Here is a 288,358-nt window from a genome sequence, read left to right as displayed (position 1 = left end):
CCGATGGCTATAGAAGCACAAGCTTTAAGGCAAAGAGGTACAAGTTTCTGTAAGCTGTGGTGGGCATCTGTACACTCTGGAAAAAAACAAACACACCAGCACATAGAGTCAAGCAGAAGTTTTTGGTCTTGGATATATAGATCTCACTGTGAAGGCAATGGGATTCAGATGTTCCATTAAAAACAAACAAATAAACAAAAATACCATGTATTTATTAGGTGACATGAGATAAATAGCTGTATACAGCCCCTTGTATTTGCTGAGTAAGGAAGCTGGCAGTGCCTCTTATTCCTTGGCCACAGTGTCACAATACCACCACAGATGCCCATGGTGATAAAGGTTTCTTATAACACAACAGTTATCAGCTCTTCCAGTAGGAAATGCTGTGCCAGAATCCTTGGCACCCTGTGGGCACTCTGTGCTAGACCAGCTCCTGTGCTGCTACCTCTGCAGTGGAGAAGGAGGTTTGCACATGGGGCCAAACTGGATCCATACTGGGGAGCTGCAAGCAGTTCTGTTCTACCTAAATTCATCAGAAAGCTGAAGAATATAACCAGCAAAGAAGGAAGAATTAAAAATAAATAAGTGGAATATGTAGGATACTCTCCATTGCATGGCAACACTTCATGAGCTGGTTTGGAGGGACGGCACTTTGGCATGGGTCCGTAATACATGACCTGGACCTCTTGTGGTTGTCAAACCTCAGGATGTTCCTACTAGTCAGTTGGTGTGCGTTTCATGAAAAATATCTGGCATACTACAGTTAGAATTGTATTTATAAGTTGAAAATTCTTTGCAGCTTGTTGGTCTTTCTCAAATATCTCTGTGTTTTTTTAAAATAGTCTCATGCACACATTTTTATTTACTTGATTTATAAACCCTGTAATTTGTGGCTTCCTGCAAATTTTTCCTTGAAAACGTAACAAATTAATCAGAGACATGAAAATCTATTAACTACAGGTCTTTGTAGTGCATTTCCTGTCATTCATACTGTGAAGGATCCCAGGGAAATCCGCTAATTGAGAGAAATCAAGAGCAATCAGAACAGATACAAGACAAACTGGGAAAATCAACAGTAATTATGTACTGAGAACACATTAATGAATACATTAAACAGAATTCTTTTCTTTTGCAAGAAAGAGTAGATATAATTAAGAGTAGGAACCAATTAGCATCCTTCTGTGTGACAAGGAGAAACTTTAAGGTAAAGGGCAGATGGAACAATTAAATTATGCAGGTGAATCAATCTGGGAGGCAGCAAAAGCAAATGATTAACTGGATGTCCTAATCTAACCTACAAGATGACTATAGCATGAGAATTAGACAGCAACATGTGCATAGTTTTATATATATATTACAACCTACAGTTGTTCAAGGAGTCTTGCAAACTTGGCCTGATCTCAAACAACAGTTGCTTTGGGCCATATCAGCATGTTATCAGCAACTATTCTGTTAGTTCACTTATTAAAGCTTCTCCAGTGAAGGCCTTCCATGGGCTCCCACACTTCACGTCTTGGTGATACCTTCAGAGCCTTCCCAGTGCATTCAGTCTGGACACTGAGTTTGTACTGCGCATCCCAGAGCATACCATTCTCTGAAACGGACACCATACTCCAAAATGGCCCTTTTAGTGCTTTACTTGCCTATTTGAAACTTTCTGCCTATACTGTTTCCTAGCATTGCCCAGAAGCTAGACATTTGTCCTGAGCAGCCTTCCTCAAGCACCTCCAGGGTCCACCTAGACCTGTCAGCCCATGTTATATTGCTACAGGTAGCTTCCCACTGTTCATTGCACATAGTTTTTCCTTAACGAGGCTCTGGTGTGAGGTTCTTTTGTGACACAGGTGTACCTGGACAGTGTAAGGAAGCACACCAGAGGGTGAGGTATTAAGTATTTTCCCTCCCAGCAAGCCTATGGGGTGCTCTTATTGCTAACTCCCCGGGGGATTGTTCAAGACTAAAACATTTGCCTTCAAAGTCTTTGGGGTGACAGGAGTGTGTGGGCACTACCCGATACCTGTAGAGCACGTGACATATATTTTTTTTAATATCTACTTTTTTTTCTCTGAACAATACACTGGGAGGGAGTATACCACACTCCCACAGATCTGCATCTGCATGCCTGGACACCCTGTCTTCTGCAGTTTTGAGCAATTACACCAGGACCAGATGTTCAACAAACTCACTGAAGCCTGAATTAGCACTTACAAGCTTTTTTTTTCTATAATGCTAATGCCTTTTGGCAAAACTAAATACAACCATTTCATACAGCACAGGCCATCAAAGTACATCGAGAAAGTAAATTTTTAACTGGTGACTGGTGGATGAATTCTCTATTTTCTACTGCTGATAATTGGAGCTTTCTAGTGTCCCCAGGATGGTCTTTACTAAAGAACAGATAGTGACAGTCTTAACTAAGGTATAGATTGAAGACAGCAACAAAGACAGAAGTTTCAGGCTACAAAATTTGTTACATTTTGGGTTTTCTTTTCTCTTTTCTTTCACACTAACTGTGGTTTTTACCTGATTTTCACCAGTTTTGTCAAAGGTTATTCAGCTTTTGATTGCTGAGAACTCAAAACTGGTTAGTTTTATGACAAGTAGTTAACAATTTTTGAAAGAAAAAGTGGACATTTTTAAATTAGCTTTCTTTGATAAGAACATAACTCTCTTAGGATCAGATAGGGTCACCAAATTCTTAGACTAGTGTTGATGATATTATTCCCGCTGCTCCAAATTTCATACCGACTTTCCCTTTATTTCAGTTTGCATACTGCATCTACAGCAATGAGAAAGTACTTAGATGGCTCATGCATGTCCATCTTCTCTAACATCAGGCAATGGGATCAAGTCTGATGCTCCAAATCTGGGTTTAAATTACATTATAATACTGCTTTTAAAGGCAGGCATGTTTTTACACGTCCTGGAAAACAGTCATACACATGCTTTGATATCTTCTTTCTGAGAGAAAACAATAGTGCCTGCAGCCCAGACATTACTTTTGAACAACCATAACAAAAAAGGAAAAGTATGTGGAAGGAAAGGAAACTGTACAAAAGAAAACCCTTTGCAGAGAAATGGTAGAGTCTGTATGATATTCCAGTTTTTCTTAATAAAGAGACTACAATAAGGTTGAGTTACATCTTCTAGGAAGATCATATCTGTAGGGTAAGGTAAGTACACTGCTCTTTTTGAGCTGAACTCAGAATATAAACTGGACTACTTCACTGGGTTATCTGCATGCCTGTAATTATTCTAACTCTCCACTGGATGTCAATACTGCTTAATACAAATGTTGGCTCAGAGTTCGCTGCTTAGAGCAGAGCAAGCCCTGCTTTTAGAGATGATGACTATTTAGAGTGTAACTAGGTAAGGAATGTAACTAGCAGGTGAAACCTGGCCCATTTGGAGGCAGATAGAGGACAGCTGTTAATAACAAAGGCAATTATTCCTTCCTTCCCTGAGAAGTCAGGGTTGCAATTGAGTTTCTATTATATAGCTGATGTTGTGCACCTCTGAAAAAATCTCTGCCCTGAACAGGCTGGCAGAAATGGGAACCTGGTGTCTAAGATTTCCACCAAAGATAGATGTGGTATCCTAGAATAAAGACACCCTAAAGCCATTGGAAGACTACCTTCCATTTTGTACAGCAAGGCAATTGGCTCACAGAGCTCAGGCACTTGAAACCTAGTGCACAAAAGACACAGAGTAAGTTTTCATCAAAAAAGTTGTTAAGACCACATGGCTATTATTACAGCCAAGATTACTGATTGGCTTGAACAAGCCTTATTTAAGCTCTGAACTTCTAGGAGCTTCCACCCCTTTTGCTCCTACCTCATGCTGCTTGCCTGGTGCGTATGATGCTCTTGCTACTCTGTTCCTTGGCAGAGCACAGGCGTGGTGGAGATATTGAAGGGAGAGTCAGTAGTACCAAGACTGCAGAAGCAGAAAAGTTGAAGGTAAGGAGAGAGGAAGAAGAAAATTTCCCTGTCCTACAGATACAGGGATTTGGGAGATATCCTGTGTTTCCTCTGAAATCCCAGTGAACTCTTCCTTGCAAGACTGCCATTAAATAATTCTGTGGTGGTCATGTAAAAGAGTTTAGTGACTCTCTGTTATCCTTCTGTTGCTGTCAGCACAGGTGAGAACATGCTGCCTTTTGAAGAGGAGAGGGAAATTGTGCAGATCACAAAATCTGAGTTAGCAGAGTCTAATTTTTAAATTTTTTTTTTTCAAGAAACTCCAAAAGACAACCAGCTTAGAATGATACTTTTGGCAGAGCAGTTTTTTTTCATTTTTTTTTCTTCTCCCCATTACCATATGTAGCAAATAAGCTGAAACAAAATGAACAGAAATGGTGTTTCAGTGATTGAGCTCCCAAAGCTGAGCTGATGCCAGTGGCACCCCATGCTTCTGTGAGTTCGCCTAACGATGCCTGTGGTATTTAACTTTCATAAGGATTTAATATTTGACATTGTGACAAGATTTTTTTCCAGGCATGCATGGACTGTTTTTTATACTCTTATTTGGCATATTTATTCAAAATGTACTATATTTAAGATTGCTGTAATCACATACATACATTGGCTACTGGCCACAATGTTCTAGCTATTAATCATACCCCAGAATCCATGGCAGATGTAAAAATTAAGTTTTATTTATCAAACTTACTCATTGGAAATGGCAGCCCAAGAAATTTACTCCTTAGGATTCTGACTTTTCTTGCATATTTCTGGCAATGGGTTCAAGGCTTTAGAAAGGTGTAAATCATTTTTTTTTTCTCAGTCCAGACGGTGTTGGCACAAAACTAAAATTATTTTTCCAGAAATGCAAACCCTTTTGTTTGGATGGCCTTTATATTACTGCCAAATTATACCACCAGTGCTATTTCTTTAACCTAATGCTATTTTCCATTATAATCCCATCTTTCAAGAAACAAATCGAAGTTTTCTACTCTTGCAGAAGTTTCAGACCCACAGATATGACTACCTTTCGGCTGAGTTGGGAAAGTAGCATCCACTGACAGGCCTGGAGGATTGCAGTTGCTTTTTCCGTACGTAACTAGATGAAAAGGCAACAACCTGATATGGAAAAGCAGGTTCAGGAGGAAGATTGTTTCTGTGTTATGACCCACAAAATATCCACCTTTGAGAACCTTGGTATATGGGTTTGCCTACTAAAAACACCATCTCTGAAAATAACTTGCATGAGTATTGTTTAAGTTGAAGGGTCCCCAGATGATTGTGATGCTGGTTCTGCTATTTGCCAGTATAGGAAGAGCTCCTACAACCCAAACTTGCTCAAGTTTTCTATTAAAAAGAACAAATTAGGTACAGTAGTGCAGAAAGAAAAGAAAAAGAAAAACCCAGCAAGGCTAACATTATGGGACAAAAATACATCCACCATATGAGTGTACTGAGTGCTGCAGATTAGTTCCTGGTTTTGTTTGTTTTTTTTGCTTGCAAATTGTTTTTGATTTACATGCATTCCTTTTGTATACATATATGGTATATTAAAGTGTAAGAACTAAATTAATTCCAATTGTCTTCTGCTTGGGCTAAATATATGTAAACCTTATAATGTCTGGGCTTTATTTTATTTGCATTTGCATTCCAAACGTTGTCATAATACATCTTTTTGTTCTTTGAATGATTATAGAGCACTGCTGGTCTGTAGAGCATGTGATTGTTCAGAAATCAGTTACTTCACTAAGCAACTTATAAACTAGCTCAAACGAAGCAGTTCTCTGAACAGGATGTAAGGGAGAACTCAGTGTGGACACCATGGGAGAGCATGTCATAGTGTAACAGAGACTCCTCCACTAAGATGCAGCACGGGAAGAGTTTGGGCTGTGCTCACCCAGTCCTGCCAGCCGCATAGCTGGTGCTTCCCTATCACTCTGGTGTTTCCTTACAGACCATGGAGAGAGTGGGACTCAGGGACCAGGTGAGCTGACTTGATGCCTGATGCTAGAAGGGTTGAATGCTCTGTGCACAGGGAACAGAGGACTGTCCCGTGTACATCAGATTAGAAAAGTTGCCCCAGTTTGCAGCAAATACTCTTTAGAAAAATGTACTGGTTGTTTAATCCAGGCTCTTCAGGCTGGTGCACCCAGTGCTCCCCAGGCAGGCAGATATCCCCATCACACAATACTGGCTTTTCCCCCTTGCCAGTGAGATGTGGGCTTATGGGGAAGAGATGGGGCAAGGAGGGGAGAAGTCAAGCAGGAGACTCAAGTCTGTGCTGTATGTCCCGTGGAATGGGGATGTCCTACCCCACCTGCCCAGGGCTGCCTTCAGTCAGGGCATGCTGGCCAGGTGGCTGCATCAAGGGACAGGTTGGCTCCAGGGGTGGTTTGGAAGCTGATAACATCCCGTGCTGTCTTGTCCTGTAGTCTAACTGCTTGATCATGTGCCTGTAGGAAAGGAGCCTCTGGCAGAAGATGGAACAGAAGCTGAATTTTGCTCAGTACCACAGGGGGTCCCAAAATGTGCTGTGGTGGATGGAAAGATGGAGGTTACTTTTGCAAAGTCATGTTGTTTTTTTGTTGTTGTTGTTCATTTTATTTGCCTGTAAAGCAGACCTTTTCCAGTTTCTCACTTTGGTGAGAAAAGCAAGTACAAAGAAAATCTAAACTCGGTTAGCCTGAACCAAACTGGTGTATAACTTGGCCTCCCAGCTGAAATATCGACTATCTGCAAAGCCCTAAAGGAAACCATCATGTTGATTTGAGGTAGGCTGGTATAAAGCCAACGGTTTCAGTTGACTCCTGCAGACACTAGTGTTAATATCTGTGCAGCTGTTATGAGGGGAAAGATGAGTAGTATCTACCAGGTTCTGTCCCTGACTTGAAAAGTGGTCATACAAATTAATTAGCCGTGGCACTGCTAAGCACACTCATTATTTATTTGTTCCTAAATAGCCCTCTCAGGTTTTGTTTTGTAAGTTTTCCTACATTCCTCTTGCTTCAATGTCATGTTGTTTGCCAGCATCCTACTCGTGCTCAAAATGGCTAAGATTTGTTTTCTGAAATGTCAGCATTTCCAGGTGTCAATTTTCTTCCCTTTTCAGACGTAGAAGTGCCAGTGGAAGGTTGGCTCTCTTTTTCTGGCTCTGCTGTGAATTAAGTTCAACCTTTCCTTAAGAAGGTTTGTGTTTCAGAACAGCACATTAAAAAAACTTGACCCAAGCCCCCAAACAAGATAGTTGATGGAAGAAAAAAGCTCTCTGCTTAGGTTTGAAAATTCTTCAAGAGGAGGAATGCAAAGGGACTGAAGAACTCAAGCAGTTGTCATCCATGCCCCTTCTCCATGCCAACATATTTCTTTCTTCCAACTTCTGATCGCAAATTAGTAGTTTAGTAACTGACCTTGTAGTGTTTTGGACTATTATTCTATTTGGGTCTGCTTTCACCTAAATAACAACCATCTGGTGGTGTCTCAAATCAGATACGTGTGATGGACTATGTATAATAACCAGTTCAAGGATTGTCAGGGGAAGGGTTAACATTCTTGCCCTGAGCAGAAGGACCGCAGCTGCATGCCGTAAACTTAGCACAGAGATTGTCAGGGTAGAAGGCCTGGGTCAGCTGTAAAGAATTAAGCAAATCCCCCTACTACAAGAAGAGGGAAGAAGAAGAGTGGAATTAAGAAGTCCCTTTCTGTCTTTGTGTTTGGTTCATGGTGAAATAGATATTTGAGAACATTTGAAGCATACCTCAACCCTTAGCCTCTACACAATTTTTTCTCATGGAAGGTCTTGCACCTTGATCTCACAGAACCTGAGCAATCCATCTTCTGTTCCAGTAATGCGTGAAGTTTGAAGAAGGTGTGTGGAAAAGGTGTCATGTCAATCTTCAAATCCTCTTTCTATTTTTCTGGAAATCTGTATTCCCACTCTCAATCTAATGTTTTGTCTCTACAGGAAAGGTGGAAGTTTTACTCTATGTTGAAATGTTCCCAGTGCAAACCCTTCTTCGAGAGCAAGACTGAAGCATAAACGTGTCTTGTTTTCTCCTAGATGTTGTATACTTCTTCAGAACAAACAGTTTCCAAACGCAGAGTTCTGTGAAAGGTTTATCATAGGGAGATGGGGAAATGGCACATCTTCCTCTTACAAAGCATGGGACAGCTGGAAACAAAAGTATGTGTCACAGGATATTAGTGATGGAAAAAAAAAGTATTCAGGGCTGGTTGACTTTGTATATCCAAAGCCTCTTTTTTGGAGGACAGGAATGTGAAATACTGGAGCGTCCTGCAGAAAGGAGGCTTCCACAAAAAGACAAGGCTGAGGATGCTATTACAGCCTGGGACCATGGTAAGCGTATAGTCTGGACTCCTCGTGATGGGTGGGGAAGGCCACATTATGATTTCTTGTTTCTTTCTGCTTTCTCAGGTTCTTTGAATTTGTCGAGGTGCCAAGGGTTATTGAGCTTTGGGCTTTTTCTTTGTTCCTTTTTAGCTGTGGGTTGGAAAGCAATTTTCCTCTATGCGTATGTGTTAATGCGTGGTATGTGTATATACATACAACAAATATGCATAGATATAAATATGTGTGTGTATACATGCAAAAACATCTTCAAGACTATAAATCTTTATATACTGAATTATGCAAAAGCAGAGCCATATGCTTATCTTTGTAACCATAAAGAATCCCACTGAAATCAGTAAAATTTCTTCCAGCAATAGAGGATGCGTGGGGTTTTGACTCTGTTTTGACAGCTCAGAGTAAAGGCTGGCTTTTTTTGTTCTGAGCCCAAAGCCAGGCACTTGCTGTTTGTCAGAAGGCTGCTGCTCCTCTTGTGTCTTTGGAGGAACTGCCTGAGGGAGCAGCCACCTACCTGAACCTTTGCTCCTGCCTTTCTTGACTTGTGTGAGTCAACACTTTATGAACTGACTTGTTTTCTCCATAACTGTTGCTGCACTGCATGGCTCTGAAGCTGCTGTCCATCTGTAAGATTTAAAGCGAGACTCTTGACTTTATCTGCTGTTGACAATGGAAAAAGCAGATTTGTTCTGGTTTTCTATTTTTTGTAGGGGTAGGACTATATTTGATATATGAAAACATTTTTCAAAATGATTAGATCAATCCCTCTGTAATTTGATTTGTTGGGTGGGAGGAGGGGAGGTGGAGAAAAAAAAAGTATTGTAGACTGTTTCTCAATAAAACTGCAACAACTAAGACTCCAGACCAACAAACACTTACACATGTGCTTAGCTTCAAGTCTGAGTTAGACCCAAGGGGCCTATATTTGTATTTGATTAATGACAATTATTTGAAGAGAGATGGACTGGATGGAATCAACTGGAAAAAATATGTAGCTATAAAAATATATGCTTACTGTAATGTATTTTTATACTGTTTCAGTTTTGTTATATTCTTTTATCTTGCATATTTGGCACACAGCTGTAGATTTCTGACATAAGGAAAAGGTTGCACTGTCAAATTCTGTTTAGTTTTAATCAGAAGGGTGTAACTAGGTCCCCGTTTGCTAACATGAACCCACGTAAAAACCCTGTTAACACTAGGGAACCTGCAGGCAGAACTGGGACCCTAATTTGAAAGAGCTCCAGGGGCTGATCTTCCTTCCTTCCTTCCTCTGGTAGCTCTGGTGAGTTCAGTAGCTCTGACTGTATGGTTAAAAGATTGACCTTACAGCATGAGAGCAGGGTTGCTTCGTTAGCAACCCCCTTAACCCTTGTACATTTCGTCTTGTCTGCACACAAACCTGGCTGTTTGCAGCTAGGTGTTTGAGAGCAAAGGCAGGCAGAGCCTGCACCTAGCAAATAAGAGCTTATGCGTACATGGGTGAGTGTCAAGCTTGTGAGGCTGCTTGCATGGGTCCCTGCCTTGATCCTCAGAGCAGCTCTGCCAGAGCCAACAGCCCTGCTGCTCCTGCTGCAGCTCAGACACCTCCCTTAGACCAGCTTTGGGAAGGAGAGCTGTCAGTGCAGGAGATGCAGTGCAGCCACCTAATTATCCTCTGCTGGAGAGAGGACCTTGTTGCTGCTGCCCGATGCTTTCTTTTCCTCTGTGGCAGACAGAAGGAGGAGGAGCAGAGCACCTAGACGTGGCATGGGACCTGCTCAGTCTGATTTGCAGCTTAGAAAAGGCACTACTTTGAGAGCATAACCCAGGCGAAGAAAACGCATGAACATGTCCACTCATCAGCTGTTGATGCTCCCTTCCTAATGAGTGGTAAGAAACAGCCCATGATTCATCTCAACCTTAAGGTAAGGGTAGGATTTGGGTCCAGGATTTAAGCCTGTTCATTAAGTGTCTGGTGTGTCAGTGGAGATGGTCTTTGCTGTGAAGGGTAGTTGTACCTTGTAAAGTGAACTAAATCGTTCTCTGGTCTCCAGTGACTGAGTTGAACAGATCTCCATGACTGTTCTGAGAGCTTGGACGTATTGCGCTCCCTTAGGTGCCCTTTTTCAGTCTGCTTTTCTCAAAACCCAGGTGCCTGAGCTGATAAGGAGAATCAGGACCTAGAAGTGCCTATTTATCTCCAGCGTTTTCAAAGGGTGGCTGCTAGGAGACACAAACCGTCAGGCACCATTCCTGCTCTGGAAGGAGAAAAAGCAGTGACAGCTCCCTGGGAAAGGTCCTGCTGAGGGTACCCAGATCTGTTTGGGTTAGGAGAACAGCAGGCTTCCCTGGACTGTCCTTGGCTCAGGCTTATAGCTCCTTCCAGAAGTAGTCATTTTTTTTTTTTAAGTGTATGGGGTATTCTTATGCAAAATGGAGAGCAGAACTGGCTTAGTTCATTGTAAAATCTCTTCTACAGATAGATCCCTAACTCACCCAAGAACTCAAAGAGAAATGCAGACAGGCTTGAGTAGCTAAATCCAGAATTAGAGTTCTGCACACATTCGGCAGTGCCTAAGCTCTTAATACAGCCATACCAAAGCAGACACCAAGGTAATGCCTAACCCTGCTGTGTTACAAACAGGTGACTGATAAGTTTTCTTTGGTACTTTAGCCGCAAGAGATGGGTTAAGACTGCTGATACTGAACAGAGGTAGGCATTGCCCTCAGCACAGCATACGTGCCCTCTAACTTCAGTGTACTGAACATCTGTTTAGAAAACACAGATTAGCAGGACTGAAGACAGCTCTGTTTATTTCCTAGATTAAACGTTCTAAGTAAAAAGCCATTTTTACCACATGAAATCTGCTCTGAGGAGACTACATCTCTCTCCTTAGTCATCTGTAAGGAGGTTGCTACCTGACTGTATTTCAGAGCTAGGACACAGGTCAAGTGAGATGATAAATGTGCTGGCAGGTAAGATCCTTTGTGAAGCTTGCACTTGGCTATACGTCTAGTTAAACACTCATGAGGGTTAATGCAGGTTGGGTCTGAGCTGCTGCTCCAACCTCAGCCTGAAATGTCCTCTCCTCTGAACTGCTGGGTACTGCTGTGCGCTGTTTGGACAGCTGCAGAGCCCCGCTCCTAAGGGACCTGCAGGCCTGTGCTGGGTGAAGTCTTGTATACACACATGGTTTTGTGTACTCTTTTGGAATCCATCTGCACAAAAGGCACTGTATAAACAGAAGATCGCCAGTGCTGTACAACCAGGATTACATGTCTAAGCTCCGTTAACATTATGGCTGCAATAGATCTTACCTTTTCTTTTTTTGTAGTCCTGCATAAATGGAAGCCACCGAGACTTAGACAAATGTCTGCACAAGGCAGCCATTTAGACAGCCCTGTTCTGGCCAAAGGTTTGGATTCTGCCACGTGTCTATGTTCTGCTGAACTAAGAGAGTTGGTCAAACCTATATCACGTTGGGTAAGGCCTACTGGAAAACACCAGTTAACAGAAATGATGCTGCATCTCTCTCTAGAGCACAAGATTGTTAGCCACATATGAAAATTAATCCCATGACTCAATACTGTGAATTCAGTGGCTATAGCAATAGACACAATAGAAATCATGCTTGCAGTTTAACACCTTTGCAGAATATCCTTTGAGGCTTATGTTAAGAGTTTTCCAGTCTCTTCCTTTTGGTCCCATTGAGGTACAGTTCCTACCACAAGAGTACAGGGCTGTAGCTGGGATGGCTCACCAGGAGAGTTTTGCCTTCCCAGAGCCTGTTCTGCTGTGCCAAAATCACACACAAATGTCCTGTAGAGACTATTCGATAAACTGCTGGGAAAGCACAGGAGCCAGAGATAAATCATCTAGCAGAAATTGCTACGTTTGACTTGTCAGGGAGATTACTGAAGTATAATGGAGGGGGGGAGAGGTTTCAGATTTTATTTTCTATCAAAGTGTTTTTTGTATCTCTGAAAAGAGACTACACTAAAAAAAAAGAATGGTGGTAGGGTAGCCTAACGTAGTTGGTTTTATATCAGTTATTTAGAAACATTCTTGTCTTTAACAACAAATTCTAGAGCCAGGCAGAGAAGCCTTTTCTAGCACTGTGGTATGCATATATAATTTTAATATATAAACTACTAATGCAGTACTAGCAAATGTAGTACTGAAAAATTGCATTGCACATATGTTATCAAGTGAGAATAATTATTGGGCCCTATTGAGTGCAAATTTCTGCAGTTGCCTATGATGACAAGCTAACAAAAATGAAAGGTTTGGCTTCCTTTTCATCATCATCATTTTCCAGCTATTGGTCCTGTGAATTTCTGTGCTTGGAGAGTGGAATCTGTACTGGGGTAAGGATTTGAGCCCCAGACCTCCCTCATTTTGGGTGCCATTTGAGGGCCTATGTTTTTGGCTATTTGGTGGTGGTCCACTGTCTGCAGTTTTGAGCAGAAATTCCATTCCCCAGCAGAGAACTCTTGCCAAATCAGTGTTTCATTGAAACTGGCACACACTATGAAAAGCTTTATTTTCAGTGAGCCAGCATTTTCCAAGCAAAATCTATTTTGTCTGGAAATTGCCTACGAGCCTTCACCCTGTGCTAGCTGCACATATCCCTTGTAAAGGACGATCCCAGCTGACAAGGAGGCTCCAGATGAAGTAGGTATGGGCTGACAGGTGAGATAACCCTTCTTCTGCACTCCCTCCCATGGTTGCAATGGACTGAGCACTTCTGGCTTTCCTCTGCTTTTCCAGCCTGCTTCACATGAGGAAAGAGGCCTCCACCAGCTCCAATGCTTCATTAAAGGCATGGCCCATGAGGGTGAAGCAGGGAAGAATCCTGCAGGACAAATTACGCATGAACTTAATGTAAGATGTGTGCTGCTGTCAAAGCAGTGATTTCTATATGGTAATGAATTTCATAAGTAAGATCAAGGTCTTACCAATCTTTAAAGCATAGCCTCTGCTCCAGCATAGGGATTCAATTTTTAAGCTTTTGTGTAAAAATAAATTAAAGGTATAGATGTATATATATCAATAAAAATGGAAACAAAACTGAATGCAAAGTATTTATTAAAAGGACAACTGTATATGAACAACTGAGATAGGTTAATACATTTTAATATACACAGCTTTGGAAAGTCATTTTTGGAAGGAAGAGGAAGGAAACATTTAAACACATGAATACTTAAGTAATGCTATTAGAAAGAAGTAACTACTTAAGCAGGTTGAGAGTGGGAATAAACAGGTGGAAGACCTGAAAGCTAGCAAAGGGAAAATTCCCATCTGGAAATATCATTGGAAACAAATGGATTAACAACATGCCTCATACATGCATTAAACAGGCGAAATGAGATTAGACAAAATTCAAAAAGGGTAGTTGTTTTTTGTTTCTTTTGTTTCCTCTGAAGGTGATGACAAATCTCCTGGTGGTTTCAGTAGCTGGTTTGTGCTGACCCGAAGGGTTACCCACAGCTCAGCTCTGGGGGTGGAAGGTCTCCCAGCATTGGTACTGAAGGAGCAGGATGAGAGGAGATAGGATTAACAGGCAAAGCCTGACCGGCAGAAAACTGCGGCCGCATCGTTGTCCCTGTTCTTTCTTTCCACTTCTTCCAAAAGATTTAACACCAAAACAGTGCTGCAATCTCTTCTTAATTAAAGGCTGTTTGCACACAACCAGAAGGCTGGGCTGCATTAAGCTGCAATCCAGAAGCTAGCTCAATCTTACTGAGTGGTATGAAACAAGAGGTGCAGGAGTTGGTATGTGTAACCTTCTAATGTATTTTTCTGATCAAGAGCAGCCTGATAGCAATGCATGCATATTCATTTCTTCTAATCTCTCTTGAAGGCCATTTACATAACCAGTTAGCTGAGAAATGAAATGTGGTCATATTATCCTACTGCCTTCATTCATAAATATCTTGCCTTAATCAGGTTAGAAAGTTCGTAGCACTGCATGCAGCCACATTCCAGCAGTAATCACACTTTCTCCTCATCACAGGAGGCCACACACCTCAGGGCTGTCTTCACCTGAAGAGCCTGCAGTCTGGAAACACTGCAGGCAGCAGCTGCACTGAACGATGCTCGGCGTAGTGAGATTTTGTCACCCCCAAGAAAAAAACACTTTCCTTTCACAATGTGCATGGCTGCATATCAGACCGGCACTTGCCATGGGCATCTGATGTTAAATAAGCCTTGGTCAGCGTGTATCTGATGGGAGTTATGACTTTTATTGCTTCAGTTAAAACTATGGTGTTAGAGATGTCAGGTTGCACTTAATACGTTTGTGTACTTGGCACTATGTCGTGCTAATCACTTCAGCATTCCTTATATGTGGCGCTAGTTTCTCTAGTTTATGGGATACAAAATCTTGAATATTTCATAGTTCTACTTAAATATATTTCCTAAGTCCAGTTTTGGAAAGAAAATACTTAATCCTTTTTTTTAAAAAAAAAAAAAGTTGATAAACTGGGCTTTGAGCTGGAAGTGAGAGAAATATTTATATTGTAGATAAACATGAGTTTTCATGGAATCTCATGGCAGGAATATTTTATTGGAATGACTCTGCTGTGCATATTCAGGGAACATATAATGGGATATAAACAAGTGGAAAAAAGTCATCATGGCACTTTGAGAAGGAAATAATTGCATTTTATTACCCGTTTGGGCATCATGAAGCAACTTCACTTCTAGTTTGACCCTTTAGTGTTGCTAACAAGTGTCACTTGGTTTAATAAAAATATCATTATCTTTTACTTAAACTGCAACTCTAGGTCTTTATTTGAGCTGGGCAGAAGAAAGAAATTCCATTTCATATAGTACTTGCCATTTCAAATTAGACTTTACTCTGGCTTGGAAATAAAAATAAAATAAATGTGAACATTCTCTAGGAGAAGGAATTGAGGGTTGGCCAGAACGTTGTGGGACCCACCTGGTTGGAGGTTGAAGAGCCAAAGCAGAAGGTGGTAGGAAACCATGTAGCTTTTTCCCTCCAACCGTTTTTATTTTGCAAACCTGTGCTTAGCTTTCTGTATGCATTTAAGTACCACCGACTTTCCAGGGATTAAATTCATATTTAAGTTTGAATGGGGATGAATCCAAGAGAGTTCATAAATCGTCTCTTTTGAATGAGGAGGCTGATGGCTGGAAGCCATCACAGCTGTACTGGTGATGCTCCCCGGGTACGCATAAGGACATGCTAGGGTTGCCAACCAAGGAAAAAACAGGTTCCTTCTACGTGAAAAGGGTCGACTGAAGTTTGGAAGCTACCTCATCAAGTACACTTCTACAAAATAGAACTGATGCAGGGATACCATATGCTAGGCAAGGAAGCTAATCTGCAATGCAGAAGAAGGTTTGCACACAGAGACTGAAGCTTGTCCAGGATGGAGTCAATGTACTCTCTGTATTTTAAGATGTACAGATTGCATATGAAATTCTAACAAAAAACAAACAAACAAAAAACCACAAAATAGTATCTTCGTGTGACCTTTATCTATCTTTCATCAACACTGAGCAAGGTACCTCTTTAATCTGCTTAGTCTGTGCTGGCTGGAGGCCTGGGAACCAAAGCTTTACATGCTGGCAGCTCAACAGCCACTACTTCACTGCTATCTTGGCTGAGTCAAACTCATTTTTATTAGCAATTAATTTATTGTGTAATATAGACAACAGGAAGACATTTCAAAAACAAAAGTCTTTAAAGATATATACCCTACTAAAGACATCAAAATATGTTTTATACCTAAGGCATGGATACAAAGAGGTTGGAATTGCCTTGACGGTGATGCATAATACAGTTGGTTGTGCATAACAGCTACTTCTTTATCTGAGTTTACTAAGGTGACCAAGAAGAAACTGGGTTTTTATTTACGTATTATTAAAACCAAATTCACAATATGCATCACGTCATGAAAATTCTGTGATAATAGTGCTTACAGATATATATGGTCAAGAATTTCTTTCAATTTAACGTCAACACTTGGTAGACTTTAAAACCTGTTAAAAGAATGTTATTACATCAAGGTAAGGACAAAGAAAGGTTAAATAAAATACTTTGAATGTGAAGAAATTTTTGTCAGTCTTTGTGCATATGCAATTTCCAAAGCCTTATGAACGAAGACACAGAAAAATATTTCCTACCCTTATTTATAAAAACAAATGGTATTCAGCAGACCAATTAAAAGTACAGTTTGGAGTTAATTGAATCTATTCACAGACTTCTGCTGACAAATATTTTTTCTCAAAACCACAGATAAAGAAAACAGAATATTTTTAAAAGATGGTATGTTTCATTTTCTACTTCTTGTACTAGATTTCTATGTTGTTATTGTTATTACTGTCCATGTTTCAAAAAATTATTCCTGAAAATCCTGAAACATAATTTTTACTTCATTTCAGTGAGTAAACTAAGGGACCTCATTTACATGACAACTTGTAGGTTCAGTGCTTGAATTGTTTCACATGAAAAGCTGGACTTTTTGTTTAATGATATTCTTACTGAACAATGCAAGGGAAAAATGCGAACTTTTCCTTGATAAAACACGTCCAAATTGAGCAGTTTGTGGAGTGTTGATCAAAACCAGAACACTTCAGTTAAAATAAGTTAAGACAGTGGATTAGGAAAGAAGTAGTGTTAATACCCCCTATTTCTCCTCCCCACAGCTGTCTTCCCCAGCTGAGCTATGTTCCTGCCTTGCACTGCAGCCAGGAGGATTTTCAAAACACAGCCCGACTGGGTGATGGTGGGACCATCCTCCTTCCTGGGAGCAACAGTCTCAGTCTCATGGAGGAGGTGAAATCACACAGCTGTTGGGATATTCTAGGGAGAAAAAAAAAAGAAAAAAAAAAAGAATACGAGAAGTGGGCTATCTTTGCTTCCCACCAGCTAAAGAGGACCAACAGACTGGCATAATTATCTGCACCTCAACCGAGTAGTGTGCAAGTACCTTTACTGTGCCTTGCCCCTGTATCAGTGAAATGTTTGGAGCTTTTATTGCTTTTAGAAATAGAGACTTGTAAATTGGGAAATTAGATCAAATACAAAGGTCTTGGTATCATATGCAACCCTCATGCACACTTTGATAGTATCAAATGTTATTGATAAAAAATATATACTTCACCAAAGATTAGAGACTGTCGATATACTTTCAGAACAGAACCTTATTTGTCTGCCCTCTTTATTTAATCTGCTTCTCCCCCAAAAAAATATATATAAATAAAAAATGAAAAATCTATATAGTTCTGTAAGGACCAGAACTATGAAAACCTAGTTTCTAATCACTCTATTCTTGTGATTGACTAACTTTTTAAATGAGTTTTATGAAGACACAAGCTTCCACTTTGTTATACATCTGGGAATCCACATTGACTATCAGCAATCACAAGGATCTTTTCCCTATATCTGGCAGAGAATTCTCATGATTTTGTTTGAAACCTTTACCTTAATATCAGATTAGGTCCAAACACTATGAGAAAGGAAAGAAAGATAACTGACAGAACAGGATCCTTGCTTCCTTCCAAAATCGGTTTAAAATGGCTCCACATCCTTATCAAAGGAATAGGTGAATTAGATATGTAGATTAGAATGATTTATAAAGCTTTTTTTGGTGGGGTAATTTAATTCTCATGTCCTCATAATTTATTTCACCTTGAGAAATATTCAACTGTCATGCCATTTTACTGGAACTTTTTGAAAGGAAGAAAAGGAGATACGCAATATTAAAATACCAAGTCTGCCTTTGTCAAAAGTGCGAGTGATTTGTAGTGCTGGGAAGTCCTGTGTGGCTGAGGTCTAGAGTGAATTAAACTCTGGAAGTTTGACTGTATTTTAGTGCTGAGCCATCAGGTGCGAATATTTGCCTGGCTGAAAGAGCCCTCATTTGTTACTACTGGCTAGACGTGCCAAACATAAATCTGAAGTAAGGAAAGGCACTGGACTGAACTGGCATCCCAAAATATTCAGGCTTGTAAAACCCCCAAGTATTCTGTTATATGCACCCTGAAATGTTGACGCCTGTCTGCCTGGAAACAATAGCCTTGTATGGCTGTTTTTTTGACACAGGCAACAGTATGAGGAATAGGAGGCCAAGCATCCGAGGGGCAGTTCATTCTGCACTCTCTAGCTATGGTTGTTTCAAACTTTGAATTAGCTCTTTTCTTCCATGACAGCTATTTCATTAAAACCAAAAATCAAAACATACCAGTTTCTCTGAAAACATGATTAATGAGGTTCTCAGGTTCAGGAGTGTATCAGAGAAAAGCATTTACCTGGAAGGATGGAAACCCAAATTCAACTCCACTCATCTGAGTGGTTCCCTGAGGGGAGCTGAGGTTGGCTCTCTTTTTCCCCAAGGTGAGTAACTAATCAGTAGGTTACAGATAATATTCCAGCTGGTCTCCTGGAATAGGTTTGTTTTCTTGATCCACATATAACAGGAGATATTGGTTTTGTTCATGTTGGAACAGGCTCTGAAACCTCAGTATATTTAATGAGTTGGAATTACTGCCTTTCAGCCAGCCCTAACGTGACCCTTGCTTTTACTGTACCCAAGGGTAGCTATTGTGATACTGTGTGATGGGTTTCTCGTAAGTCCATGTGAAGATCCAGTGGGGAGGAGATAAAAAGGAGCCACAAAGATAGTAATACTTTCCTTGTTCTATTATCTTGCTCAGAGCTAGAAGACACAGACCTCAGTTATGATGCTTATTCTGACCATAGGATATATAGAGAAATACGTACTTAACCAAACTAAGAAAACCAAAAATATTTATTTACCTAATAAAGAAAAAAAAAAGAGAGAGATAATATTTAGAGGTTTTTGTATGTCAGTGGGTGGTCATCAGGGCTGGCTGGTAAATCTTCAGTTCTGCTATGTATGCCAAACAAATTGAAGAGGCCTAAAACAAAGGTGAAGAGTTCACTGAAGACATGATTGAACCAAGAGCTCAGCATCAACCTGCCAAACCCCAGCAACTTGGATATAACTGGTGTATGCTCAGCTGCTTAAGGAGAGACTCAAGGCAGTTGACATCTGTCTACAAAGTAGTTTTGCTTATACTGCAGTTCTTTTTGCACTCTGTGGTCAGTGGCAGAGCCTGTCAAAAAATATATAGGAGACTACTCACCACAAATAAACATCCAAAATCTTAGCCATTTAAACTGACTGCATGGAATAATGTTTTACCCTGTTGCTTGTTCTGTTGAGCAACAGATCTTTATGGTTTGTGATAGAGATGCCATTTCATGCCCTGTTTCCATCAACAAGCATTAATATGTCTGTTAGGTCATCCAGGCTACAAGCTGCCAGACCAGGCCTGGGTTTACTCTGGGTTATGTTCATCTGTATATCTTTATAGATCTTAATAGTTCCCTCTATATATATTATAGAGATCTATAAAATCTCTAGATCTCTATATATTTTAGGGATCTATAAAGAACTCTATTGTTCTCTCTATATATATTATAGAGATCTGTGAAAACCTATAGAGATCGTATGTAGAAGATCTAGAGTCAATCTATAGTTCATCTATAGATCTCATTTATAGTTCATCTATACATGAAGGTAATATTCATCTGTACGAGCTGGAGAAATGAGTGCACATTTAACAGAAGAAATTTTTAAGAATTTCAGACTTTTTAAAGATGCTTGACCTAGGCATCTCCCTGTTACATGATTAAACATCTAGCATCGAAGGAAAGGAATAGAGAATGGGTCTTCAGCTGTAAAAATACAACTTTTGTGGTCTTCCTCCTTGAAACAGAATTATCAGTTAGACACTGTGCAGTGTATCTAGGCTGCAACAGAGGTGCCACAGCCGTGTTGCTGTTGCTCGTTTTACCAGCATCTGTTTTTAAGCTATCATAAATCTCTATCACTCTCTCTCATGCACTCTCTTTCTCTTTCTCTCTCTCTTCTACTTGAATTCATAAACCAGTCCTGTTTTGTTTAAAATAAAAGGAGATATTTGCATTATCTATTCTAAATGAGACAAAGGCTGCAAATACCAGTGTCAGTGTTCTGCCACAGGGCAGTGCAGATAAATAGGAAGGTAACTTGTTCATAAAAAGAAAAAAAAAAAGAAAAAGAAAAAGCTATAGATTGCCTTTTAGCTTAGTGACCCTTTTGAAAAATCTTCCCTAGTTGTATTAAATATTCTTTTATTAACTATATCATTCCCAGCTGAGTGACTAAAGCTGCTTGAAAAGCAATGGGTTCATCTTATTGGATCATTAAATGTTATTGTGCTAAACTGTGTTTTATTCTAGACATAACTGGATCTCAGCATGCATTGCTTATGTTTCTTTCCATATTGGATTCTTTTTGCTGTGAAGTCTATTCAAACTGAGATGTAATTCCTTAAGAAATTTGTGCAGCTCCCTAAATAGTTACAGAAATGCTGTTTATGCCTTTGGTATTTTTCCTGCAAATGGAAAAAGTAGAAAATATAAATTAAGCCTTGAGGCATTTCTCTTTATTATCAACTCTCCTGTGATCTCTTTAAAGAGAGATTTCTGGAAAATTAAGGACTGAGCAGTATTTCAGCACAAGACTTCTTTCTGCTGATGCAAAGCATTGTTAAAATGTTATAATTTTTTAATGATAGGATAACTAGGTTTTGTAATGTTTGTTGGATATACATTTATATATGTGGATTGGAAGTTACTATTCCTAACCTTCTGACTGTCATAATATCTTTCTGAATATATAATCAAAACCACATAAATTTCTGAAATCTAAAATACAGACCTATAGCACAAATTGTTCATCTACTCTCCCACCATAGCTGATAATAGCTGCGTATCTCCTGAGGGAAATTCATTCCACCTCATATTAAGATGAGATGAATTACACTTTGGAAATATCTCTCCACTGATCAAGGAAGAGGCCTGTGTGACTTAGACTCAACACTCAAACTTCCCAATATCTTAAATCAGGAGAGCTAAGTCTCACCGCAGACAACATGCTACTTGACTAACTGGGACTGGCTTTACCTTGCCAACCGTCCACATCTGACACGGTCACTGTAGGCTGCCCAAGCTGAGGCACAGCTCCTTCATTCTGCAGCAGCCATGTAAAACAGGTTAGAGGCTCTGTCTAATTCCACACTTACAGGTGACTTTTCCTGGAAAGACCTGCGAAAGCTGCCCGACAAGAAGACTGTGATATATGCCTCATTGGATATTTTCAAGACAAAGCCAGCACTGGCCTGATCTTGTGCTGTTGACATTTCTGGTCTAGATGGGCCCACATAGATCCCTTTCAGCCCACATTTCTGTTGTTGTTGTCTCCTTACTGATAACAAAAGAAGTCCAGATAGCTAGCTCTGGCATAGGCAGTGATGATTAAGAGAGATGAATGCCATCGCTGGTCTGCTTGTGTATAGTTCGTTCTATTTTGATTGCAGAAAAGTATTTCTGAAGGTTTATGGTAACCAGAAACAAAGTCTTCAGTAGCAATAAACTTCAACTCTTTTTTTTTTTTTTTTTTTTTGATACCTAAATATAGAAATGGTGAGAGTTTTCTCTAATTGGACTGATTTAGGACAATCAGAGAAAGGTATATAGGTTGGATGGTATAAGTTCTTCAGAGTGAATATCCACTTGTTTTGGTAACTGTGGCAGAAGCTTAGACAGGTAGCCTAAACTAGACATCTAATGTGAAAGGAAAAAAAGTTTATTCTTTTTTCCTGCTTGAAAGGAAAAAATGTTTCTTCTTAGGAAGAACTGATTTATCTGCTCTTTTTATTACAAAAAAAAAAAAAAAAGAGTGGTTTTGGAATTACCCTTTTATATTTTTTCCATTATAATTTAAGGCCTTTCACCACATAATGATTTCTTTGTTTTTTTTTTTTTTTATTTTATTTTTTACAAAAAAAAATAAGTATTTTAGATTCTTATAGAGAACAGGAACATTTTAGATAAACTGAATCTTTCTTCCTCTCCAAAACTTTTCATAGTAGGTAAAACACTATGTGATCTTACTGAACAGGAACAACGGCTTGAGGTGCATTCATGGGTAATGAAAGCATCCAGAAGACAAGAGAGAAACAATTTTTTAAGCAATAGGATGGCACTAAACCCTGAACTGCAGAGGAGGAGAGTAGCAGTGACAGAGAAGACTGCTTTGGATTACTGCAAGCAATGTTCTTACTATTTTTGGAGCATTACACATTAGCTGCCTAACAGAGATATCAGAATTGATTCTTCAAAGATCAGTCTTGATCAATTGAGTTTCAGTACATATAATTTCTGGAAAAAGTGTTTTGTTTTGTTTTTGTTTTTAATTTGTGGGTTTAGCCATTCTGTTATCTCTTGTTCCAACTCTTTTCCTGCACTGATGGCTTAAACCTTATTTTAGGGACTTGTGTTGCCAGCCACCATGTTATCTGAACACTTCCCATGTAAGTTAGAGGGCAGCAGTATACTCCTTGATGGACTGGCTCTTCTGGCTCTTCTCCTTTTTCAGTTCTAGAAAACTCTGTTTGCCATGGGATGTTCTTTGGGGAAAAGAATGAGAAATGTTCTGGTTATGATAAAATGTACTCTATCGAATAAAAAGGGCTGGCAGAGCTTCTGAACTGTGGTCAGGCCCTGGATTCATTTAATCTCCTCTGGAAGTTCACTCCATATTTTCTTTCTGCAGTCGCACATGAAGGACTAGATCCCCAGCTGGTTTAAGTCAATATGGCATCACTGACATCAGCTGTCTGTTACCCAGGATAATCTGGGTGTTACAACACTCTGGTCCACAGAAACCTAGGTAGTACGATGGCTTCCAGCCCTGAACTAGCTCATGCAGAACGAGCGTGGGTATCCCTGCACTGGACCCCCCTGGTATCAGCTCAGGTGCCGAACCATGTGAACATGAGACTTTTGAGAGCTGAAGCAGGTCACTGCTGTGCCTAAATTACTGAAGCTTTCCAGCTAAAGAGAGCAGAGGCATTGGAGTAGCAACTGAGTGGAGTCCAGCAAGGCCAATACCAGACCTAAGCTGGAGACATGAGCAGGGTGAGCTTGTTTTCCAGAGATGCAGAGTCTCCTGGGGCGTTGGATCAGTGATACGGGCTCAACACTCAGCTGCATTCCTTGGCTGCCAAAACCCTGTCAGGCACTAGACTGCTTCTGTGGAATCAGTTCAAAAGTATCCTTCTGTAAGGACACAGTATATCCCAAAGCCTATCTACCTGTCTAGCCTACATACATGATCTATTCATATATAATGGAGATACATCTGTTTGTTGGTTTGCAAGAGCTAGAGATCCTGTCCAAAGTCTTTGGATATAGTTATATTCACCTTCTTCTCTGGTATTTGAATTAATGTCATTTTTCATTTCATAGTTATAAGCCGGCTATTTAACATCCTTGAAAAAATACTCTCCAAATTCCTTACTGAAAGCTTCACAGAAGGGGGGAGAACAAACATTTAAAGGATCAGTTGCCTGAACATGTCTAGTGCCAGGATCTCTGAGGACATCCTAGTTTAGTCTGCAGCTGAATATGGATCTTCTGCAGGTACTGAGTGCTGCAGCTGATTGTGCTGCAGCGGTCCAGAAGGCACTATGGTTTTGTTGTTGTTGTTGTTCTTGTTGCTTTGTTTTTTTTGTTTTTTGGTTTTTTGTTTTGAGTCAATTGATTTAAGTGCTAAGACTGCTTGCTGAATCTGCATTTGAGTCACTAGGCTAGATCTTATGCAAGGAGTGGCCAAAGAAGGCAGCCCACCGGAGAGTCCTGTGATCCCTGCATAGATCTGAGTATCACATCATGTTAGCTATGTCTCGAGAAGTCCAAGTGTTTAGGAAGAAGCTGATCTGCCAGACCTTGATTAGTGAACAACATGGACAAACTGAAGAATTTGAACAAGGCTTATGCTGCCTCTTAAGCGGGATGTAGGGAAGAAGCACTGTTTATAAAAACAGGTAATCTGTTCATGGAGCTAAGGGTGGATCTTTATTAGGGTGGCAGGAATAAAGAGAAATTCTTTGTCACAGAAGAAAACTTGAATTTGTTGATTTTTTTCCCCTGAAACCTGACTACTAGTGAGTCAAGGAAGGGACAAAACTGAGTGTTTGTCCTCATCTTTCTAAAACATTAATATGAAAAATCTCTTAGAAGAGAGATGGAAAGAGAGAAGAGATCTTTACCTGTCTCTTGCTGCAGTCCTGCAGACTGACCATTTCTAGCGAAAGCTGTAGGCAAAAAGGGACCAAAGATCTGATTTTTTAGGAAGAACTGAGTTGCACATGCCATCCTCATCTGGACCTACCAAAACCCTACTGCCTTACAGAAAGAAATATAAGAATTTTTAGTGTTGAGTGTTAATCACTCATTAATTGCATCTCTGGCCTTTTTTCTTTTTTTAGCTTCTTGAATTTTTCTATAAAGCATATTAATCTATCCTAGCATGCAATCCTTCAACTTTCTGGAGGTCTCCTTCTCATACTACTTTATAAACATAGCCACTATGCATCAAACACTTTGTGGCTCACTGCTTCATAGGTGGGACACAGCCTCTTATTACTTCCTTTTCAGACACTCTAAAAGGGATTGTGTAGCTTCAAAAGGAGCTATAACTAACACTCAGAAAATGCAAATATTTATTGCCTTTAATTTGAGAGAAAATCATATTTGTTTCCAAGTTTAGACTATTTTTAACATGCTAGCAAGTACTTGAATAAATTTAGCACTTTACATATAAAAATTTCAAACCAAAGGGAGGCAGCAATAATTTAGCTCGGAAAAACCATAGAGCTGTCTATTTCCCATTGAGTTGGCAGAGAAGCCCTCCCATATCCTCAGAAGAAATGAAAACAGATGAAGTCCTGTACAGTCCTTTCTCTAGTAGGAAGCAGATCATATTTCTCACATCTGTTACCAACATGGCAGATCAGCTCTGTTCCCATCAGGATGGTCAGGATATCCATGATTTGAGGTTTCGCCTTTTTAGGAGATATATTTCTCATCTTGTTATGGCTTTTGTTAATTTTGCAACAGTTTGATGTTGTGAAGGAGCTCCTCCTTTCCTGTCAATAGTACAAGGTCACTCTATCACAGTAACATAATACATCACCAGCTTTGCATGCTTCAGGCATTTGAATAGATTCATTTTGTTCTGGTAAAATTTAGTAATGTATCTTTACTTCCTGCTTTTCTGTAGACAGTCAGACCAATGTTAATGTCAAAAGTAACTTCATATTTTGGTGATATGTGAGGCTTAAAAAAATCATATATTGTAAAGATCCAAAAGTACGTCATATTTTATTTCTAGGATTTTTTTTTTTAATTTATGAACTATAAATAAGTTGAATGATGGAAACCACCTAAACTGTTTATCCATTTGCCAATTTGCCAATATGCAGCAAGGAGAGAAATAAACAGGTTGAAGGGTCTTCACGTACGAATGCCATAATGAGAGAAATTCAGGGCTGAAACCAAAGGACCACAGCAAAACTGTAGCTCCACAAGTAATCATAAACTGTAGAAACTGCAATCTGAAGCACTTCAGAAATTAAAAAGTCTTTGTCAAATCCAAAGATCTATCCCTTTCTATTGAAAGCTGTGGAAGTATTAAGTATATTAGGTGTTGCAGATTTCAGAGGTGAAAATTGCCAGAATAAGTCCTCATGACCTATGTTCTTGTGAATATTGTATTCTAATAAAATCTGATTATTGGCTCCTACTTCAACCAAAGCTTTAGTGCACTGAATAACATTTAATCACAATGTGTAAGACAGTGATTAGAAAAGACCCTGAAAGTCTTGTATTATAAATTAAGCAGTCAATACTGAAGTCTTTTCACTCTATGAATTACTTCAGAAGAGAGAGAGATTGCAAGAAGTAGATGCAAGAACACTGGGAGATCACTAAAAGGTAGCTACAACTGTAATATTTTTTCTCTGTGTGTTACTTGCTACATGGGTGAAGACCCTAGAGAATACCAATGGAGAAACACAGAGAAGTAATGAACAAGCTCAGAATGCTAAACATAAGCCGACAGTTAAGGAAAAACTGAAACACTTAGAGTGCACATATTAAAACAAGAATACATGGTGGTGAAAAGTCAAGGTTACACCTGATGGTTTTACATTCCCCTGAGACATGCTGACCAATGAGGTGGATCAAACTCACAAGAGCTTGAAGGGTGAAAGTCTGCCATTTTCTGCTCTACAGAAATACTTCCTAAATATTCCAGGATGAATTGAATTTGACATAGTATATCTTGGAAACCAAAGACTGGAAAGCATGTTTCTGGTGGATCACCTGAAAAATTCATTCTCTGAGAACAACAGAAAAACAGAAATAGGTGTCACAGAAATACACGTAGTATACAAAGAAATAGTAATTTAGGCAGTTGGAAAGAAAACTTCACCTTGTTTGTGTAAGCTACAGAGATAAAAGGGTAAAGTGGGAGCAACTGCCACTGTGCAATTATTTTTGTGTAATTTATTAGGTTAATGCATAGGGCTTGTTTCTGTCTCCATTAGGAAAAAAAAAAAAAAAGTGTCCAGTTCAAGGTAAAGAATCATCAGAGCTTTTGGTTCTGAATCAGGACGTCACTTAAGGGATGAAACTCTTTATTCTTTCAAGTGATTAAAAAAAAAACAAACAACAAACAAATAAAAAAAACCACTGAGATCCTTGCTTTGTATCTTAGCTTTTGGATGTCAAATGCATTTTTAATTATGATGTTCTTTCTACCATGATTAGCATTGTTAGCAGATGTTTTTGTTCAAGAATCAAGTGTATTGGAAACCAATATGTTTCTTAAACTAGCTATGTTTTTCCTCAAAGAGAATTCTGATCTAATTGGCATGTGTATTAAAGGGATTTCCTGTTCTAAATATACTGATTTCCTCAACTGTTGTGACTATATGTAACATATGTCTCCAAAAGCAGAGTATCCTCAATTACCAATGCTCAAGAGTTTATGCTGTGAAAGCTCAAAGATCTCATACAGTTTTTAAATTTCATTCTTAACTTCTGAGTTCAGTGGGATTTAAGGGCATTTATGACCTTTCATGACATGCTCGATATGTTGCAGGATCAGGCCCTTAACTATTGCCACAAGAAAGTATTCAGAATATCACTTTCTGGATTTTGTCATTCAGAATGTCATAGAATTGGCTCAACAATCGAAAGAAATTCCAAAACATCTGGAAAGCATCACATTTCATACTGATGGTACCTACTAGATTTAGGTAGAAAAGCTCCAGACAGTGTATTTATTTATTTATTTGATGCTAGCCCCGTTGGAAAGATGTTGATACACACATAGCTAAGTTCTTAAAAATGTAGCAAATCTAACCAGATCTGAATACGGGTTTAACAGAAGGATTTAGAAGAGACTATTATGATAGCCTTGGGCATGTCATAAGTGGGTCAGATTGGATATAGCAGGGTAGATAGAAGGTGAAAGAACCAAGATTTGCAGGAAAACTGGAGTTTTAACAAGAAGTATTAAGTGGAATATGAAATATTACATCCATATGCTAGAGAAGCCACATGTTGAACAGAAGGAATGGTAGACTATCAAAGCAGTGACTTAAAATTTGTTGGGTTTGGCAAAGCTAGTCATAATCAGTACAATAAACAGAACACTCGAATGCTTAAATAACCTTGAAGAAATGTTGTAACTGCAAACAATATTTTCCTCTTGATTAAAAAAAAAAAAAAAAAGAAGTGGGACAAATTCTGTTAGGCACTATTAGGGTTTAGGGGGTTGTTTTGTTTTGTTTTGTTTTTCAAATTGAGGGTACCCAACATTACCACATTTTGTTCTTATAGAAAATACTACACTCTTGTGAGAACACTACCACTCGTTAAATATTGCATGAAAAATATCTGCACTTTGTGGTCTACAAGTAAAAACAAGTACAGCATATGCAGCAGCAAATTGTTGATGAATGGCAATGCTATGTGTGTTACCTTATAGTATTATTTCATATGAAAATACTATGCATTTACAGAATTGCCTCACTCTCTGCAATGCTAGAAGCTTCATAAACTCTTCTAGAACTTCTGAGGACACCATATCACCTTCTAAAGGTTTTTTTTTTTCAGATATTACAGTAAGTCACACTAACCAATATGCTACCTTGAGTCATAATTTTTAACTGATTCTTTTGCTTTAATGTAAACTGAAGCAAACATCATTCACGGATTTCAGACAGATGTTACAAAAAAAACAGAGGTTACTTAAATAGCTTCCATAATGTCTTGTCATTTACACTAACATTATATGATGTTGCAAATTATTACTAGTATTTACAAGCAGATATTACCTCTGAGCCATAGGAGGGCAGTCCTGCAAGCTGCAGCATATAGGATGTATTACACATCTTCAAAGTCAACAGCTTCTTGAGAAATCATCTACTGGAGATGTTCGTTGGCTCATGAGAAATCTAGTGCTCAGGCTGCAGCAATTTACAGCTGCTGAACTTTACAAGTGTTTTAGCTACCTGTCTGTGTGTTAAGATAACAAATCACACAGGAGTCAGTCAACAAGAAGTCATCTATAAACAAAAAATGTCCAGCAAATATATTTTTTTTCCCCCAGTAAATCACAGTGACAGTTTGAAAAAAGATGTAGATGAAATTGAACATTTCTTCTAGTTTCACAGGGATGAGCCAGCACTGGGATTCAACTCCAAAGGTCCACAGCATCTCTGTTATACCACATCAGATGAAAAGATGCCCAAACAAGAAGGTGTTGGTTGTGATCCAGTCTTCATTTTCGGCTGGAATGGAAAAAGACACACATTGGGAATGATTTGATTTTTAAGTCTCAGGATATGGGGGCTTCCTCACTCCCACTGAAGGGGTATGTCCATCAGGTGATCTCTACTGTACAATCTTCCTGAGAAGTCTAATTAATCTCTGAACATTAAAGTTCACAGTAGCCTGAAAAGATGAAGTACCTGAAAGTGTGTTTTAGAAGGAACATGGCCATGAAAAAGTATTGCTTCTGTTTATCAGACAATGTTTCAAGGCATCTTAATACAAACTAGTCCTATAACTCCACTTGCACCTCCTCCTGCCTTAACCAAATGCTGACTGTCCATAACCCCAATGTCTTTTGTGATAGTTGCCCCAGACACCCATGCAGTGCAATCGAAGAATGACAGCTCATTCCTGCCTCCTGCTTCATTGTAGAATGGCCCATTTCTGGGAACCAAAGGAGTAATAGGTGTATCTGAGCAACCTACACTGGTGGGAGGTGTCCCTGCCCATGGCAGAGGGGTTGGAACTGAATGATCTTTAAGGTCCCTTCTAATCCAAACCACTCTGTGATTCTCTAATTCCATGGCATTTTAAAGCATTTTTCTCCTAAACTAGATATGCAGTCCTTTCAACAGCCTTAGATGTTTTAGTGTTCTCTTTTCCCCATCAAAACCACAGTGACACCGTCTGTTAGGGCTTCATCTGTATTTCCAGGCCACACAGATGCATGCCTTCCCCCAGGGTAGAGGGCCTCCTTGCTCACTCCCAAAGAAAATGCAGAAAAAGAGGGAGAGAAGAGAGGGTTCCATTAGGATTAGGGGAGTGAGAAGGAAGTCAAGACACAGAAGAAACAGTTTTCATCTCTAAGCATAAAGCCTTTCAAATGAGATTAAGGTTTCAGTTCAATAACTGGAGCACAGATTTTTCTTCCCAAATTAAAATTGGCAAGTGTGTAATGAAAACTAATTGCATATTTTGCATATTAAAAATATTCAGTTTTATTTACACTGTATAATCAAGATTTTTGGAAGCAGATACTTAACGCTGATGCCTGTTTAATAAGGGTGATTTTTAATGGGTGCACCGTGCAAATTAGAGAAGGCAGAGACTTTCCCTCAGCCCTTTTGTTCATTGTCTTTCTTCTTTGCAACATGGCAATAATCTTGGTTTGCTCCAGACATTATTAATGGTAGTACCATTACTAGCAGAGGATGATTAACAACTCCCGAATCTTAAAAGAAAGAAAACTCCTGCAGTCCCATTACTTACTATAATTTACACTACCAGACACTTTAAGTCTGTAAAAGTACTTTAAAGTATATGAAGTTTGTCTGGGGGCTTTTGCATCCCAAAAGTTAGATGCTTTTTCAGCCAGACTGCCCTGGAAACCCTATCTATTTCTTGATCCCTAGACCAAAGGCCAAATCACAGCACAACTTGGAGCAGGCTGTGAAGGCATAAGTTTAATCCTGCCTCCCTCCTGCTTCATTGTGGAATGGCCCATTTCTTGAACCCAGAGAAATAACTGGTATGGATGGTATAGGTATAAACAAATCACTGTTGTGGTATCTAGTTTTGTGCCCACTCATGCTGGGAAATTCCCAGCTTTCCATCACCTTATCACTATCAATGCAAGGAAGACTGAATCCAAAGCCAGAATCAAGTTTGAAATGTCTGCCTATTTTTTTTCTGTGCTTTGAGTAAAGACCCACAGAATTCATCTGGATTTTCATCTGCAAGTTTGAGCCAGACAGTGAAGCCAAAGACTAAAGGAACATTCAGCATGGTGAATTGCTCCGGGTGTTCAAAGGGAAGCTCTTCCTCAGCTTATCCATGCTGGGGTCACTTATGTTTTCTGTAGGGTTTTTAAATGCTCGTCTGTTGCTGGCTTTTAGCCAGGCCTAATGCTGGCGCCAGGGAGACTCATCATTTTATCAGGCCTGCCTCTGTTACATGAACATTTAATTGTTTGTGGGATATTCTTAGAACACAGAAATGATAGATCTTTCTGGCATTCAAATGAATTCATTCATTTGATTTATTTGTTTTCCCTAATAGTACAAGAGATTTCAGCTGAATATTTATTTGGAAGAGCTTGGTATATAGAGAAATGTGAAGAAAAACAAATGTTTTTGTTCCATTCAGATTAGCTGGCTGCAGTGCGCATGGAGAATTCACAGCCCATGTAGATGCAGAAGAAAAGCCAGTATAAATGTTTGCTTTACAATATTCAATAAGAACTGCTAGGGGCATAACTTGTTCCTAGGGAAAACTGCCTGAGCTCTGTTTCATGTGTTTGCCACAAAGCTTTCTGTTTTTCAGACTGCGTGTCTTCCTTCAACTTGAGTATCTAGAGGCCCTGGTTAATAGCAGGGTACCACTCCAACGCATGCAGAATCTAGAGTAATTGTACTGATGCATGTTCACTCTTAAGAAAGGAAAGGAGAAACATTTCAATTGATGGCCCACCTGCCTGATTTATGGACCTCAGTACCACAGTATTTGCATTAAAGAGGGCAATGACCAACTCAAACTTTCTACTCTCCTGAGCACCACATTTGGATCCCTGGGCAGGAGGAAGGAGAGATATGAGAAACAAGTAGCACAGCAAAATAATCTAGGCCCCCATAATTCCTGTAATTAATTCCTATAATTCAGTCCATCCAGCTTAGATTCTGGGAATTCTCTCCTTCAGCTACATAGGAAGCACTGGTTGACAGCCTTTGGGAGAAGGCAGTTTCAAACACGTGGGCTGTCCTGAAAGTTGATGTCATCATGGCATTGGTGACAATTAAAGGATGGCCTGTAATGATTGAGATGGCTGACTGCTGAAGAGGCAGTGCAGCAAATTGCCCGCTGTCAGGCAGTCAAGCCTGTGACCTGATAGAAAATTGTCCTGTGACCTCCTAAGCTTGGCTGTAGAGCTGTCACAAAGAGAAGCAACACAAATCTAAATGGTGGGCATTGTACAGCCTGTGGATGTGTGCTGTGATCTGGGAGACTGGGACACATTTCTCGTATAAATGATGGAGGCAGGGAAGGAAAGAGGATGATGTATCCATCTTCTCCATTGTATATCTGCACCTGACCATAGGGTAATATTTACCCAGCATAATGTTGACGTGCAGCAATGGACCACATGAAGGCTCAACAGCAGTACAGATTTCTTCAGTATGTAGGAACCTCCTGGTTTAGATTTTGTTTTTTTTTTTTTTAAAGAGTTCATATACAGAATATTATCACACAAGCAAAAATGTCAGTTCTACTTTTAAAAATCAACATCTTAGTCTCAGGTTTGTAGAGAGGAAGATATTTACCAGTATGGCTCGCACCTGGAAAATATAGCACCATTACAGATAAATTATTTTTAATCACAGAAAGCCATTTCAACCATATTGATATTGATTTCCATATTGATAGAGCTGCAGAAGTTCATTTGAACTTCATATTAATGGTATTTCAATATTATCAGAATGAAATATGTCTGTGCTTTCATACCTAATTCTTTTTTAGAAATTATGTTCCACAACATTTTTAACGATTTAATGGTTTTGCCTGTTGAAGACAGAAATTCCGTTCTGTGACTAGCTCTTGCTGTTGAAGAAAGCTGGAAAAAAATGATCATGGAAGGCTCAAAAACCAGAAGACCAATAAAATGTAGTATTTCTTAATATTTGGATTTTATACCAGTGCCATGAATGTTGGTGGCCTGATGCTGTGGTTTGGCAGTCCTGCTTTCATTCAAATACTAAATATTTTTCAGTTCAGTTGTGCTCTCAGACATTTGTGCATACAAACAATTTGCATATGAGCAAGACATCTGTGCACAGATGAGCCCATTTTTTCTTAGCCATAGTTATTCATTATTATTTATTATTCAGTCAGTTATGAACAGCATCACATTTTGGAAGCTTGCATTATTTCAGAAATAATATATAAACAGAACTTAACAAGTCCCCAAACCAAATCTTAAATAATTACTGTGATAAAAAGCATAACATTTCTATTGCTGTTTAATCACAGGACTTGAAGAAAATCTGGTTACAGAAATGGAGAACTGAGGCACGGAAAAGTGAAGTGGCTAATTTAAGATATTGCGGTAGGTTAGTGATGGACTCCTGTATTCTTTCCATTAGACACTTCAGCCTTTCTTGACTTCTGAAGATGCTCTGTTCTTGTGACAGTGTTAATGCACTGAAATGCTTTAATGACTTTTTTTTTTGATGAATTGTTCTGTGTGTGCTAGTCCAAAATGGGTAACTATTGACTTACACTGCTAGACTCATGTGGGATAGATTAATTTCTACGCTGTGATTTTTCAGAACCAAAATGTTCTTTGAGTAGTAGAGAAGTAGCTCTTAGTACAGTGCATATGCTCAAGAGAAAAGATGAATTTATCTAAGACTTTCTTGCAGTATATACAGAATTCTTCTGGCCTACTTACTGACATTTATTAGAGTTTCCCTATTTTGACTCATGTAACTTCTTACTCCTTTTCTCTGTACTGTTCTGGTCAATGCTAACATTCAAGTGACACCAAACATTAACAAACTCCAATCTAGAATTAGAGATTGTCTCCCTATGGACTAATCATAAAAGAAAAAAATATATTCTTACTAGCTATAGCCTACAATTATACATATATGTAATGAAGCTAGAAAGGATATGCTTCATCTGTGACTTTTAATGTTTTCTCCATACACACTGTTAAGTTCTAAGACATTACAGCCAAGACATACCAAATAATGTGTAAGGAACTGTTATTATAATAGGTTTTCATAAATATTTGTTGTAAAAGCTTATATAAATTTTTAGGCAAGTGTTGGAATAAAGCAACGTAAAATTAAGTCTAAATTTTACTGACCTTAAACTGAATAAGAACTGAAATTACCCCTTCACATCAGACCTGCTACGTCAATGCACTTTTCATGAGATGACAGCTGAAAGAGATTTGAGAAGGGTTCTGCATGCTGTCACTTAGACATTAGGGCTAATCTTTTCAGACTATTGGCAAAATGAGTTGGCTGCAATCAGGCTGAGGTTTAAAATTTACATAATTCATTATACAGTTGTCTTATGGTTTGGATTTGGTTAAGAAGAGCAAGTAGGCACCATTGAAAAAAATTGATATTTTTCATTCCGGTCTGCCAAGAGACCCTTAAGATCAAAATCTGGCTTTTCAAGTGATAGAATTCATATGGAATCTGGCGAGGGTTTACAATTTTCACATCAGCAATAGTCAGTTTGTTTCCATCAGAGAGGTTAGAAGCTGTCATTTTAATTTTTTTTTTTCTGCCTGCTGGTATGCTACAGCATTCACACCTGCCAGAAAATGTCAGAATGTTTATTCCAAGAATAAAAATGTGGGCACATGTCCGCCTCCCAAAATAAATAGTACAGCAGATACATTTTGTAGCACCTCCAATACTCACAGGTTGGAGTTAGTCACTCTTCCTGTAAGAGGGTGGCCATCAATCACTGTCAAAAGGAGCCTTGAGTTTGGAGTCAAGAACGGGGGGACTTGGATCATTGGACAAGGTGCACAGGGAGCCCGTAGGGATGTGGGCTTCTTCACATGTGTAAGTGGCAGCACTGTAAAGCCCCCAAAGCATCTGGGATTGAGGAAAGAAAAGCTGCAGTTTGAGGAGTTTGTTGGTTTGCCAAACAAATTATCTCTCAGTCACAACCTTCTCTTCCCACAAGGCCAAAGGGTGAATATTTTCATAATAAAAATAAAAAAACATTAAATTTTTGTTCCTGCCTGTGGAACATATTCAGAAATCGTCTGCATTGATTTACTGGAAAAAGGGAAACCTTTGTTCTATTGTGAAGTGGTACCACAATTTTAAGATGGCAAATGTAAAAGAAACACCAAAAGTGATATTCAGGGACTAATTTAGTCTGTCAAACTTGCTCTTTTCAAATAAGTTCTAATAAACTGGCCTACTTTCAAAACCTTCTGTTTAAGTGATCTGAAAGTAACACAGAACAAGTCATGAAAGCTTTACAGGGAATGGTAATTCTGCCTTGCATTTAGAGCACTGGAATAGGAATTGGCTGAATTTCTGGCTCTGTCACAAACTCCTTGGGTGACCCTGGCAAGTCATCTAATTTTCTTTGCCTCAGTATTTACAGAGAAGAAAATACTCTATTTGAACTTGATGCTTTACAAGTCCAGTATTTTGGGACAGGTATTGTGACTTGAATTCATCTGACTGAGAGAAACCAACAGAGCTTCAGGAGTGAGGAACATGACAGTTTGGGGTTCGGTCTCTGCTCAGAGCAGGTGAATAAGAATCTCCTTCAACAGTTAATGCTGTCCGGCTATGATCTGAAGGGCCCTTTCACGGTATCTCTTTTTGTGCATTCACACCAGAAGAAACACGGGGTGACCACACTCCTCATTTGGCGTCTGATTTAGCTGGTTGGCTAAAAAGTGATTTTTTTTCCCCCTCATTCTGGTATGATCTACTGCAGAAGAGTTGTTAACTTCCATTTCCTTCGTGTTTCATGGTTAAGCTCAGCTTCCCAAGAACCACTACAGGACAAAACTCCTCTCATGCATGATCTCTTGTAAATACAAGACAATGATACCTTGTCCGTGGCCTTGGGAATCCCCACGGCTAGTTATTGAGGAATGCCTAAAAACATCTGAACACTTGATGAAATCAGGTAGACTGACTCTCCAAATGTCAGCTCTCCCCATGGCCTTGAAACTCCTTCATTGTCCTTTCAGGTAACTGAAATCAGAACGGAAACAACAGATTTTCCTCTGCCGGCTGTCTGAAGGCTTTTCCATGTGTACAATTCTTACAAATTCAGTGTTTTCATCTTTGTTTTCCCTTGAAGTCTATTTCACAAGATGTTTGAAGTAATCCTTTGGTCAAAGTACTGTCAGTATCAATCTCTCAACTTTCTGAAGTGGTGTTTTGTGCTTTTTTTTTTTTTTTCACCCCAAGATGATGAGCTGAAAATAAGCAGGAACCCTTTGGCTGCTAAACAGCCATTTATTAATGCAGCATCTAAGTACTCAGTTTTCTACCAAAAATAAAATAAAATAAAATAAAATAAAATAAAATAAAATAAAATAAAATAAAATAAAAAAGTTTTGAAACAACAGGGCTTACAGACGGCCGAGATATTGTGACCAAAGCATAATGATAATCCAAGAACAGATGGAAAGCTGTGGCAGAAAATGTAATTGCAATATTCACACTATTTATATATTTTATGTTGAATTAATGAGAATGGAAAAAAAAAAAGAAAGAAACATTTTTTCTGCTCACTATTGAGGGTTCAGGGCATCTGCACCCATTAAATTTGTAATGTTTTTACAAAAAAGAACCAACTTCAACAAATGGGAAGGAAGATACCTAATGCACCTGATCAGGCGCTGTCTGGAGAAGCGGAAGAATTTGGATCAAATCCCTGATGTGGCTGCAAACCAGGAGGATTTGGAACTACAACTCACACATCCCGTCTGGTGTTCCAAGACTGTTCTTTTTTTTCCGTCTTGCTTTCTTTGTATTCTGTTTTTCCTCTCCAGTCCATTGAACCACGGTGAATCTTGACACAAATTTGCATTTCTATCAATTTCCTGTGCCTTCTACATCCTGTAAAAATCCCACAAATATGAGAAATTATCAAGTTCTTTAAGAACAAATGAAGGAAGGATGACAAAGTAGGAAACTTATTAAGTTCAAGAGATTGTCCATTTCCCTGCAATGTGAAACAAAGTCAGGCAAAATATATTGTCTCCCATTCTTCCCCATCCATAGATTTATTGAGTGTCTTCCATTTTATTAGGTATATTTTTATAAAGATACAGTGATATCTGAGCAAGGAAGGCAGAAATAGCTTGCCTAGGAAAACAAACAATCAATCAATCAAACAAACAAACAAAAAAACACTATAGCATTTATTTGATTTTTAGCCTTCTTAAATGCAGGTGAGGATAAATAACTGCATCACAAACCACAGAGTTTTGTAAGTCTCTGGCAAATTTTTTCTGGCCTTCAAAATCTCTGGATTTAACATTTATTTCTCAGCATGTAGTATGACCAAGGAGACACACATTCCCAGACAGAATATCTTAAAGTAGCATAGACTCCAAGGCATGGATAAGAGAAGTAGAGATTTGCTTGCTTGTAACCTATGAATTAATGTTATGGTGAATATATGTTCCTAGAAAATAAACATTCTGCAGAAAAAGACAAGAGGTGGTTGGCCAAGGCAACCATCAGTCCAAATGTGACAACAAATTCATTAAATATTTAAAGACAGTCTTATTAACTTCACCCTAAGAAAGTTCAATGAGATCTTTGAATTTCTTTAAGAAATTCCACATGACAGGAATTTCAATCCACATAAGACTTTTGATGCTATGGGCTAGTTAAAAGGCTTTGATTTTTGTCTTTCTCCTAGTTGCTTCTAGCAAAATCAATCTCCCACGGCACTTGGCACTTTGTAATGCAAAATCCATGAAATGTTCTGATATGGTGTCAAGAATGATGTGAAGTTTCTGAACAAAATGAGAGCAGATGATGAGCTGAGATAAGTAGTAATGACTCCTGAGTTTGGCTGATACACACACGTGGCAGTCAAATGTTGGTTTGAAGTTTTTGCCTTTAATTTGCTTTTTGTTGTTGTTGTTTACTTCAGTCATCTAACAGGGAAGCAGATTTATCCTTTAAATTAAATTAGACAAGCTGTTAATGAAGACTAATTGTTTTGCCTAACTTAAAATATGTAGAGAGAGCTCCCTTGATCTGTGCAATCTGTACGTGCTTTAGCATCAGGGTTGAATAAAGATTTCTCCAAATCATTCTCCATCCTCATAATCTGTAACCAAACTGAGAGCCAAGATGCCCCTCAGAAAGTTGTAGCAACCCAGGAATATGCATCACTGCTCTTTTACTCTGCTCTGCTCTATATCTCAGCTGTTCTTTCATGTTTTACCCACGAGGGAACGTGGCTGTCCTCTCCACCCAGTGCCAGCACTGGCAGCACAAGCAAAGTTCAGTCAGGGTGGCCCGGGTCTTGCCTTCCATCGCCCTGGTGGTGCATTCCCATGTTCCCTACAAACTTTTAGTCTTCTCAGGGAGCTTATCCAAAATAGAAAACTAATGTTTGTTTTTGGCTTATTTTTTTCCTCCCCTCTGGGTTAATTTTTGGCCGAACCAGCTCACTGCCTACCAGACGTGAGGGAGAAAGAGCAGGAATGTACAGCTGGAGGTGGAGGTGGGACTTGCCACACCACTGACTTAGATCAGCTTAAAATGCTGCTGAACTGCACACTTGAGGGTGATTCACAGCCTAGTTTCTCTATATAAAAGTAAAGGAGTCACCAGAGAGCAGTAGATTCTGCACAAGGCGAGTCAGAGCACCTAAGCTGCTGACTGCCTCAAGTCAGCAGGGTGACCTCCCATGTAGAAACATGCTGTTATGCACTAATGATGCTCTGGACACACTTGGGTGATGTGGGTTGGATTTTTTCCCCAATGTTTATTGATTTAGCAAATATGAGGAAAACAGTGCCAAATCTGGCAGTTATTAGTGAGTCCATGCTGTAGCCTGCTTGTGAACACTGGGAGTTCCAAAACATTCTCAAAAGAGCCTTTTTTTTTTAATTTTTTTAATTTTTTTTTTTTAACAGCCTGGTTTAATTCAGTTATCCTCTTTACAGTTGATTACCTCACTAGAAACATCTTTGCCTCTTCTTCCAGTCTGTCTTCTTACTAGTAGCATCCTTTCTATATTGCAATGCACGGATACAACCTGAGTCCAGTGTCTCTGGGAGTGCTCACACTTGTCAATTTTAATCATGTAATTTTATGTGATCAGGTAAGAAAAGTCATCTCTTCCTGAGCAGCTGATATACTCACTGGAAAAAAGAGCAGCTCTTCCAGCAGCACGTCACTTGCGCTTCCAATCTGAGTCACTGAGGAAGACTCAGTTGGTTCCCAGTGATCATATAGTGACACTAAGGAAAATATTAATTTAGACATACAAAGTTAAATGCATAAAACTTGCACTTGGGTAAAAGCAGCATCAAAATATTTTCCATTTTCTTTATCTGCAGGGCGAAAAACTGTTGTATACATACACAGCCAGGCAGCATAAAGCAATGCAATGTTCATTTTGAGATCCCCCCGTCTCTAAAGCATGTATCTTAGACAGTATAGACAGGTAAAAGATTGAAAAATGACCACATTCCTCTCTGGCCACCAGCCAGACGTGCTATTTAGTCTGAGTGAACTTATTCTTGGTTTACACTGAGGTAAATGAGAGGAAAATCAGACGATGCAAGCGGAGTAGGCATTTGGAGAAATGTTTTGCTGAACTACGAAAATTCTGTAGTTGATCTCAGTTTCTGAACATACGAGTTGCTGCACGCTTTTGTAAAAGATGCACTATATTCACAGCCACAAAACAGTGCTCATACATTTATTTCTGGAGAACAGTGACATCTAGTGAGCATCCTGACCCTTACTGAGCATTGCCTGGGGTCCTCCTTGAGGCTGAGCCTGCTACTTGGGTGCAGTTTGGTTTTCTGCTATTTGTACTTTGCACTTCCTTGAATCTCAGCTGCGTGCGCTGCTAATCTCTGACACGGTCTAATGAGTATTAATGGCAGCTACGTACGGTAAGGAATGGTAAGGGAGTGGGGTAACTCTGAAGGGAGGACTTAAGCATGGTGAGTAACATGTAGGGAAGTGCCCTGCACAGACTTGCTCCAGGACCTGTGCAATGGGTAACAGAGGAGCTCAACCCTGGACTATGAATGTGTGGACATATCTTTGTAAGAGAAAAGATGTTACGGCTTTAAAACTAAATGTTTCTAGAACTGAAAATACTATTCAATTTATATTGGAGCTCTGTGACCAAATGGCAACTGGGACTATCCTCCAAGGACCTTTGGCCAGGAGGTGGGAGAGTCAAAAACAACTGGAAATGTTTCTGTGAGGGAACAATTCTCAAAGACCATATCCTATAATTAACTTAGGGATTACAAATGATTCTGAGGTACACAGACAGCAAGGTGGAAGTCTTCAGCACCCCATCAGCATCCACAGCTGGACATCTCATTAGCACTTGGTCTTTAAAAACCAGAGAGGTGATCTTTCAGCTGGGTCATAAGTGGCCATTATATATAATCCCATCTGCCCAGGCTGCAATCATGTGTTTTATTATATAAAATACATACAGTTTACTGATATTCTGAGAGGTACTGGACCGAATTCGGTAGTGTTTTTTAAAGAAACTTAAGTCTAAGGAAACAGTTTTTCTACACCCACACCAGTTAAAAAGATTATATAGATTATCATGATTACCAGCTTTATCTGCCAGAATTTGAAGAAACTCAGCAATAATGATGAGAAAGCCTGAACTGCTGGAAAAATAAATGTAATTAAATCTTTATATTATGCACTATGTAACTCCTAAAACTGGACGATGAGAAGTTTATTGCACATAAGTGCCTTAGCATAAGCTACTTGAATGGATGAAATCCCCACTGTATGTGAATTTTTGATTGTTTCTTGTGCTGTGGCAATTACATTTTTTTTTCTTTCCTCTTTTTTCTTTTCCTCACTGCAAATGCTGAAAGTGTGCACACATTTGAGGAAAACTTGAGCAAATATCTCAAATGTCAGTACTGGAATCTGAAGACCACCCCACTGTATCAAGCCTCTTTGTGTTTTATCTCAGGGAAAAGTGTGGTGTGTGGTCGTCTCATGGAAGCTGCATCTTAATGGGTAAGGACAACAGGACCAAAGTAAAGTTTTCTGACAAACTTAATCTTGATGTTTCCCAGCTTTTGTGCATTTGACTTTGCTACTGTATCATTTCTGCAACTCCATGACAGTCAAACATGTCTTTAGAATCTTTTCTAATTTTTATAAGGCAGATACAATGAATTTTGTAGAAGATAGTTGTTGAGCCCGGGAATGAGCTTGACTTCTTCGAAGAGCACTGCTGTCTGTCCTTACCGTGCTGACACCAAAGCAGGCACTGTCCCTCAAGTAGTCTGACTCCTCTTGGCATTTCTGCAGAGATCTACTGAAGAGTTGGCTATAATGAGGGAAAGAGCTGCAATGCTTGAGAGGACACATGGCACAAGAGCCAGGCTCCGTGACAGCGAGGTTGTGGGGACCAGCCACAGCCACGTGATAGAAAGGGCTTGTAGGATGGAGGAAGAAAAACTGATTTTCCCCTTTACACCACAGCAATCTGACAAATGCAGTGTAGGAGTGAGATCAGGTGTGGGAAAAAGGTGAGGTCTTTGAAAACCTGAGTGCTTTAAGAATAAAGCTACAATAGTTAAGAAATGTTGTCAATAAGTGTGTGTTTTGCTGTTTCCTTCCTTGCTCCTACTAGCTCCTTGGACACCATATTTTAGCTGAAGCAATGGACTGAACATTTTTAATGTTAATGTTAAATATCCAAGAGAGGGTTACAAAGTCAGATGAGAGGTCTGGCCTGGAATTGTATTGAAAACAGACAGAGCTAGAACAGCGAGGCTGTATTTCACCATTCTCAGCTGGTTTAAAAGTATGTTAAGACTTAGCAATGGGCTATAAACAATGAGGTATTTGACTTGGCTGTGTAAGCATAAACATAATGTTTCAATTGAAACCTTCCATATCGGATTATTTTTCTCTTCAGTTTGCATTTTATAAATAACTAGGAATAGCACAGATTCCCAGGAGTCATCAACAAGCTGAAGTCTTTACGCTGACAATGTCCTCCGTGACCTGAGCCACTTCGAGCATTATAGGCTATTTTCCCTCTCAGGGTATCAGCTGCTGGAGAATGAGTGATGCACTTTGCCTGTGGCTTAATAGCTGTATTCTGGTAGCAAAGTGCAGGGAAAAACAACAATATTGATTCAAAAATGGTTGTAAGTAAAATTTTAATGTTAAATCATTGCTATCTTGTCAGAGTTTTTCTCAATTTGAAAAGGTATCTGTGATTATTTTTATACCAGTGATGGCTGGAGAGTGCAGAAAGTTGTATTTATTTATGGGTTAAGTTTGGGAGGATTTATTTTCCACTAGGAAATGCTCTGGATAAATATACAAATTCTGCATGATTTCTTAGTTAAGGATCAGTTTCAAGTGTTAGAAGGTAAAATACATTAGCCACGAAGCACTAAACATTTTTAATGCATTTTATGCATTTTTATGCAAATATTTTTAATGCATTTTTTAAAACATTTTTTTACCCAAATTTACATTTCTTCAACTTTTCACACTACTTCCCTTTATGCTATAAGGTTGATAGTGTATAAAAATCTCTGTGCCTTCTGTACAGTATTTTGTCATGAATCTTTAATTATGTTTTGGAAGTGCTTTACATACCAATAAAGTGTAAAAGCAACTGTACAGTGAGAAAACGGGAGTTAAACCACAAATGCATGTCACTGGAAAGAGCAATGTCTGTCTCAGAAGGCTCCTGTTAGGTAATGGCACAATTGTTTTTTCAAGAAAATAAACCTTCCATCACAGCTGAGCGTCAGAAAGACTCTAGACTTTAAAGAAGATTATTTTCTTCAGAAACAAAAGAAAAAGTAGTGTTATATTAGGAGAAAAGGTGGACAGAGATCTGGTTTAGTGCCACAGGATGGAAATATGTCAAGAGTGTACAAGGGGGTGGAGGCACATAGTGAGTCTGGAGACAGTAAGAAGCCAACACTTCTGGCCTGATAAATATACATGTTCCTCCTTTTCTGAAGTTATTAAAATATGAAATTATAAAACAAGTAGCAGAGTAGCAGAAGAAAGGTTTTGTTTCTGCTCTCAAGTTTACTTTAATTTTCATAATTTGTCCATTGGCTTCTACAAATAAATAATAACTAGATACATTAAAAAAAACTGGCAAAGCAAAGAAGCTGCAACACACCACTTGGGAATAGTGATTTTCTTCTCATTAATGTTTCTGTAATATGATGACAAGACCACATAGCCAAAGACAAAGTGTTAAAGCATTGCCAAGACTTTTGATTGATACATCTATTTTGACGATTCTACCAGGATATTGATTTACTATTTGAATTAAAATACTATGGGGAAAAGAGAACAGTAGAAAGACTTATTTTATCAGACTACTGATACACATTTATACGATTACTTTTGACAGCTCCCCAAATGACTTATTTTTACAAAACCACTTTCCAGATATTATAAGTTTTAACATTTCTCTCCATTGATAATCTATAATTCTACAAGTTAGGTTATCTGCAATACTTTACATAGGTCTGATCAGTCATCAGATGGAACTGCGGATAGCTTACTAGACTACCTTTGTTACCTATGATAAATTAAGACTTGCTGCTACTTGGAAGAAGTAAATATTCTGGACTCCATACGGTTGGACCACACTCTGTGATGTAGCCTTTGTTAAGGCCTTTCCACAAAAAAAAGGATAAATAAATAGAATAGGAAGAATGAAAATTGAATAACCATTGCTTTTTTTGTGCTGTTTTTAATTTTTTTTTCTTTTCATTTTTTATCAGTTAAAGAATCATGGTTAATAAGCACAGTTATTTTCCTTGTTTTTAATCGCTGTGTCCCCTAGGAGTTGGTGAGGGAGCCCATGTAACTAGAAAAGCCGGACTGGACTCCCTAAACTGACATTAAGAGAAGCAATTACTAAATGTTGGCCTCTCATTTTTTATTTCTCCAGACTATAAATTTCAGAGATGATATTTGTTTATTTTTTTTTTGTTTGGATAAAATTACTCGCTGCTCAGCAAGTTTAAATGTTTTTTTTCAGCCCACAAAGAATCTGGCATTCCTATCCAAATTATGATATGTACTTTACTGACCACAGACCCTCATGCTTCTATTGCCGTCTCCTCCTGTTTTCCTGACCACTTTATGTCTCTCTTCTTGTGTCTTCCCCCATCCACTCCTGTAGTTCAGTTTTTCCTTTTGTAAACAGACTACATCAGCATATCACCTTGCTAACACTTCCCTCTCCGCTCGTATCTCTTTTGATATTTCCACTGGGGCTTCTCCCTTCCACTGCTAGCAGCAGGTCTAGAAAGAAGTTCTCTGCTTTCCATTCTGCTGCTTGGTACTCGTTGCTGCTAAGAGCAGTAATTACAGGAAATCTTGCTTACCTTTGCAGTGACACACATGCTCTTGCTGGATGCCTACTAGCACTGAAGTATATTCTGGGCAGATGAGCTTCTGAGAGAAATCTCCAGATGAAACCTCCAGCTGAAAGCAAACAGCAGTCACCTCCTCCAGAAACCCTCAATATAGTTCTTACAACTTTGATGAATTTGGGACAACTTTTTGCGATAACAACAATGTGTATCTTGACATCAGAATGGCTCTTAGAGCCTATCAAAATTTTGGTGATATTAGAGATTATAATGCCTTTCTAATGGTTTAATCTTGGCATTAACAGGTAGAGTGAAATGTGTTGCAGTAAGATTAAGTAAACTCTCTTTAAAAATAAATAAATAAATAAATAAACCCACAGGCTCTAGAAGCAACTGAAATGGGAAATAACTGTGGCTACAGGATGCAAGGAAACCTTAATTAGAGAATTTAAAATAGCTGATGTTTTAAAATTTGTATTTAAATGTTCTCCAGCTCCCTCCTAAAGAATAAATTGTGTTTTAATTGTGAATCACAATAACACTTTAAACTCCCAACAATAAAGGGTATAGTCTGGGCTTTCTATAAAATTATTATATACCTGTTATAATTCATAACAATACTGCCAAGCCTGTAGACTAGAACTTGGCTAATGTTTATCTGTAAATAATTTATTTTTAAAATGTGCACACTGGACTTTTTATGTTTTTGGTGATTCCTTTATCACCCTCTTTACAAGTAAATTTCACTTTAAATAGTATTTAAACTTTAAATTTTATGTATTTTTAATATATGTATTATATACAGTATTTAAATGGGATACAAATTTGTTATAGGCTGCTGCTTTCCAGTTTATATTTGTAAAAGAAGCAAACAAAACACCCAAGAAGTAATATTTCTAACAATAAGTCTAATAAAACATGTGACTTCTTTAATGATTTAGGACTGTGCAGCAAGTTATTCAAATTCACAGTGCATAGATCCAAATTGTTCAACTTATAATTTGTGTTTGTGAGATTGGTCTTCCTTCCAGAATTGAATTAAGCAACATCTCCAGTGTCTGCTAGATTTTGTTTATTCTTTTCCCCATCTTCCACCCCAGATAAAAACTGAGAGAAAATTTGGAGCAAATATTATGTGCACAATGCTGTGCTCTTATGCTAGGTAAAGGAAGGCTGAAGAAATATGCCTTAGACTTGGAATGAAAGTAAATGAGCTTCTGCCATCGTTCTTAATACCTATGGAATTTGTTTTCATGGTCTTGGCCACTCACTGATAAACACTTGTTTAGGACACCCATGAACTTCAGAGGTATTGTCTGTGTGTGCAAGCAGAAGTGAGTAGAAATGTCTAGAGTGCGGGTTGTGAGCAATTGTGAGCATCAGTGGGTGGGTGGTGAGCAGTTGCGTTGTGAATCACCTGCTTTGTTTATTCTTTTTGTTGTTATTCCCCCCTTTCTTATTAAATTATCTCTATTGCAGCCCACGAGTTCTTTCACTTTTCAATCTGCTCCCCCACCTGACTTGTGGCGGGGGAGTGAGCAAACTGCTCTGTGGTGTTTTAGCTGCTACACCACGACATCACCGCAGAGGTACGTTGTTCACTCATGTTCATCTTGGTCTCCACTAGAACCTCCTAGCCCATTTCTGTAAAGCTGCCTCCTACCCCACTAGCCCATGGCTTGTGCTAACTAATTGCATGGCGTTATTCCATCTGAGGTGCAGGACTTCACATTTTCCTTTTTTGAACTTCACAAGGTTTCTGTCAGCTCATTAGCTGACATTAGCTGACATTAGCTGTAGTATACACACATATTTGTGGTCAATATGAGTATTTTTTGAGAAAGGTGTACCATATTAAGTTATCTTGACATAAAATAGTTGACTCTACATAGTAGTATAGCTCAGGACAGATATTCCTAGCCTTGACTGAAGGTCTATGAGAATAATCCAAAACTTCTTTCTTATCTTTTGCTGTCTGTGTTGCTGTCTGTTTTTAAGAATCTTGATGCTGTTGGTAGAACTTCGGAGGAAGGTATTTTTACCACCCTCTGGTATGAATAGCATAAAAGAGAGAAGCGCTTGATATCAGAGGAAACACTGAAACCTGGGCTGTATGAAATCAGAGATGCAATTTGCTGTTTCAAATATTTACTATGAGTGGATCTGGACAGAGAGCCAAAAACACATGTTAACATGGAATTATTGATTATGTCCTTGTGGAGGGTTGAACATCTCCTTGTGAGGATTATCAGAAATCCAAAGGCACAGATATCTCCAATGAGAAACCCAGAGAAATGCCCAAGGTGAGCAATTTTGTAAGAATGTGTAAAGTTTATCTGGGCAAATATTGTTACCTATATGGAAGATAATTATCTTTATCTGCCATTAGAGTCAGTGGAGAAAAATCAGCATTGTGGGTCACGATTCATCCGAAGGCAGATATTTAAAAGCAGTTGGATGAAATATACTCTAGGACTTCTTCCTTGTTTCTCTTTATGATAAATAGAGCTTGTCATGACTAGCTCAGAGGAAGATACCTACCTTGAAGATCTCTCAAATTAGGTGAAGTGAATCCCACACCTATATTTGGAATATTTTGACCTCTGCGTTCATGTCCCACTTTCAGGCAAAACAATGGAATGGCTAATGCAGCACAGCACAGAGCAAAGCTGACGTTTCTGGTCCATTTGCACAATTAGGCTTCAGATGGAAACAGTGCTAAAAGACCTTGCCACAAGCAAGACAAATAGCCATCCTTATTCTTTCAAAACCACTTAAAAGTATTTTACCACTAAATACAAGATGCTGAGACAAGCAATCAGAAACCTGGTAGGAATAAGCAGCTCTCCATCACATTCATTCCTCTCCTCCTTCATGTGGAAAATAAGGAGGAAACCACAACCAGCATCTGAACTACCAACTTGTTTTTCTCTCCCTATCTGCAACATGTAAACTCCTGAAGATACTGTAGAAAGACATAGCTTTTGGGCACTGACTTGGAAAGCAAGTTACCCAGAGCTATATAACTTCACATCAAAAGAAAATAATGAGAATTCACTAGCAATCTAAATGCATGAATGAAACATGCTGCCAGAAGGAAAGTAATCAGCATGGCTAAATGCATTTGCAAGTACTCGTGCCTTGCCCACACTGCCAGCTGGGGCTGCCCCAGCCCCTTGCAGGCCTCATTCAACACTTCAGCTGCTCACACTGGGGATTAACAGTTGCGTGCCTTGTAGCTTTAACAGGCAGCTTTTGCTCACATACCCCCCAATTCATTTCATTCTTTCTAGACTGCCCCACCAAGCAGGAGTGACTTTTTTTTTTCCAGTTAAGCTATAAGTAATTTCACCAGGAAAAATAAATAAATTAAAATGGTGTAAAATTTATAATATGGTCTTGCCAAAATCTGGGTAGAGGTTTTGAAGTTTTATATCTATTCACATAGCCACAAATGAGTTGGCTCAGACAGTAAAATACCCTTGTATCCTCTCTCTCTGTCAAATTTTCTTGTCTATATGAGAGATTCTGGCAAAAATACTCTGGAAAGTCTCAGACTACTTCAGAAGTGCTGCAGACCTATAATGACAATACTCATTAAGGAACATGATGCATTTACATTGGTACAATGATGATGTTGCCCGCAGGCAATCTCTCAGGTCACAAGCTAGTCCCTGACACTCTTCCTGCAGAGTTACCTTTCAGCACTGTGTTAAAGCAACCCCTCTGCCCACCCTAACAATATCATTTTGTGCTAGGCCTAATCTTACATGTCATGAGCTTTCCTCCACTGAGATCGCAGCATACACATGTGCACACAGCAAAAAGTAGTTGTTTTTCTGATTTGCATTCATCTCTCCAAAGAATCCTTTGATCTATGCAGATAACCTCCTCTTCACCCCTCCTCCTCCTCCAACCTGCTTTCATTTATTACTACACAGTGCTTTAATATTCTGCTGAATCTTGTCAAGTGACAACAGACATAAGCATCTGTATTATTTATCTCAGACAAAAATGTTATTCCTTCTTCTTCAGACACATTTCCTGCTTGCTAATCCATGTATCACTGCCCTCTTAAACTAAAGACTATTTTAGAATTTGGCTTTCATTGTTTTAGCTTCCTCTTAAAGCCATTTGTCAATGGAAGTCTAGGTGCAAAATGGATCCCAAACAAGGAAGATCCCAACCATTGTGACAGGTGAGAAAAGCAGAGCTCTAACACTTCAACCAGTCTCTCTTAATTGTTACCAACATGAAATACGACTTCTCAGCAGCATACTCTGTCACATCAGAAGAGAATAACATATAGAAAAAATAAAAATAAAAAATAATTAGCAATATCCCATGTCATTTACCTCTCTGATAAATATTGGTAAAGCTAGCATTCAGCTGAACACTTAATTCGGCTCTAGACTTAATATCCTCTCTCAACATACATACATTAATTATCTCCGCTCTGCTAATATCATGTTCTATATTTGGAAGAGAAAATAATAATCCCTGAAGCTAGAGAATTCAAGCTAATGCAACATGTGTTAGCTCAACTTTCTGTGTAACAGCTTCCCACTCCACGGTCATGTTTCCATTTTGCATTGATGAGACTGCCTTTTAAAAATGATGCCTTGATATAAAATTCAGCAAATGAGTCTTATCTTCCCATTGAACTCAGCTTAAGTACGAGTTGGAAGCTTAAGTGTTTTCTTGGATGTCGGCTCAAAACCATATCTAAAGGCATTTCCCCAGTGGAAAACAATTTTCTTAACAGAGTGGTGGTGAGTCATCTGATCTTCGTGTCTTTGGGCTCTACAAGTGAGGTGAGCAGATAGCGCTGCAGTGCTCAATCATATAAAACCACAGCTGCCTCATCTGCAACCACACGGGGATGAATCAATACCATTAGCTTCAGTGCAGTTATCCTGTTGACATATTTGACCCTAAATCATTGCCTAGAACACACAAGGGTGATGACTTGTGGAGAATAACAAAACAGCAGACGACTGTAAGTAAATTTTTCTTGTGCCTTTCCCTAGGAGCTGGCTAAATGTAACTTGCACTGCATAATTTACTCAGGGGAATAAGTATAACTGCCTACTTATTCCTCCCATATTCTTCTCCGGGCACACGGGAACTGTTGTTGTGGGGTGCGCTGCATAGATGGACTACTATCTTTCACTTTTTTTAGCTTTCATTTCTACTACTCAGAACTAGTAGGATTAAACTGGAAGAGAATGCGCTACAACTAGTCCATACCCACAGCAAAGTACCATCTCAGTATAAGAAGCAGCAGAGACCTTGTGACTTAGAAGGGCATCTGCAGCACAATACCTACAAAAGTTAAAAAGGCAAGCTCAAAAGCCACTTTGCGTTCAAAACCCCCATCCTTTTAATTCCCTGTTTCGGGCAGAGCTCAAGATTGAGAGCTGTTTCCCAGCCCAAGCCTTTTTTCACTGAGGGTGCTGTCAATTGAACATCCCAGCAGCCCATAAGCATGTCAACAGCCATGTGGGGTCTAGCAGAGGAAGCTTGCTTGCATATGTACGGTCACGCATGCAATCGCATCTAGAAAACAGGTCCTGTGCAGCCCTTTGCATCATTAGCTGGGGGTCAGCCTCTTCTCACAGCTAATTAGTGGTAGGACAAGAGGGAATGGCCTCAAGTTGCGCCAGGGGAGGTTCAGGTTGGAAATGAGGAGACATTTCTTCTCGGAAGGAGCAGTCAGGCACTGGGATGGGTTGCCCAGGGAAGTGGTGGAGTCACCGTCCCTGGGGGTGTTCAAGGAGAGGATGGACGTGGTGCTTAGGGACATGGTTTAGTGGGTGACATTGGTAGTAGGGCGGTGGTTGGACCAGGTGATCCTGGAGGGCTTTTCCAACCCTAACGATTCTATGATTCTGTGACATGAAGAAAATGCCTGCACAGGTCCATCTGAAGACAACTAAAAGCAGGAAAGCTCTGCTAATCTCCTATTATCTTCTGCTTCACTTCAGAAGCGTTGTTTCCATGCAGGACAGACCATGAGCCACATCCAACCGTATGCTTGTAGATGGGTCACTTGCCGGGTGACACATCCGTCGCTCCTTTTCACGGTTAGCCTCCAGTGACTCTTTTGTTCAATTAAACTCAACTTTAGAAAACGATCACGTTACACAGCTGTTTTGTGTGTGCGCTCTTTATTTGGGTTTGTAATGTACATGGTACCAAATTTCCTGAGCTCCTGCTACGTCGGTGTTGCGTTGGCCTGGCTTGAACCGCTGCCAGCCAGCAGCTCAGCAGACCCCAAGCGAGCGTTACTTTACCTCACATCAGCCATCATTCCCATCACGCGATTTTTGCTAACCGTTTATTTCACAACCCCGCGTGCCTCACAGCAGATCGGAGGGGAGCACAAACCCCCACAGACACCCCACATCTTTTGGGGCGAACCCCCCCCCCACCCCGCCCTCTGGTACCAGGAGACGCAACACCACCGCTCCGCTGCGGCAGCGAGCCCGGGCTGCGGCTCCGGCTGGACCCTGAGGGGGAAGCCGGCGAGCTGGGCTCCCTCCACCCGGCCGCAGGTGCGGCTGTGCCCGGCGGTGCCCCCCCGCTCCCCTCCCGTCCCTTCGCCCCCGTTCCCCTCAGCCCGCTCCCCACAGCCAGGTGCGGGCGCCCCCCGCCCCACCGCCCGCCCGCGCGGCGCTGCGCATGCGCAGCGCGCTCCCAGGCATGCTCACTGACTTGGGGGGGGGGGAGCGGGACGCGGCGTCGCGGCGGTGCCCGCCTCGGCTGTGCTCGGCTGCGCTCGGCGGGGCTCGGCTCCGCTCGGCTCCGCTCGCGCCATGCGGCGGGCGGCCGCGTGCCTCCGCGCGCTGTGCCTCCTGCTGCAGCTCCGCGCCGCAGGTGAGCGGGGGCGCTGGGGCGGGCGGCCGGGAGCACCTGTTGTGGCGGGAGGGCGGGGGGGGGGGGGGGGGAGCGGGTAACGGCTGGCGGCGGGCGGGCGCCGTTCAGCACCACGGACAGCGCCCGCCCCGACCGGCGGCCGAGCCCTTCCGAACCGCTCCGAGCCCCTCCGAGCCCCTCCGAACCTCTTCGACCCCCCCGAGCCCCTCCGAGCCCCCCCCCGAGCCCCTCGGCCCGAGCCCCGCCGTGAGGGGGGCGTTGTCTGGGGGCGCCCCGTGTCGGTTTCGGGGGACCGGGCGCCGTTGCTGCTCCCTTGTCCCGTGGCAGCAGGGCTCTGAGGGGGGGGTTTCAGGCTGGGGGGGGGGGGTCACAAACCCGCCCTGCGTGCACTTCACGAAGTCTAATTAGCCGAGGCAATGAAGCGCACCCCGAAATGCAGCACCGTTCGGTGCCCTGCTTGGTGTTCAGAGGAGCGGCGCCCGGGCGCAGCGCCTCGGCGTCGCCGCGTTGCAGAGCCGCTGGAAGTGGCCGAACTTCGTGCCCCCACCCGACGGGGCGCTAGGAGGATTTGGGGGGTACGGCAGTACCCGGGCACCCCATCCTTCCGTGTGCCGTCGCCTGGGGAAGTGCCTCGCCGTGGTGATCGGCGTCGCACTGCCCCGGTACGCCAGGCTTCGCTTCGTAAACCCCAGGAGCCCTTCGCCTTGGGAAGCTCGCGCTGTTACGCCCGATGTTCGTTCCCGTCTGCGTGGGGTTACGGAGAGGCAGGGCGCGTTTCGTGGTCCGTTTCAATAAAAGCCGTAAGCCGCTGTTAGGTTGTTCCTTTACAGCACGTATTAAAACGATCGCGTGTACGAAATTAGTGGGCAGCCTCTGTTGGGCATAGCTTGTCTTCTAATCTCCGTTTATCCTCTGTTGATAGTGGGCTTTGCGTTCATTTAGATGTGCTTCGTTTTTATACCCTGCTAATGGAAACTGGTGTTATCTCCTGCCAGAAAGCCATCTACTTTCCTTACCAAGTTTAACTTGTTTCCCTAAGTCACTGAGAAAGCCTACAAAGCTTGACCTTTATCATGAAAAGGCCTCGAAAATCATGAGGAAAATAGGAGAAAAATACCCCGCAGAAGTTCATATGGTGCTACTTTGCTCCCCGGGCAATCTTGGAAAAGAAGTGTTTCAGAGAAAGCAACAGAAAGGCTGGACGGGAGCTGAATTCAGCCATTGCGTATTGGGCACGGCTCCCATTGACTGCCAGAACCGGGCTTCCTCTAGGCAGGGCTGAGCGCGGCTGGCTCCTGCTGGAAGTCACTGAAGATGTCATAACGATAAAATAACACAGCAAGCTTAAACTGCTGTGATTTCCCCGTTTCATCTGATGCAAGTAGAAAATTTGGTCTTTCATGGAGTACCGTTACAGACATCTTTTATGTATAGCCTAAACTTATGAATTATTGATGGTGCTTTTGCAGCTTTGGTTCATGTGATATCATAAAATGCATTCCACTTGCCACTAGTGTTGGATCACAAATTATATCCCAAATGTCAGTTTTTTGTACTGTGATGCAAAGTGCTTGGCTTTTCACGTTTCTTTTTGTTCTGAGGATGAATATACACGAGACATGCTTCTGCATAAGGGATGCCAAAGAAACCGTCAGCAGATGTTAAGAAAATCTCCTGTAATGTCAATTGGTGATAGTAGATTTTAGAGAAAACATAGCCCTACATTTACCTGATGTGATACTACTGCAAAAAGAATTCATTTTCTAATATGTTTAAATACTGTTTTTTAATAGAAAGGCAATGCATGTCATATTGCAAATCTAGCATGCTATGGAAAGGCAATTCTATTACACTCGTGTCACAGTAGCCACATATGTATCTGCAAAAAAAAAGGAAATAGCCTTGTCGTGATTGAGAATTTCCATGTCCTTAAAAAGGTATCATTTTACTAAGTTGATTCAGACACCTATTCCAATAGAACATGACAGCTGTGTAAACAGAAAATTAACTTCTGTTGTACTGTTGGTATACTGGTATATCTCTTGCTGAAATCAAAGACACTTGTGTGTGCATTTCTGGAAACAGAATTAGACCCTTATGCTGAGTGCAGCAGGTGAAGTAATCAACGTATGCAGAGCTTGCTGTTAAAGGAAGACCTAAATTTGTAGCTACTGATTACAGGTCAGCATGAATCTTTGACTTCGATTATGCATTGCGTGAGAGAGTGCAAGACAGGTTATACTCCTTTTTAGTTGCTATGATCTAATACGTGTTCTTGCGGTGAAAAATTTATGTCTCCCAGGATGACTAGAGAGCATTGTTTCCTTGTAAAAGAATGGCAGGTGGTAGCAAAACCACAAAGTGATGCATTAGACTAACATGCAATTAGAGCTATTTGCGTCATCGAGATTACTCAACTAATTAACTGTTTCACCTCACTTTCATTTTTAGTAGATTGTATGAAAAGAGTTAAAACATATGATGGATTAAATATCTGGTCATAGGAAATAACCCAGGAAAATCATTTAGACTAGAAAAAACTTAGTTAACAATTAGCATATTAACCCACCCCCTGCCTTTTGTTAAAATCTGAAGAAAGCATTTTGCATGAAATTTGTATGAAGAGGAACAAATTCTGCTACAGGAAAAGCAAAAAGTTAGCAACTGAAGATTTGGTTAGGTCATCTAAGACATGGTTGGTTGAGCAAAGGCCTTATGGTAGCTTCATCAGGGCTTCTAATACCTCACTTTATTCTTCTCTTCATCAGTGAAGAGATGCACTGACATCCTTTAGTCAGTATGGACCAATATTTCCCTACCAGCCTTTTCAGAGAGGAAGCACGTAGGTCCTAGTCTTAGCCTCTTGGTAGATCCATTCTCCAAGCCCGTTGGCTGAATCAGGTGAAATTCAAAGGAGGAAATAGAGGCATTTCATTTTCTTGGGGCAATGCTTTGACCACAAACTAACACTTCTTTGGGCAAAACTCTCCAGGTAGAGAAACATATCTTATAAATATGCTAGGCCACTTCTCATTTAATTGCTACCAAAGCCCGCAGGGTGATGTTACCATGTCCTGCTGAGCAGAAACTAGTCCTGCAGATTTCCTGGTCGAATATGCAGTGTGTTGTATTCTCGTGGTTAGAAATGACTGGAGTAGACTGCAGTTCCTAATCAAGTATCGGGGGTCCTATTTTCTAGAAACCACACAAGTTCTGTCACAAAAATAAGAAAATCTGGGGATTTTCCAGGATATTTCTAGGGTTGAAATGCGATTTGCACAAAATGCATTTGCCATCAGATCCATTTCAGTAGCCTCATACTAGTGTGTGAATAATGCTAGCTTCTAAATACATTTAGAGTGAATGTGAAGGAGCTATTGATTTAAAAAATGCATTGGAATTCTGCTTCATTACACTAACATAATCTAAATGTAGCTGGTACTTATAATTGCCTTCAGTAGAAAACATATTGCCGGGCATGTGTGGGTGTTTTTACTAGAATAGGCATTTGTGCCTTTTATTAGGAGACTCGTGGATAATCAGAGGGTAGTCATCTGTCCCCTTAAAAGTTCAGCTGGGGAAAAATAGCTTTATAATTCAGTGTCTGGCTTCGTATTATTTTTGAAGAAATAGAGAAGATTCTTGTCATGTGTTTACATGTGGAAATTCGTGCTATTCACAATTTTTGAAAGGCATCATCTACAAGGGGGTTATGTTCAGTACAGCCATTAGGAAATTATTGAGGTTTGTGATCTTGGAATCCCTGCACAATTTCATTTGGTGCATTATGAGAAGACCGAAACATCTTAGACAGCAAAGGCTGGTTCCAGCTTCTCCAGAGAGTGAAGCAGGAGCCTTGCTTAAAAGCCACAAATTCATCTCTTGGGGGAGTCTCTCTGTCTAGAAGGCAGCAAACCAGGTACAGCAGGTGGCTGTGGAGGTGGCCCCCCTCTGCAGGCACGTTCTCAGGCCTGGTAGGGGGCTAGGAGAAGGAGTAAGGTTCATTCTGTAAAGCACAGTTGTTGCCCTTCATGATTTTCAGCATGGTTTCGGAATAAGTGCTTGGAGAAGCTTAATAAAATCTGCTCAGAAATCCTTGGTGTGATCTCCTAGAGCAGTATTAGTGAAACAGAAAAGCAAAACAAAACAAAAAACCACAAACACCCACACCTGCTAAAACCTTAAGACTGAAGTTTGCTTCCCTTCATAACAGCTACTGATTTCCATGGAGATACTATATATTTACATCCACGTTATGCAGAGCAGAATTTAGCCACAGCCTTCATTTGGAAAATGACGGTAATCACAAAATTAGCACATTGGTGTGGCACCTTCTCACATTTTCTGGAGAGAAAAAAGTCTGATGAGAAACTATGGTACGTCGGTGCCAGGGCATGAGTATGGCGGAATACTTAAGGGCCTTTGGGACCAGTGGCTCATCCATTAATTCACATGAGTGGACCTACTGAAATCAATGCTCTGTAGTATCCAGTTTCATTATTGACATATTAGGCAACAGGCCCATAAAATGAGATGCAAAGTGCCTTTTTGAAAAAGATAGCACCGATGTGCTTAATTCTAACTCACTGTAGCTGTGGATATTTTTGGCCGGAGCACTTTTTTTTTTTTTTCCCTACTGAAAAGGACTAATTCAGCAAAAAATGAATTTACAGTCGTTTCTATTTTCAGCAGATTGCTTATCACAGAAGGAAAAGAATCCCTTGCAATTCTTTCTCGCACGCTTTCTCTCTCTCACATATGCATGTGTTTTCCCTCACGTGTAGAGAACAGAAAATGAATATACACCTCCAAGATGCCTACATATTTTGTCCTTATTGATCATTTGAACTTTTTGTTTCAGTCAGAAGTTCTGAACATTTTGTTCAAGGGCAAATCAAAATATTTTTCCAAATTTTTCCAATTGTCCTATGTTTGCTCAGCTCTGGTGCAGGTCACTTGCTTTGAATTTTGACATACAAAGGGTGCTATTCCTTTAATACAAAACACTTTTTTAATAAAAAACATACCTTTTGCATATCAGACCTTGCTAGGAAATCACAGAGTCCTTCCCATAAAGAACGGGGATAGAAGCTAAGAAGTGTATGTGTAACAATTTTTACTGCATTATTGCTATTAGTGTGACATTTTATCTGTATAAGCATTCTACCTGCATTGTTATTCTTGTTTTTCTATAACAATTATATCTAGTCCTATGTTGCTTCTTGAATGAGACCTTTAAGAGTTTCATTTTGCTAACAACGAACTCTTGGCTTTAATTACATGTGTGAGGTGTGCTTCCTCTTTGCCCATAAGCAAGACTTTGAACTTAATGGGGCACAGAAACTTCCTTTAGCTGGAGGAGGCTGTGAGAAGCCATGCAGGAGCATGCCTGATGAAAAGTCATTGGGTCTAACAGCCTACTTTGGGTAAGGAATAGCTTCATTTGTATTGCTTTAACAGTTTTATCTTAAGAGAAGGCAGTGGTTTGAAGGAAGGACCTGATCAGGATTTGTATTTTGTTGTTGCACTCCGCACCACAGAAACTGTCCCACAGCCTACAAGTCCCTCTACGACAAGGACTGCTATATGTGGGAAAGGGTTTTCCCAGGTGAATTCTTTTACCAGTTCCCAAACTTCCAATAGGTGCTACCAAGCTAGCAAGTGGATTCATACTTTCTCCTTTTCAGGTTTGCCTGGTTGGCCTCACGGAAGCACTTTTGAAAGTCTGTTCTATTTCTCTGACGGTTAGTGAAGTCATATCACCAAATCACAGAATAGTAATAGTTCTTGGTCTACCTTGCTAAAGTTGAAGAGTAGTTTTTGATGGGCTAATGCTGTGCAGCCTATCCAAATGAGATTTAGGTTTGATTGATGTACTACTTTGCTGATGGTAAGACATACTGTTAACTAGACAGTACAGATGCAAGGCATATTGCCTCCAGACAGCTTTTGTTTTCATTTGTGCTTTCAGCATCATTTAAAACATTTTTATTTCCCATCAGAGATGTTGACTACTCTTGATATGTTAATTTTTTTTTTTCAGTAAGGTGGATGAGGCAGGGATAAAGAAATACATTGTGAGCTTGCAAGGGAGTTTGGTAGGGTTTTTTCCTGTTCTACTTTCCCGAAAAGATGATGAAGACAAAGATGACAACTGGTAGCAATGGTGGAAATACTGAAATTAATACAAGCAATAAAATAGAAAATATGCATTCTACATTACTGTGGAGTTTCTTGTTGCACATTATCATTTGATGAAATGTTGCAGCTGTTAAAAGGTCTAGAAGCAAAGCTCCAAGGACTAGAAATGCAACTAAAGATAATCAGAGATTTTGAGGAAGAAGACTGTTGTGCAGAGGAATCTAAACTAAAGAAGAGGGTTACAGTGGAGGAGCATGGAAGCAAAGAGAAGACAGAAATAGAACAACCAATAGGAGAACATGCAAAATTGAGAAAGAGGTGTTCTTGCTTGTAAGAAGCAAACAAACAAACAAAAACAAGAGAAACAAACAAACAAAGCCAACAACAACTAAGGAAAAGAAGCAGCATGTAACTTCTTACATGGAAGAAGGAACTCCTTGCAGGGAAGAAGTCAAAGTCAACTGGTAGGAAAGACCAGAGGAAGAAGTAGCAATATTCATCAGGAACCTAAGCCAGAGCGCTGACCCATCAGAACAATGTACAGGTAGAAAACTGGAAGACAGAATCAACAAGTCAAACCAGTATAAAAGTTAGTGCCGCATCTGTTACCAAAGAGAATTGGAATGGTTATTACATGAGAGGGAAGGGGAGGCTGTCTTCCAGGAGCAAAGGTAGATACAAACATGCTGCTGAGATAAGTTCTGATGCAAGTCTGGAAGTAGCCACTGATTGTTGTTCATTTTGGAATAAAATACTGAAATCAAATTTTCCATTTTCCTAAAAATAACTATACTTAGCTGAGAAATAGGTGAAGATTCATCCTCTTTTTGATTAGAAGAAATAGCATGAAATCACAATCTGAACATCTAGTCTACTCTCCTCAACGCCAAGGCAGAATAAATGATAACGCTTTGTAAATACACTTGGAGGAATTTTAGGAGAAGGAATAAAATTATTTTAGTAAAGGGCGATATAAGCGCTGGATGAATGATTGCAAATCCGTCATGAATAATGATGCTCTGAAGTAGAGTTCAAACAGGGTAATGTGACTGGAATATAAAAATTCACTTTAGGATCAAGTTTGCTAAGCTTATGGAAGAGACTCCTCTAGGAATTCATTTTTGTTTTTTTTTTTGAGTCTTGTCCTAAGTCTCATTTTCTGAATCCCTGTGTTTCTTGATATAGCGGAAGATTAAAAGACACCTGAATCAGTTTTTGCTATCATACTGTGCTGCTTCAGTTCTTCATAGTTTCTGGTGGTTTCCCCAGGGGCCTCAGAGGAGAACTTGTTTTTTGTGTGTGGGTACAGAACTAGATATGGGAAGGAAAAGAGACTCCCTATCTTCTCCCTCTTAAGGGCTGGAGACCGGCAATATTTGTAGGTATGTGTAGCAGAAGTGCTGGTGTTTCTGCCTTAACCTCTCTGAGTGCCTTGTTGGTGCAAACTGTGCTCAGAGCTGAGGTTTGGATGGCAGGGACAAGAAAGAATGTTTATCGGAGGAAGCTTTAGGTTCCACCATAGGATCAATGGTGGCCAATGTTAGGGTCGCCTGAGGTACAGGTAGCAATCTGGGAGTCAAAGTCTTATCTTGTTTAGGGCCTCATCCACAATCTACTGGGATCAATGAAGTTTTCACACCGGGTACTGTCAGTGCATGGAACCTGCTGAAATTATTGGGGCTGTGTGGACTTCTCAGAAGACTAAGTTCAGCCTGGTAATTTTCTTGGGTCGTGTTTGACCTTCTGTGCTGTCAGCTGGTAAAAATACATTTGTCTGAGTGCAGAGGGTACGTTGTGTAAATAGACTAGTTAATTGCTCATTTCTACAGAATGGGTCACTACCAAATTGTATTTTGCTGTCCATCTTGAAAATCTGTGGTGATGGATCATGTATTGAATCTGCTGCAGCGAGCTGTGTTACTGCCGTGATTTTAGCATTGCAAAGGAAGAGAGTCTGTCAGGATTTAGTCAGAAATGGTGATACTGCTATTAAAAATAAGATTTGTGAGCAGATGAGCTTTTGGGGGAATTCCTTAAACTCTTGGCTTATCAAAAATAAGACAACTATTCTTTTTTTTCTGGATTCAGACAGGATTAACTCTGAAGTTTTACTTGGAATTTACTTTAATATTATTCAGTGACAAATTTGGACTAGTAATTATATTTTCTGCTTCTTTCAGTAAAAATAAATGAAATAAAAGGGGAACTTGGAATATTAAAGTGAGGAGGAAATCCAATGTAAAAAATTCCTGGGGAAACACAGTGCTTTTTATTCCCTCAGAAACAAAGAAGTAGGAGTGAAGGAAACAATGAGGAACCACAGACACAAAGTGTGTTTGTAGTTAATATGCTCGGCTTTGGAATATGAGTTGCTTGTGATGGAGACATGAAAAGAAAGCCAGTGAAGAGGGGACTGTGAGAAGTGCTGAAGTTCCCTTGTTTTTACTTTGCCCTTCACATAACTCTACAAATTGCTAGGTTAAGACCAGCCCTCAGGATTTTATCAATGAAGCCAGCCCCCAGAAATCTGAATGAGATCCCAGAAAGCTTAAAAAGCTCTGAAATTCAGCTATCCCTAAGACCATACTCTGCAATTTCTCATTTTTTTCTGCTCTCAGTGATCTTTGCAATTAAACTTGGCAATGTGTCCTCAGTGGTCATCTAGAAATTGGCTTTTTTTTTTTTTTTTTCCATTTAAAAGCATAGCCTTGGGTTTAGCATTGTACTTTATACTGGGAGGATCTTTAAGCGTACTGCAGAATGCCTGAGTCTGTGTTCTGTCTTCCTATTGATTTTCTGCTCATGTGTGGTATGAATTGCCTCACTGCCTACTGACATGGACCCACTTTTGGCAGTGAACGCAGATCCCAGTGATGCATAGCAATACTATAGCACAGACAAGATATTGGCGTTGATTTTCCTAACTGAAATTTCATAAGGAAATTAGGTCAACAGAATGTAATTACCTACACTGAAATCTCCTAAGGGCACCGGGTAGAGCTGTGCAAATGGCTGATTATTTTGATTTGCTTATAGAAGCAAAAAAAAAAACAGAGGCAAAAATCAGTCTGAACAGAACAAAATGATTTCTTGTTCAACCTGAAGGGAAAAATGTAGTTGGTTTGGAGCTGTTCTTCACAGCTCATTATGAGAATTAAAATAATGTGTTTTGTTTTTTTTTTCCTAGCTGAAAACCAGTGCACAAATTCACCATTCCCATTAACTCCAGCAGGTTCTGAAAAAGAAATCCCAAGCTGAGCAGAGCGAGCTCTCAGGGTTCACTTCTCTTAGAACACAAAGTCCCTTTTGTACCACAGCGTGTTTCTTAGAGCACTCATCCAGGAGGTGACTAATTCAGCTTCAGTTACTTTTTATCTATAAAGGAGATGATCTGTGCCTATTTTTCTGCTCAGAGGGACAGCCTGTCTCCCAGACGAGCAGCTCAATTGGGCTGTTGTGGCTGTTTATTTCTGGTTCCTTTTAGAAAGGCATCATTAGGAAGTACTTTGACTATCAGAAATAAACTTATTTTTCATCTCATGGCAGCAGCATGGAAGGTTTGGAGTGCGACAGCCCCCTTCTATTACAAACATGGAGAGGTGATAGAGGTGGATGTATATATACTCTGTATGCTGTTGCCTAATGGTGGGGTGGTAAATTGTGGTTATGGAGTCAAGTATCTGAGTTTTACCTTTTCTCTCTTTCTTACGCGTTTAAGTCTGATTTCTTGACCTGGTTCTTGGCCTTTTTTCCTCAATTCCCATATATTAAAGATGATCATTACAATTCTCATTTTTTGTTATTACTAGGTGATTAAATACATCAGAAAGTGGACTGCATATGTTTTGATAATGAAGTCAATACCAGTACAGAAGTTGGACTTGGCTCAGCACGTATATCATTTTTGAAATGTAACCGTGACTAGAAGTAGAAAACATTTGAAAAAGCACTGTAAAAACGAATTTAAGAATTTAATACACTTAACATACTTAGTAGACTCTCTGTGGTGTTGCTAAGCTATTGCTATAGAAATTGCATTCAAGGGAATTCTTGTATTCCACAAATAACCTTTCCAAATCTTGTAGAACCCAAAGATCTCATCAAATTTCTAGAATCATCTACAGAATATCCAAGAGAGACATTCTAAACTTATTCTTTTCTTTCTGCAGGCTGCTTTTCTGGAGACAATGACCACTTTTTGGCAATTCATCAGCGAAAGAGTGGAAAACCTGTGTTTATTTATCACCATGTGCAGAGTGTGGAGAAAAGTCTGGATACAGACAGTTATAAGAATTCCAAACAAAATTTCCATTCTTCTTCCCACACCAAAATAAACAAGCTGCACCCTGCAATAATTGTTAAATCAACCTTCCCCAGACCTGCCTATGACCCGTCCCTCAATCTGTTAGCTATGGCTGGTCAAGATTTAGAAGTGGAAAATCTTCCCATTCCTGCAACAAATGTGATTGTTGTGGTAAGTGCCTTTTTCTGGTTTCTGGAGCTGTTTTGTGAATAAATATGCTTACAGATAAATATAGACACAGATTTTAAAGTGGGGTATCCAAAGCTCATATTCTTCTGCCTGGCTGATCATGTAAATCTAAATAGTGACCACACATCTTGAAGCTCTTCACTTTAGTAGAACTTGCATTCGTATAGCCTTTCCGTGATCAACAAGCAATCTGATGAACCAGTGCAGAATATAGCTTCTCTGTAGGCAAAGGACATACCTTTGCCTCAAATGCCTTTAATCCTCTTGTCTTGATTAATATTTGCACTGCTGGGTGGGTTTTAAACTTACTCTGCATAGGGCACAAGAAAATACATTTCAGTGAACAATTCTGCAGAGGCAGGGAGATTTTAAAAGTCTGATGCAAAGGGTTCATTCACTTCTATTTCTGTAACAAATCCACCATTATGCTTACGTAGCTGTTTGAAAGCAAGTCTGTTTCTTGAAAAAAATTAAGAATTATGTTTTTGTTGGTGTAAGCCATGTGTATTCCTGCTGGGAGATACGGTCCGGGACCCTCTTCATTCAGTAACCTGTGTGATCTTTCCCATTCTCAGCAAGGTGATGGCAGCCCTCCTTCTTACAGTCGACAGCACATCAGTGGAGCCATACACTGATGCCACCCTGCTGCATCTTCACCCTTCATGCCAGGGGAGCAGGACAATGTCAGTAGAGTTGTCCCCTGTGGGGTGTGCAGCGCAGTCTGCGTATTTTCTGCACGGACACTGCTCTGCCTCACCCCGGTGCATGGTGAGCCCTGCCTGATGATGCAGAATTGGGTTTATCCTTCTTTCTGGAGGGAAGAACAACCATTCGTAACGGCTCACTCACCCATTAGAGTTAACTAATAAAGATTAAATTGAAACAATGTGACTAATTACAATCAGCAGCTATTTGCCTAATTCTGTAAATTGCTTTGTACAAAAGATGCTAGATTAAAAAAGAATGGCCTTTGCAAACAAGGATAGAAGACAGAGTGTACAGCGCTGGGAGATGTTAGCACTTGAAGTGTTTCACAATCGATAGTTTCTCTTACTGCTGGTACCTCTGGAGATCTGCCCTTGTGAAGGCACTGAGTAGCTGTCTGCATGCCACCGAGGTTAGTGGAGTGCAGTAAGGGCTCGTTTTAAGAGTTAAAAAATAGAGATCTAGCCTCAAAAAGCTGTGTTCTGGGCATGTTTGCATTCCCTGTGAGCAAAGCCTCCTAATTTGAGATTTGATGGCTGATGTAATTAGCAGTCTAGGTTCAGTTCTATGGAGGCATGCTACTGCAGTCCGTTTCAGAGCAAAATAAGGGACTGACAGCCTTGCTTCACAGGGACATATCAACCGTCCACACAGTCCCCATGCTGAATGGTACTGGTCTGGAGGAGGAAATGTCAAACAAGCTGAATACATTTATGCCCTGTGCTTGCTGCAGCCATTAGGGCCAGCACGAAAGCCTGGCCAGCACAAAAGTGCCTGCTCTTTTCTCCCACAGCAAGCATTTCACCTCCCGTGAAGATGAAAGCTCTCTGTTAGTGCAAGGAGTTCAGAATATGCACGAGCTCTTATTTTTTCATTAATGGTGGTGTTACCTGAGAACTATTATTTTAGCAGAGCCTTGCATGCATTTGGAGATCCACAGTGCTCAACTGTGAATGGAATAATCTTGCAAAATATTCTGGGGCTACTCTGATGTTAGCTGACTGGCTCTGTGACTGCATTAAAACTTAAGTGAGGCAGATTTTCAACTGGAGTCACATAAAAAAAGATCTATTAAATCTACATTAAGTTCTCATTAAGTGACCTCGGTCTGAAGCTTTGCTACTGCATTTGCAGGATGGAGCTGCTGCTCTGAAACCTTCTGTTCTGGCTGGGAACCATATGTGCTTTGAGGGGGGGCATAACAGCGTGAGCTAATCACGACATGAAAGCTGCTTGTTGCTCGGGATGTTCAGTTATCTCTCGGTGTGTTGAAGGACAGGGATTTTAGTTTGGTTTTAATGTCATCCCTTCAGAAAAAGCCTTTTGGGAAGCATATATTTTAAAGCAGAAGCGCAGGGAGACTTGGGCAACTCAGTGGAGTAATCCCACAATAAAAAATTTCGAAGTTGTTTTCCTCTAAAGGGCATCTGTCCCACAGCAGGGTGCTTGCCATCATCCAAGCACAGCCCGGCTTCTTCCAGGTCTCTGCACTTGGATGCTTGGTTTCTCCCTGTTTCTCCCTCATGAATTTCATGTTAAGTAGATTGCAATCTTAATGTCATTGCCAAGGGAGTCTGTTTTGTTTTGAATGCATGTATGTCATTCCCTCTTTGTTTTGAACTAGCACTTGCCGCTTGTTGCTGCTTTTTGGTTTTTATTATATAGGGCAAGTGGCAACATTTGTTGTTTTGCCCTGGCTGACCCTTTTTGTTCCAGCCTGTAGCAATGTTGTTGGTTGCTCAACTTGAAAGGGCAATTGCTGGTGTTAATGCTTCCTGTAATCCAGTTACATGACTAGTGCACACTGTGATTTAGAACGAAAGCCTGAAAGGGGGGTTATTTTTTAAAATAAATAAACGCTGTTGCAGCTCTGCAGAGGGGAGGAAACTGAATTCAATCTAATTTCAGTGACTTGAGGTCCATTTTCTTCATGATGGAGGTGGAAAGGTAGGGCAAATAGATGCCTAATGTAGAACGATTACAAGGTTACATTTCGTGCTAAGGACTCTGCCATCTGACAAGCAAAACATTGCCAATGCACAGAAGAGTGCTGTGAAGCCAAGAATTCTGCAGGTATTGTGTCAAAAAATGGTGTTTTGTGGCTCTACCAATAAAAAATACATGTTAAGAAGTAATATTACTGAACCTGGGGAAATTGTACTGCTTGTTTGCCAAAGGGAGAAAGGCGAGGGTTTTATTTTCTGGCAGTATGTTTTCTGTACCTGAAGGCTTTCTGTCACATTACCTCCCTTCAGTGCTTAAATCTCATTGAAGGAAGTAAGGACAATCCAGAGATCTTAGAAGCATTTTGACTGTTTTATCAATGTTTTTGTGCTTAGCCATGCATTTTGTTTAGCTGTCATTCAAAAGGACATGAGACCACTCATCTAAAAACTGCTTGGTTAATATATGGAATTACCTACTTTTCTGGTAACACTTAAGATTTTCTGTTTGTTTGGATTTGTTTGGGAACCCAGAAACCATGCATGCATCAAACATATTAGAGAGTTAGCAGGGAAATGAACAAATTCTCCAAACAGGCCTCTGTTTATTCTAGGTCTTCTCAATACTGAATAAGAGCACCAGCAAGGTCAAGGCAGTACACAGAGAGCATAAATCCTATGTTGATAAGCCCTTATTAAAAGTGCTGCTGCCTAACATACTTTAAACAAACAAACAAACAAGCAAACATACATACATACGTATATATATGTAGTTAGGGCTGAACTTGAGAAAAAAGCAGAAGGACTCGTAGTAAAGGTTACAGCTCAGGCTGGACCTGAAGTATCACCTCATGGAAGTGCTAAAGCATCAGCACTTGCAACCTGATATGGTTTGGTCTGTCCAAAGTCTCTCTCAGACACACAAGCGTGTTGTGCTAACATTGGGCCAAGCTTCTCAGATGCTTTTTTCACTCATATACTATAAAGTGTTTCAGAAATGTAAAGCTAATCAACTTGCTCACTATATCATTTTTCCCTTTCACCTCCCACTACTACTATGCACCTTCTTATATAAATATGAAAATCTGTGTCTCTATTTTTGTTGCTTATGGAGTTGACAGCGCTGTACCGTAACCTAAAATTCAGTGCATCTCCTCAGTTTCATTTGGCTTGCATGTGTGTTACTGCACTGAGCTGATTTAAGTGGAGTTTCTCTCAGCTAATATCCGTGGGATGTAAGATGCACAGACAGCCACACAGAGCTTCTCTTTGCATTGCCATGGCTTTTTGTGTAAGGCTGAATTCCTCAGAGCTGCAGCTCTGCCATACCATTACAACTGTTTTGTCATTAACGTTTGACCCTTCTACCTTCAAGCAAGCTGAAAACAAGGAAGCGTTTCAGGTGCTAGTGCTCCGAGGTAGGATTCAGAGGAAGAGTAAGGCACGTGAATGTATGTAGCTATAAGTAGATGCCCACGTGTGAGCGAGGTATTCAAGCTTCAGTATAAGCAGTGGAGATCTAGCCTATTTGTAGCCTAACGAGCTGTCTAGCACTATTCTAAACAATTTCTGCATGATTAGGGAGTTAATATAGGTCAGGGTCCACATCCAGTAGTCAAACTGGATGTGATCTTCGTGTTCTGGAGGCTAGTACTGACGTGGGCCATTTCCACATCACTTTTCTTACTGCCAGAGAACAGTGCCAGATGCATGTAAACTACCAATACAACATAGCCTTGATGTCTACTTCAGGGTGAGCCGAGTATCTTCTCTCCCTAGGCCCAAATGGCTGTACTGACAAGATTTCTGTTGGTGATAGCGGGTGTATAAGCACGTGCTGCACACTGACTACTTGCATATTTATATGTATCATATATTCATGCATGCACACTGGGGGTTGGAACTAGGTGATCTTTAAGGTCCCTTCCAGCCCAAGCCATTCTGTGATTTAGTACTGTCTTAGTCTGCAGGTGATCCCAGGTTAAACAACAGTTTTTATACCAAGATAATGTGAAAATCCTTTCTGAATCGAGGCACAGTTCAAGTAGGTGAGCTGCTTCTAGGATTTTGGGCAGCTGAAAACTATGAACCTGTGAAACCACAGCAGAGCTGCTTTTACATTTATGTCACCTTCATCCCACAAGTATGGCTCCTCTCTAAGTTTGCCCATGATACATACTTAGAGAAGGTGCAGCTCTTGTTTGCTTACTGACATGGCCTTACACATACAAGTTTATTCCTCCATTAGTTCCCCATTTCCTGATGCATCAGATTTAATTTTTTGTGTCAAAGCCCAGGACCTCAGCTACCTTATTTGTTCCTATGTTTTATTTCATTATTCCCACCACTTTTTCCTGACAGAAATGTTCTAATCCTTTGTACTTTCTGACAAGCCATGGCTTCCACATAGAATGTCCCATCCAAGTTCCTCTAGTGAAAAACAGGATGTCCTTCTCTCTTGTCCTTCATACGTCCACCCAAGACTTGCTTTTGATATGGGACTTGCTTCTTTCTTTTGAAGACTGGTCAAACAAAGGGAACCCGGCCACAAAGCATACTTCTTAACACTGAAATTACCTCTACTGACTGGTTTGTTGGAATGCCACAAGAACTGTAGGAAGAGAACCTGGTAAAAAAAAAAAAAAAAAATGTGGGGTCCTTCAGTCCTTCTGGTCGTGTTCAGCCCCAAAATATTTTCCTTATAGGTACATTTTTGTGGAGACATTTAATAGAGGTGTTTTTGTTGTTGTTGTTGTTGTTGTTGTTGTTTTTTGTCTTCATACAAATGGAACAGTGTGGAATTTGCTTTTTGCTTTTCTTTAAACAGAAAATACACATTTCTTCTCATTGAGATTTTGGTAATGTAAGGTCCCCTCTTTTTCAAGGCTGCGTCACAGAGTATTGGCTACTGGTTTCCATAGGTTTTACCATTTCAGTGAGACCTGAGAATATGCTCCAATAATGTTTGTTCACTGATAGCTGTTCCAGTTTTCCCCAGCTCTCCGCTCCACTGACTGAATGTTTCTCCATAGTCTCACCGCTCTTTTCCCTGATATTGAACACCTTATTTTGATATAAGACCAAGTCTCTACTTTTTTTTTTGTTGTTGTTCTCTATGTCAGAAACTCTTCTGGCTTTCAAATTCTGTGCAGCCTCTGTTGGCACAGCATCTGTCCAGCTAATACAGAGCTGGACAATCTGCATCTCTGAGCTCAGTTGTTCCTGGAGTGGGTTCAGTGAGGCCATGGTAAACAGTCTGCAAATTTACATTTTAATGTGTCTGACTGATGAAAATGCATGGAAGTCTGTGAGAAACTTTGACGGCTGAGTGATCCATTAGACCAGAAATTTAGGACTGTTTTTAGGAGACCACAAACCAAAAGTAATTCTTAATCTGGGGGGCTTGGGACACAGGAGAGGAGAGACATGGATGATGGCTGGGGGATGTTCTTTCTATGGAACAGAGTTTCTAAAAGCAAGTGTTGCTCATGAACTGTCTGCCTCCCATCACGTGTTGTATGACATGTTATGTTGTGTGACCAGCTAACTACAGTTAGTTTGGAAGTTATTCAAAATGTTCAAATTTTATCTTCCTATTACATCCACTCTGGTAATGTCCTTATTTTCACTGGGATAGATGTAGATGTGTACTCTCCTTCAGTAAAAGTACCCTAAGGGCACTCCCTCTGTAGGCCTTGTGAAGAGGTGGTCAAAACACTTTTGAAATTATAATAAGTTACAAAATGGAGCAAGACTGAGGCATAAACATGCTATCAGTCAGGAGAATAAGTAGTCCATAAACTGGCAGGTCAACCAGTGCTGGGGCAAACAGCCAAGCTGACCGTCTATGAGATGCAACAAAAAATCAGAAGACCCTTTTTGCCACTGAGCATCTGAGGCCTGTTATTGCCAGCCTAAGAGAGGGATTGGTATTAGGCTGGGCAGAGGAGACTTAATACAAGATTGTAGCTCTGTAGTAACTTCTCAAAGGAGCCTTCTGAGGAGTAGGATCTCCAGATCCAATGGGGTATCAAATGGTCCCTCTCTGTTTCCAGGTCATGTATTTGTCTGATGCTTGAATCAACAGAGGACAAGTGCTGTGCTGATCGATGGTGAAGTTTTTAAGATCTTAATATAATTACAGCGCTGAATTGCTAACAAGTTCTAAATGTTAGTCACACATTACAACAGTGGGCACTATCAGTCAGTACCCTTGTTGCGTCCCTTTACATTTTACATCATGACCAGATCTTTACAGCATTCTGCTTCTAAACTCAAGTCCACCTTCTAATTAAAGACTGATGCTCATCGTTACCTTAGTCCTTTCTTAAGTAATTACATTGCGTGCAACATAACTGCAGCAAGCCTTACAAACAGACCTAGTCGCCTGCAGCTCTGTCATTCTGGATTTTGTTTGCACAAAGAAATCTAGAGAGTCTGCATTAGTTGGCCTCATTTGCTTTCTGCTTCCTTCTGTGCACTTCAGCAGGGATAATTGCATGCTGAACCATTATCATGGTATTGTGTTTGCTGTCAGTCTTCGTGGAAAACAGGAAAGATTGCATTAGGTTGTAACATGCACTCAGACCTCCTTAAGGCTTTTTTTTTTGTCGTCTGACTAGCAAAAAGTTAATAGTATGTTAGTGGAATATTTAGTAACCCAGTGCTTTAGTTGATTAGCTTACTGCTGGCAACTTTGGAGTTATTTTCTGTATCATGCAGTGGGATGCTAAACTTGAACAAAAGCTAGTAATATTTTTCCTAAATTACCCAGTTCCTCTTTGATTACAAAGTTTTCCTTTTCCATCATTTTTTCAGTGAAGATGTGTCTTGAAGTCATTTAGTGTTCATGAGCTGCACAGTTTAAATGAAAACTGGATTTCAGAAGCAGGCATGTCATTGCTTTCAAACTAAAGGTTAAATTTTCATTGGCAGTTAATGTTGTAAAGTTCATCTGTAAGAAAAAGATAAGGTGAGTATCAACTGTTCCATGCTTCTTTCAGCTGCATGTTCCCTTTAATTGGCCAGTCCCAGCTATAAAGTAGATACTTGTGTGTAGGAGAAAGGAATGTTTTTCCTTTTTTCCATTTTTTTTTCTCCAGGAAAAGCTTTTTTAATTGATAAAACACTTTTTGGCAAAACAGAGATTCTCCATGACATTGGATTGCATTCAGCAACAGTTGCCGCCAAATCAAAGATCTTCATTTTTACTTAAGCATTTTCAAGATGTCTCAAAAATGCAGGGGAACTTAGATGTGACAGAAAGGCTGTATACCCAACTGTGGGAGACCTGGCTCGAAGCCTTGCCCTAAAGGAGGCAGAAGAGAAAACTAAACTTGAGTCTTTCTCATTTCACGTGATTTAGTCACTGAGCAAAGGGGTACTGATAGCCCATGTCTCATACTCACATTTGTTTGACCCAACAGACATTGTTCAGTCAACTGAAAATTCAAAGTAGCGTTAATCTTAGGCTGGTCCAGTACAAATTTCTTGTATGTGTTTTGATTTGGTCCTTGAAATAGAGGAAAAAAAATAAAACAGCCCCCTGCTGCCTCCTTATTACATGGCCCCATTTATTTGGCCATGCTGTGCTGATTTCCAGGAGAAAGACACAAAATGTTAGAGTGAAGTGGATTTTCCATCCCTGCCCTTTGCTTGTCTCCTTTATGACAATGCACAAGCTACATTTTGGGTGTTGCAGCCTTTCAGCTTCTCGGCTGCTCTTGCTCCCCTTCCTGGTTGGAGCTGCACTGACTCCATTCCCCCGTAACAGTACAGACAGGGTTGCATTTCAGCAGTTCGATCTATGTTCTGTTTTCCTTTTATAATGAGCTGAATCCTGTTACTGTCTAAATATGGCTGAGGAGGGGGATGAGTTTACTGGCATGCACAGTTCCAGGTGCCATCACTGGAATCGTGGGTGTGTGACATCCAATGTCATAAATGAACAAAATGACCCACCATGAGACGCACCCATAAATAAATATTTTGACAACTCCCCACAATAAATCTATGCATTGCATTGATAGTGTTCAGGAATAAAGACTGAAGAAGCATACTTTTTTTTTTACTTTTTTTTTTTTAATTTTATTTCTGCTAGAGCCCTCAGAGAACTATATTTGTGGAAAGCCAAGTTCCTCTACAATAACATTTAAAAGACAGATAAAGGGCACTCAGATAAAAAGACATCAAGACAGCATGTGTTTCATTATCAGTCAATGTTTTGTTGGATCTGGCAGTTCAGCCTCTGGAATAATCTTTCCAGTTCTCCACTTCTGACATCATTGTTAGGGAAAGTGACAGCTTCTCAAAAGCTCCTCAATAGGTGGTTCATAGTGTGTTTTTTGTGTGCAACCCCTTAAATGTTAAGCCTTTTAAAAACAGCTTTTGAAAAAGAAAAATAACATATTTTTATATAACTACATTAATATATGATATTTTTAAAACATGATGACTTATTGAATCAGAGAAACAGTGTTAGGAAGCAGAAAGTGATCTTTGGAACACACTCTTTACAAAGCCTCATAGGTCAAGTATTACTGCACTTCAGCATCTCTTTGACCAAAAATAAATATTGAATTCATAAATGAAGTGCACAGGCTGGGAGGGTATTGGAATTTGAAAATGATCACCGAGCTGTCAACTGAACAGTGGTTTTTCAGTCCCCTTGGTATTGAAACAGTTCGTGGAAAGGGGAAGAACCCAGGGAGGTAAGCAAAGAGGTACAAAGTCTTTGTTGTTGTTGCTAAAAGCATTCAAGTAATGTTTTGCTGTCCTTCCTTTGAAGGTCAGTCATGACTGATAATCTGGGATGGAGCTAATTCTTATTTGGCTCTGCACCACAGTAAACTGGTGGAAAATACTTCAAGTGGATGTAGTGCGAATGAGTCCAGAGGTGGGCCACAAAGATGCTCAGAGGGCTGGAGCACCTCTCCTATGAAGACAGGCTGAGGGAGCTGGGGTCGTTCAGCCTGGAGGAGAGGAGAAGGCTCTGGGGAGACCTTACAGCAGCTTTCCTGTACCTAAAGGGGGCCTGCAGGAGAGCTGGGTGGGGACTTCGTCAGGGAGTGTAGTGACAGGACAAGGGGGAATGGCTTTGAAGTAAAAAAGGGTGGATTTAGATTAGACATTAGGAAGAAATTCTTCCCTCAGAGGGCAGTGAGGCCCTGGCACAGGCTGCCCAGAGAAGCTGTGGATGCCCCATCCCTGGAGGTGCTCAAGGCCAGGCTGGATGGGGCTTTGGGCAGTCTGGTCTGGTGGGAGGTGTCCCTGCCCATGGCAGGGGGGTGGAGCTGGGTGGGCTTTAAGGTCCCTTCCAACCCAAACCATTCTGTGATTCCGATTCTCTGAATACATGCTAGAAGCATTGTGAAAAGCGTTGTGGGTATGCATCAAGGCTGCTAATATAATATCGATGAATAGTGTAGGAAAGTGTTTGCCAGCTTATATCTATGTTTATTTAAATATGAATTTCAGACTTTATTAGCTGTTGGAGAATAAAAGTGGAATGTCTGCTTCATACAGATTTGGCTGGGGATACGCATTCTCTTTGGGAATCGTCATTGTGTAATAAACTGCAACATAGAAATCAATGACAATATAGTCAGGATTTTTACGTTTATAATATGCTAAAGTCAATTTGGCTTGATTTACACAATGTCATTAAATGAGTTTAATTTGGTTTTTTTTTGCCCCTTTTCCTGTTGGTGGCCTTACAATAAGAGGTTATATTTTTGCTGTTACTGATTATACTAGAAACATTGTTGGTGTTTTTTGAAAACACACTGAAAGAAATAAGGATCGCTTTGGTTATAATCCTGTGCTGGTCTGGCAACATTTATCTCTTTCTGCACTGTTTAGCCAAATTGTTGCTGATACGCTTTCTTCAAGCAACACATAATATATTGCCTAATTAAGAACAGAGCTCTTGAGGCTAATACTTACAAATAAATATGATATTTTAATTTCATAGTTTCATTTCAGGTACTGTACCATGCAGTTTTATCGAAGTACCTTATTCTGAGCTGACAGGTCATTAAAACAAACGTTTTGGGCTAGGAAGATAAATACTGCTCTTTTCTTTTAAAGTCTTTGCATTTGTTGGGCAAAATAAAGCTAAAACACTATAGAAATGATACTCCTTGCCTAAATGTGATGATGATGAAGAAGAAAACAGAAATCCTCAAATCCCTCTCATAGGCTTTCTCTGGAAAGGTGTAGCACAATGCTCTGCCTAGTTAGCCACAATGGAAGTATATACAGGCAATAGAAATTTACCTGAAAATTAAAAATACTCACTCCCTTTCGTCCACTTTTTGTGTTTATGCTATAACTACACTGGTTAAAGACCTCTCCCCTTTGTCCATTGCCTACTAAGACAGAAGCTGAAGGATTTCTAGGTTGACCCTGGTAGGAATACTCTGTTAAAGGATGGCTGGGCAGGGGGGAGGGAATTAGCTATGAGAATGCCTTTTTGACACACTTTATACATACTTTAGTGGTTGCAGCAAGGGATTATTGACTGGAACTGGAATAACAAGGAAACATTAACTGTGAATTTAAAAGACTAAACACACTGTGAAATAGCAAGAAAGATATTGAATGTTGATCAGGAAAAAAAAAGTCGACAACTGCCTGCTTCAGAAATAGGTAATAGGACAATAATTAAATAGATGCTTTGAAATCCATACACTAAATCAAAAATTCAATTGTAGCTTTAATTTTTAAATGTGCTTCCTAAGAAACTCCTGAAAATGGATATAACCTTTAATGAAATAACTGTAATGTGAAGCTTTCAGTAATGAATGAATTAGAAAACCATATGGATACATTAAGTGGAATAATAAATGTACCATACACAAAAGTAGGACATTCATAAATCATTTATGATGTCCTTTCTAATCAGTTCTTGGCTCTTGGAGTCTTAATTGAAAGCCAGGGTAGCTGGATATTAGAAAAACTAAATTTGTTAGTCAGATAACAGACAACTTTCATTAAAGCATTAATTAATTTTAGAAGGCTGAGGGCCTGATACGTTACAAATACTTGCAGAACAGTGCTACTTTATTATTTTTTAAATTATTTTCATTACTGTCTTCTTTTGTTCAATGAAAATTATTCATGTTCTACTTTAACTTGCTCAGCAAGTATGTTGGGATACTATTGTGCTTACGGAATACTGTTGTCTTGCCCAAAGAATTCCAGATGCTTCAAACTGCTGCATGGTACAGTAACAGAAGTAAGATGGCTATTGCTACAGTAACTGAATGAGTTTCTTCCCTCTTTTTCAGGCAGAGATTAGAGGACCTGTGGTAGGCAGTTCACTCTGCACAGTCCTTCATGCCATTAGAGGCAAGGGAACACTGCAGAAAATATCTTTTTCCTTTTCACTTTTCTTGTTGTTTTTTTTAAGCACACTAATTTAAACTCTCTTTTTATCACCTTTAGTAGTTTCCTTCCTGGAGTCTAATTTCGTTAAGAAGGTGGCCAAAATAAACATTTTGCAGCACCCCATTATAAAATGAGGGCACAAAATACACGCTGAAATTAATGTGAGGCTTAAGCTACAAGTTTACTTTGCCAAAATTATACAAGTCTATGCCAGAATTATCAGAGATGTTTCAATAAAGTACCTAAGGAAAAATTTTATAGCTGGATTCTAAAACTAAAAAAGAGATTCAGTCTGAGAATAATATTATTCAGTATGAATAGCACACCTTTGTGGTGGTGGTATATATACTTAAAAAAAATAAGAAGTAGATAGGCAGCTTATTTTCAATGGTCATATTTATTCCTGTGCAGGTGTTAAAGTGGGATGTTTTTATAATTAATTCTCCATTATTAAAAGTGAGGGACTAAGTGATGTTGTGAAGCCCTGATCATGTAAAGTAATAATATAATGACATAGCATAGTAAGATGTAGGTGTACTGGACACAGTTAGCTCACATCTATTAAGTCTTGCCAGCTAAGGCCTAGCATCAATGTACAGAGCTGGCCACCTCTAACCAAATGTCCCTTGGAGTCCCAGTGCCCAGGAATGTGTTGCAGAACATGAAGAGCATCAATGTTAGCACTGAGTTAAGGGGTCCTCCTGCATAAGGGCAGCTTTGGTGTCTCCACATTTGTGTGCAGTTAGACTGAGCACTGACTTTATTTCTAGGCCAGAGAATGTATTTCTAGATCAGACTCAAATATTCTGAACTGTCCTACCCACAGTCAAACCCTTTCTCTCATTCTTATGCAATTTACCTTTCTCCTCCTGAAATGCTACTGGTTTGTTTGGCTGGCCAGCCAGGTGTGTTCAATGATTGGAAATGCTCTCACTTGGCCCACTTCAAATTCACTTTGGCTTTCTCTTGTTACTTTTCAGAGGACTGAAAAGCTGGCTTGTCTTACAGCTATAGGCTTTTCCAGGGGCTAGCCAAAATTTCCTTGTATGCCCTGTTTGACTCATCGGCTGCTAGTTGACCAGTCCTCATCTGTTGAGTGTAACCCTATAAATTCTTTTCATTAAAGGTAAGAGACTTTAGAAGAATCCAGTGCTTTTAGCATTCTGTATATTAACTTCTTTTGATCAATCACTGAAGAAATCAAATACTTCAGAAGTGCATATCTGCTGCTTGAAAGGACTGTTCAGTCACTGTGGCCTCATTAATGTCTTGTGTGTTGCCAGTCCCAGTGATCCCTGCCTTTGCCAAAGAGGACTGTATAAGTTTGGCAAAGGCTGCTAGCTTTCTTTTGTTGTCTTAATGTTGTCATAACTCCCTCTATCCATTCTTCTACTGCTATTGATCTTTGCTCTCTTGGCAATGTTACTACTGTTATAGTTTCTTCAGTTGTAGTAGAAAGACACTGACTGTAATCTTTGGCTCCGATGCATAGTAATTTGTTTTCTTGGCTCTTCTACTTTAGCATATAAGCTACATCTTTTCTTTCTTAAACTTTATTCTGCCTGGAGGCTGGCTTATTCTGGCTCGGTCTTTGGCTTTCTTTTTCCTTCTCTTGTCTCTAATTGTTGAATTCTTTCAAAACTGCTTTGAGTCTGATGCAATACAAAGATACCTTCGCTTTGATATCACACCAGCTGCCAACCAGATCTCTAACAGCTTATTAGTTACGGTGTGGATCACCCATTCCTTGCAGCTATTGAGCTGTACAGAAGGCTGATCAAGACCCACTGAAGTGAAGTCTTTGGAGTCAAAAATGCAAGATAAAAATAGTCTGAAAACAAAGTTCATTTTCAAAGATTTCAGAGGTTTTCAAAAAAAAAAAAAAAACTGGGACAAAATGGAGCTATTTAGATACTTTAATTGGGAGGTGAGAAGGAAAATGAGTCTTGCATCATGAAATGGCCAATAACCCAGAGCCCAACTTCTGCCACATCCTGGTTGGAGCCAAGCTTCACAAGGAGGGAGGTAGTTAAACCACTCAAATCAGGTCACTTAGTGGCTTTGCTTCAGTTTTTAAGTAGACCTGAGACAAGACCTAGAAGGGATGTTTTCATTGCACTTGAGATTGGTCTTGCCTTTTATATGGGAATTCTATAAGGACAAGCCTCTTCAAGACACTGAAATGCTTTGCTCTCCTTTCCAGATCAATTTTTATTTAATTATTTGCTCTGAGTAGAATTTGTGGTGTTGGTGGAAAAAAGATTCATCTGGAAGTCTAGTTGTTCAATTAATCATGTGGCATATGGAGAATAAAGCATGAATTCTTTATTCTGAGGCATATACAGATCAAGGACTTGAGCAGAAATCTCCCATAGCCAACAAAAAGCTCTAACCACAGATCTGTTGCTTTTTCAGAAGTAAGTAGATCTCCTTCAGGTCTTTATCAGGTTGGCCCTTAGTGAGATTATCATCAGTGTATTATTTATTTCTCAGCAGTGTAAATCTCACAATTTTGAGAAGTTCTGGGGACAGGAGCCAGAGAAAGAAGCTGTACTTACCTGGTCTTTTGCTAAAAGCCTGGATGAAACAAGAAGGCAATGTGTTGGCTCAACACAGATTATCCTGATAAGGGTATACTGAGTTCCTCACACAACCTAGATAGCAGGGAAATTCTGCATCCTTTCTAAAGAAAAAAAAAAAAAGTTGAAGAAAACACTGTAGGGTGAAAATGCAAGCCATTACATGTGTGCAGAGAGATAAGACCATATGCAGTCCGTGTGCTTTATCTGGTAAAGTAGGAGGCAGAAGTTGATTTTCAGAGACAATACCAGATAGGTTACACAAATAGAAAAGAATGAATAAAACTGTAGTGTGGTCAGCCTAGCATACTCTAATGTTCTCTGTTTGGAAATGTCACTTATTATCCAGGGAAGTTTTTTAAAAATTATCCATGAATAATTGGGAGTCATTTAGTTAAAATCAGAATGTCAACTAGATGATAGTTTAAGCCAAACTTGCACTAAATTACTTCTACATTGTTCATTCTTTCCTGAATTATATTTTCTACAGGGACTAATGCTATTATACTACTGATGTGAATTGATGTGAAACTTATGAGAATAAGTGTCCTAAGAGCTTGATATGTTTTGTGTTGCCCAGTGTAAAACTCGTATTTTTTCTCCATTTAATGAGGCATGTAACATATTCAGAATCATTGATTCAAAAGAACACTGCTGAAGCTTTTAAACATCCTTCCTTTTTTGTCCTCTTCTGTAATGGCTAGCCATTCAGTGCTTACCATGCAGTGCTCTCTTCCCTTTTTTTTATCCTCTTTCATTTCTGTAATGAATGTACTGAAGTTCTTACCCCAAAATACCTAGTCTATGCTGCTTAATACGTTTGTGTCGCTATGCATTCAAACAGTCCCTGATGGTTTTGTTCTTTCATCTAGCCCCTGACTCTGCTTCATGTGAATCATACAAACCCTTTAATCATTTCCTTATCCACCTCTTGTCTTTTTTTTTTAACATGTGTTTGGGTTTCAGGCTATGCCAGGGAAAACATCTAATCTTACCCCAAATCTTTAATAATAAATTCGAACTCAGAAAAGTTCTTTAAATAGCACATTCATCTTCCTTGATCATGCCCCCGTATAGCTGCTGGAAGTGAAACTCTTTTTCTCCATGGAGTGCCACTTTATTCTTCTGCACACTTCTAGCTATGCATGCACCCTTTCTTCTTCCACATTCTCATTCTTCTCACACTCTGCTGTTCTACCCTCCTTTTTGCATCTCTTCACTGTTACTTTTTGTCCCAGACTACTACCAGGGTCTGCCTTGCCTTCATTGCCTTTCATCTTCTTTCCATTCCTCTTTGTGTTCTGCTCCTTCTTTTAGTCTTGTAGCCTCAAACCACATTACCGATCCCTTTTTCCTCTCCATTCTTATCTGTTTTTTAGCCCACATTTCTCTTTACTTCCCTTCGTAGTCTTCCCTTCTGCTGTGCACGCTCCCTTACTTGCCCTGGGCCCCTGTTCTGTTACCAGATCTCTGACAACATTGTAGAAACGTAGACATTTTCCTGAACAGTAACGTGCATCTTCTCGCCGTATATTGTGACATTATGGAATGTGTTCTCAGCTCAGTCTTTAGTCAGATGTTTTGGTCTGTTTTGTTTTAGTAGTTTTTTTTTCTTTTCAATTTTATTTCATTCATAGTATTTAACTGCTGTTGTCCATTGTGAGGTTTTCTAAACATATTTGCTTGTGTTAGGCTAGGAAAAAAACAACTAGAGAAGATCCACTGTTGTTGCTACAGGGTTGCCTTGCTTTAGCAATGCTCCATGGACTTCTGGATTCCATGTGCTGTAAGGGTTATTGTGAAGTAGGTACACTCATGTACTTACAGACCCAGAATTAAATACAAGATGTAACTGATTTCTGAAAATTTCATTTTAAACTTGGGACCAAAATATACTTCAAAGTCCCGGATAGAATTTTGCTATTTTTGCTGAAGTGTTATGGAAGAAAATATATTTTCACTTTTACCACGAGTTCTGACTAAGAGAAACTAAATAGATGTCTGCTGAAAGACAATGAAAAGTTATCTTAGTTGAGATAGATATTCATTTAAAATTAATTTATTTGAAGATTTACATATCAAAGGTCACAAAATAATATAAAGATATGCCTTATTTCTTAGGTGTGGGACATTGAGCAGATTAAATTTGTACCCTATGGAGTTTTGCAGAAAAACATGTATGGAAAGTACCTACAAAAATATCAAATAACTGTACTGTCCACCAGATGTCCCTGTACTCATAGGTGGTAATGAACAATATTCATTCAACTGTCTAATTGCTTTTATTAAAGGCAATTTACACACAGTGTATGTATTTCCCAAGTCTCTGTTAACCACTGCATAATAAGATCATGAATAAATGGCAATTACATTAACGGTATTTGAGAGCTGTAGTTATGAAAATAAATTATAGGAGTTCACTGGTAAGTTTCTACTTGTCATCTCAGTTTTGTGTGTGTTTCCTTCTCTTGGCAAATGGTCTATCATGCATTGCATGGTAGAAGTGATGAACATTAATCTCTTATATTTGCGATTTGTATAAATTTATGTGTGTAAATATAATCTCATAAATATGAGTCAATATACTTCATTTACCTGTCTATAAAAGACTCCAGGTTACTGGAACTGGCAGAACTAGTGAGCTAAAGGAATGAGGCTTTTGTGGAGATTTCAACTTCGGTATATGTTGGAGCAGATGCTGTCATGGTACCTGCATTTGTGCCAAGTATATCATTTCTCTCAGCTGCCCTCTTAGCTTGCCGTGAAGCATGCTTGAGCCAAATGCTTGGCTATCAGCCCTACATGCGTGTCTAGGGACTACAGCAGGACTGCAAAGTATCTCTTTGAGACTGGCCACTCTGGCTACTACCCTCAAATTTGTAGATCACCATATACTTGACCATGCCCTCAGTGGGAGATGGGCAGGTCTGCCAACATCTGCCCTTAAGCATCATGGCCAGCTCCAGGACATCTCACAGCTCTTTAGTGATGCCACCATACAGGGAGGATGCCTCAGCTTCCTTTTCCCTGTGATGACTAAGCAGCCAGCTGCAGCAACCCAGACTGCCTCCAGTCTTAACTTCTTCAATGGGTTCATCCACAGTGGTGAGCACCAGGTCCAGTAACACTTCTCTGGTTGGTTTGTCTAATATCTGGACCAGGAGCTTATCCTTGACATGTTCCAAGAGTCTTCTGGGTTGCTTACAGCCCCCTCTGCTGCTTTCCCAGCAGACACCCAGGTGGTTGAAGTACCCCATCAGGATGAGAGCTTTTGAGTGTGATGCTTCTTGTACCTGAAGCAAGGAGACCTCGGCTGCTGGGTCCCCTTGATCAGACAGCCTGTAGTAGACCCCAACCCCAAGGTGTCCTTTACTGGTCTGGTCCTTAATTTTTACCCACAAGTTCTCCACTGTCTGTGGCTGTTTCTCAGCAGCAGCTCTTTGCAAACTGTCCATTCCTTATCATAGATGGCAACACCTCCACCCCTCCCTTCCTGCCTCTCTCTTCTGAAAAGCTTGTAGCCCTCAGTTGCAGTGTTCCCACTGTGTGACTCTTCCCACCACGTTTCTGTGATAGCAATCAGGTTGTAGTTTTCTAATTGCAGTTACCAACTCCTCCTGCTTGTTTCCCATGCTGCATGCATCGGTGCAGAGGCACTTCAGCTGGACTATCGGCCCCATCGCCTTTTTAGAGAAGCCCTCCCTAATTCTTTTGGGACAATTCACAGGTATTTCCCTGTTGCTTCCTAAAGTGTCAGTGTTCACAGGTTCTATACTGTCACTCAGCGGTACAACCCCTTCCCCTGTTGAATCTAGTTTAAAGCCCTGCTAATAAGCCCTGCCAGCTTGCTGCCCAGAAGGCTCTTGCCCCACCAGGTCAGGTGCACCCCATCCAGTGTCAGCAGGTCTGGTGTCTCCCGAAGGTGTCTCTGAGACTGTAGAACCCCAGGCCCTGAGCGTTCACCCAGCTGGCCACACTTGCGCCCACGACACCCACCTCTGCCTTCAGGCCCCACGGGGACTTCCAGAATCTGGAGTTCCTGCAAGTGAGGGTCTGGGCAGCTCTTCTGGTCCTCAGAAGGTCTGTCTAGATGTAGGCCTCTGTCCTGGGAGGTTTGTGGCTCCTCCGTCTGGGTTTCAGCCTCAGCCCAGCAGTTGCGGCGGGTGGACGCCATTTTTGTTCCAGTAGAAGGCTGCTTCTCTTTGCTCCCAGAACAGAAGAAATACATACGTAGATTGATTCATCAGTAGGAATCCTGTCTTAATTACTGCCTTCTGGTGTCTAAGCACTGTAAGCTTGATTAAGTAAGGGGAAATCAGTGGGAGCCAAGGGAGGCAGGAAGGGAGATGGAAAGAACAAATTTCTTAACTAATTCGGAGAAAATAAGCCACTTTGCGAACAGCAGACATCCTCATCCTGGTGGGTGTGCTAAGAGTTTCTGTTTCCTGAATTAAGATATCAACAAACACCTTATATTCATTAGATGAAAGTATATCTTGTATTTATGTATATTTGTGTGCATGTACTGCAAGAAGGCATATTGCATGGCAAGTTTCTTTTGACTTTTGTTTGTGATGTTTTTTGTTTCCACAAGGCATTATTGTCTCTCAAGAACAGCAATCAAACAAAATAACAAAAAATGTTAACTTCCTTAGCCCAGTAAACAAGACATGAACATTGACTTCAAGTCTGAGTATTAGAAAATGCTACCCTGATTTTCAAATCCGTAGACCAATACAAAACTAATTTAATTTTTAGATTTTTTTGTCCTAAATATACATAAATATATTTAAGATTTTCATTTCATGATATACTGTAATATTAATGTAAATAAGCTTCTTTCAGGAAGAAGGTTTAGTAGAAGTAAAAGGTTTTATATGTATTTTAGCTCAACAGAGTGAACTAAATTTGTTTCAGTCCAGTGAGCTAACTATATAACTTAATCCTGTTATTTTATTTGCAGTTTCCTGGATTATCTCTAGCTCTTTAATCTCATAAAGTACCATCTTTATTAAACTGCTTGCATGTGTTGAGGAAAGACACTAGATGAAAAAACGATAGAGACAAGACAATTTCTTGCACAACTTTCTTAATTTTAATGTAGGAATGTACACAACCTACTCTAAAGCCAGAAATGAATTCAGATTACGTAAGTACTTGTAATTTTTAAGTAGATTTTATGCTTAACCCTAGAAGATACTGTATAAGTGTGCAAAGGTATAATAACCAACCTGCGGCTTAACTCCGTTTTAGCAGTATGCTGCTAATGCTGAAATGAGAGAGAATATATTTTATAAATACGAGTTGGGCAGATATCATAGCAAGATTTCTAGATTACTCTTTTCTGTAGTTACTTGAAAGTACTCAATATATCTTGTGCTTTTGATGAGCTAAATTTTAATTTACGTACCAATCTAAGTACGGATAACTCTACAAAAAGGATAGTTAGGAAATATTACAATATCTGTGCTAATCTTCTGTGAGGTGTATATCATATAAACAAGGGCAAGTTTTGGTCAGCAGTGAGCTTTTTTATAAAATTTGCTTCCATAACACTCCTTATAGAGGACTTAAAATCCTCTTACTGTAAACTATTTGGATTGTGTTTACACACATCGAGTGTAACACCTGGTTTTAGTCTGGTAGTGCTTTATGAGGAGGGTTGACAATGGATTTTTAAAGTGGGTGAAAAATATAGGCAGTAGAGGAATTGTTTTAAGTAACTATTAACCATATACATTCAGTTAACAATAGTTCATGTGCTATAGTATAGTCAAAATAAGGCTGGAAAAAATGCAGAACAATTTAGCAACTCTGAGTACTATCTATATGATTCTTGTAAAATGGAAGAAAAAGGTCTTGGATAATATATTTACTATTATTTCTAATATTCTTTTCTTTCATGCTTGTTGTATCTCCATGCATGTATTTCTACTATCTTGGCATGGATTATAACACGTAGGCATATGAAAAGCACCCATGCATACTGTGAGCATACTTCGTAGGGGTTCCTGTCCTGAGATTTATCCACATCTAGCTTGTGTCTCTGGAGATCTGTTCAAATGCTGGGGCATCTCTTTGCCTGTGCCTTACCGAGGGAAGGGAGCCAGAGATCCCATCTTGCGGACACTTGCTCAAACTGGATGTGCCTTGGATAGATATCTGCAGAGGAAATGGCACTGTGTGCGTTTCTAGTGTGATGATAAAAGAAATGGCTCAAGTTCAGTGGCAGTTTCTGCCTCAACAGATCTTAGTACATATGGAGATCAAAGATACTGGCCAACAGTGAGTGCAATGTTGCAACACAGCAGATGAATTACGAGCGTAGAATGGACTGGACTGGATGAGTGCCGTCTGCTTACAAGTTGCATTTTGCATCTTATGAGTATAACCATGAGTATGTCATCTCAAAGCTCTCAGATTTCAGTGAGCATGGACAGCTGCATGCGATTGTTTTGATTTGCTGTTGGGATTGTGTCTGTAGTGCCAGCTAACCTTTCTGTTAGCTCCAGTACTCGCTGTTGGTCAGCATGACACCGAGCTCTGCCTGAGAGCTCCCTGCCGGTCTTTAGACCACTAGAGCTGCCCAGAAAGCAGCTGCCCATCACTTCTTGTCTTGTCCTTTCTTCCTATAAGGGCTAATAGTGTTCATGATATCCTTTTTTGAGGACAGAACTTGTCCTTTTTGAGGACAAAACCATTTTCAGTGAACTAATCTTTTTATGTTTGGCTTTGCTTCATCAGTAATAAACAATATTAAATCTATTAAATAGTATCCCGGTAATTTAGAGCATTTGTGACAAGTTTTGCAAAACAGTGCTTGAAGGGTGTTTATGCAAAGGCAACACTACTAACTTAGCGTATTAGTTACTTCTCATAACGTTTGGATTGCAATCCAGAATAGATGTAATATATTCACAAAGGCAAAGATCCAGGAAAAAAACCTTTCCTTCAGCAGAGCAGTTGAAATGAACAAAATGTTCCTGGTTCTTTAATTGCTTTTCTTTGTGTGACTTGCCATATCACATAATAACATGAAATAAAACAAAAGTGCATCTGTCTAATCTTGTAGCACTCATTCAAGCTGAACTCCCACATACTTCACTTTCAGCCTCTTCCTTTTGGCTGTGCTCCTCTCTGCTACAAAAATAGAGGTGAAAAACCTGTGACAGAAGTGGCACCAGAGAGGTGGTAGGTGGGAGAGCAGTACTTTACTTGCATAACCACAGCCATGTCAGACAGCTTGTTTGATTCAGTTTTTGGGGAGGAGGTTGGGAGAAGAATGTTCTTGTGAAAGGTCCGGAGCTCTGCCCTGGAGCCTGCTTCCTCTGGAGCAGAGCACCTTCCTAATTTCTTCTTTATGCAACCATAAATCTGTTGTGGCACACTGATGTTTAAAAACTAGCACAATCTTAGACGTTTTAGCCAAGCATATCCACGTTTCCAGCCTCTAAAAATACCGTTCTCTAGTGTGTCTGCTTCCTGCTTTGAGCACTTACCCCTGTAAGAAACCAGGACATATTTATGGTACACGTTGCAAAGAGCTAGCTGTAAATGAGCCAGCCCAGGTACTGGGAGCAGTGTGGCCATAGTAGCCATAGCTAGGTTAGCTTGATCTTTATTTTTTTTTCTACACTGTACCTCAAAATGCCATCACATGCACCAGGTGGAACCTGCAGACATTCAGTGCACAGAAGGGACCGTGTGGCCATAAACCCACTTGTCTTGCGGTTCTTTTGCACAAGGTACCAGTGAACGTCCTCTGAGATGCAAAATTACAGAATAGTTAGGATAATAAGGCCTCTGTTTAGGAAGAATATAAAATTTATTGCATGCTGTGTATATGCTAAATAGTATATGTTTATTAGTAATCATGATTAAGAGGAAAATTCATTTTTAATTTTCTGCTATGTATTATACATTAAAAGATGGAATGAAATACTGTTCAGGAACTTGAGCATAAAGTGAAACTAGATACCCGGGGAAGATGCTACTTTATTACTCATAAATTACAAATGAGTCCTTTTTGCATGTGTTTAGTTATTATTTTCTAAGGAAGAATTGCTAATTGTTAATAATTAAATAAAAAAATACCAAATACTGGTATTGCAAAACATTTACTGGATAAAAGCAGGGAGCAGAATTGAGGACTCGCCTCCTTCTGTGCCTAAAGTGGTCACTAAATTGCAGAGTCACAGTCACATTAATTCTTTATCTGTTCCTTCCAAAATCTGGACTTCATATCAATGCACTGAACTGGCTTCAAAAGGATGGATGGAGAATGCTAAAAGTCCTAGAATAACCTCAGGCTTGCTAGACTAATCTCATTCTTGGGAACTGTGGCTTGAAGTCTACTTTTAAAGAGGAGAATATTGAACCCACGTTTTTTTACTCTAGATGACATCCCTAATCTCTAAATTACTCAGGAGTGAAGATACGATTGCTTCTATATTGTATTGGATGTAGAAGCAGCCTGAGCATAAGCAAGCGAGCAGAGTCCTTGCCTAGACCTCTGGGTATGACTTGCACTCATGTGGAACAGGATTTAAAACATGCCACTGTTCACCGTGATCTTGGTTTGGTCACCAGCTCCAGCACAGATTTTATGCATGGTCTGTCTGCTTATGCCTCAGTTTCCCCTCTGTTCAGTCAGGGTGTTAGTGATTTTGCCACAAACAGAGCTAGCTGCACATACACGTTCATTAACAGTCTGTGAGTTTCTCAAATACAACAGTAATAAACATAGAAAGGAAAAAACACCTTCAAAATTAAAAACAGCATACACGTATGTCTCAAAAGGTGCTTGCAAAGTGAATATTCTCACACTAACAGCAAGGAAAATCTGTACTCCACAACCTTTGTGGAGAAAAGATTGATTGAATTGCCTAGCTTTCTGTGTTCTCATTGTTTCAGCGTACGGTAGGTTTATATGTCTTGGTTGAGTTCAATAGCAAGAAGCTTGATCCAAGAAGAATGTGGTAGGTGTTTTCTAGCTCCGTATTATCTGAAATCAGATAATTCTTAGTCTTAGCTAAAAGCACAGGATGCTTTTCACTGCAGATTTTCAGAAATTAGTTCAGTGTGTTTAGACTTGAGCAACATCACACAAAGTTTGCCTTAAAATCAGAGTTTTGGGAAACTCATTTTTTTAATGCTAGCTCCTATAGGTGATCCAAAGCATAAACATTTTACATGCAGGATATCCCCCCAGAGCTGTAATACTTAAAATGAAAATCACAATTCCCACTGCAGGTAATGTATAGACCCAGTTACTGCACATAGTATGAGTCTTTCTTTTCAGCACAGAGCAGTACAGGCTTGTTGGTATTTTATCATGAGTAACTCTTTAAGTAGGATGGATCTGGCTTTACCTTACAAAGATGGAGCATTTGTTACAAGCTCATCTATTGCAAAAAAAACAAGTATTACTATAACCATAAAAAAAATCTGACATGATGAGATATGTCTCCTGTAGAAACAGATCTACATTTCCTTCCATGACAATTTAAAGAAAGTGTTTTAGTGAAACTACTGGTAAAACTGTAAATCAGTCTACAAATATATTTATTTTTTTTGAGTGAAAGGCTTAATTTGCAGGAGAGGTGCTGCGTGCAGATGTTGTAGGTAAGGCAAAGCAGGGGCTTTAGAGGCTGCCATCTGCTTTTAACAAATTCTTTTGTCTGTTCTGCCAGTCAAAATTTAAAATTCATGATTAATGCATGGTGCTCAGTTTGAAGCCACTGGAGTGACAGACTGAATTCTGCTACAGCTAACCAGGCAGGTCTGGGAGGTCAAAGCTTACTTCTTGCAGTCCTACACAGGCAAGAGAATTCTTCTCTTCCTCTTCAGTATCTCGATTTCAGAAAGCTTGCATCATCTCCAATATGTTTTCTTGAAAAAGAGAAGGCTGTAAGAAAGAGATGATTGGTGAGACCCCATCCATGTTATTACATGTCTTTCAGTGATTTTCAGAGGCTGGTGGTTAACACTCCAGACGATTGTCCTAAACCAGAGAAGCTCTGTAAGGAGTAGTGATTATAAATTGTAATTAATTCATTAAGGTATTAAATATAAAGGTAATAGGGCCAACTTTTACAGTCCTCTATACCTTTTTCTTTTTTAATTAGGGAAATCCTCTGAGTTGTTTTTCTTGTCGAACATTTTGTATATTTTATAGAAAACTAAATATATTTGTTAGACTGAAATTCACTTTATCTTAGTTTTCAAACCTCTCTACACATTATCATTTCTTATTAGTTTCCTTTTTGCTGTTATGTAATTTAGTAGAATTAAGCATACCTGTGTTTATTTCAGGGTTGGTTTTTAGTCATTATGTTGTGTTTTTCATTCTGTGATTCTTCAAAACTTCAAGCAATTTGGGTAAGTTAAAAGGAAAAAATAACAAAAAGATACAAAGCACAAAGAGAAAAATAGGAAAACTGGAAAGGAAACCAAAGTAAATCACAAGGCTGGAAATCATTTCTTCTATTCCAGTTGATGGCAAAAAACTTGGATTGGGGATGAGGAATCAGAGGGGGGAAAAAGATGTATCATAGACTTTGTTTTCCAAAACTAAATCAATGTAGGAATTCCAACTGGAATTTGCCAAATTTTTTTCCTTATAAATTTCGTATTAAAAGCATTGAAATATTGCTTTCTTTAGTAAAAAAATAAGACCAAGTTACTTTTTAATGGGAAAAAAAGTCAAAGAAAATATGTCATACAGCTCTTCTTGGGCTGACAGCTTTTTGCTCTTGTGGATGACAGTCATGATTTGGAAAAGCTGAGGAGCTGTTCTGTTTGCAATGATCTGAGAAACATCCCCCAAGCTGCCAGGTACCAAGCTGCTGTTCTGAGAGGTTACAAACACCAACAGCGCAGTCTGCTGTTCAGCAGCTCCATCAGCTAAATCAGATGGGCACGGGGTATTTCTAGGTTTCATTTGTGCTGTTGCACTGTCTTGTATTTGACCTGATGATACTGGTGGTGATGCAGTTAAGGAAGAAAAATAAAATCTCCATTAGGAAGAAAATATGGCCATCTATATTAAACTTTCAAATTTTAGAATCGTAGACTCATAGACTTTTAGAATTGAAGACTCATTGAATGGTTTGGGTTGGAAGGGACCTCTAAGACCATCCAGTTCCACCCCCCTGCCATGAGCAGGGACACCTCCCACCAGATCAGGTTGCCCAAAGCCCCACCCAGCCTGGCCTTGAGCACCTCCAGGGATGGGGCACCCACAGCTGCTCTGGGCAGCCTGTGCCAGTGCTTCAGGTACTAGGCCTCGTATACTTTTCTCAATAAAAGTAAGATAGAAAGCAACAAGAAAAAGTACATTAAATTATGGCTCATCTCGCAGAGTGTGTGATGGATAAGCCATTAAAGTTCTAGGTTCCCCAACTTTTCTCGGAGTATCCACCTTTCCCAAGAACTGCCAGCTTTATCTGCTGTGTTGTCAGCTCTACCTCCTTGCAGTCGCAATACCTGGGCAAAGGAGGTTGGTGTAAGCATGAGGTTTTGCACATGGCTGGGCATTGTTCTGCAGTTGTAATCAAAGACTGGTGTGTGGCCTCTAAGGAATGTGCTCCGGCAGATCGTGCACCTGGGGAATCACTCCGCAGAGGAGATGCACATGAATGATTCAGGTCAATATCACCTGAGTAAAAAGTTTGCAGTGGAAAGACATTTGTGATTTAACAAATAACAATAATAAAAAAGCTCAGTATTATTTTTTAACTATTTTTTTGTTAATGGCATTGTGATCCTGTTTCAAATTTTCAAACAGCACAGATGAACTTAAATGAATTTGATTAGAAAAAAAATGTATCTTCCACAGAAAAGAATTCCCTTAGAAGAAGTCATGTTATCATGTTTTTAACTCCTGGACTTATCTTGGAAACTGGATATAAAGAATTTGAATCACAGCTAGTCTTCACACTGCATTACCTTCTGTAGGGTTTCTCTAGCTTATAAATTATGCAAAGTGTTTTTAAGGCTTTCAAAGCATACAGTTTCTTTCTAATTCCAACTGTACATATGTGTGAGTATCAGATGTAAGGTATAGTCACTTTATGATGTAATTGAGTAGTTAGAAAAGGTTGGTAGGTATGAAAAACAGGTATCTACCTGCAAGCTGGAAGTACAAAAGTACAATTTCCAGCATTCTAAGGAAAAGAGGTGAATATACAAAGCAATATATTTAATATTGAATGTGTTCTGTCTTTTGTACACATGCAGATTTGTGTGTGTGTGTGTATGGCATCATTCAGTGGCAGCATTCACTTTAAAAATGTTCTACAAAGCAGACCACGTCTCTGATTTCCCAGCACATTTTCCTCAAAGGACTCCTTGCACAGAGCAGTGCTTTATTGCTCTGTCCTACATAACTCCCCGTATCTACGTATGATTTTTTGTATGTATAGCCATATATATATGTAAGTATATATTTTTGCACATTTGATATGCCTCCTTCCCTTCTACTCTGTTCTGGTCAGGCCTCACCTGGAGTACTGTGTCCAGTTCTGGGCTCCCTGCTACAAAAAAGACAGGGATCTCCTGAAAAGAGTCCAGTGGAGGGCCACAAAGATGATACGGGGCCTGCAGCATCTTCCCTATGAGGAAAGGCTGAGAGACCTGGGTCTGTTCAGCCTGGAAAAAAGAAGACAGAGGGGATCTCATCAATGTGTATAAATACCTAAGGTGTGGTAGACAGAGGGATTTGGCCAACCTCTTTTCAGTGGTTTGTGGGGACAGGACAAGGGGCAATGGCCACAAGATGGAGCACAGGAAGTTCCGCACCAACATGTGAAAGAACCTCTTCACGGTGAGGGTGACGGAGCACTGGAACAGGCTGCCCAGGGAGGTTGTGGGGTCTCCTTCTCTGGAGATATTCAAGGCCTGTCTGGACGCCTACCTGGGCAGCCTGCTCTAAGGAACCTGCTTTGGCAGGGGGGTTGGACCTGATGATCTTTCGAGGTCCCTTCCAACCCCTTCAATTTTGTGATTCTGTGATATATATTAAGTATGGTTGTTATGGTACATCTGTAATATGCTTCATAAACCTAATTTTCACAAAACAAGTCTGTCACAAATCAGTCATTAAACAGCCCAGTTAGGAGAGTCTTGCAGCCACAATGCTCAGTGAATTGTCTTGTGTTGTGTTTTTTTTTTTTTTTATTCTGTTTCTGTTTCCGTGCTTCAAAGGTAAACTGCAGACTTGTGCTGAGGTAAAAACCTAAGTTGTTTCTAGGCTGCTCTTTGTTTATCATATTAAAAATCATGGTGCGTTCTTCCCTGGGTGCACACGTACAACTCCCATTAGCATTACAGTAAGTATCACACAAGCACTGAGGAGATGGAATAGTCCCCCGAGGCCTTTATGTTATCCCCTGTGCATTAAATCATGTGGAGCGGAACAAAATAATCTGAAAATATGAAGGCTTTTGAACTAGGGCTATTGAACTGTATTATCCTCGCTGCACTGATTCCACAGAATTGGCAGCAGCAGAGCTGATACAGACAGAGTCCCCCAAAAAGTGTGTACAGCTCTTTTTCTAGCCTTCTACAAGGCAGTGAGGAACAAAAGGCTGCTCTGCTCCTGTAGATACAACTGGTAAGTTATATTTGTGCATTATACTAGGCAGAAAAAATTCAAATGATCGGTTATAAGGGAGAAATTTTGTAGAACTTTTTTTTTTTTTTTAAAAGTGTTTTTTCATTTATCTGTATGTACTCCGTATATGTGTATTGATGACTAGGGTCTCTCAACGGGTCATTAGAGATAAATTTATAGCGTGGCTCAGCCTTAAAGCTGTCAGAAACATGAAACATTCATTGTGAATGAAGCATTCCATCTTTATAGTATTGAAGAGTTTAGATAATTTGGGGGGGAAAAAAATGCTAAGGTGATTTGTTTTACTGAAACAGCCTTTTATAATAATAACTTACTCTGTCAGAGAGCTTTGACTGAGTTTTTAGTTTGCTTTTTGAGCAAAACTAGAAAAAATATGTAGCCAAAGCTTTAGGCCAGTAGCTTTTTGCTACCTTTGTGCAGTTTCCATCCTCTATGATGTGTCAAACATCTTTTAAATGTGACTTTACTCAAGACCAACCACTGTTCTTTGTGGAAAGTTTAGAGAAAACTAAAAATTCTAATGAAAATATTTTCTGTAACGCAATGTCTGTTTTTTAAAACACACTTGGTGTGTAAATTTTGTGTCTATCCTTATGGAAGATATGCTTAGAGTATTCCTAGCACATTCTGAATGAATGTAACAATCAGGTCAGTAATTTAGTTCTATTAATATATAATCTCCATTACCATGCCTTTATCTGTTTAAAGTTCATTTGTCTTCCTGGCTGTGATCATGAGCTCCTATGCGGTAACCATGGCTTGTAAATATTTGTTCACTTATGGCTGATTGTTGTCCTTCTTACCTGTAATAAAGCGAAATAAACAGCTACAGGCAACCTATGATTGTTTCATTGGAAGGCTGCAAAATGGTGAATCAGAGTGAATCATTATTTGGGAAATAGACTGTTTTAGAGCAAAGAAAGCCACTCACCTTGTCTTGTCTTAAAAAATATATATATATATATATATATAAGGATACTATTGGCTAGGAAGGCCAGGCTGCTCCAAATTAGTAGGATGTAACATTTATTTGTAATGTAAAGAGACAGAGTAAAAGGTTACAGAAAAAAAAATCCTTACTGTAAATCTGCCAAAGATGTAGCTTTCCCCTGATAAGGAACAAACTGTTCTTTAAGAGAAGCGTGTTCACAAATCTCACTTTTATAGGACTTGTTTCATTACCCACTGAATTCAGTGGTGAATACCTTGATGGTCCTGGCATACAGCTACTTCCCTGTGAGGTGCACTCATCTCTTCCACCAACAGGCTTTTATTCAGAGGTAATCCCACTGCTGATGGTGGAGGAGGCTGGATGAGGTTGTTTCAGTCCCGGGACGCGAGGCTGGCATGAGAGGTACAGTATGAGGCCAGAGCAGGTGTTGGGGCTACTGCAGGCAGGAGAGAAGCTGTGTGGCAGTGTTGGATGGGAAGCAACAGAAGGGGGGAAAAAAAAAAGTAGATATAGATATCAATGCAGGAACGTGACTTTTCTCATTTGGTTTCTTTATTAACGATCAGGTGGTACAAGTTTAGTTGTTTTTAGATTATGCATTAGTGACTAAAGATCACTTCTTTTTATACCTTTTCAGTCATTTCCTTACCATGCTACATGTCATCTTACGTTTTTTATGTTGCCTCATTTCCTATCTCTTGTACTCATTTCATTCCCTAGAATGGGAATGGGGCAGCGGTAAGGGGAATAGTGGCTATCTCTAGTAGTATTTCTTCTGACCATTAAGTTTATTCACATAGCTCAACTGTACTGCTTCCCTAATGATTAATACTAAATTTCTCCTTCCACCTCGCCAGGCAGAAATGAGGTATTGCTTTCACTGTGTAGAGTCCACAAGGCTGATTGATTGACAGCTGGCAGAGACCAGTAGATAAATGAAGATTCCCACTCCATCCACATCCTCCTTTTCCAAAGGTCATTAATGGTGTCCCTCCTACCTTCTTTCCAGAGGACCTTTTGTGGCGAAACTCACTGCTTTTCTTTTCTGACACCACAGGAAGCCTTGTTAGAGAAATCCAGTCTTTACAGTCTTCCCCATCTACCCCTGTGAAAAAGCTGCTTAACTATAAGGATTCCAATCTATATTTATACTCAAATTCTTCATTTTGGATCTTTTTCAGGCCTTCCTCTGCCATGTTATACCAACAAGCACTCCCTTTCTATTTTTGCCAAATATTTCGTAGAAAATCTTCCACTAGAAAATCTTCCAGTATTCTTCCAAATCATGTCATGAGTGGACTGCCTGTCCATTCCATCATATCTTTTGGTAGCAATTTGGTAAGCATCTTTCAGATGAATTGTTTTAGTGCTCCCATATAACTATGTGTCTATCCTAAAACTATGTGAAAGCAGGCAATGAAGGAGGTCCTCATAAAAAATCATCCTGAAACAATTTCTGTGTTTTTTGATCACTCTCTCTCTCCTTCCTCCCACACAATTCTCTGGTGAGTAGGGGAAAATGTTTCTGCAAAATGGTTTAATTTTTTATGAAGCTATTGAAAAGTGCAAGAATTATATCACCTGCTGAGAAAAAGAAAGCCCAAGTGGCCACGTAACATTATTATTTGATCCTGTCTGCTTTAGCAAGAAAACATGCATTGCATACATTTAAAAATTTGTCTTGGCCTCCGAGGGTGAACTGAGCTGTTCTCAACTTGTTACTAAATTTAGCATGACTGTATCGAAACAGAAAGGAGGGAGAAAAAAAAAAGGCAAATAAACCTTGAATCCTCACTTCCATTAATAGTTAAATGTTAATTGCGTAATGTCTTACTTATGAGATTATATGGAACATTCTTCTTCGTTACAAGTGCTGTGATATTATTAGAGACAGGAAAAAAATGATGGAAAAAATCTGCAAATAAATGTGGTCCTCAGAGAAATAAAACCTTCTGAGATTTTTCTTCCTCTAATAAAACACTTAAGCTGGCCATCAGACTCTAACAAGGAGTACATCTGGGAAAGTAAATCAATGGTAATGTTTCATAATAAAAAAAAAAAAAAAGGAGCTCAGATGCTCTTTAAAGGTTTTGTGGTTCTGTATTGGTTGTGTTAATGAAGTTCATTCTCAGTAGATGATATAACTGCACATGCTAATGCTTCCTGCATTAGTGAATGAATTCCCTTTTCTCTTATGGCAAAACAAATCTCTGGTGAGAAACTGAATTCATGACAAGATATAGGTCAATATCTCCCATCTGACTAGGCAGATCCTCCCACCAGCCTGGAGATAACGTGGGTAGTAATGAGAAGGGTGCAGGTATTAGTGGAGATTAAAATAAATGAAATGAGCTCTGCTTGTTAGAGAAAGTATCAGTTATTCTGGTCTTGCAGATGTGATGTTTAAATAGGGATGTCTGTGATCAGACAGGGTAGAATGGAAAGTGGGGAAGTAAAAAAGTCATCATCCTTTCTGCTTTGGCACATAGCTCACGCTATGCCTGAGAATGTTAGAAAGAAAGAAACCTTCCTTTCAGTGAGGATAATCATTTCGTGACTTGTGTGTGGCCTTCTGGCTCTCCCAGAACTGACAGCTTCAAAAAAACAGAAGAGAATACAAACGAACCAGTGTCCATAAGATGCTGGTTAGGCTGCTGTAATGGGAAAGGTGATCCATGCAGAAGGAAATATCAGGCACTCAACTGTAATTATATCATGCCTGAGATGATGGCAAGCAAAAAAAGATGTCAATGAAAACCAGAGGTTGTGATTACCCTTCACAACATCTTCCAGCTCTCAGAGTGGGTTTAAACTGCCTCTCCTTCAACAAGTGATTTGATTTTTATTATAACTGTAGTTTCTAAACCTGATTCATACAGAGAATGTGAAGGAAGGCTTTAAGCCTTTCCAAGAACTCTGTAAAATTATTGCATGAGTCAAGAGTTATGAGAAAACATTTTTAAGGCAAGTAACTTTAACAGCTACCCATTCCTAGCAGTGGTAGGACTATTCATACATGAACAGTTTAACTTATTTCCTAGCGATCTTATGTATGTAAAGTAAATAGCATGGTGCACTGATCATCAGACAGACTATGAGTAGAATGGCGTTTCCATAGCTTTAGAAGATGATCTTGCAATATAATGGATCAGAAACTGCTCTGTATTGTTAAGTGTTTTTCATTAGCCATACAGAAATACAGCTGACCCTGCTAAATTTAAAGCTGCTGCTACCTTATTAATAATCTTTTCATTTTGAAGACAAAACTAGATTTTTCTGTATGGATAAACGCTCTAAGACACCCTTCCAATTGCCAGCAGGGAACAGTCACATCACCAAGCCCTGAAGAGCTACAATGAGATGCTCATAGAGATAGGAGTGCCTCTTTGCATGTTCAATAACAGGTAATGCCCCCTGGATAGTCACCTCACATCCTCTGTAGTGCTGACGAGACTTGCAACCAAACCTTCACTGTGTTTCTGCTCGGCTTGATTCCCTTACCTGGAAAGGTCTGAAAAGCTAATTGGCACAGAGGTAATTTTGGCTCCCAGTTGCAGGGAAAGATACAATTATGCTGCAGACTGGGGAGGAGGAATCCACACAGCAATGATGTTTCCCACTGTCATTAAAATATTTGGTAAATCTAGAAGAGTAGGGATCATCGTAGCTCAGGATGAGGAGAGGGAGTAGTTAAATTTCTCCCTGACAGGGACAGGGGTTTATATTTCATAAGATGATCTCAAAAATAAAAGTTACTGTGAGTTAGGCAAAAGAACAGTACTATGATACATCCAGGTATTTTGGAAACTGCTAATGCCAGTGAGCAACATATGTTTGTTTAAAGGTCACATTTAGGAAAAAATCATAAATTATCATTCTTAAATATGAACTTTGTAAAACATTTAAGTAGGATTCACAGAAAGCTTTCATTTCTGATGCTTGTAAATAATTAATTAATAGGGGTAATTGCCTGATTTATGTTTTAAAGGGTTTAAAAAAATCCACCTTTCTACTTTTTGCCAGTGAAAAGTGAATGCTAGCTGAGTGTCTATGCTCATTTTCCAGTCTTATATCTTGCTGTTTAGGACTGTAGAGAGAATTACCTTTTCATGCACTGCCACTACCATCTAGTGTTATGAAAAATGCTGAACAGAATTTTTATCACGTGAGTTGAATTAATATCCCAGGGTACTTCAGCACAGTTGTTAAAACAGAGGACATAACCATTCAGTTACAGTATTTGTTGTTACAGATTTCTAGTTTTGTGACAGGAAAGAGAGAAATAACCAAAAATAGTTTCAGGGTAGATCTGGTTTGCAGCTATACCATATGCCCACCACGCACAATATGTCTGATTATTCCAAAAATTGAAGTGTAGATGGTAAAACATGATGAATGAAATATATGGCTGGTATGGCAATGCTACTTCAGAGAAATTACACTAGCAACAAATCTACCCCAGTGACCTAACAGATACATCTATTTTTGGGCAGCTACTTGTAGCTTTTTGTCATTACAGTATGGTTCAGTGTCATATCAGTGTAACAGAGAGGTTCTGTTCCACTCCCAGAGAGCTTCCAAACTGGTTTTGAAACTAAATGAAAAATCATTCCTCTTTTTGTTTCCTCTCAGTTTATTAGGAAATTCATCCTGTCTGGTGTATGTCCCTTTAGTAAGAGCATCCTCAGTGGGATGCTAATCAAATCTGCATCCTAGCAAGATGTTCTGAGGTTCTGCTTACTCTCTTAGAAGTAAAAGAGTGCTTTTGTTCTCAGAGACACTTTTTACTAGATGACTGTTAAGGGTATTAAAGACTCTGTAAATAGTCCCATAACATTCCCCTAAAAATCTACCCATGCACTTTATATACTATACATCAAACCACTGCGTGCATTTCACCCCGTTAGGCTACGTGAGGACATGTAGCATAAAATCCCCCACAAGAGGACATAGCTTACTCCATGGTTCATAAACCGAGAGACTTCAGCAGGCTTATGCAACCCTGATCCAAATTGCAACATTACAGCTGTCAATAAACCAATATCTCCCCCGAGAAGCAGCCACAGAAGTGGCAGCTTGCCGCAGCGGCGTGCATCTGACAAAGGGCGTGATGTCTAGAGTTACTAGGAACAGACCAGGGAGGAGACGTGCTGTGAAGAGCTTTGACAGAAGTAAATGACACCCTGTGAATAGATTTTAGCTTTTTCTCTGACGGAGAAATATCAGTTTTCCTACTGTCACGTTTGCTTACTTAGTACAAGCCTGCCCCAAATCCATCAATGTAAAAGCAAAGATTCTGACTGAATTTGGGCAGCTTTTGTTCCGGATTTTTAACTGGCCTGTGCTGGTTGGTTTGGCTAATTCTCTTTTCTTTAGTCCTGCTGGAGGAGCATCACAGCTCCTTTGTCTTCCTTTCATAAGCTGAATACTTGACCTTAGCAGAGTTTAGTTAGAAAAAAAGAAATCTAGTTGTCAGAAAGATTAGCATGACAACCAATTATCCAAGGATACGTACTTGAATTTAGCATACTTGCCAATTCTTTCATCTATTCTGTCAGAGCTCTGCCTGATCTCTTACATATGCCTTTTCTGAAATCAAAATAGGGAATCAGGATCACTAATAGATTTGATTATGAATATGTCCAGAACAAAGAAAAACAAGTGCATTCACTCATGGTCCTAATGCTGGTTACTGGAATCTGGATGAAGCAGAGATATAAGGTGGAATGCTGAGCTGGTCTGTGCTTTAAAAACAACCCAAGAACGATAAATATCCAGGAAGTTTAAATCAACAAACCCTAACCAATGGATCCATGCCCCATGGCATGGTGAACCCCCCCCCCCCTCCCCCCCGGAGTACTGTGTCCAGGTTTGGGGCCTCCAGCACAAGAAAGATGTGGACCTGTTAGAGCAAGTCCAGAGGAGGGCCATGAAGCTGATCAGAGGGCTGGAGCACCTCTCCTGTGGAGACAGGCTGAGAGAGCTGGAGGTGTTCAGCCTGGAGGAGAGAAGGCTCCGGGAAGACCTCATTGTGGCCTTTCAGTGCTTAAAGGGGTCTTATAAAAAGGATGGAGAAGGATTCTTTACTCAGGTAGATAATGATAGGACAAGGGGGAATGGTCTTAAACTAGAAGAGGATAGATTTAGACTAGACATTAGGAGGAAATTCTTCACTGTGAGGGTGGTGAGGCACTGGCACAGGCTGCCCAGAGAAGCTGTGGGTGCCCCATCCCTGGAGATGTTCAAGGCCAGGCTAGATGGGGCCTTGGTCAGCCTGATCTAGTGGGTGGCATCCCTGCCTATGGCAGGGGGGTTGGACTTAGATGATCTTTAAGGTCCCTTACAACCCAAGCCATTCTATGATTCAAGCCCACTTTCTCCCTGACCAAAAAATCTGACCAAATAGTAGCAGGCTAAAGAAATCTTGGAGGAATGCATCTGTCTTCTCTTCTCTCTCTTTCTTTTTTTCTTCTCTCTCTTTCTTCTCTCTCTTTCTTCTCTCGGATCTTTCAAACTCAGTCTAGCCAACATTGCAGACACAGTGTGGCAGGTCAGCGTCAAACCTAGGTCCCACATCCCTGCGCAACAGCAGCAAGCAGAGAACTCTGTAGCTCTTCCCTCAGATTTTGTAAGTTTCTTTTTTCTTGAATGAAGATGAAGTGATCATCACAGTACCACCTCTATTGTTTCGATCTGACGTTTCATTAGATAAGTCATTCCCATTTTTATACTGAGAAATTCAAGATGTAGAATTTTCTGGGACGCTGCGGGTCACCTGGGGAGCAGAAAGGGTTTGGACATCTAAAAAACATGGTGGAATATGGACTTGTTGGCTTCAGTAGACTGGCAAGAAAAAATCTTTAGCAGTATTTAATGCTATCAGCAATGACATATTCGGCCCGTTTCCTAGAGAGATGCTTGTGGTTGTTCTTGCTTCCCAGTGAGTACAGCCTGTTTGCGAAGCTTAGGAAGACAGCTCTGCATGATACGAGGTTTATTCGTGTTGGAGGAGTGTTGTTCTTGACCTTGTAAGCCCAGAAGACATATTTTTAATAACGAAGTCATAAGTGATGGAATAATTGCATGAAGTGTTTTTTAATGCACAAACAGCTAAGGAAATCTTGTTTTCTAGCAGAGTTATTGTTTTAAGAGACTCTTCCTTGACATCCCCAGAATTTCCCAGGCTAATAATAAAAGTAAGCCAGGCAATTAAAGATAAAAGATAAGAGTATCATGCAAATATAAAGGAACATCTCGTGCTGGGATAATAGCTGGAATAATTAACTGTGAAAGCCAAATAACAGTGCAGAATTCAAAATATTCCAGCTTCAGGTTTTATTCAGAGACTTTGATCCTCTGGTTTCACCTGCTGTGTATATAAGTTAGCAGCACTGTCTTGCACTGAAGTGGAAAGTTCATCAGAAAAGTCAGTTTTAAAATGCATATCTTTCCCTTCTTGTGTGTGTAAAAGTTCAATCCTATTAATGTAAAATCAATTTGTGTGATAGAGCATTTAAGTAAGTGCCTGGTATTCTTGTTTATTTAAGGAAGCGCGTTCTTCTACCAGCAGGTTTCAGATAGGCTGCTCTGGCTGAGGAGGTGAGCAGCAGAGAAACAAAATTCTGTGACTTCCCAGTTTCTTCTGAACAATTCACCCCTCATAGGAAAAAACGGTAATGAGAGGACAAATTCTTATCTACATCAGAGTTGCTAATGATAATATAGATGTCTGGGAATTCATTTTCTTTTGGATGGATTTGGTTTTAACCCACTTGAAAATGAGCCAGAAACAGTAAAGCTGACAGAAATATTTTTGGTAAGCAATCAATTTGTCACAAAAAAAAAAAAAAGTCATCCCAGAGAGAGTTCACATTCAGGTCTAATTCAGTAAGTAGCTTTGAATGAAAAAATGGACTGGTGAGAAGGGTGAAGAAGACACCAAAAAACCCTCTCATACGGCAGCTGTCTCTAGACACTTCCCAGGGTATGGAGACCCCTCCTCATCTTCAAGGGATTTTAAACTTAGTTACTGGGCTGTCTGCTTTTCTGCATTAGATGCTTTCATTTTCTTCTGTGGACATTTTTTTCCCGGTGTGAGCTGCTCAGAGATGTATGAGAACAGCAGCCGTAGCGTGCACGTACTGCCCTACCCGCCAGGCTCGACTGTCTTTACCTTTTACTGACTGAACGTGCTTTATATAAAATGGAGCAGTACCTGAAAGCGAAGTCAGGATTTCCTTCACCTCGGAATAAGGCTTGGCACCAAGGGTGCTAGCTGACACTGTGGGAGTCCTTTTGTCCTGGGGGCTGCCACACTCGTGGCAGAGCGCTGGACCTCCTGTCTTGCGTTTCCTCAGGGACACTGCTGACTGCTTTGCTCTTTCAGAGTAGGTGGAAACACTGAGCCAAATCTAACATTTCATTTTCTTTATTATTTTTTTTTTCTAGAAGCGCCCCAAAGTGAAATGCCAAATGGAAAATGTCAGTTAGGAGGAAACGGCTTTTTTCAGTTCTCATTTCAGCAAAGTTTTGCTTCACTTATGCAGTTGGTCAGGCAGGTGAAAGCGTTGAGGATTTCTGCACCTGGACAGTCCGCAAAGACTGGGACAGAAACACCAAGCTCCAAAATGCATGCCTGTTCCACCTGAGCAGAAAGGAAAACTGCTCTCGTGGTATCAATAACAGCAGGCATTCTTTATTCTAAGGCAGACAAGCAAGGTGGGGGGACGTGGCAAGCGTTTTGCCATTTATTACACTTAACATTTCAGAGAAGAGGGCAGCTCTGCAGCCTGCTGAGCTACATCTTGCAGAACTTCAATTGCCTGTCTTTATTGCAGGTCATTATTCACCATGAGAGCTGGAAAAAGAGGAAGATTCACTGAAAAACATACAGCATGGGCCTGTGGGGAGAGGGTTGTTACAGCATATACTCTGCATTTCCTGCCTTCATTATTCGTTTCGCTTCTCGCAGCGATAGCTGAATTTCTGTGCTAAATAGCAGGATTTTGTATAATTAATACCATATATATTTTGTGAATCAGTTGGTAATGTACGTAGACATCCTTTTAAGTGAAAAGTACTCACCATTATCTCTGTGAATCACAGTCTTCTGTCTTGTCAGGAGGCACAGTAAGGCATAAACTTTTTGCCACAAATTGCTTTCATCCCACGCCTTACAGTTTTACAAAAACAAGGCATCGCAGGAGTTCCATGTTTCATTTTTATACCATTAAACGAAACTTCTACCTCTCTTTCAATAATTTCCCTTCTACTTCTCTTCCTCAGCCTGCATCAGTCATTTTAATTTAATAGTAGACGATCTGTCCAACTGCTAAAAAAAGAACATGTGAACTCCTCTCTCTGTCCAATCCATATTTTATGATTCAGTCAACAGCTCAAGGTATTAACTGTTAAAATAAAATAATGGTACCTATCAACATAATATCCGCATCTTTAAAAATTCACTAGTAATTCAGATGTTCATTACATATAGTCAACTACTCAAAAAATTGGTCACACACATCAGTAAATAACGTGAGTCTTCTAAAGCCTGCTTTGGGTGGGAGAAGTATTGTAACACATTAATTCCATATGGATTCATATGTTTAATCACGCCGTGTAATTTGCAGTTTTTCTCCAGATAGCAGATTTGCACTGTATTTGCATGTCAGTCGCAGGACTGGTCAAGAAGCATAGCATGTTTCTAGATCTGCCCGTTGCTTCCTTATTGTATAGGTTCTTTGCCACAAGCTGCACACCCTGCTGTGTGGTCATCCAAATCCATCAGGCGTGTTCAGGTCTTGAATATGCTCTCCAGATGTGCAATTTGGTCATATGTCTATGGTTTATTCACTAGGAATAAAGGTTCTTGAGTGGTGAAATTTGTCCCGGAGCACACTGTTCAGCTGGTGCTGGTACAGGTTAGGAGAGTGGTTACATTTTTAGAACTTACATTGCTGTTTAGTTTTATTGCCTGGATGAAGGCTTTCGAATATTGAATATTGCTCAAGTATTGCCCCAGATTGGGCAATTTATTGGTTAAATGCTCTCAACACCAGTTTCTGAAGCTTGTCTCTCTGTAACCTTAATTTACTCCCACCAGGATACTGGCAGATGGAAAAAAAACAAACAAAAAACACATTTGTTATGAAGATTAATTTGTTAGTGTATGTAATGTGTACCTTATATACAGGGACAGCTGAGCAGTAGGAGTTAAGCGATGAGTCCATGACAAAGATACCTACTAACAGTGGAGAGCTGTTATTGTACACAAACAAAACAGATTTTTATAATTTCTTTTATTTATGTGGGTATAGAAAAAGTGTGTTTTAGCCAGCTCTTTTTACGCTATGTTTGCAGAGATGTTGGTATAGTTATGAATAATTTTCTTTGAGCTTAAAGCACAAAAGAGATTTCCCACATAATCAAAGCAACATTGCACTGATAAATTCCTGTTGCCAAGTCTCCATATCTGTCCCCATGTAGGTGAGGTACTCCACAGTACTCTTCAAAATATTCTAAATATACAGAAGTGTACTTTTGAAAGCTGTCTTTTTGTTATGCCATTAAAAACACCAGGGCTGTCACATGTGCTCTTCCTTGATTTAGCTGGAGTACCTGAGATTTGTCACGGGGCTTGTTTTCAGTGCCTGAGGAGAGGCATCTGAATTTTACTCAAAAGTTTCCTTTGTCTCAAATGTTAGTCACTGAAGACAAGTAAGTGTGGGAACAAAAAACCACATGTGGCTAAAATACTTCTCTTTTTCCAGGAGCCCCAGCTTTAAACATCCTGTTATATGGCTGTATTTTAGGTTACCCAGTTATCATGGAGGCAGACAAAATCAGAATTTCCATCATAAAGATCAGGCAGACTACCCCTCTAATTTTTAAGATACAAGCCAACTAAATAGCCAACAGCAACACCAGGTTTTCTTGATGCTAATCTCTGCTATTTGTTGTATGCTTTATATACTTTCTTTTTCTTTTTTGGGTGTCTGAATTCTTTTAGGAAGACAAATATTTAAATAAATAAATAAGAAAAAAGAACATTGAGATGTCCTTTGTGATCACAAATCCTAATAGTCTTTTTTTTAACAGGAGATTTCTTATAGGAGTTAACTTCTGTAGAAAAGGTGGATGGATGTCTAGCATTTGTTCAAATTGCCAAAACCATATGTAGGTGTCAAAGTTTTGCTGTTCTTGACGTGCTTATCTTGCCTTACATTTCTTCGTTTGATTCCTAAAAGACCACAGAGTGGTGCTTAGTACAAGTTCATTGCAGTTATTCCCGTGGTCAGGGTTGGGTTTTCTCAAATGCTGAGGCTAATAGGGAGTGCAAGTGTTTCTGTTGCAAAAAGTTACTTTGGTTTGTCTGTCCTCCTTGCTTGTCCATTGCTGGTTGACTAGAGGCATCTCTCTGATTTATCTCACACTCTGCTCTAAACTATATACATTTTGCAGAGGATGTTGAGCAAAAAAGTTGGGCTACAAATAAGGTGAGAGCTTTGCCATGCAGAGAAGACCTCCTCGTTGTAGCTATGTAGGAAAATTACCTGCTTCTCCATTTCCCATCTCATTACTTATGGTAATCAATATGTTTAAAAGGGATCATGAAAGTCTAGGCAATCATTTGCTGAAATATACGGGGGGGAGGGGATACGTGTAGACTTTATTCCCCCAGAACCAAAAGAAGAGTAAGGTGGGGGGGGAGACAAGTACACCTTGGCTGCCCGGCTGCTGCAAAGCCAAAAGTAGCAGCAGCTCTTCAGTGGCCACAGGAGGCTGTGGCGGACACGGCAGGGAAAGGCAGGCACCAACACATGCTGCAGCTCTGTCATCCTCTCCTAGATGAGGTTTCCACTCCACTGTGCCATTTCTTGATTTCTACAATGGCTGCAAATAAAACTCTGGCAATGTGGTGTTTGACTTGATCTGCCGAATGACTAAAGTGAGTGTTTTTCTGGATATCAGGTTGTCATATGTTTGAATTGCTCTATTCTTGACTTGGTTTGGGTTTCTTTTTGCATATGTGAAATGATCTGAATGCATTGCATGTACAGCAGAATAACAGCTGGTGAGGGGGTGAGGAAGAGTAAGCTGTAGCTACCAAAAAAAGGGATAGCTTTTATCGTATGCCATCACGTAGAGAGTTCTTGTCTTTAAAACACATCCTATGTTACTCTTCATCCTTTGTCTAAAAGAGCTGTGTGCCTAAATGTATCCTTTCCACAAGGAGAAAAAAAAATCTGTCCTCCCTTGCAATGGTAGTAATTATTCTGAAACGAAGTAATGTTAGCCCTGGTGTAAGGACTGGATTAGAACAAGCACCAACTTAATCAATTGCCCTTGCCAGCCTGGGTCTAGGTTCAGTCTCATGTTCCACGAACTGTAGAGGATTAGGGCTGAGGTCTAAAATGAACAAAAAATCTCTCTGAAACCATGTACTAGCATGTCCCCTCCCAGCTCCTAGTGCACCCCCAGCACCCTCACTGGCAGGGCAGCGCGAGAAGCTGAAACGTCCTTGGCTCTGTGTGAGCTCTGCTCTGAACCAACTACAACATCGGTGTGTTATCAGCACTACTCTCATCCTAAATCCAAAACACAGCACCATGCCAGCTACTATGAAGAAGATTAACTCCATCACAGAAAACAGGACACTTGTCAAACTTCAAATTATGTTTAGGCTCAGAAGCTTATCCCAATCTCTTTGATCCCTAGCAAGCTCTAAGGGAAAAAAAAAAAAAGCATGTTTTTTTAATGTCAGTATCTAAGGAGGTGGCCTTCCTGCAGCTCCCATATGCTCTCCTGCTCTGCTCCTAATAAATGAAGCGATATTTAGGTCCAAAAGCTGTATTACTGAAGCTACTGGGGGCACTGCTGTTGAGTTCAGTAATTGCAGACTCACGCTTACATAATTGATTTAACTGTCACCACTTGCTGAAGAGAAAGAGAGAGTTTTAAGTGGTTTTCTTCAAGCTATTTAAAACCTCTCACACATTGTAAAATTTCTCTTCTGAGATAAATGCCAGAATTTTGCAACTGTTTATGCCAGTAATTAATTGACAAAATGATTTTATTGTTGAGAAATAATCCTAGAAGTGAACACATAAAAAAAGAAAATATGAAATATTGTGATACCCGTTAATTGTAAAAGTGTTTTCTTGAAACCAGATGAAGAAAACTGACTTGAAGCACAACTGAGCTTGCAAAACATATAAAGTCAGAGCATCTTCTGAGGTTTTTGAGGGGAGATCGGAGTTTTGTAGTGCTGTCACAGCACAGAGCAGCTCCGTAGCCTAAGCAGTGTGCTCTGTGCCCCCCCCAGGATTAGTAGCAGGGGAGAGATTTCGTACGTGTGCCATGTTCTTGTGCTTCTTTTCACATCTTCTTCCAGCTGTGCATGAGCCACGGGGCTGGGAGAGGTGGACATGTGGGCAGAGGCAGGAGGGCTGTGCGCTCCTGTTGTGAAATGTAAGCGCTGGCACAGCATAAGTAACGCTTTAATGTTATTTCATGAGAGCTATTTTAAGATTTTATGCCAATTTATGCACAAATAAGCGTGAAATAGAACACATATTTTAGATAATTTCATGCTGTGAAGTGATATTAAGGAGGAGCCTTCCTCCTAAAAGTGTTACGTGAATTGTGAGCAGCAGTGGGGGCTGTCACTGGATACCAAGCATTGTCCATGATCCTACTATAAGTGCTCTATAAAATGTGAGGGCTAATAAGCAGCACGGCAGCAAAATGCAGAAGCATAGTGCTGAATACATGAATAATTTTGTGGAAGTTAATAGGACCGCAAATATTCCTTGAATGATCATAACAGCTGCTCTGGAAAATGATTGCAAAATGCCACCCTTGTTCTTGGCAGTGCTGTGCCCTGTGTTTATTCATAAACACAGCTGTTTAATATTAGATACAAAAGTAAGTTTCTCATTGTTTTATTGTCGTCAACCCTGTAGCTTTGGAAAAATGATCTGGATCAAGCACTTAAACAGTGAGCCAGAGAGTTTTTTACTGACAGAAATACACATTTTTTAAACTTTTTTACTTTCTTTACTAATTTTACTTTTTCCTTTTGGAAAAAAAAAAGTCAGTGTTTTGTCTCCATATAGAATTACTTCCCAATTTTTCTTCTAGGAGAGAAGTTGCTGTAAGTGTGCAATACAGGTACAGTGCACACAAAAAAAACACTGATTCTGGCTGATGACTAATGTCTATGTATGTGTTTGATTTCTTATCACAGAGTGGTTGAGGCTGGAGGGGCCTCTGGTGATGGTTGTGTCCAGCCTCCTGCCCAAAGCAGTGGTCTCTAAAGCAGGTTTCTCAGGATCTTTTCCACTTGGGTTTGGGGTATCTCCTAGGATGGAGACACCACAGCCTCTCTGGGCAACCTGTGCCAGCAGGCACAACTCTGGGCAACCTCTGCCCAAGGCATCAACACTTCTTCCCCATCTCCATCGTACTTCAGGCTCAACAGAAATTTAGCGCGCTTGCTCATTTGCAGCCTCTGTAAGGTGTAAGACCAGCAGCTAACCTCAGGAGCTCAGTTTTCCTCATTTTGATGACATGGAAGGCAGTATAAGTCTGTAGCCCTAGACCTGGCTTCTAGGCTTTCTATGTTACGTGACCATAGGACTGAAAGGAGAGCTCTTTCTGGCATAGATAGTCACTTCAGTATTCAGGGTTATGCATTTATGGACTGCACCCAGAAACTCTGGACCAAGGACTGTGAAGCACCCATTAGTCACAGCCAAGTGAAACAGGATCCAAAGTAAAACAGAGGCATTAAAGCACTGAGTAGCCAGTGAACACCTTACCCTCTTCAACGTACCTCTGAGTAGCAAAACCTGTAGATGGTGCTCCCAAGACTTCTCTGTGCAAACTCTGCATCTTTGGGTTGTTCTGTTGGAAAACACGTACTGAGATTTACACAGAGAAGAGTTTTTATGAGATTGTGATTTGTTTACCCTGAGCCTAGACAGAACTATAGGAATTATCATTAAATGTGAGGAACTGTTAAGCTTATTCAGCAGAGGCACAGCATAAAAATGTTACGCCTACATTTATTTTTTTTACTTGAAAATCATTTATCCTTGGCATGTAATTTAGAAAATAGGGTTTGATGACGGTTTGTAATTGCCTGTATTTTCTGTGATCAGTATGTGCAGCGTTCAAAATTGATGTTGCTAATTAAATAACAGAAACAGGAACCAAGAGTTAATTGCAGTCTGTGCAGGTTGCCCCTCAGGTGTTTTGTGTCACCTGGTAAGCCTCAGCTCATTAGCAGAAACCAAGTCAATAAGTGTTTACAGAACTGGAAGCAGCTGGAGAGTTACAAAATCCCCACGTCCCAAAGAAGCTGCGTGCGTGTGAACGTGTGTGGTCATGGTTGTGGTCGTGGCCATAGTCATGCTCCTGACCATGAGCATCAGCAAGACTTTAATGAACTGAAAGGGGCAGAAAGTGGCTGGCTGCGTGCAGTTCTCTCTGTTGATTACCAGGATGCAATAACCAAATGCCACCACCTCTGTGACGTGGTTATACCGTTTCCAGTCGGTTCAGAGGTTGAGCAGGGATTGTTTGTATTCACTCACCCTTAGCCCGCATGTGCCCAGGGAATATATGTTTGTTTGGTGAGCAAATATGAACCTTGACTCACTTTCTGAGTCCCTCCTTCTAGTAATGAATTTCTTTGCAGGTGAACTGCATACTCTCTTCCAAGATTTGTATTGTCTCGAGTTTGGCAATACTAAGTAAATGATGGTCAGGTGAGGTTAGCCGATCGAGGCACCAGAATCACCCAGGGCATCTGACCTACTTTATTGTTTAGCACATGTTCTCTGCTTCAGAGTTATCCTCAAGCTTCTGCATGACTTTGTGTGTCTCAACAGACCTCTAATAAGGATGTTGACTGGCACAAAGCTAGGAGCGGTTTCCTGAAAGGGGTAATCAGTTCCAGCGTATGTACAGGCTTACCTTTTTACTTTTCTCTTTCACATCCAATGTGATTACTTTTGGAATGCAATATACCCAGTATGCATCATATTAGTATCATCTCTTGAGTTCTCATCCTCAAAAAATCTCTAGAAGTGAATTCTTCTTTCTTTTGTCTGTCGTTATAACAATTTTACCATTTCAGTGTGGTATCCCTGTGGACATTTAAACCAAAAAGCAAAATATCATGATTAAATTTACTTGTCCTAGATATCCTTGAATAGTTTTTCTTCGTTTAGCCATTGCCAGCAGCTCATACAAAGTCGTTTTTGTTGTTGTTTTTTTCATTGCAGTATTTACATGGTTATCTGAAGGGGTAAAAATTAGCTGCCTTCACAGAAACATAATGAAACAAAGGACTTGTCTTTTCACAAGCTTTGCAGTTTTCTTCATGAGGAAGCACTTTGGATTTTCATAAACTGGGAATGTCGAGCTGTCAGCACTCTCTGGATTTGAAAGCAGTGCAGCAGGCGTTCCTGAAGGGCCAGAGCATGTTTGTACCTCGCAAAGTATTTCTCTCTCACTCCTAAAGGGGCTATTTAATTGTGGCCTCATTCAGTAGGAACATTTACAGGTTGGAGCTGTCATGGACAGACTATATTTTCCAGATCTGTAGGGTATGAGATAAGTGCCTTAGGCTGGGGTAGCACTGCCACTGTCATGGTCACTGCTTGCAGAACTTAGAGCAAACAGCACCCAGTTTTGCACTGCAGATGGACAGGCAGTCCCAGCCTGAGCTTGTATGCATTATCGGGCTCTTTAGGAAACACCGATTTACAACCTTTTGTAGAGAGAGGATTCTTATCCAAAAAGACAAAATTAGTGTCACTACAGAAGCGCAGATATCACTAACGGTGTGAAATTATCCCCTTCATCAAGTTTATGTAATGAAATTTGCATGGTGGAAGATCAGAGGAGAGTAGGATTCCCACAGGGGAGGCAAACTGGATTGATAACATGAAATCTGATCTCTTGGTTCTCTTTCTACTTTTCCAAGTTTCTAAACCAGTTTTCTTCCTGCTTCTTAGCACCATCTCTCGTCATCTACCTTCCCACTGTTTCAGCTCTGAAATAAGAACAGCACTCCTGCTTCTCTCTAAATCCAGGTGTAATATTTCTTCTGTCTAAAGCAAACAGCCATGTGTTCTGCTACTAGCTAAAGCTTTCCATGTGTTTCATTGTACATGAATTTTGAATACACAGAAATGCTTAAATACCTTAAGGATATGGCCTTAAAAAGTCTCATCTATCCGAAGAGTAATCTTCCATAACTACATAGCAACTTCACAACAGTTTAGTGAAAAACATCTTTTAATGAAAAACGTATCACCTTTCTTATCTGGATTTATGTTCTTCTTTCTTTTATTAAGTCATCTCAAAATTATTAAAATTAAAAATGTTTGGGTCACCACTGATTTTTGGTGAACATAAATTGCACAATGGTCATTTAAATAGAAGTTTGAGCTTATTTGGACTCCTACAGACTGGAAAGAAATTACTATTTATTTATTCATTGCATTTCGCAAAACATTTTTGCGACTGTATTTTTCTCATTGATGAGCCGTCCTATGATGTGTCTAATCTTTATATGAATTTTTAGTGGAAAAGACAACTAAAGGAAAAGAAGCAGAATACAGAATTACAATGAAATTCAAGAACTTCACAGCTGCAAGATTCCAGCTTAGAATCTCTAAGTGGTTTAACTGTTAAATTGATGAGTCATAAATAAGTTTTCAAATTATATTAGGTTAAAAAAAAAACAGCATTCAAGCTGACATGACAAAGTTTCCATCGTTTACATTATGCAAATAATTTAAATGCTTGTCTTGTGTTTTGATATTAGTTACGTAACATATTGTGATGATGATGTCAATTAACTGCAAAAATTATTCTTAATGAAACAGAAGAGTCTTTAATCGTATATAGTACAGGCTTCAAACAGAAAACAGCACACATGATGAAGTACATTAAAAAAAACTCAGATTCAGTCATCTTCATAAATGATATATAAGAAGTCCTCTGTTTCTGTGTTTCGAGATCTGCGCAAATCATAGAAATGCTGACCTCTGTTAGAGTTAGAGCACTAATGTTTTTCAGTATAAATTACAACGGATGACCCCAAAACCTGAAAAATAAGATAACAAGGTATGTGGACCAGAATTCTGGGTTGGTCTTCACTTTCTGACATCTGCTCTTCTTTGTGTTTGCAAGGCAACAACTTTGCCTTGATGCAGTTCTGTTTCTTCAGACTCCACTGTTAAATCCCTTGTTGTGCCCACATAGAAAGACCTACAAATGTAAGCTGAGAATTATTTATTACTGAGGTGTCCTTACTCCTTACATGTTTTCTCTCCCTGCCACCCAGCATGACACAAACCCTCACTGCATGTCTGAAATTGTTTAGGAAGAGTACAAGCAGTTCTGTATTTACCAGATGAGGCACCATTCGGGACCATGGTATACCTGCCTGACCCAGGTAACACGATGTGTGTAACAGTAAGGGAAGAACTAAAATTACCGTAAGCATGACAGAAAGATGTTAATACAAGTAACAATAATGTGGTTAATGCTGTTGGTTATTTGAGATCGGTGTTGCAGCTGCCTAAAATACCTCTCTGGAAGTGCCTATTAAATAATTCGGCAGGAGCTGCTTTAATCTTCCAGAAGGCTCGTGAGATCCTGTCGAACCAGGCCCTGCTCTTTGCCACACTTGCATAATACAACTTAATGTTGCAATGATGAGGAAAAGCATCCCTTTGGTGCACCCCTGTTACAGCAGGATGCAGAGGACCCACAGCCCACCTGCAGCGTTCTCCAAGGGAGCACACCTCGGGAGGGCTGGAGCTGGCTGTGCACTTGCAGAAGTAACTGGAACCATGTGAACAGGATTTGCCTTCCTTTCAGCTGGCTTATAAGCATGCCTGATTAAGGCTGATCACTGGCAGGTGAAAATAAGATGCCTGAAGTCGTGCACATGGATGCAAACTTAGCAGCAGTGGCTGATCAGCTCCCAGAAAAGCAGGAGATACCAGGAGTTGACTGAGAGACAGACGTGGGTCTGTTTAATGTGGTGGGCTCTGCTGATGAGAGGAAAACATGGCTCGTGTGTAGAAGATGGATTTTACTGAGTAGGTTTTGTCTAATATGGCAAATATATAGCATGCATTTATGGAGCTGAACTAAGAACTCTCCCTTGTATATTCTTGTATCCTACGACAAGAGGTAGATAAAGAATTGAGGGCAAAAGGGTCTCAAGGTATGACATTCAGCCTCACTGAGATTATTTCTTTCATTTGTTGCAGTACCAGTTTGTGGAAAAATCACAACTGGAAAAAAAATCACATTTTGAAAATGTTTTTGCTACAATGACAGAGATTAGTCAAGAATTTTTAGCTTCCTCTTGCTGCTTGCTTTGCTTAAAACATTCAGATTTCTTTAGAAAATGGTCATCTTGATAATTTTTTCCTCCTTCCCCTCCAGTCATTTAATTTTTGAGAGGTTTTCTGGCAGTGTTATGTTTAATGGGAAAAAGATCACAGAAATGAGAAGCTGTAACAGCCATTTAGTTAATCTTATGTTTCTTTGTTCATGCCAGCATGGGGTTGTTCCATTTTATCATCTATTATTTTTGCTCAGCTTAGTCTCAGCTAGTCCCATGAGCTCCACTGCCACAGACAAAATCTAATGATGAGGCTGGCACGGCAAGTTTGTTGTCTTTAGTTCTAACTCAGAGAAAAGGCAGAGGAGCTGTTAGTCTACAGACTGTGGAAGAGCCCTGCCAGCCCTCACGACCTTGGCGATCATCTACCATGTTGACAGTCATCTACTACACTTTTCTTTGAGGTAACACATTGCCAGGATGCTTTGGTCAAGCTCTAGAGATGGATTCTGGGTGTCCAGAAGTGCTGTGAGCTGACTTCTGCACGTCTGTGGAGCGCTCATGTTGCACTTGCACGATAGATTCACCTTGGTCTGGAGAAGCTGAGGTTGCTGCTGTATGCAAAGCCACAACAGCCCTGTTTTATCTGTAGAAATGGGGCCAAGCTCTTTGCTGTGCACCTTTGGTGCTCTGTCCTGCCATCCTTTTGGGTCTTGTAGTGGGACTGCACCCTCACGTTGAGTTGTATGGTATGGGCTCTGCTGTGTAAGGCTGCCAAGAGAGTGGGTAATGGATATACTGTATATAATCAGACTGCTGCACAGCCTGTGGCTTCTGTCTTTAGAGGAGTCCAAATGCATGATTTGCCAGCACTGCAGAAAGAGAAGGGAAGATAAAGCAGGAGAATGGGAATTGAGGGCAACGTGAAGAATGAATCCCTTGCAACCTGCAATCTTAGCGAGTATAGTGCATGTTTAGTCCAACACTAATGGGATCCATTGAATTTTGCTGCTGTGTCGTGGCCAGCAGTTTGGCAGGCGTGGCATGTCCGTGTGTAGCTGCAGTGCTGGGGCAGAGGTGCCCCGGGGCAGCCTGCGTCTCCCACGCTATCACACAGGTTTCGGTGCGATGATGTCAGTGCATTTTCTTTCCAGAAGCATTTGCAGGCCAGGACCCTCTTTGTAAAAGGGATTTCTGTCTTCTCACAGCTAAATGGGACAACACCTTGTAAATGATAGATCACTGAGATATTTTCTCAAAATAATTAAAACAAACAAAAAACCACAGTTGCTGTCGTTAGCTCTTTTGTATAAAAAAGGACAGCAATAGCCATTTTCCAGTGAAATTCTTGTCTTTCTCTGCATATTGCTGTCAAAAAAAAAAAGTATGACATATAAACTTACAAATTTAAATCATTCCTCCACTTTTCTTGAGCCTTTGCAGCTTTTTGCTTTGTTTTACCTGTATGAAGCTTCTAAACTTAAGTAGACACACTTCCACTGATAAATCAATGTCCTACATTTTAGCTGTATACCAGCTGAGAGAGAAGGCATACATCCTTTTATTAACTTTTATCACCATGTCTCTCAACTGATTGCTGGCTTTCCCAGAAATAAGATAGATGCCTTGGGTTTTTTGGGAGTCTACAAGCCCTTTTGCCATCATTTTTAAGACTTGGCCTGTTGCTCTGTGACACATACAACACAGGGGTGCTCTGAATCCGAGCCCTGTATCCAGTTTCTAAGGAGCTGAGTATTTCTTCCCAGGCTGCTCTTCCTTCTCACACAGAGCAGCAGCTGCAGAACCACCAAGGCTTTCACGGGCCTCCAGAGTGCAGGAAGGAGGCAGGAAACGTGGAAAAAGGTGCACTCACTGCCTCCTTACAGCAGGACCTCACAAACACAGATTGCACTGGTGGTGGTCACTTGGGGAAACCTTGAAGATTGCTTTTTGCATGCTTAAAGAATACTGTTAAAAAGGAAGAAGCAACAAAAAAAAGGACCACAAAATTTACAATTTACACCCACCAAATTTACAATTGCTACTTCTTTCTGAAAGGATTATGAATTATTTTGCTGCTCAGCTACTTTCCTGAATGAAGGTAGAGTGGTCAGGGGACAATGTTTGGACTTGGAGAAAGGGCACTGAAGCACTCACAGTGACTAAAATCAGAAAACTACAAAGAAAGAAAGAACAAAAAAGAAAAAAAATAGACTTTAAATGCTGTAACATTGCTTTCTGATTTTAAAAGGGTGTAAAAGGTTAGGAAATCAAGCCAGAAGAATATGTAGGATCACTTAAGTGTCTTGAGGGAGTTTCCATTCATTTTTATGTGACGAAACTCTTGGAATAACACAGGGCAAGCAAGAGATTAAAGGGCAATGTGAGCAAAGTACAAAACAAGCAATTAATTAGTTTGCAAAATGACTTCAAGATTTCAGCTGTATTCATTCATTTGGACTCTATATTTAAAAAAAATCTTGCCACTTTTTTAACAAATAAATCACGGAAGAGCTGTCTAGCATCCATGAAATGACTGTAGCTAACTAATCCTACACTCTTCAAAATGATAGATTCCTAATTCTTCTTGGATGGTAAAGACGGTGTTGTAACCTAAGAGTGACTTACAGATACTATTTATCCTAAAAATCAGCTGATAGTGGGGATGCAAAGGAATGTTTTTCAATTTCACTCATTTGCTTTTGTTTTGTATATGTGTGAAAATGAGAGAAATGCATGTAAACAGCTTTTACTATTTTCTTTTAAGGCTCATCAGTTATGAATATAAAAGGAATAAAACTGCATTTTTCCCATTCTAAACATCTTCTGATGTTGGCTCTTATAGTTGTGTTGCCTATTTAAAATAAAAATAAAAAAATGAACACGGGCTACTCTTCTGATGCTAAACCTAATAGAAAGAAGCCGAAGATTCATGAATTGGTCTCTGCCTCCCAGTAATTTTAGAGCAGTAATATTTGATAATAGAAGGCATCACAACTTCTTCATCATTAACCTCACAGGTGAAGTTATCTCTAAAGAAAAGTTCCTCAAATCAGACTGAACACCATTTTCTAAATCTTCTTCCCTACTGCTTCAGTCAGAAAACTTGTTTTATGTTAGTTAGGGCTTTTGGGACACAGTATAGCTTTCAGGTTTCTAAATCTATGAACCCAAATCTGGAACTGCTCATCAAAAATATTATATTGATATTAGCATTAGCAAGAATCATTCAGGTAAATCTCTCCTTAAACCTTTGAAGATTTGGAGTTAGTGTTTTCCCTTAATCCATACCTTCCCTTTTCAATAAGAGACATAAGAGAAAAATGCTTTGTCTGTCTGGCTGCTCAGGAGAAAGGAAATTTATACATCATAGCTTCTGGATACATTTGGTATTAGCAGCTTCAAGAATTCAAAGATCCTGAGAGAGCTGCCAAGGTCACAAGATTGTCTTTTCATCTGCTCTCCAGCTTCTGAGTTTATAGGATTCACACACAATCATTAATGGTTTTGTCAAAACTAAGACAAAGACGTAGCCAGGCATATGAACCCATGGCAGGGTAAAACCCAAAGTGATGCAAGTTTTGTCCAAGAAAAAACACCCCCCCCCCCCCAAAAGGCTCTGCTTGATTTTGCCTCAAGTTCATAATTAAAGGAATGTAAGACAGAAGTCGCCTGGGTGCCTTGTACTGTCTGCGCTCAGATCGTACTGTAGTAGGTAGAGAGTCATGTATATTTTAATCCAGTTATGTGTGATTATGGTCATGATAATAGCTATAAACAAAATTCAGTGAGCTAAAAGGTTGAAAGCAGATAAACATACTGGCGAATTGTGTCACAGTAAGGAGGCCTTTCTGCTGGACATTTGTTTCCAGAGAACAGGATCCTGATTTCTGAGAGCTGAGGCAAAAGAATTGCTTCATACTTGGAAAATCTTGGCTGTGGTAGACAAATAGTCCAGCTTGTCTTGGGACACAGGCAATCACACAGTCCAGAATCCTACAAGAACAGTCTTTCGTGTAAATATCTCAATTTCTGCTGAGCCAAATGAATCCTAAGAATATATATATTTTTTTCTGATGTATTTAAAATTTTCATCTTCATATGCTCAGGAACAGCAGAAAACTATGATTATGTAAAAAAAAAAAAAAAAAAAGGGAATGTGCTTGCCTCTTTCTGCAACATTCCCATTGTGCGTGTTCAGGCAGATATTGCTCATCTGAAACTATCAGTAAAGAATGCGTCTGAAATTAAAAGCCTGAGAAAGCTAAGATCTGAGCAATACTGAAGTCTGTCTTTGATTTTCAAAGCAAAGAGAAAGGTTACTAAGGGGAGTAAGTCAGTGGGAGTCTTCTGGCCACATTGGCTCTTGAAAAAATTGGAAGTGACTGTATTGTCTTAGGTTTCCAGTTTTGTTCTCCATTATTATGTAAGGTCAAATAATCAGCCTGCTGCAAACTAAATTTAAAATTCTGAAGATAAAAAGAAGGATGATTTTGTCTAAGTTTTGTTTTGCCTGATATTTTTCTGGAAGGGATTTCGATCTATTGAGGACCATTTTACAAAGTTGTAGCAGGAATTTAAACTTCAGTAACTAAGAATTGTTTGAAACATAAAACTAGCTGAAATTAGGGTTTTACAAAAGGAGTAAGGAGAGTCATTTTTGATTCTTGGGAATTTCAAGCTTTAGGCAGGCTCTATTTAGAGATTTAATAATTGAACGGAAAAAAAAAATGTATTAAAAAGCACTGTGCTCAAAGGGTCTGTTTGTTCTGAAGATTACAGCTGGCTTTGGGATGATGAAATAGGATGTGACTGGTACAATCATGCTGTGCATAAAACTTGTACCGGACATAATAGCACTATGCATTTCTTTTGTAATGGAAGGATTTATTATTTTTTTTTTGGTAATATTGAATAAGGACAGATATGACAATTTTATGGAGCTCATTATATATGCCTCGCAAAGAACAAAGAGGTTGAAATGGTGTTCAACTGAGCTCTTCCTGCTCTCTTCGTGGTTCCACCTCCTTGTGTATTGTCTTGTGCTCTTCCATCATCTTGGCCTTTTCAGCTGTCTAATGTAATCTCAGGGTAAGTGAATGGAAGGGAGCGGGGAAGGGAGAAGTGGATGGAGGAAGGAAAAAGCCAATAAAGTCATCAGAGCTTTGAAATGTACTTCAGCTGGTACTTTAGGAACGCTGAAATAGTTTGTGATGAAATAAATCCCAGTCCTTGAAGAAATGCAGCACACAAACAGAGGCAGGAGTTAACTTTTGTGTGCAACATTAAAGGTGTCTGTGAAAGAAGTTGAGAATTTCCATCTTACGTATCTGTCTCACATCTTCTTCAGTATATAAAATGCTTAGTTTCACAGGGCTCCTGTGAGACAGTCAAATGCTATCATCCCCATTTTATAGACACAGAACTGAAGCAGATTAACTGAGGTAGCCTTGCTAAGGCTAGAGGCACAGCTAAATTTCAGCCTCTCATTCCTCCTAGTAATCAATTTGCGGTAATTGCAAATGCTCCAGATTCGGACTCTCCGAAGTAGATGTAGTATGTGACCAGTTTTTTAACAAAGGAATGATACGTGGGAGAACACTGGCTCCTTTCATCACTAGGCACCCTGTGGTACTATGTACTGGGTTCCAGCATGTGGCAAAGCAGAAAGTTCCCTCTTGCAAGGAAGCTCTAGAAAATCATCCATGGGGTACAACAGCATTACTGCAGCCTTCTGCCCCTCTCCTTCCCCCTTCTGAAGGGTTCCCACAGGCAGAGAGCTTCTGGGACTGGTACTGTGTAATGACACAGCTGCTTCAAACTTGGGTCCCACGGACCATAGCCTTTCCTTCCCTCCTCTTAAACCCCTTCAGCAATGACAAGTGTGTATCCCACTGAACATTTAGGATACGGGACTCTGCAACCCCCTGACTCAGAAAAAGTCCCATTAACTTTACTGGGCTGTGGATAAGGTTATGCTGGGCTGTGGATAAGATTATCATTCCACAGCCCCATCTCAATGAGGGCTCTGAGATGGTAATCTCATACAACCAATAAGTACACTGGCTGCTCGTGAGATTCCGTACGTAACCTGGCCTCCAAATATATAACGAATAATTAATGCATTAAAGATGCCACTGGAAAGAGGTAAAAGAAAAGAAGAAATGAGTCCAGTGAGCATTGAGAGAACAGCCTAACACACTCTCTCAGTTTGTCACCCCCACTGACTATGTCAGGTCTGGTACAGGAATGACCCACATGACTCAGAAACTGGAATGAAATAACCTGAGATTTCTGTCAGAAGAAAGATAGAAGACTGTGCTGTGTATTCACATTAGACCTGATCGGTAAATCCACATTACCTTGTGACACTGGAATAGCTGACCCTTTTTACTGGCTAGGAGACGGCAAACTCAGAGATTAATGCAGAACATAGGACTGAGAGAAATCAAAGTGTGCCTCTTGAAGAGAGGCATTAACAAACCTTATCCGTAATAGGCTGAAGGATTCTCATTCACTTCAATCATCCATGAAGGTCACAGGCTCTTTCTGCAGCTGACTGACTCACTGCCCAAGTGCACGTAAAATCTCACCGAGGGAATCTTGGACAGAAGCCGGACATCACAGATGGAGGGCTCCTCGCTCTTGTTTTGGTGCTTCCTACAGAAGCGATCAAATCAGCTGATCTCATCTGAGACACTGGTTCGTCTCCCTGAGAGAAGTGTAAATCTGTCACCTAGCTGGGACAAACCGCTTCAGTGGTATCACCCACCCACCTCGAGTAGCTCTGCCAGTCCGAGCTGTGGATGCCGGCAGAGTGCCCTGGCCTCGCTTCAACGCCTGGTGCAGCACCTCTGTTAAGGCACTGGCCTCCAGGAGCATCCCTAACTGAGATCTACGTGTGGATCAAAACAGGACTTGGGTGAAACCTGGTGTCTAGTCATCAGTATGATGGCCAGCACTCAGAGCTTTGAGAGCAGGCTGAGAAGTTTGTCCCTTCATTCAGTTAGGATCCGCCTTGGTTTCTGATAGTTAAAGGTGTGACTTCAACTGTATAATAAGGTTTGTAGTATCTCTGTTTTCAGTCCTGTCAGTGACTTTCAACAGCCACCTAAACATACCACTCTTTTTCTGCATCTTGTTCAGCTATTGGCCTCAGCAAATTCCTGTGGTAAAAAGGTCTATGGATTAATTGCAGTGCATGAAACAAATAGATTTGGATTTGCTCATATTTTACTGCACATGCACTTGAAAATCAGTATGGGGGGAGACAATATATTTGTGTTAACTGGTGAGATTACCCCTACGTTTCCAATGCGTATTACTTCTGTCTGTGATTTCTTTCAGGGAGCTCATACTATTTACGTTTATTTGCTTTCATGAAAAATTAATCATGAGCCAAAAATGTTCTTTAAGGCTACATAAGAAATGCATAAATACAGGAAATATTATGCTTACTTTAAATAAAGATTTCCCATAAAAGACATAGTTTTCTTTCTGTAGAAAAAAAAATGTGAGTGAAGCTGTACAATGTTACATCTTGAAAGGCAGCGTCCAACTCTACAGAACTTCCTGGAGTAATCAGGACTGAAGCAATCAAAGTATCCCATTCCTACCACTTTTTCTTGCATTTATATGGAACCAATTTAGAGTTCTTTTTCTCATCACCCAAATGCTCTCTGGACAAGGCCACATAAATTTCTGCAGGCTACATGTGAAATCTGGGACTTTTTGGCATATCAGCGTGCTCTGCAGCCTCGCTGTCTCCTCATTAGAAAATGCGTGACTTACACAGCAGCGTGTTCCAGGTCAGGGCAGTTACGCTGGCAGAGCAAGAGAAGGAGATTTGTAGAGCATTTATCAATGCTTTTCACTGGTTTCTGTAAACTCAAACATATGCCTGTAATTTTTCTACTCTTTCAGGTGATTTTCACTGTGCTTTTGTAGAATAGCCAAGACTCCCCCTCACAATTTTTCGGTAATTGATCCCTGACCTTGGAAATATTTTCAAGATTTTCAAACTTTCTCTAGATTTCTGTTTGCTGTGGTGGTGGGGTCAGGAGGAGTTTAGAGGGGAGTAACCAATGCATGGAAGGGAAAGGTGGTTTTGAGGCTCATTGCAGAAAGGACATCACCGGTGAGAAGGAAAAGATAAGAAAGGGAAGCATCTCTGATTTTTTCTTGAGGAGCAGAACTTGACTTGGCTAATTGTAATAGTAAACAAAAATATTGTTTCAGAATCTGAGATAATGTTGGTCTGTTTCATGACTTTTTTTTTTTTCTTTAAAATGCAAATCTTTCTCAAAAAGCCCCTGTAGGATCTCAGGTGTCAATTGGCTTTGGTGTTTTTCTGTGCTGAGTTTTCTTTTCTGGAACTCTCTTTCCAAGACAGAGTTATCTTTTCCACTACACACAGAAATCTCCTTCCCTTGAAACTACCTGTTTTGCTTAGATCAGATAAACCTAGAAACTGTCGCTACAGTAGCAATATCCAGATCAGTAATTGCTCGGGGAAATGAGTCCTCCAGTGTGCCCGCCTCTAGGCTCAGCAAGTCCCTGTTACCACCAGAGGCAGCAAATTCAAAAGTGTGAACTCCCTGGGGAGCGGGCTGCAATAGATGGTAAACACTGCGATGAGCATGGGGTAAATGATTAGTGCTGCCTGACTGGGATGCTTCAGCCCCTTCTTTTCCGAAGCAAAAGGAGCAACTAGAGTACCACAGTAAGGCATACCTTGTGTATCGGTGCTAATGCTTTATTTTATTTAACTCTGTGGGTTGACTTTACGGAGGTTAATTTCATGTGTTATTGCAGGTGGTGCTGGAATATATATTGGTTCTGTTTGTGCAGTTATGGTCTGTACCTGGCCGGACAGGTTTCCATTCTAGGACTGTTTCTCTAAATGGAGGTTTGTATTGTTTGTTGTACAGGCATTGTTGCATCTGCAGTTCATCCAGCATCAATTTTCTATCCTAAACCCATCTTTATGGACTTTAGTCTACACAGTACCTAGGCATGCCATCAGAATGGCACCATAATGTTAAAATATTAACATCTTAATAATGTTTTAGAAACTTTTCAGTGATGGGAATAGTTAGGACTTTTTCCTATTAGGACAAAAGAGAACTTTTCTTTCAGTTTTTTTTTCTCTTATTTTTCTTTTTCCTCTTCTTTCTCTAACTTTTTCAACAAAATCAATGTGTAAGAATTTGCAGAAAGACAATTCTGTACCAGACCCTCAGGTGAGACTTAAACTCCACTGCAGTTCAGCACATGCCAGCATTGCGAATATAATGCCTCCAGGCTTTGCTTTCATCCCAGATCTCCATAGTGCCAGCCTGGGTTACTGTGTAATAATATCCATGTAATTGAGGAGACCTGTTGCCTTTCTGGGCTGAGTAGGTGTAAACTAGCCTGGATCTTGTCAGAAAGAACTTGGAAAAAATAGAGTACGTTCTTGTCCTGTTCATGTTGCTTTCCATAAGCATCCAGAGGTGGCCACAGGATGTGGATCTTGATGCATCTCCAGGCTGGTCCACTCCCACTCGATGTTTTTAAGACTCCAGTACAACAAAGGGGTAATGATAGCACAGAGCACGTTCGTGATGTGCTGCTTGCTCTAAAGTAGGTGCTCATGGGGTCCCATCTGGCTTTTCTAGAAGCTATCTTTCACTGATCCAGTTAGAAATCCTGTTCCTAAAGTGCCAGATTTTGGATTGCTAAATTTTCTCTTGATAGGAAGAGACAAATGCACTCTCTTGTGCTGCTTGATGTGGAAAAGGGCAGTCTTTGTTACTTTTACCTAATTTGCATTGTAATCGGCAAGAAACAAAGCTTCACACTAACATCAGCACTTAAGAAGCAAATTCCTTCAGTGGATAGGAGGACAAAGTTCTTATAAAGAAACATGAGCTTTTTCTTCCCCAGATACTTCTTGGGTTGGTTGGTTGGTTGGTTGTTGGATGAATGATCACAATCCATTTTGCTACATAGGAAGCACCCTGAGATGAGGCTTAAAGACAAATTCCTTCCCACCCTTTGCAAGTAGCCCTGGAGCTGGTGCCCGGCTGGCAGCCTGCCTGGGCAGTACCCAGGTATGTGCTGGGCTTCAGAGCACATCCTGAGGGCCCGTACCTGGAGTGTGGGCAACCATCAGCTCTCTGTGCAACCTGCAGAGATCCCACCAGCGCGAAGTCATGGCGTGGCTGATCTCAGGAAATAAGATGTGCTGGGATGCATCCTGAGAGGGTCCTGAAATCTCCAGCTGTAAGGCCAGGTGAGCTTTCCAAGCAGGCTGAGTCCAGAGTGACAGGGTGAGCACTGTGCTCGTCAGGCTTCCCTCTGAAGCACTGAGGACAGGAGCTGTTACGGAGACACAAAGACTGTGCAGCCTTTTATGACTACTTATTGTAGGGCGCGGTGGTCCAAATCCAGGTCTGGTGGAAGGAACTGTGACTGTCCGGAAGATGATGGAGTTTCACCTCATTTTATTCTCCCTGAATATGATGAACCACAGTGCTAGGCCTAGCCACCTAGTCCTACTAAATCTATAAGAATTTATTAGGTAGACATTACCTCCTAATAGCCTCTTTAAGCCTCTTCTGTTTCATCCAAAGCTGGATATTTTTCTGGATGTTTCATTTATGTGTCTTTATCAGTGAGCTCTTAACATGCTGTTTAACAACATCGGTGTTAATGTGATCTGATGCCTGGTTCAAGTATACTTAAGTGAGTGCATTTTGATTTTACGCCCGTTAGCTTTGTTCAGTAACAACAGCTAGCATAATCCCCATAACTCGGGGTCATTGACTGAGACAAGCAGTTTCTCGCTCTTTATTCCATCCTGATGGATCTCAGGGGACCCTCATGACAGCCTTCCTATTTCAGCAACAACTCCTCTTCTCACTTACCCGGGATCCTCAGGCTAGGATGTCGGCTTTCAGTGTAGTGACAGCTTCATAGCTCCACACCAGCTCTCCTCTGCTGTATCGCCCACGTGTGCTGCGATCAGCCTGGGATGCAGAAGGAACGGTGCTCAGACCCGTGGGATGTCTCTCTCTCCATTCTCAAGACATTTCTCTGTTTCAGTGACAAAGCTGGAGCGGTTTTGTAACCACTCAAGATGTCTAATTCAAGAAGAAGCAAAGAGAAGATTTTGCTTTTTGAAAATGCCAGGGTAGCCAGGGTCATTGAAACTGAAGACTCCTATAATACTTGCAGCTGAATTAAAGTTCAGCTGTATGCTGAGAGCAGGTCTCAGTTGATGCATCAAGGCTTGACAATCCCATTAGTGTAAAAAAATGAGAGAAAAGGGGAAGAAAATGAAAAACATTCAGTACTGATGGAAACATCAAATTGACAGTGGAAGAGAAAAGCAAATATTTGATGGTTTTACATTGTAACTTATAAATTCTTAAAAATAAATAACGGCAATCAGAATATGTGGTGCTCTTTTGCTTTGAGAAAAAAGTTACATTTCTTTCTAGACCACAGCCACGTTCACAATGTGATGTCTGACCCATGGATATTTAATTCTCTTTCTGCCACCCCAGTTAGGAAGGAAGAATCCTGGTGTGGCTCCTCAGAGCAGCAAGCTGGCCTACAGCTTTAAATAGAAAGCTATAAATAAAAAATCTTCAGCTCAAGTCAACCAGCTCAGTCAGAACTTACCGAGTTCCTAAGCCAGTGCCCTGCCAGAAATGTTGGAGGCCACCTGGTACCATCTGATATACTCCTCTTCCCTGCCTTCTCCACGAGGTGTTGTCCACTGATGGGATACTGGTCACAACACGTCATCTGCACAGATACACCTGGGTCTTCTGGGAAGGTGAAGACTTGAACCTAAATTTTTTCCTGGGTAAAACACTATCAGCTTCACAGGAGGGATTCGAACCTGAAGAAATGTCTACGTTTTGTTATTATTCTGACATGGAGAAAGAAAATGCTTCAGTGCTATTGTTGGTCTCTGCTGAGAATTAATAGCCTGTTCTGCCTGGAATTAGGAAGTTTTGGAAATTCAAGTATGTAAAATATATCCTAAGTGTGGTTGTTGGTTTTTTTTTCAGTCTCAGAAACTGTTAATCAAAATAAAAAATGTGTAATTTCACTATGACTGACACATTCTTCACCTGCAGGGAGAAACTCTTAAGAAAAATAATCAAAGCAAATTTTCATTGTGTAAATCCAACATCTCATTCTTTAAAGGTGAATTGGTGTTCAATGCTTGTCTTTCATTTCTAATGCAGTAATTGTGTTATCTTGAGCACTGTAACTTGTCTTAGGAATTTAGCCAAAAAAATCTGGAATCTATTTTGAATGTTTTTGAGAAAAGGTGGAAACAAAGCAGCATTTTAAATGCTTAAATTTTCCTTTGGATTTGTTCTTTATTGCAGTGCAAGTAGATTGCACTGATTATTATTCTGGGAAAAAAACAATTAGTGAGACTCCCAGAGATCAGACGTCGTGAGGACTGAATGTGTTGAGCAAGGAGTTCATTTGAACTGGTTTTGCTTTTTCAGACACTGCAAATGGATGTAAACAAGCTGAATATCACATTGCTTCGGATATTTCGCCAAGGAGTGGCTGCAGCACTGGGACTGTTACCTCAGCAAGTTCATATCAACAGGCTCATTGTAAGTACCAAAAGGCTGGGTATAATAAAATTTACCTGGTTATTTAGAATTCTCTTAAATTTATTTTCCTTTCATTATGGAAAACTGTAATAAAATTGGACAGAAAAATACTTTGTTTTGATAGATTTTTTTCTGAACTGCACTACAGAAAAATAGATCTCCATTACAAAATGACTTAAATTTTCTTTTGAAAGGAAGCCATTCATAGTTACAGCCTAGAGAAAAATTATGTCAGATAGATCTCTTTTGTGTCTTATTCATAAGCAGTTTTCTTATCCCCTAGTTTGCATTCCAGTGTAGTTCTTCATCACATTCATTAGAAGCTGCTTATTCCTTTTTTTGTTTCTCAAAGGTTGAATCTTGCTCAAAAAATACGTGATTCTGCCTTTTGAAGACATCCTCACAATTAATTCTCAGACTTTCCATTAGTAAAATAAATGTCTTCTCAAAATATTAATATTCATGCTTTGCTATTCAGCTGTAACAACATATCCTCGGATGTAATCTTTTGGACTAAGGTATCATGTTTGCAAAAGATTATGAGAAATTTGTTTCCAGCAGCAAAGACTTTTTAAAAACAATTTTCATTATATTTTTTATGTGGATGGTTAAGAGCATACATTCTTAACACTGGTCTCTTTTTCTGACAGTTTTTCTATGAAACAAACGAAAAAAAAAAAAACACAACAATATCATGTGTCCATTACTAGCCTTCCATTCACATTGCAGAGAGAAAAGCAGAGTTATGTTATTTTATTCTACCTGCAGGTTGAATATTAGGGAAGAAAGTTGACAGGTTCAGCATAAAAGTATTTCCTGCCTTGATAGCTTGATAGGATTGTATGCATCAAAAAGGATTATAAAACGCCTTCAAATAATGTCTCTGTGAGAAAGGATCACACAAGATGCACAGTGGAAAAGATCAATAGGAATGCAATGCAGCCCTTTTCATGTTTGCCAGGGACGTCACTCATTCCTGACAAGTGATGCTGAATCTCTATTGTCCCCTGTATTAACCTGAATGAAAAACATATTCAGAGAAAAACACAATTAAATGAGAAATGTTCCAGAGTTTGGGGTGTGTATTCAACACACCAAGTCACTTTGTAGCCTTCTTACTACGCTCTGTGGAAATCATCTGACTAAGCAGAAGAAAGACGCTGTTAATTTTCCTGCTGGCTGATAGATTTTCACTTTCTCTTCTCATCTGTGATCCAAGGGAAGAGGTAATAGCATTTTGCACCTGCATATACCTCAGAATACATGAAGTACTATTAATGAATTAGTCTTCTCAACATCCATAAAAGGCTGCTACGACTTCTGTTTTTTAGTGATGTAGGAATAAAACAAACTTTAGCCACATTTGCTCTTAAAATCACAGACAAAGTCAGAATTCACAAGAGAAAAATACAGCTTAGGGAGCATTATTCCCACCTTCCCATCCTTTTAACATAAGCCAGTTCCTCTCATGCAGAGTGCTGGCAAGCAAGCCGGGCACATCAAAATTCATCTCACCTCTCTTCAGCCCGGTCTAAGGTGCTCTTGTAGGGTCCCTCTGAAGGCAGTTGTAGAGAAGGGTAGCGAGAAGGAGAGGCATTGAGATCCCAGTTATTTTAGGATGGATGCAATCATCCTCTGGAGATACCAGCCTGCCTCCACTGGGTTTGGAGGCAATTTAGCCCCTGACATGTAACAGAACGCGCTGTGCCACAAGACATTAGCTGGGCATTTCCAGCATCTTCTCAGTCCTTCCAGGAAATCCTCCTCCCATAAAGTCCTTCTAACAGGCAGAGGATCTCCTAACAGAGGAGGCACAAAACACTGGGAATGCTGCTCCCTCACCAGGCCTTGCTTTGCGCCTGCCACCTACACCTGGAAGTGGCCACTTACCCACGCCAGAGACCGAGCAAGGCCGTGGCCTCAGAGCAGCTGCTTCAGCCTGAGGAGGAGCCCCTGCCGTGCACTGACTGCAGAGCTGTAGGGCTGTGTTCCCTCCTTACGGCCCCGCTGGGCTGAGGAGGCCTACTGAGCAACGCCAGCCCCACCAGTCTTGTCGAGCAGAGGGACCCGCGGCACAAATGAGAGCGCACAGGGCAGATTTAGGGTATGCGTGTGAAAATGTCCCTTTCTATGCAGCTCTACTTCTGAATGCAAAGCGAGGCATTTTAAGAATAGCAAAAGATGTCTTTTCTTCACTTCAGTAAAGATAATGATGCACATTGATGGCAAGGGGAAGGAAGTGGGGCGGAGATCAGGATTATCCCAGTTTGAACTGATTTCCCCCCTTGCATAACCAACCCCAAATAACCAGAGCGGTGAAGTTCTTGCCTGTGCAGTCAGCAGCTCCGTACCTGCCTTGTGTGTGGGGCACTACCCAGGCCTGGACTCTCCATCACAGCCTCAGCCAGGTTGTCTGCAGCCCTGGGGCACCCCCTTAACCTGGGTTCAAGCACACCAGCAGTGGTCTCAGGTGCTGTTCTGGTTGTTGACAACCAAGCAGAGGAACCCTCTGGCAATCTTTCCTTTTGCCGTCCTGCTACAGAGTCAGCATCACTAACATCTCTAATACAGCACCACATCAATGAGACTGGGTCAGGAATTAATGGAGGGGAGAATTAGGCATGCTCAGCCTACTCATTTTACTTTTTTACTTTTTTTTTTTTTACTTTTTTTTACATTACTCATAAAGTAAGCAAAACTTAAATTTCGTTGTGCTGTCTTAAGGAGCTACACTGCTGTCAGCTGAAAGGGCATTATACTTCATTGTAGTGTGTGTTCACAACATGTTGACACCAGATTAGAAAGCAGTGCCAAAATACCACAGCATTATACTAAGCATTCCTGTTTAAGGCCCAGCATCTAAAACAGGACTGCACTTCAGCTCAGATCAGAACTGTCAGCTAAAACCCCTGCTGGCTCTTTGCCCTTGTCCCCATGCATGGCTCCCCCCCTCCTCATGTGACATTGACCTGTCTTGTTCAGTGGTACTAGGCTCAGAAGAGGGGACCTTGTCAACAGTAAATGAGACAAAGCCCACCTGCCCACATATGGTATTAGGATTTTCTTCCACAGTCAGCTGGAATTTAAGGAGGCAGGGAAAACGTGCACTTTCCTCACAGAGCAGGTTGCAGCCTTTCTATTCCATGCTTTCATTTCTGGACATATAGTTAAAATCTACAGACAGAAGAGATTATCTAATCTCAGAACCTTCCTATGATTTTGCCTTTTTTTTTTTTTTTTTTTTTTTTTTTATTTTCCTAGGGGAAGAAGAACTGTGTGGAACTGTTTATTTCCCCAGTGAACAGAAAGCCAGGAATTTCTGATGCGCTCCCATCTGAAGAAGTGCTGCGTTCACTGAATATCAACATTTTGCATCAGAGTTTATCCCAGTTTGGAATAACAGAGGTCTCTCCTGAGGTTGGTTATCACTTTTTTCACCTGTAGTTTGTTAGGCAGATTTTACAGCCCTGGTAGTTCTCAGGCTGAGGTTCTCATGAATGAGACAGGGAAGTATAAACTAAGATGGCATTACTGCTGTAAGGCAATTACACAGCTAGTCCTGTTAAATTACTTTAATGGTGTTTTGTAAGGCTGTTTAAGAATTAGGATCCAGGTCCTCCTGCAGAAAAAAAGAGGTTGTTTAAGAATCTTTAAGATGCTTTCAGTATGAAAAATAAAATATAAAAACAGGGTCATTTTAGTGCAATTTTACATGCCCTACAGCAGCCTGACACTATGAAAATGAGATGATTCTCAGGTTTTAGCTGTTTTAATACAAAACAAAGCCAGGTGATATTGTCCAAAAGTCAAATCAGGTCTTTATATAGCTCAACGGCAGCCTGGACTAAGCTCCCTTTAGATTACAATGTCCTTTCCTACAGAAGCATATGATTGTGACAGTGGTGATAGATACAATTATCTCTTCCAAGTACTTCAGTTACAAGTAACACTTCAGGTAGCTATGGGACAAGAACATACATGAATAATAGATGAATGAAGAAATGTCATCAAGCTATGTAAAGATGCTGGAGAAAAAACAGTGCTGAACTCAAGATCTCATCTATGTTAGATGGTAATCACAAGTGCTCAGGTATTTGAATTTTCTCTCTGAAAAAAAGTGTACACAAACAGAGGGCATCACATTGAAAAGGATGATTAGAATTAAAGTTGCACAGTCTCTACTTCCTTCTAGCACTGTTGGAGAAACAAGAGGTAATTTTTGTATTTCAGATGCATGTAGATTATACAGCTAAGACCCTGATCCTGCAAAAATCTTGCAGCTTTATACTAATAGGTATTCCTTTTGGGACTTGATAATTCGTTTACATGTGTAAGACTTCACAGAAAACAGCAGCTAAAAGACAACAACATATAATCTTTACTTGCTCAACTCCTAACCAGTAATTTACTCTTCAATCAACTTGCTCTAAGAACAAATCCTTCCAATCAAAATAACAGCAAAGAAAATCAAAACAAGCAAACTTTTGAGGGGAGATATAGATACAGTTACTTTAAGACATAGCTTTGACACGTTATTTTACCCACTTTGTGTGTTTATTCCTGAGCTATCAGCGCTAATTAATTCATGAGTGAATAAACTGTAAGTCTTCCACCAACATGAATCAGTGTTTCTCAACCAGTATTACACGTGCACTAGCAGTGTATCTGTGCAGAAAGGAAGCATTATCCTCATCTTCGTAGGTGGGTGGCTGACGCAGAGGTGTTAGGGCTGGATTTAGTCTCCAATTTTAGCTGTCTTTTTCATTATTAGCTGCGTAAGACTTGAAAGTCTACCGGTTCTCTGCAGTAAACAGAAAGAAAAAGACACCTGCAGCAGGCAGTTCAGCCCATCTCTGACGTACCTCCCCTGAACTTGCTTGTTGACTCTTTCCATCAGGGCTTAGCGTAAACTAGACTTCTAGCTGTAGAGGGTTAATGGTGGGGGAGATTGCCATGTCCTAAGAAACTTTACCAAGGTGGTGTAGGAAAACCTGGGTAGAAAACTGAAGCTCTTTCCTAAAGTCTCAGCCCATGTGATAAACATAAAAACTCTCAGTGGATGTAGGTGAGTGGAACTGCATTTCCATTCATTCCAGTAATGATTTGCCAATTCACATCTACTGATGCATTAATCACTGATGACTTTATTTTAAATTAATTACCTGTCTCAAAATTCATATCCTAGTTTTTTACTGTTGCTGGAAGAGACAATTTCCTATATGTCTTAGCTGTAGGAACCACTGGAGTCCTTTCCTGCCTGGTCTAGAATGGGAAGGGTACCTGTGGGAACGTGAAAATTTAGTTTAATTGAGTCGTTGCCATTTCAAAGATCCAGGGCAACAGATCTTTTCATTTGTCCTTTCTCTTCCAATGGCCTATTGTGGCTGTAGCATTTGATCTTTTATTATGATCTAAAGTTTGTGTCTGCAGTGGAATTTAGGACTGTATTCTTATCCATAGCATGTCGCAGGGCTGGGAGCAGACTTCCCTAACAAGCAGCTACTGAACTGGTTCTTCTTGGTGGGACTAAATTCAATCACAGTCTCTGTGAGAATTCTAATGCCTTAAAATGGTGCTGAGAGAAAAAAAAAAAAAGAGAGAGAAAAAAAAGAAAATACTATGCAATTTCAGAGTTTAGTAGAGTAGAAAAGGACTTTGAAGTGGGTTTGGATAAAGAAGTAATTGAAATTACAGTAAGTAAAGCAGGGTTTACTGTGCTTTGTGAGATAAACTAGCTGCTAGCTGGAAGATGTGGCACTAAGGAGAAATCTGCATGGGAGAGTATATTCCAAAATTATGCAATCCCAAAATGTACAATTGCAGCAGCCTCTATTAGGCTTCTATTGTTTGCCTTTGAAGTGTGTGATATTAACTGCTGCTAGAGAAGAAATCAAAGGAACCAGTCATGCACTTAAACCATACAGAAACCATAAGTCAGTGAGCTGGCTGGTGCATGAAGGGGAACCTTCAGGCTGTCAGCTTTTCCATGAAATCACGACACTTCATCGTGCACACGTGCAAAGGATGAATACTGGTATGGAGAGAATGGTCATGAAACTGAAAGGTGACCTTGGCAAAAGCAAAACGTGGCATAGTTAGTATCTTTGAGGAGGCTTTGTCATAGGGGATATTAAGTGGTGGTTATCTACTGTTTGAGGAGGTCACCGACATTCCTGCATATTTTCACTGGAGGGGAAGTGATTTCTCATCAGACTTTCCTACCCTGCCTTAGCTAACTTAGTTAAATAGCCGAAAAAGCAAAGCAACCCAGTATGAACTTCAGTGAACCCTGCATGATCTTAAGTTCAATCCTTAGCTCCCTGGAAGCTTTCCTCTGAGCCCTGAAGTGCAGCTTGCCTTGTTTCCATGATCATTTCAGCCTAAGGAACTAGCTGAGATTATCTGACAAAATTTAAGAATTCACCCTTTTTTTTTCCAGTGAAGACTTAATTTTCCCAGCAGCTCCTGAAATCTTGACAGGTTCTTTCAGTCCCAGATTTTACAGTGGCTGCTTCAGGTTGGTGTCTCTCTTGATATTATCAAGAGCTGTCTGCTTGTTTTACTTGTTTGTAGAGATAATCCATTAGGTTTCCATAAGACCAGTATGGCAAGTAGATTTGTAATATCTGGGATTTTAAGTCTATAAAAATTCATTTGTCTAAATGCACTTGTTCCACTTTAGAGAAAAGCAGGTACTTCTGCAGGCACTCTTCAATGCAGCTAGCAATAGCAAGGGATTGTGTAGAATATACAATGTGATTCTTTCCCACCTCAAATGATGCCAAATTAAAACTATTTAAATGAACATGGCTAATTCTGCCTAAATCACCTAGCTGTGGAGATTCCTTAGGGAATGGAGACAGGCACCAAGGTTGATGGGCACGATGATGTCCATCCTGCCAGTAGCCAGGCTTGCTCTGGGACCTGGCAGGGCCTGAGCTACTGAAACTCCCCAGCCAGCCCACCCGCTCCTGTATTCCCCCTGCCTTTACCAGCTGTGCCTTTTTGCTGACTTTATCTTCCTGTCCTCTGCTGGCTGTTGTATGCTCCCACTCCTCAAAAACCGGCTGCAAGCTGTAGTGGATTTGCAGGCAGGGAAAATCTGAGCACGAGAAATGTGGAGCAACATCAGTCAACTGAGACAGAGCACATTTCTGTGTGGGAGGCCCTGTGCCTGTCACCATGGACAGAAGCACTCACTCTCCCTTTTTTTTACGTCTTCCTCTGTGTTGGGCCATCCTGTGAGCTTGATTCCTGGGTGTTAGCAGTCGTGCAGTGATCGTGGCAATTGCTGTCCCTCTTATCAGCTCTCTCTGAGATCCAGGAGCAAAGTTCTGACTTAGCAGCACTAACATTTCAGAAAGCAATTTCTTATCAGGGAAACGAAATGACTCAGTTACTGGAGGTCGCAGCCTCTTCTGTCATTAGGGAGCAGCTGAAGCAAGGATTCTGCTCTCCTGAACACTGCCCAGGTAGACCAGGGGAGAGATTTTCTTCATTGGGTGAAGGTACTCCTACAGTGTTTTAAAACAGTGCATTGGATGTGTTAAAGCCATAGCATAATTTTTCTTTTACTTTTTTTTACAACATTCGTTAATATTCTTTGAACTTTATTTTTAGATGAATCTGGAAAAAATGTATACTGAACGCATGCACCATTAGGCAGAAATCACAGAGATTAATTTGCTTAGACTCAGTTATTTATATTAAGTCAAATATAAAAATATTTAAAAGGCTTTGTGACACTAATGAATTTTGGTTAATTAAATTCTTTTACCCATTGTGTCAAAAAAATCCTGTTAGCTCTTCATTTACTTTCAGTGTATTTGCCCTTTCAGTGAGGAAGTACAAAAAAAAAAACAAACAACACATTTATTCACTAAAAAGGTCAGCACAACCTGATCTCCTCCAGCACCTGCTTTTCTCCTAGATTTCCTCCTGACAGATCTGAAACACCAGGAAGGTGAGGCACCCAGGGCCAGGAAGCCGGGCTATAGCCCAGGGGTCAGCACCGTGGCTGCTGCTTTCGCCCTGGGGTCCCCAGGGAGCTCCCCGGGAGCAGCCACAGCGCTGGGGGCACAAGGGAGTAAGCTCTGTGCGCCGAGGCAGCAGGTCGCACCCAGAGCTGCACCACATTACAGCAGCTGCGTGGCGTGGATGTGTCTAGGAACAGCTTTTGCGTAAAGATTTGGCACGATTTCCAGCTCACCTTTGCAAGCTGCGGTGCTTTGGGTTTTAAGGTGTTCACTGAACAGAAGCCTGATGCTTACAGCCCTTGTTAACCCGTGATACCTGCACTACTTACTGGCACAGACCATGAAACACTGCGTAATTACACACACACAAATACTCGTATTAATTTTACAAGCCTGTGTCTGTACTCTGGCAGAAGGGCGTGAAGTGTTTCCATTCTGGTCCCGGTGCTGTAGCAGCACAGGTCCCACGAGCAGCCCCTCATCTCTACACAAACTCTTTCCTCTGTGGGAACGGGGCAAGTCTCAGTCCTCTCGCACAATGTCTGTCCCCTGAGAGGAAAGAAGGCCACCTTGCGATGGGGAGGTAACTCACTCGTTAAACGAGAACTGTAATTGAGGCCATTAGGGAATTTCGGTGAAGGAGAAACACCTAGACCTTGAACATGCAGAATGGAAACCAGAATTTTAAAAAGTTGTTTTTTTCCTCAGTCTGAGAACTGTACCAAAAATACACAATGAAAATAAAGAAAGGCAAATAGATGGAGATGGGGAGAACAATGTCTGCTGAACGTCTGTCGTGGAACCACACAACAGAAGGTTTCCGTTCTTGCAGGGATCCCTACTTTATTGTAAATAACACATTGCTGTTAGGCTGAGGGCGCATGTGCCCTGTTTCTGCTACCAAACTTGTATCTGGGAACAGTGAAATTCTGGTAATTTAATAGCCTAACCAGGTCACCGCACTGCAACAAGGCCCAAAATAAATGCTTTTACAATTATTATTGTTTTGTAATCTCCAGGAGTTCCCCAGGAGTTCTGCAAATTTCAGTGTGCGCAGCTGTTTCAGAAACGCAGTATCAGCAGGAACCCAAAGATAACGAGATTACCGGAAGCATAATCAGAATTACAGCTAGATGGATAACGAGATTACTGGAAGCATAATCAGAATTTTTTCATTTATGTACATATATGCGGGTAGATACTGTAAAGGTAGCAGCATCAGGGCGTCTTGGCTGGTGTGGGCGAGCCAGCGAGTCACCTGTTCTCACTTCTGTGTAAAGTGCAAGCGGGTCAGAGGCTGGCGTGTGGGTGGTGGGGCAGGAGATAAGCAGCACGGAGAAATGGGCAGCGCGAGCAGTTTCCTCAGCCCACGCCAGAACGCTGCCCTTTCGCCTGATCAGCCAGGTAGTTTCCAAGCAGGAGCACAAGCCCTGTTTGCCTAAACCACAAACCAGGGCACTGGCTGCGTGGGAAGAGCTTTTCAGCGGTCACAAGGAAGATCTCAGACGCCCGTGTCGCACACAGGCAGGGTGCTTAGCTAGGGTAGGTACTCCGAGTAAGTGCCATCGACTTGGGAATGTGAGCCCTGCCTGCTGGGGACGGTGATTAATGCCTGACGAGAGCTATTTAATCTGCACGCGCTACTGTGTAACTTTTTTTTTTCCTCTTCCTCTTTCTTTTTTATTGCTTAAAAAAGAAAAATGTTCTGCAAGGCCAGCGGGAAGCTGACAAAATCTGGAGCAAAGAAGGATTTTACGCAGTTGTCATATTTCTCAGCATCTTTGTCATTCTAGTAACTTGTTTAATGGTAAGTTTGCTTTTTTACCTTTTTTTGCTGTTCTTTACTTTGTGCTTTTCTGAGTTTTGAAGGATAGAGTAACATTCTATACATGAGAGGTGTTTCTTCAAAGCTGTTAAAAACTCAGCTAGAAGGTAATGGTTGGTCACTCTCATCGTGCTGTGAAGCCAAAGTTTGAAGAAAAATATTTCTTGGTATATTTTGAGTCCAACTGAAGAATGTCTTTGAAGAAAGCTGAAGAAATAAATCGTGGGCTCTTGAGTCTGCAAAGTAAGTCTACAGTGACGTGAGTGATGACTTCTCAACGTTCTTACTAAGGTCCCAGGATCCGTGAAGTCATGTTAGGCTACTGCATTTCGGTTCTGTTGGATAATAAAATAATACCACATCGATACACTCTTGGCATTGTACAGCTGTTAGAGAGAGAGAGAGAGAGAGCATGTGTCTGTGTTCAGGTACTGAATATACAAATTTTAAACTGAAATGATTACTAAGTACACGAAGGAGTGATCGTGTCTTTGAACAATTTTGACATTCACACTGTGCGAGTTCAGTGGCCACGTTTCTGGGCATTGGGTGTACTTACAATATGCTGAATGTGTGATGTGCAATGGTCACACAGAACACAAACAAGGCTCCACCACCACTGACTTCACAGGCTGTTTTGCTTTCCTCCTGTGTTGTATCTCACATGGTTTCCTTCTCTGAAGCGTGTATGCCTTCTGTGGTGCATAAACATATGGGTTTACTGAATTCTGTGACAATTCTCAGCACTTATGAATTCATAGTATCTTGGAGTCTTTTAAGCTATTTTGCCTTCAAACATATTTAATTTTCTGTAACCTAGATGGATTTCCCACTTACAACCGTAAGATGGAAAGAACATTTAAACTGAAGATCTAAAGGAGCAAATATATAACAAAATTTTATTTAAGCTTAAGAACTGTCCCAAGGATTTCAATATGATTTTTTTTACTAAAAAAAAATGTTCTTTTATATAACTTCTACCTTCTAGTCATCTTCATTTCTCCCTGCCATCTCCCTCCAAGATAGCAAAGTAACTTTTACCCAAAATTTTTACTTTGGAGAAATAGAACACAAGATATTTTGTCCATTACTGACTTTAACTGGAAAGCTGTAGAGCATAGTGTCTGTCCTGGTCATGGTACTACATAACATTTTCATTAATTATTTGGAAGGTGTAGATAATATTGGGCGCTGTAAACATTGTGAAGGACGCTATCAGAACTTAGAATATTCTTAAAGGACTGGAGAAAAGTTGTGAAGTAGTGAGAATGCTGCTCAGCAGCGAGAAGAACCCCAGTTGTGTACATAAATACAATGTAGGAACTACCTGGTGAAGCGTCAGTTCTTAGGATAAGCAGTACAGCAGAGCCCATCCTGAAGTGAATGAGTAACATCATGTTGTTGCAAAAATTACAGTTCTTGCCCTGGGATCTACAAATTAGGTCACAATCTCTAAGATCTTCGTTTTTGAAAATCATGTTGAGAAAACTCAATATGAGAATCCACGTTGAGTTTTCAAAGGCCGTGGTAAGGAAGAAGGTACTCCTTTGTCCACTAGGAGCAGGACAAGAAGCAAATTTTTGAAAGAGTCACTCTGTTTTATCATTAGAAAGAACTTCATAATCATGTGGGTCACTAAGCCCTGGAGCACATTGCCTGGGGAAGCCTGGGAGTTTTCATCAATGGAGGTTTTAGGCAAGCATCTGTCAGGACTACTTTGAGTATTGCTGATCTGTATTTAGGGCAGGAGGAAAGACTAGCAGATGCCTTGAGCTCCCTTCCGACCGGGTTTACTGTGATGCTGTGGTCCTTTCTTGCAGGCATTCCCTTTTCTGTCCCCTCCCAGTTCCAATCTGCATCTTCACGTGTGCTACTCTTCAGACCATGTAAATGGGCACTGTCTCAGATTGTGCTGAGACCCACTGATAAAGGAAGTATGTGCAATCTATAAGGCTAACAAACAGTGCACTTTATTTTTCATCCTGCTTTACATGTGTCAGAATGGCAGATTTGTGAAAAGCAGTCTCTTGGATCACTCAGCCCTAGTGTAAGGCATTGGAGCTGATTCTGTGTGGCGCTGGCTGTTGTCATCAGATGAGACCACCCAAATGAGACCTCTTTTTTAAAGGTCCAAGGTGGGCACCAGTTCGCTTTTAGGTGGTTCTTTGTAGTTTAAAGGGTCAAAAAGCAGAAAGATGAGCCTGCATCTACAGGTGACTTGGAGGTGTCCTTTAAAGTATGGAGTAGGAAGTGAATTAAATGATGGTCACGATGATCATTTAAGATGATCAACAGTGCTTAGTGTAAGGCAGCTCAGTTCTCAGTGTCAAAGCTTTGTTCTATGAAATTACTACAGAAATAGTAAACGTGCAGCCTTGTCTCTTACCTGGGTTGTACAAATCATGACACCTCCCTGCACTGCGAGAGCATTGAGCATTAACAGCCTTCAGGCTTCTTAGTACTTGGCTGAAATTTAACAATATCTGGCCTCTATTACATAAAAAAATTACAGTTCAGAGTATCGCTAGAGGATGAGATACAGCAGCACGTGAGCTGAATTTGGACTTGCAGATTGTACCTCTCTGGTCATTCTGCGTATTTACTTGGCCGGTCCTCGTTGCCACAGGATGAGCCTCGGGCATCGCAGGAGGGATTCATCCTACCAGGAGGTCAACGCATGGCTCACTGCTGCCCTCAGCAGTGGGACAGACCAGGGGCTCACATCTGCTGGGAACATCGTGTGTTGTTTATAAAGTATGCCAAGCATAGGGCTAAGTAGGAATAACTACTTTAAGTGCTTCTATGTGTGAAATAGGGCTCTATTTTTTGCTTTACGTAGAGAAATAATTGAGCCATCTCTAAATGTAATAAATAACACAATATTTGACAGTGGATTAAATTATTTGCTATCAATATTTCTTACTAATTTTGTAATTTTGCCTCTTTTGATAAATCAGTATATTTTCATATCCTTTCTCTTTCTTTTTCTTTTTGAAAATATAACCTCTATATATAAAAAACTCAAGTGGTCTGGAATTATCATTTTCAGATTATGAAATATTTGTAGCTGGTTGAGATAAGACAGCTTTATAAATGTTGTTCTTTTTCCCACTTTAAAAAAATATCAAAAAAGTAGGAATATTTTTTCATTTAAAATAATGAAAGATATGGATTTTGTCTTGTCAACAAATTGTGAGAGTCTAAGTTTTATTACTTGTTCCAGTGCTTTATAAATTATGAACAGTTATTTGATGCTTTCAGGAGATAGCTACTCAAATTAGGAATAAATTTCAGCTTCATGAATATATTTTGGAATTCCTTGAACAAGAAGAATATTGAATAACAAGAAACAACATTCCAATATCCAATTTTTCACATGCCTATCACTTCTTTCTAAACTTACAAGTTTCAGGATTCATAAAATGGTGCAGGGCTCCTGAGAGCAATTTGATTATAGGCTTTCTGCAGCTAACTAATATCAACCCACCAACTTCAGCTCTTTTTTATCAGTTTAAAGATTTAAAGCAAAATTAAAGGTACACAGTTTAATCATACTGCAATAGTGTTTAAACAGACTTGAAATTAGCATTTTTATGTATAAACTAGTCCCGGATTGCCTGAATTCTTTTATTCTCCTTCCATAAAGCCTTTTATAGTGCATTCAAATCACGGTATCCAAGTGCCTCCCACTAATAGTTCATTAAACAACGTGACTAGCACGTTGTTCTTTCATACCCTCCCCAGGGTTTGAGGGAAATTTTGTTAGTCGGTTTTTGTCTCATGTGTACACACACACAGAGCAGCCCGGCTCAGGCAGAGGTATGCACCTGGCCGCATACGCTTGTTGATAAGCACTCATTAGAGAAAACACTTTTAATTGGAGTGAACCATCTTAATTTCCTTGGTTTCAGTGAGATTTTACTATGCAGCCCTGGGTGCCCTAAATATCTCTAGGCAGATGCATTTTCGTATCACTTCTCCGCATAACAGTTGCCAAGATCTTCATCCCAGAGACCTACATCTCTCATTGGGATTTCCTGTTCCTCTCTGGAGATGAATAAAAGGAGTATCTACTGGCAGTTTGAGTGGGTAGCTAGGAGGTACTGGCCAAGCTAGCACGTCAGCTTTCCTTTGCAGAACACTGAGCAGAAATGAAGAGTATCGTGCTACCGGCATGCTGTCGTTCTTCCATATAAGCTGAGTCAAAGAGGACAGAGAAAAAGTCATTTTAGTACTGAACTGAGGCTTCAAACCCTAGGTCTGATACATGAAAAATGAAGAGATGACCCACCTTGTATGTCCTGGAAAACAGCACTTCATGTTGCTCAGTTGCTCCATGCTTCTTGATAATTTGCAGAATGAATCTTCTGAAGTATCGGTAAATCATCGGTTCTTCTAGTTCAGGGGCTTCGTATCTGTTTTCACCTGTACTGACAGACGTGTTTAATGTGACTTGAAATACGAGCACAACTAAGTCCACTTTTCAGAGCTTGGCAACTGGATTGACCACTGTCTTTTTGGCCAATTCTCTTTTTGTGACTTTTACCTGGAATTCGTTAAAAAAACAACCAGCCTAGACCACACTTTCTAAGGATCAAAAGTGGTTCTTCACCTTTTTTTCCAACTTCTGCCAGTGGGAGGCTGTCTTTTTTCTAGGCTCTAGTAATGGAGTATTAAAATGCATCGGAAATAATAGCAGTCCAGAGTTTCGGAGCCCAACCCCATAATTTCCTGGGTCTCCAGGGGAAAAAAAAAAAACCTACATCAAAATACATCAGTGACAAGAAGGTATGGTTAATATTGTCGTGACTGTGAATGTCTCACTATGCATCTGAGAGATGAGACCAAAGCAATCACCGGGGCAAAAGAGGGTTAAAATATTTCAAATCCTCATTTTATCTTTACTGATACCTCTGTCCTTGCTTCACAGCAGGGCTGTTTTTCTGCAAAATAGTGGCAAAGAGCAGCTTATCTTATCCGTGCAATTTAATTCTAAACTCTTCTGAATGAACAGATGGTTTACGTAGCTAAGTCTTGTTTAATGGGTGTATTGCTAATGACATTAGGTCAGTTCCCAGATAAACCTCTAATGCTAATCCTTGAAAAAACAAACCCATCAGATATATCCAATCTTCACTGGAAAGCTCTGGAGTGGTAGATCTCCATGCAGTGCTAGCAGGGAAACAGCTGTCAAAAAATGCAGCAGAAAAAATGCTTTGGTCTAGGCTCTGTTTCTATGGCTTTGCAAAGCAGGATTCAATTAGAGTGCTTTATGGCAACAGATAAAGCAGAGTAGAAAGTATATGGGTATAAGCAGACACCATCAAAGAGCTGTGTAAGTGCCTTTCACCCACCTCCACATGCAATGCTTACGGTAGGATGACTGTCACAGAAGACATGATGGTAATTCTCTTAAGTTTTGTGGGTTTTAGGCACATTTTGCAAGTTGCTCAACTACAGCTTGGAAATTATTTTTCATGTTCCCCTCAAGAGCGATGTGGTATGTCACACGAGTGTAACACAGGCTCCTTTGGAGTAACAGGGCTGAGCACAGTCTACTTGCCAGACCCTGCCAAGCCACCGTGTGAGAACAACCGTGTGGAGCTCAGGGGAAGAGGATCAGTACAACTTTCTGAAAACCTTTTGCTACACATATAGTATGTTCAGACATCAATGTCTTCCTGATTGTAACTTTTCTGAACTGACACAGATCCCTAAATAGCTTCACAGACGACGTGCTGGTTCAGCTTTGTTGCAGAACTGGTTATGTTTATTTGAGGATATTGAGGAACATCCTTGGGATATTGAGGAATATTTCAGGGTAGTAGCAACCTACCATTACAAAAGTGGCCTGGTAAAATTACCCTGTGCAACTATCAGTTCCATACAAAATGAGTAAGAGCTTTTAAGATCATCTGCTCGTAAACTGAAGTTGCTGTAGTTAGATACATGTATCTGGATATATCGTAAGTATCTATTTTGTTTTGTGCCGTTGTCACTCGTGTGTTAGAAACCTTATAAAACGTTCTACAATCACTTTATTTATCAGTGTTTCCTTATTCACAGTGACTTTTGTGACTACTTTCCACTCTGTGTTCTTTGTCCCTTTAATAATACAACCACTGGTATTACAAATAATTACTGGCTCACAACGAGAACTGTTAAAATCCCTACCGCCCACGTGTACTCACGGTGATTTATGTAATGGAAATATTTATCCTGCTGTGAGAAATGCCATGCAACACAACTTGTGGCTTAACTTCTAGGAATGAAAGCCACATTTAGCGATCTTACTGTATTTGTGGTTTCTTTCTTACCTTGTTTACCAGGGAATTGAGACTGGACTTTCTGCTCTGTTCCAATAGGTTCTGTACAGATTAAAGGAGAAGATCCAGTTGTCACTGAGACAAGAGAAGGAAAAGAAGCAGGAGATCCACCTCGCACCGCTTCCCCTGCAGACATCTCAGTCCGAGTATAAGACCACCAACAGCATGGTCCAGCCTGAACAGGCTCCAAAGGTTGTCAATGTGGTAGTGGACCCTCAAGGCCAATGTGTTGCTGAGCTCAAACCTCCCCCATGTGCCAGTCCGTCTCCTTTCAGAATGAAACCTGTGGGGCTCCAGGAAAGGTAGGATGGTGCCCAGCACATTCAGAATTTATTCTGCTTTGTTATATTAATGTTGCTTGATTTGATATGGCTCTTCTGTCAGCTGACTTGGGACATCACCTTACAACATCTCAGAAGTGGGATTTTGGTGTGTTAGTATCTTATCTCATGAATATTCCCTCCTTTCCTTTTCTTTTCATGTGAGCAATGAGAGAGAATTTTGAGCTGAGCTAACTGCAGTACCAGAATTCTCTTTGTGAATTTCTTTCTTCCCCTTCCCAACAATTGCCACAAATAAATACATATTTGTTTTTCATTTTCCCTTGATTTTTGCATGTTTTGATCAAAAACATGGAAAATCCTGGCAAAGGGCACAGTGTCTGCTTACATTTAGTCAGCAAAGGACATTGGTGGTGTCAGGGAATCCCTGACACGTGGGAAACTTAGAAAGGAGAAATATTTATATCAACTAAATACACCAGTCTCATGCAGTGTTTCCTTATCACCCTTAGATCATTTCTTCTTCTTAAATACAGCTTTCCATGATGGTAGGGATACAGCCCAAGGTCTACAGACTTTACAAAAAAGAAAAAGAAGTGATTGCTAATGATGGCAACCTTCGTGGTCAGCTCCTTAGAAATACTTGTGCACCAGACATTGTGCAATAACTCATTTCACCTTTAAAAAACTGGGCCAGTGTTCTTTTTATAAAACCAGTTCCTCTTCTCACAGGAGAATGCACACTGACATCTGTCTCTGCTCTGTTAGAAACCTATATAATTCCTTGCCTGATGGCTGCAGGCCACTTTCATAAAGCATCAGTGCTCTGAGTAACTAACGTAGCATGCAGCTGTGCAACTGAACTCTTCTGCCCCGACACAGAAGATAAATGAAAGAACAGACACCATGCAAATGTGACGGGAAAAGCAGAATGGAAAAGGAGACCAAAGAGAGCAGTCTCTTTGAGGACTCTCAGAGCTGAGACATAGCTCTGATTCAGCTGGAACAATGGGATTTTGGTGACAGATTTTATCAATGGGTTTATGAACCACGGACACTGCTAAGGGAGGGGGACTGAGTCTTCCATATGTAAAAGATGCTGAAAGGCAGATCTGTCATAAAACATGTAGTCGTATCACAAAATGAGGAATGGGAGAAACAAGTAAATATTTTTGGTAGTTGCTTTCATACCACAAGATCCTAGAAATCAAGCATGCAGTATGGGATGTGAGAGAGAAAACTACAGGGGATAGGTTGTCTTCTCTTCCTCTGAAAAGGCAGCTATTATCATATATATTTCTTCTTTACTGTATTCTGTACTCTGAACAAATTTACACACCTTGTGAAACACAGGAGCATTGGAGGCAGAATGTAATAATGCAGCAATACATTTTTCATCAGACATCATCTGATAACCAGGTATAAGGACAATTTTAAATCCCTTTCCACCTTTCTGCACAACAACAACATTGCACTAAGTAGCCTTGGGCCATTACACCTGGCAGTGGTGGACTTCCTAGTGGTCTGCTCCCTGCAAGCAGCACGCTGTGCAAAACAGTCTGCTCACAGCCCTTCTCCTATCGGTATGGAGTGGGGTCAAGCCTGGAGGTCCCTTCCTGACTATAGCCATAGTTTGGGATCTCATTCAGTAGTGTTTCCTACCCTGATTTTGTTTTCTACCAGGGGAAGGAGCTCTTATTGGGCTTCTATGGATATAGGGGTTCCTTGACAAAGTCAGCACCGAGATTCCTTTGGCTAGTTGACTGCACAGAGGCTCCTGAGCAGTAGCTTTTAACTATTTGAACTGCCTCTTTTGATTTCTCGAGCGCGACCCGTGATTATAAAATGCCTTTTATAGTCCATACTGAGAAAACCAGCTCTTCAAAGAGAAATCAACAGACCGTCGGCCAAACCAGGGCGTGAGCCAGCTGCTGTGCTTTGAGATGGGAAGTTTCTGTCTCTCGGCTGGGGCAGGCAAGGCAGATGATGCCTGCTCGCAAGCTCTCCCTGCCCTGCACACTGGGTTCTGCTTCAGAGGGCACATCTAAATGCAAAACTGTGGTGGAACTGGGTACTCACAAAGCACATCTGGCCCTCCGAACCTTTCAATTTTTAATAAGAATTGCATTGGCTGGTACAGAGGCAGACAAATTGTTAATTGAGAACTGTCCATAGACAGCTCTGGGAGTGTGTCCAGCTTCTTAAAATGCATTTTGCGCCTGACTACTCAAGCCAAGTCCACGTACATTTTTTCGCTGTGTATCTCTTTGAAAAGGCTCTTACTCAGCTGTTTATGTAAGACACAGTTTCCCCAGCAGGTTATGCAACGTTTGCGTTATCAAATGCCTGAGGTGCCACGAAGGATTTTGATGCGACGCGCAGTCCGGTGCCCGGTGCCCTGGTCAATGCCGCTGTGGATCGGGCCGGTTCCCCCGTGCCTGCCGCGGCTGCGGGCGTCCAGAAGAGCGGCAGGTGCCCGGCAGTGCCAGGGGCTCGCTGCCTGTCAGAGGCTGCCGAAATGGCGAGCGGCCGCTTTCCAGCCACCCCCGCTTGGGCGCAGCCTCGCCCGTCGCCGCCGGCGCGGTGCCCACCGCCTGCTGCTGCCCGGGCCGGGGGGCGCCGGCACCGCCGGGGCCGGGCCGGGCCGGGGGAGCCGCCGGAGCGACGCTGCCCTTGGCCGGGGGAAGAGCGACATCTAGAGCGGGCAGGCGGCATGGCCCGCCCCGGGCACGGCTGCTGCCGGCAGGGCAGCGCACGGGTGCCCATCGGCGGGCTTGTGTGGGGCCTCGCGGGCAACCCCGAGCTGGGGGAGGACCCACAAGGATCACTGAGTGCAACTCCTGGCCCCGTACTGGACCACCCAAAAATCAGACCCTGTGTCTGAGAGCACTGTCCAAATGCTGCTTGGACTCCAGCAGGCTCGGTGCCCTGAGCACTGCCCTGGGGAGCCTGTCCCAGTGCCCGACCACCCTCTGGGTGCAGAACCTTTCCCTAACACCCAGCCTGACCCTCCCCTGTCCCAGCCCCATGCCGTTCCCTCGGGTCCTGTCGCTGTCCCCAGAGAGCAGAGCTCAGCGCCTGCCCCTCCGCTCCCCTCGTGAGGGAGCTGCAGGCCGCCATGAGGCCTCCCCTCAGCCTGCTCTGCTCTGGGCTGAACAAACCAAGGGACCTCAGCTGCTCCTCATACATCTTCCCCTCTAGACCCTTCACCATCTTTGTAGCCCTCCTTTGGACACTCTCCAACAGTTTTATGTCCTTCTCATGTTGTGGCACCCAAACCGCCCACAGTGCTGGAGGTGAGGCCGCCCAGCGCAGAGCAGAGCGGGACAATCCCTTCCCTCGCCCGGCTGGCAGTGCTGGGCCTGATGCACCCCAGGGTGCGGGTGGCCCTCCTGGCTGCCAGGGCACGCTGCTGGCTCGTGTTCAGCTTGCTGTCAGCCAGAACCCCCAGACCCCTCTCTGTGGGGCTGCCCTACAGCCTCTTGTCCCCCAGTCTGTACATATAGCCAAGGTTGCCCCCATCCCAGGTGCACAATCTGGGTAAACTTCAGTAAACTTGGAAGAGCTGGTGGCAAATTGGCCAGCATTTTTTAGTTCAGCAGTGGCTGTAGATCTCAGAGAAGGTGACTGCATAGTCTGGACCACAGCTGGGCCTGTGGCATCTGCAGATGAATTGCTGTCCTGAGCACTGCTCAAGGATGCTGGCCCATGCTCAGCATGCAGTCGGGGAATTGGTGAAGCACTGGTGGCCAAAGGTGTTTGATCAAGGAGAAGTGATAGGCTTATTAGTGCAAAAAAGCATTGATCCCCTTTCTATTAGTTAGAGACATAGGCCAAACGGGTGAAAGGCTTTCTTCCAAGTCTCCTTGCATCCCCTGAATTGTTTGGTACAGAATGCTTAGAAGTTGCTCTCTTCTAGCATTTTCACAATTGCTGCTCCTTTGCAGCAAACACCTTTTCCATCGGCAACCCCCACGATGTTGTTCCTTACCAAAGGAGCAGGAGAGCTAATGTTTTTCTCCTGTGGGTGTCTTCTGTGACAAACTGTCATATATCTTAGGGCTGATGCCTGAATTTAGGATGTAAATGATCCTTTTCTCTTCCATGAGCATAACCATGAATGCTGCATCAGCCTTTTACAGGTTTATATGAATAATATATTTTTTTTTCCCAGCAGGATAAGCCTTCATTTCATTCTGCTGGTTGGCCCAAAATTTATCTTGATGTGAATGGTTCCAGCCAAAATTAGAGTCTGGTGAAGAGGGATGTGATATTTTAAATTTCATTCTGACATGTCAGGCATTAAAAGTTCTTAGTACAAGCAGTGAGTTGTTAAAACACAAGCACGGTGGGGATATAAACAAGTTACCACAACAGCATAGCGTTCACTTGTTTTACAAATGGATTTATGTTTTCCCCAGACAGTGCTGCTGGGTTTTAGTTACGGTATTATTTGCGACTAGGACAACTGTATTTCAGACAACTGGTGTACAACATTCTATTTTGTTCAGATAATTTAGTTACTGTCTAGCATGCAAAAATACATGGAAGAAAAGAAAATGTGGAAAATAGGTGCTCTGTTGTGTATATTAAAAACAAACAAACAAACAAAAAAAAAAACACAAGCAATGCTTTGGAAAGTCTTCTCAAGCATTAGTATTCCATCCTAGCCACAAGGACCTAAAACTGTGTCTATTAAATCTAAATAATCAATGGGAAAAATCACAGCACTGTTTTCTCGGTCTGTTACACAGTTATTAGATAATGATTCTGTCTAAAAGGAAGAGCTCCTCATGCTCATGTATCAGGAGCTAGGGGCATGCAAGACTCAGTCAGACCATGTAACATTTTACACGTGCTTTGTACTCAGTCGAGTTTTGTTTGGGGTTTGGGTTTTTTGTTATTGTTGTTGGGTTTTAGTGCTGATTTTTTTTTCTGTGCAAATAAATACAAGAAAGTTGAGAATGTAATAGAAGGAAAAAAAGCTTTCCAATTAGAACAAAACCCTGGCAGATTTTTTAAATGTGAAATACAAGAATTCTGTAGCTATGCGGGAACACTTCTGGGACACAGGAGAACTTAAGATCCTCTGGGAAAGGGAAGGCAGGCAAAGTCAGCGTGAGCAAGACTGGAGGGGAGAGGGCTGCCCACTGACATCACTCAGCCATGCACTGTGCCAGGCATCCTGATAAGTGTGCAACCAGGTCTGCAACATCTAGTGAAAATCAAGAGGCATCAGAGCAGAGAATAGTAGGGGGGGGAAATCATCTAAACTGATGTCAAGTATAGCACCCCACTAACATGACAGGCAGTGCTGAATGTTGGCTTGAATTCTGATTGTGAGAGATCCACACAGGATGTTGCTTTTTCCCACAAAGAAGAGCAGCACTATAAAAATCTAAGACATGGGTAACAGATTGCAAACAGTGAGGTGTCCCTTATCATCCTGAAGAGGCCTGTAAGTTGATGGTTCTTCTCCAGTTTGAGCAAATGCTCTCTGGACATACGCTGAGAATAGATAATTGTAACTATAATGAGAAAAAAAAAGTTAAAGTAATGTGTATTGCAAAGCTGATAAATGTTCGCATCTGTCTGCTTCCTTGTATTACGAGAAAATGAAATATTCTGATGGAAAAGAAAAACAGTACATAGTTTAGTAACTAAAAAAAAAAGTGTTTGAATAACCCATACTAGTCTGTGAGACTAGTACACCAAAAGGTAAAGTTTGAATCAGGGGTGTGTTTGCAAGAGGTACTCACACACGTGCACACAGAAATAACAAAAACAATGATTGTTCTCTACCAGCCTTTGGCATCCTTCCTTAGAAATGTCTTGCATTTGACACCTTTACAGAGAAAACCACGGACAGTTTAGACTTGGAAGAAATTCCTAAGTTAATACTGATAGCTGTTCTCTTTTATTGGTTATTCTGCATAGCCACACAAATTAAACTATTGTTCTGGTCACCTATACGATTTCTGTGCCCTCAGTTGCCATCCAGCAGATAAACACCATGGGTGTCAAATAGTAACTGTAATACCTATTTTCCTGCTGTTAGAAAAGCAGTATCCTTAAAAAGAATTATTATATTCATGCTACTGCGTGCCAAATAAATACCCTGGTTCAACTTAGTAAGAAATGTTGGAGAGAGGGTAAAAAACCTGATGTACTCTTCATTTCATTACCATAATGGCAGCTGCATCTCCTCTCTAGTAGATGAGAAAAAAATTTCCAACAATTCTCTCTGGTTCTGTTCTGATTTTTAAATCACAGCGCCCTGTTGGTACTGCAAATATAATTATGGTGTTGCTGATCTGCTATCTTTATACAAAACCGGCTATTGTGAGCGACCACTGAAAGTACTACTCAGAGGGTAGCACCTTGCAGTTGGAGGCCTGTAAACATGCCAGTTTTTGTAGTTTATGACAGAAGCATGGGAACTTAATATATTTACAGGAAGGGGCCTTGAATTTCCTGGCTAAAATATACTAGCTTTGCATAGATTTGGAGGATAAATTTACCCTATTGTGTGGAGCTGAATATGCTTTCTGCATTCTTAATTTAAATCCTAGGGATTGTTTTCAGGAAAATGTCAGTGCAATTGTTCAAAGCACAGCTATGTGCCAGCACACAAGCAATAGCTGGAGAACAATTTTACACTGATATCCTATCAAAAGGAATTTGGAAAGCACCAGGGAGCAGTAAAGAGTTTGGAGGTGGGAGAAAGGAATTCTTGTGCTCCAGCCTGTGTCTGCCACCAACTCATTAGAGCACTTTGGACATGCCACATAAACCTCCTCTGTCCAATGCATAGAGGCTGTCGGGCTGGCATGCCCATCTGAAGAGATGCAGCCCAGACGAGACCCGCAACCTGAAGTACAGTAAAAGTACTACGTGCTACTATTTGTGCATGCAGATGAAGAGGCGTGTGGAAAGAAACTTTCAGAAGTACCTAAAAATGCGTTCTCTAATTTGGCAGACCCCTCAACTGTGTTGTGTCCAAGTGTGTAAGATGCACTGATGAATTCAATACACCAAGAAGTGTTTGCTAGCACTGAGGCCAACTAGCAGAGATTAGTCCGTGTCCATGCTGCCAAACTCCCTTTACCTCCAAACGAGTAGGGGCTGGATGCTGACTGCCTACTGAAAATGCCTTGTGCATGAGCTAGCTCCCAAACTATGCCAGGGAATTAATTGTTTTGGAGAGCTCTTGTTGGCAAAGGCTAAAAACAAGCCAAGGGCACGGCTTGCAATTCAGCAATATTGATTACCGAGTGGCAGTGCCTGGGATAGTTTCCTGGCACTGCCTCATTGCTTCTGTAGATGTGACTTGCACACTGAGAAGTGCACATCTGGTGTCGCAGCTCGCATGATGGGAGCACTCCTGATCATGTCCTCTAGTAACCCGCCTTTCAGCATGGGGTGTCCCCACAGCCCAGCACTGTGGCTTCTCTCCTCCTCGGGGACCACAGAGGCCACAGGGCGACTGCCTGCACCTGCACGTTGGGTGACAGGGGAAGGGCAAGGGCTCTGTGCTACAGCGGTGGGAGAAACTGGTCTGAGTAATGGGGACATGAAATGGGATCCAGCTGGGAGGGTCTCCTGCTCAGTGCCTGAGAGGTGAAAGATCTCTTGTAGGATGTGAATGCATAACTAGGCATGGAATTGTGCTTTACCTCCAGCTTGCATGCGTCTAACAATTCTCTTAGTGCAGTCTCTCTGAAAACTTTCTGCAAACACCGGACCTCTGAATTGCAGAAATGTCTGCTCAGCCCAGTCCATTGCAGACGTCTTTGCTTATCTGCAGTTTAGGAAGAGGGCAGGAATGTGAATTGTCCTGTTTCTCTGAAGGGGAAGTGAACTCAGGCACCAGCCTAACAAAGACCCTTTAAAGACTGTATTTTAACTATTCGACTACTCACTGTTTTAGGAGGTGTTTTAGTTGATGTTAGAACTCTTTGAAGCAATACTCAATGGGAGTTAATGATCTAAATAAATAGATGCAAATAACTACATGCCATTGCCCAAACACACATCCACAGCCCATTTCCCTGTGTCTCTAGCACCTCTTGCAAATTACTTCACCTTAGCGTGGGTAGATGCTATGTTGCCTCTCCTAGCTCCATCTCCGTTTTGTCACATCTAAATTGTCCCACATCCTTCACATCCTTTTTTTTTTTTCTTTTTCCCCTTGCAAAGAGCTAAAAGCTCTTCAAAGCACGTGACATTCATTTCTGGGAGTGGATAATTCAGGCAAATTAGCCCACCCTTGTTCAGAAAAAAATCTTCTGGTGCAGCTTCATGTCCTCTCAGAAGTAGGGAAGTGCTCAGTTTAGAGTGCAGCCTCTGCCTACACTTGATTTTGCCTTTTCCATCCTGTGAGGTTTAGTCAGGAATTTTATAATAATTTTATTGTATTCCCAGGTCTCTTATCTTGCGTTTATTCTTGTTACTCTAGTTGCTACTGGTTTTAGCTTGTACACAGGAAACCGCAGTGCCAATCAGTGTTGTTCCCAAGGTGACAGGAAACCCTCTTTGGTCGGATGTTGATTGTGCTTGTCTTTACTGCTCCACCCATCACATTTTCTTCCTTTTTGGCTTAAGTTAAGACAAATTAATCAGTGGCCGCCATCTGGTAGACAGTTTTGGTGGCTTTGCAGTGATTCGTCCAGCTGATCTTTTGAAAAGTAACACACGGCTCAAGAAACCGAGGGGAAATATCTATGTGAATATTTAAATGCTTCTGTAGGCCTAGGATCACACAGGCCAATGTTGCCCTGGGCTCATGACTAATTTGAGATGTGTGAGTAATCTTCTTGTCTTGTCCAGCAGCGGGTTTGGTGTTTTAAGCACTGTTAAACCAAAGGTTGCAGCTTTCCAGTGACTGACTTCTACAGTTCTGCTTGGGCGCTGCTTTGCTCCTGTGGTCACCCATCGCAGCATTTCTGAGGCTAATGTGTAGGCAGAGGGGGACAGCTGCGAAAACGAGATTGCAAATTAGCTGGACTGGAATGCTCCAAATAGCTCAGCCCCTGGCAGCACGTGTCCATCTGAGACATTCACAACCAAATACACTGCCTTTTCGCACAGGCCGTTTGGAAATACTGTGCTGAGGGAGAGAGTGAGGAGAGCACCAGCTTCGTTATGAGGGTTGGGCTACCCCTTCGGGCAGGATGAGCTCCATTACATCTCGTGAGCCCTTGACTAAAACCCACAGGTGCTGATTTCAGGAACAGGAACAACCTGTGCAGAAGGGAGCATCCATACCAGATATACAGGATTTTGATATTTACAGGTAATGTTGATTGTTCAGTTTTGGGAGCTTTATAGAAAAGTCTCCTTCAATGTCTGAAAAAATGTTCGTGCTTCAAATTAAGACAGAATTATTCACCTTTCCTTTTGTTTTGAATTGGACTGCTCATTGATCATGCCATTCCTTTTGTCCAGCTGTTCTGCAGGACTGCCTAAAGCTGACTTTAGTTCAATTTCCCTTAATTTAAAACGTTAGGAACAGACACAGAACAGCAGTTAAAGAAAGAAAAGGAAACCATGAAAGTCCCTCCAAACCTGCAGTATAAAATGTCTAAGTATGTCTCTGAATTGCAGGAAGCCACATACTGGACAATGCTCACCGAGTATCCAGCTTATATTGTAGCCACCAGTTAATATGCCAGGCCATGAATCTCTTCTTTGACTGCAATCATAATTCATTTTATTTCTGTGCCTAGTCAGAAGAACACTTGCAAATGATGACTGTCAAATTACACAGCTTCTTTTAGGGAGAAAAAAGAAAAAAAAAAACAGTCCTGGAAATTCAGCAGAGGTCTTTTACACAGTCAGAGCCAATATGTACAGAAAGCTTAACATCACTTGCTAGCAGAAATGTCACTTGTTTGCAAACACACCTTTCCTCAAGGAACACTGCCTGTAAATCTGTGGGTCAGGCTATTTCTATTTCTCGCCTCTTGTGGGAAAATCTCTTTGGCATTTATAGTAATATAGTACCTGAGCGCCTCAGTCGCAGAGCGGGATCCCTCAGTGCAAGGTTCTTTATACACACAAAGAAGAAAAGATCCTCTATCCAAAAAGCTTACAATCTAAACATAAGACAAGGTAGTAAATGTGTACAGACAACCAGGCAAGCCTCGGGAAGTGGAGAAGCAATATCACCACGGCAGGCATGAGGATGCCCAAAGTATGCTGTGCGAATGGCTCAGCCCAAGAAACATTGCCCATAGGCTGTAAGCAGCTCACCCCATACGACACTGACATTTCAGTCCTGTACTTGCTAGAATTGTTTGTCTCCTTTCATACCATCACATCCAAGCTGATGCATCAGTATGGTTTGACTTTGAACCTTGGCTAAGTATGGCCATAAGTATGTTTCAGGAGCTCATTTTATTATTTTCATACTAAGGCAAGTGAGATATAATCGGTTAAGTAACCGAATCAAGGTGATATTGCAAATTAGTGCCCTGTCTTCATAAAATACCTGGACTCTTGAACTCTTCTTTCTGTCCTCTGGCCAGTGGAATCTGTAAGAAGCTCCAGCAGTGATATTTCTTTCTGGGGACAGGGACTTCCCTTTTGTGGCCTGTGAAAGAAATGCTTTTGATGCTTAACAAACAGCGCACATTGTTGTTATTAATTTATGGTAGCTATAATTATCTCTGTTATGTTAATACTGCTATTTGATAACAGGAGCAAAACAGAGCACAGCAACTTCAAATGACTGCTGAAATATGTGATAGGCATCAGAAGGGGAAGTACTGTATATAATTCCCACACAGAAAAATGTCGTTATGCACAATGTTTCTCTAGGGAACTCCGTCTCGATGCTCCGGGATGGCCAACAGCTGCTGCCGCTGAGAGATGGAGCCAGCGCTGGGCAGGAGGTGGCAGAGCCTGCCCCTCCGTCAGGTCTGGTGCTTCTGCTTCCTGCTGTCCCCTGGAAGCTGCTTCTCCCTCCTCTGAGATGTCTCAAATCCATCCTGAGTCGTAGTAAATTCCCCTGGGGGACGTTCACATAGTCCAGAGGTTTTCGGTTCCTTTCCCTGGATTTGATGGTGGACATAACAGAGTAGCCTTACAACAAATAAAGGAAAACAGTCAGGGCTGCAGCAAAGTACACAATAGCTAATAAATCCAATTTGCATGGTCTTGTTTCACTTTAGACTCCATTTAACTTGTTTTGCCTCAGTGGATTTGTAGGGGTATCTGCAAAGAGAATTTGGCCCTCAGAGTACTGTGCTAAATAGGTTTGTAAAAGAAGAAGGCATTGTGGAAAGCAGAAAGCTGGTATTGTAATTAATCCCAGGGGTAATCCTCCAGCTACAGAGAATGCATTTGCGATTTGCTGATAAGATTAGAATGAAATAAATGTTTTCTGCTTTATCACAAGGATTTTCCCTAATGTAGATGGTCTAAATTCTGCTCCAGTCCTTGCGTCCAGTGTTGGCTCTGTCCCAGCTCAAAGCCTCCAAGCTATGGAGCTCATTGTCCTGGGATGCTGCAGAGGTCATGAAGTAAGCAAAGAGAGCTGTCTGAAGGAAAAATCGTGGAAGAGAAGGCACCAGACACAAAGATGTGCCATCAGCCTTTGGTTCAGGATGTTCCAGAGCTACAGATTGCCAGAAGCTGGGGGACATACTGACAAAAAGCACCTATGTTAATTAAGTAATTGGTAATTCCTGCTGACTTTGCTCTTGTGTTCCTTCCCCAAACTTCCTCTTGGTGGCCATAGTTGAAAACAGGATACCAGTCAACCTGTGGTCTTACATAGCACACTGTATGTCTACATCACTCCGTCAGCGTGTGTTAATGTGCCCCATGTTACATCGTTAGCTAGAGGGAGCTGTACGTGCTGAGAGGGTTTGGGGCGAGAGGAATGCAGGGCAGGTTGGGGCAAGGGGAGCAGTCTAGTCGTCTTTCATATATGACTTCTCCTTTCTCTTTATTCCATTATACAATGTGTATTTAGAGTAACCCTGCTTTTATCAGACTCCTCACATTTCCCTTCTCTATTCAAATTCACAGAAGTGAATTTATATCGAGTGATATGAGGTTTTTAAGGTCACAAATCCTTTGCTAACAGAGAACTATGAATCTGAAGCAGTTTTAATTATTTCACTCTGAAATTTCCAGTCTGTACTAGTACATTGACAGACTGCATGTTGGAAGAGTAGGTGCAGGAAGCCTTTGCTCAGGCCCATGCCTTCATCTCTGGGCACAGGTTCAGCTGCATTTCCCTTCTCTAGAGCCCAGCCTGTGCATTCCCTTATAGGAACATCTCTGATGAAGGAGAGCAGTGGGCATGGCCATGGCCTCCATACACAAGCCGTGGGACCTGCTGAGCTCTGTAGAAAAGAGCTCCAGACCACTTACCTGTCTGTCCCTCATCAGCTTCTCAGCCCGAAACGGGACTGCACAACTTGGCCATACCACTTCTGAAGACCTACCTAATCTCTGGGGTGCAAGGTAAAGTAAACTCTGGTATGTGGACACTTACACCTGTCTTTTAAAAGCATTCAAGCATTGCTCCATTTCAAATTGCAAGCCCAAGTGAATATCCTAAACCTCATTCTCAAAGGGAATCCAGGCACTTTGTACATTAATACAGTTGTTTGAGCAAGCCTGCCCATAGAAAGCATGGCTGGAAACTACTGAAGAAAATTGAACTGAATGAAGAAGAAAATGCTGGGAAGAGAGAAATGTTTGCATACTTAGCTTAGGTGTCAGCTCTGAAAACTTCAGAAAACTTCTGCCAGCTCAGTGGCAGACCTGAGTGTACGTTCCTGGCTCCTGGCTCTGACAGCCTGAATCCCATCAGCTCACAGTATAACTTAAGCGCGTAAGTCACTCTGGAAATGGGATTGCGCCTTCCCAAGTGTCTGAGCTAGAAAGATTTTTGGTCCGTACAGCCAGCCTTTGTCCACTGTGTCACTGAATGGAGCAATTTCATCAGCTACTACCTTTGGAAATGAAGGGCACTGTCCATAGATGGCGCAGCTTTGTTGAACAATGGTGTGGGTCTGGAGGTTTTGCATGCTTCAGGAACTGCTGTTTTTCAGTAATTTCTTCAAAGTGCACTAACAATTCATTTGTCTGCTTAGAAATCTTCTCTGTGACACTTGAAGTAGTTTAAAGATAATGAAGACCAAGTCAAATAAACAAGGAATGTGCTTTTATATTATCTTAAGGTTGACAGGGTGTAGTAAACGCCTCTTTTCCCAGATGTTCCTTCCTGTCTTTCCCAAATGGCAAATGCACCAGGAAAGAACTCATTGTACTGATTAGTCTTCAAGTAACAATAAAAAATATTTTTTTTCTTGCTGATACTGTAAGAACACTCTCTGCTCATTTACATGAAGGATATTTCTACCCATGCCTTTTTTCCAGATTGACTGATTTTCTCAAAAAAGTACTGAAGTACATTAATATGTTAATGGATTATATACCTGCTTGTTTGGATTTTTAATGGCTGTATATTTGTTCTTTAAATGAGCAGCAGGTGCAGGCTGGAGGTAGAGATTGTGCTTAAGAGGTTAATTAGTATGGAACAAACACATTATGCTAGAGAGACTTACTGAGATTACTTCTGTTATGAAGAAAAAAAAGTTTTTTATCTAAAGTTGAAAAAACTTTTTTTTTTTTACTATAGATCTGACAAACTAGATAGCAAAACATCTCAGTTAAGCAGTCGTTAAAGTATTTCCTAGAAGTTGCTTCTGTAGTGTTGCATCTCTCTGTTCCCATTTATTAGGTCACTTCTCTTAGATAGGCTACTGTTCTCTAATACTGCAGGCAAGCACCCTCTGGGCACGCTATAGTGCTCAGCAAAGAAGTGAGCCGGGCATGTGCTGAGAAACGTAATCAGACTTTGCATCTAGCCAAGATATCTACATGGGAAATGATAGTGCCTGGCTACCGCTCCTCTAAGGCATCGCAGAGGCACTCATGGACTGAAATAGTAGAGGGGCAACTCATACAAGGAGGACAGAAAATATTTTGATTTTTTTTTCAATTTTCAAACAAGACGCAGCAGACAGAATATTTTTTTTTAATAGTTCTTTCTTGTTGGTTTACCTTAAATAAATGCATTATGTGAACTCAATAACCTGTGCCTTTGTTTAATCTGTGCAGCCTCAACAGCTAATTGTTATTCCTCCCCATCCTCTTTTTCCTTTCCCTATTCTTTTAATCCCTTTTGTTTATATTCATTATAGCTTGGTTTAAATTAGCGTGTGTATTAATTGGAGAGAGAACAGGTCATCCTGTATGCTTGTGCAATGAGGCCTCCAGTATGAAATAGAGCAATGCTGCAATGTGAGCAAATAATAGTAGCAATAAACATGACTGCATTCAATTAAAGCTCTACCATCTAAAGCAAATTAACCATAAATTAGTAAACATTTATTCAGCACTTGGAAAAAACAGCTCAAATGAGCACAACAAATTAGCATCTTCATTTATTTTTATTTCTGAACATTTAACTCAGTTTTTATCTGTGCTAAAAACACATATATGTGAGAGTGAGTCAGAAACAGAGCTTTATGTTACCCTTCAAATTTTATTGGAGAGAGGAGCTTGCGTGACAAAATGCAATTTTAATGTAGAAATAATCTACAGGAAAAGATGGGAGGTTGTATAAGCTTTGCATTTTTGAACAGTCAGTTCCCGTAGCAGAGCAGCATAGCCTTATCGAGGGCAGAACAGGAGTGAATTGGCAGTACATTAGAAAGCATGATTAAAAGAGGGAAAGTTGAAACTACTCTCATGTCAGCTGTTTTCCTCTACAGGATATTGAGCCATTCCTGTCCTAACCAGATACTGATTGCTTAAAACTTAGTCCAGAAGTACTTGTCAAAACCGTTTCCTTAGTTCATTTTGACATGCTGAGCTTTGAGTAGATCCTGAGAATTGTTTGCAATTTAGTGCTGGAAGTATTGGCCTGCTCTCGCTCATGGCTGTGGGAACAAGATCAGACCCTCTGGAGAGAACATCAAGTGCCTTCGCTTTCCAGAAGAACTGTTTAAACATTATAGCTGAGGCTCCTGATCGGTGTCTATGGACTCAGAGAGGGCTGGAGGATGCTGACAGGTTTCTTGTGGCTAGGAGGCTGCAGGAGGGTGGAAGTCTTGTCTCCCAGTAGCTGTGTATCCTCTCTTCTCCTTTTCAGTAGGCACACAGCCTGCTCTAGTTACCTCTGGACCTCTTCCTCAGAGTGAGAGGTAGAAAGCATCAGTTGTTCAAGTGTCAAATAAATGGAAAAAAAAATAATGTAATACTAGAATACTATGAGGAGAACCGTGTGATAGAGCAAACGTGAGCAGAGGTAACACATCTTCTTTCTGGCAGATACCTAGGGTCAGTGTCCCACGATCAATTGCCTCTCCTATAGTTCTGACCTTAAATGTCCAGGCTGTCCTGAGCTTAAATGTCCAGGTATCAGGCTGTATCAGTTGGTCATGATGCATGTTATCCTTTAATGCAACATAATTCTGTCATTTTATATTCAAAGTTTTAGATTTTCTATCAAAATCAGCTTGTATTCCTGTGCTGTTGTTGTTTTTTAAGTAAATGATTAACATAAACAATACTGAATCTTAAAATCAGTTGAAGAGCAATTTCCTTTAGGTAAGAATGTTTGCGACAAATGACTTCAAAATGATTTAAAGGAACTTGAGAAATTTAGGGAACCTTGGGTTTTAGTTTTGCTTCTAATGCTAATTCTTCCATCTTGTTAGTTAGCTCATTGAATGCAGCTTCTGATTCTTGAGTACTTCGGGTTTTGTGTTACATGAGCTTGAATTCATAGAATCATAGAATCATAGAATATCCAGAGTTGGAAGGGACCCATAAGGATCATCGAGTCCAACTCCCGGCACCACAAAGGTCCACCCAAAATTTTAGACCATGTGACTAAGTGCACAGTCCAAACGCTTCTTAAACTCCAACAGGCTTGGTGCAGTGACTGCTTCCCTGGGGAGCCTGTTCCAGTGTGCGACCACCCTCTCAGTGAAGAACCTCTTGTTTAAAAGTGTTGAGAACCTCAGGTCGGAGTTGGTTCTTAAAAGCTGCAGTGCTTGTTCAAGCAAAAACCAAATGGAACCCCAAAATGTCAGCAGACAAATCAGAGATCATTTGGGAAATTACGTTCTCATCACAGACTTGCCAAGCATAGAATCTGTGTAGCAATGCCTCATGAAGCACCCAGGAGTTTAAAACTAAAAAGTGCATTATATGCACTAAATACTTTGTGCATTATTTATTTATTGGGGTGACATTCACATAGTTGTATCTTTTATTCATTATTTTCTTAAACTTATGCTGATGTTATTGATTGACCTTTGGTGAAAGTAGGAGTAAATAAGAGGATACTATATTTATGTGCTTTGTATATTATCATGACTTGTGGGTTTCTTTTCTTTTTCTTTTCTTTTTTTTTTTTTCTGTCAGAATATTCTTTAATGTGTGTTGCAGCATAACAGAAAACTGAAACCCACAAGTTCTGCATTTCCAAGAAAAAAATAGAGACCTAGGAAAAAATATTCTTTTCCACTTTGGGTTGTTAATAATGGAGTTTTACCACATGCTTAGAAGCCTTGCTTGAAATAATATACTGATGGGCAGGAAAAAAATAGAGATTACCACACCCATTAATGTAACCATAGACTCATTCACCCTACTTTTCCTAGGCATCTAGTAATATTACCGGTACAATGTGATATATATTTCAGGCTATTGCGTACAGAGCAAGTGTCATATATAAGCATTTGTGGAAAATGCATAAACTATTCTTATGCTTATTAGAAGTAGTTATTTAACAACACTGTGAATGTTACTTTAAAATTCTCAAATTATATTTCACCTCAAATGAGAGTCATCTCTTGGTGTTCTGAGGACTGACTGTAATGGATATTATAAATCTGGATTTGTAAGGAAATGTCTTACTCGTATATTAGAAGATCTGTGTTACTCTTAGCCCAAGGCTAATAGAAAATGGCAGCATGTTCAGTCCTTTTCAAGTTTTTTTTTAACCCTTGTGTATTTCCTCTCTTCTGCTTTCTTTTTAACACAGAACCTGATTTTTCTTCATGAAGTCAATGGGAGCTATGCAGTACCCTATTTTTATTTATTTTATCTCACAATACAGCATTAATAACAAGAAAAACATTATGTCCTTGTCTGATTTGCTGTGCTTTTCACATCCCCACCCCACAGCAGTTTTATCTACCACATTTGTTCATCCTCCTGAACGTGTTTTCTCTTAGCTATTTTAAAATCCAGCAGGAAAGCTGGGTCCTATATTTTTTCCACTGCCCTTTTTTTGTGAATTTAATTTTGTTTTTCTTTAAATTATTCTACTGAAACATGAAACTAGATAAGCACGAGAGTTCTAGCACTGGAAAAGGCATCAGTAAGGCAGTAAGTGGTGGAAATCGTGTGCCTAATTGTGCTCCTTCAGTGCAATTACAGCAGTGTAAAGCCCACCTGAATGCTCATGGGAATGCCCAGCAAGAGCAGAGCATCAGGACCCCCGTCTAGACCAGAGGAATACCAGAGAATTGAAACCCACAGGGAAATGGCAGTGGTTTTCCCATTGTCCCTGCGGTAAAACCCACGGAGAGAAACCCTGTGGAGCATCCCAGCCTACAGGCAGGATCTCGGGACACGAAGCAGCTCCCTCCCCAGCAGCCTCAGCCAGCACTGCTCTTCCCGCTAATTAATGGCTTCCTTCCACCTGCGGGGCTGACACAGGCCTGCCTTCGGCCCTCGGAGGCGCAGCGGCGGGGCGAGGAGCGCGGGTGCGAGAGGAAGCACCGCCCGGGCCTGCAATGGCGGGGTCGAAGGGCAATGGCTGCCGGTGGGCCCCAGGCCCCAGGCGAAGCCCGGGACAGGGAATCTGGGCGTCACGTTTTTCAAGAGTGCTGAATAAACATGGGAAGGTGTATTTAAAGAAATTGCCCGGCTTAAATAAACACCTGGGAAAAACATGTCGGGTAGTTGGATTTTCATAATCACCGACTGCGGCTTAATTTTAGGGTCAGGGAAGACCTGGAAATGACCTTGCTAATGATTAGTAGGCTTTGGTAACCTGTTGGCTCTCTGAGGTGGACAGGTGGAGCTTCCTTTTGAGGATTTTCAAACAAACACTGCATTTTTTCATCATGTCTCCAATAAAATCTGCTTCTATAAATGCACAATTAAAAATCCTCCAGTGGATTCTCATTAGTGGACGTGTTCCTATTGCCTTATTGAAAACAGGGCCGTGAGTATGTAGTAGGCCCCCCTCTGAGGTACTAGACAATACACAGACACAAGTGGTTTCCTGATTGCACTTATTCGCATACCCAGTAATGAGGTGGCTGTCCCAGCTGGTGAAAAGTCGGAAGAGTTAGTCTCTTGCTGACTTTAATGTAATGTTGTCATGAATGTTTACAATTCCTCAGATTCCTCACACAATGCCCATACTCACCAAGACAGAACCTCGAGGGGATTCCAGGACAGGCGATTTTACTTGCAAAGGAGAAAATCAATCTTCTCTACTTTGGCTATTAACATGGGGAACAGAAGATAAAGTTATTTAGAGGATTGTAGCATAGAATTGTAAATATTCAGAAATAAGAGAAAAAACGTGTATGGCTTCTTTGCTGTAATTGAAATGGAAAGATACCTGTGTGTAGTCAGGGTGTGCATGTATATATATGTGTGTGTGTGTGTGTGTATATATATGTATGTTTAGAGGGATCCAAAAAAAATTAGTTGTCTGAGTAGCAGTTCCATTGGTCCCACTGATGTACTGTGCATTCTTTCCAATAAGGTGAGTAAAGGATTGCTCACCTACTTCACCTCTTTCCATCCAGGTGGTAAAAACAGAAGAGAATTCCTGCTTTCTTTCTTTTCTTTTTTTTTTCTACAAAAAGTGAAGAATTTAACTATGAGAGGAACATAGAAAATCCAAGAGTCCAGAGCAGGATCTGAGACTAGGAGCATCTTACATTACAGCGTACAATAACATGATGGGTTCATGTCCTCCCTGATTTTTCGACACCAGGCAAAATGCCCTGTTTTCAGCCCTGTCTCTCAGTATAGCCCCGAAAGGAGTAAAGAGGTCTATATAATTAATGTTAATCTTGGCAATAGTTAACTAATGTAAACATTATTAAAATCTTTTTATTAGCTTAAGCATTCTTCTTAAAAGTGTTTAGGTGCCCATTTTTATGGAGGAATTACCTTTAGAGCTAGTATTTGTTATATGTCTTTATAAAAAGACTGCTATCCTTTAGGTAGTTATTTTCTGTCTTATGTTCAGTATTTATTCACTGTGTAGCTTTTAATGTGTTAAATATATAGCAAAAAATATTTTTTCTTTCCACAGTAAGTTATTTGATTCTCAGCACTGGTATTCCTCAATAATCCCCATAAATGGTAAAAGCTGTAAACTCAAAGTTATAATTAGATCAGGTATATTTTCTGTTGTTGTTAAAAAGGAAATAGCCTTTTTGCCAAGACTGTCAGTTATAACAATGTAAAAGCCAAAGAAAATATTAACATTTTCACTGTACTTTGTTACTAAACAATGAGAATACTTTTCCTCTATATTAGGAAATCTCAGTAGGCTCTTCCAAAAGTATGGCTTGGTCTCAGTTGCTACCCTTTTCTCAGCCAAAGGTAGTCAAAACAGTTTTGGAGATGTTCATTGCACACCTTTTCTGTGAACTTCTGGCTGGTTTTCAAAAGATTTGTTTTGTGATATAAGCCCTCAGAGCCACCTGTTTGAGGGACTGCCTTTTTCCGCGGAATAAATTGCTACTCATGGCCAGAAGAGGTGCTTAAGTGAGAGAGTTTTTATGAGAAAGCAGTCTAACAGGATGTTTTCCTCGCGGAGTGGCGTGGAGCTGAGGGACTGACTTCCCTGCAGACGGGAATGGTCCCTGGGGAGGTGGTTCGGGTACGTGAGCCAGGACCCTCCATCAGAGGGCAGCCACCAGGCGGGACCTCCGTGCGATGGAGGTTGCACAGCAAGCCACAGAGCAGTACCGGTAGCCAACGCATGCAACATAGGTAGCGTATGCATGTAACAGCTGCTCATCATTTCTGCTCAGCATGCTGCTTCAGTTCTGCCTTCCTCCTAGCTAAATTAGCAGAGTCGTACCCCTCTCTCTGTCTTCCCTCTGCCAGCAGAAATCATCCCCATCTACCCCAGGAGGCAGCCAGCTGCCTGCAGCCACCTTGGCTCCATCTTGCCTCTCCCACCTCAGCTTCTGCCACTGACTCATTGTTACCATCTGTGTGCCTGGACAGCAAATCTCTTGCTGTCACCCACCCATCATTTGAGCTGAAATAGGCTCATGGACAGTATGGCACAATCTGAGACTCACAGATTCCATCAGGTGGTCTCTTTTCACGGTGATTGTTGTTTTTGTGTTTTGCTAAGTGGCAGGTGGGTGGCTGAAATCATTTCTATTCATGCTGAATGACATGATAGAAATCGTTTATTTTAAAATAAAGTTACTGAAGGATCTGCTGACATGTATGAGAGGGAGGGAAGTGCACTAAAGCTAGTTCGGAACAAAACAAAACCACCAGAGAAGAAAGCAATAAGCCCTAAGAGCACTCATTCTAGAGGCAGAAGAAAAAAAGTTTAAAAATAAAGCAGCAACACCAGCATGAAGTAAAGAGTCACAATATCAGAAAAGACAAATAATTTACTCAAATATGCGTGCATTCAAATATCTATGGGCCACTCATGAACAATGAGAGGAGAGTAAAAGACAAGCATTAACACAACTTTTGCTGCAGCCTAGAGGAAAGCATTCCCCCAGTATTGCTAGCAGATGCCTCACAGATACTGTCTGGTGATGTTTGTGTGATATTTATAGTAATATACGGTAATATGTATTACTGTTAAAGGGATGAAACTTGTGTTGTCACATCTCTATATGCACAGTACTGCTCGGTAAATGTTAGAGATGTGTTTACACTGACAGGGCATCTGTAGCCCAATTCAGAGGTAGCTGGCTAACTCAGTCTTCACAGTAACAAATTCAGATTAGTAAATACAAAAGCTTTGATTAATGCCTACGGATGTGTGTTTAGTCATCACATTTCACAGAGTATGGATTTAGCGCCATCGAAAAACCTCAAGTTAAGGTCTGAGTAACTAACATTTGATCAATGGGTTGAAACTATGAAGAATGTTTCCTAAAGTGTTGTTTGGAGAAAGCAACAAAAAGGTTAGCGCTCATACCAAACACACAGAAATGTGCTTTCTTGGTATTTTCACACCTCAAAGGTGTGATTGAATCAAACTTTATTTTCTTGTGGAAGTGTGGAAACATTGATGAATTTGATTGTCCTATGTGAGATGTTTGGCATTTCTGAATAACTGCTCTAAGTCTGTGACCGTCCCTTCTCCTGGGATTTATCATGGTTTTATGTTTCTCTCTCCTCACTTACCTCACCCAAAATGTTGTCCGCTGACTTGGTATCCACAATGTTAGCACTCCCTTTCCACTAATTTCTATTGATTTCATCACTTTTTCCCCTTCTATATTTTATATTTGAGTAGATTCTTAAAAATTTAGCCAATATGCTGTGAATTTATTTCCAGCTTTATATATATATATGTTAGAAATAAACTCTTTTCTTTCTGTGAAATGTTTCTTCCTTACCAACATACCACTTGCACATTTAACATCCGTAAAGATTAGGTAGCATACAGGGAGCAGTTTCTGCTTTTAAGAATAATCCAAATAGTTCCTCCCTAGAAGAGCGTTCTTTCAAAACTACTTGTTAGATTCAAGAGGTGGGGTGATCTGTAAAATCTTCGTTTTGTGGCCACCCAGTGCTTCCAGTGAAACCAATCTTTGCATATTCAAATATCCCAGTGACTACACAGAAAGTCACGGTACGTAACTAACTCAGGATGAGCTGCATGAGTATGGGACTTACAATGAACACAGATCTGATAAAACTTTTAATTATTTTCTAATGCAGACGAGGATCCAATGTCTCTCTGACTTTGGATATGAGTAGTTTGGGAAGTGTTGAACCTTTCGTCTCTGTGCCGACTCCACGAGAAAAAGTGGCAATGGAATACCTACAGTCAGCTGGCCGCGTCCTGACACGGCAGCAGCTCCGAGATGCAGTTGCATGTTCTCATTTACTTCAAACAGAATTCATGGTGAGTTTAACAGCAAGCTTTAAATGACGGTTTTTACATAATTGGTGCAACAGAAACTGTGGAAAAAAAATAATAATTGGGCAGCATTTTAATATCAAGGTGCAAATAATTTCTGAATGGCTGATGAGGTTGTTCCAAGGTGGCATTTTATGTTTAGAAATCTGAACTCACTGAGATAAATAGCTCGTAAATAACTGTTACCTATAGCCGTAGATAACACAGATTCCTCCCGGTTTGAAGTTCCATTCCTAGATGGGATAAATGTTGCATTAGAGGTGCAGTACAAACAGCCAGGACTGTAATGCTGTGACAGTTTCAGAGAGATCATAAAGGATGTGATGACAGAAAACACAGTAATAATTGGAGGTTTTGTTTATCCCCATGTAAACATCATCTAGGAATGTTTGTAATTTGAAGTCTAAAATTTTAGGCACTATAAATGACATTTCTGGAGCAGACAGGGACACCAAAAAAGAGAAGCAACTCCCAAGTCAGTTGAACATATCTTTAACAAACACTCCATACTGTGGGTCTAATATACTCAAGACCAAAAAAAAGGAAAGTCTCCTACAACTGTATTTAATATTAAAAAGGGTAGGAATGTAAAACCAAGACAGTGGCCAGGAAGAAACAAGTCACAGCAGGAAAACTAACTCAGGGAAAACACACTATTAAATATTACTTCAGGAAGACCTGAAAGAGACTGGTATTGCAAAACAGCCAGATAAAAATGTCTATCAGAAAAAAGGAGACAGTCTTTACAAGGGAAATGGGATAGAGCGTAACCAGAAGCCAGCTGAATGTGAAAGCTGAATAAGGCAGGCCAAAAAAGGTTTTGAACTTACAAAAAACCTTATAGCTTTATTTTTAAATAGATCAAAAGCACAAAACTTAACAGAGTATGAGGATCAATAAAAGATCAAAGGGTAAAAAAGGTGAGGCGACAGGAGAAAAGTGTTTGTGTTATTTATATCTGTGGTCACCACAGATGAACATACGGAACTTCCTACCTGTGTGGCGGAAGTAGATTAAAACAGATTGCTAAAGGGTCTGTCTGATATTGAAGTGTTAATGGAACAGAACAGATCAATAAATTGTATAAAAAGTAAACACTGGAATAAGCTGGTATTCATCCATTAGTCCTAAAGGACTTCATATTTGTAATTGCTGATGTATTAACAGGGCAGGTGTACACTAGCACTTGGGTGCCAGTATCTGAGGAATCAGAGGGCCAGAGTTAACAAGAGTTTTCCAGAAGGGCTCCAGAAGAGATTTGGAGAACTACAGACCTATAAGTCTGATGTATGTATCAGAGAAACTGCAAAGAATTATAATAAAGAAATAAACTAATAGTTGTATGAGCAAATGCAGTACATCAGGGAAGAAGCAACACAGTGTTAGCAGCATAAGAGGGATTTGTAGCCTATATGGTTGCTTCTCAGCCTGAAAGGAGGCTATCAGAGGCATCTGTTTTGGATTTGATACTGACCAAGATGCTCAAAAGCCATCTAGAAAAGGGAACAAATAGTAAGGTGACAAAGTATGATGATGATACTGAATTACGAAGAGTAGTAAAATTAGAAATGGACTTCAAAGAAGTTCCAGATGGATTATATGAGTGTAACAAGGTAGGTGAAATTCAGGACTGAAAAATAAAATGTTATGTGTCTGGGGGAAATAGCTTTATATTCTTCAGTCGGTTCTGAAATGGAAGGCTAAAAGTCATGGGAAAAGGAATAGAGAATAAAATAGAAAACATCTTTATGGTAGTGGAAAAACCTATATGACAGTCAGAAGTGCAAGCTGCTTTGATCGCTCCATTTCAAAGCATGTATGGAAGTATGGTGAATATAATCACAGGCTAGAGCAGCTTCTGTATCCAATGATGCTACATAGACTCAAGCAAGGACTCCTCTGACTAGAAAAGTCCTTTATAGGCTCCAACAGAAGCCTATAAAATCATGAGTAGCAAGAATGTGAACATGAGTGAATATTCATTATTTTTCATGCTAAAAGAATGCAATCAGGTGGCCAGATTAAAATTAAATAAATAAATAAAATGAAAAGCTCATCCTGTTCCTATAGTTCCTTCAGATGCCTTGCTACTTACTGCTATCAGAGGGTACCAGATCGGACAAACCTAACACACCCAGCTACCCAACCCAATGTTACCACAACGTTTTTAGCTTTTACAACTCGTTAGCAAACCAAACTAAACAAGCAAAACTTTTTAAGACTGGTTAATAGCTCAGATTTAATACATAGAGACACACAGAAATGTGTACCCCAATGGGGCATATAAGAGCAGGAAGACCTATACAACACTGATCTTAACAAAAGCATACAGACAATACAATTCTTATTAAACATGCCTGAGCATGTGATTCCTCAGAGTTTTATTTCCTTTACAATTTGTGCGTGTAAGTCAGTAAAACAGATGATGGGTGCCATCTTAGTCTAAGAGTAGTTTTTCATTATGAATAATTGCACTCCTATAAAAGTCACGCCTTTTTTCACCTTTACAGAGACAGGGTTTAGAGTGAAAGTCGTTTGCTCAGGAAAAATAAATCACTAGGTTGTTTTACCAACAAATGGTCAGACAGCATACATGGAAAGAATTCTAAGCATCCAACATTATTTTATCACCACTTGTGCCATCCATTTTCTGTCATTCTGCAGCTTAGACAGGAAAGTTGGAAGAAATAACATTTTCATGTTTAAAGCCCCCATGTTAGAACTCAGTTTGTACAAACAACTTGGCATGTCCACAGAATCTCATTTACCCAAGTCTTCTCACACAGCATCCATTCATGGCTTTGGGTCAATGGATACTCACATTTTATTCTTCCGTCAGTGGGGCACAACATAACTTTGGTCCTTGATTTTTTTCAAGGAATTCTATTGAAAAGATCATGACTTTTCTGTTCCAGTTTAAATCTTTCTTTTAAATATGTTTTAAGATGAAGCTGTTGAACAGTTTCTGTTTAATGTCTTCCTTGCTACAGATAATAGCTTTATTAGGAACTTTAAGCATGCAAAGAACGCAATATATAACCATCACTCGCTCCATTCACTCAGCTTGTTTTAACTAACTAAGAAAATATAGTAAAGCAGTCTTCTTGAGACTAAAATGAACATTTCCCATGAAAACCTTCCAAGTGTGCTAAAAATTGAGAAATGTTCAAAGTTTTCAATGGAAAACTAAAGCACGATCATTTTCAGGTTATCTTTGGTTTAAAAAATTATTATTTTTTTAATTAACAGTTTAGAGAACTAATAATTATACTTTTTATTTGTAAAAGCTAGTCAGCATCAAAATATTTTTCTACAATATTTAGTGAGAAAAAAAAGAACTTTTTTTTTTTTTCTTGGCTGACAGAAAGTTTGAATAGTTTTACTTGGGGGAATGCACCTGATTTGGCAATGAGGAAGATATATAAATTTCCCAGCATATATTTCTTCAGTAGCCTGAGGTACTGCTATTCAAAAAATACTTGGGAATTTGGTGACAGAACAGAAAAATTCATGTTCCTGAAACACTGGAATGTCAGAAAATACAATCGTGCATGGGAAATGCCAGCTAGCTAAATCTATAAATTTTTTGTCTCATCAAAATGGAGGGATGGGTATAAAAACATTTGCCTGAATTTTCATAAATGTTGCCACATTATCTCTGCTCTCAGAGACCCAAATCATATTTCTTTACGTTTATGAACAGCTGTTGCATTTGAAAGTCTAGTGTGAGCCAGAATACCTGTTATTAGAAGAGGACCACCCAAACAGGCGAAGTAGCCCATGAACAAAGGCATATATGCAGGACGTGTAGTTACCCGCATGAAACGGTGTGCACCTTATAAATTATTTATAATTATTTAAATATATATATATTATATATGTTTAGTAAAACAATTTGGTTTACTAAAACAATTTGATATATATTGTCTAGACATCTACAGATTTTGTGTGCTAATTTGCACGTGTTCGTGCTGGGTTTATTTTCCCCTGCTAGCAGGGATGTTTTCCCCATACTATCCTGAATTTTATTCTGGAATCATCTCTTGCGTTTCATAGCCAGCCTCGCAATAAGTGACCCGTCTGTGGCTGTGATCCACAACGTATTGGCAGATTTCTGTCTGTGCCCTTGGCCCCATAAGTACTTGGGTCTGAAGGACGACAGCCGTGCTTCTGATTTTTGCCAAAGTCCGGGACAGGCTTTAGAGTTAGAAACCAGCTGATTTTGGAGGAAAATGCCTTAGTAAATTTTCCAGCGGCTCAAGTCAAAGGAGGTTTGCATTGAAAAGGGGAAGAGCAAATACCATTTGTGCCTCCTCATGTGTCTGCAAGAGGCATTTATATAATATACCACTGTCTCTTTGTATAAATGTCCCAGGCTAGTAATGGAGTTCTGAAGTCTCTAGAAATGACTTTGCTCTTAAGTGGAAGTATTAATTTACCAAAGATCAAATTCCAGCTTACATGAAGATAATTTAAACAGTGGTGGCCAAAAAAAAAAAAAACAGTGAAAAATGAAGATTTGAGTCAGCTGAAGCATCTTGCATATCCTGTCTGGTGATATGTCCCCCCAAATCATGGAAAAAATAAATAAATAAAAATAGAAATAAATGTATGTTTCATTTTACCATTTCCAGAAGGTTGTTTTTTTTATTATTCAACTAAAAGAACAGTAGCAATGTTTCAGGACCTCAAAATCAATGTGATTCTTCCCTCCTTAGACCAAATGAAGCATTTTGTTTAACAAAAAATAGGAGGAATTTTACTTTTCATTCTGACAAACAACTTGAAAAACAGTAATTGAAAAACTGATCAAGAGCAGATTGTCACATCAGGTATTTGCACAACTGCAAATTTAAAGGTGACAATGTCACCCAGAGGCTAAAAAGTCAAAAAGAGAATCAAGAGAAATCAAGTTCATTTTTTAATTATACTTTAGAGTTACTGTATTAAAAGGATTAATATTTTCTTTAAAAAGCAAATACGATCTTTAACTGACATTGTTAAGGGCTTTGCACAAAATTAAAAAAAAAAGGTTGACATATATTAATATTTAATTATTTTGACAGTTCCTGGTCCATTTATGTAAAATTTTGCTCTGTTCTGCATGATACTGCACTTTTCAACTCCATTTTTCTAGTACTATTGTGTTTTCTAACCTATCTCCTAATCCTATAAAAACCTTGCTTTTAATAATTCATCAGAAGTGTTCCTTGGAAGTCACCCCTTCAGTATGCAACTCCTGTGTTTATTAAAGGAAGGGTGTTGACAGGCTTGAGGTGGGAACCACTTTTTTTCTTAATAACTTTGATGTCAAAAGACAGTTGTGTAACAGCAGATGGCCTTCTGGTGATAATTTCCTGCATGGCTCCTTTGGAAACACCAATCTTATTTAATTTATTTTTTATAGGAAATACCAATGAATTTTGTGGATCCCAAAGAAATTGACATCCCAAGTCATGGAACTAAAAACCGCTATAAAACAATTTTGCCAAGTAAGTGAGTTATCCCATGGTTTCCTAGTATGGAATTTAGCCCTTCTTTTAAAATATATTGCTGTGAATATCTATCTGTCTTTATCTTTGATCATTGTCTACCTACTCATAAGTGTATTTGTAGTCTATGTAGAAAGAAAAGCCCAGTGTTGGAGGACTGGCCAATGCAGGACTCTACATGGATGCCTTAGTCAGTAGGTACACTTTGGCTGCGTCCCAACCACTTGCTGAAATGCAGCCGGGGTGCATGCTGGTTTTCTCTGGACATCAGCTCAAGCAAAGGGGTAGACAGAGTGCTGTGCCTTGCAATATCTTCCCCAGTCTGGGGGATGAGAGGACCAAGGCTGTTGCCTGCATCACAGCCCACACCATCTTGCAGCACGCACCCCATCACTGAATTCCCTCTGGTTGGGTCAAGCTACTCGGGATCCTGTCTAACTTTAAGTCGCCCAGACTAAAAGAGCAGTTGTATCCTACCCTTTCTCATAATGGACGTCCTACTTTATAAGTCCTCTGTTATTTGGGTTTTGTTGGTTTGGTTTTTTTTTTTCTTCTTCTCCATGCACTGCATGGCTTTGTGGGAATCTGTTTACACTAGTAAGAAAACCACTCTCACACAGTGCTGCCTCATCATTGCCGTGGAGTTATTACTGCGTTGCTATACTGCTTCTGTATTTTCATTGGCCCAGATTATTTATTTCTGACATAGTAACAATTGCTTTATTATAATTAGAGGTGATTGAAAACTTTTCAGTGGAATAGTTTTCCTTCAAAATGCACATTTCTCTGAAATTGAACTATTTTTATAACATTTCTTGGGGGATACTGAGACATTCCATTTCTCTTTCATAAATCATTTTGTTTTGTGTTCAGTTTCAAAATAAGTTGCAGAACTTTAAATATTGCACTAAATATAGACATGAACAGTTGTGCTTTTATGATATTTTGACAGTATCAAAGTGGAAAACTTCAGTGACTCTAAATGTTGGGGGACACTCCCACAGAAAAATGTAAACACAACTTTTTGCTTGGGTTTGGAATGAAGAATACTTTCTAAATGATAGCATGTCCTATCAACTAGGAAGCTGTTTTCTAATTATCTCTGTAATGTCCTTGTAGAACTATGTTACACATTAATACAAGTGAGTATACAAACTCGCACACTTTAAATTACAGGGTTTCTCTCAGTGAGCCTGGATGCTCTGTAATTTGATCGCACCATCCGAAGACCTTGCAGTCAGATTAATGAAAAAGATGGCCTTCGGCCACTAGATTAGTCTCAGAAACACGATACATGGCTGGGAAAGAAACCCATTGTGTTGAGCCCTCGCTTCCCTTCAGCCACCAGCAGAATTCCCGTTGCCTTCAGGGCCGGTTCATCTGTTGCAGCAAATAGTTATGTGCGGCTGAGCGCAGTGGCGGAATGTTGAAGGGAATTAAATAAATGAAAGCAATTGAATGCAAGTTATCAGTTACCAAGTAATCAGAAAATGAAGTGGCCCCGACAGTTTGGCCCGGTGTCAACAGGATGTGCACAGAGGGCGAAATCCTGACCCCTTTGACGAAAGCAGGAGTTTGCCATCGGCTGTGGCGGAGCCAGGATATCACCCAAGCCTCCCTCTGCCTGACAGGCGGCATTTTTGGAAGGAGATCCCCCTTCCTACAGCGCCTAGCATCAGGTTTGCCTTCAGGAACACCTTGCGCGTGCAAAGAGCCCTGCCTCGGTGACGCATGTGTTTTGAATTGGGTCGCAGCAGCTGGGCTGCGGTTGATGCTGATGAGTTTTGAGAGTCAGAATGCCTTTGTGTTTTCACTTCCAGCTAGCCGGGGCGTGCAGCTGACTCCGAGGCACATTTTCAGTCAAAACTTACTGCCAGTGTGCACCACAGCTACTCTCTGACAGGCGCTTTGTAACCGTCCTTGACAGAAATCAAAAGGTCTGTTGTGTGTTAGCACCAAGCTTTTTCAAAGGAGATATTTTGAGGATCGAGGCACACGCTCATAATAAATACTCACACACCCACGCCCAGTCCGAAAGGGTTTGGAAACGATTTGCATGATTAAATAGAGCAGCCTTCCTGGTTTCCTGCTCAGATGATATCAACCTACTGCTTAGCGCACCCGTGTCAGCTTTTCCATTCCCAGCACTGGGCGCGTCTCTTGAATCGGGGCACCTGTGGTGACAAGTGACGTTGAGATTGATGGATTATCTCTAAAAATGCCCCCATCTACCCACTCCACCCTCTACGCTGGGGAGGATGTTCTCTTTTTCTAAGAGATAACTCGAACACAGATAATTCTGTCACAGGGTGCATGGGAGCAGGTTATTGTTAGTAGATCCTACCCAGACAGACCCAGGCTGGTGGAGTAAAATGAATGCCTAGTGAAAATCAGTTCTATATGGAAAATTGTGATGTTCAGGAAATGTTACGTTTCTATGGAAGATGTTTCGGTTGCAGTATAGTATAGCCAATGCTCAAATACAAATGCTAGGGTGCGTCTGTAAGTTTTTAAGTGTTATTTGTTTCATAGTAATATGCTAATGCTCCTAGTGAAGGGACAAGGCAAGTGGTTAGGCTGCTCCTTGAGATTGTTGTTTCTCCATCGCTCCTCCTGACCAAGATGCCACCTACCAGTCCTGTTAAACCCCTCTCCGTATCTTCATTCAGCTGCGTTCCCCCACCATCTGCTTACAGCATTTCTGGCTCCCTCTGAACGTGTTCCCAGTACTGCAGACAGACTTCAACAGTCTCACCATGGTTACATCCCTGGGGCAGAACACCAGCCAGCCCTGGTGCCCCCTCTTCATCCTCTTATTTCACACCTTCACCCGCTGCTTCCTGCAGCCCCTACCACAGCAGGACCTCAGCTTCAAAGACCTGTATCTTTCCCCCTTCCTATTTCACTTCTCTACCTCAAACCAGGTAAAATTGCTGTGGTGCTTCAGAGCGTGCGTGGGCTCCTGCTCACAAAGGAGCCATTGGCTTAACACTATTCGGTGGGTATCTGTGTGTGTGCGACACATCCAAGGTACCTGGACATCATTCATTATTTCTTTCTAAGAAGTACCCTCAGGGCAAAAGCCTGCATGAAAACAGTCACTGCAGAACAGCAGATTCACAGTGACAGGAAGGTGCAAAGCACTTGGTGGGTCAGACCCACAAATCTACAAGCTGTTGTTTGTTCTAAAACTGGCTCTGGCACCCTGTTTAAAGACAAGGTGAAACTTAAATCTAAATTGTATGAACAAAGCACTTTCTTACACAAGCTTATAGACAGATACTGGAAACCATTCTCTTGTGAGGATTTTTGAACTCCTTTGTATTATAGTCCTGACTATGAACTCTATCATGTTTGCTCCAGTCCTGCTCCCTAATGAAGGCAAAGGATCAACTGCAGGTTTTTAGAGACAAAAAAAAAAAAACCATATTTGCGCAGTAGAAATCAAAAAAAAATGTTTGATCTTAGGGGAATTCAGCATGGATTCATCAAAGAATTTTTGTATTTCCATGTGATTTGACAAAATGTGTCCTAGTTGTACTCACCAGTATCATGACTATTATCATATACTAATTATAATAGCCAGTATTATAATTGATTATTTAATTAATGTTAGGCTGCATAGTTAAAAATACAAATAGATGTTAGGCAAACCTTATTTCTAGAAGATAAGAGAGATTCCCTTTGCATCAATGAAACTTTATTTTCTAGTGCTGAAGTATGTTTTAAAGTGTAGTAACACTCACCATCATAAATCTGTTAGGTTTTCCATTGGGAAATCCTGGTCTGTAATGAAAGTACTGGGAAGTGACTCAGATGAGATTTAAAAATGGCATGGTATTACAGGTATTTTGTACATGAGGCATTTTGAGGCTGTTGTATTATTTGCACGTCTAATAGCCCATTCCCTGCCCTACAGTGCTATTCTGTAGCTGGCATAGATTAAGGATACAGTCTGGTACGATTCTTCCATGTTCTGTGTTACGATGTTTGTCAAAGAATATGAGTACCCATACTTGATTTATAGACTGCAAGCAAAAACAGGCAAAATAGGAGTGGGTGAATTTCAAAATGTTTCAATATCCGAAAGCTGTATGACTCATTGGCTGCAAGTGTGGCAGCAGTCTGCCTCACAAAATGTTCGTTTTCCTTTCCTGGCCAAGAAAGAGAAATACTGTGAGGATAGCCCTTCTTACACCGTTTGAGTCCTACTGTCAGTAAAGTAACTGGGACTAGACTAAGAGTAACAAGTGACTTACCTTGGAAATACTACAAGAACAGACAAACTCATGCCCTAAAGAATTTAGTACATAGTAGCAGTCTAAGTGGAAGAAGAAAAAAACTAACAACCCACAGCAGAACAGCTTGTGAAATGGGACGAAGCTCTGAGTCTTCACGACAGAGTGGTGTCTGTACAGTGGATGAAACTCCAGTATCCATGGCACTGGGAAGGCTGTCTGGCAATGCCATCCTAGCTATGGCATGTGTTCCTTACACTGGCTACTCTCGTGGCTCCTCACAGGCTACAGACACCTTAAATCCCTCTTATTCCTCCAGCCTGGTAAATTCATACCAGTATTAATTTGTTAAAGATGGAGCTAGAGGAAGCCTCTTCCACTTTAATGGGCGAGCTATTCCAGACTTCCTAGATACATGGAAAAAACAGCAGTAATTTTGCCTCAGTCAAAATTGTAGGAGGCATTTTTTATTAGCAATTACAAGTGCTTAACAGCTCTGCTGCATTTCAAGATGTTTTACAAACATTGATGAATTCAGCCTTGCAGCCACCATCTGTGTCTTTCCACTGTAGCTTCAGACTCTCAGACTTTGCCATCCTTGAGGAGAAAATGATTACCTCCGAGGTATTTGTCATTCAGAACTCAGCTAATTACTTCCATTTGTGTGCAATGACTGCTTAGTGGCTCTAGATCTTGAGTGAGTGCTCAGGTGTTCCTCATTTCTGAGCTACGTGTACAGCAATTATCTATTTCAGAAGTGATTAGGACTGTTAATTTATAAAAGATCTCTATTCCAAAGTAGTGATTGTTTAGTTGATTGGAATTGGAAGAAAGTCTCATAAATTCTGAAACTGAGTTAGCCGCTCCTTAGTAACAGAGGAATTTATCCCAAGGTATGGTAAATAAGCTGGATGTTGAGTCTGCTTGGAAGAGGTTTTTTAAGGTAGGGGTCAAGCTACATCAGAATTGGAGGCATTGTGTGAGCTAGAGGAAGCGAGTGTTTTTTCAAGGCCACGTAGCCTGAGGCATTTGTGGAAATGGCTAATAATCACTCTGTGCTGAAAAGGAATGAGAGGTTTCCTGTCCTCATATTGTTAAGGGGGTGAAAAAATGCTCTAAGTGAAAAAGTTGGGAAAGCTAGTACAAAGAGACTTGTAACACAAGCTAAGCAGGCTTCGTGTTGTGCTATTAACACAGAGGACAAGACTTCCATGCACAGACTTTGAATTAAAAGACATTAATTCATTTGTCCATTTTAAGAAACATACTTCATAACACGGGTACGAGTCCTGTAATGGCTCCACTCCCTTCCCACAAAGTTCCTGTCACCTCTAGGGGGAAAAGGACATAAAGTATGTGTGGGATCGCCCATCTCTTCCTTTGATTTGCAAAGGTTTTATCTTTTCATAGGAACAGGATGAAAAGTCACAGAAGAAATTCAAAAGCAACTCTGAAAGTAACAGGTTTTGCTACAGCATACGTACATCGATAATATCTTTTGGTGTAAATTACAGGGCCACCTATTAAATAGTGTTTTCTTACTACTCTCCAGTTCAGCGTCCACGTAAGAATCTTTGAACACTTTGCCTTGCTAGCACTCAGAAAGCAGCTATCCAGAGACTATTTCCAAACTAACAGGGGTCTGGACACTGTCAAAAAACTGATGATTCTACTTAATTATTTAAGCAAACTGATAGAAGAATTTTTTTTTTCCAGTACAGAAATGTTGCCATATCATTTTATTAGAAGTAGAATATTATTTCAGAAAAGGTGCAAAGAAAGCCAAAGTGTGCCCCTACACAGCAACAACATAGGCATCTCATTTCCCTCCTCATTTTCTCTTTCCATTACAATATGTAATTGAGAATTTACTGGCTTTAATTCCAAAAGGCTAGTACACGGGCAATCACATCATCACAAACGAACAAACAAACAAAACCATCATTTGCAGGGGGAATTTTTTAACCCCCAGTTCTACAGTCAGCAGAACAGTGCCCCATTCCATTCTAAGTCATCCAAGACAGTGAAGGGAAGAAGAGCATGAAGGAAAATGTTCCCATATTTTGGCATTTTTTCTCCAGTCCGTTACACAGCAATGTTCACAAATTGTGTTAGATGAGAACAGGGGACTGAAGGGAAAGATATGGATCACTTAGTCCAGACTCGTACAGTGAACATTACATTGATATAGAAACACATAGATGATTTCACCCCGGGCAGAGAGGACTTTTCTTAAATTAAATCCAGCTGTAGTCATTGAAACAGCCCAGCTTCATGCGGAGGTATCTAGGCTGAATCCAAAGGACTTGGTGTATTTATGTAACATCCTGCAAAGATATGACAAGCTTCAGAGACAGTCTAGACAGGTCAGCTGGATATTCAACACAGGCAGATTAGACCTTACCTGAACATTGCCTGGACCTGATAGTATTGCTTCGATGTCCGCAGCTTATTGAGTTACTTCTACACAGCCCAGAACTGTGCAGTGTAGGTATTCCTTAGTTTCACGTGATGAGTCTTTGCAGCGAAAAAAAAATCATGCATAATGCTTTAGTGCTTGACTACCCCAAATAACCATAGATTATTTTCTTCAACAAGTCTTTGATTCTCTATAGAAATCTTCTAATTATGGGTTTTCTTTTCAATTTCCGTCTTCCTTGTGCTCTTAGATCCTCTAAGCAGAGTGTATTTGAAACCAAAAAATCCATCTGACTCCTTGAGTACCTACATAAATGCTAACTACATTAGGGTAAGTAAATGTACACTCTTCCTGTGCTTTTGAGAATATTTGATTTTCCACCTGAATAGCTGTTTTTGCCAAGGTACCACTCATTTTATCCCTACCCATCTTCATTGATAAATCCTATAATCTTTTTGTCTACATTGCTGTGATAGAAGTAGCTTCATGATCTGATTGTGCCAAAGACCACATAGCCATCAATGTGCTAAAGTGGCTGCAGTAAGAAAAAGGTTATCGGATACATTTAAAACATTAAGAAACACGTTCATCGCTGTTTCCGTTTAATTCAGTGTTTACTGGTTTATATTGTCTTGCTGCCTTTTAGGAAGGAAAAAAGGGCTACCTTTTAACAGAGACAGAAATACTAGTATTTTGGTAAAGAAAGATCAGAGTCAATAGCAATATAAGCTCTACGGTTGCTCATGGCAGTCATGTTATGTACCAACATCTTCAGTACTGATGTTTTTTTTTCATACATAAATATGTCAGTTGATAGTCCTGAAATCACCAGTTAAGTAATTAAATAGATCTTGTAACAGCTTTTGAAAAGGAGCATAAGCAGATGCATTAAATATACACATGTGCACCAGCATGCACATTTATTCACCTGTTTACTCCCTATATTGCATGGTTACATGCTGCAAGCACTTCACCAGTATGAACCCTGTTGGATACTATTATTTCTAAGTGTCAGCTATGTAATAATCCTCAATGACACACACACAGCCTTCTTAAACTCCTGGCACAATGTATGCTGCATAGAATACTAAGAGACTACTTCAGTAATGTTTTAGGAGTATAGTCTTTTACCTGCAAAATTAAATGTTTTGGTTAGCTATGTGCCGGATCCTCAGCTGGAATAAATGTATTACTGCAACTGAAATTATGGCCCCTGAGCTCAACGATGATACTGCTTATTTAAATAACAGTACATGAATATATACGGACACATCCCCCACAGCTCTTAAGCCACCTCACGTTACGTTCTGTACTTTCAGTGTTTTGAATGAAAGACATCATCATGTCACTGAGCAGAGCAGTTCTCTTTGGAGAGCAACAGCACGACTCTTCCATCAGCCAGGCCATGCTTTGAGTTCTCTGGGGTCTCCCTGTCCTCTGTGCCACCACCCCACATGCCAAAATACTGTGATTTCTCCTGCTGCTGCCACTGGTAGAGGTGTCAGTGATGAAATGAAATCATTAGGCTCACTGGGGTCCTGACACACTGGTCTCTGACAGAGTACATTCAGGCAAATTGGTCAGCAGAGGGGGGACTGTTTGTACCAGCTGAGGATCTATCCTGTTGGTCCATGCAATGGATAACAGTGCAGAAGAGCACGGCTACGGGGAAAGGCACCCAAAAGAAACTGCTGTGGTTAGGGGCCCCCACACCACCTCCAACTGCTCTGCAGTCATTCCCTTCCCACATTGCTAGGCTCTCCTGATCTCCATTGCTGTTGGGCTCCCTGTCACTGCACAAACTCCCAAGATCTCCTTTTCACCTGAAAAATAAGAAGGTAGTCTCATGTTTTTCCCATTTCTTCCTGCCTTTCCCTCCCTTCTGATTCTTCACTGTTTACCCAACCTTTCTTTGCCTTGTGTGTCTCAGGACTCCCTGTACTGATGCTGTCCCTCATATAAGGTCTCTTAATGTTGCTTCTCCGTTAGCAAAGATTCAGAGTCCTTGCTTTCACAAGCATTCATGTATTTTAAATCTTTTTTTTCCTGTCATGAATCTTCATAGAAACCAGTTTTATTGTTCTCTATTTTTTTATCTGGCTTCTTGACCGTAAACTATATTGTAAACAGAGTAAGCTAGAAGAAGCCAAGTAAGCAGGGAAATTTGAGAGGGATTGATGTATGCCCAGGATCATTTCAGTTCATTGAATCAGTAATTCTCAGAGGAAAAACTGTTCTACTGAAAAATTTCTGATCTGCTCTACTGTTACTCATAATTGCTTTCAGTTCAAATAAATTTTTCTTCTTTTTTTTTTTTTCAGTTCCAGATTCCTCTTTCTGCTCTTTTAGAACATTCACCTGCAGTTTTGATCAACCATATGAATTTAAAGTAAATGCTTTTGTGTCTGTTTCTAAACCAGGGATACGGAGGTAAAGAGAAGGCTTTCATCGCAACGCAGGGACCCATGATTAATACTGTGAATGATTTCTGGCAGATGGTTTGGCAAGAAGACAGCCCTGTCATTGTTATGATCACAAAGCTGAAAGAAAAAAATGAGGTATGACAACTAGCCAGACCAAGAAATTATTGCAATGGCTGCATTCTGTAGAAAGAAACTTAGCAGATATGGAAGAAATACAGCAAATAATCAGCTCTTAAATACTCTGGTAATGTGAAAAGTAATGTTAGGGTACCCAAACACACCAGTTGCAGTTGTGTAGCCATCAAAAGAGATGTTAAAAAAAAAAAAGACAAAAAGAAATTTATTTTTCTAGATCTGTGCTGTTGGTTTCGTTACTTATTAAGAAACACCTCATTTGTCTGGTGGTCACCTCTGTACTTCTTGCTTGTTACTTTCTGTTATGTAAAGAATAGATGTGCAAATGGGTAGTGTTATGATTAGAGGTTTCCTGACATGGTTAAAGTTTGTGCTTTGCTGAAATAGCAGTTTTTGAATCCGTTCCAGGTACAACAAATCATCTAGATCATCCCAGAGATGTAGCTGGGGCTCCCAAATGCCATTACTATGGAGAGACTTAGCCAGGATGGAAATACATAGCTCTTCACCTCAGTACCAAGTTCAGGTGACAATAGCACTTTAATTGCTAATGGCCATCTAGCTCCTGTTATGTATTCTGTGTAGTTGGATTGATTCCCAACTGCATCTTTAATAGCTTTATCTAGTATTTATATAAATTTTTGCCATGCTTTCCTTGATAGTGCCGGAGTCCATACTTCACTGTCAGACAATAAGAACAAAAAACACTCTCCTGTGCAGCAGGCCAATAGAAAGCTCTATTTTGGAAGTTTGAATGTTACAGAGGTGGTTTAAAGGGTTTTTGGACAAAAGAGAGACAGACTTAAAGGAGTTTGACTTCTTTCTTGTGTCCAAACTGATAGATGAGGGAGCTCTTCCCAACTCCAGGTAGGTGCCTCAACCACGTCTCAGCACCTTGTCAGGTAAGCACCAGGGCCATATTGCTCCTGCTCCACTCACCTCCCTGCACTTCAGACTGAGTTGAATGTGGTGACAGAGAAACGGAGTTTATTCAGGTAAATTTCCCAGTCTCAGCGGTCAGGGGACCAAGATCCTGGGTGCATTTCCATGGTGCAAACTCACTGCCCCATTTAAAGGCAGACTCGGTCAACGTACTCTTCCTTCCTGCTGCGCTTGACCAATGCTTGTCTCTTTGTCACCGTGACTTTGGCCTTCTAGCATGAAGTGGCTTTAAAATCCAGTGGATTTTAAGAAAAGTGTATGCAAAATACAGGTCAGTGCTGGAAAATATCCCAAGACATGTTTCCAAACCAGGTGCCATTTTGAACTAGACCGTTCAATCCAGTGTCCAGAACTGAAGCCTATGTTAAAAGGATTAATCCTGAAAATGTAGGAAAGCTACTGCAACCTAATTGTCCAAAAGAATAAATATTTCACTGAGGAAATACTGCCTGTTTAAACACTCACATCTGACACTGTGTAAGAAGAATGACTTGAAAGAAGTGCCCAGTGGTTTCCAACGTGTCAGGAAGCCCTGTGTTTACCTGAGTTACGCAGTCCCTCAGCTCTGGTGTTTATCCGCATTGTTGTGGCCTGGCAGTGGTAATTTCCTCCTAATAGAAAGGGTGGAGAATCTCAAGTAGTTCCCAGGCTATATAGAGAGGCTGTCTGCGCAAGCTGTCCTGCCCTGTCTAGAAACCTTAGAAACTCTCCCACCGTTAGCACGTTTGTCCTGGAGCCTTGCTTGCTATTGAAAAGAAAACAGCTTGGCTAACGGCTATGCTCAAGAATATTAATTTAACTTTAAAGTATTTGCGGTCTATGAAGAAGGCAACACGAAAAGTTAATTAGCATAATAGTGCTTGATATTTTTTCTTCTCTGTGGTCTGCTGTATTTCTGTCGTTTTCTGGGCGGAGCATTGGTAATATTCACACATACAAATGCCTTCATATTTGAAAGCATGCTCATGTACTTATCCACATATACCTCTGCACAAACAAATTCCCATACCTGATTCACAGGTATAGGTCCCTTTCCGCAGTTGGTGCAACATCACTCAACCTCCTTCTCACCTGTATTGTACTAGAATGTATGAAGTACTGTATGAGTAGGGAGCTCTCAAATGAGAGACACATGAAAAACAATAAGCTCAACAATAAATTAATTTAGCATAAGTAAAGTTATCTGGGACATCAGTTCCTTAGTTGAATATACAGATGTCATGAATTTGCAAAAGGAAAGGAAATTGTGTGAAATGATTATACACACAGGTTTCTATGGACTTAGTTCCTTTCATGAGATGAAAAACAGTTAAGACTCAATGTAGCAAGAATTTTTGTAAGATGGATGAAAATATAATGTGAAAGTAGAAAAGTAGAATGCTGAGTAAAATATTCATTTCAGCCATGTGAGAAAACATGGAGCATGAACTCGTTTAGATTCTTCTTCATTTTGATGTCTGATGAAAAAATGGAAATTGATTAGTAAGCAAGAATAATGCTAAGGAAATTATGTCTGCAGTGAGTATTTTAAACAGAGCCTGTAAAACTTTTACTGAAAACTGTACAGTGTCTGAACAGATTGGAAATCTACCCGTCCAAGGAGAGTGCACGGCAATGGAACTTCTACCTGTTAATCAAGAAACATATCTTGGGAAGCATAAATAAAAAGTACTATGCGCCATTCTGCAGAAAAAAGGGCTAGCACTAAGAGATGCATGAAACAACGCATGTTTATTCTACTCAGATAATGGAAATCTTGTTATCAGTAATTATCTAGGACAATCTTGTTAACTCACAATGAAAAGCTCATATCACTTTTTATGCAACATTTTTTCCCTCAGTCTATAGGCACTCTTATCTAACCATAGCAAAGTAGATTTTGGAAATCAGAAATACTACCTTTTGCAGAATTCATATAAGGCTCTTTGAAGATCACTCATTATTGCCACCATAGAGATATCTCAGGGTTATAAAACTTGAGAAGATTTGGTAGTAACTTTGAGGATTTTTGTATATAAATGCAAATCCTGCAAGCCCTCCTAAAATATAAATCTCATGCTTGAGTTAGAAGTGGCAGTCAATAGAGGGCAGGAGTAAAAAGGGATTCTGGAGCTGAAGCTTTGCTGTAATTATTCATTAAAGTTTTGTGTTTGGGTGGTTATTGGGTCAGTTAATGTGTAAAGTTATTGGCATAGCTATAAGAAAAAAAATAAGCAGGAAAAGAACTGAAGCTGAACGCAAGCACCTTCACAAATATTTGGGAATTGTTAAACGAACTTTGTTCAGAGGGTTCAAATCTGGAGAAAGTAAAGCAAGTAAATAACCAGTCAGCTGAGAAATCCTTTCTCCATTCAGCAGAATTATCTGGGGAAACTAGACTGCAACAGAAGCACTTTCTGGCAAGTCACAAAACCCATGCTCCTCTCACGGGTGGTGGCAAATAGCAATGCCAGCCCTGGTCTGAGGCAGGGCCAGATCCCATCCAGTTACGGAGATCCACCTCCGGAGCTACCACGTGAAGCCCAGCACCCAACAGGGGTGGGATGCAAGGAGATAGGACAGGGGACAGAGGGAACCTAAGCCTACAACCCTGTCACAGAGGGAAGGAAAAAGGACGAAATAAATTAAAGGTCACGTGAGATGCTGTTTGTTGTATGAACTTCCTGTTCTGGCCAGGGAATAATGTTTTTGTTTTTGGAAAAAAAAAAAAAGGTCAGGCACCAGATCAGAAATACAAAATTATTAGTTGAGGGCACCATCAGGGAGCTACACCGTGCAAATGCATCCTGAGGAGGAATTTGAAAGATGGTTGGAAGATGAGATTTTCTACAAGAAGTAAGAATACTCCCAGGCTTTTGGCTGGCATGCAATTTGGCTGGGATTTTTTTTCTCCTAGCTTAAGCATCTTTTAAAATATCCTGCTCATAGCTGTTACGTGTTTGCTGACTACATAGAGGATTCAACCCCAAGTTCGCAAAATCTGTGACCTACTTAGAAAGTGCTGTGGTAGATGAATGTGCCCAAAGGGAAACAAAGAGGCCTGAAAAAAACAGCAAGGAACAGGACGAGCATGAAAAGTGGGGAGTATATGATAATAAGAACAAGTGAATTCTTCCTTTTCTGTAGTATATACAGTCACCTGATAAGCTTTTACTAATTACAGATGTGAGACTAGAGAGCAACCTTCTTAACCACTGTCTTTGGCTTTTAAGCAGGTCTAAAATATACTGACCTGAGACCAGTATAATTTCCTTTTAGGTTCACGTAATAGCTTGAGCCCATTTAATCTTTTTGTTGTTGTTGATACTCCTGGGATTTCTATATTATTTTCTGTACATCTGATATCTTTATGCCTCCCACCTTCACCTTTATCCCTTTATTACAATAAACTTTCAGAAATATGTTAATTTCCCCAAATATCTGACTTCTTAGAAGTGCCTGAAAACAGCTGATCCCAGCTCTATTTTCGAGGCAGTTAAAGCAGTAACAAATAGAACTTTAAAAGACTCATGGAGACTGGGTTAAAAATAATCCATTGTATCTTACTAAATGTAGATGGGCTGTTAAATGAAAGTTATTTTAATGGACAGCCCCGTTTCATTGTCCACCCAGCACAAGCTGCCAATTACAGTTCTGGGAAAGAGTCAAGAAAAACACTTGTATGGACTGCCTGAAGGTTTTGTAGTATGCACAGCATATTTTCATTTATCAAGAAGTCTCAGGGGTTGACTGCACTATTGTTGATTGTCAGGGTACAATTGTGTATTTAGATTTTTTCCCATATTAGCACTGAAAACTACACTCCCAGGGAGGGGCATGAATTGCAGATCTTGCAGATGATAACAGCTGTATGTGTCACATGGGTTGACTGTGGAACTGGCGAACACTTTTTTTCATACAAATTTCTGAGTATTTTATTGCCATTCTTGGTGTCTTCGGGGAGACAGCGAATTTAAGGTGCTCGAGTAACTCTCCAAAAGACAGGATTTGAACGAAACCAGTCAGATTGGCCAGCATTATTTCAGAAAATGTGGCTTTCATACACCTTTCACTCTGAAGGTAATGAGCATCTATTTTTAGAAAAGTATTTATAGAGCAGGGATGTTTGCATTCAGTTCAATCAGCTAGTGGGTTGAGTAGCAGCTTAAAGATCACACCTGGAGGTAAAGCCTTGCATTTCACTGTGGCATTTAATTTGAGCACTACTGATGGTTTTTCTGCCTCATTTTTAGCAGGATTTTCTGGAAGCTATGTTTTACAGCAATTAATTATATTAAAGTGATTGTTTCGTTTTACTGTGTAATGTAGGCTACGGTCTAAATATATACCAGTTTCTTCAGCAAGTGTGTTTGAGGAAATGCAAACAAGTCATTTTGGGGGTTCCTACTGTGGGACTGTCTGTTCTCTCAGTGCATTTTTTTACCTTTTGTGCTGCTTTCTTTAGATTATTTTTTTTAATTCAATGAATGATTCAGATTGGTTAGCATTATTTCAGAAAATGTGGCTTACACACCTTATACTTTTGAGGTAATGAGCATCTATTTTAGGGAAGTATTTTTATAACAGGGATGTTTGCTTTCAGGTATAGAGATACTTTAATGGAAATGAACATGAAATTGCTGTTGATCTGAAAGTAAACAAACTTGCAGGGGGAAAAAAAACCAGTTAATTCTATAAATACTGTTTCTTCATCTCCTTTTCAGTAGACTCTTGTCAGATACGTCACCGAAATAGTGTAACACTACTGAGTCATTAAGAATTCTGGATATAATTGTGTGTAACTGTAGCAAGATGGTTCATTGTATAATATTAATGTAATAGACAACTTAGGCCACGATTCTGCAAAACACTTTAACATGCACATTAAGTCCCATTGAATCCAGTAAGATCTAAGGGCACATTTGCATGGTTTGTTTTATTGTGGTTCAGGAGAGTAAACAGGACAAAAAGCCTTGTGAGGACAGGACAAATTCTAAACCTGTTGCTTAGAAGGAAGTCCCATTTAGAAAGAGTACACCTTATAAGTCTTCAGGATTTAACTCTGTGAAATAAGGAATGTTCTAGAAAAAAAAAAATCATCTGGAAGTTTTGAATCTGTAAAATAGTTCCTTTAATTTAACTTCACTGAGCCATTAAAAATAAAAACAGCTGTTTAAAGATTTCAGTGGTAGAGGTTCATATTTGGAAATTCAGATCCTGAAAATCAGGCCCAAGCCTACAATATTTTATTAGGAATGCTTCTATCATCAATAACACCTTGGTTGAATTCATCTGTACTTACGAGACAAAAAAAAACTGTTAAAAATTAGATCTTAATGTGGCTTCAGAGTCCAGTTTCCTGATGAGACTGATGTTTGCTTTCTAGAAATGTGTGCTCTATTGGCCAGAAAAAAGAGGAATCTACGGAAAGGTTGAAGTCCTTGTTAACAGTGTGCAAGAATGTGAGAACTATACTGTCCGTCAACTTACAATAAAGGTAACAGCCTGCATCTGAGAAGCATTGTTCCTAATGTTTTATGTTTTCAATGTTAAATGAAGTTAAAATGTTTTTTAAAGGGCATAAATTTTTACAAGAGGAGTAACTGAGCTGTGAAGCTCACAGCTGCAAGGTATAATTGAGACCAAAGCTGTGGAACACATCATATTGCTGCTTTGTATCATTCTGGCAATAAAAAAAAAAAAAAAGAAAAAGGCTTCAAAAAGAATGCAAATTTCACTCATTTGAATTATGTTTGCTTTGAGGCCCTTTTAGCATTGCCAAGATGATGTAAAGGGATTTTATTTAATGAAAGAACTAGCACAGCATGATTCAGAAAAAGATAAGCTGTCCATGTGATGCATTGAGTGCATTTATAGCCTATTTGAGAATGGAGAAATATAAGGAGTGCATAAGGAAAACTTCAGGCTTTCAAGGTTCTTGACTAAGCATTAACTGTCCGAAATAAGGCAGATGCTTCTCTTGTAAGCTACTCCCCACATTGGGCTTATATGCAATGGGACTGCAACATCTGCTCTTCCTGACAGAACTTTACAATAAATAATGAACTGGGAAGCTTTGGTTCATTTGGGAGATTTGGGGAGATTTGGTTTGGAAGAGGCAGTGAGAAGTGGGTAGAAGCCATATTGTCCAGGTTAGAAGTGTTCAAATGACCATAGCCTATATTTGCCCTCTTTGCTTGCTGAAATAAGTGGTAGCAGCTTCTGTTGGAGAGAACAGCTGCACAAACTGGGATATTTCGTTAATACAGAAGTGCAGTTCTTCGGCACCTTTAACTTAAATACTCTTTTAATTTTAGTGTCTGACCCTTATGATAATGTCCTTGAAAGGTAGCAGAAATATTTAATAATTTAGAGAGAATCAGGAGCCCAAATCCAGGTGGTCTTTTTTAACTCTACTGCTGACCTAACACAGGCCTCTGACAATTACCTCCTGACAATACGGACAGCAAGTCCATAGTTAGATGGACAGAGCAGGGCTTACATGGCTGGAAAAACAGGCAAGTTTTCAGGTGCGCAAACCCTTATTTAAAAGGTGTCCCTGGAAGCATGTCTGTTCCCCTCAAATGTATCCCCTCAGTCCAATAAAACCAAATTGTTAAATCTCTCTTAAAATGTTTACTGCCTTTTTACCATAACACTGAGAAAAATAAAAAGAATTGTTCACCACAAGTGTGCATATAAAACCTTGATGTTATGTCCAGCAAGGAAGTCAATCCCAGAGTGTGAAGCACTACTGGTACACATCCTGGCCAGACCACAAAACCCCTGACAGCGCCCAGCCACTGCTGCAGCTGATGCTGGACGTAGAAGAGGACAGGCTGGAATCACCCGGCCGAGGGCCCGTCATCGTGCACTGCAGGTAATTTGCAACCCTTTTCTTAAACAACTGCCACAGAAAATCACATCAAACAGTCCTCCTAAACAAAGAGCATATTGGGGGAAGAGAAAAATTCCCTAGGACTTCTTCATGCTAATTGGCTTTTTCAGCTCCTGAGGATTTGAGTTTTGCAGAGAATTTCCTTGTTTCTAGCAATCTTCTCTGAGACATTCTCCATTTCTGATAATGAGCTCTGTGTTTGAAAGACCAGCTGGAAAGATGTTTTTGCTTCTGTTTCTTGTTCATGATTTGCTTTCTTTTTTATCTTGTTGCATTATTACATACCTAAGACAGATGCCCCCATGACTTGTAGACTAAAATGTTGTAAGCAGCAGACATCGGGTACAAATTTGCAGACCAGAACACATCAGTACTAAAATTTGTGAACATTTTCACAAAGGCAGTTGGTTTGATGCTCAAGAGCAGAGTGTTATTAACACAAATTCTAATGAACACAATTTGCAATGAATGTCCTTGTAATCACTCTAAGTACGTCATACCCTTTTATTGTTTGTTGTTGATTCATTGCCCCCTGTTGCAATTTAAGTTGTAGGAAGTTGGACTGAATTTATGTATTGGTAAAAAAGGTAGGTGAAGCAAAACAGAAAAAAAAAATGAAATTAGTGTTTCTTTACTTGCTTTGTCTCATAACTGTGATACATCTCTTACAATTGGTATAGTACTATTTTTATTTTTTTCTTGAAGTACATCAAAACCAGAGCTTTTCATCTTGAGCCACTTCTTTTTTAACTCCATATTTTGGAGTTAGAGAAATGGAAGCCAGATTTAAATCACACATCATTTTGCAAAACTAGAATGTGATGAATAGGAATTTTCTAAATTTTATCCAGCTGTTTTTGTCAGGAATTGTAGTTATCCTAAACAATCCACAGATCTGTGGATGACCATTGAGGTTCCCGTTTTTCTAGTAAGGATCTTCAGTAATGAAGGTCTTCAGAGGAATAAGGTATCTTTCTGATGTGAGCGATATGACAACAAGGTTTATAATTATTCATGATCGAAGGCCTAGACCCAGGATTAAAATTAATAGATCTTCAGTGACAACTCACCTATCTATACACCACTACACAATGGTCTACAGAGTGGATAAACTCACTCATAATGCATTTTCTCATCACGTAGTTTCTTCCCTTTTAATATGAGCTGCCAGTGAGGTCATCCAGGTCTTACAGAGCATGTACACACTTTTAAAATCAGACCTGAGATACAAATGCACAATTCTCAGTTATTTCCAGAGAAGCATTACAGGGCACACTCAGGCATGATCCTTAATCTGAAATAGAAGGGCTTTAATAATCTCTTAAGATTTGGAATTATAACAAGTAAAAATATATATATATATCATTTTTTTATGTGCGTCTTCTTGTCGTCTATCAGCATAGGCTGCTGTCTTACACACTTCAGTGAGGAGTCCATTCAGGATTTAGGATATAAGGAGGACTTTACTCATTTCAGCAAAGCAGTTCCTGTTCTGCAAACACATGGAAAAATAATAAGCATTTGTTTTGGTCCTTGAAATCAGCAGATCTGATTCTCCACATACCAAGGAAGTAGACTTCCAAAGGAAGAAAGTTTTAAGTCCTTAAGAGTCTTTATAGTGATATTCTCTGGAAAGGTATATAAGCTTCCTCTCTCGCATTGCTCGTTTAAAGCATGTGGCAAAGATGGAAAATATCTCCTTAATCTGTCCTTTACATGTTCATTTAATACCTCAGAATAAGTTTGGGTTTTATGGCAACTAGGTAATTTAGGACCAAATATGTTTTAATTGATAGATTTCAGACACAGAAGGATTTTTCTTCTTTAAATTGATTGAATAAAGGAGAATTAGACACACAGAATTATATTCCACAAATGTAAAACTAATTTAGCCCCACTTAGTGAAACAAAGCTGACCAAGAATCTGGCCCACAATGCAATATTCTACTTCCCAGAAGACACAGTAATTTTGGAGGACTTATATGAGTTTCTTAAATGAGAATAAGTGAAAAAAAAAGTCATGCTCAGAAATTTGACACTGTTATTGCTGGAAAATTTTACTTTTCCTTCCTCACTAGCATAAACATGTTCTATAAAAAGGATACTGCCTACATCTCTTAATCCCAGAAGCTCAGCAGTCTACACTCCCAATTAGCTGACCATTATGAATGAGCTACTACACCTTAAATCCTGAAGAAGAAGGGAAAAATAGAAATATATATTATAGCGTTACATGTTTGGGTGCCAGAAAACACTTCAAAGTAAGTAGATCTCCAGATTTCTGGATATACCAGAAAAGAAATGTAAGGCAAGTGAAGAACTGTGTTGTTTTTATCTTGCACTGTCTGAAATAACGCTGTGTAATAAGATAGGACCTGCATGCTTGAGCTGAGGAAGAAAATACATTAGAAAACCCTAGCTTTTGTCTAATACATATTAAGGACTTGTCCAAGAACACTTAATCCACACACACACAAAAAAGCGCGGGGAAAAAATAACCCTTCATCATAGCCAAGTTTGGTTACATCTGAATTGTTTAAACTTCTTAGTCCCATTTTCAGGGATTTCAGAATATTTGAGGAAGAGAATAGGGGTATGCATCTAATGATAGATACTTGCAGATCCCTGTGTAAACTTTTTCCTCCTTTTGGATACATCTATCCCATAGATATTGATGTCCTGTCTGACACTGCCAGGCTGTCAGCTCGCAATCTTCAGTTTACTTGACCTTTTCTTACACTGCCAATTTGATGTCTTATTATCCCCTCATGGTTGGCTTAGACATGCTCATATATTTAATACTGCTGAGTCCTCTTGGAAATACTCACTTTGGAAGGAGTGAGCTTGCTTTTGAATCCCAAAAGCACTCCTATCTTTCATTCTGTGGTGAGTAGGTCATGATTTGTTTCAGCTGTAGCAAGTGGACATACTCCTGGTAACGCTTTGCACTCATATCAAGCTCTCATCTGGGACATTCAACACATCCTTCCTGGCTTTAGTTTAAATAACTCTTGTAGTGCTTTTATGAAGCAGGTAGCACTCATACCCGTTGCAAAGATGAAGAAAGCAAAGTCTAATGGCTAAGTATTTCTTCTAAAGTCAAGCCAAATGGAGACCTGGACCCCTGACTCCATGTTTTAACTATTTTCCTCACATTTTCCTGGCATGTAACATGACAAGGAAGAGCTGTACTGAATTCCACATTACTTAAACAAGAAACAGAGTCAGGCAGAGATTGTCAAAAGTGCTGGAAGCTCAGGGAGTAAAGATAATGCCAAAATGGCTGTTTCCAAGCAGGCATCAAGAAAAGCTGAAGTTACGGTATCAAATCTTTCTCCTTCCTACAGAATCACAGGAGAGGGCATTAACTTCATCAGCATGGTTCTTGGTCCTTTCACCTTCATGGTTAGAGGTACAGTTAACAAAACTCCTCTATACTTCAAGGGCTTCAAACATAGAGCCCCATTGACTTTTGCCTTAGGTGGGCTTTTCCTCCAGCTCAGCACATATCTCCATCATTTGTTTGCATTGTGCTATAGAATATCTGGACTTTGTGGTGCTAACGGAGATTGTTTTATTAACCACACGCTTTTGTGCAAACTGGAATCATGTAAGCCTCACAAATTGCCCACAACAACTAGACTGATGGAACTGCACCCTTTCATTTCTACCTACAAAAGTGAGCTGAGAAGATGCCCTTACGAGTCACACACCTAGGAACTGTTGGTTCTAACAATTTCCTGCTTCATATTTTTAGTGTTTTCATATCTATGTAGTGTTTTCCAGTTAACTCCTTTGATCTGTGAGTTCCATTCACCTATTAAATTTTGCCTTCTTTTCAGTGCTGGTATAGGAAGAACTGGTTGTTTTATTGCCACAGCCATTGGTTGTCAGCAACTGAAGGAAGAAGGAGTTGTAGATGCATTGAGCATTGTCTGCCAGCTACGAGTGGACAGGTGAGTTCCAGAAGAACTGTAAATCAATCAGATAACATGAATTTCTTTAAAGTGACACCTGAAGTTTTCTACATCTTCGCAGAAAGTGTCTTGTAGCTGATACAATATCTGAAACCTGTTACAAAATTATAAGAAATATGCAGGAGTCAAGGTCTTCATAAAAGTCTGCTAGGCACCAAAATTAATTATTCAGGTTGCTAAACATCTAACATGCATATGGGATGACTTAATAATTGCAAATAACTGTGCTAGATTTTCTTGTGGCTCCAGCTGACCTGCTTCTCCTTCTGCTGATTGCAAAGGAAATTTTCCTACGTGCACCATCATCAGCTGAACTAGTCCAACACAGAAAGCGTTTGTGTAGGCTACTCTACCCTTTCTAGGCAAAGAGTTATTTTTGTTTATACTTAAGGTCTTTCAGGACCCCAATTCCAACTGCTGTTAACAGTACAAGGAGGTTACATCACTAACACCTAGAGCAGGGACCTGCCTTCTGTATGTAGGCCATGAGCAGGGACATGGATAGTGTTGACGTTAGTACTCCAATCATCTCTAGCAAGAGAAACACAGAATTTTCCGTTCCTATCCTGGCAGAAGAGTGGGGAATTTTGTATTTATTTATTTAATTTTTAAGATAAGTATTGTTATACTTTATGATGATGCATGTGTCTCAAAAGTGGTTTCAGAGCTGAAATAAGTGTGCAGTGATTGGAGTCTCCCATGTGAATTGACTACCCTACGTTGCAGTTGTTGACTGAAAGTGAGCCTGTAGCTGCTCTAACAACAAATTGTGGGTTACATCAGCACAGGGCACTCTCTAAAGGACAAAGAAATGTTCTTATGTCATCCAGATACCAGAGAATGGGGGAAGGAAACATAACCCATCTGCCCGGCATAGTCCATGTCCTAACATGGAGAGGAGCCAGACTGAGACTGGTTTACTCTTCAGTAATGACTCTGAAAACCACTTCACAGCTGAATGCTGCTTTACATGGAGTGGCTGCTGTTGGTTTTGCTGACTGGCATGACAGCATTAGCTGAGAATTCAAAATTACTTTCATATTTAGATCCTGATTAAGGAATATTGTTTTCTGGGTGAAACTGGATGACATTCTACTGAATTAAATTCTCCTGAGATGGCAGTCCTGTGGTTGCTGGGCATTTGGTGCTCCTCTTTTCCCCTCCTGGAGCTTTCTGCTGCCTGCAGCATCCCACTAGGTCAGAAGAGACACGGGGCAATCAGGAGGCAAGGACTGTCTTTGAGCCTGGATTGACAGGGACATCCAGGCTCACTCAGTGTGTAGTTCACAGCAGAGAGTACCAAGTCTGATGCTGCTGCTACTTCCTTAGCTGCACTGGAGGTCCTTTTGAATCGGGTTGGCAGACTAACCCAGCTTAAGAAAACAGCAAGGCATTTGCTGCAGAGTTTTCTTAAGTCAGATCAATTCCCTGATTGAATTCACAGCTTGGGAGCAGGGCTTGGAAGCAGGAACGCTGTAAGCCAACATTGTTGCAGAATGCTTTGTTTTGTAAAACCGTGGCTGAAGAAAGATTTGTGTTGGAAAGGAGGATGTGGGTATTGTGTACAGTGCAAGCTGCTGGTTTGGTTGGACTTTTACTTCTTATTCTGCTTACAGAAACAGGATTTTGTATAAAGTAAACAAACAGGGTTGCACCAAGAACAGAGGAGTCTTGCAGTAGGTACCAGGTTATATAATATCCTTCCAAGAATACTAACTGTTTCTGACATACTTTTCCTCTTTACATGGAAATGACCCATAAGGGGTGCAAATACTGAAAAAAAACTCAGGTCAAAGGGACAATACAGGATTTTTGTGTTCTGAAGCATTCTGAAAGGTACCGGAGCCACAAACTGCTAAAGGACCAGAATCCATATAGCTGACTGTGTTTATGCATCACCTCCTCTGCCCTTCCCCTCCCACACACCTTCATCAGAGTGGAGAATGTAATGTGATCCTTACAGGGCAGCATGAGCCACTTGGAGTGCAAAATTCTCCAAGGGGAGTTCCTGACCTGAAAATCACAGCAGCAGAAAAAGATGGAAGAGCTGAGGGAAAAAATGCTTACTCTGTTTTAAATTATCAACTCCACGTTTCCAGTGCTCCATCCTGATTATCTATTCTTCTTGTTTTAAAAAGGCCTGTATTTTTCTTCCCCATTTTAGTATTTCTGTTATAAGTCAACTTTTTTCTCATTGCTCTTATGCTTAATTGTAGAGAAGTGAGGGCAAACTCTGTTCTCAGCTACATCAGTTTTTATTTCAAATATTTTATTATTATTTCAGCCACAGGAAAAATGTTCCAGATTTTCAGCATTATTACTGACAACACAGTTTGGTTAAGTATATCTGGCTAATGAACTTTCTTATATGTATTATGATCCTGGATTACCTTGGAAAAAGAATGGAAATCTGACCTAAGTATAAACATCGAGCACGCTGATGTCAGTGACACAAAGCTTGTTATAAAATCTAAGTCTTGTGGTTTGTGCATTTTGATATTTTTTCAAGTTTCAGATTATTTAAATAGACTCCAGAGATCTTGGTGAAGGCTCCTCAGCTCTACATATTCTCAGGTATTGCCTGAGACAAAAAGTATGTTTGTGTTTTAATTTTTGAAGACATTTTTCTGGGCAAAACTCAGTACACCAGATACTCTTTTTTCTTTCCTTTTTCCCGTTGGCCATATTGCAGGATGGCTCTTGCTCACCTGGCAGTTAGTTTCTAGTAAGGATTGCTAAAGCAGAGCTTAGCAGCCATTGCCAGCCCAGCCAGACTGCAGGTTCATAAAGTAGCTGAGTATCACTGTAACATGCACAGAGCTCCACGAGATCAACTTCTCCTGGTGAGCCAGTCCAGACATGGGGATATCGGCTGGTGGTGTGTGAGAGAAGGTCACTACAAGTGGTTTGAAGCTGGCATCCCGCTAGACATGGCTGCAAGAGCTGGCTGTGGCCATAGCTGTGTTGCATTTCAGTTGCTAGCGTGGCCAACATGAGCAATGAGGTACAACCAGGAGCAGAGCAGGAACAGAAATGAGGCTTTGATCCTCATGAAGCTGGCCAGCAGCAGGCTGAAATTTATTCTTTGTACATCAGATTGCCCTCACAAAAAGAGAAAACTGAGTGTCCAGAGTGCACTCTGTGAGAACCAAACAAGCATACAGATAAATTGCAGATAGTGGCAAAGAGCTGTGCTGAAAAATATATTAATTAACTGCCTATGAAGCCCCTCTAGAAACAGAGAGATATAGAGATACATAAATAGAGCTCCAAGAGGGAATGGTGTGGGAGAGAGCTGCTCCCAATTACAGTATGTTTAGGTGCTGTGTTCATCTTAGCTGCTAAATGTTAATTATGAGTTTGCTAAGAGTTGAAAGGATCTGGCAGCAGTCATCTGAGCAAAACTAACATGAGGAAATGGACCATCCACTCAAAATCTTGACCCACGTTGAAGAAATAGCCGTGCTCTGTGTGGCTTCATAGAAAGACAGACCCTCAGCTCAACTTTATTTTTTTTCCACTTCATTTTTTATGTTTTACAACAGAAACAGGAAACGTTTGATGTGAGGCATCTTCAAGGTTTACTGTGATATCGAGAAACTTTGCACATTCTTAACCTTAAAGGCACATTCTTGGAATGACGTCCAATAACTTTGCTTTTGGCTCCCCAGACAGGATGAAAAGAGTTTCCAGTGTGCGTCAATTCATTGTTTAAGTGTTTTGACTAATCGCTTCAGGTTAGAAAAAAAAAAAATTCCAAACGCCGCATCACATTCATTGTGGAGCGGACTGCATCCAGCTGCACTAGCAGCAAGCCAGAGGGCAGGGAACAAGCCCCTGCACCATGGCTGCTCAGGCAGACCTGGTTATGGTCCCCAAACCCACTGGGCACCAGGCTATGTTTCTTCTGAGCACCACCCCAAAGAAGCAGCGAGCCCAGCGGCTCGCGGAGGAGCCGAGCAGTGGTGGCTGGCAGAGCACGAAGGCTGCAGGCCCGGAGGTGCCGCAGCTGCGGGTCCATCCCTCCTGGGCACTGGGGACAGGGGAGAGGAAACCTCCCTCCCTGAGCAGATTTCCTCCTGAACACTCTTCCTAAAACCGATGTTTTAGGATCGCAGATAATTCCTTGATGTTAGGTGTGGGCTCTACACAAGAACAAAGGGGAGAATCCCACGTGTGATAGCGCTGACAAGTTGTCCGAACCTCCAAGACTTGAGTGCCCCCTCAGCTGACAGGGATCCGCACTGCTCTGCCCACACAGGGTTTAGGAGCACCACACCACCTCGTTTTTTCTTGGAGCAAATGCAGTAGAGCTGGGCTCAACCCCAGACGGGCTTTTACATGTTTTCTCAGGGATTTTGTGTTACTTCAGCTCAACAGAGGTGGGTGCGAGGGTCACCTCCACAAACAGCCTAGTGCAGCCAGGCTAGTTTTAACCTTCCCTTCCTGCCACGTGCTCCTCCCTGGATGCCTTCTCCTCCTCCACCCCTCCTCACAGTGGATTGAAGCTGGGGAACGCGCTCCCCAAGAGTGTGTCCTGGGGGACACGGAGCGAGAGCGGCTGGGAAGGGGCTGCGTGGGCCGGGCAGGACGCAGCAGGGAGGAGGAAGGAAGGAGGCCAGGCAGCACGGAGGACCAAAACAAAGCCCTCCCGGCACCTTTGGACTCTCACTGGATCTCCAAGCAAGAGACGGGTGCAGAGTAGAGCGGCTGCAGGCAGCCAGGGGTTATGAATTTGTGGATGTCTTTGTTGGCAAAGCGAAGAGGCAGTACTGAGGAAAGTGGAAGGACCTTATGGTTGTAGGTGGACTTTTCTAATACTAAAGGACAACATTTGTTGAGGCAGTGTTGCCATTTTTCACACACCTCTATACTGGTAGACCATTTTGTTGCTGCTACCCCTGAAAGCGATCGCATGGGAGTCTGTCAGACCTTCTGCTGTAAGCTGCCTGGCTTTTACATTGCTCTGGATCCAAATCCCCCTCTGAATTTCATTGCTGTAGTGAAGGTTTAGCTTATGCCAGACACAATACACATCACAGAATCACAGAATCATCTTAATGTCATCCTTCCATCTAAGTCCATTCATCCCCCCAAAGGTAAGTAGTTGCTCCAGGGTAAGCCGAGGATGAGCTTGTTGCTTTGAGTACACTGGCAGGTGAGAGAAAGTGGAATTAAGTAAACCTGAGCCTTCACTCAATGAGAAGTGAGATCTGAAAGACATTAGTACTGTTGGAATGAAGCTCTGTTCAATTTCCGAGCTGAATGGTAACACTCATACTAAATATCACACCTACCTCCTGTAGGACATCATCCCCTTCCTACCTCACTGCAACTGGCACTGGACATGTGGGACTTGATCCTCACAGTTCAACCTGAAAAAGGAATTGTAATCAGTTGGATGTATTAAATGTAGGCGTCAAATCCAGTGTGGCTGTTACTAGTCCTTTTTATGGTCAAGTTAAACTCTGCTGTATTGTTGGTGCTAAAATGAGTCATTGCTGTAAAATTTCTTAGGTGGCTGCTGTTCAGACAGGATGCATTGTAGGCGTTAGAAAGAGGACAGGAAGAGCTGTTCTCTGTACAGGCAATCTGAGGGTCAACGAAGGTTACATTTTTAGTAAAGGACAAAAGAGAAAGGCCAGATTCTGAATATTCCCTTGCTCCATCAATGGTAATGATGATTCCTTGTACCTGGTCCTCCTTGCCCAAGCATCTGAATGAATTTCTCTATGAATGTATTGAATTTGAAATGTAGGTTTTAACAATGTAAACTGTGCCCGGTGTTTCTTCTCTGTAGTTCTTACTCAGATGGTATCAGGACCGGTAGTTCATGCTGTACATGTAAATCATGAAGAATGTACTTCTGCTTAGGCAAATCTCCCACTTACTCAAGCAAACTCTAAGTCAAACATTGAGGAAAGTCCTTGCATTATCTGGTGGTGATAGGGCTGGCATGGACAGGAGATTGTTGCATTCGTAAGAAATAAGATTTCATTTTGCTGTGTTTCCTTTTCAGGGGTGGAATGGTTCAGACCAGTGAACAGTATGAATTTGTGCACCATGCACTGAGTCTGTATGAAAGCAGACTTTCTGCAGAAGCTGTCCAGTGAAGACAAGGAGGGTAAAACCGAATGTCAGTCTCTTGAGGTAATTTATTTCATTACCTACCAGCAGCTTCTTCAAGGAGTTTACTGCAGTGGGAAGAACGGCTTTGAAGCCAACTTCTGAAAGGATTGTGGACAGTTTGGCAAGAGTATAAAGATTGCTGGACCCTTACTGTATATGAATGTATTGTGAGCTTCCCAAAAATGATTTATAAAGAAGGTACCGTGCTGAAACTACACATGGATTTCACATATATATCTAAAGGTGGGTTAATTCTGTAATACTGGTATCTGCCATATGGAATGTATGTATGTGCTACTGCTGGAGTCAGCTGGACATTGGAACTTCTACAGAAGAAATGTTTATCAAGTGTATAAATGCTTTAGCGTTTGCAAACTGTCTTGTGAATGGACTGTCAACTGTACTGTAAAGTGCTATTACTGATTATGTGGTGAGCTTGTTTCTTGGCCACATAATATTCTTGCTGCTAAAATTGCAAGTGTTCAATTATGGATTTAAAAAAATGAAAAAGAAGATGAGATAAAATTAAAAGTCTTGTTTTTGAAAATATTCAAAAGCAGTCAATATTTTATATGGAAATATATGTTCTTCATACTATTAACTATTAAATGTGTATTTACCATAGGTCTTACAGAGCAGTTGCAGAGCACAATGTCTGTTATTCAATGTGTATGTATTTACCCTATACTGTTAATTGTCTTAGAACATGCTTCTGCTACAGACCCAAATCCAGTGTATTTGTAAATTGTGTAAGCCACTTTACTTTTAAAAGAAACTTTGTAGCATATATTAAATGGTAAGGATTTTAAATATTTGTCTGTCTTTTATTAATATGGGATTTTTTGCTTATCTTGTTTATCTGCTCTATCTCTTTCAATATGAGATAGATGCCTTTAGTGATATGGACTGTTCCATGACAGGTTATACAGAAAAGAAAATGCTGCTATGACTGTTTCCTTACTGCTCAGTAAGAATTTGCTTTTAAGAGAAATTCAAAGTTGGCATTATGACTTATAGCACTGGGAGGTCTGTTCACAGGGTATAATGAGTTTTTAATGCAGTGATGTTGACTTTGCTTCATACTGCTAATAAATTACACTTGATATAAAATATTTACTGAAGTCTCTATTTCTGCTTAGAGCAATGCGGCACACACTCTTGTACCCCCAAAACAGACACAGACCAGTACAATTTGGTTAGATCCCCCAAGACTTCAGACCACAGCAGAGTAAATCCAGATGACACAGGCAAGCTCCTACTGACACTGAGCAAAGCGGATCACCTGCTGAAGGCAAATCAGCATCACTGGATCCTCCAGGGGAGTTTGTGTAAGACCTGGTACAAACCTCAGAGCTCTGCCTCCTCCCCTTCCCCTTCTCCTAGCCCTGTCTTCTTGGCTTTTAGGACTTGTGGAGCTACAAATATCAATATCAGGAGTTTGCTTGATTACATATCAAAAAGAAATGTGTATGTGTTCCCTGGATAATACAGTATATACCTATTCAGCACCATCCAGATCACCTGCAGGCTCATAATTTCACAGGCAACACATTACACAAAAGTACAATCCCTTTTCTTTGGACTTTTAGTCTAAAGAGATTCATCGCCATCTCTTCTAGTGCCCCACGTATTTGTATTTTTCCAAAATAAAGCAACTAGTAAACTCTGAAGAATCATATGAAACGACAAAGTGGTGCAAAACTCCCCAAAACAATTGAATAGAAGGAAGTGCTCGTCACTGACTTTTTCCCCCTGTGAAGGCACATTTCCTTCCTAGCCTTCGCTTCACTTATCTGAGGTGTTTTTTTTTTAAGAGAAGCGTGGGGAGTTGCTAGAGGGAAAATGGATTCTTTAATTCACGTCCTGGTTTTTACCTGTTTTGCCTTGATGTCCTCAGGTAAGTGTCTCTCCCCACCTCCCCTCCACTGTATTGGTCTTTCTGCCCCACCAGGGCAGCCGGTGACTTACAAAAACCGAGTCACTTCTTCGGTTGAGTCCATACAAAAGGAACGGGGGGCAGGGCCAATGTAGCCTGTTCTGTTTAGATTTCTTTCCACAGGAAAATAAACTGTCTTTTTCTATGCTGGATATAACTCTTATTTTTTTTAAGAAGATCTCATGCTAGACTATGCAGGGGTTGAGCTCTGGGACAAGCTCTTCGAAAGGGAGGCTCCTATTTTTTAGTCCTACTTTGTGAAAATTCCAGAGGCAGGAGCTTTCTGTGATGCTTAGTTAGAAACTAGCTATATCTGTTAAAACAGAGGGGTGAAAAACCCCAGCCGAGGGAAATAGGCATTGATTTTATCACCTTGTAACTAATAAGGTTGGAAAAGTTTGAGCAACACATTATAAAAAAAATGTAAATAATATGGGGCAGAGAGGCTGCCTTTGAAACATCCAGTTCTGCGCTCTGTGACATGTACGGGTTTTGTATTGGTAACTTCGGGGCTTTTTGATGAATGAGTTGTAGTTCTGTTCATTTAAGTGTTTGTTGTATGTTTTTAAAGTATGGTGGCACAAAGAGCTGATCTGATGTGAATCAGGGCGGTCACAGAACTAACAGCTAGAGACATTGGAGTAAATCCTGTAAGAGATATACTTCCTATCAGTAAAGAGCCTCCATTCTTGTAAAGGCACGGGCACTGAGAGACACACAGATCTAGGAATGTCCTTTTGTATGTTTTCTTCACTAACACTGAGTTTTAATAAATAATTTGCAGGCAGTAAATTAGATTGTAAAAAGACTGGGCCATAAAACTGAAAAAATACTTGAGAGCTTTTGTAGATCTCTGTATGCTTTCAAGCAGAGGAAGTGCAATATTTAGAACTGGTATTTAAAGTTAGAAGTTCTTGGATTTATTTTATATACAGATTTTGGTGTGTTGTTGTTTTTTTTTCTTTTTCATTTTTACATATAATGAAGGTCAAGGTAAGGTTTGTCACAACAGTTTGCTTTTTGCATCCTCACTCTTTACATTACCATGAAACAGTGTTTGCATCATGTGGGTTGTATGCTTGGTGTTCTTTTAAATAGGTTCAGCACAAGGAAAGTTCATGAAAAGTTCAACATGTAGAAAGTGGGAAGAGATCTTTATTTGCTGACATATTTTAAATCATCAGGAATTTGCTTTTTGTTAAATAACCATATGTAATCTATTGTATTTTTCTGGGATTTTCCTCTTCCAGAGGGGTTTCTGATTATCCATGTGCAGAAACAGCAGTGTCTTTCAGAAAAGAAAGGAGTCATTATGGAAAAGTGCAGTATGACCAGCCCCAACCAGCAGTGGCAGTGGATGGCCGATGACAGGCTCCTCCACGTGAAATCTGGCCAGTGCCTGAGCATCTCCACACGCTCTGCACTGTCGTCTCGCAGCATCATCGTTGATTGCTCCCAGGCAGTCAGGTGGACTTGCCACGAGGAGGATGGGCTCCTGAAGGTGGCCAACAGCTCACTCTTTCTCACAAAACAAGGTCAGAAGGTAATGGCCAAGCAGAGTAAGAAATATCTTCATACATGGATGCAGCTTGAAGCCAGAGAGATGGGAAAACCTGTCTATGTAAATCTGTGCTCAAAGCAAGGTGAGCTATTCCTTCAAGGAAGTATCCTGGAAGTTTTGGTAGCAAAAATGTCTTTTATATTTAATCAAATGTTACAAACTGTTGTTTTATTCATATGGAAAAACATTTTTCATAGTCAAAAATGCTTTTAGAGAACAAAAAGAACAGCTGAGATTAGTGCTGTCTTTCTGACAATTGGTGTGTTTTGTAAAGCCATTTTGCATTTTCAGGATGTCCCTCCTCTTTTCTACTCCCAGTCTTTGGATCAAAGTGCTTATGTGCAATCTCAGCTCACTATTTTGTGTCATTTCCTTTTACATTTTTAAACAGAAATGTGGGTTATAATTCCTAATAGGTTTTTTAATATGGATGTGTACAAGTCCTTCTCCTCCCCATTCATTTTATCATCCAAATGCATATTCAATCTTTCAAGAGCAAGAAGACATCTGAAAATCAAATACAATTATTGCTCTGATTAACCCAAATCATGGTTAGAAGAATCATTAATCCATGATTAGAAGAGCCATATGGCTTACACATTCATGTGTTTACACAGTGTCACTCTGCCTTTAGATGAAATATCTGTAAGAACACTCAAAATCCTGAAAATAACGAACTAAATCAAAAATCTCAGAAATTCTTGCAATAACACTTAGATATGAATGAGTCTGTGCACATCCTTCTGGACCTGTGAAGTTACATGTTTACATATCCACAGCAAAAAGGAAGGTATGAAGGTATGAACATTCAAACCAAAGGAATGGTTTGAATGTTAATTAATAATGTTTTCCTTGATGTCCTCTTGTCAATCCTTCATTTTGACCATTTCATCCTTTTGATATTCTGCTTGCACACTTTTAAGCTGTTCTTCATGGTAAATAAGAGCAACCTGCACAGTTAAGTGTTTTGCAGGGAAATGCACCATTTATTCTTGTCTTTACAGGATTTCAAAAATGTTTCATGATCCAATACTTTTGCATATGGCCAAGTTTCCAGAATGTTTGAAACAAATTGCTTGTTCTTTCTAACCTGAGAATGTTAAGGCATGATTGACAGCTGATCCACCCACTCCTTGTAAGGCTGGATATCTTTTTTTTCACCCAATTTGCACTTGCAGAAATCTACTCACAACAGCAAGAGTACTCACCTGAGTGGAGGTCCAAAAAGACAGCTTGCAGAATCAGGGAATGGAAAATTGGCCAAGATGCCATCCCAGCCCGCCCATACATTTTAGAGATTAAAAATGCAAAATCATTTGAAGTCCTGAGTATAGGGTAAGAATGGCTTGCTTACTCAAAGACACCATGAAGAGTTAAGGTGAGGTACCCAGGCACTATTCATTTCTGTAGATAGCTGGGTAAAGTGTGGCTAACGTTTAAAACCTTGCATCCTTTTCTTATTCATCCTCAGAGGAGCAATTTAAGACCAATGAGAACTGAGTTAGACGATTGTCATGTAGTATCAAAGCACCTTCTCATCTATTTACTGTGCACAGTTCTTTAATGAATTTACCTTAATTTTCCTGAAATTCTCCCCATAAGGAAAGCTGTTGTTCCACTTTCAGAGACTCACTGTATCAGTTATCGTCTCCTTTCTGACAGCTCTGGGAAGCTGAGAAATCAACAATACATTATGATCCACAGTACCTAACTAAGAATTCTAGGTATGTAAGAAGCTCATATAGAGTAGAAGTAGTGCGAAGAGATGCATTTTTAAAAATAATAAGGATAAGTACTACAAGAAAAAAAAAAAGCCTACAGTGCTGGTCTCAATGGTCATATGAGTGTCAAAAATTTCAATGTTGAATTCTTAAAATTAGTCTTCCAAACACATCTGTCTAATTTCAGTGAAAGCTGCTGTGGATCAGCCTAAAATAACATATTCAGTCTATATTTAGATAAGATAGTAAAAAACTGAGCTAAGTCTTTGGAGCTGAAATGGCTGTATGTTTTTCTACTCCTGAGTAACACCATATTTTATTATAATTTACTCTCGTTGTTTTCATAGTACTCATAAAAAAGTAGAAATATTTTCACAAAGGAATAACTTACTGAATTACATCCCAAACACCTTATCAGCTCAGATAAAGTACAAGCTCCAAACCCAACATCTGCAACTACCTTTTGTACTGGAACTACTTCAAATGCCAAGCATGAGTTTTCTGAGCTTGGATAAAGTCTGAGCTTGGGTTTGGATTTCAAATCAGACGTCTAAGATGTGTTTGGATATGTAGTTTTTGCTACAACCCTGACCTAAATGACTCTGTGGAAATCACGATCAGTTTACACGTGTATCCCGGCTCTGTTCAGTCAGAGCTCACTTTAAATCTAGCAGCAGACAGTCTGTCTCACACAAAGCCATGGCTGATTCTGGCAGCTAGCTGAAACAGCTGACACAACGAAGGCTCGCCAGGTATCATCTCCCTTGATTGAGATGGTGAGACTTTGGTTCTCATCACGTTCACGAGGAGATTATGGGCAGAAAGATGCATCGTCCCAAAAGAGCTAGGGCCTTCTTTTCAGCAGCAGGAACCTGGGGTCAGAGCTCCCCTAAGTCCAGGATCCAGGAGAAGGAAAAGGAGTGTAAGCAGGGAGGAGGAAAGCATGGAGGAGCTGGATGAAGGCAGGATGATGAGGGAGTGGTGGCACTTGGAGAAACAGAACACACCTAAGGAGCAAGGTAGAAAAAGAAAAGAGAGCTTAAACTCATTGGAAGCACAGTATGTCTGGGACAGAAGGAGAAGTAAATTCTGCATGTTAATTACGATAATCAACTAGTAGTTGGAAGTGTCCTCATGAGGACAGCGGAAGAGCTAGGCAAAGTATGGTTTTGCACGTAGAGAACTGGCAGACTTGAAGGACTCTCAGGCTCCTATTTTGTATTTGGAGGTATTACAGATTTGCACAGGAACTTTGCACACAGTAAATCATGTGATCATTACAAATTACTGGCAATGTTATTTGAGAGGGGCTAAGATCTTCACTTATGACTGAGAACAGCAAAATCTGTTGCATGCAAATAACAGATAACCCAGAGCATCGCAAATAAAACACAATAATGCTGTTGTCACTTCTGAGAAGCGTAAGCAATTCTTACAAGTCTTTTTTGTTCTGGGAAGATTAGTTTCACTAAAATACGCAATTACAGATCAGAGGCAATGCCGTCTGGCACCTCAAATATTATCCACAAACTTCAAAACCACCGCAGACCAAAAATTATTCACTAAGTGGAGAATGATTTCAAAGAGGGAAAGGTATATGCTGAAATTATTCACTGAGCTCCAGAGAGTGACGTGCAACCTGTAGAGCAGTGTGGACACAGAAGGTGACATGAACTGTTCTGTAATGTAATATTCTGTGCTGCATTTCCCTTCTGCTGTATCATATACAGTCGGGACATCTCCTGAAGTAAGTGTAGCTGCAAAACCCTACAATTGTGGTTAACAGGACTAAGCCCCGTTCAGAAGAGAAGCTGACTTTGTAGAGGAGCATGGCTTTGTTATTCACTGTTATGTGCCAGGTCCTTAAAAGCCATAGTGGGATCTACAAAGACATAAAACAAAATAGTCAAGGAAGTCTGAGCATGAGCTTACTCAGTTCACATCCCATTGCTTACATCAGTGGGTGAGATGGAAGGAAGAGGAGGCCAGAGCAGTGCCCAGTCAGAGCATGCTCCAAAACAGCCAAGAAGCAGTATCACAGAGTCACAGAATGGGTTGGGTTGGAAGGGACCTTAAAGCCCACCCAGCTCCAACCCCCTGCCATGGGCAGGGACACCTCCCACCAGACCAGGTTGCCCAAAGCCCCATCCAGCCTGGGCTTGAGCACCTCCAGGGATGGGGCATCCACAGCTGCTCTGGGCAACCTGTGCCAGGGCCTCACCACCCTGTGAGTAAAGAATTTGTTCCTAGTATCTAAGAGCACCAAAGAAGGGTGGCAGAAACACAGAAAAAGATGCAACTCTTAATCATTTTTGTCATCATGTTACATCTCCGGGCCTTCATTTTTCAACACCTTCATTGTTGACAATGACTACAACAATCCATCTACAGGTTTATAACAAGTTGGGCTTTTGTATGTGTACCCCTTACACTTTTCTCCAGAATGAAATAGACGAGGAAGAGTGAACATATTCATTTTACCTTTGAATTGACTCAAAACATTTTTCCTAAAAAACATTCAGTCAAACCAGTTTTGATCTCCCTAAGGTGTTATTTTATAGGGTTTTGAAAGTAAAAGAGTTTGCTAACATCTATGTGAACCCATGAAATACTAAAAAATACTTGAATCTTCTTTCTTTGGTCAAAGCAATGTATGGATGACCATTTTTGCTCAGCTCCTTCTGGAAAAAGAAAGACGTCAGTGTCAGATCCTTGGATATAACTACAAATCCTTGCACACAATCCAATACCATACTGAGAGAAGCTCAAAGATAAATGTGTTTTTACAGTTTCTAAAAAGAAATGGAAAAACCTGCAGTGTAGTCCAGGTCTTTTGTTTTGGTTAATTTTCAAAGTCTCAGTGAACTGTAGTGCAGACAATGTAGAATAAAAACAGATAAGCTCCTATCATAGGAAAAAAAACATGTGGCAACATAAGCAGCTTCCCAGAGCAACCAGGAGGATGGCCAGTCCTGCTTTACTATATCGTCTTGAGCTGCAAATGCTAGCAAAGATGACAGTTGCAGACAACTATACTGGTAATTTTCATGATTAAGTTCTCTCTTTATTTTGCATGGATCTCTGTGTAGAGTATGGAGAAGGTTTCAGCTACTAGATATCTAAACACCAGTGTCTAAAGAAAGGGCTTAATTCAGTTGTCTCAATATAGTGCTTTCATGCCATCCAAGGTGCTCCATTCCTGACCTCTAACGGCATACCCACAGAGACATCAGTCTTCCATAGGTCCTCTGAGAGCCCTGAGCAGCTCTCTCAGGTGCCCTAGGGCATCTCTGATCATTCTAGGTGTCCATGTTCAGGCAACTGAACCAAGCCCTAGGTGTCTACGTAGTATCTACCTTTCTAAATTCTCTTCAGTAGAGACGCAATCCATGGAGTTTATGGGGTCCTGGTACCTTGCAGTGACCAAAATACCACTTCAGGGTGAGCTGGGGCTATTTGGAGAGTCAGAAATAGGGCTGATAGAGCTATGGTATTATCACCGTAGTTATCTGGGATGTTCCACCAGTATGGTGCTGTAAGAGCCTCCAAGTGGCTACTTCAGCATTTCAAAAACAAGCAAGTACAGGATCAGCTCAGGATTACTGGAGTTTTGATCTCTCTGACGTGAGATGCAAGCATCTCTAATCTCTACAACCTTTCAGATAAAGAAGACGTTTTTCTAAAGTAGCATACATTTTACAGTTTTCAAAAGCATGGGGAAAGAAAGGCCATTCAGTGTATTTTGGTTTTCTGTCACACTCCTACAAGCAACAAAAATCCAAAGTGTATATATATATATATATATATATGTATATGTATATATCAGAGAGCCTTTATTTTTGCAGTCTATTTATGAGTTAGTAGACAGCTAGAAAGATAATTCATTTTCCTGCACATATAGAGACCTTAAAACAACCCCTTCAAGTTTAAAATCTTGCTGTCAGCAAATTAGATTCAGCCTTACGCAGCATTTTTTTCTTATACAACAGATACCTGAATCATTTGTGTTTTCAGAAGCAATTCAGCCTCCATTTTCTGAAGCTATGCTTTAAGGGTTGGGCGCACAAATAGTATGCAAGCAGTTTCAGAAAGCTGCCCCACGCTGGCTCACCTGAGTCTGAAGGCACCACCACAGGTTCTCAGCACCTGACAAGTAACCAGGGATAGATGCACAGCGCCCCTGCTCATCATGCATACATGGCGTATGGATTTCCTTTTCTTGTAAGCATCCTGCTGCTGTGCAGATGGATGCAGTCTGCAGTACATCCCATGGATGAAGTATGTGCTTAGTCATAATGCCATAATTTCTGCTGGGTGTGCTACTGATGATTACAATGCAGTGATGATTACAGTTCACACACTGTATATCATCCAGCCACTAGTGATCAATGTCAGTGTCAGTTCTGCAGCTCTGTTCCCATGAACGGTTTCATGACTGATTTCCAAAGAGACTGCTAGAACAATGTTAAACACTTGCGAGTAATCCCACTGTTGCAATTCCTGTGTACTTTGCTGATGTACAGATAGGAGGTGAGTTTTTTTCTGGATAGAAATTTGTGCAGAAAAGTAGTGCAGAAATCTGTTTGCTGGGATCTTATAATACAAAATTTTCTTTCATAAGTGCCTGCTGCTGAAGAAGGGATGTGAGGGCCCTTACGCTAGGACTGTAGTGGCTTTACTTAGAAAGCTAGTATAAACCTGAATCCTGAATTGCTTGAAGTGAGGGCGGATTTGGACCCTGTTAGTCCAGTGTAGCGTACATGAGAAGCACTGGTATGTATACCTGAAGTTCCAGGATGGCACAGTGCTGTGCCCAAGTCGTTTCCATCTGCAGGTTGTAGGTTGTCAGCCTCTGACTGGGGAGATCCTCTGTCTTAAGAAAAGGAGCCAGGTGGTGCAGTGACTGAGCGCTCATTCGTGGGACCTCCTCGGGCTGGTGGCACATTTCTGAGGGCCAAGCATTTTGCTGCCAGTGGGGTTTTTGGGTCAGGCTCTCCCCTCGGCTCCTGGAGTGCCACTTACCCACTGGATGCCAGGTCCCATAGGTGCCTCTGGCAGCACCGTTGTCCCTTTTACAGAGTAGCAGCTTTCCTAAAACACAATTGGCACTGGAATGTAATCGTCTTCCTGTTGGAATGGCTGCTATTTGTCTGTAAAGAAAGCCAAGATTTTTTTTTTCAAATGTGCTTTTAAGTTGGGTGTGTAAATCTATATTTAGGAACCTCGCTGCGTGGCCTTTTTTCCTAAGCGGCTGCTGACCACTCAGATGCCCTTTTGTTAAAGCTATCTTTCTATCAGTAGCCTACTCCCTGCTGAAGTTGGAGATATCAGAGAGGCACAGAGCCAGCAGGCCTAATTCTGTCCTAGTCCTTGGGGCTGTCATTTCCACTTGCCTACTGCAGACTTTCAGAGACCCCCAACCAACAGCAGATCCTCAGGAACAAAGACCTGAGACTAAGCCTGGACTTGTGTCAGCTGAAGGGCTTACTTCTGTAGCTGATGACAGCTTGAGCACACGGCTGCCACTGCCAGACTCTTCTCCATCCTTTTGATGTGGGACATAAAGGTATTGTGATGTGGGACCACAGCAGACTTCGCACCGTAGGCACTCTGCAGGGGATTCTGCAAATACAGCAGCAGCAGCATGAGGATGATCACACAGTGTTGGAGCAGACCTGAGGGTCTGACAAAACCCTTTGCACTGTAAAGGGCTACTTTCATTGTAAAATAAAGCAGAATTAGGTCTATAGTATTATTTTCAGTGCCTTGATTTGGAAAAATATTCGATCAACAATTTTTGTAATGAATTGGATACCTGGTGATTTTTATTTCCAGAGAAACACAGTTAGATAAAAGGAGGGAAAATGTATAAAGTGGGTATCCTCCCATCCTAGCAAACCAATCCTTTTCAAGAAGATCCAGCACTGCATACCTGGTGAGCACACTGTGCTGTCGAGTGCAGGTGACGCTTGCATGGAAGTGTCACCTACAAGGGCTTACAATCTCACTTTTATTTCTGGATGCAAACGAGCGTACTGAGAGTTTCATTAAATAAACATGTTAGCACGCATAGTTACACATATACAAAAAACAAAAAAAAGACTTCATATAAGCTCACCCACTGATCCTTTGGGTAAAGAGGTAATCACACATTGGCCTGCTAAGACATAATTGCCCACCAAGTAATTACATTTGTAAGCTTCTGCTTCAATTTAACACAGTCATTACTTTTTTTTTTTTTCTTTTTTTTTTAGAGGGCTTGTGAGCTAAAATTGTTATAAATGGCAACCAGCCCAGTGGCTCAGCAGCAAAACAAGGCTCTGTCATGTTGGTAGACCCCAGTTCAAGGACAGACAAAGTGTCTTGGGCGCTGGGCCAACACACACGAGCTGTGCTCCAGCAATGGCAGGGCAGCTTTTTTGTGAGAAGGGGCCAGCGAGTGATTCCAATCGCTTAGCTGAAATGTGATGCTACCAGATGTAGAGGCCACCACGGATTGAACCCTGCCCTCACCGCCACAAAGAAAGGATATTAAATACATACCAATGGGGAGGAAGAGCCGTGAAAATGTGGAGGAAAAATGTGTAGTAAAATCTTTCCTGCGCTCTAATTGCAACTTTGGCGTTCTCTGAAGCATACGTGACTAAAAAAGCAAACCCGCAGTTACATTTGCAGACACTTTAGTTCACTGATACCATTGTTAGCTGAACCTTGGGAAGGGTGCAGTCAGGGGTTAGCGTGGTGTCTGCATGGGACAGACCTGAAATGCAAGAGAATGTCCATGTGGGCACAAGGAACTTCATTACCTCAAATAAAGCCATAATTTGAACTTACACCAACAAGAGGCAGATGAGAATCTGTCCCCTGTCCTTAAACCCTGGACTTTTTATTGGCCATGTAAAGCTGAAATTGTGTGCTGTTTGGTAAAACTCACGTAAGTGAAAAAGCTATGAGTGAAAACATCATGCTGCTAATGACAAAACACAGCCTTTCTCTTCGCTTTGGAACCAGTGACGGACCGCTTTTAAAATGAATGGTGTGAATGTTCAGGATATTTATTCTTCTATACTTTTGTTTTGCACAAAATTTGATGTTGACACAAAATAATATTTGTACTGAAAGTAAGAAACTCCAGAGCTGACAGGTGCACTTAAACTACTTAGAAGCCATTTCAACCACATTTATAGGCATGTAAAGAACTGGTTATAAAAATGCAGAGCTGATTTTAATCACTTTCCTTCATTTATCGTAGATCTCCAAGATACAGACACTTCTGTACGGAGTACTACAGCCACATCCTCCCCTTTAAGCACTGTTACCTCTAGGCCTGAAAATCTGCCGGAGAGTAGCACGGAGATGTTCACCAGAACTGTGACTGAACACTTCAGTAAAAAATTAATTGAAAACCTCTACTTTGATTTCAAGTCTGCAGTAACAGAGAAAGCCTGGATCCCAACAACTACTCCTCAATACCCTAGCACTACGGAGGAGGTAAGGCAGAGGAATTATTGATTGATTTTTATTAAGCCTGCTCCACTCTGTGGAGCCTGATAGCTATTACAGGTGGATGCTTCATAGACTGAAAAAAAAAAAAAAAAGAAAGAAAGAAAAACAGCTGCAGGACTGAGCTTTGTTCTTTATTCTGATGGGATTCTTTGTTCATGCTGATAGTCCCCTTTGCTAGAAATACAGCTGCAGAAAAAATCTTCCCCTTCCGTACAGCACAATCGTGGTGTGCACAATGCACTGGGAAAATCTCTGAGCTCCAGGGAAAAGGCTCAGGATACGTGAGGAGCAATGGGAAGCTCATGGATGTAGCAGGAGACGCGGGAGCTGAGGTATCTGTTCTCAGTGACAGCCTCTGCCGTTGGTTTGTTGCGTGACGTGAGGGTCTAGCTCTAAGTATGCTGTAAGAAACAGTACGCTTTATGAACTCCTTTAGGATAGCTGAGCCCTAAAATTACACACATGGCTTATAGACCAAAGCAAGTAAAAAGGGAATGTTTTAACTTGCATCACGAGGAACCCTGGCCTTGACCCTGGTCAGCTTATTTACTGACCGATGGACAGAGGGGAGGACACACAGCTGCTTCTGGATCTATGTTCCTGAGTCCAACCACAGACAGCCCTGGCAGAGTAGGTGAATGGGTGCCAGCTCCATCCATAGAAGAAGCTAAGTGTGGGCATACAGTACCTCCAGGCTTCTGTTTTGTGTGGGCGAGGCACAATTAAGTAATTTGAGAACAAATCTGGTATAATCATTGGCAAAACGTCCCCAGGCGGTTAGACCTAAAGCACTGAGGAGATTATTGGCCACTTTATTGATATCGACACTTGGGTGTTAGAGCTAAAAATCCCATATTTCCCTGTAGCTTCTTGTCCGGGAGACCACACTGCACTCGATGTACTGGGGTAGGCAAACGTTTCAGTTATTAGTTTGGGTGTCAGTGTTACCGTGGATGAGACTAAGAAATATGTTCTGTGTTTAGGAGGGCTGTGGGACAGAGCAGTCTTCAACAGGAGCTCATTCTTCAACGTATCCTGATTATTCTAAGGAAATCCTGTACATTTTGGTTCAAACAGTGTCACTAGAGACTGCTTCAGACAGGGGGAAAGAAGTAGTGTTACCCAGGACTATGCTGGCCGAAATTACTAACTTGAACATTTATGGTCCCTGTCACAGCTATTTTGGTGCTGCCCACAAGGGACTGAGCTGATGATGGGTGCACTGCACCCAATTCCACAGCTGGTTCTTTTAAAATACCATTATTTTGGGTTGGTACAGGCAGGCTGAGCTAATTTCTCCATGCCCTCTGCTCATATACAAACCTCCTGCACAGAATATCTGTCTCCTCCAAATGGAAATATCCTGTAGAATATTTTATTTCCCAAAGTGCCTCCAGCACTCCTACTGAAGTCCCGCTGCTGCTGGAGAAGAGGCACTGTTTGTATTGAAGCTATCACCTCCTATGTTCCTACCCCAGCTCATCTCCTCGTTCACATGATATGCACTGAGCAGGTTGCTTAGGTCAAAACTTCAAAACCAGATTGCTGATGATAAGCATGCTAGGCATCACCATTAAAATAAATAAATAAACAAATAAATAAAAATCACAAGTATCTGTCACTTGGAGTCTCCAGCCAGGTCTGGACATTTGAATCTAGATACTCTATCAGATACTCTGACATACAAACTGAAACGTTTTTGGCCTCCGTCTTTCAGCTTCCTTGTCCTTAGAGTGGAATTAAAAACATCTTTGTCAAGCTAGCAGAGATGTTTAAAAGATTAATCGGAGTTAATGTGATACTTTGAAAACAGGTAGACTGATAAGGGCTGTTAGGAAGACAATTCTTCCCGTGAACTGTGTCTGCCCCAGGCCAGGTCCTCTTGTTTGTAGAACTAAAGCCTTGAAGTTATTTGGCTGTGAGCATACTAGTTCTGAGGGGACAATGGTGACACTTCAATCAAACAAAATGTTTGGTTTAGAGCAGCCTTGGATTTCAAGTAAAACTGCAGCTTGCACTTTCAAGCCGTGACAAAAGCTATGCAAAGCCCATTTCCTCTTGATTAGAGAGGCAGAGAGAGAGGTTGGTGTTAAAAAAAAAAAAAAAAAAAACTCAGGAAACCTTGGGAAAGTGTCTGAAAGAGACTTTGGAGCCTGCTATTAGAGACATGTCCGGCCACTCCCAAAGCTCACTTCCACTTCTTTTTTTTTTTTTTTCTTTTTCTTATTCTTTTTTTTTTTTTAATTAGTTTCTTGGCTTACCACACAGATCAGTAAGTGTTACAGGCTGCAAGACTGTTGATTTGCTAAAAACCCATTTATTCAATACCAGTCTGGAAATAATTACTCATATTATGTTGGCTATTCTATATACATATATTGCCACCAGTGAATGATGGATCCCTCCTGTTCTGTTCCAGTACTGGCATAGACGTCTGTGGCAGACATTACACTTAGAGCAGTCTTGTAGCGGATAATGTACAGAAGGAAGTCTCAAACCATGTAAAAATGAATTTTCTTACTAATACAGCTATAGCAGGGTAGTTTTAAAGATTTTATGATAGCAAGAATAAGGGTAATAAAGTAGGAACTTCGAAATTATGGGCAATGGTGAGAAGTAGCAACATAGCTTTTCTCCGCGCATTATCTTATGTCAGCTGGAGAAGACAGACAGACATTTCCAAGAATCTTTAAATTTCATTTTTGATAGGTTAAATTTATTTTCTGAATTCTATAAGTATGCACGGACTTCATTTTTTTCTTTCACATATTACATCTACTTAACTAATTTACACCTATATGTCTGAGTTATATATTTCAAGTTATGGATATGCTTTAAAAAGTCCCTACAAAGCAAGCTCCAACTTTCCAAGAAAATGCAGCTTGCTCTGAATATTGTCATTTTCAGAGAGGGGTCTGAAGTGATCCAAACATCCCAATAAGCCTTCATATTTTCTATTCTCCAGTGCTGGGAAAGTGTTGATATAGTTTATGCCATTAGGTCCCTAAAGCACAATTGTCTAAAGATGATTTTATGCTGCAAAAATCTTTCACTTTAAGCTGATTACAAGACACTTTTATAGTTTTAGTACCAGTTAACATCCAATACACACACCTTGTGTTTTCTGTCAACAGAATTTTTACCACTGTAATACCTCTTAGAGGCACAGTCACTCCTTTTGTCTGAAGTATGTAAAACATTTCTTCCAGGGGAGATCTAGTCCTGCAATGGGCTTGACAATGATATAATAGTCAATATATATTTATAACATCAAGTAACATTATTGATCCTAAAGTTATCGGTCTTCCCAAGCCTTTGCAGCGTAAAGCACAGCACTCTCTGTGCCAGGTCCCTAGGACAAGGCATGAAACTCCAGAGAGCAATGAAGCTTTCCGCAGGTCCAAGTCACCACCCGAGGGTGCTGAGACCTCTGGTTTCTGAACGGAAGAATAAGAGCTAAGCATTTTCAGATATTTATATTTTGTTTGACAGATTAAGGGCCCCCCAAATCCTACAGTAGCAGTTCCCCTGAAAGGCAGACTAACGTTTCTAAATGCTAGCACCTTTTCTCCCTAAATATCAAAATGGGGCAAGACTGAAACAGGGATGGTACTGAATTTGCTTGAGATGCTGCTTTTAGATGCTGTGTGCATCTTGCAGTACAGAAAGATGCAGAAAAGTGCCACTCCCATGTGAAGAAAGTAAATGATGAATTCCTCCCCCTTTATGCAGCCACAAATTTATTTGGTAGTTGCTAGGTGATCGCTTATCTGAGTATCTGATGGTCTGAAACAATTTTAGCTGTGTTTCTTCTCCATCACCCCAACCTGCATACACATGCATATGAGCTTTAAAAGGCAGAAAACTTAAGTAAAAGGAAATGGGTGTGCATGACAGAAATGGAGAGCTGTGCCGCAGCTAGAGCTGAATTTGAAATTGCGCGCAGCTTGTTGTGTGCTGTCTAAAAACAGGGATTTTTTTTTCCTTTCGCTGGTGTGTAATTTTAGCATGGGAGTTATTCCGGGGAATTGTTTCAAGGACAGAAGTTGATGCAGAGCAAAACAAAAAGCTTGGCCATTGATACACGAGCTACTCCTCTGCTGTGCGTAGGCGGCAGCTCGGTGGCGAGATCTGCCAGGGTGCTCCTGGCCTGACGGCTGTGGTCAGGGTGTCACAGGGACAGGGTGAGGACAGAGGCCTCGGTGGTCCATAGCAAACCCCACACGCCCCTCAGGCTGCCAGGTTGTCCCGCAAAAAGACGCTGAGAGGGACGTTCAGAGACGGCTGAAGTCAAAAGGAGACAGGGCGGGCGTGAGGAGAAGGGGGTGTGAGGCGAGGGGCGTGTGAGGTGAGGTGGGCACGAGGCAAGGTGCGAGGTGCGAAATGGCGGCCGCCCTGCGTGAGGGGGCGAGGGGCCCGGAGCCCCCCGGGGGGGATCAGAAGAGAGAGAGGAAGCGTCGAGGAAGGAAGGGAGGTGTGGAGGGAGAGGGGGCCGAAAGGAAAGCCGGGGGCGAGCAGCCGAGGGCCGGGAGGAAGGAGGGACCGAGGGGCGGCCGCGGGGGTGGCGCCCAGGGAAGGAGGGCGACCCTCGCCCCCCGGGGACCCGGGGTCCGGGGGTCGCGGCTCGTCCCCGCACCGTGCCGCGGGGCGCCGCCCCCGCCCGCCTCAACCCCCCCCCCGCTCCCACCCCCGCTTCGGGCGGCGAGGAAATCGCCTTTTGATTGCGGAAGCCCGCCGAGAGGGCTCCGGCGGAGTCAGCCCGGGTCAGAATGGCAGCGTGGGAAGCGGCGGCCGCCTCCCCCGCCTCCTCCGCCCCCCGCTCCTCCTCAGCCGCCGCCGGCCGGCCGCCGGGCAGCCCCCGCGCACCCCCCGGCCGCCGCCCCCCGGCGCAGGCAGGCGGGCGGGCGGGCAGGGAGCGAGGCGCCCGGGGCGTCCCGCAGCGCATGCAGCAAGCGGGCGGCCCGGCGGAGGGGGCGCCCCCGGGACCCCGCCGGGCGCGCTCGGCTTCTCGCCCCCCTCCCCGCGAGGGCTTGGGCGGGTGAAGGAGGGCGGCGATGCTGAGCCATGGAGCGGGGCTCGCCCTGTGCGTGGCGCTGGCCCTGAGCGAGGTGAGCGGCGGGGGGCAGCGCTCGGCGGGGGGGGCAGCGCTCGGCGGGGCGGCTTCTCGCAGCGCCTCCCCGCGCTCCTCTTCTCCATTCTCCCCTCTTCTCCCCGCAGGCCGCGCTGGGGGAGGCGGCGGGGTGCAGCGCCAACCTGACGGTGCGGCTCGTCGCCGGGCACGGCGCCTGGCTGCGCTGGCGAGCCGCGGCCCCCGCCTGCAACTTCAGCGTGACGGGGCGCTCCGAGGACGGGCAGCCCGCCGGCTGCCAGCCCGCCCGCACCGCCAACGGCTCCTACGGCTGCGCCCTGCGGGGCCTGGAGGCCGGGACGTGGTACCACCTCCGCATCCAGCCGCTCTCCGGCGGGGAGCCCACCGACGTGTCCCTGCAGACAGGTAGGGGCGAGCGGCGAGGACGGCTCTGGGGGGGTGTGGGGGGGGTCTCGACGCCGCTGCCGGGAGTGGGCGCTGCCAAAAGGTAACGCGGCAGGCTCGGGAGTGTCCCTGCTGCTCCTGCGTCCCTCAAGCTGCCGTCCAGCAGAGTAATGCTTTGAGATAATGCTTTCACGTCCTGTGCCCTCATCCAAGCCTGTTGGCTTCGCAGCTTCCCAGGTGACAGCGTGTTTGCTGCGCTTAAATGCAGCCTGTTTCCTGACAGGTAGATCCCGCTCAAGGATAACTTACCGCTTCGTTCTGTCCTAGACCGTTTTAGTCTAGAAGTAAGAGTCCAAAAGTAAGGCTGAAACTTCTTGCATGTGCATTGGCTTCGAGTACAGCCACTGAGGTGTTGTGACGGACAGCGGTGTGCAGAGCGCTCGCAGTGTTGGACCCGTGAGCGGCTGTAGAAATGTTCCAGCGGCCTGCCGGGGCCCAGGGAAGCCCCCTGTATGCGGGCGTGCTTGTGCGTGGATGTGAACAACCCAACTTTCAAAGCAGTGAACTACATAGACCAACCAGCTGCAGAGACAGAAGAATGGGACTCTTTCTGTGTGTATTAGTGTTTTTTTAAAGATGATGAAAAATAATATCGTCCAACCTCTTACGGGTGGTTACACGAGACTCAAAACAGAGATGACTTAAGTAAGGTCAATCATTAAATGCCTACCTGGTTTGCTCCTTAAGTCTTAGAGAGGTATTGCAGTATTAGTATTGAAGATTACAGCAGCTAAATACTTAGTAGTTACCAGTTCAGATGCACCATTTATTGTCAGACCCTTTTCCCTGCAGTAGCCATACAAGTACAGTAAACAACCTCCATTAATTTGCTTTGGTAAGTTCAGAAAAAGTCTAGTGACAGATCTGCTGGTGCGATAGCTATATGTTAAGCTCAAGTTATGTCACTTGATAAAAACAAGTAATAGTTTCTATATGGTGATTTAAGTCCATATAATACATCATGCCAATTGTTTTCAATATTGACGACCTGTAATTTGAAAATTGAAAGAATAAATCAACCATTATCAGAGTGACAGGTATGAATCACCATCAGTACTGTGTATTAAAGTTATAATAATGAACACTTGAGATGAGGTAGAAGAGAAGATAGCACCTTAGACCACATTTTGATTTAATGCATGATCATTCAGACAGTAGTTTGTATATGCCATTTACAAACTATTGGTACATAGATTTTTGCAAGACTGTAAGATGATAAAAGTGAATGAAGCAACTACTGATTGGAGTCATGTTACGTAGCTAATGTCAGTGAAAAGACTGATTAAAGTACAAGCTGACATACTGCAAATTAGTTGACAATACTTGAAGTGTGGTTTGTGTTCCAGTTTTGGATAGCAGAGATTAGTCAAAGCAAGAAATAAGAATAGAGGAGCTTTGGAGGTTTGCTTCAAAGACAGCTCCCCAGATCGGTCTGTGGTTCCTCACTTTCCTTAATTCAGTTACATCTCTTGCATTGCTCGATAATATTTAAAATACACAATTAGCTCTGGAATATGACAATTTTATTTTTTTTCTAAACAATATATGGGGTTTGTTTTGCCTCTCAGCAACTGATGTTGTATTGTTGATTCCATGCATTTCGTTGCTGAATGCGGTCCAGTTCCATGTTTCTCTATATGTTTCCACTAGGGGCAGCATTTTAAACCATTTTTTTGGAAACTCTTCACCTGTTCCTTTGTAACATAGCGTCAATAGTTTTGCTTTATGATCTCCAGAAACTGAGTGTCTGTAGGTGTATGTTCCTGGAAACTATCTGGTGAATACGGAAGTATGAACAATATTTTCAGACATATTGTAAACAGAATTTCCACTGATTGGATGGTAGCGGAACTGAGTTATCATGAGCCATCTAAAAATACGATGTCTGACCTTGCTACTTGGTGAGATTCCCTTCCTGAGCAGTATGTCTTAAGAAAGATGGGATAAGCTGTCCTTTCGAGGTGCCCTATTTTTTCCACTGCTTGGGAAAGGAGCCTAGGTTAGACTAGGCACCTGAGGTTTAGATGGTTGAAGTTAAGTGAGAGGAATCCTATCTCACATTTACTTTTGCAAAATGAGCTTTTGATCATCTGTATTGCCTTGACACAATAAATCTACACAAAGAATTTCATATATTCACATTTCATTCAGAAGCTTTAACATTTTCCTCATATTCAATCCCATTAAAATTTTCATGTACTTATGTCTGTTGGAAGTTCAGTTTTTCATCACATTTCTTATATAAAGTGCTGGAGCATCTAAACCCATAAAATCCAAAATATTTTGTCAAATTTTGAGCGTGATCTGTTCTGATTAAGGACTTATGGTGAAAGCAATGAATAATGCATATGAACATGCATACTGCATAGTTGCTGTTACAATGTAAATATTTGGAGAGAACCAAATCCTTAGCTAAATTTGGCCTTTTGTGTCTTTAATTTTACATTGTTCTGCATTGTCATAACTATGATTTTGTCTGTGCTATGTACAAGTTTGATATTCTAATAGAGTGGGTGCACAGCTTGCCAGACTCCATAAACTCTTACATAATACCTTAGCGAATCTTTGAGTAGAGAAGCAGCTTCTGTTTAATATATGGATGCATATATCTGAAAACTAATAATGCAGGAATAGTAATGCAGTAAACCATGCTAGTCCACCAAGATGGAGTCTGTTACATCTATTTACTCAAGAAATTTTGACCTACAAATTACCAATATAAAATGTTGAATATTTAATCCTCTCAAGAAGACCTAAAATTGATCCTCAAAAATGATGGCAAATGCAATCACATACGCATTGTATAAGCCAGGAATATACAGACATGCAATGTTGGTGGTGCTATTTTGGTAGAATAGGAAATGAAGAAAAGGCTGATAATGCCATTTATCACCTCTGAGCTACAGTTAGATTTTCCACTGGAAACCTGAGATGACAGATGTTAGTGGGCACAAGTCTGGATATTTAATTTATTTCAGGTTAATATTTGCCATTCGTTATGCTTTTAGTATGTGTATTTATATGTATATATACAATCTATATAATATATATCTATAAAATCATGTAACTAGTCAACGTGCTTGACATCAGAACAACACATACACCTGTTGATCCTTTCTTGTTGTCTCTTTTTTGATCTCAGTAACATTTTCTGTGACTAAGAGCTACTACTGTATGACAAAAAAAGGTGGACTTGTGTCTTTCTTGATTTCAGAGAAAACACTTTTAAGTCTTCAATTTTCCAAATGTTGGTGCGTCAGCATCACTATATTTCAGTAGTGTATTTTCAGTGAAGGATTAGATATTTTAATGTAAATTTCCAGTTAAAAACAGTAGCGTATGAACAGATTCTAATTTACTGGTAAATTTATGAATTTCAATTTCAGAATTTGAAATTCAGAAGTAAAACTGGTCTTGAGAGCCATGGAAAAACATCTTGAGAATTCCCCTGGTTTCAAATAAATCTTCTAAAATAGGCTTAAAAGTATGATTTTCGACATCGTTTTCTAGGAAAGCGTTGCAATGATATTTTTTGTTACTGCATGATCCAACCTACCTGCATTGAGAGAACTAACAGATAAATAAGAAGTTTTTACCAGAAAAAAGTGTTAAGTATTTGAATGAAAAGAGGTTAACAGTTCTACCATCTAAGACACAGACTGGCAGAGCATTTTTCCATTGCACCATGCAACTGTAAGTGCCAGAAGCGTGGTTTGGCCATGTGTTTGCTCCTGTAAATTTCAAATTGTTCGGGATAAATCTGATTTATTAGCCATCTGTAAGAACAACTACTGTGACGTGGCACCAACTATAGTCTGTATAATCCTATAATCCATAATCATGTAATAATTATGATCGTCTCAAATGCAGAGTATAAAAAGAAAATAAATGATAATGTAGGTTGTTCTAAAGATTTTCTGTTGTATATCGTCCCAATGAAATGGGTATTTGTACTTAAAAACTGTGAAATCAAACCTTTTAACTTAATTTTCAGAAGAGTCCTTGTGAAGTAGGCCATGTTTACTGTTTTACGAAAAGGGAAAATGAAGAAAAAACAAATGATTTGGTAGGAGGAGAGCTGAGGCTGAAGTCAGGAATTCCCGGTCCTCAGTCCTGAGCACTTACCTCATTTTTTTTTTTCTACTGCCTAAGGCAGGGGTGTTTCTGTGCTTACAGACTGTATTTGGGGGGACTGTATGAAACTGTATATCGTTTCTATAGAATACATTTATAGCACCTGTGCATACAAAGCAGATTCTCCCAAAAGTCAAAATGAAGATGCAGTATAATTAAAGCAACATGAAGCCTTCTGGAAGAGAAGACTGGGAGACATCAATTCATACGGTATCAAATGGTATATAAATATCTTAGAAAATATTTTATTTCTGTGATATATCAGTATTGTATTGTTGCCAGCAGAGACTTGTATAACAATGTAAATGGCTTTTTAAGTGTTTGTTTCCATCCAGGGCTCTTTCAGCCCAGGCACTTCCCAATCTCATTGTTCCTTTGTTCTAACGGATGTACAGAGCACTGAGTGTTTTGTTTTCTGGACCAGATAGATTAGATAAAGTCTGAATTTCTGAACTTCACCTTCCAGGCACGCAATACTTTCTTTGCTTAATGCACCTTGGAAGACAGATTGCCTAGGATAGTATAAGCACTTCCAAAGACGTAGGAGGTGTCTTCTTTTGTGGAATTTGACAAATAATGTGGATTACAACGTTGATTACTTTTGCAGGACAAATGAACAGTCAACCTTATTCTAACTTTGTCCGAGAGAGAGTTGAACTTGACAGTTATCATGACCGTTCGCTGGGTATTAGTCAAATTAAAACTGTTTCAGCTGTCTGTGCATCTGACCATATATAGTGCTGAAATTCACTTCTGACTGACAAAGTTTGACCTTTTCTGGTTAGAACAATTGCCTTCAAGGCACAAGTTTATACCCCTGCTATTCACTTTTGCCAGCATAATAGCCTTCAGTGACTTAGTATATGTTATAGGTGGAGCTGGTACTCAAGCCCATTGTTAAGATTTCCTGATGCTTTTCATTAAAACCTCCTGTTTCAATTGCTGTAACTCGGTAAAGTTTTAACTATCTGGCCTGAAGTTTGACGTGCTTGGTCTTTGACTTCAGTTTTATTTATTTATTTATTTGTTTATTTATTTATTTTCCAGTTTTAAGCAAAAGTAGCTTGGCCTTAAAGAAAGAGGTCAAGAAAAGAAGAGAGTTACTCTTCTTCATTGATTTTATTAATTTAATTGTCATCATTTTTAAATTTTTTTTTTTAAGAGCACCAGAGTCTTTGTGGTCCAAAGGAGGAATCTGGATTTAATCGGAAAACTAGGTTCAAGGGAGGGCAGTATTTTACCCCTGAAATTCCTGCTATAACTTCTTGACAGAGTGTACCACCAAAACCTGGCACTAGTATATTCTCAGCACAGTTTTGTAGGAAGGAATCACACCGTTGGAGAAGAACAGTTTACAAGGCTCCTAGCCCCATGATTCCCCTATCACTGTGTTCCTGGGGCTGACTGCGATCTCGTACTCTTCCATCTGCCTCGTTCAGGGAACAGCACAGCAGTGATTGCATTGGAAAAACAGTCTTACTGTTCTGTGTTTAACGCACTGCTGACATGGAGACCTCACTTACCAGCCTGAATCACGGGATCACAGAATAGTTGAGGTTGGAAGGGACCTCTGGAGGTCATCTGGTCCAACCCCCCACACTCAAGCAGGTCCGCTTAAAGCAAGTAGCCCAGTACTATGTCCAGGTGGCTTTTGAAAATCTCCAATCAAGGAGACTCCACAGTTTCTGTAGGCAACATGTTCCAGTGCTCATTCACCCACACAGTACAGAAGTGCTTCCTGATGTTTAGATGGAACCTTCTGTGCTCCAGTTTTTGCCCATGCCTCTTGTCCTGGCACAGGGCACCATTGAAAAGAGCCTGGCTCCATCTTCTTTCCACACTCCCTTCAAGTATTTATAGATATTGATAAGGTCCACCCTAAGCTTCCTTTTCTCCAGGCTGAACAGGCCCAGCTCTCAGCCTCTCCTCATAGGAGAGGTGCTCCAGGCCCTTAATTGTCTTGGTGGCCCTGCGTTGGACTCTCTGCAGTAAGTCCATGTCTCTGCTGTACTGGGAAGCCCAGAAGTGGACACAGTACTCCAGGTGCAGCCTCACCAACACTGAGAAGAACAGAAGGATCACCTCTCTTGACCTGCTGGCACTACTTTTCCTAACGCAGCCAGGAATACCATTAACCTTCTTAGTGACAAGGGCACATTGCTCATTCATTGCTGGTTCAACTCGGTGTCCACCAGGACCCCCAGGTCCTTTCCTGCAAAGCCTCTTTCCAGCTGGGTGGCCCCCAGCATGTACTGGGGTTGTTGCTCCCCAGGTGCAGGTCTCTGCACTTCTCCTTATTGAACTTCATGAGATTCTTGTTAGCCCACCTCTCCAGTCTGTCGAGGTCACTCTGGATGGCAGCACAAACCTCCAGTGAATCAGCCGCTCCACCTAGTTTTGTGTAATCCACTAATTTTTGAGGATGCACTCTACCCCATCATACAGATGATTAATGAAGATGTTAAACAGGTCTGGACCCAGTATTGACCCCTGGGGTACTCCGTTTATCACTGGTCTTCAACTAGGCTTTGCATCACTGACCACAGCCCTCTGGGCCCAGCCATTCACCTCACCGCTCATCCATCCCATACTTCAGCAGTTTCTTTGTAAGGATCTTATGGGGAACAGTGGCAAGGCCTTACTGAAGCCCAGGAAGACAATATCTGCTGCTCTCCCCTCATCCATCAGGCTGGTCATGTCGTCATAGAAGCTTATCAGGTTGGTCAAGTATGACTTCCCCTTCGTGAATCCATGCTGACTGCTTCTGATGATTTTCTACTTCTTTGTGTGCCTGGAAATGGTTTCCAGGATTAGCTGTTCCATCCCCTTCCCAGGGATTGAGGTGAGGCTAACCAGCCTCTAGTTCCCCAAGTCTTCCTTCTTGCCCTTCTTCACTGCATTCCAGGAACCTCCTGGACTGCCTATGCCCTGCTGTGCTGGCCCTCCAACAGATATCAGTGGTTGAAGTCCCTCGGAGGACTAGGGCTTGTGAACATTAGGCTGCTCCTGTCTGTCTGTAGAGGGCTTCATCTGCTCAGTCTTCCTGGTCAGGTGGCCTGTGGCAGACCCCCACTATGAAGTGGTGTCCTGTCCTCCCTTTAATCCTCTGTCAGCTCCTCATACCGCCCCAGCCTGTCTTTCCTAAAGAGCGTGTATCCCTCTGTGACAACACTCCAGGCACAGGAGCCATCCCACCACGTCTCCGTGATCCCAGTAAGATCACAGCCCTGCAACTGTATGCGCATCTCTGACTGATCTTGTTTCTTCCGCATGCTGCATGCGTTAGTGTACGTGACGTTAGTGTTTGGGAGATTTCTGTTTGATGCTAAGCACAAATAGCCAAGAGCATACTCATGTGGAAGCCAAATTCAGCTAAGTTGTTGAGAACCTTTTACTTTCTAGCTTGTGCATACTTTATTTTCTGCTTTGAGTTGTTTAAAGGTATCTTTTTAATATGCAGTTGTTTAACATAAATGTCAATGCCTTAATACATTAATGTTTAATACATTTATTTTCATTTGCATGAAGTTTTGTGGGTGATGAAATACATGTGGAGAGTACAAATAACCACAGTCTTTTCTTTTGGTCATCTTTTGTTTGCCATTTCTTTAGAGTGTATGATATTTTGCAGGTCATTTTACTTGAGAGCTACTTACTAAACACTATAATGAACACAAAGAGTTTCTCAGATAAATAGCTTTAATTAAGTTATTAAATTGTTTTTAAATTATTTCCTAAAAGCTTGCCCAATGTACTGTTTGTTTGTTTTTTAATTTATATGAACGATACTCCACCAGAAGAGAAGCATACTTAATCTGTTTGAAGTGGTTGAAGTTAATATGAAAAACAAGGATTTGTGGCACTTGAAACTGTGTAAATGCTCATGCCCATTAGTGATAAAGTATTCAGTGTGAGTGCTAGGAAACGAAAGCCACTAGTAGCATTGTATCTATAAAGCTATGTTTCACTGAGGCGTTGAGTGTAATTTTTTTTTTCATGTTTTATGTTTCTTATTAGTCATTATTGTTTTACTATCATCAGATTCCCAAGGTCACAATTTACATCCACAACTGCAAGTGCTTTTCTGTAGGGGCATGTGTATGTATGTACACATATGCGCAAGTAACGTTGCTGAACTCTGCAGGAGTCTCGTGAAGGCAGATTTCACTGATATGATGTTTAGAAATGGAAAAGACTTTTTGAAAAACAATGACAGTATGATGATGAAAAGGGAGAGTTTTAGAAGTTTTTGTAACCCTATGTAAAGCTTTCAGTCCCGATGCAAGAAATATTGGTTTGTTTTCTGTCCTTTTTTTTTTTTTTAACTACAGATCCCTTACCGCCATCTCATTTTGAAATTAATAAGGAGAAAACTACATTGACAAGCTTACAAGTTCAATGGGACCGTTCATCAGGAAAGGTGGACTTATACAATCTAGTATTATTTGATCACAATAATACAAAGATACAAGAAGTCTCTGTACCAGGAAGATCTTCAAAAATGGAAAGCACTTTCACCAGTCTAATCCCTGGGAGTAAATACAATATTGTCCTCACTGCAGTTGCTGGAAATAAAAGCACCCCAGAACTTCACATAAGTGGATCTACTGGTAAGACTTCTTTGACTGTAGTTCATCTAAGTAAAACCACTTAAAGTATTTTGCAGTTCTGCACTTTGAAACTAGCAAATATGTATTTCTTCTTCCTTGAAATATATATATGTATATATATAAGTATGTATTTATTGCCAACAGGTATAAACAAAGCATGGCTGACTAACATAGAGAGTCATTTGCTAAGAATGGAGGAATGTTTTTATGACTTATTTGGCCATAGATCTGAGGTTAGGTTTTCACTAACCCTAAAGAAACTCAACATATTTGAAAAGTAAATCTGTGCAAAGTTGCTGAAATTGTGGAGATAACCCCTAGGCCTTAAGCATGTGTTTTTGTTTTTTGTTTTTATTCCAACAGTGCCATCCCCTGTGAAGAATATTCAGGTCAATGTCAAGACAGACACTATTCATGTTTCATGGTCTCCTGGCTCTGGGCATGTGGATCTATACAGGCTGGTGTTACTGGATAATCAAGTTCCAGTTCATGAGATTCACCAAGAAGATCCTCTGACTTCTTACACTTTTTCTGGACTTACAGCAGGGCACTTGTATAACCTCTCTGTCATAACCCAGGCTGCAGGATTGGAGAGCACCAGTTTCCAAATAGTTAGGACAGGTATGATTTCACAATTTGTCACAACAGAACAAGAAGTCAAGGCTATAATCTAGCAATATTACAAGACATACTTAATGATAAATGGATCACGTTCCAAATGTATCTTCCCAAGTCAGTGTCTGACTTACCCTTGGCAGGTGTTTCTCTCAAAGGCTGTGGAGGGAGTTACAGACACTGTGAGCTAACTTAGCTACCTAGGTTATCATTAAAGCAAAGTTAGCTGCTAAATTAGCTTTTAAGGTGACTGCAGCTAACTTAGCTGCACTGCTTAGTGTAGGCAGCTCCATCAAGCATTTAAAATTGATTAACAATTTGAGCCCAACCCACTGGTATCACAAGTGAAATTTGGTGTCTGTGAAATAGATCCATGTGATTGCTGTATCAACTCCCTTAGTGAATTGAGACAGTATGTAGTCTGTTATTTCACAGTATTGAAGAGGGTTTAACTCTATGATTCTTATGATTCTTTTTTTATTTTTTTTCCCAGGACAGACTTTTTTCTCTTGGTTGCAAAATAGCTGCACTTCTGAAAAGGAAGTGGAAGAAAATGTAGAGCAGGTTAAGGAATTTAAAATTGAATGCCTTTTTTTTTTCCTCCACAGAGAAGTATCAATTCACAGAACCAGAGTTTTAGAGATCAATTTTTTTTCAGAATGGAGTTCTGTGGTCATAGGGTGAAAGGTAGGATGACGTCCTACTAGAGCCCAAAAAGACACATGTAAGCACAACCAGGGTCATGTCTCTGCTTTTTTAATTTCTGGGAAACTGTAGGCCCAGTTTCTTTCAGAAATCTCACCACATATCCATAATTTAATATAAAGTGAACGATACTACAATGTCTGGGACACAGAGATGGGTGCTGTTGTCACCTGGTAGAAGTTGTTCTGGGTGTTATACCCTTATTTCACTTTATTTCTTCAGAATTTTTTATTTCTTCTTCTTGTGGGGTGCAAAAAAATAAATCTCACTAGTTTTCTCAATATAAAAGCATTCCATCTGGTTTCTGGCATGACACTCCATTTCAATACTTGGAGTGCCCCTAGCCTGAAAATGAAGATGTTAAGAGGTGGCTATACTTTTCTGTTGATGGAGGGTTGGATTAAATGAGTTTTAATCCAATCCCACCTAGACCGATGTAAATTAGGCAGAGCTTCAATGATGCTATAGTGTTGAGTAAAATCTGTGCAGACATCTCCATTCTTAGGAGCATGTGCCTTGTTCGGTTTACAGTCAAAACAACTAGTGCGAGTACAGATGTGGCTCACGGGTTTTCTATTCTGTGAATTGAGAGTGGGCAGCATAACAGGTGCCACTTCTGGGGTAGATTACTTTAAGCAGGGCTGAGGTCAGTTGCACTGTGCTCAGGCTTTGCCCTTTTCACCATTGATATGCAGTCATTCATACTCCATCTCATATAACAAAAAGCAAAACTTACTGTTTAACTTATTTAAAAGCAAAACTGACTATTGCAGTTTGGAAGCAGTAGGTCTCACATGTTCTTTTGTTGAAGTATTTTATTCTCTTTCTTACTATCTTTTTTTAGCCCCAGCTGAAGTCTTAGATTTGACAGTGACTAATGATGACAGCTTGGATACATTAAAAGTTAAATGGAGAAGACCTTCAGGAAACCTCGATTTCTATAATATCACTCTGTCTCATCTTGGATCAGTTAAAGAAGTCAAAACTTTACAGCCAGTGGTCACAGACACTCATTTTGACAAGCTAACTCCAGGACGTCTTTATCAGGTTACTGCCCGCACAATCAGTGGTGAACTGTTTACTGATAAGATGGCAACTGGCAGGACATGTAAGTCTTCTGCTTCAGTAAGAACATTTTAACCAATGCTATTTTTGCCAACACTGGCCTTGTAGAAAATCATTGCAGGAGACAAAGTGATTTGGACTCCAGGCAAAATAAGATAAAGAGCACAGTATCGTTCCGGGAGTACCCCTTCCTGACTGTCTGGCAACAGTTAATCTGGCAGTCAAAAGCAGTTACAGCATAGTTTGGGAGCAGGAAGCAATAATGCATTTTGGGACCATATAGTTGGGTGAGTCTGTCACAAAAGTGTTCTATGCTATTCCACTTCTGACAAACTTCATCTTGAATTCAGCTCAGCATAGTGTATAAAATGAGTTATGTTATGGGGAAGTCTGTATGTAGTCAAATTGTTAATGGAGTTTTAAATATTTTTGCAACTTCTAATAGTATTATCCCTTGTTCTAGACACAAATCTACAAATAAGAAAAGATTAGGTCTCATCTTTCTTTACTAAGGAAGGCATGTGGAAGTCTGGGTAAAGCTGGGTTATGATTTATTTATCTTCTTTCTGAAGTATAATTTCCTCTCAGGCAACTCTTGTATGAGTTCTCAACTTGAAAAATCCTGGTATAATTCTCTCACAGCATTACTGGCCACGGAGACATTTCATCTTCTCCACACCAGCTTAACCCAGGTAGAATTTAGATGGGAGAAATATAAAAGTAGTTGAAAAATATGTACATAAATCGTTAATAAACTCAGAGCCAACAAATACCAATTGTGTGTTTGTATGAGAGAGAGAGTATTTATTTTAGAGAATATTTATAATTTCAACTTAACCCACATGAAAGGCAGGAACATCCTCGGCATATCTAGCTGCTACCCTCAGTGCAGTATCATGTGGCTGGAAGATGCATGAAAAGCCATAAAGCCATTCAAGTCCAGTAAGTACAAAGCAGGACCAGTTTTATGTGTGTTGGTTTTGATTGCCTAGCTCTACCATTAAAGACCTTTAAGATTACCTTTTCCTTTTGAAGGGACAGCTTCAGGTCCTCACTTTGAACTCAGTGCCTTGCATGTGGAAGGGACTAGGACATACAAGGCCTTTGTGGAAGAAGCTGTCAGGCTTTGTGTTTCTGTTGTTGAGACCACAATTTGGCCCACAGCGACTGAAGTTTTGGCCTTAGCTTTGAAAAATTCATTGACAATTTCTAAATGAACTTAATCAACTCCAGAAAACAGCTGGGAAGCTAACTGAAACATGCAGGACGCATCCCGGAGGTGCATGGGGGAGATTTTCCCTACCCTAAGAAGGGTTCCCTATTTCTGATGTCAGAAACCAACAGTGAAAAAGTGAGTGATTGGTGTGTGGAGAAGAGTAAAATCATCTTCAAAATGAACAACTACAAGGTACCTGATGGTGCTTTAACTGATGCAACTTCTTCTACAATAGCTATGCTGTGAGGCAGGTTTTGCCAGTGTCCAGTTAAGTCTTGCCAGAAATACCCCTCTTCAAAATTACTCTCACAATCTCTTTTATTTCAGTTCCCCAGAAGGTTTCTGAGCTGAAAGCCGGTGGTGGTGGCTGGCTGAGGTCTCTGCGAGTGAACTGGCTGCCCCCTGCGGGAGACTGGGAGAGGTACCGCCTGCTCCTCTGGAACCACTCTGCCCTGGTGCTCAACACCACCCTAGAAAAGGAGGCGACAGAGCACCTCATCCAAGACGTGGGCCTCATTCCAGGCAGGCAGTACGAAGTGGAGGTCATTGTAGAGAGTGGCGATTTGCAAAGCAAGGCTAGCTGCACGGGGAGAACAGGTGGGCATGCTCACCAGCAAGTATGAAAATACAAAACTTGGCTCTGTGGACAATCAGAAAGAAATAGCACTTGGAAATCTACAAATAATTTCATTTTTAATACGTTAAAAAGAGCTCCCTTGTAAGCATCAGAAATAGTTATTTTAGCAGTTCTGCGAAAACTTTCAGGGGTTATTTTCGTGATAAATATCTTGATGAAAGTTTTGGGAATTACATCACTGTTCTGTCATGGCTGAGGCAAAACATTAGGTGTACAAAATTTTACTGTTAAATGTTGTAGCTGGTTGCAGGTACCCTATATTGTTCTTTAAACAGGGCAATATAGAGCTTCCTGAGTTGTTCACCAGTATGTTCAGTGGCAAACTGGTTTCCTTGCCAGCCTGAACAACTAATTGGTATCAACAGCATTAACCCAAGCTGGCCGAGGTGTATGTTTGCATGACTGTTCCATAACATCACATTTCTTGTTGCTGGGTTCCTGAAAGAAAATGGGGTTACTTCAAGTTAGCCTTTCCAGAGGAAATCCATATGCACTGCAGTGACATTAATGGAACTTTTTTGGAATGTGTTAGTCAAAGCCACATCTGATTGCTTCAAACTTAAGAAATAGTTGCAATATAATTGTTAGTCGTTCTGCTCTGTGAATGTAAAACAGTGCAGTTCAGAGGACCAGAAGACTTGGAGGAGAGGAGTATTTGGCAAGGATCAAGGCAGAGCCTTATCTCGCTGGAGAACGTGTGCTAAGATGGGACCACCCTACTTTATCCTCACCCTTCCTGGTGGCCACCATTCCTGCTGCACCCTTACCTGTCACTCCCTGAGGGTTTCACTTTGTTAGTTTTGCACAACAGAAAGGCCAGTAGAAGCTGAAGTTTTCTCTCGCTTCTAGCCAACTTTATCAAAGCAGGGCAGATTCTCAACTCATGTACTTCAATATAAATTACAGATAACTTAAGCTCACGGTGATAGTTATAATGGACACAGCTAAGAGATTGGAACGTGTTCAAATAAATAATATATGGCAGTGGGTGTATCACAACTGTATTTGACCTCACAGTCAGATACATAATGTATGTGTTGGGAAGCATAGGTATTAGTCCCTTTTCTCACTTCATTTTCTTTTATGTCAGCCCGTAGGCTTGGAAAGTGAGTTGGATTTCAGCATAACAGAGACAAAATCAGATCAGGGAACTCAGGTGACAGAAGCCCTCTGTGTGTGCGTGCATGCATGTGTGCATGCGCGCGCACGCACACACACAAATGCACTGATAAAAGTTTGAATTCTTCTTTTATAACACTGTAAATTTGGAATTTCTCCCAACTTCACTGAGATACAAACCAGTGCAAAATCAATGTCACTCTGAGCCTATAATTTACGTCCTTATTTGTCACAGCTAGACCTAGATATAATTTACCTAGATATAGACCTAGATATATTTTATGGTACAGATGTTTTATGGCCCTGTCTAGCACCCACAGTTCAAGAGAGGGCTTACTGACTTCACTGAATTTCTATTCACACTAAAATCAACTGGCATAAATTTAAACCTAAGCATTGCAGCCATAACGCATTACTGAAGTCTGCTGCTACAGCCCCTTACTTGAAAGAGCAGCAGAAATAATAGATTTGTAAGACTGGCTTCCTAGAGGAAGGTAAAGAATGTCCTCAGTGCTACAAATATTCTGTTGCTGTCACATTTCTAGCTTGATCCCTTACAGCAGCTTGAGATTTGCATGTGTGTTCACTACCAAGTCATGTTCTTGTGATATTTGTGTACTTTTACAGCTCCAGAGCCTGTTCTCCAGCTCCGTGTGAAGTATGCTAATGAATCCTCACTTAGTGTCATGTGGATGACCCCTGTTGCAGAATGGGACAGCTACGTGGTTTCACTGGGAGACAGGGATCTTACTGTCATAAAGAAAGGGCTTGCAAAAGAAGCTAAAGAATTTACTTTCACTGACTTGGTACCTGGAAGAAAATACACAGCTACCATCACTACCATTAGTGGGATATTAAGCAACTGGACTTCAGTGGAAGGAAGAACAGGTACTCTTTTGTCAATCTATGTTGATCTTTATTTCTGTTAACTATCAACAACTTCGCTTGCTTTGTAGTGAAAAGAATGAACACGGGGTCTAAATATCAAAAGCCTTGTATTTATGTTTGCTTCCTCAGTAGAGTTACTTTTCTGAGTCTCTCATTCCTAACTCTCAGATATCTTGCAGTATTTATTTAAAGTTTTGGAAAAAAGTGGATATGTAATTCTCAGCAAAATTGTTTTTTGAAACACTATGTCATAACTGATCAATCTACATTAGCATAAGATTCTATATAAGAACAAATCTTAGGGAAGGTCACTCCCTTGATTCAAAGCATGCATCATCTGGAAAAAAACACACAGGAAAATGTTGATTTAGGACGAACATTCCAAGGTTGACAGACACAAAACATATGTGACCTTGCAAATGTAGTTTGAATCTCCCTGCTCTTCTGATTCCAAAATCTGTATCTGTTACTTAGAGTGATGACTGTGACACGAGGAAAGTCCCATTCCCACCCCCTACTGGGTGCTAATTTTGTGCACGTGTGCAAGTTTTAAACCATATGTATTCCTTTGCTCTGCTTGACTTATGCATTCTCCAGTGCATGCAAAGTTTTAAAATATAGTTCTGATCTGGCACAGCCCACAAAAAAAAACCCAAGCTGCTAGTGTATGAATCTAATCATGCCTGTGCCTTGACAGTGGTCCTTACTAAAGTGTTGCAACTCCTTCCAAGGCCTGAAAAGTTTGACTTAAATTTTCATTTCTCTGGTATGTGATTAAGTAGCTGGGATTTCACTTCCTTCTGCCTTACACCCCTTTATGAGCCCTATTTAGGCATAGAGGTTACAGTGGCCCACTTTGCTAAAATGAATCAATGCCTGAAAACACATCAGGCAGGGATAACATGCCAGCAGTACATTCAAAGTGATAAAGAACATCAGTAAATTTGAATAGGTCTCAATAAGCATTCCAGACCTCTGGATCTTCTTCCCAGCAGGACAACCTACTTGACTTTCAAAATAATGCTGTAAATGACAGAAATAGGTTTTACATGCACCCCGGATTGGTCAGCTTTTAGAGAAGCCTGAGGTATCAATAAAAGTGCCTTTAGCAGAGCCATCTGGCACTTCTGGGTTGGAAGACCATAGTAAGGGGGACTTACTATGTTGTGGCAGTGTTATAAAACACGTGTGATTTTTGGTTTGCATTTATGTGAATATTGCCTTTTTTCATCTATGTGTCTAATTTTCTAGCTTTTGTTAATGATTGCTAATCCAGTAGTATGTATGCAGAAAGGTTGATAGTAACAAGAAGCTTGCAATCACATTTTCAAAAGTCTGAGGGCTCTTTATTTCAGTTTTGCTTGGTCATGTATGAAGAAATACTTAGAAAGAAGTAACTATATTTTCATGCTTTGAACAAATATTTTGTTTTGTGTTTTGCTTTTTTTTTAAAAAAAATGATTTTGAGTAAAATCTGTGGTAAATACTCCTTTTTGTTCTTTCTTTTTCCTTTTTGGTGTGACTAAGTTCACCAGCTTATGCTTAGATAAAAGTTATGTTTGTTTAATAATTAATTCATCTTTTGATGCTAGAGAAGTTATTCTGCAGACCTTATGACATAAAAAGTAAAACCAAAAACCTCCATCTCAGTACAGCCTGAAATTAAAGAGTCAGATGTAGAGTTCTCCAAGGTATAGATGACTCTGTCTGAGGTATTCATCAAACAAGTGTGCCATTTAATAAGAATGACAGATGGGGAATAGGAGAGGAAAGGGAGAACAGAAGAACAGACTCTATTTGAAATTGTCATAACTAAAAGAGGTGATTTCCTAAATTTTGTTTGGTGGTATTTGTAAAATGCTGCCTCTTCCAGTTCTCTGAACTTGAGTCATTTTGGTCTGACCAAGGAAAGCTGTGCTAAAGCCTGAAAGACCTTTCTGTGCCATAGCTTCCCCTAGACCACATCCCATCAGACAGGAAGCAGTCTACAGATTATTTTTAGTCTTGTTGAGTCTGGCTTCAAATTGGAATGTTCTTTTGATGTACTTCCTCAGTGTGACTAAACTTGGGTTATTTGGGGGGGTTGCTTTGTTTTATTTCGTTTCTCCTCAGTAACATAATGACAATTTGGTTTGCAGTGCCAGCCCAAGTGACTGGTCTGACTGTGGCAAGTCAGGGATCAACCAACAGCTTGTTCACCAACTGGACAAGAGCACTGGGAGATGTAGACTCATACCAAGTACTACTGATTCATGAGAACGTCGTCATCAAAAATGAGACTGTTCCCAGTGAGACCAACAGATACCACTTCTACCCCCTGAAACCTGGAGGACTCTATTCAGTTGTTGTCACCACTGTCAGCGGGGGGATATCGTCAAGGCAAATGATCGCAGAGGGGAGGACAGGTAAAAAAGAAATACTCCAGCATGTCTTTTTTAAATTCCTAAAAGCTGAATTTATTAAAGAGAATGGTCTTGCAGTTAAGCCACGGGACTGGGACTTCAGAAATACGTGGGTTTCAGCCATATACTTCCTATGTGTGACCTCAGCACATTATGGGTCGAGATTCAGGTTACGTTGCTTTATGGAGCCAGCTGCTCTGCCTACAGCAGGACAACTCTGTAGCAAAGATAAAAAGATGTCCTGAGGTTGGTGTACATCTGTGGTGGGTGAATCACTCCTTGGAAGGTCCTTTCTTGTTGCCTTGACTAGATGGCAGTATAGGGCAATTGCTCCTCACTGAGGTGTGCAAATTAGCTGCCTAAAGGTGGTAGGATGAATTTGGGTTGCAGTCTCTCATGACCTATTCTTTTTCTCCAACATTAAATTATGTCAACCAATGATGCTTACTCCTGACGAGGCCCTCCTGTACAGCATAGGACAGGTTTTACTATTGCATCAACTTCTCTAAGTTTAATGACCTATGAAATGTAATAGCAATTCTTTGGATATTTAAATAGAGGGGAAAAGTTGGCAACACAGTGCAATTTCACCTTTTATATGAAGTTGGCAAAAGCCAGGCATTCTGCAATTTGCTCCAGCGTTCTCCTTGAAGACAACTATTTCCAAGCAGAAAGAAGAATAAAAGCAATTGGAGAAGAATAACACTAAAAGACTTGAAACACATAGACATATAATGTGAAGTGTAATAATTTTGATTCTGACAGCTGTGGTAAGTCAGTTCAGTGTGTCAGAGTCCTGTGAAGATATAGCAGTTCCTTATGATTAAGGTCTGCCACTGTAATAACTCAGATAGTTTTGTACCTTAGACTGATGGTGTTCTGGCTGTTTGGAGACTTTGAGCTCATCTTGCTGGCTGGAAAAACAAACTGCATTCACGTTTTGGCCACTAGGCGTCAGAGAACTCATTGTAAATGAAACGCATTCTGCTATGGGCCTCAACTTCATACAAGCATCGGCGGTTATTGCTGTTAGTGAGAAATGGCACTTGGAGCAGATAACTCATCTTGTGGGATTTTAGGAGTGATGGGGTGATGCCACCACAGACGAATTCCCTCACTGTTCAAGAAGGCAGACTGCTGCCGAGTGGGAGTTGGTGCAGAGCTCCCTAGTCCTAGGCGGTTTATTTTATAGCGTTGAATTCCAGGCATTCTCAGCAATAGGAACTGGCTAGTTACAGCTCTTCTGTTTTTTCCTTTTTGTTGCACAGTTCCTTCCAGCGTGACTGGAGTAACAGTAAATAACTCAGGTCGCAGTGACTACCTCAGTGTTTCTTGGCTGCCAGCTTCTGGAGATGTAGACAGTTATTTGGTAACGCTATCGCACAATGACCAGATTGTTCAGACTCTCACCATTTCCAAATCCCTCAGTGAATGCTCCTTTAGCAGCCTTACTCCTGGAACGCTTTACAACGTGATGATAACCACAAAGAGTGGAAAGTATGAAAATTACTCCTTCAGCCAGGAACGAACAGGTAAATAGAGCCTTTGAAGAAATCCAATCACCATAACTACATTCGATAGCCATTATTAAAAACCTATGAATATCTGACCAAACTGAGATGGGTGAGAAGAAGTTGGAGGGTCAAACCATAAAATTACAGCTATACATACTTTGTCTTATTCTTATGCCTTTATTGCTGCTATAAGTCATACAAAATGACCTTAGCATTAATAGAAGTTGAGTGTCAGTTCTTGTGAGTGAGCAGAAGTCATGTATCAGTTGTGGCTCAAGTTGTTTTATTGCTCTTAACCTCTCTACGTGGCTCTTGAAATATATCCTGCAGAGAACCCTCCAAGTAAATTATTCAGACACTCAAAGAAGGGGATAGGAGCTAACTACTAAAATATTAGTAAGATGCCACATAAATGAGTAATACCTGTGTCTATTGTTTATGCAGTGTTCAAGGAGATTATAAAAGAATGGAGGAATTTCAGAGACGGGTGGCAATAATGATGGAAAACTTTTCCAAACTTCCTCAAAGATTGAAAAGAGGGGCATTTTACATTTAGTAAACCAGTAAAATAAAAGGAAATATGGTAAGGGGTGTTAAAATGACAAAGAGCATTAAGTTAGCACAATAAATGCAATTTTAGGCTTCTCATGGTATAACTGAAAATCCGGGGACAGCCATATAAATGAGGAGAAGCAAATTCAGGACCAGTGTCAACCTGTGGAACTCACAGCTATAAGCAAAACTGACCAAGTTGTTCCAAAAGACTGAAAATGAGAAAGGCAGACCATTGTCGTATGATGTAAAGCAACCTGGAAACTACACAGTTACTATTTTAGAGGGTGGGGTATTGCTTAAATCCATGTTGTGGTCTTTTTGCAAGTTCCTCAGAAATGTCTGGTAATTACCACAAATATAATCCCTCTACAGCAGCTCCTGTTATTTCAGGAAGTTACTGCTTTCTGAATCTTTAATTTTTTTTTTTTTTTCTTTCAGTCCCTTCAAGCGTTCAGGGGCTTACTGTCAGCAATTCAGCCAGAAGTGACTACTTGAAGGTGTCCTGGCTACACGCCTCTGGATATTTTGATAATTATGAAGTGATCATCAAGAACAACAATGATTTCATCCAAACAAAAAGTGTCCCAAAGGATGAAAATGAATGTGTGTTCACTAATCTGGTCCCGGGGAGGCAGTACAGCGTCACAGTCAGCACAAGGAGTGGGAAATACGAAACCAGTGAGAGGGTCTATGGCAGAACAAGTAAGTAAATACCCCAGAAACATCCTGAGACAATCTGGGATTATTTTTTTATTTATTTACTGTATATTGCTCTCAACAATACTGTGTGATTTGAACATAAGATGACTCTTAAGTGTGACTCTTCAAATGCATGTCATTCCAAAGATGGAAAGCAGTATTGAGTTTATGACTGATGTTTAAGTTACAGACATACAGAAAGTGAAAAAGAGACCTGTGCTGTGACCTTGGAATGATAAATCTTAAAACATGGAAAACTGAAAAACAGAGCTGTATAGATTTCCACATCAGCTTAGCTAGCTCACTTGAGCTAGGCCAGAATGTACAAGATGAGGACTTTTCTTGTCATGGAAATGTATAAGGATGTATAAGGAAGCTAAGTGCCATCTACTTCTTTTAGTAAGGAACTGAGCGAAAAGTTTTAGCTCAGTAGTGTGGCCTCAGAGCTGTTACCTTTTTTGCTGTGATTTGGTAAGAAGTACTGAGAAGTTTTCCTTTCTCACCTCTTCAGTGCCAGAGTCAGTGAAGGAACTGACTCTTAGTAACAGAAGCACAGAAGATCTGCAGGTAACTTGGTCAAAGGCTGAGGGCGATGTTGATAAATATGAGATTCAGCTCCTCTTCAATGATATGAAGATCTTCCCACCCATTTTCCTTGGAAACACCGTTGAGGAGTATCGGTTCACGGCTCTGACTCCAGGACGTCTATACAAAATTCTTGTCTTGACAATCAGCGGAGATGCACAACGCGCTACTTTCATAGAAGGCCTGACAAGTAAGAAACAACGTGGTATTTAAAACATGTGTTGGGGCTTTTCTAGATGAAAAAATGAGGCACAGAAAATCAAGGCTGAATCATGATCTTATTTGAGTTCCTGTGACACTGGCATGAACACAGATCTCATTGAAAACCACACTACATCAGCTAACTTTATCTGCACTTAATAAACAGATGTCACAGTCGTCAATATGTGACTGTTGGCATATAATCTGATGTGCTGCATAGGAAGGGTGTTGAGATGTCAGCGTGAGGGTTTCTGTTGTTCTCACACATGCCATTTTTTTGCTTAGTATCTCTGGGTAAATCAGTTAAGTTATTTTGCACCTCTTTTTATTTACCTGAAACAAGTGGGTGAGATGATAACTGCAAAATGGCTAACCAATTCAGTGTACATAAAGAGCTTTGATCTTCTGAGGTGTTTCTAAAGCATCACTTGAAAAAGAGGGAAGTAATCCTGATAAGGAACATTTTAACTTTTTTTCTGTTTAACTTGCTTACATTTTCTTTGCTGTTGTTGCCATAAACACTTAGAATTGCTTTTCTAAAATAGTACAATCCAACACAAATGTCTGAAGCTTTACTTGTGTTTACCCATGAGTGAAATTTTTTGTACCCGTAAATGCTCTTTGTCCTTTGAATCATTTGCTATGGCCATAAAAATATAAGAATCTAAAAGTCTGAATGAACCAGGAACTTTGTGAGCAGGTGTCTTTGTGTTCCTTTTTTTTTTTTTCTCCAGTTCCAAGTGCAGTGAGAAACATTCATGTTTCACCTAATGGCATGACAAACAGCCTGAAAGTGAGCTGGACACCTGGAGGTGGAGATGTTGATTCCTACACAGTGACTATATTTCAGCAAAACCATCAGCTTGGTTCCCAGAGTGTCTCCAAACACGTCTCTGAACACACGTTTCACAAGTTGGAAGCTGGGGAGCTGTACCGGGTGGTGGTGCAATCAAACAGCGGTGCCTTGCACAACAGCTTAGCAGCTTTTGGGAGAACAAGTACGTTTCTTTTGAGACAAGGAGCAAGTTTCATTGTGTCTACCCAGCAGCTGACTCGTATGAAATAAGTTACACCCTGCCTGTTTATGTAACACACCATTGAGCGTGGGGAGGCACAGACTCAGGAGAAGTGTTTTTATTTCAAAGATCTTGAGTCCTTGCTCTTGCAAACACTTAGGTGTGGCTCCATTAACAGCAGTGAGATCTGTCACATAAGTAGCTTTACCTGGGTAAATGTGTGTGGGATTCAGGCTCCCAGCCCAAAGTGTGCCTTTGTAGGAAGAATGAAGTTTCATCCCTGCCCAGTCCTGTGCCTGAATCTATGCGACACATGCATCTGTGGGACTCTCTGCAGTCAAATGCTGTGTGCTGGCAGTACTCATTGCATGGTTAAGGCTTCTTAGACGATATGTTGCCCCAATACACTACTTGTCAGGATGCAAAAGACAACTTGTTTTTAATCCATCTTCTCTCTTTTGCACCTGTATGTTTGCTGGGGACTTGACTTTTGTGCAACAGCAGGTGGCTAACATTTTCTATTTTGTGCCACTATTTTGAACCAATTTAACACTTTTGTATTTTTTGGTTATTCTCCATATGCCTTTCTTATCTGCTTTGGACAGTTCATCCAACTCTCCATCCCCCTTTTCATTATAATTTAAGTATATCTTTTGGTTTTCCATGCCCAGTTCAGATATCCATGATGTTCTGTAACTTCACCTGACTATTTATGTGTAGGATTATTTACTTGTGCAAATACATGCACAGGCATCCATCACTTTTCCCATGAATGAACATGCAAATGTATATTCTCTATTAATTACTCAAAATTGTGTACTGAATGGTCCTTATTTCACCTGGTAATGTCATGCCTTTAATTGTTGCTTCCAGTTCCAGCATCCGTCCAAGAATTATTAGCCCACCACGCTTACAGCAGTCATTCCTTGTTAGTAACCTGGCAGAAAGCTCCTGGTGTAGCTGAAAGATATGACATTCTGCTCTTGAATGAGCAAGGAGTCCTACTGAGCAACAAATCAGAACCAGCTACTGCCAAACAGCACAAATTTGAAGATTTATTAGCTGGCAAGAAGTACAAAATACAAGTTTTGACAGTCAGTGGTGGACTCTTCAGTAAACGAGCAGAAACTGTTGGCCGAACAGGTAATTAGAACATCTTGGTTTATTTATAGCTCCCTCAGTAAGATATCATTGAATACATGAATCATCTGTATATCTCGATACTGGAAAGCTTCTGATAAGAACAGACTCCAGATATTTATGCATCGTTTTTCCTGTTATGTGCTTGATATGTGACTTTGAAATTTGCTGGCATAATAAGGTGGCCATAGTTCATATAAGAATACTAAACCAAAGTGCTAAGTACCTCCCTCAGTCTATCCTTTATGGAATGATCTGAATTCCTTATTGTTACAAAGTTTTTAATTCACAGTCTCAAGGCACTTAGCAAAGGATTTCATGTAAATAAGAATCTCTAAACTTTGAGCCAAGTCTTGCAGTTTTAACTCTAGTAAAGCTTCTTGTGGAAATTAATGGACAGTTCTGTGGTGAGCACAGGCCAGAGAACCAGGCCTCCTGGGAAATACAAACATTATATTGGAGAGACTCAATGGCACCTCATAAATGCTTTTTCCTTGCTTATGAAAGTTGCTGTTGACATTACTTAGCTACTTATGGCTTAATTGAAATATGTTACAGCCATGAGTTACTTTATTTAAGGTTCATCCTAGTGGGTAGTCACCCTAATACTTATTCTTGCATTTATCCTTCTTTTCAGTTCCAGCAGCTGTCACAAATCTGAAGGTCACTGAGAACACCACTGACCGACTGTCCTTTAGCTGGACCACCTCACAAGGAGAGCTTGATTCATATGACATCTTCCTGTACAACCCAGACAAGTCCCTTCATGACAGGATTTCAGGAGAGCAGCACCTTCAGCAATGTTCATTCCTGAACTTGCGGCAAGGCAGGATGTATCGAATGGTGATCGTTACCCACAGCGGAGACCTCACTAACGAGTCATCTGTCTTTGGGAGAACAGGTAAGAACATACAAGAAAAGCAACTGTCTCCAGTGTGGTACGTGTGAGAGACATCAGTGAGCTTATCTGAGTGTGATGCTCACGCTAGATAAGGGCAACAATTAGAAGTATCAACGTTTTCTTATATATTAAAGCATTAGACAAATAAGAGGGAAAATTCTAGGTTATGTGGTTACAAGAAGAGAAATGTATCAGAAAAGGTTTACTACCTATGTTTTACAATAGTTCCCAGGTACTCAGGTCAGGAGAAGGGCACCCAATTTGTGCTGCATAAGCTTTAAAGGAAAACACTTGTCTCCCACCCAAAAGCCAATACTGGTCTGTGAGTGGAAAAGACAAAAAGGCAAAGCAAGTAGGGTTAATGGAGTAGACAGTCTCCCAGTGAAATAAAACTTGTTTCCCATGGGGAGCTCTGGCTGCATCTCCATATTTGCTCAGCCACATGTGGGAAGCTGAGTTTCCTAAGTAGCTCTAGCAGACCTGACCATCTGTGAAACCTTCCTTTGTTCTCTGATCCGCAATGTAGTAACACCTGTGTACCACTGCTTCTGGACAGCGATGCACTTTCTCCAGCTACCTCAGAATTCGATGTTTCCAGACACTGGCTAGGAAAAAGCTGCTTAACATTTGCAAAACTATCTATTATGAACATTTCAGCTCCTTTTTGGGACAATGGCTGTTCAAAATATGAAAGCAAAGTGTTGAGATTTACTTCCTGATGCTTCCTGCATTTTTGACCAGCTGCGGTGTCTGTCTATATTACTACACAGCTGTCGTTATGTGAAACCTTTATATCTAAGTATAAGGTCTGTTTGACCTTGTTGCTTCTCCTCACCCTAAAGAAGTTCTACATAAAGTAATATCCACTCCCTTTTTTCAGTACCAGCGCCGGTTGTTGGTCTCAAGGCATCCAACAGAAACATGACAGACAGCCTGTGGTTCACCTGGGGTCCAGCAGCAGGAGACGTCGACTTCTATGAGCTGAATCTTTACAACCCAAATGGGACACAGAAAGAAACGTGGCACAGGAAAGACCTGAAGGAGTGGCATTTCCAGGGGCTTGTTCCTGGCAGAAAGTACACGCTGGTTGTGGTGACTCATAGTGGTGACCTGACCAACACAGCAAATGCTGAAGGAAGAACAGGTAAGACCCAAAAGGTTTGGGATTTTGTTTAGTCATATCTGTCAGGATTCAGATCAGTTCACAACTATGCAACAGACATTTTTCTGATGATGAAGGATTTATTGTTATAAGAGACACTTAAGCTCTAAAAGAGAAAGGATATCCCTGAGGGTATTAAACCAATGGAGTGTGATTTTGTTCAGCACCGTTTTTCACAGAAACACAGAATGGTGTAAGTTGGAAAAGACCCCTGGGGTTCATCTGGTCCAACCTCCCTGCTCAAGCAGGGCCACCTAGAGCAGGTGTTTCTTTCAAAGACTTATGAATACATAAAGGCTCTGGAAGTGACCACAGTCAGTGCAGATGCGGTAACTGTGTATCCAGGATAACATCAACCACTTTGTGGTGCATGAAGAAAATAATAGATGTTCCATCTTACTTGTTTCATGTAAAAGTTTGGTAAGAATCCCTCTCTTTTTTTTTTCTTTTTGTGTAGCACCCAGCCCTCCTAACTCTGTCTCCTTTACTGATGTTGCAAACACTTCTCTGTCAATCACATGGCTGGGTCCTCCAGACTGGACAGACTATGATGATTTTGAGTTGCAGTGGTTCCCGAAGGATCCCCTCACAGTATTCAATCCCTACAGCAGCAGCAAATCAAAAGTACGCATCATCTACGGCCTGCGACCAGGAAGGCTCTATGAGTTCAGTGTGAGAACGGTCAGCGGTGACAGCTGGAAGACATACAGTCAGTCTCAGTCTGCAAGTGTGAGAACCAGTAAGTAATGATTTCCATTGCCCCTTAACACTCAGCTAGAGAAGTTGCAAAGCTGTTAAATCTTACCGATTCCTTTCACAGTTAGTAATTTCCATTTACAAGTTCATGAATGACTGGCAGTGAATTCAGCTGGATTCTAAAATAAACCCTTGCTGTGTACAAGGTCAACTGGTCAAAGATTTAAAATGGGCACACACTTGCAAACGTCACATCCAGAGTGGGGCTGTGTGGTTGCTGAGTCTGAACTGATCCGTTTCAGGGGTGAAATGAGGCTGAATATCCAAACCTCTCTGGCATTGGGGACAGTAGGATATTGAAATTGTCAGCATATTTCTGAACAATCAGAGAGGAAGGCTGAATGAAACCCTGCTGTACTAGATTTGAAACTAGAAGCAAAGTGTTTCATTGGTGTGCACTTCCGACAGTCAGTGAATGTCTGGGGGTTTTCATCATCTCTGCCTGGCTCTAGCAACCTCAGTAGTAGGCTGATTTGAAAAAGTGACGTAGAATTGTAAAAATAACTGAGCCTTGGCAAACTTTCCTGTCCCATGGTGTGGGGTTAAGCTCCAAATTCACACCAATGTTTCGTATGCTGAATAGCTCTTTAGCATAGCTACCTCTTTCACCTGTATTTAACTGCTTAAATGTAAGCAGGTGCCTGCCATCTGAAAGTGAAATCCTATTCTTGCTACATGTCATGTTATATACGATGCTCCAATTTTACGTGGACAAAACATACTTCTCTGATATGCTTTAGTAATATGGACACACCGAGCGCTATCCAGCAAACCTGATCAGTAATGAGATAACAATATCAGTATTGACTGATACTGTTAGTCAGATGTAACCTCCAAATAAATTGCAACACAGTGCTAGAAATCCATTGCTTTCCAGTGTTGCTTTTCTTAAGACTTCAGCAGGTAATTTTGTTTATTTTTTTCACAGTTAATTACTGAAGCTTCACAAACCTGATGAGACCAATGCCACTAGCTCCAATTTCAGATGGCTGAAATGAGCTAGACTGCCTTGCCTAATAATCAATCAGCACACGGTTGCAGGAGAGAAATTTTGGCTCCCGGCCTCGTGCTCTGATCAAAGAGTTGATGTAGAACCTAGGGGTGCTGCCTGAGCTGTGGGGTTAGTAGAAAAATAAGTGATGCTTGTCGCTTTTCTCACCGAACTTTAATTTCTTAACATCTCTCTAGAACCAGACAAGATACAAAGTCTTCACTGTCGGCCCCAGACCTCTACTGCCATCGCGTGTTCCTGGACTCCTCCTGATTCTGACTTTGATGGATATAGCGTTGAGTGCAAAAAGCTGGACACTCGGGAAGTGGAATTTTCTAAAAGGATAGAAAAGGACAAATCTCTGCTTAATATCATGACCCTCGTTCCCCACAAGCGCTACCTGGTGTCCATCAAGGTGCACTCTGCAGACATGACAAGTGAGGTAGTTGAAGACAGCACCATCACAATGATCGACCGTAAGTGGAATGCAGAATCACTGCGAAGGGCGGCAGTGAGCAGCTATAAGTAATTGCTTGTGGTAGCTAGACAGCAGAAGTTCTGAGGTCTGCAACTGCCAGTACGTGGCACTCTTAATTGGGTAGCCGAAGAAGAGAGAACCTGTCCTTTGGCCCCTGTTGTGACAGACAACGTGGGTTTTTAACTATCCTGCCTCTCAGTACATTGCCAAACCTGCTTATTAGGCTCATTCACGAAATATAGCTTGATAAACAAGAATTATCCTGTCACTCTGATGGTCAGTCAGCACCAAAGATGTCCTCATTATTACACGCTTTTAATTGTCCTCACTGTTGCTGCTTGGCTTCTTGTGCCTGGCTGTTTCCTCTCACAGACAGCAGCCATCTTCAGCACAAAGATCCCTTAATAACAACGTTGGGTTATGGCACTGGGTCCTCTTTGGGCTCTCTGTGCTCTCTTCTGAGATGCTGCCTGACCAAATCACCTGTAAGAGTTAGACCTGAGGGAGGATCATACATTTCCAAAGCTTGTGCTTTGAAACAGTTTCTGCAGTTTCTCCACCCCTAGGCTGCTTGATACTCTTACTTCTCTTGTGCAGAGTGGAGGGCAGCATCTGCTGGTGCCTCTGTGCTGCCAGGCATCTCTGCAGTCAGCAGCACGCAATGGCTGGCCGTAAAGCTGCTCCGGTTTTAGCAGCACCTCTGAATGCAGTTGCATAGTGTGACACGGAGGCCTGAACAGCCCCAGGGCTAAACTTCTTAAAAATGACAGGATGGCCAAGAGGCCTATTCAGAGTTGCCTCTCTGTCTGCTTACTTAAAGCCACACTTGTTTGAAGTGCTAGATGGTAAAAGTTATGTTTGGTTTGGGAGTCACAGTCACAAACCCACCTTTTCCCTGCCCCCAAGCAATTGCCTTTTAATGGTAACTGTGTCCATCTCCCTCCTGTACTACAAAGAATGCTACAGGTTCAGGTGTAGTAACAGCCCATGCAACAAGAAGTTGGACTGAGTCCTGTTTGAAGGTTAGCTGTTCCATGTTTGCTCTCAATTGTTTTGCACACTGCTGCTCTCCCAGTTTCTCATTGTCACTGGAGGCCCTTCCCCAAGGCAACACAGCTCTTCCCAAAAAAATGAAGCTTGGTTTTAGAGATTTAAGAGATTTAGCTAAACACCATAAAAATGTGATTTTTTGGTTCTATTTCCAGTCTGAAACCTTTTGAAGTTAAGCCGCCTGCTTACGCATTTGACGTGTTTTCTGTACGTGCAATATAATTTCAGTAGTGCAGATTTTTAAATGATTCTGCAGTGTAGATCCTTAAAATCCCTACTTTTGTTGCAATAATTCTCTGAAGGTTTTTCCCTACATTCTTTGCTTTCCAGTTTAATTCTGCTGTGTCACTATTTGAGGTATAGCTTTCTGTCATAGAAAGAGCATTTCCTGTAGAAATCCTGCAATCAGCCTGGAAAATGGTACTTTGTAGTTGAATGCTGTGTCTGCCTGGCTCAGTGCTCTTTATTTGGAAAGGGAAGCAAACATTTAGATGCTTAAAATAGGTAACTTCCTGTAGTGAGTGTGCTAACTGGCCTCCATACACCTGGTTTATACTTGTGTCATATTTAGCATTTACAAATTCTAATTTCCTAGATTTAGCAAGACTTTAATGCATTTCCATGTGGGCTTCTGGAGGAACTCCTGCTGAGGAGCTGCCACTGTTATTATGGTTAACTCATTGCTGGCTTGTTTCATCCTTTGGCAGTTTCGCTGTGGGAGATGAAGACACTTTCTTGATTGCAAAGAGAATAGATTCAGAAACTTGGGTCCAGCCAGCTGAGCTTTATTAAAATTGCATTTCCCTTGCTAAGTGTAGCTCACAGCAAATACATAGACAGTGCTTTTTTCTTTTTTTTTCCTTATTTTGTTTAATTTTTCAGGTCCCCCTCAGCCACCTCCGGACATACGAGTGAACAAAAAAGAGGTGCTGATTACCAAATCCTCCATCAACTTTACTTTTAACTGCAGCTGGTTTAGTGATACCAATGGAGCTGTGAAGTACTTTACTGTGGTTGTCAGAGAGGCTGATGGTAAGTGTCATGATTTAATACCATTCTCTCTGTGGCTTGTACAAGTTACATGCGAAGGTACACTCCCATCACTGCATGGCAGAGTGACTTCTCATATAGCTGCCGAGTTTCACAGAAGTTTCGGGCTCCCTAGCCTGGAATCTTAAGCACTCAGTTTTCTCCTCAGAAGGTCAATAGCAACAGCAGAGCTCAGCCAGAAGCAGCCTTTTCTGCAGTTGGCCTATATGTGACAAAGCAGGTGGATGTCTAAACAATTAATATGCTGTTTTTAGAAGCGGCTTCATTTACTGGCATGCCAGGACATATTTTATGATCCCTAATAAAATTTCTTGATCTCTCTGTCCATCAGCCCTTAAGTGAAAAAGCACAGGTAGTATTTCCACTGTCTACTTTGTTGTGCTTGTACAGACTACAAAACTCTTTGAGAAAGTCTTTTACATGTTACTCTGAGTTTCCTTTCAGCAGACTCCTGTCGTTTCCTATTGCAGTTTTTCTCTGTATACACTAGACCCTGCTAGTCCATTTGTGGGATTTTTTTACTTGCTTTTTGAAATAGCTAGTGGTAGGATCCAGGATTTTGGACCACAGAGATTGCCACCAACAGCACAGGAAAAAGTGTCATAGCATTGAATTTAACCTGTGCACACCTATTACAGTTTGGGGTCTGGAAATGTTACTGCCAGCTATTCTGAGGTCTTCTGAGGAAATCAGTTTGAAGTTCCCCAGAAAAGTAGTACCAGCGTTTATCCTAGAAACAAGGTACTCACAGGATAGCCAGTGCAGCCCTCCAAGGAATGTTAGGAAGCTGGATAATAAAAATTTTGTCTGTCAACACTTTGAGCCTATAATGCTGCTATCACATTAGTGGCTGTGATATGTACATCTTCTCTCTCTCTCTGCACATGATGTAGGTAGTGAAGGACCAAAGCCTGATGAGCAGCACCCATTGCCTTCCTACCTGGAGTACAAACACAACGACTCTATACGCATCTACCAGACAAACTATTTTGCCAGTAGGTGTGCTGAAAGCCCTGACAGTGACTATAAAAGCTTCGACATCAAGCTTGGAGGAGAAATGGAAAATCTGGGAGGAAAGTGTGATCCAGATCAGCAAAAATTCTGCGATGGACCCCTAAAGCCTCGGACTGCATATAGGTCTGATTTATGTTGGTAACTGTGCTCTGTCACATTATTAGGCATGGTGCTATCTGAATGCCTGATACACTTGAGCTTCTGCAGGTTAATAACTGTGTTGTATAATGTTCTTTCTGTTTCACTTCACAATTTATAAAAGCTTTATCTATGCCCAATTCCATAGGTATAAGCCATTCTTTCATTAACATTGGAATGATACAGGTAATTATGCATAGTGAGTAGGTTTATTTGTTTCCTTTTCATGTGAGCTTTCCTGTAGTTACTAAATCTTTCTTTAGAAAGACATAAGACAGTCATCTAAGTCAGAAGAGTACTTAACAGAAGACAGGGATGATACACTGAATTTATGTGGCACCACTACCCACACCAGTCCTTTTGAACAAGGTAGAAAAACCTAGAGGTTATTCTAACCCATGACACGGTCCAGAGGCTCCAGAGTGAGGCCTGAGTTCGTTGTAGGATGTAGAAGAGCATTGCTGCCAAGACCAGGCTCAGCAGTTAAACAGGCTGTGAGACCAAAGGTGAGCTCCAGTGCAGCTCAGTCACACGGTTCATGCTGGCAAACACTTTGCAAAGAGGTCTGCAAGACGCTCACGAGACAGCTACATGGACAGAAGGCACGTGCCAGGCAGTGGACATCAGGCCTCTCAGCTTCTTCATAGTCATTAAGACATTGCTGTGGAGCCTGTACCACTCTCTGCTCTCATTAGGGCACATTTCCCAAAAATTCAGTTTGGGAAATACCAATGTTACCAGGAGAACCAAAAGGATTGTAACATTTCTCCATTAACACAGCCCTGCTCCTACCACCTGAAGGGAAAACATCTCCCCACTGAGAAGCATTTCTGAGTCCTCTCACCACCACAGCTTCTGCTGACCCTGCCTTCAAACTCTGTCAGGCTGTATGTGCCAGCAGCAAGGGCCCCATCCATTACCTCAAAGGGTACCTCTGAGCCCTCCATCTGTGTTAGCTGGGTTGGGATTCACCTCTTCCAACTGCTGTACTTAAGCACCTGCATTAAGAGCTGTCTGTGGTCGATGGACAGGTTTTAGTTACCCTTAAAAGGCAAGTGAGTTACCTGAATCTTTTATTTTTCCACTGTTGGCTCTGAACATCTGATAAGCTTTAACTATTAACTGTACTGTTTTATTTAGGATCAGCATACGGGCTTTCACCCAGCTCTTCAGTGAAGATCCAAAGGAACTTCCTAAACCACTCTTTGCAGACACCTTCTTCTCTTTACCAATCACTACAGAGGCAGGTTAGTTTCAGGCTTGTTTTTCATTCGCTGTAGCAAGTAATTATATATTGTGCCTCAAAACACTCTGGTATCCAGGACTGTTTGCAAGGAGTGGAACAAAACCAGATTGTTGTGCAGTGTCCTTAAGGTTACTTTGATATTATTCTGAAGCCATGGCTTATCCATGGCCATCATTTGCCATGGATAAGCCATGAATTTGAAAATTGAGAGGACTGCTTGATGGAGTTGCTGACAGTGCAAGAAAGGGTGAATGCTCAGTGATGCTGTTACCAAGAAAGCTTTGAAGTACAAGATAACCAAACTCCCATATGATGGGGCTGTGTTTTCTTTTATTCTGGTTGGGAGTGCAAAGTTTGCATACTGTTTAGAAAAAATAAGAACAGAAAATCAAGGCCTAGTTCAGTTACATGTTTTGAATTTCCATGAATTTAACCATTTTCTGTAGACAGTAATAACATATCCCCTGAACACTGTTGATTCTTTGATTCTTCATATCTTTTCTTCAAAATATTTAAATGTGCTGTTTCATTTCCAGAGCCTCTCTTTGGAGTTATTGAAGGTGTGAGTGCTGGCTTGTTTCTGATTGTGATGTTAGTGGCTGTTACTGCTTTGTTTGTCTGCAGACAGAAGGTTGGGTAAGTAGAGTCCTTTAATCATCCTCAATTATGAGGCCAGGCCAAATTATTTTGATATGAGCAATTTAAAGCATAACTGTAAAATCAGAGTAATGCACTGAACTATTCAACAGTTGAAATATGTGTCCCCTAGCATCTATGCACACTAAGTGTAGAACTAATGACTTAAATACTAATAGATTAATAAATTCTGGATAGGAGATTCAAATACCCACTGATGTTAGCGGTATAGAGGATCCCTGCAACTTCTTGTTTTCAGTAAGAGTCTGAATATTTCTGAAAAACTGTTTTATCATGCAAACTCAATGTCTTTTGTCAAAAATGAAATGTTTCAAATTATTTTCATTCCTGTTTTAGATGAGTTCTTGAAACTGGTCATTTAGACTCTATTATTTTAGTTCAAAAATTTTTAAGTGTGACATTACCTCGGTGTCCAAAACATTAGTTCAAACTTTACTTCCCCATTTTCTGTTGATGGTAGTTTTATATTTGACATTATAGTTGAATTTTAAATAGTTAATTTTAAATATGTTTTTAAAAAGAGAAATACTGTCTCAACTTTGAAAAAAGCTTTATCCATTGAAACCATTTTGTATGACTGAAAGAGATGCAACATTATTGGCAGGAAATCAGATGCTCTCCTTAATGATAAGCTGGGAGGAATGAAGTCTTATTGCCTGTTCACATGCACGTGCCCCGCATCACTATCAGCAAACTAAAATACGAGAAAACTGTGCCACAGCTAAAAGCAATATCACATGATCAGAGCCATAAATCAAAACAGATTTTTTTAAATTCTTTTTTTTTTCCAGCTTACTACTGTATCTCTTGCTACTGGCAGCTCTGATTGGTATCAGACTGTTATGGTAAAACAAGTGAAAATACCTTCTTTTTTGTTCCAGCAATGGCCATGAGAGACCTACAGCAAGGCTGAGCATTCGCAGGGACAGGCCTCTGACAGTCCATCTGAACTTGGGGCAAAAAGGGTAACATCAAAAGTTTTGTTTCTAAGAGCGCTATTTTAACATGGCATCACGGATGAGCAGCCCCATTCAGCTTACTGATGAAGTGTTTCTTTTTCTTTTAATACCATTTCTAGGAACCGGAAAACTTCCAGGTAAAAAGAAAAATTAATACTTAAAAAAAGCTTGATAAACCAACTGGATAAATTACGACTGTGATTCATCCTGTGATTTTCTTCTTCCTGTTGAATATTTTAGTCCAATCAAAGTCAGTCATTTTGAAGCACACTTCACCAAACTCCAAGCAGACTCCAACTACCTCCTGTCCAAGGAATATGAGGTGGGAACCAAATCTAGACAAAGCATCTTGCTTTAGGAATGCGCGGGCTGCTTGAATCAATGTGTTAATGCATTCGAAAGACCTACATTTGTTTGTCTCAGACAAACCAAAATAAGTTTGAGAGTTTCACCCGAACTCCACTTGTGCTAATACAGAAACCAGCTCTTCATTTGGCTTAGCATCTTCTGGTTGGTAGCCTCAGCCTGATGCCTACCTGGCTGAGGTCAGGGGCATTCATTTGTGTGCCACATGTGTGTGACAAAGCATGGAAAGCATCTGCCAGCCATGTGCTTGCCTTAAACTATTGTGATTACCTTTTAATTTCAGTTGTTTTTTATTGTTTTGTTTTGGTTTGGTTTGCTTTTTTTTTGTTTAAAAAACAAACGGAAAAAAAACACTTCTTCCTGTTCACAGCCTTTGGGAGCTGAAAAGCACTGTGCTGTCAAATCACATCCTTTAATTATTTTCACCTCATATTTTATTTCTAATTTTTTGCAGGACTTAAAAGATGTGGGTCGAAACCAGACATGTGACATAGCACTTCTGCCAGAGAACAGAGGGAAAAATCGATACAATAATATATTGCCGTGTGAGTTTTACTTTTGGTTGTGTAATATTACATCACACCAGCTATTTTTCACTTTTTCAGCAAGCCTAGTGGAAAAGAGAGTGCAGCCAGTTCTTTCCCTCCTTTCTGTCAGAGATTAAATACCTTTGCCAGCTCAGGTCCTGGTGCTTGGAGGCAGATGATGTATGGCCCTAAGCAGCTTCACGCAGACCAGTAATTTCATTTCACACTAGAGATGTAGCGACTAGTGTTCAGTCTAGAGAGAAAAAGCTCAAGCTATTATCGGCATTCAGTCACTGCTGATAACAAGGATAGTAGAAATAACAGTAGAGTTGTTTACATACAGGTATCATCCATTCAGTCCTGTCTGACATGGCTTTGTTGACTCTGTTTCTTTTCCAGAGGACAGAGCAAACCTACTATACCCTGTAGAGCTAGTGTGGTTCTGCATGGTGGGACACGTGTGAGGTTAGCTGTGTTCTCTTGGGGCAAAACCTCCCACTGAAAGTTACCCCCTTTAATCACCTATCGGGCAGTTTTGAAGTTAGGTGCTGTGCAACTTATGGCTCTTTTTTTTTCTGTGCAATAAAATTCTGTGCAACAATTCTGTACAGCTCAGCAGAGACATTTTTTGGATATTCACTGCTTCCATCTCACCTGCCCACCTTGTAGTCTTTGGAACACTCCACAGCCCTCCTGGATGAAAGAAGCAGTACAAACATAAACAGTTTTCCTTCTATATTAGCCCTCTGTATAACATCCCTGTAATAATCTCGCTGGTCCTTTCACAAATGCACTTTTATAAATGGGAGAGGGACTGGAAATCAAGACTTAGCCACAAACTTCTTGTCATCCTTTTCTTCCTAGATGATACATCAAGAGTGAAGCTTTCCAATGTTGATGATGACCCTTGCTCAGACTACATCAATGCAAGCTACATACCAGTAAGTGACTCAAGGATGTTATTTTGCAGTCCTCCCTCCAGTGGCAATTTGTCCTTTATCTGAAACTGAATACGAAGCTGGAGGCTTAAGGCTCTCCTCCCCCTTCATTTATTCACTTTAACTAAAAGTCTGAGAACTCAGTTTGTGGGTGTGCTGAAAGGCTGTGTCTGACTGCCATTAAGTTTGCTGTGAGTGATTTAGCCAGCACTCAAGGACACTTTCTTGGATTGCTATAGTTATGTAAGATAGCAGGTCTAATTGGCCAAGGACACATTTTCAAAGGTCACTGATTTTATGCACTGTCCACAACAACTGTAGCTATCACTGCAGGTGGCATCCATATTGTGAAGCTGTAGCTCATCCTGACAGTGCTGGCATCTTGCAGGATGGTGAGGCTGGCCGAGATTACAGCAATGCCCTTTGCCAGAGAGTTGTGATTGATAATAGCAGTGGCTTTAACAATATAAATTTCAAGCCAGCACTCAGCTAATTTATTAAAAACAGTAAAAGTAAAACAAAAGCTTGTAGTAGTTCCAAAATTGCTTGAGACTGTGCTGTACACAATAGAACAATGAAAAGCTTTGACTGTCACAAAAGGAAGAGTATTCAGATACACTGCTGCAGTCTCTTCCTCTCTCGGCTCCCACCAGCCTTCTGCTTCAAAGTCCAAGGCAACAATTTAGCTCTCAAAACTGTTGTCCCAGCAAGGGCACCATTGCTGCAGAGCCCTGGCTGTAACCCCATGGCTTGTTCAGTTGTTAGAAGATCATTTTTCTGCCCGTATGGAAACTAATGGAGTTCTCTTTGCTTGCAGGGCAACAGTTTCCGCAGAGAATACATAGCAACTCAGGGCCCTTTGCCTGGCACCAAAGATGAGTTCTGGAAGATGGCATGGGAACAAAATGTCCACAATATTGTCATGGTAACCCAGTGTGTTGAGAAGGGCCGGGTGAGCAGTGACTTTTCTTCATTATTAATGACTTTATTATTGTTTTAATGTTTTTTATGGTGATATTATTAATGTTTTCATATTTATTAAGTGCTCGTGCTTATTACTTGCATCACACTCGTGCCAAAGGCCCCACTCAAGGAGATGTATGGTCATACACAGTAAGAGATGAAAGCTGTAATCTAAAGACTGGAGACAGATTGTATGTGAAGTGAAGGATGCAGTGACCATCCCAAGATAATGCAGCTTGTCAGAGTTAGAGCTAGGAACAGAGCCCAGTGCTTCTGGTCTCCAATCCAGCACTTTGTTCACTAGTACTAATATAATTCCCTTAAGTATGCGGAAGGACAGCCAGCCACAAAAGAAAAGCCAGTTTATCACATCTACCTCTACCAACTACTACTTTAAATATAAGCTCTAGAGAGCAAATGCTCATCATTAAATATATGGCATTCTTTTTGATGCATAAGCTGGGATGTAGTAAGGAAAGAGACCACTCACACACTTACCAGCTTTACTGAGCACCAGTTTAAGGAGGTTGTTTAGCTGTCTCAGCAGTCCACCTCCCCATGGATGACCATATCCTGCACCTTCTGAGACAGGGACTAGATCTGTAAAAAGGTTAAACTAACTTGAAGTAGCGTTCATCTAGTGGACGTATGGGGATATTTTCTTTTAGTTTACCATTTTTCCTTGTGATGGAGAAAGCAGGTGCAAGCAGGCAGCAAGCCATCTCTTCCTGCACCTCACTGGCTCAGGGTGGGACCCCGCTGTCATGTCTCAGCAAGAGGCAGGGAAGCATACATCAGAAGCCTGTGCAGAGCTCTGAGAAGAGCTAGCACAGGAACGTTGTGGCATCAGTGAAGTGCTTCCCATTCCACCTTTCACAAACATCTGTGATGAGAACTCTCACTTCCAGCCCCATCCAAGTCCCTTCCCATCCCAGCCTCTCATTATTGAGCTGAAAGGACAGGAGGTGGCATCTCTCTGAATTCAGCTGCTGTTAGTACTGCCTTTCTTGGTCTCATGAGGAACTTCAACTTCCCAGATGTCTGCAGGAAATACAATACAGCAGAGAGGAAACAGTCTAAGAGATTCCTGGAGTGCCTGGAGGAAAACTTTCTGATACAAGTGGTGAGGGAGCCAGGTGCCCCACTTGACTTGTTGTTTGCAAACAAGGAAGCACTTCTGGGTGATGTGATGGCTGGAGGCTGCCTTGAACACAGAGGTTATGAAATGATAGAGAGTTTGATCCTTGGTGAAGAAAGGAATGTGGTTAGTTGAACTGCTACCTTGGATTTCCAGAGGTCAGACTTTGGCCTATTGAGAGGCCTGGCTGACAGAGCCCCTTGAGAGGTGGTGGTTTTGAACTGTAAAGTCTGGTCCTTCTTCAAGAATAAAATCTTAAAGGCACCACTGCAGGCGGTCCTAATGCACCAAAAGGTGAGCTGGCAGGGGAGAAGATCAGCCTGGCTGAAACAGAGAGCTGCCTCTGGAACTCAGGAAGAAAGCAAGCTTATAAACTCTGGAAGAAGGGGCAGGCAACTCAGGAGGACTGTGGAGAGTTTATAAACTCTTTCTTTCTATACGTGACCCCCTGTATGTGTCGAACATTCATAAATCTATGACGGGAGTCATCCAAGGGTACTCCAGGAGCTGGCACAAGTGCTCACCACACCTCTTTCAATAATTTACCAGCAGTCCTGGACAACCTCCCAGTTGACTGGGGGTTAGTGCATGTGGCACCTATCTACAAGAAGGAGGATCTAGGGAATTACACGTCTGTCAGTCTGACCTCAGCACCAGGGAAGGTTACAGAGCAAATCATCGGATGCCATCACATGGCATCTATGGGACAATCAAGTGCTCAGAAGCAGCCAGCACGGGTTTATGAAGGGTGGTCCTGCCTGACTAACTTGATCTGCTTCTATGACAAGATGAAGCAGACATCCACCTAGTAGATGAGGGAAAGGCCGTGGCTGTTGTTTGCCTGGATTTTAGTGAATGGATGGGTTCGATCCCTTTGGTGGCTGGTCCCCAGTGGTGTTCTCCTGGGCTCAGTACTGGGGCCAGTTTTGTTTAACATTTTTATCAGTGGTCTGGATGACGGGAGTGGGTGTACCTCAGTAAGTTTGCAGATGGTACCAAGTTAGGCAGGAATTTCAATCTTCTTGAGGGTTAGAAGGATTTGCAGGCAGATCTGGATAGGCTGGATCAATGGACCACGTCCAACTGTATGGCGTTCAACAAGGGTAGGAGCTGGGTCCTGCACTTGCATCATAACAGCCCCATGCAGCGCTACAGGCATGTGGAAGAGTGGCTGAAAATTGCCCATCAGAAAAGGACCTGGGGTGCTGGTCAACAGCCAGCAGAACATGATCCACCAGTGTGCCCACGTGGCCAAGAAGGCCAACAGCATCCTGGTCTGCATCAGAAATAGTGTGGCCAGCAGGACTAGGGAAGTAACTGGCCCCTCAAGTACTGTGTTCAGTTTGGGGCTCCTCAGTACGAGAAGGATATTGAGTTGCATGAGCATGTGCAGATAAGAACAATGAAGCTATTGAAGGGACTAAAAACAAGACCGATGAGGAGCAGCTGATGAAATTGGCTGATAAAGCTGTTTATTCTGGAGAACAGGAGGCTGAAGGGAGACCTCATCGTTGTATGCAACTACCTGAAAGACGGTTGCAACAAAGGGGATGTCAGTCTCTTTTTTTCATTAAGTGATAGGATGCAAGGAAACTGTCTCACGTTGTGCCAGGGAGGTTTAGATTGGACATTAGGAAAAAATTCTTCAGGGAAAGAGTAGTCAAGCATTGGAACGGGCTGCCCAAGAAGTGGTGGAGTCCCCATCTCTGGAAGTATTTAAGAGACGTGGACATGGCACTATGGAACATGGTTGAGTGTTGGGACTCAGTAGATCAGGTTGATGGTTGGACTTGATGATCTTGAAGGTGTTTTCCAACCTGGATGACTCTATGATTCTTCCTTCATCCTTAGGCACAGGACGTCTGAAGTCTGCTCCTGCCGGTGCTGGGTGGAGGCACGGTTTCTGTCACTGACAATGAATCAATCTTTTTCTGTGTCCCTGCAGGTAAAGTGTGATCACTACTGGCCCCTTGACCAGGATTCCTTGTACTATGGAGACCTGATCGTTGAGATGCTGTCTGAATCAGTGCTCCCAGAATGGACAATACGAGAGTTTAAAATCTGCAGTGTAAGTTTGCATTCATCTTTTTTTTGGGGGGGGGGGGGGGGGGGGGCGTCGACGGGACAGTGGGGATAATTGGCTGTTGGGTTAAAAATAACTGCAAGGCTAAATTAGGAAGGTTTCTTTTGCTGTAGCAGAGTTGCATCATGCCCAGCTCATATTTGGTGGTAGCTGTAGCATTCTGAAGATCCATGTTGTATCCTCCTCTCTTGGCTGTTCTGACCCCCACTTTTGTACCCTGACAGGAAGAGCAGCTTGACTCAACAAGGCTCATTCGTCACTTCCACTACACTGTGTGGCCAGATCACGGTGTGCCGGAGACCACCCAGTCCCTGATCCAGTTTGTGAGAACTGTAAGGGATTATATCAACAGGACCCCAGACACAGGACCAACTATTGTGCACTGCAGGTATGCACAGCAGCCAAAAGTCAGCAGCACAGAGCCTTTGTGCCTGCCATTGGGAAGATCCCAAGTATTCACACCTCTTAGGATATGGGCAGCCACAGAACCTGGGAGACGGCTCATGGGCTCAAGTCCCCAGATAAATTGAAGCAGCATTCCCAAGGCACATGCATTTGCTCACAGTCTCGCCCTGGAGATGCCCCAAAAATTATTCTCAGGGAACTACTGTGTCTTTGTGGGACCACTGGAGAGCACTTCGAAGTGTCAGCAGCTGCCATTGCTCATATGCTTTTGCGTTCTTAAATTGCCTTTGTGCTGCTGGTTGTGGCCCAACATCTGGATCACAAAGAACCATTCGGAAAAGTAAATATATACTGAGGGATGAGTTTGACTACCTATGGATCTGACAGATCCATCATTTACCCCCTTCTGACGGAGATCTCTCCCCTCCCTCTCCTTCTCCTTTGAAATCTTAGGGATTGTTTTCTTTTTCAGTGCTGGTGTTGGCAGGACTGGCACATTCATTGCACTGGACAGAATTCTGCAGCAACTGGATTCGAAGGACACTGTTGACATTTATGCAGCAGTGCATGATCTAAGGCTTCACCGGGTTCACATGGTTCAGACAGAGGTAGGTTTTGGGTAGCCTACAATACACAGCAACACCAGCTGCGGTATATAATCAACAGTCTTTCATCTTAAAGCACGGCACAGTTACTCCACTGTGAAATACTAGTTAATTTCTACTAATACTAGTTAATTAATACTACTATAATTTTAAAACTCTAAGCACAGTGACCTTGTGGCTTTGAAGGTTGTGTTTTATTGAGCTGCTCTGCCCATTTTCATTAATGGTACTGGAAGAATTGATCACCCTTCTAACATATTATGCAAAAGGAAGTATATATATTCCACAAGTGCAGAAAAAGTGTTCAGTATTTCTTTCTGTGCTTTTAAAACTGCAAGAAAATCACTTTAAGTTAATAGCAGCTAAACGCTTAGGAGCTGATGTAATGAAAGAGAGTTGTTGAGGCAGTCTACGTTTTGCCTGGGAACTGTTAATAGAGGAATCAGAATGTTTGATGGGTCTGCCTGTATTAGCTTGATACTAATGGAGCTCTTTGTTGCAATTTGGAAACAAAAATATCAGTGGCTGAGCTTCTTAGCAGCAGTCACGCGAGTATAAAGAAAGGTGCCATTGGGAATGTAAGAGAGATTTCCTGGAACTTTCTTAATAACAGAACGCCTCCTCTTTTAAGGGAGACAGGTTCTCAGCCTGATCTGGGCATCCTCAGAGAAGAATACATTTCACCTTCCACACGTTCCCACCATCCGTAGTCAGCAAAGGCAGACAGCAGGCATCCTCAATTTCCTACTGCCAGAGCACTGAGAAAAATGCACAGAGCAACAACTGAATTTCTTATGAAAATAGGGAGATAAAAGATGTGGGGGGAAGAAATGTGCTTACTGAAGAAATTTTATCTTTGAGATGAAGTAATATTAAAAAAATACATCTTGATATAAAAGATGTTCAGCCTAATTTGGGGGTACCATGCTACACTAATCGCAAAGCAATAACAACCCATTTCATAAACCCTGAAGAGTGGCAGAAAACCCTGAAGAGTAGCAAAGCATGGGGATTTAACAATCTGTTCTGTCATGATAGTTTGATAGTAACATCATGCTGACCATCTCTACAATGGTTGTGAATGTCATCTTAGCTTCCTTCTAGTGAAATACATTCTGCAGAATAGATGGTCTGTCATTCATTGCATATTTAGAAGCAATCTTATAATTTATATTGGACCAAAAAATACAGTTTTTGCCAAAAAAGCCTAGCTCATCAAAGTTCTATGAAATATTTATGTATTTTGATAAAATTATGTGAAAAATACTTTTTTGTCATAATAAAAAAATCAGGAAATTGTCTTTTCTCTGTGCTTTCCTGTACATATCAGTTGTTACACATACATGTTACCTAAACATTCAGAAGTAGTAGCTGTCCAGTGTAGCCTCATGTCAAATTATGCCTTACAGTTGATAAAGCTTTCAGTCATGCCATAAAAAACATATTATGACAGTCAAAACATATTGACAGTCAAAACATATTGACAGTCGGAACATATTATGTTAGTTTATGTTTTAATGGTACAATTTCTAAGAACAGATGATCACAAAAGTTCACTATATTACCACTGTGAAAAGGAGATTAATTCCGGAAGTACATTTTCACTTTTAACACCGCTCTTGATTCTGTGAGAGTCAGCCTGTAATGATTTTTCACAATAAAGCAAATGAAATCATGAAATTTTCCAGAGTGATTTAAAAAAAAAAATCTTTTGCAGTGTCAATATGTGTATCTTCATCAATGTGTGCGAGATGTGTTAAGAGCCAGAAAGCTTCGCAGCGAACAAGAAAATCCCTTGTTTCCAATATATGAAAATGTGAATCCAGAGTATCACAGAGGTAAGTGGAAGTTTATCAAATTATGAATGTAATAGATCATTGACAATGTAATTAAGGGGGCAAATTGCTCTATCCCTTGCCATTGATGTTTGTTCTCTTCTTGGACATTCATTTCTCCACTGATCTTTTCTTGTGACTCTTGCAATTTCATCTGCTTCACAAGGGGCTTGCCAACCATGTTTCAGCAACTTTATTTCCTTTATTAGTAGTATTTATAGCATCTCTTCCTGCTCTTACCTTATCTTCATGCTCTCCCTGTCTCATGCTTTTCGATACCTATGCTGTTGGGTGAACTGAACCCCTTCCCTATCCTGATACTGGCTTCCTGCTTTACCTCGCAGCTGTTTACACCATCTACTTTTAAGCATACTGAGCCCACTGGCTGAGATCCCTGGTCTCCATTATCATCCATGGTGTTCAGCTTCTGTCCTGAATCATCCTCATTTTCTGTTCTAAGGTGGCCTTAGGGGACTTCCTGCCTGTCTTAACTGTATGTGTCCAAGGCTGCACTCTTTCCTCCTCCCACAGCTCTCCATCCTTACAGGCTTTTATTTTTTTCCTAGCCTATATCCAGTTCCTTGGGCTGTTCCTTGGGGAATTTAGAGAATTAGAGAATTCCTTTTGAGAATTTAGAGCTATACCCACTAAAGGCACTGAAAACCCTCAACCCATTTGGGTGCCTAGGCTGCCTGTACAGGTAGGCCTTGAGAAAATGGTGCCAGGAAACTCAGTCTTACTTCCCAGTGAAAATCAGAGGAAGGGATTGTGGCCACATCTCAGCTACATCCTTGCGGCACCATGGTCCTGAAAGACCAGTTAGAGCATGTAGCAGCTCCAGGACAGACTGCAAGACTAGATTTCTTTTGTGGCTGTAGGGAAGGAGTGATTCCTGCAGGCCCTGGTATGTTCTCGAGACACAGCCAGGTTATGTACCCTGTTCTGGGTACTGATAAATGTTCCTGAAACGTTCCAGTCATACAGTTACAGCCCATGATTCTCATTATAGCCAATATTAAATAGATTTCTGCTGTGTCCCAGCAGAATGTCCTAACCATTAGATTGTTGGATATTCCTAGTAACATTTTTCAGGCCATTACAGTCCTGCTGGTCTGAGCTGAGGTGTCCTGGAAAGTTGAGGTGGCTGCTGGTGATGAGGAGAGGCTGGGGGTTGATCAGGATCTACTACTGGGAAGTTGTCTTCCTGAAGCAGTAGTCATCACCTCAACCTCTCCTACCCCTGCCTTGACCTGCTGGGGCAGGATTAGTAGACCTGGCACCAGCACTGTCCTTCACCTCCTGTTCTCATGGCTGGACGACCAGTCTGGAGAGCTGAGCAGAGGTGGCCTGTGAGAGTGGCCTGTGAGGTGCCCTGTAGAGCTGATCCCGAAGAGCTTTAGAAATTTTCAGGGTCAGATCTCAGCAGCTCCTCAAAGTTGAATGTTAAGAATCAAGGTTATATCACAAGGAATCAAAACATTTTTTTTAATCTAGCCTGTAGATATCAGTTATCAATAGGTAGAGCAAGCTTGGAAGTAGCCAAAAAGAGAAGTAACATGTTCAACAAACTGGGAAAGTAAAGGTGGGAGCTGCTCTTGAGCTGTCACATCAATCTCCAGCCAGTGCTGCTGTTGCACAATCACCTTTCAGATCACTGTAGTTGTGGAATCACAGAATCACAGAATGGCTTGGGTTGGAAGAGACCTTAAAGATCGTTTAGTTCCAACCCCGCTGCCATGGGCAGGGACACCTCCCACCAGACCAGGTTGCCCAGGGCCCCACCCAGCCTGGCCTTGAACACCTCCAGGGATGGGGCACCCACAGCTGCTCTGGGCAGCCTGTGCCAGGGCCTCACCACCCTCAGAGTGAAGAATTGCCTCCTAATCTCTAATCTAAGTCAACAGGCAGAGATGAACATGAAGCCACCTGTGTTGTTTTATTTTTTCCTAATCCCAGTTTTCCTTGCTTTCAGATGCTGTTTATTCAAGGCACTGAGAATGTTACAGACACCTGCTTTTGTGACCACATTTGTTAACTAGGGGCTTTGTTTGTTGTTTTTTTTATGTATGTATTTCATGCACTAGAAAGGTGCCAGACCTTTCTATTGAGACTGTATTATTTATTGGTCTGGTGTTTTTTTAAAAGATATATAATTTAAGTGTAATAGATATTAATGTATATAATTGTATTTTGGCATTATGTAAATATGTATTTTTTCTATAATGTTTATATTAATATTAAGCTTCAGATAATACTATTTTTTCTTACCACAGTTTTTATGAACTGTTCTACATAAACTATTTTAAATTGTATGGCTAACAGGACTGCTGCATTTTGAGCAGGTTATGTATTGGCATTTAACACACAAGAAAAAATCCTACAAGGAAAGCCTCATTTTTTAATTTTTTTTTAACTAGTTCAGTGTTTGTGAGATGAAATAAGCTACTATTAAGAAAGGGAACAGTAGTCCTGCCTAAGAGTTACAATGCTACTTTTCACTTTAACCTTACTGCTTGTGATCTGACCAAAATGGATGAAATCCATACCACCATGACATATCTTTTACAGAACTCATTAACAGCGGAGTAAAACAGGGTCCACCTCACTAGAAGCAACTGTTTCAGTCTAATGTGACATAGTAGAAAAATATCAAACAACACATGCTGCCTTGAAGTCTAGCTGGCCTTTCCCCACAGACGCTTTGAGGGGAGCAGGTCACATCCTGATTTCTTTACACTGGTTTAAGAGAGCAGAATCAGACCACAGCCTGTGTCTGTGCATTTTTACTTGCAGACAATTCCAGTAAGAAAAGTTTTCAAGAAAACACCTCATACACTTACGTTATCAGACCTATAAGGATGTGAAAGCTGTCAGCTTCCATAGCTCATTAAAACAGTGATGTACCATGACAGCTTAGGAAGTAGAGGGGTTACAAACTTATTGAAATAAAGACATACAAAGATACATATCCCACAGTTTGCACAACTGGCTTTGGCTTTAAGCTGCTTGCAGCATAGCTGCCTCAGCCCAAGTGCAGGTCTCCTTCGAATGCTGTTTGCTTTCACAGAGGAAAAGCGTGGCCCCAGCATGTCCGCACAGAAGGACTCCTCCATTTAGATATTGCCTGATGTCACCGCTGCAGGGGCAGATGGAATAGAAAAAGGCTCATCATATCCCAGGGGATGTAGTCTCACGATGATTAGCTCGCTGTGCTAATCATCAGATGCACTCAGAACATCCTGTGATTAGCAAGAAGTGTAATCCAACAGCACCCACCAGGTATCCTGCCCAGCCAAGCAGTTTAGGAACATCCTCTTTCCTCTCCAAAAGAGGCTTTTCCTTCAAGGAACTGATTTGAACACTCTGCTCAGCTGTTCTTTGTCTTTGAAGAGCATTTTATAAATAAACAGAAAAGAGGCAGCACGCAGTTCATCTCCTTCACATGTAGGAAGTGTTTGGTAGTTCTCCTTTTATCTATTCGTTCCTTCTTTACTTAGAAGAAACTTAGCCTGCTGCTGAAGACAAGTGCCTAGGTTCCACTTTTATTTTGGAGAGAAATCAGCATTTCTGAAGGCCTCCAGAGAACCAGCCAATACATCTAAGTGCCTTAGTTAGAAACTGCAGTGGCTCTGGGACAAGATTACTGTGACTTCACCACGACTTACTGGAGCCACACTCTCCCAGCAGTAGGAACACCTGTCTGACAATGGGTGAAGAAATGTGCAAGGCTTCTCTGGCAGTTTTCTTAAATCATTCTAAAACAGAACCAGCAAGACTGTGCACATCCGTGTCACTCGGATTTTCCTTAAGAGAAAGAAACAGCCTGATAGTGCCTTTTCCTTACTCCAGCTAGAGTCTCATCCTTTCTTGTCCAGTACCCTCAGCTGCCTCAGAAGCAACCTTTCATATCAGCTTTCACATCTGCTCAGAACACGTAGGCTCAGATAAGCTTGTAGGTGTCTGTATGAAAACGCTGCTTCTTCCTCCTGTACGTCCCTATTGGCCCCCACACAAACCTCAAGATTCACCATCCTTAGTGGGATCTGAAGAAGAAGGGACCAACATTGCAGTGGAAGTCACTTTCACAGGGGGAAGTCTAGGCAAAAGCACAAGGAAGGGTGCAAGTTTTCTGCAGGCCTCTTCTCTGTTTCTTGCGCTGCAGAGACTCCAGGTTAGCAGGCAAGGACAAACAAGCATGGCAGCATTAGATTGATCATTGGTTCTGCTAATAACAGCTGAACTTAGGGCATCATGGAAATTGCTTTTGTGCTACGTGCGCTGCATTTAGTCCTTTCTTTCTGCAGCAGTGGCTGCAGAATGAAGATGATGTTAGTTACCAGCAGTACAACAGCACTGTGAAGACGTACCACGTGCACGCCGTAAATTAGCTCACTCTATATATTACCGTGTCATTTCTGTATGCTGAGGGAAATGGAACTCGCTCAATAATGCATGATTGGATGGCAAAAGTCTGATTGTATACTACTATATATGTATGTTGTTCGTTGTTTTCAGACGGGCACATCATTCTGCTCTTTATTTTAATGTTGTTTCTCAGCTCCCTTCTCAGAGGGAACTCTGTAGGGAACACCTATAGAGTTCACAAGTCTACACTCAAAATGATGGTGTTGTAGCAAACATCTTTTTTCTCAGCTAATAACGGACACAGTGCATAAGCCTCTTCCTCCTTATCACTTAATAACATGACAGATGACCTTAAACACTCTGGCACAGTGCTCTTGAACAGCTTTACGTCTCTGCCTAGTTAGGTCATGCAAGAAACTGTACATACACTTTATTGCTCTGGTTCTGCTTTCTGGACAATTCTGGTCCTATGAAACCGGTGTAAATCCACTGAGAATAAGTATAAAGTATCTATGTAGCATTTTTTTTAATATAAGACACTTACTTACCAGTTTAATTAATTATATTTACTGTGCCTCTAAGCTAAACAACAGAATCAAAGGGAAATTATTAATGTAACAAGAATGGACTTGAAGAAGCCTGTGTACTGAACAAAGATGGCTCTGAAGGAAAGAGACATCCTCTGCTGAAGAGGATGCTTCTGTTTTGAATGTCCATGGATGATGTTCAGAATTCCCTTCTTGATGTTTCCCAATAATAATGTTATAAAGCAAGGCTAGTGTTATTGCTGATCCATAAGCTAAGATTTGCACACTTGGAGCCCAGTCCTGTGAATATCCACATTGTCCACAAAGCTACCTGAATACCTTAATGAAAGTCAACTGGAATGTTTGTCTGAAAAATACCATGCAACTTGTGAAGCACTTGCAGGGTTGGGCTTTTAGGTTAATTCAAATTTTTGTATTGAAAGTTATTTAATAATGAAAAAAATATAATTAATGTTTTTAATCCGTGCAATACAATTACAAGATCCACTACCGATCATAGAAAAGAAGTAGATTTTGCATAGCTGGAGTTGATAAATGATATTTTTTGTTACTAATGGAACACAAAAGTGGGTGAGAAATAGGCATACTGTGAAGATGTCATAAAAGTGCAACTTTATACATTTTTCTCTGCTGCTATAGTTATTTATACAGCTTATATACGTGCCTAAGATTGCCAGAAATATTATTTTATGCCATGATATACTATGAATTTTCTTTCAGTTGTAGAACAGAGAAAAGAATATGTGTGAGCTTTAAGTTTATATTATGTATTGAATATGGTTATCTGTGCTTTAACTTAGAAAGCAGAAAGTCAAATACTGAACAGATCGGAGTACATGAGCACTTAGCTGTGCTCACCAGCCTGGGAGTTAATATGTGGGCTAAAGGAATGAGCAAATAACAATCTAATCACTATATTAGCATCTCCTCCCAGGGTCACAGATCAGAGAAACACATCTGACATTCAGAGATGCAGCCTAGAGCAGTTACAGCTTCGATACCAAGGAGTGGTATGTTGGGTGCTTAGGTTTATTCAGAGTTCTTTCAGTACTTCAGGCATACAGGTTTTTTTAAACAAAATAAAATATAAAATGACAACCAATCCCCTCATGGCCCTGTCACAGATGAGTGGGCTCTGGAGGTGAGAGCTCTGGGACCCTTAGTCCCAGGAGGCTGCAACTTTGAATAAAACGTGAGTGTGCACCACTGCATGTAGGCTTTGGACCCTGTGCCCTTCATTGTCCCTCCCAAGCTGACAAAGTCAAACTCCTGACCTGTTGGTATGGCTAAAGCAAAGTGGTCTGTTACCAGTGACCCCACAGATCAATAGCTAGTTCAGACTGGGATATTTTTTTAAGACTGGCAGGAAATACTGGAGACTGGGGTCTCGCTAAATTTAGAAAATACTGTGGAATTTGGGCACAGACAGTGTCAGTGATGCTGGTAGATTGATATGCATGACTTGGTTGTTTCTTGGTTTATTTGAAAGCTAAAGAAATACTATAAGTAATGTCAAGTAGCTAAATATATATTGCTCTCTACCAGGGCTGTATGTTATAGTGAAAAAAGCCATGATTTTGAAATACAGCTAGCCATAAATTCTTTGTCAGTGCCTGGAGTAAAGTGACTGAAAAATTCTTCAGCACATACTCCATTGTCATATGCTATATAATTACTTATATTTGTGTTCCAAACAAACACTGGGTGAACACAGAATTGTGCTACTCTTGTCAATTTAATTTATGCATTTGTTAAGTATATTTTTATATTTTTAGCTACAGTCAACAAATCAAATATATTTGAGTGTATTTTACACATTTTTATAAATAGTTCATGAATAAAACATTCATTTAAAAAAATCACATCTTTGTCTTCTGTTTGACTGCCTTTGCATTATGGATTTTGTTGTCCTGCTGCTCACAGAAAAGGTCATAAGTGAGTTTGATTTCAAGTGAGACGGTCTTCAGAGAACATTAAATTCACCAAAAGCCTCAGCCTATTGGGGAAAGGGGTTCTGTTGTTGCCTGCTGGCTGGATTAGTGCCCATGCAGAAAGATACAGTTGTTCCACCCCCAAGTTCTCTGCCCTTGTTGTCTGGATTATGCAGTGTGCATTTGAAACAACGGTGCTACTCAGGAACTTGAGTGCCTGTTATTTTAGAGATGTTTCGCAAAGCGGTTGTACCAATTAAGACTGCACTGGAGCTACATCACTGTCTACCACCTGGGGATCTGAACCATTCTTTATAACAAATATATTTTTCCTGCTCCCCTTCTCCACAATGCTTAAAACCCATTAGCATTCTTGTGGGTTCGGGGAGCTCAGCAGTAGCATGCTTGTTGCCAGCCCTGTGTGCCTCCATTAGTCCTTATTTGTCATCAGAAGTGTTTAGAACGAGGTGATTCTGTTTATTTTAAAGGAAGAATGATGTATTGGGTTACACATTGTACTGTGAACTATTCGCTGAGAAGCCGTGTACTGAAGGCTATGTTGTTAGATACGTCCTGAGGAAGGTGTTACATTTTTTCTTTGTGGTATAAAAGCTTACCTCCTAAGCATACGCCATTCTGAAGCCAACGTAGGCACAGAAGAGCAGCAATAAAGATAATGTACGGTTAGTATCTCTGTGCAGGAGAAACATGGCCAGCACTGCAGACAGGAATAAATACAAATGGTTTTACAAGGTGCAGCAAGGAAATCGAAACACAGAGGGTCTCCAGCACTTCTGGTTTTACCAAGAAGACAGAACTTGGTTGGCAATACCAGTACATCAGCAAACACCACAGGTGAAAATGTGAAGTGCTGCTAACCGAGCCTTTACACATCACTCATTTATAATACCAGTCCTGACCTGTGCAGACACCCCTCAGCAACAACAAAAGACACATAAAAGAGAAAAACAGCCTTCCAATTAGTGAAAAAACATGGTATTGCGGAGGAGTTGCAAAAGCCAGGCATGCTTTTCCTGTCCCAAGGGGGCCTTGGTAGCTGTTCGTATCTGCGTGAAGAGGCGTGTGTGCCTCCTTGTTGGGGTCTGCCTCTTGCAGGTGCCTGACGTTACGTCAAAGTGAGGTGGTAGCCGTCATTTGTGTCTTCCAAAAACCTCACCACAACAGGCACCTGTGCTTCCTGCGTGGGACTAGGGGTGGCTCCCCAAGGCTGTAGGGCTAGGCAGCGCTCTGCGGGCGTGTAGGCACCAAAATCCAAGGAGAAGCTTTTTTGCAGACCTCGAAGTATTCAATTCTCCATGCAGAACATTAGCTTAGCACCTACAGCTTTGCTGTTGTGCAGGTCCTGGGGACCCCAAAAAGGCTGAAGTGCCCCGAGTGCTGTCACTGACCAGACAGGGTCCCCACCACCAGCACGGGAGGGTCTCAGCTCCAGGCTGCCCTCCCCACACACCCCCTTCTGACCCAAATTCCCGGCCACACAGGGTGGCAGGAGGGTGTCCTGCTCCTGGAGGTGCTCCCAGTGGTTGCACACAGCTTTGGGAGACAACGAGAGAGAGAAGTGCCAGTAGGCCCTGGGCTGGGCACCGCCTCGCTTCCTCCCTCCACACAGAGGCCTTCGGTCACTGAGCCACGGGGCCGCACACCCAGCGCTTGTGGGAACAGCAACAGGGACAGGCGAAAAGCTGGGGCAAGATGACCAGAACCCACCGGTGTTACTGCAGCCCGCTTGCAAAGCAGCTCAGAGGAGGCTGAGCACTGCCAGGAGCCCGGCCTGGGGGGGGGGGGGGTGACAGCCGCAGCCTTGGGCAGCAGCCGAACGCCAGGCACCGAGCGTCGCTGGCAAACGCCGCGCTGGTGGGGACAGGCATTTGTACATGGCCTTCCCCGCGCTTGTGCCAAAATCCCTGCCAAGTTTCACACCATGTCCTTGCTTGTCTTTGGTGTTCGAGCACCCAGACCTGCTTATGCTCCAAATGAGCAGAGACCTGCAGCAGCTACCTTTTACTGAGGGATAAAGGCAGAGTTTTCCTGCTCTCCCCACAGCAGTGAGGCCACAGCTGGTAGTTAGGTGCCACCCAATTTGAGTCCTCTCAGGACAAGAAGGGGCCAGAAACCAGGTATTTCTGCTCCCACAAGATCCCCCATTGCCTGAGGAGAGGCACTGTCCTGTCTAAAAGATGGGGTACAGGCAGAAAGGGTGAGCTGGGTGAGCCCCTGCAGGAGGGAGGTGTCTCCCAGCTGCCCTATTTCACATGCTGGCGCTCATGGATGCTTTTTCTACATACGCGTCTTGGTCAGGCTGGTTTGCACCGGGCCTTAAAACTAGGTGTGTTTTGCTGAGGGATGCCCAAATGCACTCTCCTGCATAGGTCTGAACCTGGATAGAAGAAAGTCAATGATCTGGCTAATATCACACCTCCATAAAAAAAAAAAAAAAAAAAAAAAAAAAAAAAAAAAAAAAAAAAACCTTGCAGGACTATCAAGAGTGTAAATTTAGTTTAGGTCAAGTTCCTCCTTAATGTGGAGAACAATGTACATTCATAAAGTCCTTATCTCTGGTTCTCACAGAGCTAGAGCTGTAGCGTTTCCATCAGCTTTGTCCTTAGGATAGGGGACCAGGCACCTGGATAACATTGGGTTATACATGCCCCATAAAGTGCACTCGAGGGGCACCGACCAAGCTGCTGCCGAAACCTGGTTCCCACCATCTTCTCCAACCTGTGGTGGCATCTCAGGGCTGAAGAATTTCGCTCTGGAGCCAGAGCAAACACTAGGAGTGTTTACGTCTGCTCACACACAAACTTTTCTAGTACAGCGATGTCTGTCTGGGGCAGACTTCCCCTATGATCGCCCTTCTCCAGATAACCAGAGGAGGTCAGAAGAACCATACCCCAGTCATCAGAGACACAGAAAGCGGTTAGGTTGACAAAGCAGATAGCAAGGCAGATAGCTACAGTGCCTATGTAGATACCCATGGGCTTAAGTAAACTGATTACTATCCCTGTATCCTGGTCATATTTGGGACGGATAAGGAGTTGAGCTACTTCACCCTGCCAAATGGAGGTGATCTGGGGTCAACTTGGGGCCTTCAGCCCCTCACAGCTTTGCTGCTCAGCATTTTCTGAATGAAGCTCTGAATTCACAGCTGGTGAGAAAGGTGTGCAGCCAAAGTCAAGTCCCTAATCATCAGGCTAGCAGAGTGATGGGGAAAAATTACCAAGGGTCTCTTCAGGGATAAAAGCAACTGCATTGGGTGGCTCCACAGGACACTAGCACTAGATCCTTGCATTGATATGCAAACAAAAAGAACTCTGTAAGAAATTACTTCCCTGTCCATGGCATAGCACACACACACAAGTCAGTAGGGATGGGGATATATTTCAAATCCATTTGTTTGAGTTGTCAGATGCCTACTGGAAGGCGCAAAGATAAGAAAATTTTTTCCACTTTGCAAATTTATTACTAGGAATTTTAAAAGTGATCTGTTGCAACTATAATCCCAAGGTCTCTCCTGCTCCCATCGGGTATGTGGGACAAACATGTCTGTTTTTAACCCAGACCAGGTTTGAGGCTCTAGCACAGCCAGCAAAGAAAGAAGGCCCTTCAGTTTTGTTTTCCATCCTACAGTGAATAAGGAAACCTGAAATTAAAGAAGAGACTAGTGGTATTATGGATAAGAAAGCCCTTACTTGCTGGAGATGGCACATAATAAAGCCACCAGAATAGAGTTGGTATGAACTGAGCCGCACTGTAAAAATACAGAGTAAAAATAATCAGATGCAGACAGTAAAGTGAAGGTGGTCTGAATGCTCCGCACGGCTTGGCTAGGGAGGAAAATGTTATGCAAATAAAGGACAGATACAGAAAGGTCCATGTGTTAATTGGGGGCACTTCTCTTGCCTGTCACTGACTAAAGCAACAGTAATGAAACCACTAGGAGAAAAATATGTGTACTTGCAAAGGCAATAAAGACTCGTATAATGTCCAAAGTACCAAACAGATCAGTAAAGGTAGGCTCAAGACACCAAGCATGATAAATGGCAGCATCCTGTTATCTTATCGCTGGATCTAAAAGACACCTGGAGCCAAATTATTTGTGAGCCCAACTTGGAAAGACCGAACTGGCAGACAACTGGAATTAATTAATGCCCTACAGATCTGTGCTAGAAAGATCGGGGAGCACTAAAAATAGTTGAGGAGCCTGTTTCTTACACATCATGCCAATTAGATCTGGTTGGGCTGTGACAAATTTGCTGTAAACATCCTGATGAACAAGCAACTCCCCCAGGCCCCCTCCAGGAGCTCCTGGGCAGCTGAAATCTTGCATTAAAAATGCCCAGAATTTCAAACGGCAAAAATAGAGAGGGAAAAAAAGCAAAAGGAAGCGCTAGTGTCAAGTATGTTGTGGTTGATTAGCCAGGGTAGGTGGGAAGATTTCTGATGCTTGACTTAATGATGTTCTGGAGCATGGATTTCTGTTTGCTTTGGTGGGATTAGACCTAAACATCTGGTTGTACTGAGTCAATTAGAGGAAAAGAAGAAAAGTCAGAAAATACGGTGAGTGCACTTCTACTGCTCTTGTCTAGTGAGTGCGTTCGTTATTCATCTCTGTTGGGAAAGTTGCACAAACATCCATGCGGGGATGGGAAGGCAATTGGGTGGAAGGGTAAAGACGAGTAGACTCCCTGGTCTGTTTCAGGAGAGATCTGCTGTGGCAGAGCCTGGCCTGCCCCTCACTACCCCACCAGGATGCCTCAGGAAACGAGGCCCAAAGCCCGTTCAGTCCCCAGCTGAGACGGGGAAGCTGAGGGGTTTGTTCACGTGGCCAGGTCCCCTTTGCTCCTGAAATGCCACTTTTTACCTTCGAACCGAAAGGGAAAATGTGGTGCAGAGCCTTCAGAAAGAGCTTTTCCCTTAGCTGCGTCCCCATGCCTTCCCCTCTCTAGCACTTATCTTGATAATTAAATTATGCAGCTGAAGAAAGTGATTTGGAAACAGATGGCATGCAAGATGCTGTAGAAACAGTGGTGCATTTCAATCTTTCACAGCGATATTCATACAGATTTGGGTGGTATATGGACCTTGAAGTAGTTGAATTTCAAAATCTGCTTGTGCAGTGGCCTTTAACCAGAAGAAATGAATGGCCCTTTAGCCTCCAACTTGATATTCACAATTAAGTTTTAAAATCAAGCTTTTCCCTGAACATTGTGGCCAGTCTGATTTGCCACACCGCTTGGTGTGCCCTAACCGAGGTTCCCACTAAGCTTCAATGACAGTGTCCAGGGCAGGAAATAAAGGATTTGGGCCAGGTGGGAACTTGAAGCACGCAGTTTAGACAAACCTAGCACTAGTCCCTGAAGTACAGGAGATTAATTCAAAACAGAAGAAATAATTAATTAATCTGTGTGAGAGTAAAGCACTGAACGCGTGAAGCATCTCCTCTTCGCTGTGATGTTTTCCTCCTTACTGCAACCGCACATCCAAAGCAGGCCCCGTGCTCCAAGCCTGTTCTCTCGCTGTCCTCCCTGTTTTAAGACATTTAAGACCACTGCATGAACTCGATGGGGTGAGGAGCAGCTGTCCTCAGCCTGCTGGCCCAACATCAGGCAGCGGGATCCCACCACTGCCTCCCAGCCACAGCACACACCGTGGGGCAGGAGATGGGGAGATCTTCCCTCAATGTGGGCGAGGAAAGGGGTGCACCCACGCCGTCTGCTGCTGGATCACTGTTAAACGTGTCTTCACTCAAAACTTAGATGGTAAAAGAGATTGTGCTAGATGGGGCTGCTGCCTCCTTCCAGGAAAATAGCACAGTCCTCAGATCCCAGCCTCTGAAGCAGTGCTGGAAACTGCCTCGTCCTCGCTATCCTGGTAATGAAAACCATCACGAGAGGAGCCCTCCTGGCAGCTGTTTCCATCACCGAGTGTATTTCCACACAAAGCTGGAGGCAGTTCTCAGAGAGACTAATAAATTGGACGTAAAGAGTTTAAACTGTCTGGATAAATAATGACAGATGCTTAGGGAAGGAATAGCAAGCAGAAGTATGAGTTTCGCAGTGCCCGCAGTTCAAAGAAAATTAGTTCAAAATGTGAGGGCATTGTTCAGATGAACAGCAAGGGATAACGCAGCGAGGGGCAGGGGAAGCTGTCTCCTTCCCTAGCACAGCGAACCTCTGCTCCATGCCAGCACCGTGCCAGCACCACGCGTTGGAGCTGCAAGGTGATGGATGCAGACGCCATCACTTACAGCCGTGCCTGCAGAAGCAGCTCCGCTGGAGCGCTAGCACCTGATGGGGCAGGTGAGGTGGGGAAACGCTGAATCCACCAGCAGAGGTAGGGACTGGGGACCTGGTATCCCTACATTTTGTGTCCATCTCGGCTGCTGTTTCGTGGAGTAACCCTGCACACAACGCTTAACTCCCGCACGCAGCAGTTCAGCTGCACGTAAAAGAAATTCTCGCTTCCTGGGGATGTGAGGAGACACACACTCCAATTAAAATCCCACTTTGAAAGAAGCTATTAAAAATAACCATGCTGCCAACCCTCTTTTTCCTCACCCAAGGACGGAGCAGATTTTAATACAGCACATTTGCCAGAAAAGGGAAAGCTCTCCTGAAAAGGGAAGCAAACTCTGCATTGTCAGAAAGGCTACAGCACTTCTTAGGGGTTGTGTTTTTCTTTTCCTTCTGATTTCATATTTCATAATAGCTACTCTTTGAATGGAGAGGGCCAAATTATCAGAACTCTTTTGAGCTCCATAATGGGCGATCCTAATGGCAACATTTGACTTGGCAACACGGTCTTCAAGGTTATTTAGCGAAGCACAGAATGTACATCAAATTAAAAAAAAAAAAAGCGAATTCTAATGTGCCTCTGCAAAATAAATATGAAACTAATCAATCCGTCACTTCTCTTTTTGTTTTGGCTATCAATAAAAGCAACCTTGAAAGTGTAACTTGAGTGTTAGAGAGCGATAGGGGAACAATGCTACGAGGAATGCGAGTTGGTACAGACTGTTTTAGATCATTATAAAGCTAATTATTGAGAGAGACAGCTCAGTGTGCATGAATACAGAATAACGATGAGTTTAGTAAACATCTACTACATGGTATGGGTGCATTTATGTGCCTGGAGAAGGGTGCTTAAGAAGGAAGGAGCAGGGTGAAACCAGAGCGCGTGCGCCATGCCAGCAGCACATGGGAAGGAAGGGCCATGCCCAGCCCCTCTCAGGGACAAATCGCTCTGACAGCCACCCTCTAACTGCACGAGAGGGGCTGGAGGTCACCAGACAAAAAGAAATCATCCCCATAAAGTTGCCAGATAGGTCAGAACGAAATTTGAGCAGTAGGTCAGTAAAAGTAGCTCTGGTTTGAAATGCGGAGTTTTGCCAAAGCTTTCATTTATTTTGCTCGATTACAAAGCAAAACAGGCTAAAAAATGCCACGTCAGCCCCGTGTTTCCCCAAGAAGTCGCTGAGTGGCAGCTGCTGAAGAGAAAGCCAGGGCACGGGGGCAGGCAGGTGCTCTCAGTGCTTGCTGCACCACGCTGCTGAACTGCATCGCCCCTGGGGGCTTTACCGTCACAAGGGTCTCCTTGCTGAGAAGCTTCCTCCCCCCAGATGCTGTATTTGCTGTATTCCTCCCATCCTTGTTTACTAGTTGGTATTGTTCAAGAATAGAAAAGACATTTTATTCTTCTGCTAATGCTCTTAGCTGCTCATATTTGCTTTTGATTCATCTGCCCATCAAACCGCCGCTCATAAACCTCCTGATCTGACATATTTTAAAAAATGCAATTAATTTGCCCTTTACCTTGCCGTGTCATATCATGAATAAAGCTGCTGAGACTCCTCGCCCCACACCTGCACTCGGCATCTTGCAGTTCATTATTGCTTTGTGCTGACACTTCTTCAGCCCATTTTCAGTCTCCCTGAGCTTGTTGCCAGCCTGATATAAATTAATTTCTCCAATAAGTTCCCGAGGCATTACTTAAAATGCTCCCTGTGGTGTATTGCTTCCCGTATGTCTCCATTAGTCTCCAGTTTGACTGTAAAAGAGCAGCAAAGTTCACAGGACACGGTTTGCTTTTAATACAGCAGAATCGCTGGCTGCCTGGGATCCACTCATCTGGATGCTTGTAGGGTCACAGCATACTCTCAGTAGCTTCAATGAGGAACGAATATTAATCCACCAAAAGCCAGAGAAGCTAGCTGATTCCAGAATTTGTTTTTTTCCTTAGGTATCAGGCCAATTTTTCAAGATTTTTCAGGAGAGAAATCACCCGGGCATGGGAAGTGCTTTGCCCAGAAACCACCGCCAGCTGCTGGGGGCTGCTGAACAAGCAGTTACAGAAAAGAGCTGAATATTTGATTTTTTTCCTACTCCTTTTAGTGAATGACAGTTGGCATGCAAGTAAGAAAAGGGACAAAGAGTTTGCTAGCCAAAATGTTATGGAAAATTTGTATTTTGCAGGTTCGTGTTTGACACTGCATTAACTCATTAAATTAAATTACGGGTAGATTACTATTTATTTATATATATATTTTTTTAAGCAATATTAAAGGTGATTCAAGTAACTTTTGCTGCATTTCTGGGAAAGTAATTGCAAACGGATTGCTGTGTGTGCTACATACGTGTGTGCTACATACGTGTGTGCCGGGGTGTCAACACCGTGCAGCCTCGCAGGTACCAGCTTGGGTCTGATTCATCCACTGGGGCCTTGACCCGACAAGGCAGCGTGGTGAATCCTGCACGTCTTCCCTCCGAGGTTTCCTCACTCGCGCTTTCTGCACTCTCCGCGGCAAAGCTTATGCTCCACGTGTCATCGCAGGAAACCCTTAAGAGGGCAGAAAGGGAAGGGCTTTGCTTCTGGCTGGAATTTACTGGAGGAGCAGCAGCTGTTCCTTGCTGAGGAAAAAGTGGGTTTTGACTCAGAGATATTACGCACAGAATTTGTTGCTAACTCCAGCTATAGGATTTCTGTCAGTGACCACAAGAAACTATTCACTGGGTACAATGAGCTTCGTCATTAGGAATTCTGCTGTGCTTCATTTCATCTGAATAATTAAATAAAAGCCATCACCTGAGTTGTTTTGTTTTGTTTTGTCCTCTCTTTTCTAATTCCAGGTGTCCTCTCCTCTTCCATGCGGACATTCTTGTCTTTAAAATATTTATTTCTGGCCATTTAGGCGCAACTTATCAGAAACACCAGCTCAGTGGCCAGCTCCTGCGTTTGCAGCGCTGAGCAAACAGGCTTGCGCAGCACATTTCTGCCATTAGCAGGCAATCTGGTGTCGTGTTAGGCCCACTCAGATGTTGACTTTGCGATTTAAAAGAGTTTTGCATTTTCAAGCAGCCCCTCAAGTGAAGGTTTTTTTAAGCACCGGCCAAACTTTCCCCTTTCACATCTCCCACCTGCGCTCACAGGGGACGGCCCGTGCGGGTCGAGTGCTTTGGTCCCGGGGGCTGGGGACACCGGTGGCAGCGGGAGCAGCTCTGCAGTCCCAGCAGGGACAAATTGCTTGACAGACAACGCTCCAGTGACTCCAGCTTCTAAAAGGAGCCTAAGATGTTAGCAGAGAAAGATGCTGTGTCAACAAAATGATTTAATTGCACCACATGAAAGTGGGGGCGTGCTAAAGCTGAGCGACAGAGAGCATGACGGAACAAAATTCCTCAAAGCAAGAGTGCATAAATATTGAATAAAATGGAAAAGTCAACTCTGCTGATGGCTCTGAAGAAAGCAGACACGCTGGCTGCGGATACGCTTCAGAGAATATGCCACGAAAACTGGAAATACACAAAGCCAAGGGGGAAATCAGTGTATAATACTCTGTAAGGAAATCCTCGGCTTCCACCAACAAGTATGGGGATTAGAAAGACATTTCTGAATCAACAAAGTGCTGGCTATGACAGAAGAGTGAATTTTAGGATTTTTTTTTCTCAGCATCACACACCAGCTTGGCAGAGATGGGTACGGCCTGACTTTGTGTGCCAATTTAGATGTTTAACTTGTGATGTTAATCCCCTCTGCAAAATGGTTTAATATTGTCCCTGCAGCCATTACTGACTTCCAGAGGCCCTTGCAAACCATGTTTCTACCACACTTAAAGACACAACATACAGTTGGGTGGGCTGCATGAACTCAATTCGCTTCTTGCCTTTTGCTCAGAGGTGACAGAGTTGCACAGTTCACGCACAAAAGCTTCTGGAGCAAAGATAGAGAGGATTTTGTTAATCTGGATTTGTAAACCCCAAGCTACTGGCTTGACAGTTTGGATAAATCTGTGTCACCACACCTCTCCTCCTGCAGGAAAACACAGGACACATGCAGAAAATCATGGCCATTCCCCTTACCTTTAAGAGGTTACCAATAGGGAACAGATGAGGTGAACTTGGCACTGCTTACACACATCACAAAACTGCCCCTATTAAATTTTAGGGGCTTTAAATTTGGGGGCTTTTTTAAAAATAAAATAAAATAAAATAAAATAAAATAAAATAAAATAAAATAAAATAAAAATTCTCAAACCACACATGTGCATGTAATGTTTCAGAATCAGAGGATGCAGGGAGGCCATGCTGAGAGAAGACGTGAGTGAGACATCAGCACACTCGCACACATCAGGCCGTGTGCTCTGTTCATCCTGACAATAAATGTACTGCCTGTCTTTTCTGCAGGCTGAGATGGCACCTTCAGGTAAGAGGCATCCTGGTGGGGATGGGGACCAGAGGATGCTCCTGAAATCACCTGCAGCGCCCCGAGGATGAGGTCGGGAAAATCTGGTTGTAGGGGCAGGGAAAGCCCTGCAGGGAGCAAGCCCACAGCTCCAGAGCCAGTGGAGCAAGGCTGGTGGCCCCGTTGTACTGGTGTCCTTCCCTTGTCACCCACAGCCTGGTGGCATGGGTGACACCAAGGCTCGCGGCCCTCAGGAAGCGCTGGGGCACCCTGCTGTTTGGGAGAGTCTCTGGTGAAACGCATTCGGGTAAAACCACGCCAAATGAAATGTCTGCTCCTTATGGCCTGACAGCGTTTGGGGGCAACTGAGAGGGGACGAGAGAAGCTGTAGGGACTGAACACCACTGAGGCAACAAAATTAGATCCAGTATTTAATCACCTTTTCCAGCAATTTGTGTTTTTTTTTGTTTTGTTTTGTTTTTTGGTGGGGGGATGGGGGGGAATATTTCTGAGAGGTTTTTACATTTCCTCACAATAAGCAGGTGATGATGAGGGATTTTGTCTAGACAGAAGTAAAAGCTTGAGTTTTAAAGCGACGTTCTTCTACTCAGTGAAAAATAATAAAATCACCACAGTGACATTTTTGTCTTAAAGCTTTTTTAATAAAAAAACAACAACAAAACAAAGGTTAAAAAAAAAAAAAAACAACAACCAACCTTTATTATTTTGGAAATACAGTCTATCATAAAGGAAATATTTTAAATATATGATATTAAACAGTAGCAAAGATCACTTTGCAGAGATGAAATGAGCCACATCAGGGGTTTTCAGAAACTGTCTCTCAGTACCGCTAGGACCCGGGCAGCTGCTGGTGAGGACTAACAGAGCACAGCATATTTGGTGCAGTGTAGGGTTTTTTTGGTAGCATATAATTATTTACTGCCATAGCAGAAGAAGCAATTAGCCGACATTTCGTAGGGCGGTCTCCCAGGATTAATCCTCAGGCAAGAGCAGCTCCGCCGTCAGATGGGACGCCGGGGACGCGCGGTGTGTTGAGCCTCCCCGTGTGAAACTCCCAGCCCAGCTTCTCCGTTCCCCCTCACAGCCCTTCAGATTACGAGTGCTTCTTCTTCTTGATGGCCTCCGCCCTCGCGGCCAGGCTCCTGGCGCAGGCGGTCAGCACCACGATGAGGACGCCCACCAGGAAGGTGACCAGCGGCCAGAGGAAGCAGTGCAGGAGGACGGTCTCGTCGTGGGTGCGCTTCAGCATGACGTCGTCTGGCCTGCAACGGGAAGAGGTGAAAACCCGCCCCACGCCGCCACCGGGGGAAAGCATCTGCCGTGAAAATAATCAAGGCACTTTGCTCGCAGCAGCACTGGGTGTGATTAAGCGGCCTGCTCGGCTTCGGTCACTGCCTTGTTGGCCTGTCTCTCATCGGCGCCCACGGCAGGCCGCGAGGACGTTGCCCTTGCAGTGCTGACAGACCAAAAAGTTCATTCAGACAAAAAAAAAATAAAAAAAGCGCTGGTACTTTAGGTCTTTCTGGGGTCGTGGTAATCACAAAGAGATATAATATCACGCTGCGGATTGAAAAACCACTCCAGGAAAACGTTACATAAGACAGCAATTACACATACCTACCTGAAACGGCCTCAGACACCACACGACGAACTGAAAGCGCGGTTAAAGCTTCCCTCCCGGCTGTGAGCCCTGGCACGTCTGCGAGGCCACACGGAGGCCCCTGAGGGAGCCCTGGCTGTGCTCTGGGTCTGGGTGGAGAACCAGCCCACGTCCTCGGCCGCTCGGGGGGCTCGAGCAGGCAGGGGGAATTTGGGGATCCCCCTGAGGACCTGCCCCCCACACCTCTGCCAGGGGTAGCAAACACACGGCCATGTGTGGGTCTGTAAGCGATGCGCACATTGCTAAAGGGAAACGGAGGGAAGGGTGGAGGAGGAGAACAGCAAGGAGGAGGCATCTCAAGGGGCTTGGCAATTCAGCCGGGCCAAATGTCAGAAAGACCAGGTGTCCACCTGCCTCCCCCCAGCCTGGGAAGCTGGTCTGGACACCTGCAGGTGGGTTTTCCTCAGCTCTGGCTCTGTCTGCTTTCCCTGCAGTTTAACTGTGCTATTATCCCCTTTTTGCTGCACCAAGAAATTAATTAATCTGCAAATCAGCAGATGCCAGCACAGCGCATCTCTGTTTGTGTAGGAACCAGCAGAGTAAGTCTCTGATCATGAGCAGCTCGTCTACATAAAAGTTGAGACTCAGCTACATAAAAATCGATCAAAAGAAACCCAGGTGTATTCAACAGGGGAGCATGTGAAGGCTGCTCAGCCGAAATCCTCCAGACACATAATCAGAAACATGCGGAGACCGCATGTGAATGAAATAATAGTGTGATGTGCACAAACTCACCAGTCTATGCCAAATTAACGACAGCACCCAAAGAGGAAATCCTTTCCCAGGAGGCATAATATTGCTTCCCTCCTATTTACTGTATCATCACCTGTGAATTACAGAGTGCTAATTGCCCAGGAGACCATAAATAGACAGCATTCAATCCTCTTGCTCTAAACTTACAAGAGACATTGAATTTCAAGTATTTTTTTTTAAAGTGGATACTAATCAAAGAGTTTAAAAACAAAGGGCATGCAAACACACTAGAGAATTGGATTTAATTAAAGAAAAGAAAGTGCAGTTAGGGAGACCAAGATACCCTTTTAATTGAATCTTAAGAGATTTTGGAAAATATTTGATGTGACAGCAGTAATGGATTCCAACCACTCATTGCAGGTGGGATTGTGAATCTCACAACTTAGTCATTTAAAGGGTTTCCCTTTTGGAAAAGAGGTGCCATTAGTGAAGTCTCGGGATGAATGCTGCTTTCAGATGTATGTTATTATTAATGTTAGTTGCAGCAAGAGTCCCTGTCTAATTCCTAGATTGTAGCAGGTAGGCAGCAATTCCCTGTTAGCTGCTCACAGCACCTCTTCAGACATTGCATTGTCAAAGCAGCTGTCCTCAGGCACTGGAAGCACAAACAGAGAACGTCTGCGAAAATCCCTGGGACAACTCTTTCTGCAGCAGACACTGAGGGATAAGGAACAAAACCTGCCTGCAGCAAACACCCTGAGCTTGTTGCCAGAGCTCTGCACCAAGCCTCCTCATGGCCCAGCAAAAGCTGGGTCCATCCTGCTCTCCCGGTACAAAAACCTTCAACATTTGCTCCACAGCTTACACAGTGGGACGTGATTAATACAAGAGAGCTGCCTGCAAGTTTTTTGAATCAGAATAATGCACCCAGAGGTAGCTGTCAGGAGAACATGCCTCTTGGTGGTTATCACCTGCCCACAACACGGAAGCCCACAGTAGAAAGAAAATGTTGCAGCCATCCAGAAATGGTGCACGTGGACCAAAGGAGCAGAAAAATGTAGCTGAAATCTCTGGATTCCACCTCTAAAGTAATAGCTCTTATCGGCAGTAGAAACAAGGAGAGCAGTTAGCAGAGGCTACCAAGGGTGGGCAGGGAAAACGAGAGGATGGTGGAAGGGTAAAGGGAGAAAAATGAAAAAAGAGAAGAGAGTGTTGTGGCTGTACTTCCACAGCAAACAACTCATTTTCTCAGGAAGAAAAATAAATAGCTATCGGGACACCCAGAATACACACAAAATAACAAAGTTTTGGGTTTGCACTGCAAGGTCAGTATGCATCGAACACAGTTTTGTATCAAGCACTTTTGACTTGTGTTTACTGCTTTTGTAGAGGTGACCTGCCTGATGGCAGAGTATGAAGGCCTGTGTTTGGCTTGGAAACAGAAAAGGAAAGGTGCCTCCATCCCCGGGGGAAGCCCTCACTGCACAAGGATGTGGCTTTGCTGGAAGTCCCCCCAGCATCACTCCCCCGGTCTGGAGGCAGCGATGCTGAAGCCCAAGGAGGTATGTTGTGCCTGGAAACATGTTTATTTTCGCTGTGAAAATCAGGAGATTTTAACTACTGAGTGAGCGGGAGCTCATCCTGCCCCAGTGCATGCCACCAAGCCCTGGAGCTGCTGCAGACAGTGATGGATGCTACACAACACCACCCAAACAACTAAACAACCCAAAACCACCACAACTAAAGTCTCTACATTAACTGAAAACATACCTCCCCTTTCCCTGCAGAGATAAGGATGGCATAAATCTGTTTTCATTGTTAAAAGGTGAAAGCAGCACTTATTTTTAGCGAGACTTCTTGCTCAGAGTTGCAGCCTTGGTGGCCTTGACCAGGCTGCCCAGACAGGCGCTGCACGATGAGATGCTTCACGGCTGGGCACTGCCCGGCTGCTCAGAGCAGGCACTGAGAGAAGCAGGTCCCCACCAGACCCTTCGGGGCAATTACCAAGCACCATGCAAAGAACTGCTTGCAGGGGTTACCAAAAAGCCATGCAGGACCAAAAAGTTTCACTTATTTACCACACCGAGCAACTTACGTGACACAGCAAAAGCAACAGAAGTGAAGGTGTAGGACTTGAAAACCTTACAACTATTTTTTGCATTCAGAGTAATCCAGATTTAAAGATGTTTGCAGTCTGCATGCACTTATTTTGCCCACAGATTCACCTCCCTTCAGCTTCACTAGGATGAGCACTCAGTAGTTTCTTTTCCCACTGCCGCAAGGCACTGCTGGATCGCCTCAGGCAGGGGCAGTGCTGTGGCTTACCGACAGCGATGTCCTTTCCCTCTCTGGCCTGAGAACAGCTCCACAGGCCACACAGTGAAAGAAAGGATGAAAAAGAGCAATGCCGTCATCTGACTGCAGGGAATTAATTTAGAAAATTGTGTGGTGTACCAAGGCAAACTGAGATTTCTGTTCCACCCTTTATGGATGAGCAGCCCGATGCCCACAGCGCCCTCGGCTTCAGCAGATAATTATTCCCACGTAAATGTCCTACAGGGTAGACCCAACACCACACAGGTGGTCACTACTCACTAAATAGTGTTTGCTCTTCAAATCTGGCATGAATTTCTGTACTGCACCCTGCCGCAAACTCTGAAATGGATCAAGCTGTTCTGCAGCAAAGCAACCACAGTGCATTCTTGCTGTCACGGATGAGCCCAGAGCTGAAGAACAACGATGCCACATACATGAGCCACTAATAAGAAATGAATTGACATATGTTGCTCTGTCTATCTCTGAGTGGCATGAGATTGAGGGGTCTGAGCTGACAGAGATCCTTGTTTATTGATTTTTGGTTGATAGCAATGAGACCTGTAACTTGAAGAAATTCATCACAGAACCATAGAATCATCTAGGTTGGAAGAGACCTTCAAGAACATCAACCTGACCTACTGAGTCCCATCAATACACCACATCACTCAGAGCCACATCCATGATTCTCTTAAATACCTCCAGGGATGGGGACTCCACCACTTCCCTGGGCAGCCCGTTCCAACGCTTAGTCACCCTTTCCAGAAAGAAATTCTTCCCAATGTCCAATCTGAACTTCCCCTGATGCAGAGTGACAGGATCTCCTCCATCCCACCCATTCCCTCAGACCTCCCACTCCAGGACATGCAGATGTGACCCTTGTTTGTACGTGGTCATGACTGCAGACCCCTCGGGACACTCAATGGGAGATCGACCAGCACTGAGGTGCCAGAGCTCAGTGCTTTCTCAAACCTTCGCAGCAGCCTGAGAGCTTTACCTGAATTTGTTGTTTCTTTTGTGCTCTGCAACACTGGGAGCTGGTTCTTGCTGGGCAGCTCTCCCCACAGACCGGAGCGTCACCATGCCAGCAGACTGACACCTTCATCAGAGATCCACAAAACCTAAGCCGTGCTTTGGTTGCCTTAGATAAATGTCAGGCAGCAAGTTGTGCTGGGTCTTGCTATTTGTATTAACAGAGAATGACTGAAATTGCCAAATTTGCTTCTCACCCCTTTTGTCTAAACTTGAACCGTACTAATTGCATCACTTGCTGCTTCTTCTCAAACAAGCCTGTTGAAATGTGCCCCACCAAACTGAAGAGAGTTGCCCAACAGCAAGCTCCACATGCAGCAACAATCCTGACAGTGTTACTGAATTAAGTTTGATGAAGAAGAGGCGATGTTAATTCATTACCTTCATACTTACCTAGAATTTTATTCTACATCTCAAGAGAACGATAATATTATGAATACTACTCCATCTAAGGGACCTGCCACTGTAATTGTATATATTTTGTACAGGCTGAGAAGGAGGAGTGAGCTCCACCACACAGTTACTAAAATGCTGACAGAAAATATGCACATTTCCATTCTGAAGTGAACAGAATTTTCCCCCAGTTTGTATATCTGTTTTTTGTTTGTTTGCTTGTTTGTTTTATCTTTTCCTGCTTGGTAAGCTCTTTAGTTATCATAGCTCCAGCAGTATACCTAAGCAAACACCTTTCTAGTCAGCAAAACTTATCTTTCGAAGCTCGTTCCTATCTCCAGAAGAAAATAGATGGTGTGCACATTTCAGCTTAGGCTATCTTCAAGTATCTCTGGCAGTTAGCCTCCCTTCTAGCATATATAAATTGTTCTACAATCAGCAAAAGGCAGCGTTTCAAGGCAGCCATAACATTTGGCAATAACATTGAACAATATAGGATGCGGCAAATATAAGGAAAAAAAAAAAAAAACTTGCCTGAGTGCTGCACAACTGGCATTTTAGAAATGTTTCTGAGAATCCTTTGCTGCTCACCACAACAGCAGCTGCCTGCCCAGTGGAGCCAAAGCCATCACTTAGCTCCTGCTCAGCAGAACCGAGCACTAGCACCTTGCTGACCAAAGGTGCCCCAGCAAGCGCAGCAAGGGCCCTGCCAGGCGTGATGCCACTGCCCTGGGTGCCCTAAAACTCAGTCTCTTTATGCTCTAGACAATGCTTCACCCCTTCCGTAAGAAACAACTAGATTTTGCTACAAAGCACTGGTAGTTCCCCTCTGCAAAGAGCTGGCCAGGGACAACAGACTGTCCTCCTGGGCACACTGACTAGGTCTATGGCCTCACCAGGGAGGGGAGGACAACCACAACCAGCCTAGGAGAAACCTGAAGCCCCCAGAGCTACCCACAAGAGTTGGGTGTCTCTGTGCTGGCCAGCCTGCTCCAGTTCCCCGGTTCCTCCAAGTTCCTAGCACACACTGGCCTCACATTTTCCTCCCTCTGTGTCTTAGTGAATGCAGATATCTGACTCCAATACTTCCATACTAAGCCCTGAACCATGCCATTCCCCACCCAAGTCTCTCTCACCTGTTTAATTTCTGGGTGTTCGTGGTGTAGGACGCCCACCCTCCTTTAGTCGCTAGTGGGGCAGACATCCATTCAGCGCTTAACTTAGCAGCCAGGAACAGTCTCCTCAGCTCTACCAAAATGGCTCATGCTGATCAAATCAAGCACATGCCGTATCCCTCCAGAACTGGAGTCTAAACCCCTCAAAAACTTGGCTGATCAGGAGATCTGAAGTATCATCTTTCCACCTCCCTGTCTACATGGACCTGAGATCCCCTCCGCAGCTGTTCTCCCACATTCCTCCCAGCGTGCCTGCACACTGTGGTAGCACTCAGTTCCAGCCACCACGTCACCTTTAATTTCCCAGCACATCACTACCAGAAGGAGACAAGCAAGAGCACTCCTTCCTAATCCCATTTACTGAAGGGAGGAGACCAGCTATGACCCTAGTGCATGTTTAAGTCCCATCAGCACTGGGAGTAAAAGGAAGAATTGAAACAGAAGAGGTGATGCTTTCAGTTACAACTTTCTACTCTGAAAGCATGTATGAAAACTGACAGTTCTGTGAACATTTACTGGATGTATCTGATTCATTGATCCTCTGTGAACACAATTCCTGAGTTGGTTTGTACTATTTATTGGTCTCCCTTTTTCTTCCAGCCCCTCCCAAACACAGTACGGTTTCTCTTCCCTTGAGGGAAGGAACAATTATATCCAAGCCACAAAGCTGACACCAGAGTGTTAAAAACCAACGTGTTCTTTGCCGTAAAATGCCATGCTTAAAGGAAACCTTCCTTAGAGTTTTACATTTTTACTTGAAGTGGTAAAAGCGCTTTTTCACTTCCCGTGTTGCTTTTCATCAATAGAGTTTGCAAAGTTCTGCCCTAGCACTGTGCTCTAAACCACATCACTACACGTGTGTATATGTATACATATGTATGCGTATATATTTTTTCAAACAGAACCCATACACAGCTGTTAAACAGATGTGGAAGCACATCCGTCTATGCAAATGTGGACTACTTACCTCAAGTGCTGGTTAAAATAGCATGTGAAGGGTTGCGAGCCCACTTTCTCCTTCCAGTATTTCTGCTTGTACGTGACATTCTCGGAGTTCTCCTGATCGTCTCTGGCGCAGGGAGGGATGTACGAACACTGCCAACACATGTGGGAAAACACAGTTACTTCTGCGCTCAATAACGATGCATCGCTTTCTCTGCATTTTCCTCATAATGCCATAATTATTGAAACGGGCAAAGAATAATTAGTATTAGTGTATATATATATATATAGTATATATATATTAGTATATATAGCTCTAAAGAAACAAAAGCAAAATTTTACTTGAATCACTAGTTACAGCCTGCTGGTACCAGAAAAGAATATGCCAGTGTTCACAAACAAAATAAAGGCTTTATCGCATTTTGTTCTGTTATCAAACCAACCTGCCACATAACACCTGATGTGTTTGTTGGTTTTCCTTATTTTTGCACGATGAACGTAAAAGCAATCATTTACTTTTGAAGTACTCCTACCAGCTGCCTGGACTGGGTTTGAATCACTTCCTATTTGCAGTGGGACACACAATCACCAGTTTTGACTAGCACCGTGCTAATAAATAAAATACTCCAGCAAATCCCAGATGATGGGATATCTGATATCTAGTTGATATCTGTTGGCACAAGACACTTATTCTGCCACTGTTACGACACGGGTAACAAGCACAAACTGTTCATAGCCCCAGTTCAGCAGAAAGGTTCAGCGTCTGTTTCTTCCATGGAGAAGCCAACGAAAGCCGAGCGCGCAGCACGCTGGGTGCAGATCCCAGCCTCAGACATACGCTTCAAAGCCCAAGGAGATCAAGGGCAATCTCTCCCCTACCTCGGCACACGTGGGCTTTCAGAGATGCAGCTCTGGGTGGCACAAAACCCACACACCTTGTTTCTGAGTCTCATCTTTCACAGAACCGCAGAATGGTTGAGTTGGCAAGGCCTTTTGGAGCCCATCTGGTCCAACCCCTGCTTGGGCAGGGACACCCAGAGCAGGCTGCCCAGGACTACGTGTCTTTGACACACCACCCTTCCCTTCCAGCCACTGGGAATTCAACACGAAGACGCAACTGGTCAGCTGAATCCAGTACTGGAAGTATTAGGGTATCGCTGCCCAAGCACAATTCGTCCTGTCACTACTAGGCGTCCATACAAGAAATCACTACAGACGAACAAACTGAGTAACACAGCTTAACTTACCCCCACATTACATGAGGCATGGGCAGCAAGACTATCACTTCTCTGCTGGCAAAACTTTAGCTGGATCCTTCAGATACCTTCCATGTCCCCCAAATGTTGTGTGGATCCTCCACAAAGATCATGACCTGGTGAACCACTGTATTCCCATTCTGAATTTCAGGCTTAGGAACAACTACGGGAACACCTATCTTCATGGGAATAACACAAAGGAAACACACGGGGACTTGCCATAAATCATTGGGACCTCATTGCTTGAACCTGACGAGGACTGGCCGTCTCAAAGAAAGGAGCAGTCCCTACCTGAGGAAGTACTGTCATAGGAATCCTGCGTATCTCCCCGAAGCACCCCCTCAACCTGACAAGGGCCTTGAGCCATGGTCAACACCTTAGGTCCAACTCCAGCCTGGATTTGTCACCTGCTGCACAGACACCGGAGCTGGTTTGCCTCCCCAGAATGGTTCCCACTAACCTGATGTTCATTTTGGCTCCTTCTGATCCATGTAGGTGGTGGAGCTTTCATTTCTCAGCCTCCCAAGCACACTTCTTGGGCACTTTGATTGATGAGCTGCATCCCCCTCCAAAGCACGGCCAGCATGTGGATAGAAGGGAATCATAACCTGGCAACTTCCCCTGCCATGATGTGGTGGATGAGGAGGGGATGACCGCCTGCTCTGGCAACAGGCCGTTTCTGAAAGGTTAATTCCACGGTCCTTCCCCCCAGTACACGGTATGAAATCCTACCAATAAAACGCAAATAAATGCCAAGCGTCTGAAAGCAAGCTAGGATGCCCTGTGCTTAATTGCAGATCAAGCAGCAACATCCATTTTCAGTGGAAGTGTCCCACCTTATACTACTTTGATGTCTTTTCTTAAACCAGTTACAAAGAAGTTGGAGAACAGCACTTAGGCCGAGACACTCAGAATAAACTTAACAGTGTGGAGACCTTTTCAGAGGACCTATTGGTACACGGCGCACCTCCTACACCATATCGTAGCAACAATAATATTATTATGCAATTCAAATGCAGTCCCAATTACACAGCTCAAAATCAGTACCAGGCTAATAATATTCTCTCTTCAATCAAAGCCACTGTTTAGATAGATGACTCAGGGTTCAATTCAGTGTCAGAGAGCAGCTAATACACCGTCACACCAAGGTTTTTGTGAGCTTTGTATCTGGCATGCGTTTGCTGCTAGGTGCTCAGCCTCTGGTGTCCCTGCAGATGCCTGAAAGGACTCTTGGTTATTTTGAATGCTTCACTGGAGCATACCATGGAGGAGGGACAGAGGTGTGAGCTTTAGTTTAGCTTCCAGTTTGCATGTCATGCTTTTCAAAGACTAATTCTTGCCTAATTCAGTAACGTTTTTAAGAAAAAGAAGGCAGACTTGGTAAGCTCTGAGGGGAGCTGTCTCAAGCCTGGAAGACGTCGACTACATGAAAAGGCCAAGAAAATCTCAAGTGCAGACATCAGGGCCCAAAGTAGAAGCAAGTCAATGCATCAAAATACAAACTGACGGCACTGAAAAGCACCCTTTCCAAGGTTGGAAAAGACCTCTAAGATCATCTAGCCCGACCTTTAACCAAGTACTAAAGTCCACCCCTAAGCCATGCTACTAAGTTGTACATCTACACCTGTCTTGAAGACCTCCAGGGATGGCAACTCCACCGCTTCCCTGGGCAGCCTGTTCCAATGCTGCACAACCCTTTCAGTAAGGAAAGCAAACACAGGCATGAAACAAACACAGTGACCTCCCACTTCAGCCACTCTATAGCAGGGTGATAATTAGCCCCTGATTTACCTGCTTGTGTAAAGATGCTCTAGGTAAGTATCACTGAAAAAGTACAACACACCACTAAAACTAACATCGTCTGACTCCTGATCTCCAGGCAACATATGAGCTCCTCCTGACTTGTTGTGCAAGTATCTCCACACGTTTCTGGGTTATCTTCACAGCCTGGGAGTAAGGAAGTGCTGCCGTGACCACCCTGCTGGTGAGGAGCAGCAGTGGGAGGTGATGCATAAGCACAGAAAAATAAGTCCCCACAGCTCACGGTGCCGGGGGTTATACCTCGTCTGGCTTTCACCACAAATGGCATGTGAGACCTGAAGAACGAGCAGCACGGCGTACTGGAGGGCAGACAGGTCTCTGCAGCCCACGCTGTGCTCCCGAGAAGAGCCACACAAAACGGCAGAGTTTAGGAAGACCCCTCCGGGCAAGACAGAGATCATTTGGACCCAGGAATCTCGCCATGACCCTCGCACCCGCAGGCTGGAAAGCCTAATCCTACAGACCCATGTATTGCCGTCTAAGTCGAAAAGCGTGAAGTCTGAAGAGCAAGAGAGCAGATCTTGGTGGCGGTGACGTGCTCCACCACGGCTTTACCCAGCTAACCCCCAGCCTGGTCCCCACGCTCCCTGTGCGTGCTGCCATCTCGCTCCACGGCCAGAACGACAGCGGCAAATTGACTTCCCAATTAATCCCCCCTAAGCCTTATCTCGGAAATGATTATTGCTATCAGCGCAGCTGAAGAAAGGCTACCGTGGCCCTGCTGAAATTTCTTCCTCTGAGACAAAAAAAAAAAAAATAAAAAGGAAATCCACAAATCACTCAGACTGAACACAAATGTAATCGTGTGCAGCGCTTTTTATATACATTTCTGGATTAACTCTGACCCAGCTACATAATCTTTTAAGAGCTAAATGAATCCTGGGCTGTACAGCGATGTGATCGTCTTAGGACGCAAGAGAAAAAAAAAAAAAAGTCTTTTCCTGCAGCTAGACCTCACTGGAATAGACAGATTCATAACCACCATGTGTATGTTTATACACCAGCCCACTCTATTACGGAAAGTGGAATAATTTTAGTCTGATACACTGGGGATTTTTTTTTGGTGGAGTGAAGCTGGCAGCTGATGCTGTACAGTTGCATGTTGCGAGGGGCCTGAAATATGCACAGAGCCACCCCAGGAGGAGAAGCAGCTGAACAGAATGGAAAATCCTGAGACCCTCCAAAATAAAATTGTTCAAATATTTTTTTTTTCCTTCTAGTTGGGAGCTGATCAGCCTGCTGTATGTCTGATCACACTAACGCGAGCAGGCGTGCTACGGGAAGGTGAGGGAAACAGGCAGGGTTAAAAGGCTCCTCAAGTGCTCATTCATAAGTACGTACCGGACCCAGATAATTAAATCCATCAGATTCCTGGCCTGTTGCTATGACTAATCTATTTTAGCATAAAATCCCGAAAGCTCTTGAAGACAGTGAGACCTTGGGACAAAAATAAAAAGGAGACTTGCTGCCCAGCTAGACAGACACCAAAGCAAGGGAAAGAAAGAAAACCAAAGTACCAGCTACACATACTTCACTTGGCTTAAAAGGATTTAAGTTCCTAATCAGACCTAAACAACTTTGATTCTTGTTTTGTATTGGTGTTAAACAAGCTCCTTGCTTGTTAGTTGTTGCATACAAGCAGGCTAATGAGCTCCAGTCGTCGCTTTGGAGGCTCTGGGTGCCCCCTGCAGAAACTGCAGCCCAGGTGCCCCACCTTCCCACCAGACTACCAGAAAGGCAGGAGAAGATGGGATCAAGAAGTAAAAGCCAAACAAAACCCTTGAACCGCTTGAAAGCCCCTGCCGGACCCACGGATGTTGCAGGAGATGCTCAGCCCGGGCACCCCGCACCCATCCCTGCTGGATGCTGCACCCTCTGTGGCCACGCAGCATCTTTGCCCCACACCACCAGGGTTTTTTGTCCCTGCCCGTTGCTGACAGCCCCAACCCCGGGGAAAGGCGAAGTTTGCAAAGCTCCCTCACGGGCCAGCGCTTCGCCGCCGTCCAGCACTGCAGCCACATCGCTCATCGCGTCTGAGCCGTGCCAACAGCTTAATCCAAATCCTGTCAGATTTACCGTCCTGCTTCCCGCTCTGCTGACTTCTGAACGTGGGGAGAAAAAAGCAACACGCAGCCCCTGAGCTGACTTAACCCGCCTTCCAAGGTGTGACCAGGGCTGTGGAGGCTGCGAGGCTGGGTGTCCCAGCCTCGACATGTGAGCCCGCTCCCCCCGTGGCTGCTCCGCAGCCACATCTCCTGTTGGAGAGCCAAAATCTGCTTCTCCGGCGTCTCACCTGGGCTTGGGTGCTCCTCGGGACAGGGATTTTCTGATTTTCTGGGAACTACTTAGCAAAATCTCCTCCGCCCAGGCAGAAGGCTGCCAAGAGAGACTTTACTTGGTGTTAAAAGGAGAGAGCAGGATGAAGTTACTGCCTCTAAAGACAGAAGGAAGCAGCACGCATCGCCTTCATGCTGCCAGGGCTCGCTGGAAGCGGCGACTTCTTCCCGGTCCGGTTCCCTCTGCGCGATGCAGAAGTTTGAGAATGAAAGGAGCAGGGAGGGAAGTTTGGCTTCAGCGCAGCGCCTGCCCTGGGTTTCAGGGCCACGGGTCAAGAGGTGTGTGAGAGTACGTGTATATATATATAACGTGCACATAGACGCTTATATAGATAGATATGAAGATGTATGTGCACGTGCACACGGAGATAGATATGTATATATGGGTACATATACACACATATATAGATAGATATGAACACGTATGTGTACATACACACTTATATAGATAGATATGAACATATATACGTGTCCGCACACACTTGTACGGATAGCTACGAACGCGTACACGTGCACACGCCCACTTTTTGCTGAGTAACAGCCGCGGGACAGCCCCGAGGGCCACCCCACGACCCCCCCCCCCCCACCAGGACCCAGCGGGCGCCCCCCGACGCCGCGGCGCGGGGGGTGCCCGGGGCTCGGGGCTCACCTTGGGGTTGGAGCGGAGCTGCCGCTCGTCCTCGTGGAGCAGCGCGGGGGCGGCGGAGCGGGAGGTGCGCACCAGCACCTGCAGGCAGGGGTAGCGGGCCGTGCCGCGGCAGGCGGCCCCGCAGGAGAAGGTGCAGGCGAAGCGCTCGCCCAGCTGCCGCACCGCCAGCACCGTGCAGTTGGCGGCGCCGCCGCCGCCCCGCTCCTGCAGCGCCGGGCGCAGCCAGCAGCAGCCCAGCCCCAGCAGCGAGAGCAGCCCGGCGGCGATGAGCAGGAAGCCCAGCCGCATGCTCTTGTCCTCCGCCTCCGTGTACTCCGTGTGCGCCGCCCGGCTCCGAGCCATCGCCCCCCCCGCCTGCCGCCTGCCGCCCGCCGCCCCGCGGCCATCGGGCGCGGCTCTGCCCGGCCCCGCCGCCCGCCCCCGGCCCCGGCCCCGCACGGCGCGGGCACGGCCCGGCCCCCGGCCCGGCCCCCGGCCCGCCTCCGCCGGCAGAGGGGAGCGGAGGGGTGGAGGCGGCGGGGGAGCGACGGGAGGAGAGCGGGCAGAGGGGGGAGCGGGAAGGGAGAGAAGGAAGGGAGTGAAAACGGTGAGAATGAAACACGGGGGAGGAGAGAGGAGAAGAGAAAGGAGAAGAAAGTAAAGGAAAAGAAAGAATAAGGGAAAGGAGAAAGGAAAGAGGAAAGAAAAGAGAGAAAAAAAAGAGGAACGAAAGAGAAAGGAAATAGAGAAGGAGAAAAGAAAGGAGAAAAAGGAGAATAATAGAAAGGAGGAAGGAAAGAGAAAAGAAAGAGAAAAAGAAAGAAAAGAAAGAAGAAAAAGGAAAGAGAGAAAATGGAGAAAAAGGAGAAAAGAATGGAGAAAAGAAAGACAGAAAATAGACAAAAGAGAAGAAAAGGGAGAAAAGAAAGAAAAGAAAGCAGAAAAAGGAGAAGAGAAGAGAAGAGAAGAGAAGAGAAGAGAAGAGAAGAGAAGAGAAGAGAAGGATACAGAAAAGGGAGAAAAGAAAGAAAATAAAGAAAAAAAGGAGGAAAGAAAAAAAGAAGAAAAAAGAAAATAAGGGAGAAAAGGGGGGAAAAGAAAATAAAGGAGAAAAGGGGGAAAAAGAAAAAAAGGAAGGAGAGAAAAAAGTAGTAGTAGTAGGAAGAAGAAAGAACACAAAAATTAAAAATTAGATAAAAAGAAGAAAGGAAAGAGAAAAGAGGAAGTAGTAGAAAGAAGAAAGATAAAAATAAAAGAAGAAAGATAAAAATAAAAGTAAAGTAAAAAATTAAAAAGTAAAATAAAAAAGTATAATTGCAATTTAAAAATAAAGTATAAACAAAATAAAATAAAAATACGACATCCAATTAGTAAACTAGAAAAGAATATATTATTAAAAATATATATACCAACCCATCTGACCTAGTTTGTGTCCCTCCGGGGGTGGAAGGGACAGCTTGCGATGGGATTATCTGCCCCGGGGAGATTTGCTGCAGGAGCGCTGCGGCAGATTAGTGCCGAGCAATGCACAAGGTGCGATGTCTAGAAGGGGGCTGGCGGGTGGGGGGCACGTTGCTGGCCTCCTGCCCGCCTGCCCCCTCTAAGGCAGTGTCCCTCCATAGGTGGCCTGAGACCCAAATCCAGCATCCGTGCAACCTTGGGGTCATTCATCGATATCTGAAGACAGGTAAAACAAATGTAGGCCGTCGAATGACTGGGCAGGAAGGTATCGGCCTTCATAAGGTAGCCCTAAGAAGTGTCCTCTTCACAGGAGGGCTGCAGAAAGGATCCAAGAAATGCA

At 41.5% G+C, this 288,358-nt stretch overlaps 3 protein-coding genes and 1 long non-coding RNA gene across 16 annotated transcripts; 3 read left to right on the top strand and 1 right to left on the bottom strand.

The window, feature by feature from the left end:
• The first annotated feature begins 2,923 nt into the window (after positions 1–2,923).
• LOC310880575 lies at positions 2,924–16,239 on the top strand. Of its 10 annotated transcripts, XR_014571768.1 has the most exons (9): positions 2,924–3,708; positions 3,889–3,959; positions 4,963–5,053; positions 7,072–7,827; positions 7,924–8,316; positions 10,040–10,232; positions 11,643–11,791; positions 13,079–13,192; positions 14,325–16,239. It is a non-coding gene; the product is annotated as an uncharacterized lncRNA (long non-coding RNA). The 10 variants fall into 10 exon arrangements; XR_014571766.1 differs by lacking the exon at positions 11,643–11,791 and having other exon boundaries at positions 10,040–10,197; XR_014571767.1 differs by lacking the exon at positions 11,643–11,791.
• Positions 16,240–50,887: 34,648 nt separating this feature from the next.
• On the top strand, positions 50,888–195,235 carry PTPRR (protein tyrosine phosphatase receptor type R). Of its 2 annotated transcripts, XM_083815138.1 has the most exons (14): positions 50,888–51,033; positions 61,344–61,648; positions 122,768–122,881; positions 126,143–126,298; positions 132,554–132,664; positions 139,048–139,310; positions 161,292–161,478; positions 166,901–166,985; positions 173,893–173,972; positions 176,063–176,200; positions 182,508–182,618; positions 183,844–184,001; positions 187,862–187,975; positions 194,016–195,235. In XM_083815138.1, exons 1-14 carry the CDS (start codon positions 50,973–50,975, stop codon positions 194,107–194,109), a joined length of 1,977 nt encoding a protein of 658 aa, XP_083671264.1. In that variant the 5' UTR covers positions 50,888–50,972; the 3' UTR covers positions 194,110–195,235. The 2 variants fall into 2 exon arrangements, with proteins under 2 accessions (XP_083671264.1, XP_083671265.1); XM_083815139.1 differs by lacking the exons at positions 50,888–51,033; positions 61,344–61,648 and adding an exon at positions 74,691–74,830.
• A 640-nt stretch (positions 195,236–195,875) lies between these two features.
• PTPRB (protein tyrosine phosphatase receptor type B) lies at positions 195,876–257,134 on the top strand. 3 transcript variants are annotated; one of them, XM_083815109.1, is made up of 34 exons: positions 195,876–196,022; positions 197,312–197,704; positions 206,596–206,834; positions 212,067–212,343; positions 220,848–221,126; positions 221,490–221,747; positions 223,291–223,554; positions 225,055–225,324; positions 227,111–227,371; positions 229,510–229,776; positions 231,042–231,305; positions 232,281–232,544; positions 233,053–233,316; positions 234,062–234,325; positions 235,217–235,486; positions 236,121–236,384; positions 237,265–237,528; positions 238,004–238,285; positions 239,491–239,769; positions 241,704–241,853; positions 242,765–243,008; positions 244,164–244,270; positions 244,806–244,905; positions 245,808–245,891; positions 246,005–246,022; positions 246,126–246,207; positions 246,706–246,796; positions 247,643–247,719; positions 248,534–248,668; positions 251,763–251,885; positions 252,125–252,288; positions 252,778–252,913; positions 254,628–254,748; positions 256,718–257,134. In XM_083815109.1, exons 1-34 carry the CDS (start codon positions 195,968–195,970, stop codon positions 256,738–256,740), a joined length of 6,633 nt encoding a protein of 2,210 aa, XP_083671235.1. In that variant the 5' UTR covers positions 195,876–195,967; the 3' UTR covers positions 256,741–257,134. The 3 variants fall into 3 exon arrangements, with proteins under 3 accessions (XP_083671235.1, XP_083671234.1, XP_083671236.1); XM_083815108.1 differs by lacking the exon at positions 256,718–257,134 and having other exon boundaries at positions 254,628–254,789; XM_083815110.1 differs by lacking the exons at positions 195,876–196,022; positions 197,312–197,704; positions 206,596–206,834; positions 256,718–257,134 and adding an exon at positions 211,738–211,957 and having other exon boundaries at positions 254,628–254,789.
• A 15,521-nt stretch (positions 257,135–272,655) lies between these two features.
• On the bottom strand, positions 272,656–286,993 carry KCNMB4 (potassium calcium-activated channel subfamily M regulatory beta subunit 4). The gene is made up of 3 exons (XM_083802827.1): positions 286,579–286,993; positions 280,542–280,669; positions 272,656–273,570 (listed from the first exon to the last, which is right to left on the bottom strand). The coding sequence occupies exons 1-3, from the start codon at positions 286,918–286,920 to the stop codon at positions 273,402–273,404; spliced, it is 639 nt and encodes a 212-aa protein (XP_083658953.1). The 5' UTR covers positions 286,921–286,993; the 3' UTR covers positions 272,656–273,401.
• Positions 286,994–288,358: the final 1,365 nt, after the last annotated feature.

This window comes from Anser anser (genome assembly GCF_964211835.1).
Source record: "Anser anser genome assembly, chromosome: 1".
NCBI lineage: Eukaryota > Metazoa > Chordata > Aves > Anseriformes > Anatidae > Anser > Anser anser.
Note: the sequence above shows the minus strand (reverse complement) of the source record. Positions and strands in the feature narration are given on the sequence as shown.

Excerpts from the sequence above, each read along its gene's own strand:
- PTPRR (XM_083815138.1), top strand. The coding sequence starts at position 50,973 with ATGCGGCGGGCGGCCGCGTGCCTCCGCGCGCTGTGCCTCCTGCTGCAG. Across the intron at positions 61,649-122,767 it reads CAACAAATGTGATTGTTGTG|ACACTGCAAATGGATGTAAA; the intron begins GTAAGTGCCTTT and ends TTGCTTTTTCAG. Across the intron at positions 184,002-187,861 it reads CCCGTCATCGTGCACTGCAG|TGCTGGTATAGGAAGAACTG; the intron begins GTAATTTGCAAC and ends CCTTCTTTTCAG.
- PTPRB (XM_083815108.1), top strand. The coding sequence starts at position 195,968 with ATGGATTCTTTAATTCACGTCCTGGTTTTTACCTGTTTTGCCTTGATG. Across the intron at positions 239,770-241,703 it reads CACCATCACAATGATCGACC|GTCCCCCTCAGCCACCTCCG; the intron begins GTAAGTGGAATG and ends TTAATTTTTCAG. Across the intron at positions 243,009-244,163 it reads AAGCCTCGGACTGCATATAG|GATCAGCATACGGGCTTTCA; the intron begins GTCTGATTTATG and ends TGTTTTATTTAG.
- KCNMB4 (XM_083802827.1), bottom strand. The coding sequence starts at position 286,920 with ATGGCTCGGAGCCGGGCGGCGCACACGGAGTACACGGAGGCGGAGGAC. Across the intron at positions 280,670-286,578 it reads AGCTCCGCTCCAACCCCAAG|TGTTCGTACATCCCTCCCTG; the intron begins GTGAGCCCCGAG and ends ATGTGTTGGCAG. Across the intron at positions 273,571-280,541 it reads TATTTTAACCAGCACTTGAG|GCCAGACGACGTCATGCTGA; the intron begins GTAAGTAGTCCA and ends TTCCCGTTGCAG.